This window comes from Podarcis erhardii (genome assembly GCF_964252035.2).
Source record: "Podarcis erhardii genome assembly, chromosome: 9".
NCBI classification, from domain to species: domain Eukaryota; kingdom Metazoa; phylum Chordata; class Lepidosauria; order Squamata; family Lacertidae; genus Podarcis; species Podarcis erhardii.
Window position 1 is genome coordinate 12,791,466 of NC_138512.1, and position 262,095 is coordinate 13,053,560.

Genomic DNA, 262,095 nt, shown 5'->3' on the forward strand with positions numbered 1-262,095 from the left:
CACCAGTGCAAACCCTTAAGATGAATATTCATCACTTCTATCTACGTGCACAGTCAACTAGTGTTGCACCCTAGGTGGGTTGTGCTGTGATGGCTCATCAATGAATAAACTAGTTTAGTGCAATAAGGTCTATTAGACATTATGGAGTGATACAATGGGGAGCCAAACATGTGGTTGCCATTTTATGCAGCATCTATGTATTTAGCATATTATCTAGTTTGACCATCATTCTCTTACCTTGTAATGGAATTTGAGATATCGTATGGATTCTGACTATGGAAAAGAGCTCTGCTTGAAAGATCTAGAGCTCTTAATTTTTCAGTAAGCCATTGAAACTCCTCTTCTTCCTCCTCTTCCAGGCTATTACACACATTTACAGACTGCCTTACATTATTGGATGCTTCTATTGGCCTGCCTTATAGAGTTGTTGCAAAGACTATTGTATTCTTGAATGTGAAGTGCCTTGAATATTGATTTGATATATTAATTAGTACAAAGCCACATTTATCATGCAGATGAATACTATTTATAGAAAAGTGTATTGTTCTCTGCACTTATGTTCTAATTTTGACCTGCACTTATGATGCATTTATTTCCATTTGGTATTTAATCAGGTGCACAGATGGTGCTAAAGAGCAGGTAGAAGTGGTTAATAACCTGTGAAGTTTAGGCAATTTCCCTCTGCCTATTGAGGAAGTTAGTATGTTGAGTACATGGGATTCCTGTATGACAAATTTGCATTGCCACAATAGTTTTCAGTCAGTCACTCTGTGAAAGTGCTTGGTTCAAGTGCTCTGCAGCTCTGTCTGTTTCTACCTTCCCAGCACAACAGATGAATCATGCGATGCTCTGTATTTTTATTCATGCATATCCTACCTTTCTGCACCATGAATTCTTACGTCTTACTGACACCATCTGCTTCTTATGTCTAAACCAATTTATATTCCATTTCAGATGTTGTCCCCTATCCTCTTCTGCCTGACCTTGTAAATCCATCTCATGGTGTAGTCATATTAACAAATGCTTTCCTGAAACCTGGATGAGTTATACTGATGGCTTCATCTTACCCATTCAATAATGTGTAGAAATGACCCTAATACATTTGTCACACATGATCTTCATTTAACTGGTTCATGCTGACCGACTCCCTACTAAATCATACCCTTAACTGAATTGCAATCTTCTTCTTTATAAATGTTTCCATTATCTTTTCCTCCATTAACATCAAAATGTAGAAGTCGGGGTTGCTGGATCTAGGTATCTTTCTGACAACCATAGAAGTCACTTGACAGTCCGCTGTGCTCTGTATAGACGACAAGCCTCTTAAAGAAAAAATATTGAAGCCCTGCAAGGTGTAATAGTTGTATAAACGTTCACCGTAATGCATTAGAAGATGGTGGATTGCTTTACTGCTGGCATGAAGCGACACTAGGATGAATGACGGCACAGCCATTCACAATGTGGCCAAATTAGTGTGCTGTACGGGATGTATATAGCTGCAGCTAAAATTCAGTTAGTTGATTAGATGAAAGTTTAAAATATAATGAAGACCAAGATACCAAATCAATTTGATCAGTAGTATAAAAGTGTACTGGGAAAAGTACACTTTTATATTACTGATCAAATTTTCCCAGTAGTGATGTACGGAAGTGAGAGCTGGACCATAAAGAAGGCTGATCGCCGAAGAATTGATGCTTTTGAATTATGGTGCTGGAGGAGACTCTTGAGAGTCCCATGGATTGCAAGAAGATCAAACCTATCCATTCTGAAGGAAATCAGCCCTGAGTGCTCACTGGAAGGACAGATCCTGAAGCTGAGGCTCCAATACTTTGGCTACCTCATGAGAAGAGAAGACTCCCTGGAAAAGACCCTGATGTTGGGAAAGATGGAGGGCACAAGGAGAAGGGGATGACAGAGGACGAGATGGTTGGACAGTGTTCTCAAAGCTATCAGCATGAGTTTGACTAAATTGTGGGAGGCAGTGGAAGACAGAAGTGCCTGGCATGCTCTGGTCCATGGGGTCATGAAGAGTCGGACACTACTAAACGACTAAACAACAACAAATAAAAGTGTACAGAGAAATTAGACTTGTGTCATCTTCATAGATGTCGTTTTAGCAAGTTCTGTAAATCTAACACAAGTCTGGGGAGGAGAAGCATGGATTTAAGGCCCATCTTGGCAGAGAAATCTGCCAGTGCGCAGGAAGTCTAAACTTGTTCTGAACGCGATAAGGAACCATAAAAATGTTAAGAGGGTGCTCTTGAGAAGGAACAAAAAGTTCATCGATATAAATGATGAACCATAAGAACTTGTGGAGAAGGGCAGAAAGGCAAGGGAGGGTTATTAAAAGGGAAATGACATAAGGTGAAATCCAGTGGTGTCACCTGAAGAATAGACTTCTGCTTATGCAACACAGTGCACCTTTCTTTCCTCTGAAGCCCCACCCCCAAATCTGCTCTAGGCATCCAGGGTGATGATCTGGCGCAGACCGGGGGAATTGGGGCTGCAAGTGTAAAAGTCATTGCATGACTGGAAGTCCATTTGCATGGTGTTGGATGTCAACCTTAGAGATCCTACGTAAGAACAGCAACAGAAAAAAATGTACAAATTTTGCAGGATACCTGGGTTTCAGTTTGCGTATTGGTTTTTCTGAGGTTTGATTAGATACATAATTTGTTTCCTTTCCAGGTTTGAGGCCTATAAAACATTTTGTTCATTCAGCATATGGCCTATATTATCAGCTTCACATTCCTACCTCCTTAAAGGTGCTGGGGGGGGGTTTATGTTTCCAGTTTGTAGAATTGGTTGCAAACAAAAGCTGTCATTGGCAATATTTATATTTTTGGAACGTTAGAGACACTACATGCTGTTAGAGTTTTCAAGCTAAATAACTCTGGTATCCCTGCTGTGATAAAGGGCACTGTTTGGTTGTTTACTGTGATTTGTCACAGTATGTTGAACATTTACAATTTTTACTTTTTTGAAAGTATGTGAAAAGGGAGCATATGCCTTTTTAAAAAACAAAACATCAAATAAATATGTGACGTGAATCCTGAAGAAACTTACATCAGTGTGGGACCCAGGTAGAAAAGAGGGTGGCAATGTTATATTTTCAAATAATTATTTCTTCTAACCAGCAAATAGAGATACAGAAGGTCATTCAGAGCTTGCAAATGCCAACACTGACCAGCCACAAGTCAAGAATGTGCCATAAGTTAAGTCTAGAATATTTGGCTGCAATCAGCTGCACTTCACTGGGAGTAAGGCCCACTAAATTCAATAGGATTTCTGAATAGATACCAGGCAGATTCACACTTAAATTACATCTACCACACATTTAAAGCACACCAAGAATCCTAGGAGCTGTATTTCCCCCCTGCACAGAGCTACAATTATTGTTGTTGTTTAGCCATACAGTTGTGTCCGACTCTTTGTGACTCCATGGACCAGAGCACGCCAGGCCCTCCTGTCTTCCACTGCCTCCCTCAGTTTGGTCAAACTCATGCTGCTGGCTTCAAGAACACTGTCCAACCACCTCGTCCTCTGTCGTCCCCTTCTCCTTGTGCCCTCCATCTTTCCCAACATCAGGGTCTTTTCCAGGGAGTCTTCTCTTCTCATGAGGTGGCCAAAGTATTGGAGCCTCAGCTTCAGGATCTGTCCTTCCAGTGAGCACTCAGGGCTGATTTCCTTCAGAATGGAGAGGTTTGATCTTCTTGAAGTCCATGGGATTATTAAGAACAATTATTAAGAACCCTTAACAAACTACAGTTCTCAGGATTCTTTGGGAGAAGTCCAGTGCTTTAAATGTGTGTTGGAAGTGCTTTAAATGTGTGGTATGGATCTACCCCGTGGGATTGCACTGCTATATGAGGACGTGTCATCCTAGCCCTGTCATATGCTCCAACCATTCCCCTGTTATATGCTCCAACTGTCCCTGTTAACTAGAATCAGCCTCTGTTTGTCCTTATTTTGCTTTTTGGATAAGAATTTTAAGAATTGTTTCTGTGTGTGATTTTTTTTACTTCAGACTCATTACGCATTCTACCTCTTATACTGAGATAATACTGGCCTGCTTTACAGGTATCCTGTGTAGGTGATTTTGAAACTAGGAAATGTGCTGTTTTAAATGTTCCATAGTATATTGCACACCTTCTCTACACTCCTAGATGTTACCAATGTGGATGTTCATGGTAAGACAGCCATTGGTTGCTAGTGCAAGAGCACAAAACATCATGTTCAGTGTATCTGAAGAAGTGTGCATGCACACGAAAGCTCATACCAAGAACTGACTTAGTTGGTCTTTAAGGTGCTACTGGAAGGAATTTGTTTTGTTTTGATCATGTTCTAGGTTTAACCTGTCCTATGTTTCATCCCAGGGTTGATTGATGGATTTATCAACTCCCAGCTTGCCTCTCACATTAGATAATTAACTTGGGTGATAAGAGAGGATGATTAGCAATAGCCAGTTCCTAATAGCTACTTCACACATTCAAGTAATAGCTGCAATTATCACATGATAATGAGTTGGAAGAATTATGAGAAACAGGATGATGTACTATTGCAGTACTAATATGCCACTGGAATGCAGCCCAAAGGCTCTCTCTGTTATGGCACTGATGCCGCTGAAAGAGGGCAGGGATCCTGGTGACTCAATCTGAGCCATCAGTTTGAGAGTCAATTCTTACATTATGGGAATGGCATGGTTACTGATCCACCATAACTTCAGAAACATGAAGGCGTGTTCCTCCCTGTTATGTTTTGCTTGGTTCCTATAATCTGAAGGATAAACCCTTCTCAAGTCACACACCCAAGGCATGTGCATTATACAGCCACTCAGAAATTGAATTTCTTTGTGGTGGCACCCTGAATGTGAAACACCCTTCCTTTGGGAGTTCCCATAGGCTCCCATTTCTTCATTATTATTATTATTATTTATTAAATTTGTATACCGCCCTATACCCTCAGTGTCTGCTTAAAAGTGTTTTTTATCTGCCCAAACCTTAATGTGCTGGTGAAAAAAATAGGCAACTTTCTTTCAGATTTTATTGGTATAAAATCTTGTTTTTATTTTTATGCATTGTATCAATGTTTTTTAGGTTTGCAATCTCTCTCCCTGCCCCCACTGACCTGGGATCAGGAAATACAAGGGGCAGGATGGAAATTTACTAAATAAATAAAATTTCTAAATACTTTTTGACATAATTACGATAATTTAAATAAAACATATCTCACCTTAATGGGGAATATTGTAATCGGGTGACCTTTGTTCCTGTTCAGTCTGCTTTCCAGGTGCCAATAACAGCTGATGGACAACTTTTAAAAACTAGACTTGGACCAGATGACTGTTGGTTTTTTGTTAGGTATATAAAAGGAGAATTTCCCTGGATGCCTAGATCCAGGTTTGAGGCAAGTACTCTTTGGTGAGAGAAGCGCAGCAGAGATTTAAAATCACACAATATGTAGCAAAGTAAAGAGTAGAAATACAGGTTTTTAGACCTTTAAAACATCCCTTTCTAAGCTGCTTCCAATGTTCTCCACTTCCCATAGCATAGAAAGAGACTGTATTTGGTAAGTTAAAAATGGTTTCCTTATAAACTCTTCAAAGATCAGATTCATGTATCTTCTAATTATATCTACTTGATGCAAACACTGGAGTCTGATGTTAGTTTTCATGCTGTCAGTGTTATGCCTCCATTTTGTTTTGCACAAAGAATTCGAGTTCTTTCAAGGATTTCATTTTAAATTTGCTGTATTGTTAATACAGAACAGCCTTTTTATTCAGGGTTGGGAAGTGGAAGAAGAGAAGGCAAGGCAAATAAGCTGTGGTCCCAAATTCCACTTGCCTTCCAGAACATTACATCTCCTGAAACTGCAGATTGCAGACAGCTCTCTGGCATGCTCTCGAACTGATGATGTTGTCTGTACAGAAACAAGCTTACAGGGATGCCAGCAGAAATGACCTCTATTTTTTTCCTGTGTGGCAATGTCAAAAGTTGTGTGAAATATTTCATCCCCACCTTCCTCTTTTTAGGTTAAAATATGTCCGCTAGGCGAAGGACTCAGAGGGAAAAATAGAATGTTTTATGTTACACTTACAATTTAAAAACCCCAACCACTGTAAAAATGAAGCCTAACTTCATAATGGAACATTAGGTCCAGTCGTGGCCGACTCTGGGATTGCGGCGTTCATCTCGCTTTATTGACCAAGGGAGCCAGCGTACAGCTTCCAGGTCATGTGGCCAGCATGACTAAGCCGCTTCTGGCGAACCAGAGCAGCACATGGAAATGCCATTTACCTTCCCGCCGTAGCGGTACCTATTTATCTACTTGCACTTTGACGTGCTTTCGAACTGCTAGGTTGGCAGGAGCAGGGACCGAGCAACGGGAGCTCACCCTGTTGTGGGGATTCGAACCACTGACCTTCTGATCGGCAAGTCCTAGGCTCTGTGGTTTAACCCACAGCGCCACCCGTGTCCCATAACTTACATATCAATTCCAAATTATCTTGGGGAAAGAGTTGGGACATTGATCAGCTGACTAATCAATCTTTCGTCCAGCTCAGGACCAGGTTTCTTGAGAGACTATTATATATTCTACACCAGGAGGTCACGACACTGATGAGACTTCTCAGCCCATCTCACAGACATACATTTGCATTTACAGTATATGTAGATTGTACTATAGGTCTATGCCCTGAGTCTTTTCAGTACCCCAACCACATTTAGCTCACCATCCTTACCCCAGTACCTATGCATGCATGTGAGCTGCAATCTAATGTATGGTTATTCTGCAAGAAACTCCACATAAATCAATAGGACTAACAGTCCTGTCCCTGAGTTCTTGCATGTTGGCAGATGTAGACTGTGCATGCCTTATGTGGGGGCAGAGACCATGACCGGTGTGTCTCACAGTAGGTGTTGTTAAGGGATGCTGTAGGAGTTGCTAAATTCTCTTTTGTTTCTGCTAGTATTGTTTTGATTTCATCACACAATGTTATGGCAACACAGCATCTGCCAGCACAGAAGGACCATTGGATTGACCTGCTAATTCTGAAGAAATATGTTAAGAATCAGGGCATCAAGCTCTTGTTATCCAGCTAGTAACAGGCTATTAATAGCATTCAGCATTCAGCTATTAATAAATCCACCAGAGGGAGCTCCCATGGACCTCTAAATATAGGAGATGTTGTATATTAAAATAGGCAAAAAAATAAAATCAGAATGAAAGGTTGCTTATGCAAAATAATGTTTTTTGCAGCTCTGCCCAATGTGATTCTATTATTTGTTTTATATTTCTAGCAGTCCAAACTAATGGGGTTTTTTATATGCTATAATATTTAAGCTTTTGCAGCATAATCCTACACATCTTTTACTGATTCCATTGTCTTACTGCCAAATAAATATTCTCAGGATTTTAACCTAATATTAGTTTCATCATCATTATCTTGTTGAAACCAAAACAATTAGAATAAAATTAAAAGACACTCCTGTATAATAAATTAGCAAAGGAATACAATTCAGAATAATATAGATTGTTCTAATAAAAATATGTATGAATTATTACAAATTATTGAGCATGATCCAGCTCAAGGTAAGCACTTTGAAGAGTAAAGTGCCTGTTATAGTTATGGCCATTTAATTTCATATAAGAGAGCGAAGCATGTGCTCAGTGGAGCTTTAAAGCACTTACAGTTGAACTATGTGTAAAAAAAAATTGAGCACTAGTAAATAAAATTAAGCTTTTTATGAGACTGACATTATGGAGGAAATTATATGGCTTTGCCCAAATAGATGTACCAGGTCTTTGTTGCTAGAGATTTCTGGGCATTTTATTTTATATTTGTAGTCCATTTCAGGATAAATAAGCATAAGAAGGAAAACAGTGGTCTTGAAGTTTCCCACCAATGGCAGATTGAGCAGACACACAGGTCAGTCACCTGGTCACAGTCTTCCCCTACTATCCATTGTATTTCTATTTAAATTATAATAATTATTTCCTAATTTGCATATATATCTTAGATTCTAGAGGGTGGAGTGGGCTCCTGAACTCTTCCCCTTCCCCTGCAAGAGGCTCGGGTCAGTGGGGAGGATTGTTTCATCTTGGAAGCTGAAATGCTTGCGTTGATTGAATGATTGTCATGTAGCTACTGTACTTTGAATTCTGTAACTTTTGCTGTGGCCATATCCACTACTGCCATGCCACCCTCTGCAGGTTGGCCAATAGCTCATGCAACCCTCGGATTTAAAACGGTTAGCTACCCCTGCCTTACAATATGCACTATTTTTATTTTTTGCTAATCTGCATAATGAATTTCTTCTTTTTAGGAGGTCCCTAAGTGGCCACCCTAGTGGATGCAGGTGGCGCTGTGGGTTAAACCACAGAACCTAGGGCTTGCCGATCAGAAGGTTGGCGATTTGAATCCCCGCAACAGAGTGAGCTCCGGCGGGAAGGTAAACACTGTTTCGATGTGCTGCTCTGGTTCGCCAGAAGTGGCTTCATCATGCTGGCCACATGACACGGAAGCTGTACGCCGGCTCCCTGGGTCAATAAAGCGAGATGAGCGCCGCAACCCCAGAGTCGGTCACGACTGGACCTAATGGTCAGGGGTCCCTTTACCCTTTACCTTTAAGTGCCCACCCTAGGGGATGCGGGTGGTGCTGTGGGCTAAACCACAGAGCCTAGGGCTTGCTGATCAGAAGGTTGGTGATTCAAATCCCCGCAACGGGGTGAGCTCCTGTTGTTCGGTCCCTGGTGCTGCAAACCTAGCAGTTCAAAAGCACATCAAAGTGAAGTAGATAAATAGGTACCGCTCCAGCGGGAAGGTAAATGGCGTTTCCGTGTGCTGCTCTGGTTTTGCCAGAAGTGGCTTAGTCATGCTGGCCACATGACCCGGAAGCTGTCTGCGGACAAACGCCGGCCAGTAAAGCGAGATGAGCGCCGCAACCCCAGAGTCGTTTACAACTGGACTTAACTGTCAAGGGTCCTTTACCTTTACCTTTGAGTGGCCACCCTAAATAGATGCTGAGGTACTCTTCCGCTGTAGAGTTGTATTCCAAGTACCAGCTGTCAATGGATTCTAGCTCAACTGTTCGTTTTATTTGGCTAAAGTCAGCTTGCTTAATTTTGCTCCCAGCTTTGGTTGAAGATAAAGCCTTCATGTAATAACAGGCTGAAAATTAAGCTTCAAGCAAATATCTTTGGGGATTTGGAGGAATCTTATCTAGTTGGGAATTAATCCACATTGCTTGTTTTAGGGCTTTATCAGTCCCTCTGAGACTGTTGAAAAAGGAACTGTTTCCCAGAGTGGTACACACACACACAGCCATAATGCACAATTGCTGATGAGAACAATAGGCACTTGAATATTTAAACTGCACACTAAGAGCAGCTGGCAAGCACCATATCAGAGCTTATAATAGAAAAATTTCCAAAACTCTAAAAGCTCCATTGAAGACCTGGTGTGATTTTTCTTTCCTCACCACAGTTCTGAATCAGTAGCAGGAGAAGCTATATCTAGTGGAATTTCTTCTCCTTCTAGTTGATTCTCTCAGTGACCAAATCAGGAAATACTAATCCTATGAGGTTAAGCGGTACAGTGATCAGGTTCAAAGGAGAACGGGCTTGCAAACCATTTAAGGTATAGCTTTTCAGGTACACCTTTTCATATCCTTGTGTGACAAGCAGCACCCGCCTACATTCTCTCTCCTGCACAAATACTTAGCAGGGAGAGGCAAAATGGGTATATTTGGGGAGAATCTGGGGTTCTATAAGAGCCTGGACTACTCCACTTACTTGGATAACATGTTATCAATCACTTTTTACATCAACAAACATAATATAACCTTTGCATGACTTCAGTTTTTGAACTGCCCATTCTTTTCAAACTTCCCATTTTCCCTTGTAAATGGTGTGGCTGCCATTAAAAAAACAACCTGCCCCTATAGACTTATGTGCAAGCATAGATGATAATGATTTTATAAATGTAAGTGGTGGCCATGATCTTGATAGATGCTAGAGAATATGTCTGGGTAAGGAAGCAAATGCTCTTGCCTTTATTGCAAATAACTTAAAGCTTGTCCTGCTTTTCTTTTTCTTGGCCTCATCTTGGAGTATAGTATTACACATCCTCTGCAGAAACTGATCTTATAAATTTAAAACTGAGAAAAATGACTGTGTGTTAGTGGGGAGGAAAAACAGGAAAGTAAAGTCTCTGTGGAAGAACTAGAGGGACTGAGAACCTTGAAGAAAATGTTTTGTGATTTACACTGTTATAGGAGATTCTCTTCTCTATTTAAAGATGTATCCTTAAATATGGTGTTAAGCTTAGAAATGTCTTTCCTTTCTTTGTCTCATTAGACAGCAAAGTCAAGTTGTACTGCTGAGAATGCAGGAGGAACCGAATATATGTTCTTATTCCAAACAAAGAGCAATAGAGAGATCATGACTCACTAATTGATGCCAACCTTTTGTGTCAAAAGGACTGTTCAACCTAGCCAGCTTTATAGCTGGAACTGTTCCCCACATTAATGAATACAATGTTTACTAAGTTCTGACTTGGATAGTTCCTAAACCTTTGAGGAGTAGGGGAGAAGCCAGAATTTTGCCAAGGGTAACTTTTGCCTCCTATCATAGTGCTGCAATAAAGAAATAGAGACTTCTGAGGAAAACTCACCCAACCCCCATAGAAGAGCAATTCTACAATTTACTCAAAATGAAGCTGGAAATGATAGAGAGTTCTGAACTGTACCACTTCAAAGCCTATGTGAGAGTCGAGGTCACATTTTTGAATACTCCCTTAGATAAGAAACTCTGTAGGATATAGTAAGCCATCACATCAAATAACTTCTTCATGTCCTAGGCTTGTGATGATTTGAGCAGGAAGATGTTAAAAAATATAATTTTCCTGCAAACTAAAGTGGTGCCATCCAGAATTCTAAAAAACCCAGGCTGCCACTTCATTTCTGTATTACATTGGGATTTCAAGGTCCTCATCCTGCGAAGGGTGTGTGTGAAAGGGCCTTTACCTGTGCCCGTCTCAACTGTTTTCCTACAGCAGTTCTGTCGGGTCGTTACTCCAGAGTTCCCATCGCAAATAGAACATGCTCCTGCAATGACACGGCTCTGGAGACTATGGAACATGTAATGCTCTTCTGTCCCAACTGGACAGATGAAAGATCTCGGTTTCTAACTCCTCTCGTGAACAAGCTTCATCTCCCAATCCAGCCTTGGATAGTGTCCCTTCTTCTGCAGGATTCTGATTGTTGGATTACCGAGATGACAGCTAATTTCCTGCTTAGTGTGATGAAGAGGAAAGCGGCACCAACTCCTTCTTCAATACCACAGATGTAGTCGATACGCCGCACAATCGAACCTGTTTTTTGTATTCTCTGTTACTCGATGTTTTAAATCCCCCGTTACCTTTGTTATCCCCATTCTCTCAAAGTATTCGCCCAGGACGACATACACTTTTATCTCCCCACCCCCATTTTATGTTGTTATTTCTATGTATATTATGCTATGGCCGCATGGCTAATGCAATAAAATCATTATAATAAGTTCTAAGGCAGACTATTTGGTTTGATCCTGCAGGGCTCTTATTATATTCTTAGGGACTTATGTATATTTTTCCTGCATAAAATGCTTCAGTGTTCTCATTCCTGGGTTTAAAAACTACACCAAAATGTTTGGTGAAATGTAAGAAATGTCGACCAAAGGAAGCAACAACAGTAGCAGAAAGAGTATTGCGAAGAGAAATTACAGCAGCGCGACAGAGTTAGCAAGGGAGCCATCTTGCAGAATATGTCACAGCTGTGCCCTGTGCAGCTGTGCAAGTTATTTTGCTCCCCTAATTATAGGACTGTGCAGGATGTTCATTAGGCATCAGCCACCCTCTCTTAGTCACAGAAACACTGTGGATTCTCAATATGCTGTACAAAGTAGGAATGGTTCTTTCCGTAAGGGGGCTAATGTGTTAAGGGATGTTAGTCTAAGCAATTCTGAAATATGCCACGGGTCTGCAAAATATATTTTGCCCTGGTCTCCAAAAGAAGTAATTTTGCTGCATAAAAAAGAAGTAAAATAATATTTATAATGTATTCATATTTTGTTATTCACATTTTTGTAAGAGTTTCAAATATGTACAAATAACATACACAGCCATTTCCAGCAAGGGTTTTGTGGTTCTCTTTTGAAGCGAAAACAACAAAGAGCCCTGTGGCACCTTAAAATCTAACAAATTTATAAAGGCATAAACTCACTGACCACAATCTGCTTCATCTGTTCCAGTCTAGGCATGGTATTCAGTGCTAGTCCTTGTCAGACTAGACCCATTGAAGTAAATGGACATGACTAATTTAGGTTCATTAATTTCAGTGGGTCTACTCTTGAGTAGAACATCTTTGAATCTCTTTCAAGGTTCTAAACCACTTATGGTTTAAATATGCATAATTGGAGCTAAATTATTTGTATGCATCCTCTAGGGCTGCAACATTACAGTGCAATCCAGGCATGTTTACTCAGAAGTAAGCCCCAGTGAGTTCCATAGGATTTACTCCCACGTAAATGTGTATAGAATTGCAGTCTTAATCATCTTACTATTAACAATTATCAGGGTGTTGAACACTTACAAACATCCCTTTCTCTTTACACCTCTTTACTGTTGAGTCCTTCCTTCTACTTAAAAAAAAAATTGATATACTGTATGTATAAATATCAATAACCTCAGATATGCAGATGACACAACCTTGATGGCAGAAAGTGAGGAGGAATTAAAGAACCTTTTAATGAGGGTGAAAGAGGAGAGCGCAAAATATGGTCTGAAGCTCAACATCAAAAAAACGAAGATCATGGCCACTGGGCCCATCACCTCCTGGCAAATAGAAGGGGAAGAAATGGAGGCAGTGAGAGATTTTACTTTCTTGGGCTCCATGATCACTGCAGATGGTGACAGCAGTCACGAAATTAAAAGACGCCTGCTCCTTGGGAGAAAGGCGATGGCAAACCTGGACAGCATCTTAAAAAGCAGAGACATCACCTTGCCAACAAAGGTCCGTATAGTTAAAGCCATGGTTTTCCCAGTAGTGATGTATGGAAGTGAGAGCTGGACCATAAAGAAGGCTGATTGCCGAAGAATTGATGCTTTTGAATTATGGTGCTGGAGGAGACTCTTGAGAGTCCCATGGACTGCAAGAAGATCAAACCTCTCCATTCTGAAGGAAATCAGCCATGAGTGCTCACTGGAAGGACAAATCCTGAAGCTGAGACTCCAATACTTTGGCCACCTCATGAGAAGAGAAGACTCCCTGGAAAAGACCCTGATGTTGGGAAAGATGGAGGGCACAAGGAGAAGGGGACGGCAGAGGATGAGATGGTTGGACAGTGTTCTCGAAGCTACAAACATGAGTGTGACCAAACTGCGGGAGGCAGTGGAAGACAGGAGTGCCTGGTGTGCTCTGGTCCATGGGGTCACGAAGAGTCGGACATGACTAAACAACAACAACAATAACATGTATAAATATTTAAAAGTATATAAATGTGTACACTTTTCAGTAAATATGGTTCCTAAAGCAACTTACAAGTAAAATTCACCAGGAGAAACAAAATAAACAAACAGAGGTGTGTTATGTATGATGGAGAAAAGAAGTGGGATGATATTTTCCTTTTGCTATTCTACCTTCTCATTTTTTGAGTTGCCACACCGTGCTTGGTTAGATTATTTCTTCCATGTATTTTTCGCTAAAGCCAATTGCCAAATCTCCTCACACACAAAACAAACAGTCAGTATTCTGATGACAACAGAGAGTAGTACAGGACTTCCGGGTTGGCGCCATCGCCGAATGGCGGACTCCCTCCGAGCTCCGGAGGGAGCCTGCTCGGCAGGGGCTGGGTTCTACCGCGCCGGCGATGCGGGGATCCTCAAAAACCATGGGCGCTGAAACCCATGGGCATGGTGACTCGGCGGGCACCGTTTGCGCCCCCCCCAACCACGCGAAGGAGCCTTTTTAAAGGCTACGGAGCGGGTGACGGGGGGGTGGTGCTGTGAGTCCTCCGCTTCCCCTGCTGAGTGAAGCCGCATGCCATTTGGCGGAGAGCGCTGACTTCTTCCATTGAAAATCTGGACTTAAAAGAATAACCCGTGAGTAATTGGAACTTGGATTAAAAAGGGGAACAAATTTTTTCTTAAATTCGGAGCGAGCGGGGGAGGTGCAAAAAGGAAGTCAGCCTCCCCCCTGTTGTAGAGGAGCTAAAGCAAAGGACCTGACAACTAAGATCGAGTGCAACCTTTTTTTTGGATAAAGTTATTAATTTCGCGATGGAAAATTATAAGCTGGGCTGGAGGAGAAAAGTGGAATGTGAATTAAAATACACCCCCCCCCGAAAAACCCCGGGAGCGATCCGTGAGAGCGCCGGGAGAGGAGAAATAGAGGTTTTGACAGCTGTCAAAGGAGCTGCCAAAACTGAAGAACAAAAAGAGAACTTTGTTACGAGGACTTTGCTGGTTACATTTGTTATAAATTGGATATAAACTGTTTAAAACAAGGAATAATAAGTTACTTTGACTGGTGGGTGTGATCGGGAAGGAAACTGAGTTATTATAATCCCTCTAGAGGAGCTGTGGGTCATTACAAGTATTGCTGGCATGGAATTTGAATCGGACTTTTTATCTCCTGGGAAACTGCAGAAATGGAACACTATTTTGTCTACAGAGGTCTACACACTAAAGGAGACAATAGATTTATCTATTGAAGAATGAAGGGACTTGACGTAATGTTTTGTTCCTGAATAACAAAGCCTCTGTAGAGGAATTACAAGCTTTTTGGAATTAGAACATTTGTGCAGGAGAGCAGGGAAAAAAAAAAAAGAGGAGAAGAGAGAACAACAAGAACAACAAATATAACAAGAACTGGACAAAGTTGGAAGATAGACCCCTTCCAAGATTGGACATTCGAAATCAAAGATGACCAAAAGACGGCAAAGACTATTAAAAAGACGGCAAAGCGGACTGGTGAAGGACTATGGCTTAGATGTGGGAGCTCCAGGACGACAGTAGACATTGACGGACATTGGGAACGCAACCGGGAAAGGGGGGAGGGAAATTTGGAATCCAAAGGGTGTTAAATTACATTTTATTCTTTTTTCTATTTTTTTTATGTTAATCTGTATTGTATACTAAAGAGGGGAACTCGTGGAAGGGAACAGGTCGATTTTAGGGGATGGGAAAATATTTTTTAAATTAGGTTAATGATAATAACTTTAAAACTTGGGGTAAGAATTTGCTGAATCTATTTGAAAGAACTGGAATACAAGAGGGGGAGGGGAGGGGAAGTCCTGGAAAGATGACAGTGAAAATAAGGCCTTAAATTTGGATGTTTTTCTTTTCTGTTATATTTGAAAATTTTTAATAAATATTATTAAAAAAAAAAAGAGAGAGTAGTACAGCTTTGTTATTTCTACACAACTTCAATTTCTACACAACTTCGGCAAAGACTGGGGCATCTGTTACAGCTTGGAGTAATACTGATAAACTGATGGCTGCCAGATTGTGAAGGGAACATTTTAGGTGTTAGTCTACAGCAGGGGTCAGCAACCTGTTTCAGCCGTGGGCTGGTCCACTGTCCCTCAGACCATGTGGTGGGCCAGACTATATTCTGAAAAAAAAGAAAGAATAAATTCCTATGCCCCACAAGTAATAATAATAATAATAATAATAATAATAATAATAATAATATATTATTTATACTCCACCCATCTGGCTGGGTTTCCCCAGCCACTCTGGGTGGCTTTCAACAAAATATTAAAATACAATAGTCTGTCAGACATTAAAAGCTTTCCTAAACAGGGCAGGGACATTGGTGACGCTGTGCTCTAAATCACAGAGCCTAGGACTTGCCGATCAGAAGGTTTGTGGCTCAAATCCCCACAACGGGGTGAGCTCCCGTTGCTCGGTCCCTGCTCCTGCCAACCTAGCAGTTCGAAAGCACATCAAAGTACAAGTAGAGAAATAGGTACCGCTCCGGCAGGAAGGTAAACGGCGTTTCCGTGTGCTGCTCTGGTTCGCCAGAAGCGTCTTAGTCATGCTGGCCACATGACTCAAAAGCTGTACGCCGGCTCCCTTGGCCAATAAAGCGAGATGAGCGCCGCAACCCCAGAGTTGTCTGCGACTGGACCTAACCGTCAGGGGTCCCTTTACCTTTACCTTTAAACAGGGCAGAGATTATTCCCTAAATAACTCAGAGATGCATTTTAAATAAAAGGACACATTCTACTCATGTAAAAACACGCTGCTTCTTGGACCGTCCGTGGGCCAGATTGAGAAGGCAATGGGGCCACATCCGGCCCACGGGCCTTAGGTTGCCTACCTCTAGTCTACAGCTTGCATTGCTCATGTGTGGCATCACACATGCATCGTGTGATGTCACATTTCCCAACACCGTGCAGGCCTGTGCGACTTTGCACCAGGCCGGGCTGGTCCCTGTGGCATCTCCCGACACTGTGCAGGTCGATTCAGCCTTCGCAACATCACAACAGGCCCCCTCAACATGGGGGGGGGTGCTGAACCCCCGTCAAACAAATATTGAGGGGTCTGAAAACACCTCCAAGCCCTAGAGTCGATCACCTGACATCTACATAGCACAGAACTGCTAACTATGGGTGTGATGGCCTGGGATTCGGACCCAGAGGCTGAACCTGAGGAATCCCAGCCTGCACAGGAGTCCCTGCCTCCAGAACCAGCTGAGCCGGGGCTGGGGCCTGAGCCTGAAGGGTCCTCACCTGTGCTGGATCCTCAGGTGCAGGCATCAGCTGAGTCTGCTCTGGCCCCTGAGGTGATGGAGGACCCATTGCCTGCAGGTGCTCCACTCTCAGCCCCGTCAGAGGAAGCTGAGGTTGCCTCTGGGTCTGGTAACCCTCCAGCCTCTCCTGAGCTGCAGAGGCTCAGGGCAGAGAGGTGGAGGGAACTAAGTTCTCACAGGAGGAGTGCTCGCCTCCAGGCCAGGAGAGGCGAGGCACCTGTGGACCGGGGCTGCCCTATGCCTCGGGGCAGATAAAAACCAGTCAGCCCCAGTCCCAGGTTGCGGGAGCGATGTTTTTGCTAGCCTGTTCCTGCCTGCACCCTGTCCTGCTCTTCTGCTAGAGTTCCTGATTCCACCCAACTCCCCGCCTTGGACCCAACTACAGCTTTGACGGACAGCCTCCATACCGCACCATCAACCTCGGACTGGACTCGGACCTCGCCTCTCGGTTAGCCCCCAGCACAGTGGCGCTGCTCTAATCCCTGTGTATGACATGCTATTGCAAAGGTTGAATTTGAAGAGCAGCTATTATAAAGCTGGTTGTTACCGCAATTAGTATGCAGAGGACTTTGAACTTCCTCACATCCGCTAACCAGTTATCCTATGGACATTTAAAATCAGCAGCTTATTGATAATAGCAGATGGCAAGTGTTTTATTAACCACTGGCCTTATACACACCACAATGAAATGGAGAAAATTGTAGGAGAGCACCTGCAGCTGGGTGATGATTCAGACTGCTGAGTTACAAGAACTGAAACAGGCGCGGTAGTTAGAAAATGATCATTTTTCACACAATCCAGTACTAATGTCCGAGCAGTAAATAGAAATAAATGTGTTGACAGATAAGCCCACATATGCAAATGAGAAAATAATGAAAGCTAGATTTAAATGTGGCAGTGTAAGCCTTTGCAAAATGACCTTCAAAGATGCATGTTGGGAACAATAGAGTAAAAAGAGGAGTTTTGCTGAATCTAGCAGATCTTGCACAAGCATCGACTGGAGCGATTTTGGCAAATGGTTCAGGTTGCATTTTCTGCATGACCTTGAAACTCCAAATGGACTCCACTTAATAGGTGTGAAAGTAAGAAGGGATTCAGGATCTTCATAATATATTTACCATATTTCAGAGGTTAATTAAGAAATCTAGATACAGTGGTACCTCGGGTTAAATACTTAATTCGTTCCAGAGGTCCGTTCTTAACCTGAAACTGTTCTTAACCTGAAGCACCACTTTAGCTAATGGGGCCTCCTGCTGCCGCTGCGCCGCCGGAGCACGATTTCTGTTCTCATCCTGAAGGAATCTACAGTTGCCGCTGTTTTTCAAGAAAGGTTTTTGCATCTTTGACAATCACACAGCAGGCAGATGTTCATTGTGTAGCTCCCCCCCAAATGCACCTGTTAAATTTCTGGCTAGCACAGACCAGTCATTCCTGTATGGAACACATTACTGCAAGCAGTTACATGGGAGAAACATTATAGGCACAATCCAATCAAAGTGAAGTACTTTTGAGCCCAATAGTATTGTTTAATTGGGCCTAGGACCCACCAAGTTCGGTGGGAATGGGACTTACTCCCAGAAAAGTGTGCACAGGATTGTGGCTTTCATAGCCATTGATTTCAATGGAAGAGATTTGCAACGCAACTGTAAGCGTGTTTAGATTATAACAGAGTTTGCTTCTAAATAAGATTGTTTAGCATCACAACCTTTATGCAATGCTTGAAACTCCCATTGAAATCAACAGGACTTAGAAGGAGTTAGTACAGAGTTTTTATTTTCTACTAATAAAACTTTGCAGCCCAGGAAGCGAGGAGAAGAAGCCAACACCATATTGACCATTTAATTGTCTGAAGGCCATTTGAGATCCAATGTTCATTGTTTGACAGCCATATATCTCTGGCGAGTGACCCCTTTCCCAGCCTGGATATGCTTCTCAGCTCTTTGTTGTTATTTTTTATTATTTTCTTCTAGACTGTAAATAATTGAAAGCAGGTACATGGAGACCTGCCAATGGATGGACAGATCGGTGCCAGAAAACCCTGGAAGTTCTGTTCTTTCACTGAACAGAAAGGGATACTAATGTGCTTTTCAGCATAGTGCTTCTGTCCGGAATTTTGAGTGGGCTGTTGCCAGAATGAAGCTTTTAAGATGTTCCCTAGTAAATTAACGGATCCTGTTTTTGGTCAAAGTTTGGGTAAAAAGCTATTTGCAACATCTAATGCATAAACTGTGTGGTCACAGCATGTCTTCAAGTCAAATAATCTTAATCAATTGCTGGTAGCCATGTGAAGCAAGGTTACCCACGTTTGATTTCAAAAATTCTGCCTCCTTGCAAGGGGCAAGGAACACGGTGAAATTGGCTCTTGAAAATGTTTGTACTATCTTGATCCCAAAGCTATTCAGCATCTGCATGAAGCTCTTGGAAGCCGTCATTAAGAGCTTTGAGTCAAAGTGTCAGCAGGAATGTTGATGACACTCTGCTCTGTTTCTCTGTAACATCTGAATCAAGAGAACCTGTACATGACCTAAACACCAGCGCCTGGGTGCAGTGATGGCCAAAAACAGAAAATGGAGACTCACTCTGTGGTTAAGTGATTCCCAGGTCCAGGAACTAGGAAATTTCTAATGAATGGGTTTCCACTTCCCCTGAAAGAGCAGCCACATCATTTGGGGATGCTCTGGAGGCAACGCTGTCAATTGAAGGTCAAATGCCATTGATGGTGAGGAGCACCAACCACAGGTGCTGCAACAACTATGAACTTTCCCTACATAGGGATTGCTGAGCCACTCTGATTCATGCATTAATAACCTCGTGATTGGATGGCTGTAATGCTCTACCCTTGCAATTGGTTTAGAAGTTGTAGCTAGTGCAGAATTCAGCAGCTGGAGTACTGACTGGAGCATTTTACCATGCCAGGGACAGGCTTTCGTAATATGGCAGGTAATATGGTAATTCTGAGCGAGGAAAGAATTTGGCAGAATTTCTTATTTTCACGATAAATCCTTTTGCTGCAGTTGCTTTTGATGGATCTTCTCAGTAGGTATGCATATAAATACATATGTAGTAGTGTGGCGCTGTGGGTTAAACCACAGAGCCTAGGGCTTGCCAATCAGAAGGTTGGCAGTTCGAATCCCCGCGACGGGGTGAGCTCCCGTTGTTCGGTCTCTGCTCCTGCCAACCTAGCAGTTTGAAAGCACGTCAAAGTGCAAGTAGATAAATAGGTACTGCTCTGGCGGGAAGGTAAACGGCGTTTCCATGCGCTGCTCTTATTCGCCAGAAGTGGCTGAGTCATGCTGGCCACATGACACGGAAGCTGTACGCCGGCTTCCTCGGCCAATAAAGCGAGATGAGCGCCGCAACCCCAGAGTCGGTCACGACTGGACCTAATGGTCAGGGGTCCCTTTATCTTTACTAGTAGTGGTAGTAGTAGTATTTTGCACCTCCTTGGCTCAGCGCCCTGTGGGGTGGGGGAACCACTTGTACCAGTGCTAGCCATGCACGTGTTACACCTTTGTTGAAGGAACATTACGGTCTGCCAGCCCCACTACAAAATGTTATGCCTCCACTTCCCTGCTCTTCTCCCCGCCACTCCCACCCTATCCCTTTATTTCTAGCACCAGTGATGCCAGCACCGCCTTCCTCTTCTCCATGATGCCTCCCAACTCCTCCTCTCTAATATTCAAATGTTTTTCTTTTTCTTTGCTGTTCCATTAGCAGCCCTGGTGGTTTCTCTGGCAGTCACCCCATCTCTTCACTGCTTCACTTTGAGAAAAGGCCAGTGGCTTTTTTGTCACTCTTCAGAGAAAGGCCTGGGTGAGCTGGCTAGGAGAGTGGCTGACAGCTCATCTATATCGCTCACCTCCATCATTCTACCCGGACACTGAGGTCCAGCACCGAGGGCCTTCTGGCGGTTCCCTCACTTCAAGAAGCCAAGTTACAGGGAACCAGGCAGAGGGCCTTCTCGGTAGTGGCGCCCTCCCTGTGGAACGCCCTCCCACCAGATGTCAAAGAGAACAACAACTACCAGACTTTTAGAAGACATCTGAAGGCAGCCCTGTTTAGGGAAGCTTTTAATGTTTGATGTATTACAGTATTTTAATATTTTTTTGGAAGCCACCCAGAGTGGCTGGGGAAGCCCAGCCAGATGGGCGGGGTATAAATAATAAATATTATTATTATTATTATATACTTTTTGCCTTGCACTTACCCTGGCACTTTCCCTAGAAAGAGCTTCATTTCATGTGGCAGACAGGAGAGCTTCAATGTGAGGAACATCTGACATCACAAGGAAATCATTCTCCATAGAGGTCCACTTCCATTCACTTGTCCTTGCGTATTTGAGCCATTTTTAGACACAAGACATCATGACCATTGTTTTGCTAACTTTATTCACATACTAACAGGGTACACATATGCATTAGTAGCATTTAAGGTTAATAATCTCATTTCCATAAAAGAGCTATATGTATGTACAGCCTTAAAATGTTTTTATTGCTGCCACAGGACTGTGTTGTACTTTTATAAACTACCTCATTTACACATAATACATTAAAAACTGTGCCAAATGGCATATTGTTCTTTTACCACTCCTCCTTGTACACATTGCACAAGTTGTACAAGTTTTAGATGAATGTGAGTATGAGATATGCATAAATATTAAACTAAAACAATACAGGGTATGATCCAGCCAAAGCTAGACACTTTTGACCCACCAATTTTGATGTGATTGAAATGTGTATGCTGAACTCTTGCCAGTGAAATTAATGCGACTTAAATGTGCTTAACTAGACATGGATCATGCCCATTGTCCATTCACCAAACCCAGGCAATGGTAACAACATTGTCTGAAATCCAGTTCCCAGTTACCTGGGAGTAAGTCCCATTGAATTCAGTGGGACTGACGTCTGAGTAGACATGAATAGGATTGCATCACTAGTTGCGTTTGGATTAACCTATAGCCAAGCTCTTTAAACAAACAAACAAACAAACAAACAAACAAACAACACCAAATTACATTTTGCAGCCTGGGCTTTTGTCTTTTCTGTAGTTTCCACTTTTCACGCTTGAAAAACAGTGGATGATTCAACAAGGATATTCTTTTACATTCTAAAGGGTTTTTTGTGTGTGTGTGTTTTAAGAAAAAAGATGTGACAGAAATCAAAATGTCTCTTCTCTGAAGTCATCTTATTTGCCTATTTTCCTTTTGGTCCACTGAGATTTCAATGCCTTCCAGGCATAAGTCAGTACTATTCTGTTACCTTCCAAACACCAAGGGCATGGGAATGCCAAAGTTAAACATTTTTGCACCCTGTTAATTCTAATGGAAGAATTAAGTCCAAGCCAAATAAGAGAATTATTGGTGTGCTTAGTTTTCACAAGCGAAATCACTGTTGATTTAGCAATGGTGGGAATTGCAAAAGAAAAGCTAGCCTGTTCCCCCCAACTCCCAATAATCCTGCTTTGATATAAATGTATCTCAGGATATCCTAAGCATGGGAATGATCACCCAACGCAAAGTTCTTTTAAATTCCACTGCTTTCCACAAGAGAGTTAAGCATGCAGTTCTTTCTGTAACTGTCCCCCATTAAGGTCAGTGGGGCACATGTGCATTTCACTTTATTAGCTCATGCTTGCTTGGAAGTAATTTCTCTTTATTTTCACTAGGAATCACTTCCAAATACTAAAGTTTTCTAGGGCAGTCCTACACAGAGCTAGTAGCTGTCCCTGTTTATTTCAGTTGACTATGGAGCACATATCTTTGCATGAGATTAGGCAATTGTATCCCCTGGTTATATATATATGTCTTTCCCAACTGACTATTATAAATGTGCTATTCCATGCAGATTCTTTGTGTGCAAGATGTAATAATTTAGCTGTTCCTAAATTCCACTGGAATGGATAGATTTTCAGTGGTTGGTTCATGGGATGCCAAGTGTTGATTTCAAATGGGATTAAAGCATCTCCTTTTTGTTAGTTTACTGAAACTATTATTACTGAAACTGAATTTGGCTTGTTTTGCTGTATGTGTGTGTATATGTGTTTCTCTTTCTTTCTTCATCTAATTGGCCTCATTATACATATTTTAATTGCATTTTGATATAACTCACTACTTTTCTGAAGTTACTGGAGACAAAGCCACTTGAATGTTCCAGTAACGCTTACTCATATGTAAATGTTTTGGAAAGGCATGCACTGACCCAGTGGGTACAACTTGACAATAATTTAATAGGAACAAAGGCTGCAATCCTATGTGTGCTTACTTGGGAGCAAGCCCTGTTGAAATCAATGAGACTTGCTTCTGAGCAGGCATATAGGATTGTGCTGAAAGACTCCAGTTAACCACAACCTTGTTTTCAGTGGCCCTTTGTGGCAACTAACTTTTTCTGGATTATGCCCAATCCAGCAACAGAGATCACACACATGGAAGCAGCTTTTCATGCATGTAATCAATATAGATACACAGCTGGACGAAGAAGATAATCAGATCTGTCAGAATTTATTAGTCAATCCATAATAGATTATGATGATAATTAACAATATCAGTTGTACAGCACTTTTGAGTGCACAAAGTACATGATACATATTATCTTGAATTGTTACAGCAATCCTGGAGGGTAGGGAACTATTACCCCACATTGGCTCCGAAAGTACTGAGGCCTATGGCCATCTAGTGAGTTTCAGGACAAAGGCAAGATTTGAATTGGCATCCTGTAGCTGGACAACATTGATCTGATATCTCCTGACACATTTTCCAATGCACATTCCCAAATGGGATAGGGAAGCTTGGAGAACTTGATTTTGGGTTATAATAGGTGTGATGTGATTGGCCAGTGAGAATGCAAGGAGGGAATAAAAATTAGAGTGGGAGGCTTTGAAAGTCAGTTGAGTTGGTTGAGGTTTGGGAGTTGAGGTTGAGGTTTGGGAGTTGAAGAAGGAAGAGGGAGGTTTAGGTGTGGGTTGGTCGAGTTGTGTTGTGAGAGAGTGAGAGGAATTGTTAGGTGGAGTCAGATAGATAGTTGGAATAATCAGTTAGGAGTTGTTAGGAACTAAGAATAAGAAACTGAAAAGAGAAAAATTAACTGAAACCATAAGCTTGTTCCTGCATTTAAAAATAAACTTGATTTTTTTTTATGTTAACAACTGACTGGACTCCGTGTGTCCCCGTGAGATACGGGGTGGTGGCAGCGGAAAATGCAATCGCAGGGTCAATAGACTGTCAGGGTCAATAGACTGTCAAACGTCCAGGGGCCCTGTGTGTGATCGCCAGATACATACACACACACACACACACACACCAACTAATATGAGGATCAGAATGTAATTATCCTTTAGATTTTGCATTTCTCTGAACCTTATGATCGTGTTCTTAGCTCAACAAATGTACCAAAATGCATTAAAAATGTGTACTTGAGATAAAATACATATAGAAATAAATTGTGATAATATATAAACATGTATTTAAATATGAATCTTAGTGTGAATTTCTTTTTTAACTATTAATGGATTAATACAGAAATGGGCTGAAATGGATTTGTGGATTAACACGTGCAAAACTGACACAGACTAGAAATGAACTGGTTGATCTACCACTAATCTGGGGCCACAGTTAACATGCACATCCAGTTTGCTGTAACTAGAACTGGATCAGGGCCAATGCATTTTCACTTTGTAAATCCTTGCTTAGACGGCTTGCACACACGGAAATCAATGTGACGAAATCTATGGAGCCTATTTCCAAGAGAGTGATTAGGATTACAGTGCCATAGACCTTTATGAAAGATGTTTACTGAGAATTCCTAGCTTTAAAATGTAGCCATTCATATATTTATAATGATGTATGTTCAATACCTTTGGCTTTCTAACAGGAGTATACTAATGGAAAAGATGCCGCTGGCTGGCTCCCATGTGCCTGTTATATCTTGCTGCATGAGACTCATTCAAGGAATCAGGAGAGACCTAATAAAGACAGCCGGGTGCTGACAACCCACACTACGCCACTGTACCTCAGCTTACATACGCTTCAGGTTACAGACTCTGCTAACCCAGAAATAGTGCTTCAGGTTAAGAACTTTGCTTCAGTATAAGAACAGAATTTGTGCTCCGGAGGCGCAGCAGCAGCAGGAGGCCTCATTAGCTAAAGTGGTGCTTCAAGTTAAGAACAGTTTCAGGTTAAGAACGGACCTCTGGAACAAATTAAGTACTTAACCAGAGGTACCACTGTAGTTAGCAACATAAGAAACTATGTTACAGAAAGGCAGTTAAATTCCCATTGATTTCAGTGCACCGCTGCAGCACGATTTCTGTTCTCATCCTGAAGCAAAGTTCTTAACCTGAGGTAATATTTCTGGGTTAGCGGAGTATGTAACCTGAAGCATATGTAACCTGAGGTACCACTGTAGTTGTTTGCGTAGTGGTTTAGGACTTCACTCAGCCTTGGAAGTTTAGTGGCTCTCAGCCTAACCTCACAGCGCTGTTATGAAAAGAAAACAGGCAGACCATGTGCATATTATGTCTTGAGCTTACGATGAAATTGCTCCAGCTGAAATACAGAACTAAAGCTTTAGCTGGAAGGTGTCCTAAATCACAGCTCCTACAAGTTAGATCCCTCCCAACGTGCATTGGAAAATACAAACACAAAACAATTCAGGCTCCATTTTAATAAAAGGATTCAGGTTTCATATTATTATCTAATACTATTCTGTAATTCATGACCTATTTGTTCACATGCCATGTATCATAACACAGAAGTCAAGAGCCATTTTTAGAGCGGACCATATGTACTCCCTTTCCATGAACAGGAAAACTGAGGTCAATCAGCGCTTCTGTTAAAAAGCCTGGTTGGGGGGAAGGGGTTCTAAGATTATTTGTGGGTATTGCAGAAAGTCTCACAGTTAATTTGCAATGGAATGGTGCAGAAGGAGAATTTTCAGCAACAATCCAGAGATAATTGGGTACATATATAGCTCATTGAAATAAACAGAATGGAAGAATTAATTGCTTGGTTCTCTTTGATTCCAGTGGGATATAAACCTGTTAAATATTCTCTGGATTCCAGAGGGGAAGCTGTCTTAAGTCTGTTGCAGAAAAAAACAACAGCTTTATGGCACCTTGAATACTACTAGGACTGTTGACGTAAGTTTTCATAACTGCATTTGAAAAAAAGTGTTCTCTAGTCTACAGAGGGCCTTCTCGGTAGTGGCGCCCGCCCTGTGGCGCCCTTCAGATGTGAAGGAAATAAGCAGCTATCCTATCTTTAAAAGACATCTGAAGGCAGCCCTGTTTAGGGAAGCATTTAATATTTAATGCTGTATTGTTTTTAACACTTCATTGGGAGCCGCCCAGAGTGGCTGGGGAAACTCAGCCAGATGGGTGTGGAATAAATAATAAATTATTATTATTATTATTATTATTATTATTATTATTATTATTATTATTATTATTACAAACCTTATTTCCCAATAAATCTGCTCATCTTTACGGTGTTAAAAGATTCTTTGCTGTTTTCTCCAAATTTTGATCAAAATATTTATTGCTGTAACATGCCAGGTATTGCTGTATCCAACCCCTGAGAGTGGTTTCCGACCCGTAGACTATGGTGGGGGAAAGTCAAATCATCTGGGCTAAGCCTATTTTTGATCACAATCTTTTTTGCTGTTGAGATAAAGCGCTTATCCACACTTACAGATTGCCCCACTCTTTCCAGACAGAGGTCCACCTTTTAACACTGCATGTCCAAACATTTTATTTTTTGTCCTGTGCTTTCTCTGCAAGAACCCGCTTCTAAAAGCTGGATCAGACCAAACATCAAATTAGGTTTTCTGCAGATTGACATTTGCTCCAATTGAGATTTAAAGAGCGGGTTTTCATGGAGAAAGCTCCAAAGCAAAAAAAAAAAGGGGGGGGAGAGAAGGTGCTCAGGCATGGAACTTTAAATTGCGATCTATGCCTGGAAAGAGCAGAAGGAAAGTAAGTGTGGAGAAGGCCCAAATAACTGGTATTGCTATAGGATGGCTTTAATTTATAACCTGAGTGAAAAACGAAACCTGTTTGTTAGGGTCTCATAGCCGGTTACAACAAAGCCGCCACACACTGCAGGTCCATTCTAATTGTGATTAATGAAGGCCACAACCTGCATTCTCTCATCTGTAGCATTTGTTTTTAAACGCTGCTGAACAAAGTTTGATTCTTGAGTCATGCACTGGAGCTGCTTCATTTTGGCATCTTCATAGCTTTTTAACAGCTGGATTGCCTGGAGTGACCTACTGCTAGCATTTTCAGTGCTTCATTTAACACTGATGCGAACAGCCATCGCTTCACTGGCTTGACTAAAACGGGTAGGGAGAAAGAGGATTTGGCTCACATGGTGCAGAAATGTTATGTAAAGCACAGTGCTCAAAATAAGAGTGGTGGGTATTTGAAAAGCTCTGTTTCTAAACAATGCAGTTGCAGACCTTTGCAATGAAAACAGAACCACAATACACTTTTTGAAAAAGTCCATGTTAAGATGAGTTACAGATAGGTAGCCGTGTTGGTCTGCCATAGTCAAAACAAAATTAAAAAATTCCTTCCAGTAGCACCTTAAAGACCAACTAAGTTAGTTCTAGGTATGAGCTTTCGTGTGCATGCACACTTCTTCAGATACACTGAAACAGAAGTCCAGATACACTGAAACAGGACTTCTGTTTCAGTGTATCTGAAGAAGTGTGCATGCACACGAAAGCTCTTACCTAGAACTAACTTAGTTGGTCTTTAACGTGATATGATGATGTGCACATATTCCTGATAATTTGTGTTCCTTAGTAAAAGTTGCCAGGTTTCAAATCATCAATTACAAATTTGCCCATACCAAAAAGTAGGGCTTCTGTCACTGTGCTGCGTAATTTATATTTCTTCTTGCGTTGTCATCCTACTTCCCCAGCTACCAGGGGGTAAAACTGAAGACCCATTTACTTTAGGAAGATGGAAGGTGGTGCTGAGCAGTGGAATACAGCAATCTATCTCACTGCATGTTAATGTCTATAAAGGTGAAGGTCTGATCTCTTGTGTTGCAACCTGCCAACATTATCACTGGTGCTCTTTGGTTTAGAAAAAATGCAAGATTGCAGTACAGACCTAACCATAGCGGACTCTGCACAGACAAGCATAACAAAATCTGGTTCACGATCTTCAGAAAGGAGTCAAATTTTATGAAAATAGGGATCCCTTCTATGTTACTGTATAGAATTAAGACGTTTAGTTTGGTAGTGTATGATAATGAACTTTCTTATATTTGTAAGTCTTTTAGCAGTGGGACTGGGTTAAAGTTGTCGCTGTCATTGTGATTATTAGTATAAATGTCCTTGTTGATAAACATTTTTTTTTCCTCCGGGGGGGGGGGAATCAATAAAATTGTAAGCAAAAAGAATGATAGGATTCTGCCACTGCCACCCCATCATCCTGAAACCATTCAATGTCAGTACAGCTTTGCATTTCACTGTTTTAATATGGGGAACTAAATGCAAACAAAACCTTTTTACAATAAATCTCGGAATGTTTAAGAGCTGAAAGCTGAGCTGATTCTTGCACGCAGTCCTCACCTCTGTGGCCCTGTCACCTGATCAGGCGGTCCACATTTTAATGAAAAGGCCATTCAGATTGTGTGAGCTTTGCACGGGAGATTCTCTTAAGCATGCATTAAACAAACTGAAAGCATAAATTGGCCAAGAGCGTGAAAATTACCAAAACTCCAGTTCTCGTGGTCGCATCTTGGGAGCCTTCTCCAAAGTAATCAGGAAGCAAAGGAATTAGGCAGAATTAACAGGGCATGATCCTGCCAAAGTTAAGCAGCAAATCTTTCAATGGGAGAAGGAAGCACATGTGTTGTTCTGTCCCAGTGAAATCAACTGTACTTTGAAAAGTTTAACTTTGGCTAGATCCAGGTCCATGTGAGGGAACAGCCAACGTTAAAAAAAAATGGGGAGTAGGAAATGCTGGATGTGGTGGGATCACACCACTTGCCTCTTTTACTGAACATCTTAGAGGTGTGGGTTGGCAGCAGCTGTATGCCTTCCAAAACAAGTGGCCAGGCCATAAATATTAGCAGAGGTGGGTTGGATTAGTTCAGATGAAGTCCTGAATGTGGAGCTGCTGTGAACTAGCCACCTGGGAGAGATTTAGGGAACAGATCACATGTTCATTCTTTCCTCCTTCCCTAAATCAGACTGAGCGTTGAAAAGACAGTGCTCTCTAGAGGCTCCTCCTATCACAGTTGCTCCAGAGGCCAAACAGCAGAGGTCCTCTTCTTGCTGCCTTCCTTGACCAGCATGAAGCAAAGACGATGTAACAGCATTTTCATCTCGATGCTGACTTTTACAAATCCCAAACAAGCTTTTTGAGTTAGTCCGTAAATATGGTTTCTGCCAAGATCAGCTCACAGGAGGATTGGCACACTGGAGATATTTCCTCTTCTTTTCTTTCTACGCACGGCTATCCTGCCTCTTTTGGTTTCCCTTCTCCATTCTCGATTTTACATCAATGTTGCCGATGTGTTAGAATTAATTCTAATGCATTGCACACTTTTTCTGAGTAATTATAGGCTTTAAAGTGTCTTTACCAATGGTAAAATGGGCATGGCATGCATTTAACCAAGTTAATGCGATCCCTGATTAAATATGCAAACTTCTATAAAGTTCAGAAAACTCCTGACTAATGCCACAGGCACATCCTAACTTCAGAAAATGAGTAATCTGTCCTTTTGATTTGTTTTGATGGGAAAATGTCACTGTACATGAGTTGCCCCCTCCCACCTCCCTCCCACAGCTCCTTCATAAACTCAAGTCAACAATTATGTGTTCAAATATTTGCGTGTGGCCTTTAAAGCTGGAAGCAAAGAAAAAATCTCTTCTATCGGTTGACACAGCTGTGAATGAACGAGGTGCCTGCACGTAGATTTCCTTGAATATTTTGAAGAGCTGCTTCTCATTATCCCACTGGAATATTTGGGAGAAGGTGTAGTCACTTCCCAGGGCTAGGTAGTGATGATTCTTAAAGGAGAATGGCTGAAGGCTCATGGCTCCCCGGGAAGGCAGAGCTTGGATTTCCACAAACTGTTTGCTATTCCACATCATGACTCTGGAGTCGCCGATAAATCTTGTAAGTGAGAGGTAGAGGTTGTCCTGTATTCGAAAGCTTTTCACAGCCAACACATCTTCCATGTTGGGTATCTCACTGTGTGGGAGGAACTTTCTGGAATTTTTGTTCCATTGAAGGATAATGGGAATCTGTGAGCGGCTTGACAGGATTAGATGAGATTTTCCATCTATATCAACAAACTCAGCATCTGTGTCCCGGAACCATTCATGCAAGGACTGGTAAGAGTAGAATCCCTTGTTGTTCCATTTATAAATTGTCGTCAGACCAGCTTTTGAGCTATCTGCGATGACAAAAAAGGTTTCACTCTCTATCTGAAAGAGTTCTATGTCATTCGGCTTTGAAATGCGGGAAACTTCTATGTCCTGGAATTTGACAAACTTTGTCCAGCCTTCCTCATACTTATAAATGTGCGAGCCACCGAAAAGCTGAGCCACCACCACAAAAACCTGATCATCAATCAAGATAGCTTTGCATCCCACTATGGACTGACCTGTTGGCTCAAACAAAGTAGCAATATCAGCAGAGTACAGTTAAATCTTTTAAACAATATATTGACCAATTCATCATTGCTTTTGAATGAAACCAACATAATCCAGGCAGTCAAGATAGTTATGAAGCGACCATGTTTCTTTCCACTGAGAATACCATATTAACCTTGCCTCTGAAGATCTGAAATGCACTACTGTCAACATTAAAGAGGACCCAATGGAGTATGTTGTTGGTAGGGCTAAAACTTCAATGCTGGAGAAATGTTTGGGTCAGCTCTGCTGCTCTGGATTTAGCTATATCATAATCTAGAGCGGGCCCTCCATTTGTTTTATTTATTCATTTATTTAAAAGCATTTATAAACCACTTAATATTTTAACACTAATATCTACTTGGTGTACATCATTAAAACAAGAACACAACATAAAATCAGTAGTGTAACAGTAGTATAAAAGCATCTAAAATAGCAGTTCTGGGAATTGAAACAAAAACAATCTTAAGGGTCAGTGAAAGCCAGGACAAAAAGACAGATCTTTACAATGTTGCTGGAGTACAACTCCCATAATCTCTGACCATCAGTCATAATGCTGATGGAGACGAGTCTGTCATCATCTGGAGGGCTACAGACTCCTCATTTCTGATCTAGGCAATCAAGCTAAGGTTCTTAGAAAACTCTCTAGCTTGAGCTGGTAGCCAGAGCCTGAAATGCAGGAAGGTCAAATTATTTCTCTGTTGATCAGGTAAAGGCAAGAGGCCAGATTCCTAATACAGTGGTGCCTCGCAAGACGAAAAGAATCCGTTCCGCGAGTCTCTTCATCTTGCGGTTTTTTTGTCTTGCGAAGCAACCCTATTAGCGGCTTAGCGGATTAGCCCTATTAGCGGCTTAGCGGCTATTAGCGGCAAAGCGGCTATAAGCGGCAAAGCGCCTAAACGGCTATTAGCGGCTTAGCGGCTTAGAAAAAGGGGGGGGAGCGAAAAAAATCGCAAGACTCGCAAGACGTTTTCGTCTTGCGAAGCAAGCCCATAGGGAAATTCGTCTTGCGGAGCGCCTCGAAAAACAGAAAACCCTTTCGTCTAGCGGGTTTTTGTCTTGCGAGGCATTCGTCTTGCGGGGCACCACTGTACTTACAGCAAAAAAAGAGTAACTTCTGGGCCTGTAGAGGAAGGATGGTGAACCTGTGGCCCTCTATCATTCCCAGCCAACATGGCCAACGTTTAGGGATCTTGGAATTGTAGCCTGAAAACTGAAGGACCACAAGTTTCCCATCTGCTGTACAGGGAGCCGTAGCCTGAGCCTACCCAATCGATGATAGTTCACCAGGCTATATCCCAACCCATGAGATTCTTGGAGTCCCAAACAAGGAATACTGGAGTCAACTCTACCAGTCATATTTATGGACCCCTCCTGTTGTTAGCTCATTTAAATAACTGTTGCTAGTCCTTCCAGTAAATGTTGTGACTGGAGGCATCCACCAAAGCAGTCTTGGAAAAAACATCTTGGAGAGCATAAGAGCATTCATGACTGGTGCAGAGCTACTGAATGAAAGGACTGCTACTTTTACAGATTTAAAAATCAGCATAGTAGCCTTTCAGCCATAACAACCTTGGGTGTTTGCTGCTGATCAACAAGAATGCCCTTTCTTTGAAAGAATCAGCCATGCTGAAATAGACTTGATTTGACTCTATAAATTTCCTATCCATATAGCAACCTACTTCCTGTTCCTTGCTAAGGGGAACATCATCTTTCTACAACACCCAACATTTTTTTTAAAGCTTCACCTAAACACCATAAATTGACTAACTTGAACAAACAACAAACATGATGTTTTGTATTTGTTTTTTTCAAGTGCAATAGTTTCAAGTGAAAGGTCAGCGAAAATATGAGCTGAGAATCACCAAACAGGCAGTGCTGAACAATTCCTTGGCTGCAATCCTGGACACTTACCTGTGAATAAGTCCCATGAACTCAACAGGTTTTACTTCTGAGTAGACATTCATAGGAATGCAGTGTCAACCTCTTAAAAACCTCTTTGTCAGGCTCAGACCACAGATCTTCTGGGAGCAAAACCACTGTGAGGGTGAGCTAGAGCATCTCAGTGTGCTGGCTTTGGCACCTAATACAGCTTAGTGAGAACCTTGGGCAGGGGAGAAGTTTTCTCCATCTTGCCTCTTCTGGCGCTGTGCTGTCTAGAACCAGAGTTTTTCCATGAGGGTGAGTTTTGGTTCAGGATACAGGAACCTGGTGAGAAAAGGGCTTCCTTCTATAACAGGGTGGGTTGTCTGAAGTGCCTTGTGGTTATTGTGCCTTCTCTTTCAAAGCTAGAGGTGGGGTCAAGTGAGGGGAGGGGGTCTCATCTGGAAAAAGTGTCCCTTTTAATTGGGACATTTTGGTTGAGTTTGTGCATAGTGATGTAGCATGCTTGGTTAGAGGCTAAGAGTAGTTTGACTTAGCGCAGCGCAGGGACTCTCTTCTGCGGCTCTGGAAATCGCTTCTGCGCATGCGCACCTTCCGGCGTCTGGGCATGCGCAGAAGCAATTTCCAGCGCCGCAGACATGCGCAGATGCGATTTCCGGCATTGTGCTGCGCTGGCCCAGCCCACGGTGGATCTCTGTGGGAGTGATCTGGCATGCCCGATAAGCCTTGCTGACCCCTGGAATAGGGTGAGCCTGTGGCCTGGATTCAGGAATTGAGTACCGGTAGTTATCATAACAAAAGAGTGGCCAAGATAGTAACCTGGCAGACAGGAGATAAACAGCACACTCAGGATTTTGTTTTAGACCATCCCTTCTGATGTACGTATGAATTACTAGAGGTGGTCTTGGGCTAGACCCCTTCTGTGATGTATTTATTTTTATTCTTAATTAAAGATTTTCTTGTTTTACAGAAGTAATGCCTCGTATTTTTTCCATGTAACATTTTTACAAATCCGTTTCATTTGTTGAGACATTAGGGGGAGAAGAAAAAAAGGGGGTGGGGGGAGGGAAGATGGGTGGGGGTGGGGGTGGGTGGCGATGTTTCTATTTTGTATGTAGGGTTTGGTGTCAGCGTTGCTTGTGTTCCTTTGGTGGTGAGAGAGGTTGGGGTTGGCCTAGGGTGTGGTTGTTTGTTTGTGATTGGCTGTGGTGATCTTTGTTTTCGTGTGTGAGTGGGGTGGGTGGGTGTTTTGGGTCAGGTTAGCCATATTGATTTGTCTGCTGTTGGTGGATTATTGTCATTGTCTTGTTGGGCTGTCTATGTGATAAAGGGGAGCCATAAAGGCGTCTTCTTCTGTTTGTCCCCGTGTCAGTTTCAGTTTATTGGTTAATTTTTCTAGTAGGGCTGTTTCCCATACTATTTGGTACCATTGGTCCATGCTTACTCCACCCTTCTGAGGGATGTGTCCCAACAGTCCCCTAAAGCAGGGATGGGGAGCTGAATGCAGCCCTCAAATCTCTCTATATTGCCCTAAGCTACACCCCTTACTATAGCCATCTTTGAGTATTTGGCTTGGCTGAAATCTGTCCTTAAACAGCAATAATACTTATTGCTTCCTTGGATAGAGGATGAAGAGGTGTGTGTGTGTGTGTGTGTGTGTGTGTGTGTGTGTGTGTAAGTAAACCCATGACATTTGTGTTGCCTGCTGTACAGTACACACCCATTGCTCCATCTACTTTTGTCTCTGGTCCCACTCTCTACTGGCATAAGGCTCCCAGAAGTTTGCTCATGAGTTACAATTCCCCCCATCTCTGCCCTAAAGTCTAGTTAAGACGTAAAAGGATAGATCAGTTCAGACCTCCCTACTTTAGTTCAGAGTCTAGATTTTTTGGCAGAGGTGTCCCCAGGAGCACGGGGAATGACAGTGAATTGGAACAGTTTCTTGCATGCTAATGGGCCTGCTTACCATAATCAGACCTAATGCAGTTCAATAAGCATCATACTGTCATTTATTATCTAGCAACTAGTAACATGGAGCAGGGCTTGTTTTGAGCTGTCATGTGTAAAGAGGAAGAATAGAATGGGAAGGGAAGGAGAAGATTTGAAGAAAACATCATCCTGTCTTAAGGTGGAAATGGGAGGAAGAAAGGGGCAGGAAGTCATTGACTAACATTTTGAGTTGGCCATTGTGGATTCCTGCTTGCCAAATTGATAGAATCCTATGAAGTGAGAGAAGTCAATGAATAAATGCAATGGCGCATCTTTCATTACAAAGGTTTGTGGTTCATTTTTCTCAAGCGCATCAGCCTGGATAGCTCAGTTGGTTAGAACATGGTGCTGATAATGCCAAGGTTGCAGGTTCAGTCCGCAAATAGGACAGCTGCATATTCCTGCATTGCAGGTGGTTTGACTAGATGATCCTGTGATGGCCTGGGAATCGGATTCAGAGGCTGAACCTGAGGAATCCCAGCCTGCACAGGAGTCCCCGGCTCCAGGGCCGGCTGAGCTGGGGCAGGGGCTTGAACCTGAAGGGCCCTCACCTGTGCCAGATCCTCAGAAGCAGACACCAGATGAATCCACTCTGGCTCCGGAGGTGATCGAGGACCCATTGCCTGCAGGTGCTCCTCTCCCAGCCCTGTCAGGGGAAGCTGAGGTTGCCCCTGGGTCCAGCCTCTCCTGAGCTGCAGAGGCTCAGGGCAGAGAGGCGGAGGGAACTAAGTTCTCACAGGAGGAGTGCTCGCCTCCAGACTAGGAGAGGCGAATCACCTGTGGACCGGGGCTGCCCTATGCCTCGGGGCAGATAAAAGCTGGCCAGCCCCAGTCCCAAGTTGCGGGAGCAACATTGTTGATTACCTGTTCCTGCCGGCACCCTGTCCTGCTCTTCTGCCAGAGTTCCTGACCACGCCCGACTCCATGCCTTGGACCCCTCTTCAGCCTTGGACCGGACACGGACCACGCCGCACGGTAACCCCCCCCCCCCCGGGACCTGCACAGATCCTCAAGGTCCCTTCCAACTCTACAGTTCTAAGCAACAATTTTGTTGCTGCTCTGGCCTCATCTCCTCACAGGTGCGAGCAAAGTGTTTGTATGAGGGAACATGAAGATTTGGTTGGAGACCAAAAAACACCCAGCTCACACCTTCAGGAGGAGGACTCAAGGTAAGAGGGGGCAAAGAATGCTTGGTTGATCTGGGCAGGGCCAAACAACAATATTTGGGGCTGTCTCTCCAAGACTATGATGGCACCACCTCTAATTGCAGGGAGATTAGATGACATTGGCTATCTGATGAGCATTCATTCTAATTTGCTTATGGGGAGGTCAGATGACATTGTGTCAAATCAAACACACTGTCCAGTGTATCTTTGTATCGCTTCCTTTAGAGCAAAAATATATATCCAGTATTTGGGTCAAGCTGGGTTGTTGCATAAAAATGCCCATCAACTTTAATTGCATACCCTGAATTTGCCAGTATATGATTGAATCCCACCCCAAAATAGTGACAGTCTGGAAGCCCTGTCCCCCTATATTGAGAAAAAGTATGGCAAGGTTAATACCCCCTATCTAAGTTCCAAGGTTTGAATTTAATCCCCCCCCCACACCTCTGATGCTGAGGGTTGCTTTTTGTTTTTTTAAGAGTTAAAAGAGATTTGATCTCTAACATTTCATCTGCTTTGGTCTATAGTGTTACTGTACTCCATACTGCAGAATCAAGTTTACTTATTGCTGCATAGCTCTGCTTTGCATTCCATTTCTTGGTCAAACTAGAGTGTGGCATCTTGTGACCCTCTGAGGATCCTGCAATATATGAACTCATATTCTGTCCATCATAATGATAACCATTTTGTTAGTGAACTAGACTAAACTATTTTTTATTTTTCAATGGATCCAACCTAAATTCAGCAGAGATCAGCAAGAGATATTCTTTTCAATATGCATTTTTTCCTGATACTCGGATACTTAAAAAAAAAGACACTAATAATTAGGTAATATAACAAATAATAATTATGTGTTCATTTTTACCAGTAATGTTGTCATAACTCCTGAAGTTCTTCTCAATGTGATCCCATTCTAGCACCATGCAATTTTCCATGCTGGGCTGGGCAATGGCGACATACACGTCATTGTTTGAGTGGTATGTGTCCACTGAAACTGACTGGTAGGGTAAAATCTGATGAACCACAAAATCTGAAAAGAAATGTTTGTAATTAAAAACAACAAAAATGTTACAGTTGAACTTGACAGAAAACATAAAGAAAAAAGACACGTTATGCTGATTTCTCTCTGGAAAACCCTGGCTTGGAAAAATTACTTTGGGGAACAGTCTTCAAGGGGGAAGACAGCAGAATGAAGTATGAATTTAAACCCCCATGTTTCCACATTTCCACACACTGTGCCTTTCTGTGACTACATCCTCTGTGTCTCTTCTGCTTTCTGATACCTACAGTATCTTGTAAGTCTTAAAGCTATGAAATTTTGAATTAACTAATATATACAGATGATTCTACCCTTTTTTTGGGGGGGGGACACTGAAAAGGAAAGTTTTAAATGATGTATCCATTTTGCTCTGAAATGACAGAAGTCAGTAGCAAAGGAGGGCATCCCAGCAATTTGTTTCACAGTATGGATTCTAAAGAATTTCACTTCACACTGCTGGAACACTCTATTTAAAAATGCATTTCCTTTCCAGAGGTGGGCTGTCAGATTGTTCCTTCACTAATAGAATTGCTTTGCTTTCTCAGCATTTTACTTCTCCTGCAGTTGTTTTGAAAACTGGAACACATTTCGCTGATTTTATCCAACACTCTCGTGTGTAGCTGTTGATCAGTTGAAGTAACAACTGTGTGGCTGGATGATGCCCCTCTGACTGCCATGTTCAAAACGCCTTTGATCAGTTACTATGCAAGTTTCAACCCACCAAAGACTACAGGCCACCAGCCTGAAATTTGCTGTGATGTTTACAGGTTACAATACATAGAGTAATTATAAACATTTATTTTTTTAGTATTTATATACTACTTTCCCCGCATTTTCCATAATCCTTACAGCATATATTATGCCCATGAGCAGTAGTGGTGGTGAGAGATAAAGGTAAAGGTAAAGGGACCCCTGACCATTAGGTCCAGTCATGACCGACTCTGGGGTTGCGGCGCTCATCTCGCTTTATTGGCCGAGGGAGCCGGCGTACAGCTCCCGGGTCATGTGGCCAGCATGACTAAGCCGCTTCTGGCGAACCAGAGCAGCACACAGAAACGCTGTTTACCTTCCTACCGGAGTGGTACCTATTTATCTACTTGCACTTTGACGTGCTTTCAAACTGCTAGGTTGGCAGGAGCTGGGACTGAGCAACGAGAGCTCACCCCATCGTGGGGATTCGAACCGCCAACCTTCTGATCGGCAAGTCTTATGCTCTGTGGTTTAACCCACAGCGCCACCCGCGCCCCTTCGGTGAGAGATAGTTACTTGCTTAAAGACATCCCACATAGTTGAGTCAGGTCTTGAACCAGAGAATCGCAACTCGCAGAATATGATCTTAACTATGGCCTCAATCTAGGTATGCAGCGTCAATGAATTGGTGAATGTATATAAACACAGGTGATTGTGCACATTCACAGGAAGGCACTAGGAGAATGTGCACCAACTGACAGCATCAACAGGGAATTTTACACATGGTCTGGTGAGTGAAGATAACGGTCAGCAAATGCTAGAGAATGTGAAAGTATCAGAAATGTTTCAAACATGGTTCAGCGAATAAGCACGGCATTTGTGTCAGTTCTGCACAACAGCCAGGCCCAATCTCCTATTTATGTTGACATACCAGTATACATACTTTCTGGTTGACATTGTCTACCTGTACATACACCTCAACAGCACTTGGAAGACTAGGCATGTTGACCGGTCAATGCAGAAGACCCCTGTTAGTAAAGAATCTTCACACCATCATGTGAAATCTAACAGTCACCAGTATTTATGCACATCCCCCACTGAACTCAAAATAATCACTACACACTTCTGGAGAAGTAAATGACAGAAGCTGTAACTCTACTAAACACACAACAGTTAGTTTACCATTGTTGATACACCACTGATAATAATTGCATGGCCTAAGCATGGTCCTTAAAAAGCAGAGACATCACCTTGCCAACAAAGGCCCGTATAGTTAAAGCTATGGTTTTCCCGGTAGTGATGTATGGAAGTGAGAGCTTGCCTGTAAAGAAGGCTGATCGCTAAATAATTGATGCTTTTGAGTTATGATGCTGGAGGAGACTCTTGAGAGTCGCGTGGACTGCAAAAAGATCAAACCTATCCATTCTGAAGGAAATCAGCCCTGAGTGCTCACTGGAAGGACAGATCCTGAAGCTGAGGCTCCAATACTTTGGCCTCCTCATGAGAAGAGAAGACTCCCTGGAAAAGACCCTGATGTTGGGAAAGATGGAGGGCACAAGGAGAAGGGGATGACAGAGGACGAGATGGTTGGGCAGTGTTCTTGAAGCAACCAGCGTGAGTTTGACCACACTGCAGGAGGCGGTGGAAGACAGGAGTGCCTGACGTGCTCTGGTCCATGGGGTCATGAAGAGTCAGACATGACTAAACGACTAAACAACAACAAGCATGATGTGAGAGATTTGTGTTTGTGTAAAACTGTCCAAATTTTTTAAAGTCTAAAAATACAGATGGGGAGTAATTTAAAAAGTGAAGCATGAGCATCATAATAGAAGCAATAAAAAATGTTGATCACCAACTCCTACATACAAAGTATTTGCTAGACAGACATTAACATTGCCTGTTAGACAGACGCCCTCCTTGCATGGCAGAAGGAAGGAAGGAAGGGCCTAACTAAGCATGATGTTTTTCCCAAAGCCATGGTTTTCCCAGTAGTGATGTATGGAAGTGAGAGCTGGACCATAAAGAAGGCTGATCGCCAAAGAATTGATGCTTTTGAATTATGGTGCTGGAGGAGACTCTTGAGAGTCCCATGGACTGCAAGAAGATCAAACCTATCCATTCTTAAGGAAATGAGTGCTCACTGGAAGGACAGAACATGAAGCTGAGGCTCCAATACTTTGGCCACCTCATGAGAAGAGAAGACTCCCTGGAAAAGACCCTGATGTTTGGAAAGATCGAGGGCACAAGGAGAAGGGGACGACAGAGGATGAGATGGTTGGATAGTGTTCTCGAAGCTACCAACATGAGTCTGACCAAACTGCGGGAGTCAGTGGAAGACAGAAGTGCCTGGCGTGCTCTGGTCCATGGGGTCACGAAGAGGCGGACACGACTAAACAACTAAACAACAACAAAACATGGTCCTCTACAAAAAGTAAAGACATACCAATAGCAACAGGCTTTGCCTATGCATATACTTTCTTCATACACTCCAGGGAAATTTCAATCCTTTCTCATTTTGATGTCAGTTTATTTCAGTCTTTACTTTTGGTACATTTTCTGGCACTCTTAAGATTTCCCACTGAGTGCTTAAATCTTCCTGCCTCCTTACTTGCATTTCGCATTTTGTCTTGGGAGTTTATAGTAAGACTAATCTACTTTTATATCGCCCCCTAAACAAGATTTCTCAGCTCTGACAGTTTGCTCTTGTAATACTGGAGAGCACAAAGCCCTTTGCCATTATAAAACCTGAACAAATGGGGGGGGGGGGCAGGGAGAGTTTTTTGATGTCCAAGGTATGTGAATGACTTGCCAAGAATTTCCTTCTCCTACTATTCTATTGGGAGGGGGGATGCTGCTATTCTTTGTTGTTTAGTGGTGTCCGCCTCTTCGTGACCCCATGGACCAGAGCACGCCAGGCACTCCTGTCTTCCACTGCCTCCCACAGTGTGGTCAAACTCATGTTCGTAGCTTCGAGAACACTGTCCAACCATCTCGTCCTCTGTCATCCCCTTCTCTTTGTGCCCTCCATCTTTCCCAGCATCAGGGTCTTTTCCAGGGAGTCTTCTCTTCTCATGAGGTGGCCAAAGTATTGGAGCCTCAGCTTCAGGATCTGTCCTTCCAGTGAGCACTCAGGGCTGATTTCCTTCAGAATGGATAGGTTTGATCTTCTTGCAGTCCATGGGACTCTCAAGAGTCTCCTCCAGCACCATAATTCAAAAGCATCAATTCTTCGGTGATCAGCCTTCTTTGTGGTCCAGCTCTCACTTCCATACATCACTACTGGGAAAACCATAGCTTTAATTATACGGACCTTTGTTGGCTAGGTGATGTCTCTGCTATTCTACTATTGCTGATATCAGAATATTAAAAGAGACATGCATGCATGTGAAAGAGAGGAGGGTCCCTACACTCAGGAGTTCTTGTGGGTTTGTGTGCCTGCTGCACACAATCAAAGAGTTAAACAACTACCTGACATTTAGAAGACATCTGAAGGCAGCCCTGTTTAGGGAAGTTTTTAATCACTGAAGTTTCAATGTATTTTTAATCTTTTGTTGGAAGCCGCCCATAGTGGCTGGGGAAACCCAGCCAGATGGGCCGGGTACAAATAAATTATTATTAGTAGTAGTAGTAAAGGTAAAGGGACACCTGACCATTAGGTCCAGTCGTGACCAACTCTGGGGTTGTGGCACTCATCTCTCTTTATTGGCCGAGGGAGCCGGCATACAGCTTCCGGGTCATGTGGCCAGCATGACTAAGCTGCTTCTGGCGAACCAGAGCAGCGCACGGAAATGCCGTTTACCTTCCCGCTGGAGCGGTACCTATTTATCTACTTGCACTTCGTGCTTTCGAACTGCTAGGTTGGCAGGAGCAGGGACTGAGCAATGGGAGCTCACCCCGTCGCGGGGAATCGAACCGCTGACCTTCTGATCAGCAAGTCCTAGGCTCTGTGGTTTAACCCACAGCGCCACCCACGTCCCTTTATTATTATTACTATTATGAAATATTAAATGGCACTTGAAGCTTTGACTTCACGTGCAGGGAGAAAAAGCTGCCCATTCTTTGAATCCAGGTTCATACTAGCAAAACGGAGAACTTAAAGTTGAACTAGATGCGACAGAAGGACACAGGGCTGGTGTTGAAAACATCACTGTCTATATTTAGTTCTCCCCTGTGCCCTGAGCGAGACGCATCGCACAGCATGCGGTCCCTAAACTGTTTCCCCACTCCACTTCTCTACATTAGCTGCCACTAGCAAGGGAGGGAAAATATACAGTTGTGGTGAAGTGATGACATAGGGTAATCGTGTCACTACATGCTACTGGGAATGAGACACTAGATCACAGTTTTTGCCAACAGAGCCATGTTGTCCATAACCTTTAATTCTACCATTAGTCTTGTCTTACCTTCCCTTGTCTGAGCAGATCCAGGAAGACAAATCTATTCTAACAGTGCAATACTGCATATGTTTAATCCGAAGTAAGGCTTACTAGGCCTTACTAGTAAGTGTTTCAGAAAAACAACAGAACAGAAGGTGTCAGCAAGCAGGGATGTAGGAGAAGATTAAGAATTAGGTAAAAGAAGAACATTTTATACACAAAGGAGTGGATTTTTGAGAAATAAGTACAGTGGTACCTTGCAAGATGAAATTAATTCGTTCTGCGAGTTTTTTGTCTTGCGAAGCACGGATTTTGGAAAAGCTTCAAAAATCACCAAAGTCTTCAAAAACCTCAAAAAAAGCTACCACACCACGTGCTATGAGTTGCTCCTCGAAGTCAAGTCGCAACTGCACCCCCTGAATGCACCCTGGGTATTAACGATTTTAAGAAAAAGGAAACAAACTTGCAAGACGTTTTCATCTTGCGAAGCAAGCCCATAGGGAAATTCGTCTTGCGAAGCAACTCAAAAAACGAAAAACTCTTTCGTCTTGCGAGTTTTTCGTCTTACGAGGCATTCGTCTTGCGAGGTACCACTGTATTAGCTTTTAAACTAATCTGTCATCACTTTCCATGTAAATAATAAAATGAGACAATTAAAAATAGGACATTTATGTCAATGCTAACAGAACAACGGTCTGGGAAAACACCTTATCAGCGTTCTTGGTTTGTGGACTTGCATAGCTCACACTTCTCATTATTCATTCGCTATAAAATATACCTGTAGTGGTGCATTCATCATCAAAACTTGAGACATCATTTAACTTCTTGTCCTGAAATTCTGCTGGACCAACACACAGGACATCAGAAACAGTGGAATTTGTCATCTTTAACCACAAAAACAACCACTTGGCTTTGCAGTCACATTCAAACTTATTTCCCCTTAAATCTCTAAAAGGACACATAAAAATAAAATAAACAGATTTGAAAAGGTTGTTATTGAGCCAACAGTCAAATATTTCTTCAAGTTACTTGTAATATTTAATTCAAAGAACATTAGAACAGTTCAAAACTGATTCTGGTCAAAAAGTTGACAGCCCACAAACCCTGCTTTCTACATGGGGTGGGGAGGTGGTGATGTTGAAATGAATGGAGGCTGTATAGGTGAAATACATATTAGGTTGTAACATGCTGCAAAATTGTTGAGATAACTCTATGCTGTAAATATATCTGTAAATACAAGCTGTCACAAAGTATATTGTGCATAACCTAAAGAACACACTTATTAATTTGTTGGAACAATCGTTTCCCATTATTTATGAGATCTAATATAATACTTTCCAAGGATTATTATACTGGTAGCTGAAGGTTACCATATTTTTATTACCCACTTCCTCTGATGAACTCTTATATGGGTAACCTTGGACACGTCACTTTCTCTCTCAGTGTCAGCTACCTCACAGGGTTGTGGTAAATGTAAAATGTGGGTGGGATGATTGACAGCATGCATGTTGCCCTGCGGAAAAGGCACTCTATCTATCTATCATCTATCTATCTATCTATCTATCTATCTATCTATCTATCTATCATCTATCATCATCTATATCTATCTAAATAGTACAGTGGTACCTCGGGTTAAGAATTTAATTCGTTCTGGAGGCCCGTTCTTAACCTGAAACTGTTCTTAACCTGAAGCACCACTTTAGCTAATGGGGCCTCCTGCTGCGCCGCTGGAGCACGATTTCTGTTCTCATCCTAAAGCAAAGTTCTTAACCCAAGGTACTATTTCTGGGTTAGTGGAGTCTGTAACCTGAAGCGTCTGTAACCTGAAGCGTCTGTAACCCGAGGTACCACTGTAAATGCAATATAGATTTCCTGTATGGGAGAGTCATTTATTTATTTCCTCCTGTGTTATGATTTTTGGTAATACAGTGGTACCTCGGATTAAGTACTTAATTCGTTCCGGAGGTCCGTTCTTAACCTGAAACTGTTCTTAACCTGAAGCACCACTTTAGCTAATGGGGCCTCCCACTGCCGCCGCGCCACCGGAGCACGATTTCTGTTCCTATCCTGAGGCAAAGTTCTTAACCTGAAGCACTATTTCTGGGTTAGCGGAGTCTGTAACCTGACATGTATGTAACCTGAAGCACCACTGTGTTAGGTGGCAGAAACCCAGGAGCGGCTGGTATAGCAGGACAGTGTTGCTCTCCTGACACCAGCATCACTGCTGCTTATCAGGGTGGGGCACCTGCAGAGCCCCAGCTTCCACCATCGTACTTCCCTGCCCCATCATGCCAGCTGTTCTTGCATAAACTACGAAATATCACAAACATTTCTAGCGACATTTAAAAAAAAACAACCCAGACCATGCAAAGAAACCTTTGAGTACATTTAGAATTTTGGAACAGAGCCTCTTCCCAAGTAGATCTCTAAAAGGTTACTGCTGAATGCGGCTTTTGGTATATCTGCACTTTTACAAAAATGCACTGTTGAATAAGCGCTTAAACTAGGCCATTGTGACTGGTGTGACACTGGAAACAGAGTATGGCTGTGAGGGTTGCGTCCCTGATTCACTTACACTTTTTCGAAACCAGTCAGTCAACTATACAGTGGTACCTCAGGTTAAAAACGTAATTCGTTCTGGAGTTCTGTTCTTAACCTGAAACTGTTCTTAACCTGAAGCACCACTTTAGCTAATGGGGCCTCCCACTGCCGCCGCACCACCGCTGCATGATTTCTGTTCTCATCCTGAAGCAAAGTTCTTAACCCGAGGTAATATTTCTGGGTTAGTGGAGTCTGTAACCTGAAGTGTCTGTAACCTGAAGCGTATGTAACCCGAGGTACCACTGTACTAGACCTTGCGGTTCTCTTTTCCAACCCTCCTTCCTTATTTGTTCTCCCCAGAGACTGGAATGGAGAACTGAAGATCAGCAGGAGGGGAAGGGGAAGGGGGCTGCTAAACCCTTTCCATTCCTGCATTTTGTCCACACACACGCCAAGCTACCTTCCCATGCTTGGGTGAAAAGATGAAGGATCCTCATATCTTTTCCCATGCAAGGTGGGCAATTTTGAGTTGAAAGATAGCATGAAGGCAAGAGTTAAGCAGCCTATCTCTACATGTCCTTCTTCAGTCCTGAGTGGCAGCTTGTCAATACAATGGTACCTCGGGTAACATACGTTTCAGGTTACATACGCTTCAGGTTACAGACTCCGCTAACCCAGAACTAGTACCTCGGGTTAAGAACTTTGCTTCAGGATGAGAACAGAAATCGTGCTCCGGCAGTGCGGTGGCAGCGGGAGGCCCCATTAGCTAAAGTGGTGCTTCAGGTTAAGAACAGTTTCAGGTTAAGAAAGGACCTCCGGAACGAATTAAGTACTTAACCCAAGGTACCCCTGTACTGCTTTTGGTTTAAAAGAAATATGGAGGAAAGTAACAAAGTAATTCAGTTTAACATTAGATTTGTCCAGACGTACACTGGGAATGCTGTCAATGGGCTGTAATTCTAAGTGAGATCTGAAAAAAGTTTGGTAAAATGTGCAAATGCCCCTAGTTTGCAAACGTTTCTTTGTTTCTTTTGTGGGGTCATTTCATATATTCAGCTTTCAGTCATCAAGTGTTGAATAATTGAGAGATGGCAACTCAAGGGATGTACATGTTACTTGAGAACATATATATTTACTTAGCAATATATAATTTAAAAGTGGGAGGTCACATGCATCCAAATGTTAGATAAAGCACCCATGCAGAAGAATTAATTACCATGACTATTGCTATCATGAGATCATTAGCAAAAAGGTAATGAAAAATATTTCACTTGGCAATCTGGAATCAGGCTACCAGAAAGCAAGTGCCAATTGATGTACCCGTATTTTTCGCTCTATAATATGCACCCGACCATAACACACACATAGTTTTTAGAGGAGGAAAACAAGAAGAAAAAAATATTCTAAACGAAACAGTGGATGTATGATTTTTGTGGTTCATGCTGTGGCCACAGACATGTGATCTGACAGTGAGTTTGAGGTAGCCCAATGCAAAAATCCTGAGGATCCATGTGGATCCGTGCTTTGTAACCACGTTTTAAGTGGGGAGGGAAGGAAAAGCACTCAAGGGACAAGGAACACACGTGGGGTGGGAGGAGAAGGATGCTGTTAATAATGCAGAAGAGGGGGCTCTGCTTCTCTCCCTCCTCCCCGGCTCACTGAAAAACTTTGCTGCTATTTAGCCAGCTCAGTGGGGAGGAGAGTGGGACAGAGAGCCTGCTTGCTTTAAAGGAGCCAACCGGACAGGAGCTGCTTACACTCGTGTAAGCGGCTCCTCTCCTCTCCCGCTTTGCTCCTTTAAAGCAAGCAGGCTCTCTGTCCCTCTCTCCTCCCCACTCAGCGGCTCTTCTCCCGCTTTGCTGTTTCAAAGCGAGCCACGGAGGAGGGAAGGAAGGGGAACCATGGATCCTCTGCTCACGACTGCAGCAGATCCCCCCCGCCACCCGTAGGCATTCGCTCCATAACACGCACTGACATTTCCCCTAACTTTCTAGGAGGAAAAAATGTTATGGTGCAAAAAATACGGTATTTGTTTCCAGAATCAGTTCAAACTACAAACAATATTCAAAATTCCAAACTCGGAGTTTAGAAACCCACACAAGGACAGGCTTGCAATAACAACAACACAAATGGTTTGGTTGGCTTTACTTACAGTTCAATCAGAGAATCTAAATCACTGAAGACATCCCTTGGCAAAGCTTTAATCTGGTTATTGGCCAAAGAACTGAAAAAAGTAAAGTTAGGTGTTAAAATAGTTGAAGAGATGATAATCACTAAATAGAGCAAGCACTTAGCTAATGTTAACCGTTGGATGATGCCCAATTCCCAATGTTGACAGTGACTAATAGGATTATGAATGAATTACGTAAAACCCTTGAACGTTAATGGAAATCCTAAACACTCGACTTAATTCATGAGAATAGAAAGTTGCGGCTCTTGTTTATAAGTTTGTAATAACAAGCTTTGCAAAAACCAGTCTCAAGGTGCCATCAAACAGATTTCGTTTTGTTTTTCTGGCTTAGGAAGAAGAAAGTACACCTACAAAGGTTGCATATAGAATTACGTATTTTAAGTACAGTAATGAGCCCGCTGAATTTGCATTCACTCCTTCTAGGCCACATGCCCAGCCTCCCTCACACAATCAACTTTAGGAACAAGTTCTTCCTGCTTTCAACAATAAATGCTCATTGGCCACCTCATTAAGCCCCTGAGCAGCCATTATGGCTCTTCCTGCTTCTCACTGGGTCCAGAAATGAAGAGGAGGGCAAGCAATTAGACATACATGTTGCCTTGTGCATATGTTGGAACATGCAGATAAGGATATTTAAAATTATCATGTTGATTTGCAATTTCTGGTGTTCTGGGTTGGTGAGTCGGAGACCCCTGACCCGACCTTCTTGACCAGTGCAGGTCCCCCAGCTGATGCCTAATGATGTTGCTAAATGCCAGGCTTGTCCCCGACTCTTGCAAAATCTGACACGTTTACTCCCCACATTACGAAATAGTTTATATTTTGAACTAGCCGTGAAATATTCAGACATTGTCTTATGACACTAATACAGTGGTACCTCTGGATGCAAATGGGATCCGTTCCAGAGCCCCGTTCGCATCCTGAAGAGAACGCAATCCGCATCCGCGCAGGTCGTGATTCACTGCTTCTGCGCATGCGTGTGATGTCATTCTCAGCATCTGCGCATGCACGAGTGGTGCAACCCGGAAGTAACGTGTTCTGTTACTTCTGGGTCGCTGCGGAGTGCAACTCGGAAATGCTCAGCCTGAAGCAACTTGAACCCAAGGTATGACTGTAGTCATTTACCATGAAAGAAACACCCCTAAAATTGACTCCACACAATGTGTTTCTCTTCATATGTAAACCCTGAGGTGATTGCAATCTAAGTGTCTTGTAGAGCACATGAAGAACACAGAATACATTGCCTCCCACCACCTATTCTAGGTTCATTTGATTCTTTAGTCTTAACAAAAAAAATGACTTTATCCAACAATGAGGACTAGAACATTTCTTGTTTCACATTTTTGCACAGCCCACTGCAGCTTATGTAGTGAAGTGAGAAAAATGCCATAGCTGTACCTACAGTGCAGGTACCGGAAAATCTAGTTTGGGGCAAGATATAAATAATTCAAAGTAGCATTAAAAGACTTACAGGTGTGTCAAATCTCGAAGGCCACGAAATGCATTTCTTGAAATGGTTTCTACCTTGTTTCCTTCAATAAATCTATGCAGAAAGATTTGATTGAAAGACACACGTTAAAGAGAATGTTTCAGTTCGTCTGGTAGAAGAACAAAAGCAAATACTGAATAAAACGTGAACAGCATTATTCCCAGGACTTTTTCCCCAGACAGAACTCGCTGGAACTCTATTCTGGCACCTCTCATGTGGGTTCCATTGCCATGAGTTCCGGCACCTCTTTTTCTATAAAAATAGCACCAATTATTCCCTTTTCTTGGCTTAAGTGTCTGATGTGGTCTGATTAACAAAAGCCTCCATTAACCAAACTGCTCATTTCAGTGCACACACGAGAGTTGCCCTCAGGAGGTTTGTGTGAGCAGCAGGGCTCTTGCTAGACTTTTGGTCAGGCTTCAGTATGCTTTTATTGCTTGTCATGTAACAACTGCCCCTGTGAGTCAGACATAAAGGTAAAGGTAAAGGGACTCCTGACCATTAGGTCCAGTCATGGCCGACTCTGGGGTTGCGGCGCTCATCTCGCCTTACTGGCCGAGGGAGCGGGCGTACAGCTTCCGGGTCATGTGGCCAGCATGACTAAGCTGCTTCTGGCGAACCAGAGCAGCGCACGGAAACACCATTTACCTTCCCGCCTGAGTGGTACATATTTATCTACTTGCACTTTGACGTGCTTTCGAACTGCTAGGTTGGCAGGAGCAGAGACTGAGCAACGGGAGCTCACCCCATCGTGGGGATTCGAACCGCCGACCTTCTGATTGGCAAGTCCTAGGCTCTGTGGTTTAACCCACAGCGCCACCCGCGTCCCACACATATATACTGCTTAAATAGCCCCAACTAGACAGTGGCTAACTCTTTGCCCCTTGGCCTACGTTCATAACATCACCATGTTGGACTGGTGGTGTTTCAATGCACAAGCATTTGGCCACATTTTTGTTTTTGGAAGAAAACTGTAAACATAATTTTTTAAGAGGCACTAGGTGCAAAAGAAATGAAGGAAACCAGGAGGTCGTAGCACAAGGAATACATTGCCTTCCCAGCTGTACTCCTGTGGACACCTAGAGAGTAACCCCCAGTGAATATTATGGGACATACTTCTGAGTAAGCATGCATAGGCTTGTGCTGTTAGATTTCTTCACACATTTGTAACCCCACTCTCCTGAGTTGAAGCTGCAAAATTCTAGAGCCAATATAAAAGGAAATTCATGACCCAGAACTTTTAAGTCCCACTGGTTCCAATGGGAGATATTAAACCATGTGATTATCTCTCCTACTGAAATCAGTAGGACTGAAAAGGACTCACTGATTTCAACATTTATACCTTCCTTTTTTTTATTACATAAACAACTCAAAGCACCATATAAAGATGCTCATAAAATGTGTAAAGCACAGCTAAAGTAGGCTACGTCACTAAAATCGATTTCTTATAAAAAACAACAACCCAGCAACAAATTAAGACTATTTGGCATAAAACCAAGGGTTGTCACATTTAAAATATGAATTGGGTTGGATCTTTATTATGGAGGAACAGTATAAATCAAGTTTGGGCAGAGGGAATACATTTGCTTTTTGCACCCAGTCTGTAACCCTGCCTTGTCATCGTGGCATTAACTTAATCAAAACCATATGTAATATGGATTGGCCTTCTGAAGCAGCATGAGATATATGCAAGTGAGCATTTTGATTTTGTGGTTTATAGAATGAAAAGGAGGTCAGTGAGAAGGTGGGGAGTCATCTTTTTTGTTTAATCAGAAGGCACCTGGTTCTAAGAGGCTAGTGAAGTAAGTGTGGCGAAGGGCTGTATTGGCTGATGACATACCACAGCTGAGGCTGTGTTTCCATTTTTTTAATGTAAACAGCAACAGTACCATGCAGTGGTAATATTAAGGGGTATAGCTATTCCTGTCTTCCTTATTTGCTACTTTTGACATTAATTCTATGGTACAGAGGGGGAAATGCACCAACTGGGATGCAACAGAGCACATGACTGCGCTTAGGCAAGGGCAAAGGGACCCCTGACCGTTAGGTCCAGTCGCAGACGACTCTGGTGTTGCAGTGCTCATCTCGCTTTATTGGTCGAGGGAGCCGGCATTTGTCCGCAGACAGCTTCCGGGTCATGTGGCCAGCATGACTAAGCTGCTTCTGGCAAACCAGAGCAGCGCACAGAAACATCGTTTGCCTTCCCGCCGGAGAGGTACCTATTTATCTACTTGCACTTTGACGTTCTTTCGAACTGTTAGGGTGGCAGGAGCAGGGACCAAGCAATGGGAGCTCACCCCGTTGTGGGGATTCGAACCGCCAACCTTCTGATCGGCAAGTCCAAGAGGCTCAGTGGTTTAGACCAGTGCCACCCACGTCCCTTTATGACTGCGCTTAGAAAACATATTTTTGTTTGGGTCAAATTCCCCATTTTTCTGTGAAACTCCCTCATTTAACTCACAGTAATTCGGCACATTTCATGAGCTTTAAATGCTCTCCTATTGAGTCCACACACAATACATCTGAGCTGGAATGAGGTGCCCAATTTATCACCAGCTCTTAATCATTATTACGTTGGCTGGGATCCAAAGAGCTACTTCAGGCACACCAAAGGACTCGAACGTGATCAGTGGGATTTTTTAAAAACAACAGCAGACACCCCGCCCCATGCCCTACCACAATCTGCTTTTGGAAGTCCCTTCAGTTTTAAAAGCACTTTCCAATGTGGCAGGGGGCCTGTAGTTTGTGAAAAGACAATTCAGTGCCCCTTTGCAGTGCATGGAGTCCTGACCCTTAACACATGAAACGTAACACAAAATACATGTTCAAAGTAAGCTATAACTTCTCCAGTTTTGTGCAAAACCTTATACAGTGCTTAACAACAAAGAGCTGTGTGGCACCTTAAAGACTAGCAAACTTGAAGGTGCCGCAAAACTGTTGGTTTTGCTGAAACAGACAAGCATAGCCAGCCCTCTGGAAATAATTAGACGTTAAGTGCTGAAGAAAAAGAAAGGCAAGCAATATTGCACGGCAGCTTTCCACTGCAAGTTGCAATGTGCTAAATGGGAATTCATGTACATTTCCTGCGGAGAAACGCACGAGAGCTCCCTGTTTCTGGAGCGCAGGCATCTCCAGTTGGGGAATTGTATTAGTTCCTAGTATGCACATTATATCTTGCAGTGGAAAGCAGAAATATGAGAATGTTCACACGAATTCACTTGCCCCGCCTGAGTCACAACATGTAATATCATCTAGAGAAAAGGAACATTTCCTTCCGGGACAGTGTACTGGTAAATCATCAGAGTAGCTTCATCCATTTAAGAAATCTTAGTTTACTACAGTAAACAAAAGAAGAAACTTACAAGTATTCGAGATGGAACAGACCACCAAAGGCATCATCCCGTATGATAGTAAATGAGTTAGAATTCAGCAGTCTAAAAAACGGAATGCAAACATTAAGGGGGGAGGAGAGAATGTTTGTAAAAGGCCGCCATACAGTTTAAAGCACTGTGAAGAAATGCTAGACAAAGCTGAATTTCCCTTAGTCAGTTTCTTCAGAATGCATAAAAAGAACCATTAACAAGTCATCAGTGAGCGTTTAATGCTCTCTATCTCTCACCCTGCTTTGGTGCAACTAAGCACACATTGCTTTGTTATCAAATATGACTCTGTAGGTAGGAGGACATAAGAACTAAGAGCCTGATAAAGGTAAAGGGACCCCTGACCATTAGGTCCAATCGTGACCGACTGGGGTTGTGGCGCTCATCTCTTTATTGGCCGAGGGAGCCAGTGTACAGCTTCCGGGTCATGTGGCCAGCATGATTAAGCTGCTTCTGGCAAACCAGAGCAGCGCACGGAAACGCCATTTACCTTCCCGACGGAGCAGTACCTATTTATCTACTTGCACTTTGATGTGCTTTCGAACTGCTAGGTTGGCAGGAGCAGGGACCGAGCAATGGGAGCTCACCCCGTCGCGGGGATTCGAACCGCAAGTCCTAGGCTCTGTGGTTTAACCCACAGCAACACCCATGTCCCAAGAGCCTGCTGGAGCAGGCCATTGTCCCTTTTAGTCCAGCACACAGCTACCAGCCAGCTACCTGTGGGAAGCCCACGAGTAGAAAGGCCAGTATAAAGTAAGCAGCACATAAGCGGCACACAAAATGCTACCAAACCATTCTACGTTCTAAATCTTATATTAATAATCCCAAAATTGAGAGAGCTATGTACAAGATCTACTACAGAAGCCACAAACAGAAAACTCATTCAAATTGTGTCCAAAAGGAAGATTCAGTCTTTAAAGTTCCTTTAGCCAGGCTCCTGTAGATAACAACAAAGGTAAGTTATAGGAATAACGCCACCGGATCGCTAGTCGGCATCGTTTACAGTCGGAACTACAGTACGACGGTATCTGATCATCTTCGAACCTCCGACTCTCGTTCTTGATTAATGAAAACATTCTTGGCAAATGCTTTCGCTCTGGTTCGTCTTGCGCCGGTCCAAGAATTTCACCTCTAGCAGCAAAATATGAATGCCCCCGGCCGTCCCTTTTAATGATGGCCCCAGTTCCGAAAACCAACAAAATAGAACCAGAGTCCTATTCCATTATTCCTAGCTGGAGTATTCCGGTGACTGGCCTGCTTTCAACACTCTAATTTTTTCAAAGTAAAGGCTCCCCTCCTGTGGTTTCCAGCAACTAGTATTCAGAAGCATACTGCCTCACAGTGTAGGCAGAGCACAGCCATTCTGGCTAGTAGCCACCGCTAGCATTATCCTCCATGAATTTGTCCAATTCCCTTCTAAAACCATAGGATTTGGTGGCTACCACTGCCTTCTGTGCTCCATGAAGAAATACTTCCTTTTTCCTGTCCTTAATCTTTCAACTTTGTGAATGGTAGGAAGTGGAGAAAGTGGAACCTTGCTCACTTCCAGGATGTGCTAGGTCACCTCAATTTTAGAGGGACTGGGGATGTTGGTGGCCCACCAGAATGTTGTCGTCAAGTGCAGTGATTTACTCCCCCCCCCCCCAGGAATGAGCGATAGCCATTTACAGTGGTACCTCTGGATGCGAACAGGATCTGTTCCAGAGCCCCGTTCGCATCCTGATGCGAACGCAACCCGCGTCTGCGCGGGCTGCAATTCGCCACTTCCGCGCATGCGTGTGACGTCATTTTGAGTGTCTGCACATGCAGCGAAACCTGGAAGTAACTCGTTCCATTTCTTCCGGGTCACCGCAGAGCGCAACCTGAAAACGCTCCACCCGAAGCTACTTCAACCCAAGGTATGACTGTATTTTAAATATAGGATTTTTAAAAAAAATTATTTAGGATATAGTTAGATCTCTCCTCTCCTAGGGCAAGATGTTTTTTGTGTAGCCATGGGCTGGCGGTTCGGGGAGAGGCCACTTTAGCTGGAACACCAGGAGATAAAAATTTGGGCAACTCACCAGGCTGTTCTGTCTTCCCACCCCCCCACCCCCTTTCAGGGCAAGATGGTCCTTAGGTAGCCTTGTGGTGGCAGCTGGAGGAGAGGAGAGATCAACTCAGTTGAATGATGGATTATGGCCACCTCACTGGGTGTTCTGTCTCCCCCTTCTGTCTGCACAGCTGTACCCTGGGTTTTGTTTCTTTACCACACTGGGGTGTGACAGAGTGTTGGGAAGCCACGATGGAATGCATTGAACGGGTTGGTTGATTGATAGATTAGTCACAGTTCTACATCACTGTCAAACATTCATTTAGCATTTCTGCTGACTTGGATTCCTATAGTGTCGTTTAATGTTTTATAGTTTAAAAAGAGAGCTGAGTAAAACAGTACCAAAAAAAATCAATGCCAAAATATAGTCATCGTTTAATAACCATAGAAAATATTAATATGAATGTTGATATAATGATTTGTATGGAAAATGCTCTCAGAACCTCGATAGAACAAGCCAGGACCACCTTGGAAGAGCAGAGTGGCAAGATATGACGCTATTGGATTAAAAAAGGGGGTTAAAGGTGCTCTTGGATAGCAGAATAAGAGGAACAGAATCTATGACTACTAGAAAAGAGTAGTTCATCATAGTGAGCCCAGTGCAGCAGAAATGCATAAAAGAACAGAATTGCACTACATCTCTGTAAGGTAAAGGTAATAGGACCCCTGACCATTAGGTCCAGTCATGGCTGACTCTGGGGTTGCAGCGCTCATCTCGCTTTATTGGCCAAGGGAGCTGGCATACAGCTTCCGGGTCATGTGGCCAGCATGACTAAGCCGCTTCTGGTGAACCAGAGCAACGCATGGAATCGCCGTTTACCTTCCCGCCAGAGCGGTACCTATTTATCTACTTGCACTTTGACGTGCTTTCGAACTGCTAGGTTGGCAGGAGCAGGGACCGAGCAACAGGAGCTCACCCCGTCGTGGGGATTCGAATCACCGACCTTCTGATCAGCAAGTCCTAGGCTCTGTAGTTTAACCCTACACTGCAAATCTACAGGGACTCTCCCACCTTTCAGGCCATAAACACATTTCTAGGGGCTTCTCTCCGCTTTCAAGGGAAAGGGAAGCAAAGATGGGTGGTGCCATCCTTATCCTCAGATGGGTATAATCCAGCTCTCTTCCTAGTGTAAAGCAACTGTAGACCAAAAGTCCACAGAGGGACAGGCTAGGACAGAGGTGCTTGTGGAACCAACAAACTCTAAGGATAAATTGTTGTCACTTTTCCACAGTTACCATTAATTTCTACCGTGACCATTGAATTCTTTCCAAAGTTGAAATTTTGACCGGATTTCCTAGTTCCAGTTTGGCTGGAACTGGGCACTATATAGGGGGAGACAGACTATAATTCATAAAAAAGGCTCCAGCAGATTACAGCAGGTGTTTGCAGACCTTTCTAGGTCTGTCTAGAAGCCGACTGACGTCAGCACAAATTGATGGCGTCACGAGCATGTGCTGGTGCTTGCAGCCTGCGCTGTGCTGATTCTTTTTGCAAAATTCTACATTTTATTAGTTAAACACACACAAAAATACAGTTATCGCAAAACAGGAGTGCAAATATTACGGCAACCGCAAATCATAAAATGGATAAGGATTGCAAAAGTTTCAGTAAAGTCAGACAAAAGTCAACCACAATTACTTGTAACCTGAAGGGCATTGGATAGTATCGTACAGGAAGGTAAAGATGCTGATCTTCACAGTTCGCAACAATAATCTCAGTCTATCCCCTTTGTTAACTGTTGTGTAACACAGCGCATTGATTGCATGGCTTGGCAGTTCACTGAATTGCTCCCAAGAGAGTCATCTAGAGAATTGGAAGCATATACATGACCTGTTTTCCAGTCTGTGGGCCATGCAAGTTTTGTGGCTGGTTCACCAGGTCATCTGCATTGGTTGTTAGGTGGGCAGGAGAAACAGCACGGCTGCTGTTTAGTCAACTTCACCAACAATTCCCAAACCAAGATAAAATTACAGCGTGGGGTGTAGATTTTGGCAACTGCCAAGCCATCAAGCAAGCTCCTGTCTCCTTCCCACCCACGAGTGAGAGCCTGGGAGGCAGCTTCTCTTTCTCAGAAGAAAGGAAGGCCCAAGGAGTTTGAGACAACAATGTGAATTGCGATTCAAAAGCATGGTGGGAACTAAGCATACTCAAGCCAACTTGGATATGGAAGGAACCAAACAGGGAATTATACTGTTATGGCAGAGATATAAGAAGGAAGCTGTTAAGTAGGTATACTAAAAAGGGGTTGCTTGTGGTGGTGGTGTTTAAGAATCCAGTTTCTTTTCGTGCTTCTCAACAATGGAGCATTGCTGTTGGAGCAGAATTTCTTTCCAATGTTTTAACATAATCCTTCAAACGAATGTCAAACAAGAGAAGTGTTTGTAATGTGCACCTCTAAAAAAAAGAAACTGGATTTGGGAATAAGCTTTACAATTGCATGTCAATTTATTTTGGATTCTGCACTAACCTTTCCTTTCAAAGCAATGACTCCTCAGCTCTTTACGTGGTTTTAGAAATTAACGTTCACCAATCATGAGTCTCAGTCTGTGATTTGGAAACAGTTATTTCAAAGTCCCAGGATGCCTCTCCGCAGGCAAGAGCTTTGATCATCTCTTTTTATAAAATATAAAAATTTAATACTTACAGCAACTGCAGGGAAGGCAAATGTGAAAACATTCTCTCTTTTATTTCAGAAAATGTTCCATTTACCAGGCTCCTGAGGGGGAAAATACAAGGGAAAAGACATAGGAGCTAATTACAACACTTTTTCTTGTTATTATTAGCATCATCATTATGACTCTTCTTTCTTAACAGCTTTTCCACGACCTTCCTTACAGTTCTTAACCTGCTCCTCCGGAAGTTTTCTATGGTCTCCTTTCACCGTATTTATCAATTAATACAAAAATATTGTGTGCATTTGATTGCCCCTGTCTGAAAAGTGAATCCGGATCTGCTTTCTTCGTCCCCTTATATTATGGATTTATTTTCCTACTTATTACATATATGCACTGTAATATATTTGTGCCTTTGTGCTATAGCTGTAGATACAGATGACATATGACTGAACAGAAGCAATCAGTGAGTGAAACAGAATTGAAGACTGACTGAAGGCTTTTAAAGCCTAGCAGATTTTAAAGCGAGGCAAGTTGAAAAGTCCTTCATTACCAAAGGCAGGGAACTCACTCTCAACTTCCAGGACCCTGAATCCTGTTTGTTCCAAGATAGTTAAGACCAGCTGAAAATCATCTCTTCCCCTCTAGTGAGAAGATGGCCACTTATTCGCTACATCTCCCCAATTCTTTGAATTTCATAGGCTGGGCTTTTTCTCCCGCATCACCCGCCCCTCTCCAGTCTTTTGACATCTCTGGAACTGCCTGCTGCTGCAGCATCTTCTGCTCGCCCTAAAACAACATCTCCGGCTGAGCTACCGCGCAGGCATCTCCGGAAACGCCAGGCGGGCGCCTCCCTTCCCATGCGCACTGTTTGCACGGAGGGGGCAAGTTTGGTGCTGTCCTTTTTCTAGCACCCTCTGAACGTCAGAATCCTCGAATCGCGGAGTGAGTGTCGGAAGGGGGGGGGAGACCCCCGAGGGTCATCCAGCCCAACCCCCTGCAATGCAGGCATCTCAAGTAAAGCATGCACACGCGCCGCCCCAGAAGGGAAGGTCTGGTGCCATCCGTGCGCTGCGTTGCGCGCCAGCCAGCCACCCACCCACCCATCACCCTTCTTGGCTCGACTTACAAGGAGCTGATGTCTCCGGGGCTCCGCGGCACCGCCGCCGCTCCGACGCAAATGATGGACTCTTTGGTGCAGCTGCAGATGGCGGGACACCGCACCGGCTTCCTCACCTGGGCGCGCTGCAGAAGGCACGCCAACGCCAGGAGCCAGAGCCAGCCGCTGCCCAGCCAGCTAGCCATCGTGCGCCCTCGGCCGCCGCCTTCGCCGCGTGGTCCCCCTTTGGCCCTGCTGCGCTCGTGGCCCGAGCAATGCAGCCGCCGCCGCCGCTGCTACTGGAGAGGCTGGAACGGGAGCCAGGCAGCATGCTGCACCCTGAAGCTGCCCCCTCTCTCTCCCTCTCTGCAGCACTGGAAGCAGCGCCCAGGATCCTGCTGTGCGCTCAGGCTCCTTCCTCCGGACTGACATCAGCGCCGAGGCCTCCCGCTCCTCACACCCCCCCCCCACAGTTCCTCATCCTCCTCCCCCCCCCCTTCTTCTGCTTTTCTTTCTTTCTTTTTTGGTCTCATGAATAATACATCCAAGGGAGAGTTTTAAGAAATCGCCGGCTACCCACCGACCCTGCGCAATCGGAGGCAAGGAGCCCATCCTCTCCATCGGAGTTTCCCATATCCGTCCCCCCCCCCTCAACCCCCGCCCTACAACCTCACCCAGCCAAGTCAATAGTTCTAAAAGAAGGTCCATCTCATTGGTGGGGTTATGGGGCGAATTCCCATAGCAAAGGGGCATGGGGGAATTCTGGGCGGCTTCCCATAGCGCAGTGAGGGCTGCCCAAACGGTGGGGGGTGATGATGATACCTAGATTTATACAGGTACCTACTCAAATTACCAAATAATAATACAGTGGTACCTCGGGTTACATGCGCTTCAGGTTACATACGCTTCAGGTTACAGACTCCACAAAGCCAGAAATAGTATCTCGGGTTAAGAACTTTGCTTCAGGATGAGAACAGAAATCTGTGCAGTGGCGGTGGCGCAACAGCATGAGACCCCATTAGCTAAAGTGGTGCTTCAGGTTAAGAACAGTTTCAGTTTAAGAACAGACCTCCAGAATGAATTAAGTGCTTAACCCGAGGTACCACTGTAGTTCTAAAGGAAGGTCCAACTCATTGGTAGGGTTATGGGGCGAATTTCCAGAGCAAGGGGGCATGGGGGGAATTCTGGGCGGCTTCCCATAGCGCAGTGAGGGCTGTCCAAATGGTTGGGGATGTTGATGTTGATGATGATGATGATACCTATAGTTATACAGTGGTACCTCAGGTTACAGGGATGTGGGTGGCGCTGTGGGTTAAACCACAGAGCCTAAGACTTGCCAATCAGAAGGTCGGTGGTTCGAATCCCCACAACAGGGTGAGCTCCCGTTGCTCAGTCCCTGCTCCTGCCAACCTAGCAGTTCGAAAGCACGTCAAAGTGCAAGTAGATCAATAGGTACCACTCTGGCGGGAAGGTAAACGGCATTTCTGTACACTGCTCTGGCTCGGCAAAAGCGCCTTAGTCATGCTGGCCACATGACCCGGAAGCTGTATGCCGGCTCCCTCGGCCAGTAAAGCGAGATGAGCACCACAACCCCAGAGTCGGCCACGACTGGACCTAATGGTCAGGGGTCCCTTTACCTTTACCTACTCAAAGTACCAAATAAAAATACAGTGGTACCTCATGTTACATACGCTTCATGTTATATATGCTTCAGGTTACAGACTCTTCTAACCCAGAAATACTACCTTGGGTTAAGAAATTTGCTTCAGGATGAGAACAGAAAACGTGCAGTGGCGGCACAGCGGCATCAGGAAGCCCCATTCGCTAAAGTGGTCCTCAGGTTAGGAACAGTTTCAGGTTAAGAACTGACCACCAGAACGAATTAAGTTCTTAACCCGAGGTCCCACTGTACCAAAGATTATTGTGCAAATAAGAATCATAAGATGGGCACTACATTATGTCCTCGCCCAGGGTGCCGTATTACCAAAGTCTTGTGCAAGGATGGCATCAAGGATGTGATGTCTGTATGCACTGAGCATAATTCAGGGCGACTTGTAACGATCATAGAATTGCAGTGTTGGAAGGGGCACAGAGGGTCATTTAGTCCAACCCCTGCAATGTAGGAATCTCAATTACATGACAAATGCTTAAATACCTCCAATGAATGAGAGTCCACCACCTTCCAGTGGAGTCCATTTCACTGTCAAACAGCTCTTATGGTCAGAAAGTTCTTCCTGGTCGGAATCTCCTTTCTTTTAATTTGAATCCATTGGTTTGGGTTCTAGCCTCCGAAGCAGGAGAAAACACGCTTCCTCTATCCTCCACGTGACAGCCCTTTAGGTAAAGGGACCCCTGACCATTAGGTCCAGTCATGACCAACTCTGGGGTTGCGGTGCTCATCTTGCTTTATTGGCCGAGGGAGCCGGTGTACAGCTTCCGGGTCATGTGGCCAGCATGACTAAGCCACTTCTGGCAAACCAGAGCAGCGCACGGAAACACCGTTTACCTTCCCGCTGGAGTGGTACCTATTTATCTACTTGCACTTTGATGTGCTTTTCATCTGCTAGGTTGGCAGGAGCAGGGACCGAGCAACGGGAGCTCACCCCGTCGTGAGGATTCGAACCGCCGACCTTCTGATCGGCAAGTCCTAGGCTCTGTGGTTTAACCCACAGCGCCACCTGCGTCCCTCAGGATACTTAGATACTTCAAAAAGGCTATCATAACACCTCTCAGTCTCTTCTTTTCCGGGCTAAACATACCCTTATGGCTTGGGTTTCCATCTTGGTTGCTCAATCATCTTGGTCACCCTTCTATGCACATATTCCAGCTTGTCAATATCCTTTTTAAATTGTGGTACTCCAGGTGTGGCTTTATTACTGGACATGAAGCAGAGAAACTGGCCGATATTTATTACAGCAGGCAAATATCCATTAATGCCCAGTATCTATTGCAGGCTCTTAATATAGGGATTTGGGTGAGGAAAAGTGGCAGATTCGGATCTGGGAAACACGGGTTCAAATTCCTCAGCAACTAAGCTCACTGTGTGATATTGGCCCAGTCAGTCCCACTTGGTCAAACCTACCTTACAGGTCTGTTGTGAGGATACAATTGGATTGGGGATGCCATGTACAACACCTTGAGTTTCTTGGAAGAAGGATGGAATGTAAATGACATGATAGATTGTATTTTAATATTCTGCTGGAAGCCACCCAGAGTGGCTGGGGAAACCCAGCCAGATGGGTGGGGTATTAATAATAATAATAATAATAATAATAATAATAATAATAATTGAATAGATAATAATCTTACGCAGCAATATCAGATTTCAGATTAGTCTTGACAAACATTGTTCATTATATCAATGCAAAGCCTTACTCGTTCATTCTCCCTCTTGAGTATTCTTGTTGCTATTCTTTATTTTGCCTGCAAAAGCCTTTCTCACTACTACAGTGGTACCTCGGGTTACATACACTTCAGGTTACATACGCTTCAAGTTACAGACTCCGCTAATCCAGAAATACTACCTCAGGTTAAGAAGTTTCCATCAGGATGAGAACAGAAATCGTGCTCCGGTGGTGTGGTGGCAGCGGGAGGCCCCATTAGCTAAAGTTGTGCTTCAGGTTAAGAACAGTTTCAGGTTAAGAACGGACCTCCGGAACAAATTAAGTATTTAACCCGAGGTACCACTGTACATATCTTTGATTCAAGTTTGTTCAGACAGACAAATCTAATTTCCAGTGCTATTTTTCTATAAAAAAATATGCCGGAACTCACCACGAACACCTCCAATAACACCCACCAAAGAGTTGCCGGAACTGAGTTCCGACGAGTTCCAGTTGCGGGGGGGGGGGGGGGCTGCTAATTTCAGAGAAAATTATAAACCAAAGCAAATCTTTGCTTGTTACAGACAGATATCTCAAATTATGACAAATCCGTAATCATTATTTATTTCCCTGAGCTGGAAGAGGTGCAAGTTCAAAGGGGGACTTGCGTGTAAATGATGGTGAGTCCTCTTAAAGTCTTTATCAGGTAATGTTCATTTCAAATGACATGTTGAGAAACATGTTATAGAATCATACAATTGCAGAGTTAGATGAGACCCTGAGGTTTATCTAGTAAGTAAACCCCCTGCAATGCAGGAATTTCAATCAAAGCATCCATGACAGATGGCCATCCAACCTCTGCTTAAAAACCTCCAAGGAAACAAGAGTTCACCACCTCCTGAGGGAGACTGTTCCACTATCAAACAGTTCTTGCTGTCAGAAATTTCTTCCTGATATATTTAGTTGGAATCTCATTTCTTATAACTTGAATGCAGTTGGTTCAGATCCCACCTTCCTGAGCAGATCTATCCAGGTGGAGGAACAGCACATGACTTGACCTGCGGTGTTCTGCAAACAGCAACCCCAGACATCTCTTATTCTGCAGTTAATCCCATTGAGTTCATTGGGATTTGCTCCTAGGTGAGTGAGTCTAGGGTTACAATCACAATTTCCCCAGTCCAGTCCACTCCACACATCAGGGCCGTTATATATTTGATGAGCAACTGACTCACACGGTCTGAACATACAAATAGCCCTGCTGGATCAGACCAGATCTAGTCCAGCATCCTGTTCTCACAGTGACCAACTAGATGCCTATGAGAATGACATAGCTGTCAACCATCCCTTATTTGGCGGGAAAGTCCCTTATCCCAGCGCCGTGTCCCGCTGCTGTCCCTTATTGATGATGTCCCTTAAATTTCCCGGGTTTCAAAGGAAGCAGCTCCTCTCTCTCCCTCCCTGCCGGCCAGGGAGGAGAGAGGCTCCAACTGTGTTGCTTGGCTGCGTTGCTCACCCAATAAGGAGTCTGAGAACGACTGGGGGGGTGGAGCTTGCATGCCTTGTGCCGATCAAATCAACCGCATTGCCTGGGGACTCGCCTTTGCTCAGTGCTTCTAGGCAGAGAGGTGACGGTGGTTTTCCTTGCTGCATCCCCTTTGCTGGGTTGCTGCGCTGTGGGAACCACCGCTTGTGGCTTCATTTTGGCTGCTGGCTGGGCTTCCTAAAGCCTTTGGCTCAGAGGGGCTCAGAAGTTGAACATACCTGTGCTTGGAAAATCCTTTATTTTGGCTGCTGATCCCTTATTTCCGAGGCTGCTGGTCCCTTATTTTCAAATCTGTAAGTTGACAGCTATGGAGAATGAAGCTTGCATGTTGACCTTGAGTGCAAAAGCATTCTCCCCGTTCATGATTTCCAGCAACTGGTCTTCAAAGGCACACTGCCATCAATACTGGAAATTGAGGTTTGGGGGTGAAATGACCTTGCAGGCTAGGATGGACTTCCTGGTGAGCCAAAACTAGCTTGGCATGCACCTCTGCACCACAGCTAACGGTGTTGTAATGGCTGCTGTGTTCGCATGGTACCAAGGTTTCCCTATGCCAAGAATCCCAGGACTAGGCTGTAGCTCATGATATATTGTTCATCTTTAAACTGACACAAGGCAGTTCATCCCACAACCAGAAGCTAAGCAGCCGTAATACCTTAATGGTGCTTTAAAATACTTCTGTTGATTTCTTCACAGTTACTGAAAATTTATAGGAAATGTAGAAATTACCTCTCTGGACTATATCAAGTTCTTTCAGGTTACGTGCGTTGTTTCCAAAAGTGCCCAGCCAAAGGACAGGGTGGAGGTCACTGTAAATATGGAGCTGTCATTTTAAACTATAGTAATTAGTGCATTTATCTGGTTTATATAAGAGCCTTTTTAGCGGCAGTCATAATGACATCTTGTGGCAATTAATCCATAAATTAATCCTGTATCACACAAAAAAAGTACTTAACTGTCATCTGCTGGGAACTTTACTGTCAATCAATTTCACTAGATGACGTCAAGTTCTAATATTGTGAATGGGAATGATTCCTCTCTATTTATTCATCATTTTGCAGACCTCTTTCATCATGTGCCTGGTTTATTGTCTTCTTTTTTAGACCAAGAAGCCACAAATGATCTAACTCTTCCTCATATTATTTATTAGTTGTTCTGCTGGTGATCCTTTATTATCAACATTTGCTGCACTTTTTGGACCTTTGGAAGTTTTATATACATTTTTTGAGATGTGCAACCAAAATGCTTTAAATATGGCTGCATCATGCATTTATATGATGATGCTATCATATTTTCCGTTTCATTGTCAGTCCTTTCATCTATTTTGTCTTTTCAGTTCTGTAACAAAAGTGAAGGCCAAACTTGACATGACAGAAGCATTGAGCGCATCCCAATCTTTTTTTTATTTTCACTCTGCCATTTATTTATTTATTTATTTACAGTATTTCTTACATTTCTTACCTGCCCACCTTAGGGTCCCAGGGCAGGTTACCACAATAGCATACACATTTACCGTATTTTCCTGCATATAAGATGACTGGGCATATAAGACGACCCCCCCAACTTTTCCAGTTAAAATATAGAGTTTGGGATATACTCACCATATAAGACTACCCCTCTTCCAAGGCACACCAAATAAAAATTTAAAAAAACAGTCTCCAGTCTGGCTCGGAAATCCGCTCCACTTCCCAGTGGCCGGGGGCTTCTGGGGTCAATTTTCAAGCGTATTTCTACTTCATCTAGAGAGCTTGGTGTCCTCTGATTTAATTTGCTGTCGTTTTATCCTTTGGTGGGGAGTTGCTGCAGGAGCTGCTGCTGTAGACGACCACCGACTTTTGAGAAGATTTTCCTGGGTTAAAAAGTAGTCTTATACTCCAGAAAATACAGAATATACAGATAAAATAATTACAGTTAAAAATAACATGAAAAGTCCTGCAGTGGAGAAGGCCTTCCTTCTCCATGCTAAAGTCCTGATCTAAATCAAGGAGGAGTCCTGTGGGTGCTAACCGCAAAAGGCAAAATATGTAGTGATGCATTCATGCATTTTTATCATCACATCTTATTTGGCTCTAGCTTGACGTATATATGACATATATATGTATATTCAATTTTAACATATAAATTATAGTACATACCACAAAACTTCATCTTTTATACAATATTTTTTGGACTTCCATTAGCTCCTCTGATGATCCACCGTTTTAACCACTTCTCATGCATTTCTTAAAATCATATTACCTTTAAGTAACCATCTTCCCCCTTATCCATTTTTGCAATAATTCTAATAATACTCCTCACAAAACCTCTTGCAGTCCTACAAACGTAGTCTGGTCATCACAAATATTTTTCAAATAGTCTGTAAATTTACTCCAGTCTTCAGTGAATTTCTGGTTCCGTTGGTTTCAAATCCTTCCTGTTAATTTATCCAGTTCTGCATAGTCCATTAATTTCATCCTCCATTCTTCTTTCATCGGTAATTCTTCTTGCTTCCACTTTTGGGCCAATAACGTTCTTGCTGCTGTTGTTGCATATAAGAATAGCTTACATTCCTTTCTATTTATATCACTTCCTACAATGCCCAGTAAAAATGCTTCTGGTTTTTTTTATAAATGTATATTTCAACATTTTTTTCATCTCATTATATATAATCTCCCAGAAGCTTTTCACCTTTTTACATTCCCACCACATATGATAAAATGTCCCTTCTTCTAGCTTGACATTTTCAGGGAACTTTCTACTATGCATGTTATGGAGATCATCTCAACAATCTTCTTTGTTCCTGCCACTCGTCATTTCTACACATTTCCCTCTCCTCAAGATCCATAGAATTGTAGGGTTGTAGGGGTCAGCTGTCCAAAATAGTCTAAGTCTTCCATTTGGCTAGTGGTTTAATTTAGATCTCTCCCAAGGAGCTGTTAAATGTGAAAGGGTTTGAAACATCTGGGGGGGCTGATTTGAGCTACGATGGCTCACAACAGATTCTGACATATGGTGCCTGTCACTTCTGGGATAAAGTAAGTCTGTGCTGTATCAGTCTCATGGCACCCTGCTGCAAATGCATTGCTGCAGAGCAAAAAGCAGCTTCCGGGAGCAATTTAGGTTGGGGAAAGGGTTAAATACCTTCTCACTGAGCACCAGTACAGTACACTGATCTTCAAAGCAGCCCTTTGCTTACACAAAAGTCGCAGGAGATCCCAAACACAACTCTCTCACATCATGCTTGTTGTTTGGTCGTTTAGTCCTGTCCGACTCTTCGTGACCCCATGGACCAGAGCATGCCAGGCACTCCTGTCTTCCACTGCCTCCCGCAGTTTGGTCAAACTCATGCTGGTAGCTTCAAGAACACCGTCCAACCATCTCGCCTTGTGCCCTCCATCTTTCCCAACATCAGGGTCTTTTCCAGGGAGTCTTCTCTTCTCATGAGGTGGCCAAAGTATTGGAGCCTCAGCTTCAGGATCTGTCCTTCCAGTGAGCACTCAGGGCTGATTTCCTTAAGAATGGAGAGGTTTGATCTTCTTGCAGTCCATGGGACTCTCAAGAGTCTCCTCCAGCACCATAATTCAAAAGCATCAATTCTTCGGTGATCAGCCTTTGGTCCAGCTCTCACTTCCATACATCACTACTGGGAAAACCATGGCTTTGGGAAAAACATCACGCTTAGTTAGACCCTTCCTTCCTTCTGCCATGCAAGGAGGGTGTCTGTCTAACAGGCAATGTTAATGTCTGTCTAGAAAATACTTTGTATGTAGGAGTCAGTGATCAACATTTTTATTGCTTCTATTATGATGCTCATGCTTCAGTTTTTAAATTACTCCCCATCTGTATTTTTAGACTTTGTACAGTGTTACTGCAAATGCCATTTTTGTAAGTATGTTATTACTCAATTTTCAGAACAGAACAGAATCAAACAATAACTTGAGTACAGTGAATTGAGTCATACATTTCTTGGATTACGCAGAGTTCTGTGCCGTAATTTTACACATTGATCTTATTCCGAAACACTCGCTTGGTGCTGAAAATATTAGGGTGCGGGCACTGGGCAAGCTTCCCTTGGCAGGGCAGTTCACATCCAGGGTGGCCGGATCATTATGAGCTTTTAAACTTGCTTTTGTGGGTGGTGTGGGGAGAGCACAAAAATGTGACCACTAATTCAAGTGCTCATCTCAAGTGCTCCAGTGCTCTTTGCTTTTATCATTCTATTGTGGTATCTGCTATGCAGATCTATGCTTAAAGACCAGGGCCTAAAACTCTTCAGGCAGGTGCAGCATAAATGCATTATGTGGTGGTGGTGCTATATGAATAATAAATACTTAATAATGCAATACCATTAAAAAAAGAGAACCAGCAACTGGAGCATGACAGTGCAGTTTTCAAGAGCCATGTGTTGTGTTGTGTTGTGTTGTGTTGTGTTGTGTTGTGTTGTGTTGTGTTGTGTTGTGTTGTGTTGTGTTGTGTTGTGTTGTGTTGTGTTGTGTTGTGTTGCTTTCTTCTGGAGCATTTTACACATTCATGGTGGTGGGGTTTTGTTCCGTTTCGTTTTAACGTACATAACTACTTTCTGCCTTTTCTCCCGCGGTAAACAAACGACTTTTTCAAACAACTTTTCTCACACGCAGGAGAGCAAAGTAATATGACTCCGTTCTGAATGTGATGCCATCAGCTTGCCTCCGCACTGAGAGGCACGTAAAGAATATTGTATGTCTCGTTCTTTATTCACCTGCGAATAACTAGGAGCCTTTTATGGCCTCCAGCTACACCTGTGAGTGCTGGGCGGAAGACAAACAAGGGGTGAGGGGAGGTGTCATTCAAAACCACTTCTTTTCAGTTGAATGGAACGTGAATCTCTTTGAGAGATGTAGGAAAAGAGAGATGTAGGGAAATAGCCTATATGTAGCCCATATTTTCTGAAGCAGCCCATAATTTCAGGGTTAGACAGGTAGGGTGATGGGATGCAGAAAGAGAACAGGATTCCTTGATCTGAATTATATTTTCACCTCTAGTTGCTGAAGGGGAAAGATTCTGAAACATCTGGAGGATCTATGATGGACATGCAGCTGCATAGTGATACCTCACTGCAGATGTTGAAGTACCATATTTTTTGCTTTATAAGACTCACTTTTTCCCTCCTAAAAAATAAGGGGAAATGTGTGTGCATCTTATGGAGCGAATGCAGGCTGCGCAACTATCCCAGAACTATCCCAGAATCTGAGATTCAGAATATTTTTTTTCTTGTTTTCCTCCTCCAAAAACTAGGTGCGTCTTATGGTCTGGTGCGTCTTATGGAGAGAAAAATACGGTGCATTGCTAACACTTCTCTGCCACTTCTCTCACACGCACACACACATGTGAGCAAGGGAAAGGGGAATGTTACAAAGCAGATCTGTCTTAACACTCTCCCATGTGTGTTTGTGAATACTGTACTGTATCTTAAAGGAACAATATTGCTCGAACAATAATCAATGGCTACCCAGTGGAGGGAGATCATCTGTATGGATTTGAATGAGAATGTTTGTGTCTGCTTCGCATCTGTACCCTTTTTTTGTTACTGCCTAAAGGTAAAGGACCCCTGACAGTTAAGTCCAGTTGCAAACGACTCTGGGGTTGCGGCGCTCATCTTGCTTTACTGGCCAAGGGACCCAACGTTTGTCCGCAGACAGCTTCCAGGTCATGTGGCCAGCATGACTAAGCCGCTTCTGGCGAACCAGAGCAGTGCACGGAAATGCCGTTTACCTTCCCGCCGGAGTGGTACCTATTTATCTACTTGCACATGCTTTCAAACTGTTAGGTTGGCAGGAGTTGGGACCGAGCAACGGGAGCTCACCCCGTCGTGGGGATTCGAACCGCCGACCTTCCGATCGGCAAGCCCTAGGCTCAGTGGTTTAGACCACAGCGCCACCCGCGTCCCTGCTGTTACTGCCTAGTCGTATGTATTTGTTCCACCGGCACTGGGCAGCAAGGCATAAGTTCTGTTCTAGCAGGGACTGAATCAGCAGCCCTGGGAGTTTGCTGGCCTCTGTCTGCTTTAGTGCACAGCACTTGAGAGTCTTCTTGGTTGCAGGGTTATATGTATTTATTCGGTGTTGGGTGAGAGACATCCCTCTGGCTTGTCCTACATGGATTAGTTTCCTCTCTCTGTGTGTGGTTGCATGTGGGCAACATCATTGGCAAAGTCTTCAATGGGTAGATGTTTCCAGACGTAACCATTTCTGCTCTTTTTTAAATGCTGTTTTGGAGTTTTATTTTTTGGCGCTATGCATTTTCCTGCTCACATATGGTGCATTTCAACAGACACAGAGTGTCTCTACATTGTAATCCTCAACACTGTAATCCTTTCTCAAGGAAAAGGAAATGAATGGCAACTAACATGAGCTAAAGGGCATAGGATGTATAGGATGTTGTTGTTGTTGTTTAGTCGTGTCCGACTCTTCATGACCCCATGGCCCCATGGACCAGAGCATGTATAGGATGTGGATGTTCCCATTATTATTAACATGTTTTGACTAGAAATATAGGCATTTCTCAGGAATATTGTTATTAATGTGGTGGTAGTGGTACTGATTTTTTACCTTCACCACAGTGTTCCAGGGTGAGTTACAGCAATTTACAGTTCAATACTCAATAATATTAAAAACTGTTTAAAACAAATTACAGATCAGTCCTTCACAGAGTTGAAAAATCTCGTCAAGAATAAATGTAATGAATTTTTATTTCTTTAAATGCAAGGGGGGAATTTGTAAAAAAAAAAAGTCGTTGCAAAATGTTATCTATTTCTTTATTTACATATGGTTTAAAATATAGGGGAACACATTGCCCCACCCTATATGGGACTCCTCTACTGCACAACTGCGAAGCAATAGCTGTGTCCTCCTTTGTACTTCTTCAGACTATGAACAGAAGTATATTTTGGGTTAAGTATTCTGTTCCAGAAAAATGGATTAATGGGAGTGTATTCTGCCAAAAGACATTGTTACAATGGCATCTCCATCATCTGCAAAGGGCAGAGGCATCAGCAATGCTCATTACTGCACACACCTGTTCACCACATATTATTGTTTCCCATGCCAAATGTGTAACATTTGTTTTTAATTCCACCTATTTATTGTTTTGATGGAGACCAAGCATACTTGGCTGACATCTAAAGTAGAGCAGAGCTGAAATTTCTTAGAAGAAACTTTTCTGAGAATCTTTCTGGGTTCTTTTTTCTGAGCCCAGATTGGAGCAAAGGCCATTTTGGTTTTTTGTCGTCCCCCCCCCCCATATGATCTTTTATTAATTTTCCAAATTTCTCACTTCAAATACACATTATGTTACATTTTACATTTGCAATTTGCTCCTATGAGCTGACTTCCCTCCTTCCCTCTTCTGACTTGTTTTTGTCACATCTAAATTTTTCGCAGTGTCTTTTATCCATTCTATATATTGTTGTTCTGTTTACGCATTGTCCAAAAATTATCTGTATGTAAATAAATCCTTCTATATATACAACTCTTGTTGTCTATCTATATATTATTTGCATCTACCATTGGTTACTTTGATTACAATATACATTATACTTCTTATTGTTGTTATTCTTTTTCAGTAAAGATATTTATATTTCACAGGTTTAATTTGATTCTACTCATTTCTCTATTTCACATATAGCTTTCCTATGTACAGCATAAATTTCTTCCATTCTTTTTGAGATGTTTCATCGCCCTGTTGAATTTTCCCCGTTAATTTGGCTATTTCCGCATACTCCATTACCTTCTGTTGCCAATCTTCCACTGTTGGTAATCACTGTTGTTTCCAGGCCTGTGCTAACAATAACCTTGCTGCTGTTGTTGTGTATAGAAACAATTTCTGATCATTCTTTGCAATATCTTCCCCAACCATTCCCAACGAGAATGCTTCCCTTTTTTTTTCTGGAACGTATATCTAAAGATCTTTCTTTAATTCGTTGTGTAAAGGTAAAGGGACCCCTGACCGTTAGGTCCAGTCTTGACTGACTCTGGGGTTGCGGCGCTCATCTCGCTTTATTGGCCGAGGGAGCTGGAGTACAGCTTCCGGGTCATGTGGCCAGCATGACTAAGCCACTTCTGGAGAACCAGAGCAGTGCACAGAAACGCTGTTTACCTTCCGCCGGAGCGGTACCTATTTATCTACTTGCAGGGACCGAGCAATGGGAGCTCATCTCGTCACAGGGATTCAAACCGCCAACCTTCTGATCGGCAAGTCCTAGGCTCTGTGGTTTAACCCACAGCGCCACCCGCATCCCTATAATTTGTTGTATATGTTTCCCCCAAAATTTTTCACCTTGTCGCATAGCCACCACATGTGAAAGAAACTGCCCTCTTTCATGCTGCATTTCCAACAATTTTTGGAATCATTGGAGCATTTTTTTTGGGGGGGGGCGACAGCTGCCATTTAAACACCCGACCCCACCAACACACACACACACACTGTGTTGGAACGATGCTCGGATCAAGCCATCGTGGAAAAGGCAAAATAGTGGTCAGGCTGCTACTGTTGTCGCTTGTAGTGACAGCAAAAACCACAACAGCACAATACCACTTCTGATAGATTTTTATTAAAATTTTAAAGGTTGCAAAAAAGAAAAATTAAAAAAGACTTAAACAGAAAAAAGAAAAACACACAAAACAATACCAGCACAAAAGATAGGGGGGGAAAAGAAATCCTAACCTTCACATAACTTTCTTTCCTTTACTTATTTCCTTGACCTCCTCACGCCTCCCTTTTTTGTATTCTAATTCAATTAAGTATTTCAGCAAATCCTTTCCATCTTTGTTTTTATCCTGATGATTTATCTTAATATGCTAGATTTTACATTCTCTTCTTTCACTAAATAACAATCCATTTTTACTTAGACCTTTATATCATTTCTGCTAAAAACCACATAGCTTCATTCCAACATCCTTCTAGCATTCCTTAATTTTACAATATTTCTGTAAGTAAACTTTAAATTTCTTCCAATCTTCTTCCACCGACTCTTCACCTTGGTCTCGGATTCTGCCAGTCATTTCCGCCAGTTCCATATAGTCCATTACCTTCGTCTGCCATTCTTCCCGGGTGGGTAGATCTTGTGTCTTCCAGTACTTTGCAATACCACTTCTGAATAAGGAAAGTGCTGTGCTATAGTCACTGCCAGGGCTGGCCCACACGAGAGACAAGATGAGGCAACCACCTCAGGTGCCAGGATCCACAGGGCAGCAGATCCAGATGTAGATCTTTATTCCCTCCTTGTTCCTCATGTAGATCTTCACTCACCCCATCTTCCTTGGCAGGGAGGAGGGCTTCATTTTCTGGTTTGCCTCAGGTGCCAAAATGTCTGGGGTCAGCCCTGGTCTCCCCACCCCTGAGAAACAGCTGGAGAAATTGGGTGAAATTATTCCCCATTTTCTCTCCCCACAAATAGGGTGGTGAATTCTGACAAATCCGTTCCACTTCCCAGTGGGGAGGCGTTGCGGTGGACCGCGTGGCCACCCACTCCCCACCGGGATTCCGGCCATGTCAGTGCCCAGCCAGCCAATCCGCTGGCTGGAGGGGGCGTGGCCGGGGCCGTTTAAATGGAGGAGCGAGCCAGAGGACTTCCTCTTTGGCTCGCTTCCTCAATCACCCACCCACCCTCCCTCCCTATTTTGCAGGTTAGGCAATGGCCTTGCTATGGACTTCAGTTGGTCGCCTTGGTTGTCCGAGGGGCCTGGTAGTAATTTTTCCACTTGGCAAATTGGCACTGGCCACTTGGTTTTCGCCTACCTTGTAGCAATCGTCACAACTTTGTTAGGGTTGCGGTTAGGCATTGTTTGACCTTGTGTGGGGGAGGGGAGGTGTGGCCATCACCTGCCCCTCCATGCTTAAGGGTATTCCGTTAAAGGAATCTGGGGGTGTTGATCTAGTCTGAAGCCCAGCTGGGGGCTAGGGCCTTGACACGACCCGGACAGAAACACCAGGGGGAGCTTGAGTTGGTTTGCATCGACAGGGCTCCCCCTACCGGTGGCTTACCCTTACTGAACTTCCTGCACAATGGGCAGGAGTCAGATATAGTCAAGTCCAATCAATGCCTAAGCCAATACCGCTCACATTCTGTAATTTCAATGAAGTTGTGGCCAAATTTTCCCCAATAACATAAACCTAATATCTGTGTCCTTGTGTGAATTATTTCCAACGAGGGGGTGGCTGCGGGGTCTCGATACGCAAGGGTATTTGCCCTCAGCTTTCATCTAGACTAGAGAGACATGCAAAGATACTTCAACATCAACAAGGTATATCTGTTCAGTAATTTCTTCCCTTTGACAGCATCTTGTGGCTCATAGGATTCAGGCGCTGTGAGGGGCGAGTACATTTACTCTTGTAATTGTATTCTTTATTTAGATCTGAGAGAGAACAAGAATGCTTTAATCTCAGCTGTGTTCCCTTGGTCTCTACCACCCATACAAACAGACACATGCTGTGTCCCAACAGGGAGCAATCCTATTATTTTTAATGATCTGTGTTGTGTACCATTTCTGCTACTAAAGCTAAAAGAGCATTTCTCCCTAAAGTCAGCTGTTTTTTCTAGCTGAAGTAGCCTTGAAAGATGACACAGGAGTTGCTCTGCCGCTCTCCAGAGTTCAGTACCCTCAGGATGGCCATTCGAAGGATTTGTTTGTTTGCTTGCTTAAAGTGTTTCCATGTCACTTATAACAATGTTCCCTGGGCAGCTTGAAACAATAAAATAATGTCTGTCACTCATTTTTTTCTTTAACAAAAATACAAACAGTATAGAAGTACATTTTCACACATGCAGTGCCGGATTTACATATAAGCTAAACAAGCTATAGCTTAGGGCCCCACTCTCTTGGGGGCCCCCCAAAAAACTAAAGGAAAAAACCTCGATGTACATTTCCAAAATATAAGAAAAAACAAATAAAACCTACATACAGCAACAGTGTTTTATGTTGTGTATGGACCTATTCAGTCCATAAACTACCATATAGCATATATTCAACACAAAAACAGTGACAAATTGTTGTTGACAAAGGACAGCTGGACATATAAAGATCCCTGTTACCTTCAGTGGCTAAATCTGGCCCCACACTCATGGGGTGCCATTTTGTGCAATGAAATTCTGTTGGATCTATTGGGCTGCAAAGTTGAACCTTATATTTAACCCCACCCATCCCATTTCCCCTATTATTACAAATAAAACTCTAGTGAATTTCTTTTAAAAATCTACTTATGCAAAACCCAAGTGCAAGGCCCCTCAAATATTTTATTGGAGGGGTGGTGAAGGGACTCCAGCCCCTAGGAGTTGGATCTTCTGTTGCATGCACAAGCTACTCAAGAATTGAATTGGGAGGCAGATACTGTGACCAGTGACCTCCAGAAAGCAATGCTGGAAGGAACAATTAAGGCTACAGTGGTAGCTCGGGTTACATACGCTTCAGGTTACATACGCTTCAGGTTACATAAGCTTCAGGTTACAGACTCCGCTAACCCAGAAACAGTGCTTCAGGTTAAGAACTTTGCTTCAGGATGAGAATAGAAATCGTGCTCCGGCGGCGCAGCGGCAGCAGGAGGCCCCATTACCTAAAGTGGTACCTCAGGTTAAGAACAGTTTCAGGTTAAGAACAGACCTCCAGAACGAATTAAGTACTTAACCCGAGGTACCACTGTATTTAGAAAGGAGCAATGTATCCTGTTGAAATGTTGAACACCCATTCCAACAGAGCTAGGTTGCAGCCTCAGTTTGGCATGAAAATTGATTTAAATGATGTATTTTCTTCTATCTTATTTGAAGGTTAATGCTTGCTTAGATCAATTGGCTTGGGACGGGCGGGGGGGGAGCGAGTTTAAGCTCTATGATGCAGCACTAAGCAGTGGTAAGGAATAATATGGATTTAGCAGCACAAATACTTGGAAGATTTGTGTACATAGCACAGGCAATCCTTGTTCAAGAAAAGATATCTGGCTTAAAACTTGAAAAAGTGTGCATTTAAGCATTTTCACTTAGTCTGTCAAAAGATTTGTCACTGCGGAAAAATAATAATTATTGGATGAATCCAAGTTATGAAAGAGCATTTCACGTGGTTCCCAATTTTGCACAAAGAGAGCATTTCTACAAGGCTAACCAAGGCCATAAGTTCTGTTTTGTGGGCAGAGAGAAGGAAGTCTTTCTCACAATACATAATTAGCTGGTGGAATTCCCCTCCACAAGATGTGATGGTGGTTGTCAGTCTGGATGACTCGATGCTAGTAATGCAGAATCTTTGAGCTGCTTTGTTGTTGTTATTGTTTAGTCGTTTAGTCATGTCTGACTCTTGGTGACCCTATGGACCAGAGCACGCCAGGCACTCCTGTCCTCCACTGCCTCCCGCAGTTTGGTCAAACTCATGCTGGTAGCTTCGAGAACGCTATCCAACCATCTCGTCCTCTGTTGTTCCCTTCTCCTTGTGCCCTCCATCTTTCCCAACATCAGGGTCTTTTCCAGGGAGTCTTCTCTCCTCATGAGGTGGCCAAAGTATTAGAGCCTCAGCTTCAGGATCTGTCCTTCCAGTGAGCACTCAGGGCTGATTTCCTTAAGAATGGAGAGGTTTGATCTTCTTGCAGTCCATGGGACTCTCAAGAGTCTCCTCCAGCACCATAATTCAAAAGCATCAATTCTTCGGCGATCAGCCTTCTTTATGGTCCAGCTTTCATTTCTACATCACTACTGGGAAAACCATAGCTTTAACTACACAGACCTTTGTTGGCAAGGTGATGTCTCTACTTTTTAAGATGCTGTCTAGGTGTGCCATCACCTTTCTCCCAAGGAGCAGTTGGCTTTTAATTTTGTTACTGCTGTCACCATCTGCAGTGATCATGGAGCCCAAGAAAGTAAAATCTCTCACTGCCTCCATTTCTTCCCCTTCTATTTGCCAGGAGGTGATGGGACCAGTGACCATGATCTTCGTGTGTTTTTTTGATGTTGAGCTTCAGACCATATTTTGCGCTCTCCTCTTTCACCCTCAATAAAAGGTTCTTTTGAGCTGCTTTACTTCATATTTATTTTGCATCTTTTTCCTGCCACCTTTTGAAAATGAACATGCCGGGTGAGGGGTGGGCTTTTAGTTGGTGTTAAAGCTTAAAACGAAGACCCACATTGCCCAAGTATGTGGCGGCTTTAATTCCGATCTCTCAGTGCTGCAAGGAAATATCACATTGCAGTGTGTTTTATATCATCTTTCCCGGGCCTCTTGGAAACAGGCGTGTCGACTGAGCTGGTGTTTGAACATCAAATGCATAATTGTGACTGAAACCTACACATCAACTTTCATTCTGATATCTCCATTTCCAACCAGATAATATTTCTCATTATTCAGCACCGGGGCGTATGTTTGCTTGTTATATACTATCTCAATTGAACATTGAGTTACGAGCCTGAAATATGGTATGGGCATTTGGGACACAGTTCTGCAGATCAGGTTTCAAGGATTCAGCATTCTTGCCTGGAGCAGAAAGATTGGTAGCAGCAGGCCAGTTGTCTTTCAGGACAGTTTGCTTGCTGCGACTGATCTTCTCATCAGGGAAATCCCTGATAAGCTGCTGAGGAATTCGCAGGGATATGGTTTGAAAAGTACTAGACTGGGCTCCTTCACGAACCTTCACATGAGGAGGAATTTACGGCAAAAGTAAAAGGGTAAGAGCTGTAATTGGATAGGAGCAAAAACCTGCCTTTCTTGGCGTGCTGAGGAAAAGGGGCTTGAATATAATCTTGGCTGTTTATACCAGAACTGTATGTTTTCTAATCTCCTGTGTTTCAGTGAAATTTGATTCAGTCAATAGTTCATTTCACTCAGCGAACACACAGCCTTCCTCAATGTTCCAAGAGCTGGTTGCCGGGTAAACTCTTAGCAGGGGAAGCTCATTTGTATTCCACACCCTGAGCCCCGATGATAAGAAGCCAAATACTCCTAGGAAACCGCACAAATGAAATATGGCACGCGGGAGGCGAGATATTTATAGAAACAAAATATCAGCATTTTCCACACATTTACACAAAGCAATTTCAGGCTTTTCGTGAGGAGAAAAGAGCAGCGCTGGCACTCGGCTCGCTTGCTTCCCCCTGTAAGCCACACATTTCTGCCGGAGAGGCCCCATTGTGGAAGAACGCTCAAGGAATGGCCACTGCAGATTAAAGATCAATGGCAACACATTACAAGAGGCTGCCATATTTTCGCTCCTAAGATGCCTTTGTAATAAAAACGCCCTCTTTCAGACAATAAACAGGGTTACAGGGGTGAAATGATGAAGCACTCGCTAGGAAATGGGTTTATTTTGAAAGCGTCATTCAGCATATAGAGCAGAAAGCATCTGTATCTGATGGTGCAGAGATCAGCTGTGGCTTTCCTTGGGCCTCTGCTTCAATTACATAAGCCAGTGGTTTTCCAAAATGAGATCCAGAGGACTCTGGTGTCTCTCAGAAACGTAATGGAGAGCATAAGTAATTGATGAGTGCCCTCAAAATATATATACAGTGGACGCTAGGGTTGCGAACATGATCCGTGTGGGATGCACGCTTGCAACCTGCAGCATTGCGTCTGTGTATGCGCGGGTTGTAATTCGGCACTTCTCCGGCCGCTGAAACCCGGAGGTAACCCATTCCGGTACTTCTGGGTTTCGGCGCATCTGTAACCCAAAAAAACGCAACCTTGAAGCGTCTGTAACCCGAGGTATGACTCTCTCTCTCTCTCTCTCTCTCTCTCTGTGTGTGTGTGTGTGTGTGTGTGTGTGTATCTTGCCCATTGCTACCAGTCTTTCCTGTCATAACCCAGCCACAGGAGAATGTGAAGTTTGTCCAAGGGGACATACTTTTTGGTCGCAGGGGGATGACAGTGAGATCCAACAATTCCAGGCCAGAGTGTCACATAAACTGTGTGCATCCCATAATATGCCTCCAAATCCTCAACGTATTTTGCCTGGCAGATTCTTATTTGTTTTTGCTTATTCTTGCCCTAGCTATAATTTCCTGATTGCATATTCCCAATGACACCTGTGAATTTGAATCAAGATATTTTAAAGCAGCCTGTTGCATGCTTTTCCGTTTGCATTTCTTTTAACATTTGGCATCACGTACGCATACTTCACCCAAGTCTCCTAGGCGACTTGGCTGATAGACTCATTCTCACAACTCTGGCTCCAATGTAGGCTTCCCTGTCTGTCACTTGGCAGTAGAATGCGTGGAAGTGCCTGCTTGCCCTCTGATTGGCTCTTGCATTTAGTAAAACATCCCTGTTGGCTGCCTGTTTATTAAGGTGGGGCAAAACTAGTTTGCAGAGGACAGCAGGGAATTATGTATTTGATTACTTCATAAGCCGTAGACTGGGGGAAAGCGAGACTTGGCAAAAGATTCAAGGAACGCATGCAGCGCATGGAAATCCTCAAAGCAGATGAATGCAAACTGAACCTGTGTCCACACTACCGTTTGCTGTGCACTCATTTCATTTCCAAGGCTGGGTTTTTAATCAGTGGTTCACACATTGGGTGGCACTGTGGGTTAAACCACAGAGCCTAGGGCTTGCTGATCAGAAGGTCAGTGGTTCAAATCCCCACGACGGGGTGAGCTCCTGTTGCTCGGTCCCTTCTCCTACCAACCTAGCAGTTCGAAAGCAAAACAAAGTGCAAGTAGATAAATAGGTACCCCTCTGGCAGGAAGGTAAACGGCATTTCCGTGCGCTGCTCTGGTTCGCCAGAAGCGGCTTAGTCATGCTGGTCACATGACCCAGAAGCTGTACGCTGGCTCCCTCGGCCAATAAAGCGAGATGAGCGCTGCAACCCCAGAGTCGGTCACGACTGGACCTAATGGTCAGAGGTCCCTTTACCTTTACTGTTACAGCAGCTCCAGGATGGCATAGTGCATACCCGACTCACCTGTCCCTGACTTCAACCATGGATGATGTTGCAGGTGCAACTGTGCCTAGCCAAGATTCATGATTCTTGCACCCTTCCTGTTAACAGGAATGACTTTGGAGTAGAAATGGACAGGATTGCACTCTTAGTTATTCCAAGGAAGATTTGAAGAATTTGTGACCCACAAAACAAAACATAGTAAACGGGAGCCACTGGGTAGACTCTGCTTGGTGGGTCACAGTTCCTGTGTGCTCTGTTCTAGAAGAAGAAGAAGAAGAATTTATTATTTATACCCCGCCCATCTGGCTGGGTTTCCCCAGCCACTCTGGGCGGCTTCCAACAAAATGTGAAAATACAATAGACTGTTAAACATTAAAAGCTTCCCTAAGCAGGGCTGTCTTCAGATGTCTTCTAAAAGTCTGGTAGTTGTTTTTCTCTTTGACATCTGGTGGGAGGGCGTTCCACAGGGCGGGCGCCACTACCGAGAAGGCCCTCTGCCTGGTTCCCTGTAACTTTGCTTCTCGCAGTGATGGAACCGCCAGAAGACCCTCGGCACTGGACCTCAGTGTGCGGGCAGAACAATAGAAGGAGTCTTGAACAATACTTTCATCTTTTCACTCTGCATGTTGTAGACCACAATGTTGTTCTGCACTTCTTACTGTCAAACAAGCATGGAATTGAAAAGTGTCTTTGGAAAACGTCAGCTAGAAATTGCCACAAATGGCTTATAATTGGACAAAATTATAGACGATGAAAAATGGTTGAAACAGAAGATTAAGCTCTTTGTGACTTGCGCCTGCCCTTTTCGACTGCAAAACACCATGCATGCAGATTATTATATATAAATAACAGGAATAACAGTAAAATAATACCACCTCCACCAGGCTGCTACATCTATTGTCTGGATTTTTAAGCACAGCTTCTAGGAAGCAACTCTTCATAATCTGAGTGCACATTTTGTTCTTTACTTATGGCTTATCTGCCTAGCTTCTCAGGAACAGTAATAGCTTTCCTGGCACTCAAACTACAAGGAAGAAGTAGCTGAAGTCAGTATGCAATCGGCACAACTAGAGTTGTTGGAAAGCAGAAGTGCTTAGAAGTATCTGACTTGAGAAGAGGCATTTTCTGGAGCATCTCTTGGCCTATCCTGTGCCAGTTAAATTGGAAATAAACCACAATGAATTGGGCGAGACTGGCTCCAAAGTTGGTGTGCACAACAGTTGCTGCCTCCGCTCAGTTCTCATTTTGCTGCCTCCACAAGTGTGCTTCTATTCCAGCTTCTGTCAGAAGGCATTAAGACCAGTGACACATTCTTCCTACGAAATGAATATATTAAGTAGAAAACACCTATGGGTTCAGCGACTCAAATTAACTTGCAACCCAGAAATGTCAAAAACGAAAGAAATATAGCACCCATTGGAGTGCACGCCATCACCAAACACTTTCAAGCTTAACTCTTGGTATTTCTTGGTTGGTTGTGGTTTATTTATTTATAATAGTTGCACGCTTCCCTTCAGTAGAACTTCTAGGGTGGCTTACACCAAATGGTAAGACACACACCACTCCCACGGTGCTGGATCCACTGTGAACCAGACAAAGTCTCTCCCACTCGTGATGGGACTCTCATAAACAGTGTGGGCTGTTGTTCAAGAGCTGCTGGAAGAAGAGGATAATCATTCCTAATTGTGCAGTGATACCTTGGATGACAGAGGGACGTGGGTGGCGCTGTGGGTTAAACCACAGAGCCTAGGACTTGCCGATCAGAAGGTCGGTGGTTCGAATCCCCACAACAGGGTGAGCTCCCGTTGCTCAGTCCCTGCTCCTGCCAACCTAGCAGTTCAAAAGCACGTCAAAGTGCAAGTAGATAAATAGTTACTGCTCCAGCAGGAAGGTAAACAGCGTTTCCATGTGCTGCTCTGGTTCACCAGAAGCGGCTGAGTCATGCTGGCCACATGACCCGGAAGCTGTACGCCGGCTCCCTCGGCCAATAAAGTGAGATGAGCGCCGCAACCCCAGAGTCGGCCACAACTGGACCTAATGGTCAGGGGTCCCTTTACCTTTACCTTGGATGACAAGAACTCTGGAGAGAATAGAGCACCACTTGTTCAACGTGCCTTGACCCAGTTTTGGGTATTTTCTCCCTTTCTTGAAGCATTTTGTGGGACTGGCTGCCTCTCTGGAGGCTTGGTCCCTTTGGGAATGTCCCAGGCCCCTTGCCTGAATTCTTACCATTTGCTTTTAAAACACAAGTCTGCTGCCTAGCAGAGATAAATATCCATGTACAGTTGTACCTCTGGTTACGTACTTAATTCGTTCTGGAGGTCCATTCTTAACCTGAAACTGTTCTTAACCTGAAGCACCACTTAAGCTAATGGGGCCTCCCGCTGCTGCAGCGCTGCTGCTGCGCGATTTCTGTTCTCATCCTGAAGCAAAGTTCTTAACCCGAGGTACTATTTCTGGGTTAGCGGAGTCTGTAACCTGAAACGTATGTAACCTGAGGTACCACTGTACACTCGGTGCTCTGTCCAACTGCTTTGCAAGAAGCAAAGCAGTTATTTCCATCCAGCATTCGGACTATTGAACACAAATATCACAGGATGAGATTTAAATGTATACACACATTTCTTAAATAATTCAATACTCTTAGATATCTTAAGGCAGAGTTGAGAAGCTTCAAGCAGGTTGGACTACATGTATTTATTTCCACCCCTACTTCCTCATCCTTACTGGCTGCCCTTAAACCCCCAACCACAATTTTCTGGGTTTGGGCTGTTAGCTGAAATCTTTAATGTAAGAGCACCGCTTTTTGGACTTCCAGAATTCTTCCCAAAGTATGTCCTGGAAGCTTCTGTGTGGCAGCCCCTGAGACATTAGCCAGAAATGCTTTCACCAAGGTTGAAAATGCCTTCCACTGCTTAAGGGGCATAGCTGTCAACCTACAGATTTGAAAATAAGGGATCAGCAGCCAAAATAAGGGATTTTAGTCAACCAGCTGAAATACAAAGTTAAAAGGGACCAGATAATTTGGGAGAGCAGCACTAGTTTTTAGCCCTTCGTGTCCAGAGGTTGCTGCTCAAGACACCAGCTGATGAAACACTGCAATTAAATAACTACAAGCAGCAACCACTTTTCGCGCAAAATGAAGTCCAAGCTACGAAGATGCTGCTGCAGTTCTGTATCTTTTCTCTCGTGCTCCATCTGCAGCTCTCAGTTCCATCAGGCGGGGCGGGAGGGGGGGGAAATAGCGCCCAAAGTAAACCCGGAGATCAGACCATCTATGCTAGTCTACCACTTACAAATCTATGGGAGAAGCGCTTGCGGTCCTTCCTCCACTTTCCCCCTCTATGGTTAGCCCTTGGAACACCTGCCCGCGCCTTCGCCTCCTCCTCCTCTCTCTGAACTGCTTTCTCTATGGTTGCCCTCTCTTTCCTCTCAAGGCTCCTCAGGAGTGGCTGCCCATCTCATCCGGGTCATTCGGCAGCGCAGCCGCAGTACGGCTTAGCGGGAGTTGTGGCGGTGACAGGCAGAGGGGAGGCCCCAGGCAGAGATGCTCAGTTCGGCGGCCGCAAGGAGGATGGCGGCGGAAGGGCCCGAGGCTCTCGCCAGTCCCGGCAGGGAGAGACTCCCAGGGGCCGAGGCTGGTGAGAGGAGGCCGGAGGGGGGCAGGCCGGGCAGCCAAGCAACACAGTTGGAGCCTCCCTCCTCCCTGGCCGGCAGGCAGGGAAGGAGAGGAGTTGCTTCCTTTGAAACCCAGGAAATTTAAGGGACGTCATCAATAAGGGACAGCAGCGGGACACAGCGCTGGGATAAGGGAGTTTCCCACCAAATAAGGGACGGTTGACAGCTATGTTAAGGGGCAAACCATAAGCTCTGGGAAAGATGGCTCCAAGGGCCAGTGCTCCATCATTGGTAGGGAACGGAAAGGGGTGTGTCGGAACAGATTGTGGAAAGGCATTTGAACTCCATCTGGCATCATTTTTCTCCTACTGACCCTGGGAGTCTGTGGCACACAAGCAGAAGAAGTTAGCCCTCCCCAGCATAACTAGTTCTGAATCTACTAAACTACTTATCGACTTCTATTTTGTTAAGCAGCGTGCAGGCTGAAGTCCTGCGCTTTGCAATTTATTGTTTATCGACTAAAATAAAAACATGAAATCAAATTTGCTTCACAAGGCTGATCTTCTCTGTTGCTGTCCTATAAATCTATGTGTCCTGTAATTGCTTTTCTGAAAATTTTGCTCAGGATTGATCACGACGACTGTACCTGCTTCCATCCAGGTAGTTGTTTCGCTCATTTCCATAGAATTTGATGTATAACCATGTCCACTATTAAGCTCAAGTGAATGATTGCAGATTAAAGAAAAAGAAAGCCTCACATGTCTAGGGCTTTGTCTGCACACTGGGAACTTCCATTCACACAAATCAAGCACAGGCCAAACAGCACTGCTCCAGAAACTTACTATATATTAAAATGTATGCCACTTTATGGAACCTTCAGGCCCCATAAAGCAGTATAGGTAAAGGTAAAGGGACCCCTGACCATTAGGTCCAGTCGTGACCAACTCTGGGGTTGCGGCGCTCATTTTCGCTTTATTGGCTGAGGGAGCTGGTGTACAGCTTCCGGGTCATGTGGCCAGCATGACTAAGCCGCTTCTGGCGAACCAGAGCAGTGCACGGAAACGCCGTTTACCTTCCCGCTGGAGCGGTACCTATTTATCTACTTGCACTTTGATGTGCTTTCAAACTGCTAGGTGGGCAGGAGCAGGGACCGAGCAACGGGAGCTCACCCCATCGCAGGGATTCGAACCGCCAACCTTCTGATCAGCAAGCCCTAGGCTCTGTGGTTTAACCCACAGCGCCACCCGGGTCCCATAAAGCAGTATACAATTATATTTAAAAAATGGAACAAGCGCACCATAATTAAAAGGATCAGCACAATTAAAGTGCAATCAGCAGAAAAGCCACATGACACGTAACCATGCAGAGAAAACAAGTTAATTTAGACCAGTGCTTTTTTTTCTGGGGGGGACGCGGGGTATGCATACCCCTATTTCCAGAATCTAAGGGTCACAACAGCAAAGCCCTGCCCCACTTATCTGTCACCCGGAGTTTAGATCATGCGTAGGCAAACTAAGGCCTGGGGGCTGGATTTGGCCCAATCGCCTTCTAAATCCAGGTCGCGGACGGTCCAGGAATCAGTGTGTTTTTACATGAGTAGAATGTGTGCTTTTTATGTAAAATGCATCTCTGGGTTATTTGTGGGGCATAGGAATTCGTTCATTCCCCCCCCCAAAAAAAATAGTCCAGCCCCCCACAAGGTGTGAGGAACAGTGGACCAGCCCCCTGCTGAAAAAGTTTGCTGACCCCTGGTTTAGATGGTTCTGGCAGATCTCACATGGGCAGCTGTAGGGGATCTTGGCCCTCCAGATGCTGCATAATGACAAGTTCCATCATTATTGGCCTTTAGCCAAGTTGGCTGGGGTGGATGGGAGTTGTAGTTCAGCAACATTTAGCGGCCCAATGGTTCTCTACACCTATCCTAGAAGAAAGGGATAATGTGGAAGCAGGTGGTCCTAAATCATGCTCCTATTCTGCTCCTAAATTATGGTTTAGTGGTGTTAGCCAACAACTGCTTTCCTTTGCAAAAGGAAGACATATAACAGATGCTTATACAGTTCCTCTTCTATGACTATTATTAATAAGCATGCAAGCAAGCAGACAAATTGATGGAAAGACAGACAGATAAGGGGTTAAGTGAGGAAGGCTGTTACCAGGAGGAAGAAGCAAGGAGGGATGACCCAAACTGGCAGGGTTTTAGGGGGGTAGGGGTGGGGTCCATTGGTGCCAATGAGCAATGCCAAGTAGCAGACCTTCCAACCAACCCATTATTCCTCTCAGAATGTGTATGATGTGAGTAACAAGGTGGGAAGAGGCCGCTCAATATGATCTATGGAACACCATCAGTCTTGGCAATTAGAAACGGGAGTTGCCATCTCTTTTGATATTGTGTAACTGTTTTCCCCAGAATACATTAAATAAGAAATCTGCTGACTTGGCATCATTTATATTTGGTTCCCTTTTTCTACACTTTTAAGTAGCAAAATTTCCTGGCCTTGCATCACTTTTGGCATCATGTATACATCTAGAATGTGGAGATAACACACCGCTCTTGTAATTTAAGACTGATGTTCCTGTGTAGTTTTACAGGTATTTACAGCAAAACTGCATTCTTGTAAGGTAGTCAGTATCAGGCTGTGGAAATTAGTAAAGTTCAAGACCAACCCCCCGGAAAGGTACCCCAGAGTTGCCAGGTCCCAACTGCAGCCCATGACTTGTAATATTTACCAGTTCTGTCATTGCCACTTCCTTTATCCGCCATCAGTGTAATCCTAACTATCGGTAAGTCTACTCAGATCTACTGTTGAATTCAATGGGGTTTATTTCCAGGTAAAAAGGATTAGGATTGCAGACAGAGGTTGCAAACATCCCATACATTTAAAGCATATCCCTTCTCCCAAAAAATAATTGTGGGAACTAGTTTGTTAAGGGTGCTGGGAGGAATAAACTACAGTTGCCAGGATTCTTGGGGGGCCCTTTAAATGTTTGCATCTTTAGGTAAGGTAAAAAGGTTAAGGACCCTTGGATGGTTAAGTACAATCGAATTCAACTATAGGGTGTGGTGCTCATCTCTGCTTTCAGGTGAAAAGAGCCGGCGTTTGTCCGCAGACAGCTTTTCTGGGTCATGTGGCCAGCATGACTAAATCACTTCTGGTGCAACGAAACACCATGATGAGTGCCACAGCGCACAGGAGCACCGTTTAGCTTCCTGTCGCAGTGGTACCCATTTATCTACTCGCACTGGTATGCTTTTGAACTGCTAGGTTGGCAGAAGCTGGAATAGAGCAATGGGAGCTCAACCCATTGCACAGATTCGAGTTGCCAACTTTACGATTGGCAAGCCCAAGAGGCTCAGTAAAAGGTAAAGGTAAAGGGAAAGGGACCCCTGACCATTAGGTCCAGTCGTGACCGACTCTGGGGTTGCAGTGTTCATCTCGCTTTATTGGCCGAGGGAGCTGGCGTACAGCTTCCGGGTCATGTGGCCAACATGACTAAGCTGCTTCTGGCGAACCAGAGCAGCGCACAGGAATGCTGTTTACCTTCCCACTGGAGCGGTACCTATTTATCTACTTGCACTTTGACGTGCTTTCGAAGGAGCAGGGACCAAGCAACGGGAGCTCACCCTGTCGTGGGGATTCGAACCGCCAACCTTCTGATCGGTAAGTCCTAGGCTGTGTTTTAACCCACAGCGCCACCCGTGTCCCTTAAGAGGCTCAATACCTCCACTTTAATCCCACCCAAGAGATCAAGCTGACGAGTATTACTGCAGTCTAATTTTTCCCAGGAAAAATTCTGGCGGAAGGTGGCATTTGCCATAGCAGATGCAAATTTTTATTTCTGTTTAGCCTTTCCATTCAGGAACACCCCAGTGCTCAATTCTCAATACTCCACAGTTAAACAAATATATCTGGGGCTATAAAACATACTGTGGTTCTATCCCTGGGAGACTTAACTGGGGGCTTACTTCCAAAGCAATTGTATGCAGGATTGTGGCCTGAATGCATTCTGTGGGCAAATCTGCAATCATTCGGTAGGAGCAAATGTCTGTTAAACATTTTGGAGCAGTTTTTTAAAAAATGCTAGTGACCTTGATATGGTGACCACAGCACCTGTTTCCCCCTGATAAGATCGTTTTTTATATATATTGCCTTCTTTGCTGCAGTATTTCTGTCTAGAGTAAGCAAATTCTCCTAAATACTGCCTAGGATTCGGCTGTTTGGAATGCTGACCTGTATTTCTTGACAAGAAGCTTGGGGGCGGGGGGGGGGGGGGGGAGAGAGGCTGACTTGCAGTAAAGAGCCAAATGGGATATATCACGAGGAGGAGGAGGAAGAAAACAATCTTAGAGCACTTTCTTTCTCAATTACTGAAACGGAACAGTTTAACTGGCCATCAATTGGCTTTCCAGATGTCATTTTCTTGCTCTCATATTCATCTATCTGTCAATCCTACAAACAGTGAGGGAGCCAACTATGCATTCCTCAGAGTTCAGAGATAATGGCTGTGCATACACAAGAGACTGTGAAATAAATATTTTGGGAAGGGGAGGCCAGATTTTCCACCTTCGCCGCATCAAGCAGTTGGTCCCTTACCTTTCCTGCCCTGACCTGGCCACAGTGATCCATGTGACGGTCACCTCCAGGCTTGACTACTGTAATTTGCTCTACGTGGGGCTGCCCTTGAAGCTGTCCCAGAAACTCCAGCGGGTGCAGAATGCTGCAGCGAGGCTCCTCACGGGGTCTCTGCCATGGGAGCATATTCACCCAGTGCTTTTCAAGCTGCACTGGCTCCTGGTGTAGTACAGGGTCAGATTTAAGGTGCTGGTTTTGACCTTTAAAGCCTTTCATGGCCTAGAACCCTCGTACCTACGGGACCGCCTCTCCCGGTATGCCCCATGGAGGATCTTAAGGTCTATAAATAGCAACACCCTAGAGGTCCCGGGCCCTAAGGAAGTTAGATTAGCCTCAACCAGAGGCAGGGCTTTTTCAACACTGGCTCCAACCTGGTGGAACGCTCTGCCTCATGAGACCAGGGCCCTGCAAGATCTGATTTCTTTCCGCAGGGCCTGTAAGACAGAGTTGTTCCGCCTGGCCTTTGGCTTGGAGTCAATTTGATTCCCTCCCCCTCTTTCTTTTTCCCTTTCTCCTCCTGTGATGAGGCTGTATTTTAATGTTTTAATGTTGTCTTTTAATCTTGTTTTTAAGTTGTATTCATTCAACTTGTTTTTATTATTGGTTGCTAGCCACCCTGAGCCCGGCCTTGGCTGGGGAGGACGGGGTATAAATAAAATTTATTATTATTATTATTAATCAAAAGAGTTCTGAAAGCGGCCAAGACTTTGATCTGATAGACCTCCTGTATCTTGAAAGCTGAATTCAGCAGGTGAAGCTTCCCCCTTCTTGCAGATGAATCTGTTGAAATCCTACTTGTTAGACACAGAAGCTCTCCTAGGTAAAAGGCCGGCATCCCTAATTCTCGTCTCCATCATTCCTTTTTTCCTTCATAGGGTCTGCATCGATTGTCCTAAGTCAACAAACCATTCTTAACATGTACCATTCTCTAGTTTGCTTATGGACCCAAAAGACTGATATATGAGATGAAAAAATGCAGGAAAAGAGTTCCAGGATAATTATAGGCCCTTGATTCACTTTGCTTTCCATTTCACGCTGAATTCTTTTCTTAAGCTCGTTCATCTCTGGAAGGCAGAATAAGAGAAGTCCACTTACCTTCAATGGCCAGGCTAAGTCCACGCCCGCGATCTGGCACTCTGCTGGGGAGAATTGCAGCCTGCCTGCAGATCGGCCAGTTGTAGGCAAACTTAGGTGCCAACATCCCACAGGGATGGTCCAACTGGCCAATTAGGCGTCACTCAGCCCTGCTCCTGGATATAAACTGGGGCCCGCCTAGGCCTCCTCCTCAGTTTGTTGTCGGATCGCTTGTTCACTTTTTTTGTACATAGTCATCTAAAGATGCTACAAGGTGCAAGGGGAGTGGGAGTTGATCGTTGGCCATATTGGCTGGAATTGGGAGACCAGCAACATCTGGAGACCCAAGGTTGGGGAAAGATGCATCATCCAAACATTGTGCTTGGTTGCAGCTAGGGGGAGAACCTGTTTGCAAGCAGCCCCCTTCCTATGAAGGGAGCCAGTGTGGTGTAGTGGTTAAGAGCAGTGGACTCGTAATCTGGGGAACCGGGTTCGCGTCCCCGCTCCTCCACATGCAGGTGCTGGGTGACCTTGGGCTAGTCACACTTCTCTGAAGTCTCTCAGCCCCACACACCTCACTGAGTGTTTGTTGTGGGGGAGGAAGGGAAAGGAGAACGTTAGCCGCTTTGAGACTCCTTAGGGTAGTGATAAAGCGGGATATCAAATCCAAACTACTCCTCCTCCTCTTCTTCTTTGGAGTCACTTCCCTTTAGAACCCTTCTAAACACCAGTACTGATGGTATTTCAGGGTTTGATAAAAGCATCTCTGTTCACTTTTCTGGGATTTAATGCCAGGAATTAATTAATGGTGGCCCTGGGGATATCAGTAGAATTTTACAGATATATTCCTGAGATTTTATTTTATCATTTTAACTTGTACACTGCCTTGAGACAGACTGTAATAGGCAGTATAAAGGTAAAGGGACCCCTGACCATTAGGATGACTCTGGGATTGCGGCGCTCATCTCGCTATATTGGCCGAGGGAGCTGGCGTACAGCTTCCGGGTCACGTGGCCAGCATGACTAAGCCGCTTCTGGCGAACAAGAGCAGTGCACGGAAAAACCGTTTACCTTTCCGCCAGAGCGGTACCTCTTTATCTACTTGCACTTTGTGCTTTCGAACTGCTAGGTTGGTAGGAGCTGGGACCGAGCAACAGCAGCTCACCTCATCATGGGGATTCGAACTGCCGACCTTCTGATCGGCAAGTCTTAGGCTCTGTGGTTTAACCCACAGCACCACCCGTGTCCCTTAATAAGCAGTACAGTATAAACTTTTATAAATAAATAAAACATGTTCTCCCGGTTACCCCCATCAGAATTATTTTTGTTTTGGAATCAGCTTATCTGAAAAGCAGCGGCGAAATTCAAGAAATATACAGCAACCCAACCAAATGTAAATGCTGATGTAAGACGGGAGCATTTGGTAAGCTGGGTTTTATCCCTTTCTGCGAAAACTGATGATTACACAGTATAGATCTCTTGGCTTGCATATGTTAAGGTGCAGTGCCAACCTTTTAACATTTGCAGCCTTTTTTTGCTTCCTTGACACAAGGCTGCTCGCTGCATTTGGTAGGTTTTTATTTCTTCTCAATGTTCTGTGCTGCAGCAACTTCCCAAAACCAGAAAGATGTTGGCACATTTTTATTATTTTTTGCATAGAATAAACCTTGCATTCCCAGGTTTTCTATTCAGTATAGGGACAAAAGTAGATGCAACACTGAATATATCTTCATCAGGCACGAGGGGGACACTATTTTCATTAGAACTGTAGAACACTTAACCCTTTCCTCCCATACTGCGATCCCAACTAAAAGCACCCCCACATACACACAGAGCTGCTGGTAGCCTAAAAACAATTAATGTAACTTTAGGAATGGGGGCTTAAATTTGCTTGCTTTCCAATTCCTTTCTCATTTCTTTTGTGCCATACCTTTTAGATTGTAAACCTGCAGCGAGGAACTGCTTTTGTTGTTTGATCTCCTAAGAGAGCTTAACAGGTTTAAGGCACCTTTTGTTGTTGTTTAATCGTTTAGTCGTGCCCGACTCTTTGTGACCCCATGGACCAGAGCATGCCAGGCACTTCTGTCTTCCACTGCCTCCCACAGTTTGGTCAAACTCATGCTGGTAGCTTCGAGAACACTATCCAACCATCTCGTCCTCTGTCGTCCCCTTCTCCTTGTGCCCTCCATCTTTCCCAACATCAGGGTCTTTTCCAGGGAGTCTTCTCTTCTCATCAGGTGGCCAAAGTATTGGAGCCTCAGCTTCAGGATCTGTCCTTCCAGTGAGCACTCAGGGCTGATTTCCTTAAGAATGGATAGGTTTGATCTTCTTGTAGTCCATGGGACTCTCAAGAGGCTCCTTCAGACCATAATTCAAAAGCATAAATTCTTCGGCGATCAGCCTTCTTTATGGTCCAGCTTTCACTTCCATACATCACTTCCATTAAGGCACCTACTTTATTATAAGTGCTAACCTTTACATAGCTATAAAGGACTAGAAATTTGTTTTATAAAGATGGAAATTGAGGTTTTCAGGTGCTACTCCTCCCAAAGCTCCCAGGAATCACATCACATACACCACCCTAGCTAGGAGGAGTTACACCAGTCAACACCCTCCTTATGACCAATAATCCTTGGGACTATGAGGACTCACATTTGTGAATGTAGGGACATTAATGCGTTTTACCAGTTGCGGCTGGTTTGACATCTGTGGCCATTCCTGGACCAGGAAAGCCTTGCCACAGTAGATCATGCGTTGGTCATTTCAAAACTAGATTACTGCAATGCACTCTATGTGGGGATTCCCTCACACTTGAACTGGAAGCTGCAGTTAGTGCAGAATGCTGCAGCACAATTGCTGACAATGGTAAGGCCTTTTCAACATAGAACATCTGTGCTCAGAGATCTGCACTGCTTGATTTGCTACTGGGCCAAGTTCAAGGTGTTACTATTAGTATATAAGCCCTTAACAAGCTGGGACCAGTTTACCTATGAAATCGCCTTGACCTACACGTAGCTACTTGGCCACTTTTATTGGCAGAACTGGCACTCCTACAAGCGCCACATAATACCCGTTCTGCATTTGTAAGAATTCGATTGTTTTGTGTGGCAGCACCTGCACTCTGCCTCTTGAGATCAAACAGGTGTCTTCACTGCAGCCTTTTAGGCACCTGATAAAAAAGTTTCCTGTGTAGACAAGCCGACCCACATGCTTAGAAAGTTGAGCTGTTGGTTTGTATTTTAACTTTTGTATATTTCAAAGTAGGGTTGTAAATTTCCCCCAGTTTTACCTTTTGTAAACCGCTCTTAAGTTTTGGTCCACAACCAAGTGGTATATAAATTTTATGAAAAAATAAATAAATATGTAGGATCTATCCAGAAGGGCTGACGCATTTGCCATTTGCTGACCTCACATCTCCACTTCTGTACCCCAGTATACAGCAGCAACACAAGCAATCATCTGCTACTGCTGGAGCCAGCCCTGGCAATCTGACACAGTTCAGGTGGCATAGGGTTGGGAGTGGTGCATTAGGTTAGGGACAATAAGAATCACCTTGCTTGAGCAGATTGAGATCTACCCAACTCACTCATTGCCAACTATGGCTAGCCATCGGATGTCTCTGGAAAGCTCCTAAGCACGGCATGAAGAATAAAACACCTGGCAATTTGATTATTTATAGATGCAACTATCCTCCATGAATTTAACCCAACCATTTATCAGCTTCGGTGGGAGAACCAACGTTTTCCAGGAGTTGTTCCAGCTCTCCACACCAGTCATCTTTTTTATAACCCCACAGTTCCCATCAGGACCAGCTGGAACAGCCAAAAATCAGGGCTAATGGGAGCTTAATTCCCAAATATCTGAAGGCCCCCCAGGTTGGGGAATATTGCTCTATCTAGCTTAAAGAGCAGCGTGGTGTAGTGGATGAGTGTCAGACTAGGGCCTAGGAGACCAGTGTTCAAATCTCCACTCAGCCAAGAAGTTTACTGGGTGACCAGTCCGTGCCTCTCAGCCTAACCTACCTTTCAGGGTTGTTGTGGAGATGAAATGAGGAAGAGGAGAACCATGTACACTTCCTTGAGCTGCCCGATGGAAAGGTGGAATATAACTCCAATAAATGAATATATAAATAGCAGGGAAGCTTGAAGTTCCTAAATGCTCATAGCCTTAAAGGGAATTTGCCTACTTAAGAAAATTGCACAATTAGCGTGAGCTGTCACATAATGTCATCAGCTTCCACGATGGTGAAAGCTGCCTCGTGGGAGACTTTATATAAAAGAGCTATCACATTACCATAAAAGCTGCACACCAGCCCTAAGCACGGGATTCTCAATTGAAATGGTGATATTGCACCCATAAATGAAGAGGTCTTTTGAGTCATCCTCTCACAAATGATACACAAATTGGGGAAAAGTGAGTTTTGGTGGGTGGCAATGTGAGGGGTAGAAAGCATTCACCACAAAAAACCAAGGAAAAACTTATAATTTATTCAATTAAGATGACCAGAGCGCCCACCTAAATTTACCTGAGAACATCCACTGATAGCAATTACTTATGTCTACAGCAACCCGTTACAAATCAAACTCAATTATTTGAATTAAAGCTCTTAAGTCTAAAGAATTCAGAGGTTCTGCAGCATGCATAATAACCTTGTATTGAGTCTTGTGCGTGGGCGACCTTTGAAGTTGTCTTGTTCTCACTGGCAGAACTACACCATCTTTTACCTTGCTTCCCTTATAATAAAGTTGATGCTTCACTTTAAAACTCATCTAAGGGTGCTGTGTGAGTGAAAATGGAACAGGAAGGTTGCAGCAAATAAGGTAGAGTGTAGTTATGTATGTCATAACATCCCATATAACCAAGTTTGAATGCCCAGACCGCAAAATACAGATGCGTAACACATAAATGTTATCTAGATGACTTTTCCCGACACAAGAGAGAGAACAAGAAACAAACATTGCATCCCACGTGCGAATAGCACAATAACTCAGTACTGTTGCTGCAACAGTTATGAATCAGTCACTGAGTATCCTGGCTCCGTTATGCATAAATGGCAATCACACATATACTACAGTCGTAGTGTACTGTTACAGGATTACAAGCAAGAATAGCTACTGCCATGTATTCTTTAGCACATAAAGGGTAGATTTATACCCAACTTCCATGGCTACCATTTCCTTCTGCCTGAATCTCACACCACTTGAGATAACCTTCTAAATTCGCTGACCGTAGGCAGTGCTATAATGCTAGGGGCCAACCCAGAAGTGGAAGGAATGCTAGCTGACTCTGACGATAACTCTGGACTTCAGAATTGCGTTTTGGTGTTACTGTCATAATATGGAATCCAATACCCGGAAAGCAGCAATGCATAATAACATATTAAAATCAGCTCAGAAATGGTCCCCCTTTCGAGGCACTACAGCAGTGGTAGTAAATATGGCATCCTCCAGATGTTGTTGTACAACTCCCATGTCCCTGACCGTTGACTATGCTGGCTGTGGCTGATCTGAGTTGGGAGTCCAACAATCTCTGCACATCATGCTGGCCTCTCCTGAACTCTAAAACAGAACGCAAGGCACCATCACAGGGGAACCCATAAAGCTTCCATCTGTAAGAGGTCTGTTGATTCAAAAAGAAAAGAAAAGCCTATTGGACTATGGATGAATTAAAAATGAAATCCCTTTCCTTTTTCGCTCACATGCAAAATGGAGCTCGTAAGGTAGAGAATAACCTGTTTCACTGAATAACCTGTGTTATACAGAAAGGAAAACTCCCTAACCAATGAACTGGTTTCTTAGGTGAAAATAAAGCCATGCTCCAATATTTATCATTCACAAGGAAATGCGAATGTGTAAACATAAAAAGGAAAGTGCAAGACCCACTGAAATGAATGGGAGCTGCACAACAGCACCAATGGCGCACTTGAACACCTCCCATTCATTTAAATGGAATTAATGCATCACAGGAATGTGTCCTGCATCACTTAACATTTTGGTTATTTCCCCCCCATTAATTGTACTGCAGGTTGCATGACATGGCCCTGATATAAATGCTGAACATCCTAAGTTGGGAAGAATCTTCCTTAAGCTATTTTCGGTCATCTTCTTCGACTAAATTGCACTTTTCCATACCGGAGGCCACTTCTTCATTCAGTGCTGGGGAACCTTTTTCATCGTTCTTCCCTTTGCTTAGAGCCTTCAAGCACTTATCAAGTCTTTTCAAGAACACATCAACATCTTCTTTCGTCATTCCAATGGCTGAAGCAGCATTGAGGTAGGCACAGTGGTATTTGTTTGTATGGGCCATGAAGCCTTTGAAAGTGTAACCACTCACCGTTTGCTGAGACCCAAGGGGAACAACCCTGAAAGGGGAGGGGGAAAGGAAAAAAAGTTACATACAGAAATACACCTAGAAATAAAACACAGAACAACCTAACTTGTTGAACTTTTCAGGGGTAATTATGGTGACTTAAAGGAAAGAGCCAGACATCCTGAGCCAGACATCCTGGAGAGTGAAGTCAAATGGGCCTTAGAAAGCACTGCTAATAACAAGGCCAGTGGAAGTGATGATATTCCAGCTGAACTATTTAAAATTTTAAAAGAGGATGCTGTTAAGGTGCTACACTCAATATGCCAGCAAATTTGGAAAACTCAGCAGTGGCCAGAGGATTGGAGAAGATCAGTCTACATCCCAATCCCAAAGAAGGGCAGTGCCAAAGAATGCTCCAACTACCGCACAATTGCACTCATTTCACATGCTAGCAAGGTTATGCTTAAAATTCTACAAGGCAGGCTTAAGCCTTATGTGGACCAAGAACTCCCAGAAGTGCAAGCTGGATTTCGAAGGGCCAGAGGAACCAGAAGACCAAATTGCAAACATGCGCTGGATTATGGAGAAAGCTAGAGAGTTCCAGAAAGACATCTACGTCTGCTTCATTGACTACACAAAAGCATTTGACTGTGTCGACCACAGCAAACTATGGCAAGTTCTTAAAGTTCACCTCATCTGTCTCCTGAGAAATCTCTATGTGGGACAAGAACCTACAGTTAAAACTGGATATGGAACAATTGATTGGTTCAAAATTGGGAAAGGAGTATGACAAGACTGTATATTGTCTCCCTGCTTATTTAACTTATATGCAGAATTCATCATGCAAAAGGCTGGGCTTGATGAATCCCAAGCCGGAGTTAAGATGGCTGGAAGAAATATCAACAACCTCAGATATGCAGATGACACACCCTTGATGGCAGAAAGTGAGGAGGAATTAAAGAACCTTTCAATGAGGGTGAAAGAGGAGAGCGCAAAATATGGTCTGAAGCTCAACATCAAAAAAACACACGAAGATCATGGCCACTGGTCCCATCACCTCCTGGCAATCAGAAGGGGAAGAAATGGAGGCAGTGAGAGATTTTACTTTCTTGGGCTCCATGATCACTGCAGATGGTGACAGCAGTCACGAAATTAAAAGATGCCTGCTTCTTGGGAGAAAAGCGATGACAAACCTAGACAGCATCTTAAAAAGCAGAGACATCACCTTGCCAACAAAGGTCCGTATAGTTAAAGCTATGGTTTTCCCAGTAGTGATGTATGGAAGTGAGAGCTGGACCATAAAGAAGGCTGATCGCCGAAGAATTGATGCTTTTGAATTATGGTGCTGGAGGAGACTCTTGAGAGTCCCATGGACTGCAAGAAGATCAAACCTCTCCATTCTGAAGGAAATCAGCCCTGAGTGCTCACTGGAAGGACAGATCGTGAAGCTGAGGCTCCAATACTTTGGCCACCTGATGAGAAGAGAAGACTCCCTGGAAAAGACCCTGATGTTGGGAAAGATGGAGGGCACAAGGAGAAGGGGACGACAGAGGATGAGATGGTTGGACAGTGTTCTCGAAGCTACCAGCATGACTGACCAAACTGCGGGAGGCAGTGGAAGACAGGAGTGCCTGGCGTGCTCTGGTCCATGGGGTCACAAAGAGTTGGACGCGACTAAACAACAACAAAAGGAAAGCAAACCTTTTGCTGTTCAGGGAAACCTGTTCAGGGAAGTTTTTAATATGTGACATTTTAGTGTATTTTTTATCTCTGTTGGAAGCCGCCCAGAGTGGCTGGGGAAACCCAGCCAGATGGGCGGGGTACAAATAATAAATTATTATTATTATTATTATATAAGGGCCCAATCCAGACTCTCAACCACCAATGCTGGCAGTCATTGGCTGTGAGACCAACTTGGGATCCAGTTGATCCAGGGCCAGCTCAGCCCTGCCCTTGGAATGCCACACTTTGCGATTTTCTGCAGGCCGGATACTACCAACGCCCCACATAAGGGAGGTTTGGGTTCCAGCTGCCCTCACCTGGGAGCGAGTGCCACTGAAATCAGTGGGATTTGCTTCAGAGTCAACATGCACAGAACCAAGTTGCATGCAAGCTCTGTCCTGCCAAACACTGCATATCTTTTGGGTCAATTTTGAAACTGGCTCCAACTGAAGTGCGGCTTGCACCCAGAAAATTTGCTTCAATGCGTTTTTGAATCTGAGACGTTAACGGAAGTACTTACCTTGCGCCAGACACTTGTCTGGTGAAAAGCATAGATCCAAGCTGCGTGACAGCTGTCCCACTTTGTTTATCTAGCTCTCTGAGTGACATAGCTGAAAATACAAGTTAACAAGGTTACTGTAATTTATAATAATTCCTTTCTACAGCAAACATTAGTAGAAAGTTTTGGGAAAGTGTGTGTGTGTGTGTGTGTGTGTGTGAGAGAGAGAGAGAGAGAGAGAGAGAGAGAGAGAGAGAGAGATGCCTAAGCGTCCCATTCATATGGGGGGGGGGAATCAGCCTATTTATTTATTTTAAACATTTCTATACAGTACCTCGGGTTAAGAACTTTATTTGTTCCGGAGGTCCGTTCTTAACCTGAAACTGTTCTTAACCTGAGGTACCACTTTAGCTAATGGGGCCTCCCACTGCGCCGCTGCTGCGCTATTTCTGTTCTCACCCTGAAGCAAAGTTCTTAACCCGAGGTACTATTTCTGGGTTAGCGGAGTCTGTAACCTGAAGCGTCTGTAACCCGAGATACCACTGTAATTCCCATTAACAACAACAACAAAACCTTCCCTGGACAGTTCAGAAGTGAAAGTCACAAACCACATTTGCCATGATATAATCACCCTCTGTTTTATTACAGCACAGATATCTATTCTTCTCTGCAGATGCAACCATCCCGCAACACCCTAATTACCTAAGGAGATGGGGTTGTGAGGTGTTTCCAGCAGTCTCTCGTTGTAAGCTTCCGCTAATTTCTTCACATTCACCGAAAGGTAAGAAAACATTTCCTAGGGGGAGAGAAGGGGGATCAACTGCTTTTAGTTCTTTCTTTTTCTTTTCTTTTCTTTTCTTTTCTTTTCTTTTCTTTTCTTTTCTTTTCTTTTCTTTTCTTTTCTTTTCTTTTTTTTTTTGCTATTCTTCACTGGAAATTTGTGTCTTCAAGTTTGCCGCCAAGTATTTCCTACTTAATATTTAGATTAATCCGTTAAAACAAAAGCAGAAGCAAGCAGGTTTGAGGTCAACAAAGACCAGGCGCTGCTGGCTAATCAAACAGCATTGAGGAAACCAACAGCAGTGTTTTCCTGCATCTTTTTACAGGAATTATTATTATTATTATTATTAGTTTTTAATATTTAATGCTGCATTGTTTTTAACACTTGATTGGGAGCTGCCCAGAGTGGCCGGGGAAACTCAGCCAGGTGGGCGGGGTATAAATAATAAATTATTAAATTATCATTATTTTACAAGGACCAGCTGGAAGGATGTAACCAAAGACCAGGGAAACTTAGTTGGGCCCAGATAAAGCTTGTATCCCAAAGTAGGTGCTTTCCCCCCTGGGAAATCTGTGTTTTACCACTGAATCTGAGCAAATGGCAGAAAACCCAATTGCTGTTTGCTCCGATTCAGCAGCAAAACACGGATTTTCCTGGGGAAAGCACCAGGACTAGAAAGAAAAAAAAACCACCTCTAGGACACAGACCTGTGCCCAGAAACGCAGCACAAAATGAAGTCTGGATGAGCCCTGAGTTCAAATCAAATTAATTTCTCAGACAGTGTAGTGGCAGGAAAAGTTTCGGAGGCAGGGCAGGGATTAGACCAGCTACCTCTCACAGATCCAACATTATGAGCACTGAAGAGCAACCCATGTCCAACTCCTCACAAAAGCCAAGGAACAATATACACGCCATGGATAGTGGATTTGGCAGAAATCTTCACCCCTTGGCTAATCCCCCAAGCAAGACTACCACTAGGAAGCCCAAACAAAGCAGCTTTCAGAGCCGAGCTTTTAGGAGCTTTTTGCAGCAGTAAAACCAGCTAATTTAAAACCAGGACGTTAAAGCTATTAATTAATTGTGGCTGGCTGACTGAAGTGACATGGTGAAACAAGGGGGAACGAAACAGTAAACACCCGTGATTTATTAAATGATCTGCCTTTCAGAATTATTCCCCCCCCCCCCATTTTAATACGCATCTAGATCTTACAAGCAGCTAACTAAGCAGTTTACCATACAATAAATTAGTAGTGCCATGTATTCGGCAATAGTTTTTGTGAGGCCAAATCCATATCTAACCTCTATTAGAAAATCTGGCTACTCTGTGAAGAATTTACGAGGACTCCAAACACAAGTTTTACTTAAGAGAAATGTAACCAAATTCCATTGATTTTTCTACATTGCAAGTGCTATATTTAACTCAAGACACAAAAGGATCTTATCATACTAGAAGAGTATTGAACAACTTAAGCACTAAAATGCCAGCTAAATTTCCAATGGGGGAAATGAAGAGATTAGATTAAAAAGCCAAGTAAAACAATGCTTTATGCTAGATCAGCAGCGTTTGAGGGAAAAAACAAAAAAAAGTTACCTCCAAAATGTGTGGCATATCCACAGCTCTTAAACGAGTATAACTGAGTATGGATTTCAATAACCAGTAACCCAGAGATATTCACAAATTGCAGTTTTCACAGAAAAGAAAACAGATCTCTCAAATGTGTGTGTGTGTCCCCCAAGTTACACAGTTCAAGTGAGTAGACATGTTGAGTGAGTTATTTTCAGGAGCATTTTGCTGACGCTTTGTTAGAACAGAACCATATGCTACTCTGATGTACGGAGAAGCCATGGTTTGGCAGTATGAGAATGAGCTTTGGGGTCACCTACTTCCCCCTCCCCTTTCCATTCCTTTTTCGTGCCAAGATTAGAAACTTCTAATCGCTTTCTGTGGCAAAGTTTGCCTATCCACAAAATCCAATGTTTTCTCTTTGCCTTCCTCCTTTCCCCATATGCCAAGATTAGAGAGCCAGAGTCTTGTGCCTGGTGCATGTTCATAATGCCAACCATGGTTTAGTGCAGGGGTCAGCAAACTTTTTCAGCAGGGGGCTGGTCCACTGTCCCTCAGACCTTGTGGGGAGCCAGACTCTATTTTGGAAAAACAAAACAAAACACGAATTCCTTTGTCCCACAAATAACCCAGAGATGCATTCTAAATAAAAGCACACATTCTACTCATGTAAAAACACACTGATTCCCAGACTGTCCACGGGCCGGATTTAGAAGGCGATTGGGCCGGATCCAGCCCCCAGGCCTTAGTTTGCCTACCCATGATCTAAACTCTGGGTGGCAGGTAAGTGCCTTTGCTTTTGTGACCCTTAGATTCTGGAAATTGATCTCTTGAGAGGCAGGTCTAACCTCTTTGCCACTAACCTTTTCAAGACAGGTGGGCCTCTAGTCTAAATCAGTGCTTTTTTCCTTAAAAAATGTTTAGGGGCACTCTCATTTCCTACTCATTGAAATACTGCCCCTCAATGAGGCTAAACTTAGATTCACAAAATGTTTAGGGGTATGCGTACCCCTGCGTCCCCCCCAAGAAAAAAAGCACTGGTCTAAATTAACTTGTTTTCTCTGCATGGTTACATGTCATGCGGCTTTTCTGCTGATTGCAGTTTAATTGTACTGATCCTTTCAATTATGGTGCGCTTGTTCCATTTTTTAATAAAATTGCATACTGCTTTATGGGGCCTGAAGGTTTCATAAAGTGGCATACATTTTAATATATAATAAGCTTCTGGAGCAGCGCTGTTTGGCCTGTGCTTGATTTGTGTGCATGGAAATTCCCTAGACATGTGAGGTTTTCTTTTTCTTTCATCTGTAATCATTCACTCGAGCTTAATAGTGGACATGGTTTAGTGTTTCATCTATCTAGACTTTCCAAAATCTTAAGTGGAGCTTGAAAAAAACGCCCAGCAAATGAATGGTTGGAATCCAAAGTGCAATGCATAGGCACCTTACTTTTACCCATAGGGTATTTTCTACTTCCTTTTCAAGTATAGCCCCACCATTACCATAATAGTGGCTGCTGGAAGGAAATGATCTTTCTCCACCTGTGCAGGTGTGAAAGGACTATTCCACACAGACAAGTGGGGAGTTTGGATCCTGCGCCATCTCAACCAGACAAGACAGATTACTGATAGAAAAGCCTGCCGAAAAGCACTACACAGCTCCTCCATTGCACAAGAGTTGCATGAAACTACTAAGATAGGCAGTGCAGTACAGTGGGTAAGGCTAGGTGGGCTAGCAATACCTGCATTCAACTATCTGTTCAGTAGTGGAGCTTAATGGGTGGTTATAACTAGGATGGGAGAAGGATAGATTGCCATTTTCGGGGATGGGTGCTGCCTTAGGGCAAACACTCCCTAGCCCCTAGGCAGCCTGTTTATTTGTCAAAGGTATTACAAAAGCACTGAAAGCCTCCAGTACTTTCTCTGGCCTTGCAAAAGGCTGTCATGGATCCATTTATCGCTCACGGAGGTGGAGAGCATGAAACATTTTCCTTTGCGTCATGCAGAGGGAGGAGGAATCTGGGCCGAGCTATCAGGTTCTGCTGCAGAGATTAACCTTCCCTCTGCAAGACACTGGCTAGGCTCTTTATTGATGCGAGCTCAAATAACCTGCAATAAGATTTGACATGAGGATAAGGCAAGAAAAGGGAGAAAATTATTCTGATTTTTTTTTTAATAGCCTGGCTTCTTTTTTTGAGTAGGTGTAGTGGAACCAATATAGAAAAGAGCACTCAATGTCAAGCTATAAATAGCTCCTGCTGAGAACATAATAGCTGTGCCTCAGCTTTCACAGAGCAAAAGGCAATAAACCACCACTATTAAATTTTACCATTCAGGAACACACACATTCAAAGTATACTAAACAAAAAAGAAAAGCAAGGTGATAGTTCTTATTTCTACAACGAATCTGAAACAAGAAACTGATTCACAACATTTAGAAAATAATGCTTATGGAGCAGAACCACTTTTTCAGTGAAAATATATGGTTGAGTTGCTTAGATTTGCTTCTTCACCAAAATTGTTAGCATCTAATTCTTTATTCGTTATATTAACTAAAGCAATAACAAATGAGTGACATATTAATCATTTTTAAAGATACATGGTCTTCATTGAGCTTTGTCATCTACCAAAGCCAAATTATTTGTGGTTCCCGGCAATTCAAAATGATCCTTAGTATCTGTGGTCCATATTCAGTTGACCCGCTGCACTGGCAGAAGCCGGCACATTAATTCCTGCTAGTGCAATGGGACTTTCTTCCTCCTCTCTTCAAGTGCACTCTATGCTGTCCCCAGATATTCTTTGGAAGGTTTGAGAAAACACCAGAACAGAATAGTTTTTTGGGATGGTGTGAGGAGAAAGGTCCATTGCACAAGCAAAATCCTTATGCTGACAGAACCTTAGCCACAGCTCTACATTCAATACAACCCTAAGTACCGATAAGGTAAAGGTAAAGGTACCCCTGCCCGTACGGGCCAGTCTTGCCAGACTCTAGGGTTGTGCGCTCCTCTCACTCTAGAGGCCGGGAGCCAGCGTGTGGCCAGCGTGACAAAGCTGCTCTGGTGAGCCAGCGCAGCACACGGAACGCCGTTTACCTTCCCGCTGGTAAGCGGTCCCTATTTATCAACTTGCACCCGAAGGTGCTTTCGAACTGCTAGGTTGGCAGGCGCTGGGACCAAATGACGGGAGCGCACACCGCCGCGGGGATTCGAACCGCCGACCATGCAATCGGCAAGTCCTAGGCACTGAGGTTTTACCCACAGCGCCACCCGCGTCCCTAAGTACCGATACTATGAATCTAACCCTCAACTTTGTAGACATATAGACTGACTTTTGAAACCTGTGTGTATGTGGATTGGAACAGTACAATTGTTTTCATTTTTAAATGATAATAGTATATTTGTGAAGAATTATTAGGAATTTCACTTCATTTCATGCCAAGGTGCCACTATGGGACTTTCCTGGAACAATTACAAATTAGCTGTTCCTGCTGGTACCTAGACCGCGGCTCCTCAGATTTCTGGCCAGACTAGTTTCAACATTTCTGTATTAAAGATTGGGTATATTTCCCTCTTCTCTGACTACCTTTAACATGTAAGAGTAAGAACATATTGCCCTTGCAGGAGCTTTCCCTCCCTGCTTCTTCAACACGAGTCACTGATCTGCCTGGGCCTCCTGGCTCGAAGGAAGCAAACTCTGTACAATGACTCATGCAGAGAAGAAATAGGCAGCCTCCTCTTGAGTATGGTGGCGAAATCTGCCATGCGTTTTCAGCAGGAGTGACTGACAGATCCCATCCCATCTGATGCGGTCACAGCAGAATTGACATCAGCTTTCCTCACATCCCAACACACACACACACACACTTTGGGAGGAGTTAGGATCAAAGCAGTGAATCATGCAGTGATGTAGAGAGTGGCTTCCTTCGTATATGCATGCATGTGGGGTACTCTAGATTCACATGGCTCTTATCTTATTGTCAGGGAACTGCCATTGGAGCCAGATGCGGAGGGAAGGCTCCAGAGGGATGCCGGAGAGGGTCCCAGTAGGGAGAGAGGCAGCCCACCTGGTGAGGAAGGAAATCAGCGTAGCACCAGTGGAGAAGGGGGGCAGATGGGGGAATCGGAGAGAAGGCTCCTGGACTCCTCACCGGGGACCAGCGGGGAGAGCACGGGTCCTCCTCTGCCTACACCCTCCCTGCGCAGAAGACTTCCGCGCAGGGAGAGTAGGAGGCGACTGGGCGTCAAAGAACTTTGCTGGAAGAAGTTCAAGAAACGCCCACTGACGGATTCTGCCAGCGATTGAGACAGCCGTCCGGACAGAAATGGTTCACCCAGGTGACTCAGCCAGGTGTGGGGATGACTTATGCACGAGCAACCCCCTAGAACCATTACACTTATTTACCGTATATCTTGTGACATGCGCTGCTAAGAAACTACCGACCTAGACACAGTATATCTTGACATTCTTATTGCAGCAGAAAATGAGGAGGCAGCACCACATGTCACGTTCAACCATTTGTCTGCAGGCCACAGGTTGGAATTTTTTTGTTTTGCTTACACAAAGCGGCACAAAACACAATGGCACAGGCGTCTTAGGCATGAATTAGAGAGGCTTCTATTTTAGGTAGCAGCGAGTCACTTTGTTTCTGCCTAACACGAGAATAGCTCTAAGCTTGCAAAACAATAAAATAATATATTAAATATTCAAGAGTTCAGAGATGCGAGAACTGAAGTAACATGCATTTGTCAAGAATCCCTTACATCAGCAAATCAGAAGATCTCCCACATCACGCTAGAGTGGGGGAAAGCAATGATATAGTATTTGCTGATGTACTGCCAATTCAGGTCAATTATTAGAGATTAGTCAGATTTCCACAAATGCACTTCAGTTAAAGCAGAGGAAACCTTGCAAATATAATCTGGCTACCATTTTGTTTTCTTCTTCTTCCTCTAGGTCCCAGTTGCATTTTGATGTCCCAAGTTTTGTTAGCCTACAAATACTCCCAGAACAGACCCTTTAAAAAATCCCAATGCTTGAGAACCACTCTATTAAGCACCCTTTCCCACATGCAAACACACTCTCTGAAGTGTTGCAGTTCAAGAAAGGGCAGCGACACGCATATAGCTGGGTCTCGTCTTAGTAATTTTACAAAGTTAGGAACAAATTTAGGAGATTCTATTACGAACGAGACACACAGAAGGAATGCCAAATTAAAACTGTACTTCCAATTGTCGTTTTTGTGTTTCCTAGAGTTTAAAGAGGTTGTGGGTGTGATTAATGGGTTGTTGACCAAATAGTCCCTCTGTAACTTCAAGTGCATCACAACACTCACAATTCTTTTCCCCCTGCGCAGGGCTGGTTGTTGCACTGAGACTGTGCTTGTGGACCTGTTTGATTATTTTTAGCTAGGAATCAATAAGGGAAATCATCCCCTATTGATCTTATTAGGCCTTGTTGCAGCCTCATTCATCACAAGGTGATGGCATCTCAACTGCAAGACTTGGTGGTGGTTTGCAGGGACGTTCCTGAATTACTCTCATCATTTCTGGCAGGGAAGTGTTGGGTGGTTGCTTGCAGTTTTTGATGCATGGTCCCATTCCCCAAACATGTTGTGATCGAGACATGTCCACTGCATGCTGCATTCACATCCAGCTCTCTTTTCCCAACGGTCTCACGCAGACCCAGCACACAGTTTCATTTGAGGTTGCAGCCAGGCACTTAATGCAGATAAACCAGGGTGACAGCAAATCAAGGCAAGCGTGGGAAAAAGATACTTGCAAATTTGAAATTAGAGGGCTAGGTAATCCGATTATCAGAAAAATCGTATTGGGTGGTCTTGGGTATGTCTTAGCTATTATAGTCTAAGACCATAATTCAAACCCCAGACAGAATGGAAGGGCTCAGTGGGTTGGCAAGACCACCACTGCACCCACAGCCTAAATAAATAAATAAATAAATAAATAATAAAAAATAATAATAATACAAAAAAATATTTATATCCCGCCCTCCCCAGCCGAAGCCAGGCTCAGAGAGGCTAACAACAGTAAAAGTAACACAATTTACATAAAATCACAATCAATTAATTGAAATACATTCTAAAATCAATTCATTCTAAAATCAATTCAGAATCAAATTAATGGCAACCATTGGGCTAGCGTTCTATGAGGATTACCAAAGGAGGGGGTCAGACTGTGCCTCGGCCAAAGGCCTGGTGGAACAGCTCTGTCTTGCAGGCCCTGCAGAAAGATGTCAAGTCCCACAGCGCCCTAGTCTCTTGTGACAGAGCGTTCCACCAGATCGGGGCCAGAGCCGAAAAAGCCCTGGCTCTGGTCGAGGCCAGCCTAACCTCCCTGTGGCCCGGGAACTCCAAGACGTTTTTATCTGAAGACCGTAAGATCCTCCGTGGGACATACCAGGAGAGGCGGTCCTGTAGGTACGAGGGTCCAAGGCCATATAGGGCTTTAAAGGTTGTGACTCATGCAGACCAACCTGCAGCTTCCAGGATGGAAGGCACCAGGTTGGTCAGAATGTAATGCTAAACCATGACTTAGAATTACATGGGCAAGCCTAAGCAAAGCACCAGGCTCTCATGGCAGACTTCAGAAGGGCAGGGTGATCTATCGTCCAAACCCGCTTTGAAGTCTATATAATTTCTGTTTCATAATTTTTGACCTGGCAATATAACCCGAGTCATGATATGCATTTGTGTTTGTGTGCTATGCAAAAATCACTACGTGGGAAAAACTGTGAAGCCATTTCTCGGTTCTTGCAGCCCCCGTTAACTCTGCTGGCACAGCTCTCCCCTGCCTCCTGCAGGGGCCAGCGAATCACAAGAGCAGATGCCGGCAACAATCATGATGCGAGAAAAACAGTGAAGCCAGCCAATGCCTCTACATAGCTCCATCCTTATTTCAGGTAAAGGTAAAGGGACCCCTGACCATTAGGTCCAGTCGTGGCCGACTCTGGGGTTGCGGCGCTCATCTCGCTTTACTGGCCGAGGGAGCCGGCGTACAGCTTCCGGGTCATGAGGCCAGCATGACTAAGCCACTTCTGGCGAACCAGAGCAGCACACGGAAACGCTGTTTACCTTCCCGCCAGAGCGGTACCTATTTATCTACTTGCACTTTGACGTGCTTCCAAACTGCTAGGTTGGCAGGAGCAGTGACCGAGCAACGGGAGTTCACCCCGTAGCAGGGATTCGAACCGCCGACCTTCTGATCGGCAAGCCCTAGGCTCTGTGGTTTAACCCACAGCGCCTACCTCGTAGCAAATTGTCACAACTTTGTAAGGTTTGGCAAATAGGCACTGGAAAATGTGTTATGTGTTGGAGGGGAGGTTGTGGCCATCACCTACCCCTCAGCTTGAAGGGTATTCCATTAAAGGAATCCGGTGGTCGTGATTCCTGTCCGATGCCCAGGTAGTGGCTAGGGCCATGGCATGACCCTACTGACTCTAGGGGGAAGCTTCCAGTTGATTTGCAATCTCCCCCTATAGGTTGTTAACCCTTGTGTGACTCCCTACAGAGTGGGCAGGAGACAAGTATACTCGGTTTGGATCCAGTGCCTAAGCCATTACCACTCACATTCTGTAACCAATAAAGTTGTGGCCTTTTTTAGCCCATTAACCTAAATTACTTGTGTCCATGTGCCTTATTTCATCACAAAGCGGGGAGCGGGGCCTCGACTCACAACAAGGAATCTTGGTTTAGGACAAACAACCATTTGCTAAACAAGCTGGAGGAGAGGCTGATGTGCTTCCTGGGGGTGGGGAAGAGAGAAATAAGATATGAATCACTTCTTTTCTCATTGGAGAGAATAAGCTTTTTGAGTTTCTTTCATAACCCATGACCTGAAGTTGGTTTGATTGGCAAGCTACCATTGTTCGTTGTAAGTCAAGATTCCTGGTTTGAGCATTCCTGGTTTGTACATGGGAGAAAGAAAGAAGAGGGGGGGGGAGTGACCCAGCCTCACTGAGACTCATCCATGTAGTGCTGAACTATGGATGAACTTTGCATGCATACCAGCCCACTGTGGAAATATGGCACATCCAGTGGTACCTCGGAAGTCGAACGGAATCTGTTCCGGAAGTCCGTTCGACTTCCTAAACATTCGGAAACCAAGGCACGGCTTCCAATCGGCTGCAGGAAGCTCCTGCAGCCAATCAGAAGCTACGTCGGATGTTCATGTTCCAAAGAACGCTCGCAAACTGGAACACTCACTTCTGGGTTTGCGGCGTTCAGGAGCCAAAACGTTCGACTAGCAAGGTGTTCGGGATCCAAGGTACTGAGAAAACAGAGCCTTGGTTGTCAGTCCATTTAAAAACAACAACAAAGACATAGCTACAGGCCAAACAAGAAAGCTTCATGTGCCCACTGCAGCTGAGGCTCCAAAAATGTTGGTTACATGTTTATTACAACTTAAGATGTACTTTGCCATCAGTTAATTTTGAAATATTACCTTTCTTTCTTTTAGCAGCTGTTGATACCCCTTTGTGCCCAAGGTCAGCAATGTAATGAGAACATCTAATGAAGGAGAGGCTGATGCTCTTCCTGGGGGTGGGGAAGAGAGAAATAAGATATAAATCATTTCTTTTCTCATTGGGGAGAATAAGCTATTTGAGTTTCTTTCAGGGTTGTTTCCTGAAGAAAAATCCATTTAAAAACTATATACCTGGGTACATTTTGCTGATCTCCTGTATGAAGGAGTCACTGAAGCCAGCAATGATAGCACCACCTACTGGAACCATGAAGTTTTTGTCCAAACTTTGCACAAACGCATCAATTCGACCTCTTCGTGCTCCCTAAAAAGACAGACACAGAACCAAGATGACCTATCCTTAACCTATGTGATAAACAAGGAGTTGGTCTTTTAAAAACCCAGTTTTAACTGATTTTATATCTACTGCTTTTTGCATTTTTACTGTTGCTACGATAATTGCTTTAGTTTCTGATGTCTTTGATCTGTTTTATATTTGTTTTATGGTTCTCTTTTGCCGGCTAATTAAAAGATAAATAAACCCAGTAGGCGGATGAACAAAGTATTAGTCAAAGCCACTAAGCATCAGTACAGCCTACCAGGAAAATTAGAATTGTCAGTCCTTCTTGGCACATATTTATTTAAAGCAACTCTTTAGCTGCAAAGGCTCCCAGACAGCTCACTAAAAATGACAGTCTGCCTCCAAAAGAAAAAGAGATAGGGAAGGAGGAGGAAAGAAAGGAAACTCAGGCATTTGTTCTTAAACGTCTTGAAGTTTTTTAGAATGACCAGTTGGAAGGGAAATAGTTCTGGGAGAGGAGGAGCCAAAAATAAGTGTGTTGCATAGCTGTAAACTTACAGATTTGAAAATAAGGGACCAGCAGCCTCAGAAATAAGGGACCAGCAGCCTCGGAAATAAGGGATCAGCAGCCAGAATAAGGGATTTTCAGAGAATAATAATAATAATAATAATAATAATAAATTTTATTTATATCCCGCCCTCCCCAGCCGAAGCCGGGCTCAGGGCGGCTAACAACACTAAAACAGTACAACATTATAAAACATTATAAAAATGGATTAAAATGAATTAAAATCAAAATTGCTGGCAACCATAAACTAAAGTTTTGTTCAGCTTCTGAGCCCCTTCGAGCCAAAGGCAGAAAGCCCAGCCAGCAGCCAAACAAAGCCTCAAGCTGTGGTTCCCACAGAGCAGCAACCTGGCAAAGGGGATGCAGCAAGGAAAACCACCGTCACCTCTCCGCTGGGAAGCGCTGAGCAAAGGCAAGTCCCCAGGCAACGCGGCCGATTTGATCGGCACAAGGCATGCAAGCTCCACCCCCAGTCGTTCTTAAGACTCCTTATTGGGTGAGCAACGCAGCCAAGCAACACAGTTGGAGCCTCCCTCCTCCCTGGCCGGCAGGGAGGGAGGGAGAGGAGCTCTTCCTTTGAAACCCAGGAAATTTAAGGGACATCATCAATGAGGGACAGCAGAGGGACATGGCGCTGGGATAAGGGAGTTTCCTGCCAAATAAGGGACGATTGACAGCTATGGTATGTTGTCAGCTGAACTGAACTGACACTGAGAATGGCCCACTTCCCTCCTCGGCCTCCGCAGTATCCTGATAAAATGACTCCTGCTCAGTGACAGTTGAGGGAGGGAAAGAACCAAAGGCAGCTAAGTCTCTTATCAGGGTCTTGCACAATTCCCATTCACGTCAATGGAGCTTGATACAGGAGAAGTGTCTGGTAGATTGTGCCCAGGTTTCTTTACAGGGGCTCCTTTGTTCCTTGTTAAAACTGTTTTGGAAAACCATGTTAAACAATAGAGATTAAAACCACAGGACGGGTCTCTTGCAACACCACTCTTCTCCAAAACGTGCCATGAGGTTTTAGCCACAAAATTCCTGTTCACTAAGAGACCTTTCTGTAAGATCACAAATGCATATCTCAATTTACAGTTGGAGGGTCACTAAATTAATCTGCATTCTCACGCTGAACTGCTTAGGAAGCATGAGTCTTTTAACAGAAAGATTTATTTACATTAACATATTTCTAGCCCACCTAACCAAGGAGACTTAGGAGGCGGCTGGCATTTTAAGAATAGAAAACATGCTAAGATAGAACAGCAGCAGAATAAAATAATCCAGCTAAGATCCTAAAATCAGTAAGGAATAAAACAACAGAACAACATATGCTAAGTTAAAACATCTGTGCAGATAAACATGTTGTCCACCACCACCACCTTAGTGCCAAAAACTCATTATAGGCACCAAGTGTGCAGTCCGATGGTGTGTGCTCCACAAGCAGGGTGCCAACACAGAAAAGGACCTGTCCTCCTGTTCCCCACCTCCTTTTCTTCATCTGGTGGGAGAACTCAGGACAACGACCATCTCAGATAGCATCAGGGGATGCATTGTTTCAGAGTTGATCCCAAGCTACACAGGGCTTTATAGATTATGGTAAAGCCAGTCCTTTGAATTGTACGTAGAATTGCACACAGAGCCATCCAGTGCTGCATCTAACAGCACCTCCAGTCTGTGAATTTGACCCTCAAGGAGTGGAAATCTATTCAAAAAGGTCTGAACACTTATTTCCCAGGTGTGGTCAACCATCTACCAACACTACCACCCTGCCTAGATTGAGCTTTAGAGTGACATTCAGCTCTATTTTGAATACAGTGGTACCTTCGTTTACAACCATAATCTGTTCTGGAGGTCTGTTTGTAAACCAAAACAGGTTGCAACCCAAGACACGCTTTCGCCAATGGAGCCTCAAAAAACAAAACAAAACAAAACAAAAAAGTTCTTAATCCAAAAAAATGGGGTGTAATCCAAAAAAAGGTTGCAAACTGGGACATGCACTTCCGGGTTTGACATGTTTGTAATCCAAAACTTATGCAAACCAAGACGTATGCAAACCAAGGTACCATTGTAGATCCATTGTGATTAATGAGCACAACTAAGTTATATATTAATTTTAATAGGTCAACTCTGAGTACAACTTAGTTGACTACCACCCCAAGAACCCACGTTTACTATAAATTGTGCATCCCCCATCAGCAGAGCAGATCCGTTTTCCCAATGCAAAGCAGAAAACATATAAAAATATAAGTAAAAGTGATCCCTTTGAATGTCTTAACATAAATCATAAACAAACAGGAGCAAAACAGAAAGCAGTGTGCAACCCAGTGGACTAATGGACCAATTGTGCTACTCAGTATTTTCTTGACAAGGCTATCATTAGAAGTGATTTATTATTTCCATTACAGGTGATGTAGAAAGTTAAATTGTTCTTCACATTTTGATCTCAGCGTTCCTATGTAACAGTGGAGCTTTCCACAATACAAATGTTAATTTGGCTACAGCCAGCTCTGAAAATATGTTTGTGAGGATGGGAAGAGTGGTGACTGTCCGGCCTATTGCTTGTTCATTGTCTGCCACACTACTGTCTTTACACGCATCTCATTTCTGGCGTTCAAGGCCTGAGGGGAAAAAAGATAGGGTGGGCGCAAGCCCCACCTGGTTCCCCAGCGCCAGATCTTACCTTCCTCAGGCAATTTAATAACAAGTCTGTGTTACAGAGGTCTCTCATCTTCAAGTTCTTTCATTAGATAATTCTTTATCTCTGGAATTTTCTGGCTTGGCACATCAAAATTCCCCCCACCCCACTCAGTTCTATGTGGTGCAGCTGCCGTAAGACCGCCCCGCCCCAAACCATGTTTTGCAAATCAGGATCCACGCCTGAGGGTACATGCCTACCCCAAAGCAAATTCCCACAACCCTTATCTTGTTGGTATTAATTTAGTTTTGTTCTGCGTGTGTTGGTGCTAGCTTGTTTTCCCATCCAACAGAATCTAATGCCAGCAGCTGGAGTAGGTTAATATCAGTGTATGTTGAACAGTTAGGGAAGGAAGGTGTCATGGGTGCTGTGACATAAGGGATATAGGGAAACAGACCCCACACCAACGTGAATTCCCCACTTCAAATACTTGCATTCCTTGTTTTGCCGTATGCCTTTATCGGCCACAGGACAAGAATTGTTGTTGTTGTTGTTTGGTCGTGTCCGACCCTTCGTGACGCCATGGACCAGAGCACGCCAGGCACACCTGTCTTCCACTGCCTCCCGCAGTTTGGTCAAACTCATGCTGGTAGCTTCGAGAACACTGTCCAACCATCTCATCCTCTGTCATCCCCTTCTCCTTGTGCCCTCCATCTTTCCCAACATCAGGGTCTTTTCCAGGGAGTCTTCTCTTTTCATGAGGTGGCCAAAGTATTGGAGCCTCAGCTTCAGGATCTGTCCTTCCAGTGAGCACTCAGGGCTGATTTCCTTAAGAATGGATAGGTTTGATCTTCTTGCAGTCCATGGGACTCTCAAGAGTCTCCTCCAGCACCATAATTCAAAAGCATCAATTCTTCGTCGATCAGCCTTCTTTATGATCCAGCTCTCACTTCCATACATCACTACTGGGAAAACCATAGCTTTAACTATACGGTCCTTTGTTGGCAAGGTGATCTCTCTGCTTTTTAAGATGCTGTCTAGGTTTGTCATTGCTTTTCTCCCAAGAAGCAGGCGCCTTTTAATTTCGTGACTGCTGTCACCAAGAATTGCATCTTTCCAAATGCAGCTTTTTAAAAGTTCAGTTTCCATAACTACGTATGCCATTAAAATACCTTTAACAAACAGATTTCAGCAACCATCTAAGCCACATTCCTAAAATCCCAAGAAGTCTGGCCTATCTTAACATAGGGGTCACCCCCAAATGGAGGGAGGGGGGAGATCAAGAAAGCAGAAAGCTTATGAAAACTGGCTAGCCAGATGGCTAGACAAGGACTACTGATGCAGAAAAGTTCCACAGTATTTATACTCATACTCAAGATAGGCAGTTGGAAAGGGGCACAAGACTCCTGCCTCAGCAGGCATCTCCATCACATGCTGCTAAAGGGCAGGTGTTAACTCAATCTGCTGCTTCTGGCTGCATATCCATAACCTATACATCAGCGCAATCACATAGAGACAACAGCGGCAAATCTGAGCAGCTGAACAATTTAAAGGAGCTCAAATTTTGCAACAAAGGAAGTTTCACAAACAGTGACGTTGTTTTGCACGAAGAAGTACTGGTGGCAAAAGCCCCCAAATTGGGGAAACCATATCCGAGAGCTCGAAATGGCCTTAATATTGGGTTAACTGATTTGTGGGCTAAGCTGCCTGTTGGTTTAGAAAAATTAGATGGGTGCCAATTCATATGCAGGAATCACATTAATAAACAACAATAATAAACACCTAGTATTTATATAGCACCTTTTCAGTCTTTTAAGACATGCATATATCTTTACAAAATATCTCTCATGTCGGTATTATTATCATCACACACCCCAGCATCATACTGCAGGTGCATGCATGCATGTACAAAGCTTGGGCTGGTAGCAGCAATTCCTCCCTGCAAGGGTGGGGGCCCATTCAGATGCCCCATCCCCCAGGAGACTGATTCAGGAAACTGGGGATTCCCAAATATTCTGGGGGGGGGGGGAGGGTGTCTTCCAGTGGAGAAAGCTGATGATCCTGTAGAAGCCCTGGTTTTGCGATGGAATGGTGAGATGAAATACGGTTGACACAATCGCTCCTGAACATTGGCTCCTTGGTATTCTAGGCAGCTTCAGGATATGAAGCAAGCCGGATGAAGCAAATAATAATAATAATAATTTATTATTTATACCCCACCCATCTGGCTGAGTTTCCCCAGCTACTCTGGGCGGCTTCCAATCGAGTGTTAAAAACAATACAGCATTAAATATTAAAAACTTCCCTAATCAGGGCTGCCTTCAAGTGGCGCAAGACTTGCTCTGCACCCAAACAAACCCTGGTTAGTGCACCTAATCATGCAGTGTAGAAGACTCATTTTGCAGCCTGCACTGTGGCCGACTGGTGGAGTTATTTTAGACAGTTACTTACTAGAGCATTTGAGGACTTGCTGTGACCAACTGGCTGCACACTTTGAGGATAAAGTTGCTTGACTTCAGAGTGACCTTGACTCTGCGGTTGTCACAGTCGCAGATGAAGTATCCAATGCCACCGTCCGTGATGTGTTGTGGGATCGGTTTCGCCTTATGCAGTCAGCTGACGTGGACAAGGGGCTTTCAGCTATATCCCCAGCTACATGTCCTCTGAGCCCGTCTACCCTGGCTTTCTAATTCTAGAAGAGTGGGTTGGATCAGAATGTGCTTACAGCTTCATTGTGGAAGGGGGTGTTGTACCTGCTACCTTGAAAGAGATGGGGTGGTACAGCCTCTCCTGAATAAACCAGCCCTGTACCCCTTGGAGTGGATTAACTATTGACCAGCTGCAAATACTCCTTTACTTGGGGAAGGCCGTGGAAAAGACTGGGGGGTAGGAGCAGCTGCAGGCATTCTTCGATGACACAGATTGTTTAGAATCATAGAATCATAGAATCCTAGAGTTGGAAGAGACCACAAGGGCCATCGAGTCCAACCCCCTGCCAAGCAGGAAACACCATCAGAGCACTCCTGACATATGGTTGTCAAGCCTCTGCTTAAAGACCTCCAAAGAAGGAGACACCACCACACTCCTTGGCAGCAAATTCCATTGTCGAACAGCTCTTACTGTCAGGAAGTTCTTCCTAATGTTTAGGTGGAATCTTTTTTCTTGTAGTTTGGAACCATTGCTCCGTGTCCGCTTCTCTGGAGCAGCAGAAAACAACCTTTCTCCCTCCTCTATGTGACATCCTTTTATATATTTGAACATGGCTATCATATCACCCCTTAACCTCCTCTTCTCCAGGCTAAACATGCCCAGCTCCCTTAGCCGTTCTTCATAAGGCATCGTTTCCAAGCCTTTGACCATTTTGGTTGCCCTCCTCTGGACCCGTTCCAGTTTGTCAGTGTCCTTCTTGAACTGTGGTGCCCAGAACTGGACACAGTACTCCAGGTGAGGTCTGACCAGAGCAGAATACAGTGGCACTATTACTTCCCTTGATCTAGATGCAATACTCCTATTGATGCAGCCCAGAATTGCATTGGCTTTTTTAGCTGCCGCGTCACACTGTTGGCTCATGTCAAGTTTGTGGTCAACCAAGACTCCTAGATCCTTTTCACATGTACTGCTCTCAAGCCAGGTGTCACCCATCTTGTATTTGTGCCTCTCATTTTTTTTGCCCAAGTGCAATACTTTACAAAAAAAAAAAAAAATCCATTCCAAACTAGGTTTAGATCCATTCCAAACTAGGTTCAGGCCTGGCCATGGGGCTGAGTCAACCTTAGTTGTCCTAATGGATGACCTTTACCGAGAGTGGGACAGAACCGAGTGTGACGTTGCTCCTGCTTCTTGGTCTCTCTGTGGCCTTCAATACAACTGACTATGGCATCCTCCTGGACTAACTCTGTGGAATGGGCACTGTCTGAATACTTTTTATATAACCTTTTTATTGAAATGTTAACGTTTTATTTCATATTTTTGTAAACCACTTATCGAGGTTTCCTTACAATCAAGCAGTATATAAATTTTGCAAAAAATAAACAAGTAAGAGAAAGAGAGGTTGTAGCTTTCCTAGGCTTGCATCAGGTATGTCCTGGCTCACAACTCATTTCCTTAGCCACCGCACTATCTAGTCCTTGCACAGCATATTCTCCCAAAGCTGTGTGCTTGAAATTTAATTTCCCTATTCGCTTTTAAATACCATGACAGCTCCTTTTCTGTTGAGCACTCTTAACCCATCCAGGTCAAGAGCCTTTTACTCTCCTCACACAAGTCAGGCTCTGACAATTCAGAATTCAGAAGGCTGAGAAAACTGGTGTGGATCGCGGAATTACCACCCCACATTCTGAGTTTATCTTCTCTTTATCAGCTATTGTCCCTGCTCCTTCCACTCCCATTCTCTCAGGAAAATTTGCGGATTAGTAAGAGAGTTAAGTATAGATTAAGGTAAGTATAGTGGCACCGGCCCTGTGGAACGCCCTCCCACCAGATGTCAAAGAGAATAACAACTATCAGACTTTTAGAAGACATCTGAAGGCAGCCCTGCTTAGGGAAGCTTTTAATGTTTGATGGACTACTGTATTTTAATATTTTGTTGGAAGCCACCCAGAGTGGCTGGGGAAACCCAGCCAGATGGGTGGGGTATAAATAATAAATTATTATTATTATTATAGATAAATAAGAGAGGGAAACACAGTATTGCCAGCTAGAAAGCTCCAAGTTTCAAAGTCTGGTGTAAAACTCTAGTTAATCTAGAGACACAACGTCCAAGATAAAGGTAAATGCCCCTTACCTGCTGAATGAGATGCATACATTTGGAGGACTGGACTCCATATGCATTATTGACAATGTGGGGGATGTCGTATCTTGCACAAATCTCGGCTAATTCTTCCAATCTGCAAATATAAAATTGACATTTGGGCAAACACAGTCAAGGACAGAAAAGTAATAGAAGGAACCTGGGAGGAAAGACTGAAATAAATTAAAAGGAAACGTAAGGGAAACAAAGCCGAGTATCTCAGTTAGCCTCCTACTGCTTAAGATGGGATAGAAACAGTTCAAACAGTTCAAATAGCTGCATAACCTACAAGGGGATTATGGAAACCTGGTGACATATTTGGCATTGACTTTGAACAGAAGAGCATATCACCAAAAGCTTTTGCAACTTCCTAAGTTTCATGCTGTTTGAGACCAAAGCCCTTAGACTATGGTATTAGTTCAAGAGTTATTTAGACGTTAGCTAAAGTTGCATTCTTATCTATTTTTCTAATGTGTATTTGGACTAAGAATTCAGTTTAAAAAGCACTTATTTTACGGTCCAATACAGTGGTACCTTCGTTGTCGAATTTAATCCGTTCCGGGAGTCCGTTTGACACCCGGAGCCGTTCAAAAACCAAGGAGCGGCTTCCGATTGAGTGCAGAAGCTTCCTGCATTCAATTGGAAGCTGCGGAAGACATTTGGCTTCTGAAAAACGTTCACAAACCGGAACACTCACTTCTGGGTTTGCGGCGTTCGGGAGCTGATTTGTTCGGGAGCCAAGCCATTCAACAACCAAGGTACCACTATAGTGGAAAACATAGTTGTAATTATTTAGAGGCGTTGAATTTCTTTTTAAATCACAACCTTCCCATCTATCTAGATTTCGACTTCAATGGGGACCAAACATATAAAGCAGGCATAGGCAAACTCAGCCCTCCAGATGTTTTGGGACTACAGCTCCCATCATCCCTGACCACTGGTCCTGTTAGCTAGGGATGATGGGAATTGTAGTCCCAAAACATCTGGAAGGCCGAGTCTGCCTATGCCTGATATAAAGTCTGTTGTGAAAATTAAATAGTTCAGGACATATTGAAATGATTTAAACCAAAAAAATCCAACTTTCTGATTAGGGCATTTTGGGGGGCAGGGGGAAAGTATGCCTACTAATTGAATGCTAGAACAGCTAAAATACTTGAACAGTACCCAAAGATCTTAGGGTGCAGCTCCCATGTTTTTATACTACAGAATCTAGGTGTAGTTACGGGAGCAGCTATGAAATTAAGGGCCATATCCAATCATGCAGTTCCATAGGAGCTTCTTCTCCTGACCCCTCCAGCCCCCTGGGAGCCCTCTACACAGGAGAAGGAGAGAAAATGGAAGTCCCAATTTTTTTGTCTGATTCACTGTACAGCTGCAGCGCTACCAAGATCAGTATACCGCTATAACATCCTGTCTACTGGACTGCCTACATATGTACAATGTTCACAATAATTAATATGACTCATAACCTATTATGTCATCTGTGTAATGCTCAACTTCATGACACTTTTTTTTTGCTTCTCATTCATTCTTTAACATAGGAAATCAGGCTTAGGTTCAATGTAATATATTTAGCAGGGGGATAACGGATCTGGTTTTAAGAGAATATAAATGTAGATTCTAATGGCTTTTTCAAACTCAGATACAACTTAAAACAGAGTTATTTTAGGGAGCACTTGGTATAATTTCATTTATTCAAAAATCCATTTATATAAAATCATCCATTTTTAATCCACCCTGGCCCAAGAGATGAAAAATTGTGCCTCTGAGCTATAAATCCAATCCAAGTTAATTTGGCAGCAATTAAAATTATCATTCTCTTCCTACAGCCTTAGTTTAAATGAGCTGGTAATCTATGTGCACAAGCAACTAATCCAAAGTTCACTCTATTCTGAAGTAGGTCTTTACTACTGTAGTGAAGCAAGTGGAGGAATATGAAGCCTGAACTGCAAAAGTCAGGTTATTATTTAAAGTACCAGTGGGGGGTAGAAGAAAAGGTTTCAAATGGTACACAGCCACACACACACTCTCTATCTATCTATCAGAGATAAAATAGTATTATGAAAACTACCCCCCAAATTATCATTGTCCAAAAAGAGGTACACCAATACGACTAAAGTCTCAAAAAGGATACACGATTATTATAAGCCTGGGAAATACTGGTGCAGTAGATAGCATGTTGAACATGTATCAGAGAGGCTTGGGGTCAAATCCTCATTCAGCTATGAAGCTCACTGTAGCCTAATAATATTCAGACATAATGCCAAACTGCAGTATGATGGCAGTTTAACAATGAGCAGACACAAGCTGCAGGGTTCACATGCCTGCTCCCTCCTCCTCCTTTTCCCAAAGTGTGGGGTGATCAGTGCTTGCCTACAAACCAGTGCCAACCCCAAGTGAAACCATTCCAAATATGATTGTTTTTAAAAATGTTACAGCCCATTTACTAAGCACGCCCTGCTTCAGAAACCAATGCAAGGTAGGCTGCTGCATAGCAACTGAACCACCACTCTCCTCAACATTTAATGGTCTGGGAGTTCAGGCAGCAATCGTTAAGTTTGATGTTATAGACTAGGATGTCCTCCTTGCAGGAACCTCAATTACTTTTGCTCTTGGTTGCAGGAGCTCTGAACAGCAAGAGATGCCAGAGTTCAAAGAGATTCAAAGAGCCACTCTCAAATGTATTTAAAGTGAAATGCGGGAGGAAAAGAATGTTTTAAAACCATCTGCTGTGTGCTTTATTTTATATAGATATGTAAAAGATAAAGGTAAAGGTACCCTGACCTTTAGGTCCAGTCGCGGACTCTGGGGTTGCAGCGCTTATCTTGCTCTATAGGCCAAGGGAGCCGGCGTTTGTCCACAGACAGCTTCCGGGTCATGTGGCCAGCATGACTAAGCCGCTTCTGGTGAACCAGAGCAGTGCATGGAAATGGCGTTTACCTTCCCGCCACAGTGGTACCTATTTATCTACTTGCACTTGGACGGGCTTTCGAACTGCTAGGTGGGCAGGACCTGGGACTGAACAACGGGAGCTCACTCCATTGCGGGGATTCGAACCGCCGACCTTCCGATCGGCAAACCCTAGGCTCTGTGGTTTAGACCACAGCGCCACCCGTGTCCCTATATAGATATGTACCTCCTTTAATTTGTTTATAAAAATATTTATAGACCACCACTACCCACACAGAAAGCAAGGTGGTGTTATATAGTATTTGCAAGTACAATAAAACATAAAGCACTATTAAAACAATAGAAAATAAGCATAGAAATGAGTGGCTCATATTGAAAATGTTTTAAAAACTGAACGGGCGTGCTGGCATAAAAACGTCTTCAAAAGCTACCTGAAAATTAGCGGTGAGAATGACAGCTGAATCTCTGCTATAATAGAATTGCACAGTGTGGGACCAGCAATACTAAATGCCCAACTTCCAGGTGAAGCCAGCTGAGGTTCTGAAACATTGCTTTGCCAGATGATCTCAGTGACTGAACTGGGATGTGCCACATAAGAGCTACAGCAATGTTTTTAAGAGAGGCATCTCTCTTTCTCTCCTTTCCCTCTCTACCTTTCTTAAGCCTGTTGCATACATAATGCAAAGGCCCAGTTCACTGTTTACAAACAGGGCTGCCTAGCTAGCAATCCTGAGTCAAATCCAGCCCTCAAAACAATTTTATTCATGGTGGTCCTAACAAAGGTGACATGAAGTCGTGATAAAAGTATTTGCTCAGTTACGACACAGTGTGTTTAAAAAGCCATTGTGGGTATTTTCATTTGAGACTTTGAGAATTCTAGAATTCTATAAAGATTGTCTATTGCGTATGTATATGGTCATCGTGTTGCCTAGACATTGCTGATGATATCCAGTTGTGGAGTCAGGTCGATCTGGCTACTGAATTTTGGCAGAATATAGTAGTTTAAGAATATGGGCATTTGCCATCTCTCTGGTTTAGAACAACAGCTAGAAAAACAGGTCGCAATCCAATCAACAAGGAAGGTGCATTTAGAACCATTCAAATCAATGTGCACACCTATCTCTGGTTTGGTTTGCATTGTAACTGTGTGATCTTATACATGCTTACCGAGAAATAAGAGTTCAGTGGGGCTTGCTCCTAAGTAAGTGAGTGTAGGATTGCAGTCTAAGGGTAGAACAAGTGAGCTGGCTGAGGAGACAGGTGCTCCCGAGAAATAATTATATGAAGTATGAAACTTTGGAGGAAGGAATACAATTATGCCTGCACTTTCCTCGGGCAGGGGTCCCTAACATGGGAGTTCAAATAGTCTTTACATGCAAAGGAATAGTGCTGCAAGAAATGACCACATAAAAGTTATAAAAGGAAAATGCCATTTCATCTGATACCTAGACAAAATGTTATAGCAAAGTTGAAATATATTTTCTGAGGTTGCAGCAATGGGGGCAATCCCATTGAAAAGATAAATGTGTGACCTTCAGGGGTTGACAGCAGTCCTTTAATAAAAAAAGGCCCTTCAAATGCCATTGAATATTTTAAATTCATAGTTTCAGGAATGAGAAAGCGCACAACAATGGACCGGACTACAAAGCTGGCGGCAGAGAAATGAACGGCAAATTGCAATGGCCTGAGATTAGGTTATTTTTATTTTCACATCCCTGGTTCGATTCAGAATTTTTTTCCAACTCGGTTTAGACAACATTCACGGCACAAAGACAGAATTATTAGACCAACTTTATATCCTTTTACCACATACTTGTACAAATGTTTATTAAATCAATAAATCAACACTATATTTAAAAAACCAATTCAGTCTAGCCGAAACTAATTTACAGTAAAGGGAAAAAAAGATTCTTACTCAGAAGTTCAACTTTTATATGTGACTATATTTCTAAAGAAGGGACACAGGTGGCACTGTGGGTTAAACCACAGAGCCTAGGACTTGCTGATCAGAAGGTTGGCGGTTTGAATCCCCGCGACAGGGTGAGCTCCCGTTGCTCGGTCCCTGCTCCTGCCAACCTAGCAGTTCAAAAGCATGTCAAAGTGCAAGTAGATAAATAGGTACCGCTCCGGCAGGAAGGGAAACGGCATTTCCGTGCGCTGCTCTGATTCGCCATAAGCGGCTTAGTCATGCTGGCCACATGACCCGAAAGCTGTACACCAGCTCCCTCGGCCAATAAAGCAAGATGAGCGCAGCAACCCCAGAGTCAGTCACGACTGGACCTAATGGTCAGGGGTCCCTTTACCTTTTTATATTTCTAAATGCAAAGACTTCCAGAGGAGGACTGCAAATTCCAGCTACTACTTGACACTGAGGTCACAATCCAACAGTTCAATGCTGGTGTGTGTGTGTGTGTGTGTGTGTGTGTGTGTGTGTGTGCTGTTTCAGTTGATCTTGATCATCTTTCCCCTACATCAGTAATCTTCAAACTTTTCGCCTTTAGGAAATGCTTTCCTAGCTTGCCTGCCATGAAATTTTGGACATACCAGACACGCACACACCCATGTCCTGTGGGAGAAGATGGGTACTGGTACACAAGCTGTTCTGCAGGGAAACTTGTCAGTCATTACTGATACATTCGCTGGAGAATATCCCTTCCACTAGCTTTCTGTGAAAGCCCAGAAGTTCCTTGGACGCAGTCTAAAACTACTATCCTATCTGCCCCATAATATATTGCTAGGTCAAATATGCAGAACACTCTGGATTAAGATCACAGGATGCAAAATCCTATGGATCTGCCATTTTTGAAACAGCTGAATTAAAAAAATACAAAAAGGTCATATGGAAACGAGGAAGAAAAAAGAAGAAGTAAGGCAAGATAAAGGTCTAAAAAATAGAGAGGAAGACTATCTTACGCTAGGAGATACTTTTTTTGACCATTGCTATAATATGTGACAGTGGTAAATGTGTTAATAGGAATCACTAAACCTGTAAAACTCTTGCCTGTGCTCATTACGTAACTGCAGATACATATTTGCATGCATGAAGGAAGTTATTTACACAGTTTATACTACAGATCATTTTTACCACCACTACTTGAAAGACAATCCAATTTAGAGGATAAATTTTCTTACCCTCTGCAACCGCAATCACAATTTATTAGTTTCTCAGCCGACTCTTTGTCTCCCATCCACAAGCCCAAATCATTTGCCCACAAAATTGGAATATGGTTCATCTTTGAATAGAAAAGCAGACTTGAAGTGTTACATTTTGTGGAGTCCAGAAGTGTTCCAAACAAATTTTTGCTGACAACCACAGATGAAGAGTTGACAAAATGAATAGTGATGCATTTTTAGGGAATTTAAAATTTTGTTAATTACCTTTGTTTTAACTGCTCGGAATGGAATGGCTTAGGCTGCAATCCTAGTTCCACATACATGGGCGTGAGCCCCACTAAATTCAACAGAGCTTACTTACTTCAGAGTAGGCACGGTTAGGATTGCACAGTTAGTCAACACTTCCTATAAGCTTATCAAATGAACATCAGGAGAGAGGTAGCAGAAACATTAGACCTTAAAGAAGTTGTTTTTCTATCAATAATTCCAGCAGCTAAAGATGATATCCATCCTAATTAGAGGCCCTCAGGAAAAGCAATTTGCAAGAATAACTTTACTCCAAAGTACAGTTGTGGAGGATCATTAATCTAAAGCAGGTATGATAAAAATCGTTTGTCTGACTTTTGTTCCACCTGGTAATATTCATATCCTAATCAGGAACTCCCTCCTGTCTTTCCATGAATTGTTGAATACTAACATGCAAATATTCTGACATTTAAGATTTCTCTGCGCAAATAAGCCAGCACAACAGAACCTTACCTATAAAATGCTAGTTTTTTAAGTGTAGGAGGTTTCGCTTTAATACAAGAGAGCATTCAAACATACAATTCCTTACCTGTAGTCTAGAGTAGTATCGTAAGAGCTGTACAAAGAGATTCCCCCAGTCTTGTGGTTGAACTCTTACTCTAGCAAGGATACAGTCAGCTTAAAACCAGACCATAAAATGTATCTCAGTCATAGATCTCCATCAAATATCTGGCAGACTGTGTCGATTACATTCTCCTTCCTGAGTTCCTGGCCATGTGAACCTCTTGTTTCTGCCAACTTTATCCCCACTTTCCTTCCTCGATAAAGTATGTTCCTTGGTCCTTCTCGCAGCTCTGGACAATTCCCAGTCTTTCTTTCCTAGTTCCCATCCCTATCTCCCCTACAATGCTTCCATTAGTTTGAGGCCTGCTCATGATCCTGTCTCTCTATTTTCTATGCCCTCCTGTCCCTCTGCCTGTGGTGACTCATTCTAGGACATGAGAAGCTCAACCAACGACAGCCAGAGACCCTTCTCCATTATCTGATCCCTCGTGGACAGGCATAGGCAAACTCCAGCCCTCCAGATGTTTTGGAACTACAATTCCCATCATCCCTAGCTAACAGGACCAGTGGTCAGTGATGATGGGAATTGTAGTCTCAAAACATCTGGAGGGCTGTAGCTTGCCTATGCCTGCTCTTGGACATTAGGGAAACTTAGTCAATCACAGGCAGTAGTATCATTACTACCCTCAAAGCCAAATATAAATTATAGCTACCAATAGTTTACATGTTGCTTTATTTACCTGTCAGGCACCCTTGGAGCAAAACATGATGTGGTAGAATGAACACAGAGTATATTATCAGCCTCAAGATCCTGGATTTTAGCTTCCACTGCCTTGAGGTCTGTACGCAGCTCGTCACCTTCTAATACATTTTCTACCACCACGGGCTCAAAACCTAGTCCAGCCAACAAAAACAATGTATGAGTGGGCATCCTGGATTCTCCTACAATTTAATCTTCACTGTGTCCCCAGTGTGCCTCCTTTGTTTGATTTTATTCTCATTGCTTACTACAGAGACAACTATTCTATTTAAAATTACAGAGACTATTCTATTAAAATTAGTATTAAACTTTAATATTAGCCACTATGGATATCAGTAAATAAACTGGTATTGCACCATCAGTCCAAGAAATTATCTCACTGGCACCCGCCATACAATATCCCATGGAAAATTAAAATTAAGAGCAAGACCTGATGTTCAAACATAAGATATAGCAGACAGGGCTACTCTCTCTAGACTCAATTTAAAATATTGCTAGCAAAAACGTCCTGCAAGATGGAGTAAACATCCAGCTTCCAGTAAAAAAAACTGGAAGATGGACATAATATTCTAAGTGTGTCAACAGTGGTTTGAACACTCTGAAAAGAAATGCTGCAGAATATAGCAAAGGTGTTGAGGCAGCATACATCACACTTGACGTAAATCTCAAAAAATTCACAAACTTATTGTAAGTTAGCCTTTCAGGAGCTTATTGGCTATTTTCCTTCTTAGAAGCTATTGCAGATTTTGTGGATCTCTACCACAGGTGCTTGCCTGCAAGTTCTTAATCAGCCTCTGGACAAGCTGCTAGGATGCTACAGAATGTTCACACATATTCTCACTCTTCAAATAGGTGAGCAATAGAATATTGAAAATCAGTACGATTTCTGCCGAGAAGTGTAAGGTTTGTGTGGCTTTAGAAAAATCCTCACAGGACCCAGGGACAAAAGAGACTGTGTGTTTCAAAGATAACTGGGAAGCCAGAAAACTATAGAAGAGAAGGAAACTGAATTTTGCATATACAGTAATTACTTAAAATCATAGCTTGTTTTAGGCTTCCAGTAAGTTATATATATTGCAGGCCTACACAATTTCCGACCTATCATGCAAGAAACAAAAACAAAACCTCTAGTCATGTATTGCAAGGTATTTGACAAGCTCTCCCCTTTCATTGCAGTCCCAGGAAGGCATCAACAGCGAGAGGTTTACCAAGAATCAAACAACATGTTCAAAGTTTGTGCTAAGCAAGCAACAAGAATCCCCAGCACTCCACACAAACCCTTTTACCTGCAGTGATCATTGACTTGAAACAGGATTTCTGGTCTATGCGGGGCCAGATAATGTATTTTGCTTTTGGTCTCTTGTGCCGCAAGGTTAGGAAGCATAACGTCAGGCTCATGCCAGTTGCCATGGGGACCACAAAGCAGCTACTCGCTGTCCTGACACCTGCAGGTAAAAGACAAAAATCAGATGTGAAAAACAAATGCTCTTAAAATATTGCAAGTACCTGTAAAGGAACACATGCGCTTGGCTCCACACTTACCGGCAAGTTTTATGATATCCAAGGCAACTGAATTAGTAAGTTTGTTCAAGAGACTGGAGCCTGCAGCTTTTGGCTGAACAGCAGAAATATCGCCTGACCTTCCAATCCCATGGATCAACCTGGAAACGAAACAGAAGGTTGGGAGGGAAATGCAACTTTTAACAGAAAAATAGATACTCAGATACAGAGTTTTGCACCGTGACTTAGTGAGAACCAACTTCATGAATTGTACTGGCATTAACTTCAAAATATGTGACTTGGCACTGTGGGTTAAACAACAGAGCCTAGAGCTTGCCGATCAGAAGGTCGGCAGTTTGAATCCCCACGATGGGGTGAGCTTCCGTTGTTCGGTCCCAGGTCCTGCCCACCTAGCAGTTCGAAAGCACGCCGGTGCAAGTAGATAAATAAGTACCGCTCCGGCAGGAAGGTAAACGGTATTTCTGTGCGCTGCTCTGGTTCGCCAGAAGCGGCTTAGTCATGCTGGCCACATGACCCAGAAACTGTACGCCGGCTCCCTCGGCCAATACAGAGTCGGTCACGACTGGACCTAATGGTCAGGGGTCCCTTTACCTGTACCTATGTGGCTTACTGTAAATTCAGTTATTGTATCTACCGCTATGTAGACCTACAAAACTTGCGACCCACCAACTTGAAGGCAGCCAACAGCTGTCTATGGCAGGATGGCAATTTAGCCAGTTCTGCTGCCTACCCTGCAAACACAAGAGGGGATGCTGAGCCCCTGGAAGGCCCCAGTGACCTAGTTTGCATTATCATGGTATGCTAAACTCTGGTTTACCTGCACCATGTGAACATGCTGGCTCCAGTAGAGGAGTTTGCATTCACTTTGCTACTTGACGGTCCTTTCAGCACAGAGTGGATTGGCAGCTGAGTCAAGGTTTATGATTAAGGTCTCTTTGTCTTAACCATGATCTGTGGCCAATATTTCTTCCATGGTTACATGACACAGAATGAAACAAACTGTCTAGGTTCCCTGTCTCCCTCTCCTACAGGATGCTCTTGCAGTTGCCTTTGATGGTTCCTCAATACATTCCAAACATTACAAGCCCCTCAACCCAATGTTTGCCTTCCTTAAGGAGCTGGGCAAGGTAAGACAAGACTCTGAGCTCTGTCGAAGTCCTCTGTGCATGCCAGAGGACCTGAATGCAAAGGATGGGTAGTTCCATTTCACATGGAGGTTCCTTGCAAGGACAGAAGCAAAATAGGTCTCTGCATTGATTCTGCCTTCTGCTAAGCCAAGAAGGGAGACATATTGATCCCATTCTCCCCACTTCTTTAACACACACAGAAGACTTAGGTGAGGGGCAGGTGGCAACCACATATAAGGAGTGGGCATGCCAAAAAACCTGGCGCTCTTTGTCATTCTTTCACTTACAATTATTCCAACACTGGAATAATTGTAAGTGACAGAGTGTCACTTATAATGACAGCTGGAACAACAAATGCATACTGTTTGGAGCAGCAAAGTAAGCTTATATTTAAAAATGTGTTGGCTGTAAATTATACAACAGCCCAATCGAGTGCCAGATGACCTGGGACTTTAGGCTCTTAGAAGCTGAGTTTGCCCATAAGCTCTGCTTCATTTGAATAAAATCAATTTTAATGGGCTTTTGTTCATGTTAGCCGCAATTAATCTGTCATAAGGGTCATTTAAAAATGCAACTCCCATAATTCAATATATGCATGTAACTGATGTTTAATATGTTTTTGTTTTAATATATGGGATAGAAGAAATTCTGATTAGTGTGCTGGTGAAGGGTAAATGTTCCACTGTAAAACTAATTAAGCTGAAGTGGAAGAGAAGAATACATCATTTATTTCTTCATCCAAAAATTCAATTTCACTATGCTAATATTTGTTAACATAGCAGCAAAGAAATTATTTTCACATTTTTAGCATACCAAGCAGGGGTTCATATGTTCAAAAAGATATAAAAACCTGCTCATACAAGCATTCTACTCGCATTAGGAACACGACATCTGAGAAAAGGACCTTTTTATAATTGTGGTCTCTCTTTTCAGGAACCATGAACCTACTGTTATCGTTTAGGATGACAGAGAACAGGTACACAGTTAAACTGAAATACCTGTCCTTATATCCTTAAGATGAAACCAACTCTGTTGGAAGAAAGATGTACTTGAGCAGAAGGCTGCACCTACTTGTTATAGTTGGCTGACCTTCTGTTAAGTAATGCACACATGGTGCGAAAAGCACCATGAATATATCCCCCAAGTGCTGTATGCATCTCACATCCTACCCTTAACTCTTTTGCCTTGGATGAAGGGAATATTGGAATAATGAAAATTATTTCTGCTCATAACACAATATCAAGCTATAAATGTACAGTATAAGCAAATTCAGAAATTTGCAAATGGACAAAACCCAAACCCAAACCCATAAGTTAGCGTAATGAGATTCTACCTGCAATCCACAAACTGGACCAGGGTTACACAACTGCAATACTGTTATCTGTCTGCAACAGATACCTGCATTATGGATACGGTTGGTGTGAATGGCTGAGATCTGTATGTTAGAGAGTACTAAGGATGTGTTTAGGAGACATTACTATGAAGGAAAGCATGGGTATAACTTCTACTTCAGTGATTTTGTTTAGTTGCTAATAATGTTTTATAAGATGCAGGATTTTTAATGTTTTTTTCTATTTGATTTTTACTTCTTTTTTTGTAATCTTTAAGAGGATATTTTGTTTCAACAGTGATTGTGTTGTTTTTAAATGTGGGTTACTATTGCATTTTTGTATACGATTTGTAATTTGTATATAAATAAATCTGAAAATCTATTCTGATATTCAGTAATGTTGTACTTCAAATATTTTAAGATATGCTGTAAACTGCTTAAGATTTTTTTTAAAAAAGAAAATCTAATGTGGTATACTAATGATCTAAATAAAACAAACATCAGTGTGACGCCATGTTTCGTGAGAAAGTAATGGTGAAGCAAACTAGTACAGTGGCGCCCCGCAAGACGAACGCCTCGCAAGACGGAAAACCCGCTAGACGAAAGGGTTTTCCGTTTTGGAGGCGCTTCGCAAAACGAATTTCCCTATGGGCTTGCTTCGCAAGACAAAATGTCTTGCGAGTTCCTGCGGGTTTCCCCCCTCCTTCCCCCCCCTTTTCCTAAGCCGCTAAGCCGCTTATCAGCTGATCCGCTAAAAGCCGCTAAACCGCTAATAGCGCTAATCCGCTAAGCTGTCAATGGGCTTGCTTCGCAAGACGAAAAAACCGCTATACGAAGAGCCTCACGGAACGGATTAATTTCGTCTTGCGAGGCACCACTGTATACCCCATTCCATATATATTTGCTACTCTAGTAAGCGTTGGAATTGGCCAATAAACCAGGTTAAAGTGCCAATCTTCTTGTTATGCGATATGTACTGAGTTTGTTGCACTGTTTGTTTTAAAAATAAAAAGGAGATTTAAACACAATATCTGTATTAAAAAAAACCAAGCAACTTGAAAAAGCAGCAAAAAAGTAGAGCTAGCTATCATAACCCATAAGAACCATTCTAAAGATGATACTGGTACTTATTAAACAAATAAAATGTCAGAAAATGTTGTGAAGATTTTTGAATTTTCAGTTGTTAAACAATGGAACTAAGATTGAAGAGCTCAAGGTGGAACATGGGAGGAAGTTGTCAACATTCAAACAAGACTCTTATGTGCTATGGAGGTTTCAGACTGCACCGAAGGATGCTGGGAAGAAGGAATATACTGTTACCTGCTACCCCTACTTCTGAGTAGTGAAAGATTCCAGATTTCAGGAATACCAGCTACACTTATCCAGGGTCTGAGTTTCCTTTTGAACAACGAGGAGCAGCAGAAGCTGTGTTGTCCTTATGATATATGGTTTATTCACACATATTTACAACCTAAGACTACCATAGAGGGATCTTCAGCATTACAATGCAAGAGGTTATGGCTTCTCCATAGTCAGTATTGGATTAAGACACCAGAATCCTGCTTTCTGGCTCTCTCCCCAGTCCACTGCTTAGTAACTCTGTTGCTTAACTCCTAACTGCCATTCTAAACTCTAACCTTTCCGAAAACACCAGCATTGTTTTTTAAACTAAACCTCTTTGAGGAAGGAAGGAAACCCACTCATTTCCAAGTGAGATATAATTTCGATCCTTTGTGTTGCCTAAATGGTTCATCCCTAGGCTAACACCTCAAAAGGAAATTATCTGAGTTAGTCAGCTTTTATACTTGGCTTAACGAGGTCTAGCACATGGCTTAGATCAGGGGTTGGCAACGTGCGGCCCATGAAGACCATTTTACCGGCCCATGAGCCACCCCCGAACCGAGCCGCCCACTCACTGAGTCACCCGCACACTGCTAAACCAGACTCACTGAGCGGCACTGGAAATCGCGTCTGCGCACATGCAGATACTGGACATCTGCGCATGTCCAGATGCTGAAAATCGCTTCTGCGCAGGCATGATTTTCAGCGTCTGGGCATGCGCAGAAGCAATTTCTGGCGCCACGGACATGCGCAGACATGATTTTCGGTGTCACACTGCGCTGGTCTGGCCCACGGATAATCTCCGTGGGAGTGATCCAGCCCATGACCGGTAAACCTTGCAGACCCCTGGCTTAGATACACACTGGGTATCACCTCCAAGAAAACTAGCTTTTACACCCCAAACCTTAATTACCGGTAAATTCTAGCACCCATAAACACATAGCAATACAATGGCTGAGCCCTCATTTTGGGGAATATAAAATCTAGTTGTTACCTAGTTATGTACATTCCTTCACGGGAGGAAAACAGGTAAAAAGAGAAATAAGTCACTTGTCATATTAAAAATGCCATATTTACCTGTAATGTCGGCGGGCTACTAGCCCTGATGCCACTCTTCCTTCCCTCTCACCCACACCACAGTTGCCTAGGAAATTATTGCTGTCCATAATTGCCAGTTCATGGAGAAAAAGTTCAATAGTGCTTTCATCCCATCCATCTTCAGGACATTTGCCCTTCAGAAAACAGTACAATTAAATACAGTACAGTTAAAGTACATACATAAAGTACATTGTTGTTGTTTCATTTTCTTAGATAAGCTAAACTAGAATAAGGAAAAATGAAACTGTAACTTGAAAAAACCACATGTTTTTAATTGAAAAGTACTCTATTACTGCAAAGAAACTTCTTTTTAAACCCACCACTGTCATTTAGTTTCATGCAGAAAAATATCAAGGGGTTCAAACTCACACCATTTGCCTTGCAGGATTGCAACATTGGCTCACTTCTGGTGCTGTACCCCATGGTTTGGAGGTGAACATGCAGCAGATTGGCACACTTCCTTTCCCCCTCTCAAATGCAAATTTCGAACTCCCTTCTATGGCTCATTATAACCACAGTTTAGGGTTACAGCTTCATTGGGGCTAAAAACAAACAGTTGAGCAGGATTGACAATTTCTTCCCAAATCCTGGTAAGCTCTAAAGCGCAAGGCTTAATTAAAGCAAAACGTAGAAAAGGGGGGGGGGGGAATCACATGCAAGAGGGGTAAGAGTGCACATATCCAATCTCAATTACAGTTTAGATTAGTTTAGTTTAGTTGTTTAGAAAACAGTGAAAGACTGTCTGAGCTGAGGCACCATTTCCAATATAGCAGGGGTGGCCAACTCCCAAGAGACTGTGATCTGCTGGCAGTGATCTACCCCCTTTTGGGGGGTTCAGGTCAAAATTCCTTTTTTTAAGGAAGGAAAGCCCTGTTTGGGGGATGCAAGGCAAAAAAATTGAGCTTTTTCTAGGGGAGCAAAAGTTGTACAGCTTCTTTGAGGGGAGCCACTGATTTACCACACACATCCAGTGATCTACCAGTAGTTCACGATCCACCTATTGGACGTGCCTGCAATATAGCTACCACTTTTCCTTGAATTTCAAAGCTAACAGGGAAACCTAGTCCAGAAGCAGAAGGATGAAGCTATCTCAAGCTATGTTCACAATTGAGTGTGCATATGTAGATCACACATTATTCTGAGGATGAAAAAAGACTGTGCAAATTATTCAAGGTTATTTTCTTCAGTAAAGTGTCTTAGGTAGGTAGAGAGTAAGCAAACAAATTCAGTGGGACTTTCTATGAATGCTTACTCAATAGTATTAGGTTACGTATTAAGCTGGCCGGACCTAACAGATGTAACTAACACGTCAGAAGAACAAAGGTTTCTGCCAAAAATAAGGCATTATTACTTCCTGCCTTTCCTCCTCTGCATCTCGATGGGCCTGGCTAGGTATGGAAAATCACAAAATATATATGATACAAAACTCATCACTGTTTATAGTGTGCTTCTTCTTCTATGAGTAGACAATTCTCAGACCCATACCAGACATTTTAAGAACACCCAACAAGCATTTAAAGCACATGACTTCCCCCAAAGAGCCCTGAGAAACTATAGCTGCCCACTCACAGAGCTACAAGACCCAGAACCCTCAAAAAACTACAGTTCCCGGCATTCTTCTTTGGGGGGGGGGGGTCACACACTTAAAATGTGTGTTGGATGCACTTTAAAGTGCATTCAGAGGCGTGGCAGAGTAAATGGCCCTTAACTGCAAAGAGACAAAGGCTGCCAGTAGCTAAAACCATACCAAGGCGCCAGTGGGAAGCTTCCGACCTTGCTGCTATGTGGACAAGCCACCTTAAGGTCCATAAATAGCAACACCCTAGAGGTCCCAGGCCCTAAGGAAGTTAGATTAGCCTCAACCAGAGCCAGGGCCTTCTCAACACTGGCCCCGGCCTGGTGGAACACTCTGTCTCATGAGACCAGGGCCCTGCGGGATCTGATTTCTTTCTGCAGGGCCTGTAAGAAAGAGTTGTTCCATCTGGCCTTTGGCTTCGAATCAGTTTGATTCCCTCCCCCTGTTTCTTTTTTTCCTTTCTCCTCCTGTGAAGTGGCTGCATCCTAATGTTTTAACTCTCTTGGCCGGAGTCCCCCCTCGCTGGGCCTGTGGCGGTGGCAGCCCCCGGAACGGCGAGGCGGCGGCCGCGGCCAGCGACCCCCTAGCCCGGGCCGGGAGGTGCCCGCGGCGCCCCCTGCTCGCCTTCGCCTGGCCTGGGTTCCTCCTCGATGGCCGCGGGCTGCCGGGACGGCCCGGGGCAGGAAAAGTACCGTCTGGTGGTGGTGGGCGGCGGCGGAGTGGGCAAGTCCGCGCTCACCATCCGGTTCATCCAGTCCTACTTCGTTACAGATTATGATCCAACAATTGAAGATTCTTACACAAAACAATGTGTGATAGATGAGAGGGCAGCAAGATTGGATATCCTAGATACAGCAGGCCAAGAGGAGTTTGGAGCTATGCGGGAACAGTACATGCGGACAGGAGAAGGCTTTCTGCTTGTTTTCTCAGTCACAGATAGAGGAAGCTTTGAAGAAATCTATAAGTTTCAAAGGCAGATTCTTCGAGTAAAAGATCGTGATGAATTCCCTATGATTCTAGTTGGCAACAAAGCAGACCTGGACCATCAGAGACAGGTAACGCAAGAGGAAGGTCAACAACTAGCAAGGCAGCTGAAGGTAACATATATGGAAGCATCAGCAAAAATACGACTGAATGTAGACCAAGCTTTTCATGAGCTTGTCAGAGTTATAAGGAAATTTCAAGAGCAAGAATGCCCTCCTTCCCCAGAGCCGACAAGGAAGGAAAAGGACAAGAAAGGATGTCATTGTGTCATCTTCTAAGAATCCTCTGAACCAAGCTGTCAACTGCCAGATTAATTCTACCTTTCTGCCTACCTTTCTATGTGTCTCGGTGTTTTGTCTAGCCTTATATGTGCATGTCGTATAAATGGTCACCAAAGTAGCCTTAGGCTAAAAAATGTATTTTAATCTTTTTTAAATTGTATTTTAATCAACTTGTTTTTATTATTGGTTGTTAGCCACCCTGAGCCCGGTCTTGCCTGGGGAGGGCGTGGTATAAATAAAATTTATTATTATTATTATTATTGGCCTCCAGGGTTTTACATCACTAAATCAGAGGCGCTCCCACCACAACCAAACTCAGAAACAGAACGGCCGGGGTGGGGTGTCCTTTTGCGCCCAGGGCTGCATAAGAGCCATAGCTCAGTGGCAGAGAGCCTGCCTTGCCATGTTCCCTAATGGCACCTCCAGGTGGTGTCTAAACCTTGGAGAGCTGTTGCCAGTTAGTGTGGACAATACTGGGCTAGATGGACTAAATGACTCAATAATAATAATAATAATAATAATAATAATAGTTATACTCCGTCCATCTGTCTGGGTTTCCCCAACCACTCTGGGCGGCTCCCGGCAGAATATTAAAAACACAATAAAACATCAAACATTAAAAACTTCCCGATACAGGGCTGTCTTCTAAAAGTCAGAAAAAAAGGTAAAAGACCCCTGACCATTAGGTCCAGTTGTGGCCGACTCTGGGGTTGCAGCGCTCTGAGCCCGGCCTTGGCTGGGGAGGGCGGGGTATAAATAAATTATTATTATTATTATTATTATTATTATTATTATTATTATTATTATCTCGCTTTATTGGCCAAGGGAGCCGGCATACAGCTTCCGGGTCATGTGGCCAGCATGACTAAGCCGCTTCTGGCAAACCATAGCAGCGCACGGAAACGCCGTTTATCTTCCCGCCGGAGCAGTACCTATTTATCTATTTGCACTTTGATGTGCTTTTGAACTGCTAAGTTGGCACAAGCAACGGGAGCTCACCCTGTCACAGGGATTCAAACCACCGACCTTCTGATTGGCAAGTCCTAGGCTCTGTGGTTTAACCCATTGTGCCACCTGTGTCCCAGAAAAGTCAGATATTCCTCCTTAAATTAGCCTTTTATTCAGACCATGAGGACTAGAACCTTGCTTTTTGTTTCTGTGTTCCATGACAGGCATAGGCAAACTCAGCCCTCCAGCTGTTTTGGGACTACAACTCCCATCATCCCTAGCTAACAGGAACAGTGGTCAGGGGATGATGGGAGTTGTAGTCCAATCTGGAGGCCCGTCTGCTTATGCCTGTTCCATGAGGAGAATGACACCTCGGGGGGCGTGGCCTGTAAAAGCAGGCAGGCCGGTGGGCGGGCCTCCCGGAGGCGAGGCCACGCCCCCACTCCCGCTTTCCCTCAGAAAGAAAAAACGAGCAACTCCCCGCCGGCCCGGCTTTTTACCTGCTCCAGTAAGGCCCGCAAGCGGAGCTCGTGCGCGCGGCGCCCCTGCGACCCCTGCCGCACGTAGGCCGCGTTCACGAGCCTCTCGCTGGCCAGGAAGTTCTCCGCATTCATGGCGGAGGAAAGCGAGGGAATGAAGAGGCCGGCGCTCTCTGCCGAGAGGGAGGGGCTGGGTTTCCGCGCGCATGCGCACTCCGCGCGCGACGCTTTCGCCGGTCAAGGGCAGTGAGAGAGAAGGGCGTTATAAGAACGTGAGCGACTGGCGGCCCCTATCGGAGAGGAGGACGAAGGTGGAAGGTACTTTCCGAACGGCGCCGCTCCACAGAACGCGGCTTCCGTTCTGCGCACGCGCAGTTAGGTCAGTGATGGGGCTCTACAGATGTTGGACCACAGTATCTTCATCCTTGGAGTCTCTAGACAACATCTGGAGGGCCAGTGGGTCCCGCCTGCTGGTTCCCTTAGCCTTCGTGCGGAGAAACTCCCATAGCAATGCTATTATTATTATTTATTTCATTTATTTAACTTTATTAAAGCCTTCATCAGTAGATTTCAGGGCAGTTCACAGCAATTTATCGCGTTTGTTAGTCACTTTATATCTTGCCCAGGGCTATAAAAAGATATTTTTTACCAGGAGTGAACAACCTTTCGGATTTCACAGGTATCCTTCTCAGGCCAAACATTTTAAAGTCTTGCTTTGAGTCTACAGTATTTGAATGAAAACTTTGTCAAGGAGCTTTCAGTGAAGTTAATGAGTCTGGGCAGGTCGTCAAAATGAGCAAAAAGTGCCCAGAGTGTAGTGATCATGTGGACAGAATCCTTAAAAGATGCTAAGTATGGGCGTAGCCATGATTTTTATGGGGGGGGTAGGCTTTTGTTGGAGGGGCAGAACCTGAGTTATTTTTATTGATTTTTATTGATTTTTATTGATTTAGGGAGCGGCAGCTACCCTTCTGCCCCCCTTGGCTACACCCATGATGCTAAGGTTTTCCATCCCCCCCCATTTTAATTATTAGTTTTCTGCACCCCCTCCCTGTTTTGCTATATTTTTAATGACTGGACATTAAAATTGAGTTTTAAAGTTGTCCTAACCTTGTTTTCTTGCATGGGATCAAAGTTTTGTTTTTAGAATTCGAAGATCTGTGGCTCTGATAATAATTTGACAACGTATCGTGTGGAATTAATGTGCTCAGAATTTAGTGATGTAAATATATTTGTTTTCAAACAGGAAATATTTTTGCTTCATGATGCTGTTCTGCAATGCCGCCTACAGTGTGTGTTGAATATGTATCACAAGAGGGCGCCATCATACAACTCAGTCACACACTAATTTATTTTCATTATATTGCCTTTAATCCTCCTACAGCCACAATTGAACACAAGGCTAAAGAAAGAGAGAAAAGCTGACATATCTTTTAGGTACAACAAGTTAAACAACAAGCATGAAATCTCCTTTAAGTCATATAAATGCATTATATATGTAAGAATACATATAATTAATCTATTACCAATTACCGAATCATGATTTTTGGTAGTGGTTCCCGCTTTATGGCATGTCATCCCTGGTGGTGATATGTCTGTTGATCTCAGTATTAATATTCCTCACTCATTATTGAAATTCAGGAGGAATTTAGCAATATTCCTGTTTACTGGTTACTAAGTGTGCAAGTGTGACATTATTAGCTGTGGGGTTATTAGAGAGTTTTTAATTGTCTTATTATCATTTTTTTAATGCGGTGTTTTGCTGTTTGCCATCCTGGGCTTCTTTAGGACAAAGGGAAGGATAGAATTTTTTACAAAATTACAGTTTACAAAACTTCTGCATCATTCATTTCCATGGAATGCTTTATTCAAAACCTCTAGCATCTTCCATAACTAAACAGAAAAAAAGCTTTTAAAATACAACTAATAAAAATTTCTATTTTACAGGTATATCATTCCATTCCTTACTCCTAGGGCATGTCCATTAATTTCAATGCAATCCTGTGCATTACTCATGTCCTGTGGTGGCTGGTGACTATTGGAACTGGTCGGACAGAAGGCAGGAAGGTCACCAGGAAGTCAATGACAGGCAGGGGAGCCAACTTCTAGTTTTGTCTTCATTCTCCTCCCTGCTGAATTCTCCAAAGGGAGGAAGATGCCACCCCTTGGATTGGGTATAAGTAAGATGGTAGGCAAGTGGCGGCTGGTTGAGATTATACCAGGGGCCAGCAAACTTTTTCAGCAGGGGGGCAGTCCACTGTCCCTCAGACCTTGTGGGGGGCCGGACTGTATTTTGAATAAAAATATGAAAGAATTCCTATGCCCCACAGATAACCCAGAGATGCATTTTATTTTATTTTTATAAGTATTTTTATTAAGCAATTTCAACATAACAAATTATCAAATCATATAATCACATACATTATTTCCCCCCTTTTTTCCTACCCCACTTCCATCCCTCCCTCCCTCCCCCCCGAGACATCCCTCAGCTCCACTCTATTTCTCTGCACATATTGTTCTCTGCATGTTATAAAGTTATACATATCCTTGCCTTGTCTATCATATTATCAACCAATAAATTTGTGTATGTTTATTCAAAACCTGCCACAGAGTCCAGTTCATTTTGTTGTCTTTTTAGATAACTTGTAAAAAGTTCCCATTCTTTCTTAAAGTCACAGTTGTCCTTGTCCCGCAGAGATGCATTTTAAATAAAAGGACACATTATACTCATGTAAAAACATGCTGATTCCCAGACTGTCCGTGAGCCGGATTGAGAAGGTGATTGGGCCGGATCCGGCCCCCGGGCCTTAGTTTGCCTACCCATGGATTATACTGTGCTTGATGGAACATTTCCCCATTTGCCTTCCACTGCCCCTACCCAAAGGATTTACTCCCATATAAAAGTGTGTGGGACTGCAGCATTGTTCTTTAACAGACTTTCCCTCCCTAGAGGTTTTAAAACAGAGGTTGGATGGCCATCTTGTAGGAATAACAGAGACGACAGGAGGTTGAATGCAGGTGAGCTGTGCAGAAGCACGCTGGCAGGCGTGCTCCAAGAAAGCTGCCAACGAGCTCTGTCAAGGCTCCTTTTATTAGCAGAAGTCAACAATTGGAAACAGTAGTGAAATCAGCCTGAACTTCCATCTAAGTACTTCCATCTAAGCACATTTCCAGCGTTAGCAAATGTCAGCAGGTGTTTCCCTCAAATATTCCCCCCCGATACCTGATTACATCTGCGTCCCCGTCATGCTCCAGCCAAGCGATACGTCTAACAAACAAATTGTAAGAGGACAAAGGGTCAGGGGGGAAACCCTGTTTTCTAGCCAAGAAGCAAAAGGTCAGGGAAAGCAGGTGTAACGCTCCTTGACATACTGTTGCACGTCTGGTGCGAGGTTTGCCTTCGCAAAGCGGAGCGTTACCTCCACACCATCTGTCATGGATGATCGAGTCTAGGAGCCTGCCTTGCAAGGGGGTGGGCTACAGTTTGTTTATTTATTTGCAACCTATTTTCCTTCCAAGGAGCTTGAGGTGGTGGTATACATGGCCTCCTCCTCCCAATTTCATCCTCACAAGAACTGAGGTAGGCTATGCACTTCACACTTCTCCATCAAACGGGGGCTCGCCAGCTAAACAGTAGCCCAGCCATGGGAATAACAGCAGATATGAATTCCTCAGGCACAGAAGGAATGTGTTTTTAAGAAACCGGAGCCCCCTGCCCCAGTCACTGAAGACATTTGCGGAAAAGTCAGGGGGGCTTCTCGGTAGTGGCACCTGCCCTGTGGAACAACCTCCCATCAGATGTCAAGGAAATAAACAACTATCTGACTTTTAGAAGGAATGTAAAGGCAGCCCTGTTTAGGGAAGTTTTTAATGACTGATGTTTTAATGTACTGTATTTTTAACCTTTTGTTGGAAGTCGCCCAGAGTGGGCGGGGGTAGAAATAAATTATTATTATTATTATTATTAATCTGAAGGCAGCCCTGTTTAGGGAAGTTTTTATTTGATGTTTATTGTGTTTTTAATATTCTGTTGGGAGCCGCCTAGAGTGGCTGGGGAAACCCAGCCAGATGGGCACAGTATAAATAGTAATAATAATCATTGCTTTTTTCCCCTGGGGGTACGCAAGGGTACACATACCACTAAACATTTTGTGAATCTAAGTTTGGCCTTGTTAATGGAGAAATCTGAGGGCTCCCTTGGACAAAAAACAAGGACACCAGCCAGGAATACCAGAGCAAAACAGCAGCCAGTAGGCTTGGTCTTGATTGAAGACTGTTGCAACAGGACTCCCACCTGCCTCAAGGTGGAACAAGATGGAAGCCCCGAACAAAAGAGCCCCCAGACTTTTATTAGCTGCTAATCCCCATGTTACACCCCCCCCCAAACTACATCACTCATACATCACGGTTACATCATGAAAGGGGAGGTCTGGTGGCAGTAATCTGAGCATCCTGGACCCTGCCCCATGGTTCTCCTTGCCCTCCACCAAACACCCATCAAGTGTAACAAAAAAGATATTTACATTTCCCTGTTTCCCAGCCAAAGTTAATCACACCCTTTTGTCTTCATCTGGGTTTGTTATTTCTGGAATGGCTACCTGTCTGGCACTCAGGTATCAGGATGCCAGGGGTTATCACTCAGGCAGAGGGGCTGCTGAGTAGCTGAACTCACATGTCTATATGAATTTCTGAAGTTTTCCCAGTAAGCCAGTACATAGATACATTTACCAGTGAATTCTTACATTTGGTATCGTGCAGCAAAGACCCTTTGAATAGATAGGAAGAAACTGTTTCAAATCACAAAAGTCACAAAAGTGTGCTGGTTTTGGTAGTGGACTGCATGTGCATGATATCTGCTGAAGTGGCACCCCCCCCCCCCGCAATCTATACATAAATTCCTGCAACAGCCTCATCAAGGATGAGCGTACCCCTAAACATTTTGGGGGGCACTAATAATAGTGCTCCCTGGCGATGACAAGCCTACCTCCCATAGCCATCAACCATCCCTTATTTGGCGGGAAACTTCCTTATCCCAGCACCATGTCCCGCTGCTGTCCCTTATTGATGATGTCCCTTAAATTTCCCGGGTTTCAAAGGAAGCAGCTCCTCTTCCTCCCTCCCTGCCGGCCAGAGAGGAGGGAGGCTCCAACTGTGTTGCTTGGCTGCCTGGCCCGTCCCCTCTGGCCTCCTCTCACCAGCCTCGGCCCCAGGGAGCCCCTCCCCACCGGGACTGGCGGGAGCCTCGGGCCCTTCCGCCACCATCCTCCTTGCGGCCGCCGAACTGAGCGTCTCTGCCTAGGGTAGCATCTTCGTAGCTTGGACTTCATTTTGCGCAAAAAGTGGTTGCTGCTTGTAGTTATTTAATTGCAGTGTTTCACCAGCTTGAGCAGCAACCTGTGGAAACGAAGGGCTAAAACCCGGCGCTGCTCTCCCAAATTATCTGGTCCCTTTTAACTTTGTATTTCAGGTGGTCGACTAAAATCCCTTATTTTGGCTGCTGATCCCTTATTTTTGAGGCTGCTGGTCCCTTATTTTCAAATCTATAAGTTGACAGCTATGGAAGAAACTGTGATGAAGTTTCAAATCACCAAAGTCACAAAAGCGATGGTGCTGATTTTGGTAGTGGGCTGCATGTGCATGATATCTGCTGGAGGGGCAACCCCCCCACCCTATACATAAATTCCTGCAACAGCCTCATCGAGGATGAGAGTAAAAAGGTAAAGGTAAAGGTACTCCTGCCCGTACGGGCCAGTCATGTCCGACTCTAGGGTTGTGTGCCCATCTCACTTAAGAGGCCGGGGGCCAGCGCTGTTCAGAGACACTTCCGGGTCACGTGGCCAGCGTGACGAAGCTGCTCTGGCGAGCCAGCACCAGCACAGCACACGGAAACGCCGTTTACCTTCCCGCTATAAAGCGGTACCTATTTATCTACTTGCACTTAAGGGTGCTTTCGAACTGCTAGGTGGGCAAGAGCTGGGACCGAAAGACGGGAGCTCACCCTGCCGCGGGGATTTGAACCGCCGACCATGCGATTGGCAAGCCCTAGGCACTGAGGTTTTACCCACAGCGCCACCCCCTAAACATTTCTTGGGGGGGGGAATAATAATAATAAAACTGAATAATAATATTAATAATAATAAAAAAAACACCTGGATGGCTCAGTTGGTGAGGGCATGGTGCTGATAACGCCAAGGCTGCAGGTTTGATCCCCATATGGGACAGGCTGCATATTTGGGTTGGAGTGTTTCCCAACCTTGTGCCTCCAGCTGTTTTTGGACTACAATTCCCATCATCCCTTGCCACTGGTCTTGCTAGTCAGGGATGATGGGAGTTGTAGTTCAAAAACAGCTGGAGGCACAAGGTTGGGAAACACACTAGATGATCCTCAGGGTCCCTTCCAACTCCACGATTCTATGAAACTAAAACTGAGTTTCCCCTCCCGGGCGATGACAGGCCTTCCTCCACCACCACCACCACCACCTGTAGCAACGGGATGCTGGCCCTTTAAATCCTCAGGTGAGGCGCTTCCGCCCTGCCTGCCTGCCTGCCTCCTCCCCTTCGCGCGCCCCGCGCGCACGCGCAGTAGGCCCCCCGCGCTCCCAACTCGCTCTCCCAATGCTGCCCTGACTTTCCCCTCAACTTCGCGAGAGGGAGAGGCGGCAGCCGGACCTTCTCCCACCCCCCACCCCCCCCCCCGACGCGACGCGCCCGCTGCTTCTTTCCCCTCATGGCGGAGTCCGGGGCCGAGCCGGTTCTCGGCCCAGAGGACGGGGAGGCGGCGGCGGCGGCGGAGGAAGAGGCTGACGACGAGGAGCTGCTCCAGCTGGGGACGGAGGCGGCGCCCGGCAGCCGGGCCGCCAGGGGGGCTCCGGGAGGCGCCGTCAGGGTCAGCCTCGCGGGCGGCAGGGCGGCGGCGGCTGGGCCGCAGCTGGACTACGAGGGGAGCGGCGGCGACGACGACGACGACGACGACGAAGAAGAAGAGGAGCCTCTGCTGGGCTCGGGCCGGAGGGGCGGCCGCCGCTGCCGCCGCCGCAGCGCCACAGGTCAGAGCGCGCCCGGGTTCTTCCCCGGTTTGTTTGCTCGTTTCCACGGTGAGGCGAGTTCGCAGCGCCCAGGTGTGTGTGTAGGGGGGGGGGAAAGGTGGTCGGGCTGTCATCCGGGGCCTCTGAGTATTTTAATTTATTATTATTTTGCCCTTTAAAAAAAAATAATAAAAGAGGGGGGAGGGGGTTAGAGCTGGACCCCTCCCTCCTCCTCCCCTTTCACTTAATTAAGGCGGTGGGCTCCCCCCCCCCCAGTATATGAATTTTCCCACATCCCCGCAGCTGAAATGGAACCGTCCGTTTTGCTTCCTCGAGTGTAACCTTGCCCCTTGCCTCCCCCCCCCTCCAATGAAAACAGGACGTGGCTTCTCTTGTCAGGTTAATCTGGGTGGGTGGGTGGGGGGGGGAAGAAGCAGGGAAAAGGCTATTTTTCTGCTTGTGTTTTTGACATTTAGTCCGCCCGCTTTTATTTTTTGACGTTTTGCGTATCATCCGCATTTCGGCCCTCTTTAAGTCCTCCTGATTTTTAGCATCCGTAAATACAGCGGCGCCTCAGGTTACAGACGCTTCAGGTTACAGACTACGCTAACCCAGAAATAGAGCTTCAGGTTAAGAACTTTGCTTCAGGATGAGAACAGAAATTGTGCAGCGGCGGCGGGGCAGCAGCAGGAGGGTCCCATTAGCTAAAGTGGTGCTTCAGGTTAAGAACAGTTTCAGGTTAAGTACGGACCTCCGGAACGAATTAAGTACTTGACCTGAGGTACCACTGTAGTTGTTGTTTTTAGCTTTCCAAGTGCTTAATTCCCCCTGGTCCGCAAACCTAGTGCAACAGAATGAGGTTTCGGGTGCTAGCTGCTTGTGATTGCTAATCTTTATTTTTTTTAAAAAAAAGCTTCTTGCAGGTGTAGGAAGCCAGGAGACCGGGCTGGAGCCTTTCACCCCCGTGTACTTGCGTGTTGGGAATATTTTATTGGACCAATTGGATACGTTACTTGCTGTTGGATCACAACTGGGGAGACCTAGCTTCAAATCCCCACTCGGCCTGGTAGCTCACTGGGTGACCTGGGCCAGTCACTCTGCCTCAGTCTAATCCACCTCATTAGGGTTATTATGGGGATAATGCCATGAACACAAGTCTTAAACTCTGTGATCAACAAACCCAAAACACATCCCTTCGCCTGAATACTAAGGTGGAATAGTATGTTCCACCATGCCATTCTTTCTTTTGCATGTTCAGACCAAGCTTAAGTAATCCTTGGAACAACTCCCTAAAGTAGGTTACTGCTGTTATCTGTACATTGCACATGAAGGGGAGGATTAATAATCTGTCTTTGCTTACTCCATGAGCTCCTTGTAGAAGTGAGTTGTGAACCAAGAAGTCCCCAATTCAGAAATGCCATTCTGTCTCAAAGCAAAAAGTCCACCCTGATGATATGGCTGGTCAGATGCATGCTAGCAAAACAGTGCATGAAAGCACTGTTTGGCCCTCGTGTCTGGCAAACAGACATGTTTTTTTCAGTAGGTACAGATATTCTATTTTGCTATCATAGTGAACAGTTGCTAATAGGTACAAAGTTTAGATAACCTGAATTCAGACCTGAATTAGTTTGCTTTTCTCTCTCCCATGCCTTTCTTTCATATGCTATATTGTGAACCTTCAGGCAGCAGCTGGCTACCTCGTATTTTAATCTCTGTATTTCATTTAGGAACTGGGATGTGGGTGGCGCTGTGGTCTAAACCACTGAACCTAGGGCTTGCCGATCAGAAGGTCGGCGGTTCGAATCCCCGCAACGGGGTGAGCTCCCATTGCTCGGTCCCTGTTCCTGCCAACCTAGCAGTTCGAAAGCATGTCAAAGTGCAAGTAGATAAATAGCAGGAAGGTAAATGGCAGGAAGGTAAACGGCGTTTCCGTGCACTGCTCTGGTTCACCAGAAGCTGCTTAGTCATGCTGGCCACATGACCCGGAAGCTGTACGTCGGCTCCCTCGGCCAGTAAAGCGAGATGAGCACCGCAACCCCAGAGTTGTCTGTGACTGGACCTAACCGTCAGGGGTCCCTTTACCTTTACCTATAGCACTTAGGAAATACAGGTGCTTTATAACTGTTATTGCAATCCCATGCCTGCTTACCTGGGAGTAAACTCTATGTTGGGACCTAATGGGAATTAATTTTGCAAAGACATGCATAGGATTGTTTGGTAAGTGATAAAACGCAGTTGACAGTCCTAATTTAAACTGTTTTATTTAGCACATACAGGAAATGTTGGAAGTATTGCAGAAATGAACTTCTTCTTGGATGATCCAGAATTTGCTGAAATCATGCAGCAAGCAGAACAAGCCATAGAAAGTGGAGTATTTCCAGAAAGAATCTCACAGGGATCCAGTGGGAGCTACTTCGTCAAAGATCCTAAGAGAGTGAGTGCATTGGTTCCCAGACATGTGTATACCTGATTGGTTTTTTTTTTTTAAAAAAAGGTGGAATGCTGAACTAATGGGCAAAGTTAAGTACACATTATCACATTGGGGCTTGTTTTGTTAATCCCACACTATGGTTTCTGCAGGTGAAATGAAGAGCCTGGGGAAAAATACACCCCTCCTCCAATAATGATCATATTAAAATGATGGTAATGGGTCAAAAAACACTTGCTTACTTTTATAACGTAAGATCTTAAAGACAAAGGAACAAGTTGCATATGAAATTGTAATGGCCTTTACAATAAATTTTGGTATATTAACTAGACTTCAGGAAGATTTCATCCAGCATGGCATCCTTGAGAAGGAGTTTGAAAAATGTGGACCAGAGAGTGGCAGAAAATATTTCTTGCCATGGTCTCGTAGTCTCTTCAACTTCAATGAAGAAATTGGGCTTGAAGAATTCAAGTAAAACAGCTTTAACATGAAATCTGTTGTGTTGCAGCATTGTATTTCAAACCAGTTCCGTGACTTTCTCATTACTACCTGTGGCAATAAGCAAATCTTTGTCTCTTTCTCAACTCATTTGTATTCACATGCAATATCTAAGTGAGAGGTCTGCAACAGCTATATTGCCAAAGTATGTTCCAGAATACATCAGGAGTGCCAGGGTGTAGTTGTAACTTGTGTGGCTTGTGTCCTTGTTTAGGGATAGTTTGGAGAATTGTGTGGGTGAGCACAGGTTTAGGTTATAATCCTAACTCCACTCTACCTGGGAGTATACCCCATTTAATTCAGCAGGACTTCTGAGTTCAGCAACTTTTGACTTCTGAAAAGCATTTGATATATTTGTATATGGACATCAAATTAACATCAAATGTTCCTGCATTGCAGGGGGTTGGACTAGATGACCCTTGGGTCCCTTTCCACTCTACAATTCTATTAAAATGGTGTATTATTTCAGTTTGGTTTGCTGAATATAAATGAACTGTGTTAAATCAAGATCCCATTTGACTTTAGGGCACTGGGAGTTTTTCTGGAAACCCGTACTTTAGTAATAGTAATAGTGATATTTATACCCTGCCCATCTGATTGGGTTTCCCCAACCATCCTGGGCGGCTTCCAGCAAAATATAAAAACATAATGAAACATCAAACATTAAAAAACTTCCCGATACAGGGCTAGCTATAAAAAGGGAGAAGACACAGGGCTGTAGATAGGATAGTATGGTCAGAAAATAGAATATTGACTAGCAGGCACAGGTGTTCTTAGTAGCAACCATTTTAGCTGGAGCTATGTGATTAGCTGTAAGAGACAATAGCTAATGTATATTCAGAGCCAGAAACTCATTTCCCTGAGGCAGCATCTAGTTTCTGGTATACCTTGTTAATGATTATTGGCAGGGGGATTGTCACATGCCATGCCATGTGTGTACCATTGGTAGCAAAAGAGAAACCAAGGTACTGACTCAGACATTCTGAGCCTTTTAAATTTGTCTTATTTAGCTAATGTTTCTTACCTACGAGGGACCTGGGTGGCACTGTGGGTTAAACCACAGAGCCTAGGACTTGCCGATCAGAAGGTCAGAGGTTCGAATTCCTGCGACGGGGTGAGCTCCCATTGCTCAGTCCCTGCTCCTGCAAACCTAGAAGTTTGAAAGCATGTCAAAGTGCAAGTAGATAAATAAGTACCGTTCCGGCGGGAAGGTAAACGGCGTTTCCGTGCGCTGCTCTGGTTTGCCAGAAGCAGCTTAGTCTTGCTGGCCACATGACCTGGAAGCTGTACGCTGGCTCCCGCAGCCAATAAAGTGAGATGAGCGCTGCAACCCCAGAGTCGGTCACGACTGGACCTAATGGTCAGGGGTCCCTTTACCTTTACTTCTTACCTACAGAAGATTTCTAGCAGAACTTTTATTATATAGAGAGGCTAATGGGTTGTAAAATCCTAAGAGAACTATTCTGAGCAGTAGAACCAATAAGACAAAAGGTATTGTGGCACCTTAGAGGCTGGCTGATTTGCTGTGACATGGGTTTTTGGCTCATACTTATTAAAATATGAACTCAAATTTCTCTTTTGTTTAGAATGCTGATGACATACCCCACACTACTATAGTAGTGAGTTCAGTTGTTTCCCCTGTGCCATGTTGTTCCAACACAAAACAAGAAATCATTATTAAACTACTCCCCTTTCCCTCATTCTGTCCCATTTAAGCAGTTTACAGGTACAGGCCTGCTCAACTTCAATAGTAGAACTGCATTCCACATCTTCAGGCCACCCATATGTGGGTGCTCTCTCACTACATTTTTAAGAATTGTCTCTAGGGAACAACTTACCCATCATTGTCAGGAAGTTAACTGGAACCGAGAAAGTAGTTGTGTATGTTTATGTGAGCTGAAGGATGCTGCAGACAAAGCAGTCTAATAAAGTGAAAGATAATGTTCATCTAATAAACTCAAATACTGATTGCCAACCTAAGACTTTCTGTCTGACTTAAAGTGACTGAATGCTCTTCGTTTTGTTATAATCCTATTTTAATGCAAAATGTATGTTCACTAATACTCTCACTTAACTATTCCTTTGGACAACGTCTAATGGAGGTCATTGATTGCAGGATGTGTAACTGGTGAATGTATTTATGAATGAGCCCTTGGTAATAAAGCAGTAGATACTGGGTCCAGTCATACTTTTGTCGTGACTTAGACTTGATATCTATCATCTCTCTCTCGGGGTCTTTTACTGTCAGCTGGTCAACCCAAAGCACCAGTCATGTACACACTTTACAGCAAAGCGTGCATTGTATGTTTTAGCAGAATGCTTCCTTCTAAAAAGAGTTTGAGCTTAATTATATACAGTATTTTGATGCAAGCTGTAAATGAATTACTTTTGAAAACTCCATTTGCACATCCATAGTGCCTTAGGGTATTTTACTGTAGGTTTCATCATTATTTTGGTCATTCGGTGTAGCAAACCTCATAGATAATAATAAGCATTGGTCAAATTGACATTATTCTCAGTTAGTACTAGGTTCAGTGCATAGTCAATCTTTCAGCATACTTCTGGTTGCTACAAAGGTAAATCTAATAAAATTGCCACTTTCAATACTCATATGCAGAGCTAGAGTTCAGCTAAATAGAAGTTCAGCTGAAAAGAAATAGAGTTCAGCTGAATAGAATTGCATTATATTATTTCCATTCTAACATAGATCAGTTGTGATCCCAGATAAAACAAAAAGCAATTGCTTTGGTCTTTTTATTTTTTAAATACTCAATTTCTATGGGTAAAGCAGGTTGTATTTCTGCTGGATATGTCCTCTTATCCATTCTGTTAGGCCCCTCACTTGAGTAGTTTAGTGAAGGCATTGCAACTCAGAAGCTAAAGGCACAGAATCTGATTCCTCCCGCTTAAAATGCACCATGTGAATTATGTGTTACTGTGTACACTGTTTGAGAAAGTGTGTGTACTTGTTTGAAGGGAATGCTTACACATTCATGGACCATTTTGGTCATGAATTTAGAATTTGTGGACAGTTTTATACTGTACCAAATGAAGATGTTAATGTTTTGTTTCCTGTTTTGCTGCCTTTATTTAAAGTGTACTTATATTGTACTTGAGCCACAAAGAAGAGATTTTGTAAGAGCTGCTAGTCACCTTAACAAAACCCAGTAAAATAGTCTTGTTGTTGCTCTCTTCAACTGTGTGACGCTAAGTCACATCACCCAATGCACAACAACATGGTTGCATTCCACAGTGTGAGTTGTAATAGGTGTGGCCCTAGTGAGAACTCTAGCCAAGGAGCCAAACTGTTCCATAGATGATAAAATACCAGGTAGACATAATACTTTCTTTGACTACTTTCAGAATGAAGGCATTTTAATAAATACTAACTACTTACTTCTTTCCTCAGAAATCTATTGGAGTATTTAAACCAAAATCTGAAGAGCCTTATGGTCACCTAAATCCAAAATGGACCAAGTATTTTCACAAAATGTGTTGCCCTTGCTGTTTTGGCAGAGGCTGTCTTGTTCCTAATCAGGGATACCTCTCTGAAACTGGTGCCTATCTTGTGGACAGTAAATTGGGATTGGGAGTGGTGCCTAAAACAAAGGTAAGACAGATTTGTACCAGGAGTTGACTCTGTAGAAATAAGACTTTGCAACCTAAACTGTGTAACTAGAGGGTGCAGGGAGGGTGGGGGGCACTGGGAGCCACAGCGTGCGGGGGGGGGGCACTGGGAGTGCTGCCTGAAAAAGCAATGTGGGCATGCAAGGCACCAGAGCAAAATGGGGCTTGGGCACTGGGATTCTGGTTCCTAGGAAGTGATGACCAAGGTCACTGTGGCACATATCTTAATGTCTAACCAGGACAGCGGCAACATTTTCTTCATAGGCTGCTTTTGAAGCCTAACCCTATACTTCAGTTAGTTCAAACTGAGGCCGCCCATTTAATTACAGGATTAAGCTGAAGGAAGCACATTACCTTATGTTCAGAACATCTATACTGGCTTCCTGTTGTTTCTGGATTAGACAAAGTGTTTTTAATCTTTGAAGTTCAAAATGGTTGAGGCCCAGTAATCTAAGCCAACACCTTATTCCTTATATTACGTGTCCACACTTAAAGTCTCCAAAGCTAAAGACTCTAAATCCTGTTTTATGTTGTTTGCTTTAAAGGTTATCTGGATTGTTAGTGAGACCTTCAACTACAGTGCAATAGACCGTGCTAAATCAAGAGGCAAAAAATATGCTTTAGAAAAAGTGCCAAAAGTTGGCAAAAAATTTCATCGAATAGGACTACCTCCTAAGGTAAGCCCTTTGAAATTCTTTATTTCCATAGTGTTTCAAGGGATTTCCTCCCTTTCTGTTGGTCAGAATTCAAAAAACACTTATCTCCTCATACCAAATGCCCAATTCTTAAAAGTAGGGATTGCGTCTCAAGAAAAGGTAAAAAGAAAACCAAACACCTCATTGGGTATACCAATGCTCATGGTTTTACTTTCCTTCCGAAATAATACTTTGTGGGTTTTGTATGTCTTTTCTTTGATCTTTGTTTGTTTGGCCTTATTAAGACTGGTATCACTACCTCCTTACTGCTGCCACTTCCCATTAACTCTTATTATCTTCAGATTTCTGTATAATCCCCGTTGCTCAAAAGAGTCCTACAAATGACACTGAGAAGTTATCCAGGCTCTAGGAAAATATAGGCACAGCTGTCCATTTGGCACAATTCAGAAGAAGTACAGAAACAAGAATATAGTCAAGAAAATTGCTGAATAACATTTTCAGTTGTTACAGGCGGTGATGCAATTTCCTGCATAGTTCATGCCTCCCACCATGATTAGCATAGTCAAAATAATACAAATCAAGAGATATATCTCAAACTTGCATTATTTTCACAGGTCTCCACAACCAGGCTGTTCAAATTCAGAGTTCTAATGTGTCCATAACAGGGAATGTCTTTAATAGTTCCACAACTGCCAGACTTATCTAGGATTGCCATACGTCCAGAATTTTCTGGACATAGCCAGAATTTGGCTGTCAGAAACAGTGTCTGGGCGGAAATCACTGAAATGTCCAAGAAAATCCGGATGTATGGCAACCCATCTCGGCAGTATCATTTTTGGCAATTATCCTTAAAAATGGCTCTTTTTTGCCCAAAAAGCTCAACAAATTTTGTGTCTGGATTTTTGGTTACGGTATTGAAATACGGCAACCCCAGCCTTACCTATTGCTTCAGTTTTCTTTTCCCTAGCACATGCTTAAATATTTTTGGCTATTTTAACTTAAATTTAACAGCTCTCAGATCTCAACTTGAATCAGTTTCATGGGCTGAATCTATTCCAAGTCCAAAGTTTTGGAGGATGTCTATTAATAGCTTCTGGTTATGCTTATTATTATTTCTCCAATATGCCTCTGAATACCAGGTGTTAAGGGTGAAAGTGGGTTCATGCTATTGCACTTGTATCCTGGTTGTGGGTTTTCTGTAGGCCTGTGGTTGGCCACTGCGACAACAGAATGCTGGACTGGAAGGGCTATTAACCCGAACCAGCAGGCTCTTTTATGTTCTTATTTATGCCAGAATCAGCAGTGCTGCTCTTTTGTTCATATGCTACATTTGTTCTTGAGGCAGGACGCTAAATAAATAAATAAAATAATTTAAATTAATAAATTTAAAATAAGTAGTTGATATCATGCAAATCGAGAACAGAACACTACTTGGATATTAGGTACTTTACAAATCAATTTTGTTCCTTTTCTTAATGCAGGGTTTATTTTAAATTTCAGGTTGGCTCCTTTCAGCTATTTGTGGAAGGCTACAAAGAAGCTGACTATTGGCTCAGGAAATTTGAAACAGACCCTTTGCCCGAGAATACAAGGAAACAATTTCAGTCTCAGTTTGAAAGATTGGTAGTGCTTGATTACGTAATCAGAAACACTGGTATTTAATAGTTTTTCTTACTTCCATAGCTCATACTCATTTTTCTGGCATACCTGTTCAACAGATAATTAGGTGGGCTCCCAGTGGGAAATTCCCAGCTGATTCGAGTGGGGGTCCATGTTAGTGCTGATCCTTAAATTCTCATTTGTTCCTTTGTAGTCCTATCTGTACCTGCCCCCACACAGGTGAAGTCAGGGCTGGGACAAGTGGCGGTGGTTTGTGGGGAACAGCCTCACAGATAAAATTGGGAACCATGCCAGTATTCATTAGGTCCTTGGCTGGAGGTTTTCAAACCCTATTTGAGAGATTTGACACTGTTTGAAGTAATATGCTTATACTGTGCTAGAGCAGGGATGGGGAATCTGTTTCAGCTTAAGGATCACATTCCCATCTGAGCAACCTTTTGGAGGCCGCATGGCAGTGGTAGGCTTGAGCAGACAATAGATGTGAATTTTAATTTTGTATAGTAGACTATCCCCCAGCTGGGAAAACAATAAGCATTATCAGAATCCAGGGTCATATTTCAGCTTTGCAAAACTACTCAAGGAGGGTGCAAAGCAGGGCTGGTGAGCCTAGGAAGAGTCCCAAGGGCCAGACAGAGGGCTGCATTTGGCCCCAGGGTTCTATCTCTGTGCCCAAAAAAGGGCAATTGCTATGAATGTCCATTCTTTGCTGTGATGTACTAATGACGTACTATGAATCAAGCAAGGCATTCCTCTGCATTTTAGAGGAAAGGCTTCTCATACTGTTAATTTGAGAAGGGCTTCTGAGAGTTCTTGCCAGTCAAATGTTTGGGTTGGACTGATACTTGCATCTCTCTGTGTTCCTGAGAGTGTAAAAGGTAGCTCATTTATGCATAAACCCTTTCTAGAAGGGTAGCTGTGTTTGTCTCTTGCAGCAGCAGTATTCTTTTGTTGCTCGTAGGGGAGTAGAAATCTTTACCGTTTCATCATCATCAGGTTTTCAAACATCATCATCAGGTTTTCATGTTTGTTCCTAGGAACAAATGAGAAAGTGTGGGCTAAACCAAACAGAAACTGTCACATCATAGTCAAGATGGTTGTGTTCAAGTGCTTCCTCATCAGTGTTCTCTCAGTAGTTTAGCTGGTGATCCTTTAAAGATGTGGGCAGCAAAATATCATAACTGGCCCATGTAACAGAATAGCCGTGGCTTTATCTACCACAGAACTTCCCAAACTGTGTGTCACAACACCATTGGTGTATCGGTTGCAGTGTGTCGCGCAAGCGTTCCCCACACTCCTCCTGGGGTTGGAAAGGGGTTAGTGTAACCTCCAGTTTGCTAGTACAGTGGTACCTCGGGTTACATACGCTTCAGGTTACAGACTCCGCTAACCCAGAAATAGTGCTTCAGGTTAAGAACTTTGCTTCAGGATGAGAACAGAAATTGTGCTCCGGCGGTGCAGCGGCAGCAGGAGGCCCCATTAGCTAAAGTGGTGCTTCAGGTTAAGAACAGTTTAAGGTTATGTATGGACCTCTGGAACAAATTAAGTACTTAACCCGAGGTACCACTGTAAAACTGAATTACTTTGTTGTGGAATGATGCATGTCTGAAAAGCATGCCACTGACATGAAAAGTTTGGAAAGCTCTGATCTACTGCCTCACTGTGTGAGATTTATCTATGGGACCATTAAAATGATATACACTGTAGCAACATAGTGTTATTTGCAGCAGTGGTTCTTCAGAGATGTTTGACCTTCACACTCAGCTGAAGATAGCTCAGTTGGTAGAGCATGAGATTCTTATTAATCTCAGGGTTGTGGATTTGAGCTCCATGCTGGGCGAAAGGATCCTGCATTGCAGGGCGTTCACTAGATGACCCTCGTTGTCCCTTCCAACTCTACAACCCTATGATTCTATGACTCTTTTTAAGGTTCCCATTTGATCCCTCAGCAGCTACTTTGACATAGTCAGCGGGAAATGGCTCCTGTTAGAAAATGTCACTTCTAAAACGCAACTGCAGCTGCAGAGGAGAATTAACTAGTGTTGGGTACCAGCTCCTGTTTCTTATTTCTGATAGTCCCATATATTCTTAAGTCTCCAAAAACTGTCCCACCAGTTGTTCTGATAGGTAGAAGGAAGCTCCTTCCTCAAATGCCTATTTATTTTATCATTTAAAAAAACAACCCAGACATGCACATGATGCAGTTCATAAGACAGTGTTATAATAGGACTAGGTTATATTGATATTGTCCTGGAATTTTTCATTCCAAAAGAAAATAAATAAAGACCATCATTCTAAGAAACTTTGTTCATTGCTTGCTTTTCTGTAGTACATTGATTTTGTCATTAGTACAACATCCCAGATTCTCCACAGCCTTTCTGAAACTAATGGTCCCATCATGTTTTTACAAGCATTTGACAATATATATTTTCAGAGCTGGGACGTAATGTATTACTTCCAGATCCCCCTCCAGTACTGTATATTTCAGATAACATAATAGTAGTGTTTTAAGGTCATATGGTATTGGATCCACTATTATTTCTGTAATGAAATTGCAAATTGTCCTCCAATTTTTTTGGATTGTTGGACAGTGTCAAAATATGTGTACAGTATAAAATCTGAAAGAGATCCGTTGACTTTGCAGAAACAGTTTGCACAGTTGGATATATGTGACTTGATCAGCATGGTGTTAGATTGGTATAGCTTTTAATAAACATTTTCCTTTAGCTTTATCAATATTTATCTTAGCTGAATCTTGGCCCATGTCCAACTCCATTCTGCTGTAGCTTCCTCAAATGTTTAGTGAGTAGAGGAGGAATTTGTTCTGTTTTTTCCTTTATAAGTAAAGGAGTATACTGTATAAGCAAAGGATTCTTACTGTTCTGAAAAAGGGACCCAAATATTTTTGTGAACTTCTGCCTCAGCACAAATAAAGTCCCCCTTGTAGTTAAACGGGCAGGGAGGACAAAAAACCCCCATATAATGCAATTCAGAATATGAATTATATCATGAGGATTGCATTTTCTGACTATTGCTGCTTCATGAAAAAACGTGGCATTGTAATTTATATGCAATTTTTATTTATTTAACTATTCCAGTTCTCTAAAAATGATACATTTATGATAATTATATTGGAATTGTTCATTTCAAATATATGCTTTATTCTAATGCATTTCACTGATTCTGCCCCCCCTTATTTTATTTGAAGATAGAGGCAATGACAATTGGCTAGTCAGATATGAAAAGCAGAGTGATGAGAGTGAACTTTCTGATAAGGTAAGAAGACAAAAGATGCTTGTGCTATCATTAAATAATACAGATATCAGTAATAAGACAGTGTCTGCGTTCAGGCTTACAATCTAAATGCCATGAGACAAAAGGAAAAGGAAATGGGAGGGAGGAGGAAAATAGCAGGCGTAGGCAGTAGTTCTTAGTTCTTGTAACAACCAGAATAAATTGAAAAGAGTTCCACAAGAGGAGGAGCCAAAGGTTGCTGATCTCTCAGCTCAGCCCTGAAGCCCCATATGCATGTGTGTGTCTCTCAGCTGTAACCTCATATAATGGCTGCTGATAGATGTCAGTTGGAGAGAAATGAAATAACAGGCACACAGCTATGTTGCAGTGATGTTTCCTAAACCCTAAATTCAAATATGAAAGCTTTGTTGTTATGTCAGATATCATATTTGGAGGTTTTTTATCCCCCACACAGATTACACTTACTATGCTATACCACATGTTACATTCAAAATTATTAATGTTATGTGAATTACTGCAGGTAGAACAAATAGTTGATAACAACTATCATCCTGTTACATTAGGCCAAGAGCAACACAAGTGAGCACGCCCTCTCAGACTAATAAAAACACTAAGCTAATGTTGCAATAAGGCAAGAGTTAAGTTCTATCCAGTGGTGGAATATATGTACAACGTGGAATTTTTTATATTGTTGGATCGAGCTTGTGATGTGATAATGAGCATGTTATAACCAGTAATTAATATATTTGATTTTTTTGAGTTGTTTTTCATCTATGTAGCATTATAAGTATCTTTGTTTATTGTATAATCCTGTTTCTGTGACTATTCAGAATAAAAATAATTTTAAAACTAAAAGTACTTTTCTTGCAGGATATTCAGTGGATTGATAAAAAAGAACCTATTATTAAAATTGCAGCAATTGATAATGGTTTAGCTTTTCCTTTCAAACATCCTGATGAATGGAGAGCATGTAAGTTAAAAAAAAGCACAACAAGAAGAAGTTGAATAAATGTATTTACTTTTCATATGTGTGACTATCTCTTTCTAAATAACTTTTTTGTCTAGTGCTTCATCATAGTGATTATGTATTTTGCTCATAGATGGTGTAAAATCTGAGAGCTATCACTGTCGCCTATGTGAACCTCCCTAAGCACTAAGGTCTGCTGGGAATGCAAGACTCTGCATCCTGTCTCTTGTAGTGGCAAAGGTGCATAGTGGGGCATTTTATATGGACGCGGGTGGCGCTGTGGTCTAAACCACTGAGCCTAGGGCTTGCTGATCGAAAGGTCGGCGGTTCGAATCCCTGCGACGGGGTGAGCTCCCGTTTCTCAGTCCCAGCTCCTGCCAACCTAGCAGTTCGAAAGCACATCAAAGTGCAAGTAGATAAATAGGTACCACTCCAGCAGGAAGGTAAATGGCGTTTCCGTGCGCTGCTCTGGTTTTGCCAGAAGCGGCTTAGTCATGCTGGCCACATGAACCTGAAAAACTGCGGACAAACGTCAGCTCCCTCAGCCAGTAAAGTAAGATGAGCACTGCAATTCCATAGTCGTTCACAACTGGACTTGACTGTCAGGGGTCCTTTACCTTTTTACCCATCCTTTTGAAAAACCCTTTCAAAGGAAGTTCACTATTCCCCCACTTTTTTGAGCTTTCATCATCTTAGCGGAATGTCATTATTTATAACTGCTTTTGAAAAGAAAGAGAACAATGTTATCTATTATTAACTTGTAGCTGGTTGTTTTATATTTATTATATTTTGTATTTATTGTGTTTTAAGCACTAAATTGGCATAAATTGCTCTTCTCAGCTGCATTTTTTTCCCAGTCTTTCAACTTGTCAGTTAACAGGTTAATTTTAGTTAATTTTTAGCACAAGGTTGTAAGCAGGATTGTGTATATCAAGTTGCATTTCCTGAAGTCAGCAAATGCATCTAAAAGCTTGACTATGTAAACCACCTTTTTTTCTTCCTATCTTCCGCTAGATCCATTTCATTGGGCTTGGCTTCCACAAGCAAAGGTCCCCTTTTCTCAAGAAACAATAGACTTGATTCTTCCTCGTATTTCTGACATGAACTTTGTACAGGATCTTTGTGAAGATCTTTATGAATTGTTTAAGGTAACTTCAAAAATATATTTGGTAGAACTAGTTAAAGTAGTGTGAGATACCTGGCAGGAAGTGTAAATGTTTTGAACTAGCGATAGCTGTGAAAGCAAAATGCTTGCAAAATATTTATGACAAATTTGGACAAAATATGATTTATTATTTATGGTAGCATGCTGTGTACTGCTATAAATCTCTGGTTGCATAGGGGATAAGTTTGGATTGAGTTAAGAAACCTTCTGAAACTTTACTTTTTCATTTTTTTCAATTAAGACTGACAAAGGTTTTGACAAGGCTACATTTGAAAAGCAAATGTCTGTGATGAGAGGACAGGTAAGAATGCTTTTCATTGTAACTGTTCCTTTAAAAATACACTTCTGCAATATATTTGTGCAGAAAACAATTATTCCTCAGTTGCTCTTTATTAAAGACAAAGTCAGTAATCCTATTCAGACTTATCTAGGACTTAATGGTACTTCTGATTAGAGGTATATAGCATTGTGCTATAAACAACATTGAATCTGGATACGACTTAACCGGTACTATAAACTGATGGGCCACATAACCAATAACTTCTTATTCTTAAACAGCCTGGAAACTACTGGGTCAGTCTGTACAACAACCCCCCTGTTCCTCCAAATAGCTTCTTGACTTTTCTTATCATCTTGCAATTGACCTAGTAAGGATCACCACACACTCCGACTGATATGGATATTGCCGTATTGCCCATTCTAATTTATTTGTATATTGCATTCAGAGTGGTTAATAGAAAATGGAAGTCTAAATACAGTAGTCATACTGCATCACTATGATATAAGATTGATCATGAAACAATTTTCATTTCAAATATATCAGAAATATAAGTTAGCCTAAAATTTAGCAGTAGGTCAGCTAAAAATATCCAATACCTTTGCATCCTAGGGTAGCCCCACAGCTGAGAACATTAGTTCCTAGCAACTGTCCCTCCTTCAAAAGTTTCTATACCTCTACTTGAAAGGCCAGAAAGTCAGCTCATAGTACTTCTGATACTTGGGGCCCCAGTACTGGATAGTATGGCAATGAAACAGCCATCCCCTAATGCAAACCACCTGTCCCCTAAACTTCTTTTAGAAGTCCCCTCTAAACATGTTAAATTCTTATTTAGACAGTTCGCATCTTGCCCTTCATCTGAAGATCTCAGGGCAGGTAGTGGCAAAATTCAATAAAATGCCATATACCTAAGATCATAAAATCACTGGAATTGCATAAATCACAGCAATTACCGTATTTTTCGCTCTATAGGACACACTTTTTCCCCTCCAAAAATTAAGGGGGAATGTGTGTGAGTCCTATGGAGGGAATGCAGGCTCCTTGGCTTCAGCGATAGCAACGCGAAGCCTCCAAAGCGCAGAGGGAGTGCTCCCTCCGGTGTGTAGTACCGTATTTTTCGCTCTATAGGACGCTCCCTCCGGTGTGCACCAACCCCTCTCGCTCTCCAGGCTTCAGGGATAGCTGCCTGAAGCCTTTGGAGCACTGCTCGAGTTCCCGCTGCGCTCCGGAGGCTTCAGGTTCCTTTCGCTGAAGCCAGGAGAGTCTTGCTCTTCCAGCTTCAGCGAAAGGAACCCAGAGCCTGCGGAGCGCAGCGGGAACTCGCACTGCGCTCTGAAGGCTTCAGGGATAGCCGCCTGAAGCCGGGAGAGCAAGAGTCTCCTGGCTTCAGCAGAGAGGGAGAGCTGCAGTGCCCCTTCAGCCAAGCGGGAGGAGAAATGGAAGGGTTTCTGTTTCTCCTGCCGCTTCGCTGAAGGGGCGCTGAGCAGAGAGGGGGAGATTTTTTTTTTTCTTGTTCTCCCCCTCTAAAACAAGGTGCATCCTATGGTCAGGTGCGTCCTGTAGAGCGAAAAATACGGTACTACACACCAGTGACCATTCACAAAAGCCCGGGTTAAAAAGCCATGTTTTGAGCTGGTGCCTGAATGCTATCAAAGTGGGTGCCACCCAAATGTCATATTGCCAGGGTGCCACCACAAAGCAGTCCCATTCTCACATCAAATTTTACTTAAATTTTCTGAAATTTTACTTCAGGAAAAGGAGCTTGTACTATACTGCTATCTCTTTATAGGCAGTTTGATGCCATATACTTTTGTGTCTACAGATACTTAATCTTATTCAGGCATTAAAGGATGGAAGAAGTCCTCTTCAGCTTGTTCAGATGCCTCGTGTGATTGTGGAAAGAAGTCATGGTGGAAGTCAAGGACGAATTGTTCACCTGAGCAATGCGTTTACACAGACTTTCCATAGCCGGAAGCCATTCTTTTCCTCTTGGTAGAGACACGTAAATGTCTTCAATTTAGCAAGACTTTCTGTTGTGTGAAAGTTTTAGAATAATGTAATTCTGCTGTACACAAAGTGCTGGACTGCCAAAACCTCAGAACTTTTTAAAGTTTTGTGTTTTGAATGTAATACGTTTACAGTTTAAAATTGTGAAATTTTACTTCAGGGAAATGCGCTTGTCCTATACTGTATTTTTATAGACAGTTTAATGTTTTCTGTATCTAACATTAAAAGGGAAAAGAAGTTTACAGGTGCCAAAGACTACTTTTGCATAAATTGTAGGAAAGAACTGCTCTGTTGGATACAAATGTCAGAAATCAAAGTCTAATTTTCCTTGTTGGAAATGAAGCACAGCCTTCTCATTCCTCTACTGCAAGAAAGCTGCTTGAACTTTTGCAACAATTACCAAATATCTACATGGGTTTCTTACAGGTTTATATTCTCAAATATTACAGATTTATATTCTCAAATATTACAGAATTATATCTTGATCAGTTTACTGTGGAGATCTGGGACCAATACCATTACATCTTAATTTGGAGAATAAATGACATGAAAGACCAAATTATTCCTGCAAATCCAAAGGAAACTTAATTATTTCATAGTTTTTTATGCCCTGGTGGTTTTTTTTTAACTGAATACACAAGCCCCCTACAAGGTGGGGCTTGTATCCTTCCTTCTGCATCAACACTTTGAGGGTGAAGATGGGAGTGAGCCTCAATTTATGTCCCTCACATACTTAAATTATACTGTGTGATGTACATCCCACATGCAATGTGTGTGTAGATTTCACCCCTGCTTTAAAAAAAAAGTGAAATTGTTTCAATGGGTCCAATTAATATATATGAAGCTCTCAGGTTATACGTTGGAAATAGATGAACAGGTGGAGGAGTGCTGATGAACTCCTCCATCTATAAACGGTACAGGTGGGGCTGTGTGAGAATATTCTCTAAATCACTCACAGGTAGTGTTCTCCCCCCTGCCCAGCAACAGTTGAACCAGCCACAGACCACTTTCTTAATGCTTAAACAAATCCTTATAGGGAAAAGAAGATGAAGGCATGTTTAGTGTCCTTTATTGATACTTCAGGGTCTCCCAAGGTGTATTTGTAGATTGAGTTCAGGATTTAGGGTGACACTACATTTTTTAGGAATGCACATACAGCTTGTCTCTTTGCATAGCTATGCCTTGTCTTGATTCTTTGTGGTTCACTTGTATAGATGGAGAATTGAAAAGGTTAATATATTGATCAATCACAATATTATATTTCTTGAAACTGTTATCAATGCCCATTAAATCCATCAGCTGACGCCAAAGTGGAAACCTCCTGTTACTAATATATTAAGAGCCCGCTCCTTTGAATTGTTGGATAGCAGTACCGCAGCTCCGTCCAAACCTGACTGAATCAGAAGTTTATTCTGGGGATTCCTGACCATTTATCTTCATGAGATTCCTCAGCAACCCAGAGCTATTTTGTTGGATTTAACTTGGCATAAAACATCAGTTGCAGAGGTAATTTTACAGAAACTTGGAATTTAGTAACACCTGTTGTACATTCATTGTTCCGCTTGAATGTGAGGACCTCAAGTACCATCTGTAGGAAAGATTGCTTCTATGAAAAATGTTTTTTGAATTTTTAGCCATGCTGTTATCTCAAGCTGCTAAGCAATACTCCTGAACTCCCCAGATTGGCCTTTTTATTTTTTTATGTTTTGAGGGGGTTGATAAAATGTAGCATGTTAGAGCAATGCACTTAATATACTAAATAAAATGTCTAAGCCTTAAAATGTAAAGCATACTGTGGATTTTTTAAAAAACCAAACTGTCACATTTCTAAGTTTATTGTGGCTTCAGTTTTTATCAACCCTTGTAATTTTTTTATGAATGCGTAAGATCACCAGACTTTGCTCTCTTAAAACAATAAAAATGATGGTCTGAAATGTACCTCTTTTTTGTCTCATAATTATTACATCTGTATCCCACTTCTTAGCTTAAGACTGGTATGCATGGATCCCGTCCCCCCACTTTTTAGTATTATTATTATTCTTGCAACAGTAATGTGAATTAATTCAGGCTGCTGGAAGTGTGACCTGAGTTTACTCAGTTAATTTTATGACTAAATAGGATTCGAATTTCGGTTTCTGGCTCATATCTTCCAACTGTACTGGCTACATTCATGATGTAACCATGCATCAAAGATCAAAATCACTTGCTAGTCTTTATGCGTAGCATCCAAAGGGCATAGCATGTGTATGTGCTGCATAGACAAATTTATTTTCATGGGCAACCTTCGTAGGAGAGGTCATCAACCCTAAAAGTGTGAGAAACGATGGTGTACAGCAGGCACCCCCAAACTCGGCCCTCCAGATGTTTTGGGACTACAACTCCCATCATCCCTAGCTAACGGGACCAGTGGTCAGTTTGGGGATGCCTGGTGTAAAGTTTTCATATCTTAGAATCAAGGTATTGAAGTTTATGCTATACAGGCAGAATAATGGGGGTGGGAGGATGAGTGTTTATGGTAATATTTATTATTTTTATTTACCTTTCCACCAAGGAGCTCAAGGTGACATATATGGTTATCCCTCTTCTCATCCTTACAACAACCCTGTGAGGTAGACTAGGCTGAAAGATGGTGACTGGCCCTAGGCTGAATGTGGACTAGAAAGAACCCTGGTCTCACAGATCTTAGTCCAACACACTAGCCACAACACCACACTGGTTTCATGATGAGTCATGAGCATAGCTCAAATTAAGATCTTCAATGAAATGAGGAAGCTGTACGCGTGGAAATGCTTGGTGCAAATCTCAATTCCTCTCCAACTCAGAAAGTTGCTTGCAGGTAAACAAACATCTTAATTGGGGTTACAGATAGGTAGCCGTGTTGGTCTGCCATAGTCAAAACAAAAAAATTCCTTCCAGTAGCACCTTAAAGACCAACTAAGTCAGTTCTTGGTATGAGCTTTCGTGTGCATGCACACTTCTTCATGCACACGAAAGCTCATACCAAGAACTGACTTAGTTGGTCTTTAAGGTGCTACTGGAAGGAATCTTAATTGGGCTGCATGTGAGCATGGGAAAACTCGAGTTGTTGGATCTCGGGAGGGTCTGAACCAAAGCTTCAGGGTTTCAGCTATTGCTGCCTTAGCATTCCTGGGGAGTAAAGTCTCAGGGTGCGGAGCCAGAGGTTTCTCTACGTGGGTGAGTGGGGGGGGGGAGAGAGAGGTAATAGGCGGCTACAGGAAAAAGGAGGAAATGACAAAAAAAACCCCACCACTCCACTGAGTAAAAGTCTGGATCCAACCCAGTTTCAACTGTGGTGCCACTCACTAAAGCAGCACACTTTTCAGCATTCAATGAGGCAGAGGTGGCCAACTCCCAAAAGACTGCGATCTACTCACAGAGTTAAAAACTGGCAGTGATCTACTTTTGGGGGGTTCAGGAAGGAGAAAGGCCCATTTTTGGGGGGTTCGGGTCAAAGTTGTTGAGTTTTTTTCAGGGAGGAGGTGAAATGTTGAGCTTTTTTTTAGGGGAGCCACAGTTGTTCAGCTTCTTTGGGGGTAGCCAGTGATCTACCGCAGACGTCCAGTGATCTACCGGTAGATCGCCATCTACCTGTTGGACATGCCTGCAATAAGGTATCAAGCTGCACCCGCCTGGAGGAAAGTACTAGTGATATGTTCACACCTGTTTAGTGACTGAGACAAGATGGGACAGCAGGAGCTGGCAACCTTGTTTGGACAACTCTTCCCCAAAGCAACAGGTCTCTTGGTCTGAGTGCCTGTGTTTTAAATACAAGAGGACTTCTCAGTGTAAATGGAGGAGCCCAGGTCAACAAAATCGTTGACCACCTCTGGCTCCTGCTGGGTGTAAGCAGCCCACGGCCCACTGTCTGCTACAGTCTTCAAATCAGGCAGGAATAGAAAATATTTCAGTTCAACAAGATATGGTGGGGGGGGCGGGGGTAGAGATGAAAAAGGAAACAAAAGGTGCATTTTAAAAAATCAGGCAGGAAACTAAGCGGCAGGGCATGCACACACAAATCTAAACCAGGGTTTCCCAAACCTGGTTCTATAGCTTTTTTTTGGACTACAACTCCCATCATCCTTAGCTAGCAGGACCAAGGGTCAGGGATGATGGGAATTGTGGTCAGAAAAAAAAACACCTGGAGCAACCCTATGTTTGGGAAAGCCTGCTTAGTTTGGAGATCTACCAATCTTCTTTTCTCATCCTCATCCACGCTTGGTTTCGCTGGGAAGCCAAAGACAGAGATTGGGGGAGGGGGGAATAGAGAGAGGAATAGCTCCTAGAGATAGGAAAAAGATAGAGAGAGGAATAAATCCTAGAGATAAGAAAAAATATAGAGGAATAAATTCTAGAGATTGGAAAAAAAGATAGAGAGGAATAGATCTAGAGATAGGAAAAAGATAGAGAGAGGAATAAATCCTACAGATAGGAAAAATAGAGAGAGAGGAATATATTCTAGAGATAGGGAAGAAAAGATAGAGGAATAAACCCTAGAGATAGGAAAAATATAGAGGGAAGAATAAATCCTAGAGATAGGGAAGAAAAGATAGAGGAATAAATCCTACAGATAGGAAAAATAGAGAGAGAAGAATAAATCCTAGAGATAGGGAGGAAAAGATAGAGAGAGGAATAAACCCTAGAGATAGGAAAAAAATAGAGAGAAGAATAAATCCTATCGATAGGCAAAGGTAAATAAACCCTAGAGATATGAAAAGTATAGAGAGAGGAATAAATCCTAGAGCTAGGAAAAATAAGAGAGCCTAACTCTCGTTCCTGTTGCGTCGGAGGGAGCTGCCTCCTCCGAGAGGCGGAGAGGCAGCGTGCGGCTCGGGCGCTAAAAAAAGGCGCTGAAGATCCAGGGTGTTCGGGGAGGCTTGAGTTCGAATCCTCCTCTCTTTCTCGCTTAGCCTTGCGGTCGCTGCCTGTCCGAGCCTTGACCTCCCTGGCAGGGTCGTTCGTGTTTCGCGCGCGCAAGGGGTGCGAAATGGCGAGGAGTGGGGTGGGGATCGGGGAAGGCAAGAAACTAAAACACACCCGAAAAGGGCGGAGTGAGGGATCAGCCGCTTGTCGGCCATTTGCATTTGGCTCCGCCTGCAATTGGGGAGAGGAAGAGCCGCCCGGGGGGAAAGCACGATGGAGGACGGGCAGCGCCCCGGGGTGGCGGTGGTGCTGGATCGGGACCCCTCCAGCCCAGCTCCCCGCTGCCCCCACGGTGAGTCGCCCTTTCTCTCCATATTTAACGATGGCTGCATGCTGCAAATCCCACTTTTCTTAAAATTTGGGATAATAAATTGCTGATTTTATTTGTAAGAATTGGAATATAAGAGGGGGAGGGAAGGGGAAGTCCTGGAAAGATGTTATGGAAAATAAGATCTTAAATTTGGATGTTTTGTTTTTTTATATTGTTATAATTGGAAACTCTTAATAAATACTATTAAAAAAAAAAAATCCCACTTTTCTTCCGCTTTCTTCCCCACCTGGGCAAATCTCGCCTTTGCACGCCGCCTTTCCTCCCCAGGAGCTCAAGGCGGCTTGTTGTTGTTCTTTAGTCGTTTAATTGCATCCAACTCTTCATGACCCCCTGGACCAGAGCACGCCAGGCACTCCTGTCTTCCACTGCCTCCCGCAGTTTGGTCAAACTCATGCTGGTAGCTTCAAGAACATTGTCCAACCATCTTGTCCTCTGTCGTCCCCTTCTCCTTGTGCCCTCCATCTTTCCCAAGATCAGGGTCTTTTCCAGGGAGTCTTCTCTTCTCCTGAGGTGGCCAAATTATTGGAGTCTCAGCTTCACGTTCTGTCCTTCCAGTGAGCACTCAGGGCTGATTTCCTTCAGAATGAATAGGTTTGATCTTCTTGCAGTCCATGGGACTGGCAAGAGTCTCCTCCAGCACCATAATTCAAAAGCATCAATTCTTCAGCGATCAGCCTTCTTTATGGTCCAGCTCTCACTTCCATACATCACTACTGGGAAAACCATGGCTTTAACTATACGGACCTTTGTTGGCAAGGTGATGTCTCTGCTTTTTAAGACGCTGTCTAGGTTTGCCATCGCCTTTCTCCCAAGGAGCAGGCATCTTTTAATTTCGTGACTGCTGTCACCATCTGCAGTGATCATGGAGCCCAAGAAAGTAAAATCTCTCACTGCCTCCATTTCTTCCCCTTCTATTTGCCAGGAGGTGATGGGCCCAGTGGCCATGAGCTTCGTTTTTTTAATGTTGAGCTTCAGCTCCTATTTTGCGCTCTCCTCTTTCACCCTCATTAAAAGGTTCTTTAATTCCTCCTCACTTTCTGCCATCAAGGTTGTGTCATCTGCATATCTGAGGTTGTTGATATTTCTTCCGGCAATCTTGATTCCGGCTTGGGATTCATCCAGCCCAGCCTTTCGCATGATGAATTCTGCATATAAGTTAAATAAGCAGGGAGACAATAAGCAGGGAGACAATATGCAGCCTCCAAGGCGGCTTAACCTTCAGCTACGCGCCTCCCCGTTTCCCCCTTGCAACAGCCCTGCGAGGTAGGCTAGAGCAGGCGTACTCAAACTCGTCCCTCCAGATGATTTGAGACTACAATTCCCAGCATCCCTGACCACTGATCCTGCTAGCTAGGGATCATGGGAGCTGTAGGCCAAAAACATCTGGAGGGCTGAGCTTGAGGAAGCTAGTTATGTTCCGCTTGGACTACTGCAATGCGCTCTACGTGGGGCTACCTTTGAAGGTGACCCGGAAACTGCAACTAATCCAGAATGCGGCAGCTAGACTGGGGACTGGGAGTGGCTGCCAAGACCATATAACACTGGTCCTGAAAGATCTACATGGGCTCCCAGTACGTTTCCGAGCCCAATTCAAAGTGTTGGTGCTGACCTTTAAAGCCCTAAACGGCCTTGGTCCAGTATATCTGAAGGAGCGTCTCCACCCCCATCGTTCAGCCCAGACACTGAGGTCCAGCTCCGAGGGCCTTCTTGCGGTTCCCTCATTGCGAGAAGTGAGGTTACAGGGAACCAGACACAGGGCCTTCTCGGTAGTGGCACCCACCATGTGGAACACCCTCCCTTCAGATGTGAAGGAAATAAGCAGCTATCCTATCTTTAAAAGACATCTGAAGGCAGCCCTGTTTAGGGAAGTTTTTAATATTTAACGCTGTATTGTTTTTAATACTTGATTGGGAGCCGCCCAGGGTGGCTGGGGAAACTCAGCCAGATGGGCGGGGTATAAATAATAAATTATATTATTATTATTATTATTATTATTATTATTATTATTATTATTATTATTTCTCCCCATCTTTAACAATGGCTGCATGCTGCATCCCACTTTTCTTCCGCTTTCTTCCTCCACCCCGGGCAAATCTCGCCTATCCATATAATTGTCACCTTTGCACCCCGGGTGCCTTTCCTCCCTAGGGGCTCAAGGCGGCTTCACCTTCTTCTTTTTTTAATAATAATTTTTATTAATTTTAACATATAAATTATCATACATACCACAAAGCTTCATCATTTATACAATCTTTTTTTGGACTTCCCTCAGCACCTCTGATGATCCACCATTTTAACCGCTTCTTATGCATTTCTTAACTTCTTATTCCCTTTAATTATCATAACTAATCCTCCTCCCCCTTATCCATTTTTGCAATAATTCCCACAATACTCCTCACAAAACTTCTTGCAAACCTACAAACGTCGTCTGATTCATTGGGGCGTCACCTTAAGTTCATTTTTGTTATCAGTCTCAAACATTGACTATTGCAATTGCTTGTTGGAAGATTCTATTATCCCCCCCCCCCCGAAAAAAATAATTCCAGTGTTTTCGGAATATAGATCTTTCAATGCTTTTCTCTTTTAGGCCCCACCCTTCTGTTTGCAAAGATTGTTCGAGGGAAAGAAGAGGGAAGAAGATTTTACGCTTGCTCTGCTTGCAGAGAAAGAAGAGACTGTAACTTTTTTCAGTGGGAAGATGAAAAGGTATACTGAAAGAATAAAGGTTTTAACAGTACGGTTGATACATTTAATCCTCAAGAACGTTGTCCAAACACCAAATTTGAACACCCTTAAATTGCATTGATTTACGTTAGAGGATTAAGCACACACAGTATTTAACTGTGGTTTGCATTCTCAGTTTGTAGAGTTCTGGTGAGCAAAGAGCTTGCTAAGGAGTGGAATCGTAGGGTGAGATCCAGATACAATCATACTTAGACCCATTGAAATCAGGGTGGATTTGATTTAAAATAAATCAATTTAAATCACGATTTAAATCAGTAGTCAGTAAGACTTGATTTAAATCATTTTTTTTACAGAAAGACTCATTCTTGATGGTATAAGCTTAGTATTTACACCAGATGTAGGTTCCATTTTTGGAATAATAAATTTTCAGAGCAGTTTTTACAATTATATCAAAAATTACTGATTTGGCTATACTATTAGAAATACATAGATAATTATGAAATTATTGTGAGATTTAATGTTAACTGTTTATAGTTTGACAACTTTTCTGCTGTACTTTATTGGAAGGAGAAAAATAATCATTTCCTTAATAACAATGTATTTAACTAAAACATTAACATTATAGCGTGCTCTGGTCCATGGGGTCACGAAGAGTCGGACACAACTAAACAACAACAACAACAACAACCATGTTTGTTAACTGATGTAGTTAATTTTATATTTTATTTTTAAACTTGAGTTTTAGCACACATGAAAAACTTAAAACAAATCCTTATTTCCTGATGAATAGCCTTTGGACTACAATGTAACTTAAATAGAAAACTATCTTTGGAATGATTTTTCCTCCAAAAGCATTTTAATTTAAAAATCCAATTTAATTTTTTTAAAAATCCATTTTTAAAATTTTTTTTTAAAGAAAATCATTGATTTTTATCCACCCTGATTGAAATCAATGTGATTTAAGGTAGGCATGACTGAGTCATCTCACTGATTTCAACAGGTCTTCTCAAAGCATTAAGAACAGCTCGATTTTAAATGGGATTAGGATTGCATTCTGGATCCAGCTCAAGAGACTTCCTCATAAATGTTAAGGTGTGATATATAGCTGGTATCTTTATATGTTGGTATCTACATATTGCTGGAATTTTGTTCACCAATACAGCTGGACAGTTAAGTACCGTATTCACCTGGAGTACTGTGTCCAGTTCTGGGCACCACAGTTCAAGAAGGACACTGACAAACTGGAACGTGTCCAGAGGAGGGCAACCAAAATGGTCAAAGGCCTGGAAACGATGCCTTATGAGGAACGGCTAAGGGAGCTGGGCATGTTTAGCCTGGAGAAGAGGAGGTTAAGGGGTGATATGATGGCCATGTTCAAATATATAAAAGGATGTCACATAGAGGAGGGAGAAAGGTTGTTTTCTGCTGCTCCAGAGAAGCAGACACGGAGCAATGGTTCCAAACTACAAGAAAAAAGATTCCACCTAAACATTAGGAAGAACTTCCTGACAGTAAGAGCTGTTCGACAGTGGAATTTGCTGCCAAGGAGTGTGGTGGAGTCTCCTTCTTTGGAGGTCTTTAAGCAGAGGCTTGACAACCATATGTCAGGAGTGCTCTGATGGTGTTTCCTGCTTGGCAGGGGGTTGGACTCGATGGCCCTTGTAGTCTCTTCCAACTCTATGATTCTATGATTTTTCGCTCTATAGGACACACTTTTTCCCCTTCAAAAATGAAGGGGAAATGTGTGTGCGTCCTATGGAGCGAAGACGCCATAGCCCCGCTTACCCTCTCCCGGCTGGAGAGGTGACACGCGGCTCTCCAGCTGGGAGAGCGCGTGCGGGACTAAAGAAGCCTTAGAGGCTTTCCGCTGCTCCCCGACCTGCTCTTTGGGGCTGGTGGTGGGCTTCCCCCCGCCAGCCCCAAAGAGCAGGTCGAAAGGAACCTGAAGCCTGGAGAGCGAGAGGGGTCAGTGTGCACTGATCCCTCTCCCGCTCTCCAGGCTTCCAAGGTAGCCGCCTGGATGCTTAAATGGCACCTTGTTTTAGAGGGGGAAAATTCTCCCCCTCTCTGAGCAGCGCCTCCTGCCACTTCGCTGAAGGGGCACTGAGCAGAGAGGGGGATTATTTTCTTCTTGTTCTCCCCCCTCTAAAACAAGGTGCGTCCTATTGTCCGGTGCGTCCTATGGTGCGAAAAGTATGGTATATTGCAGAACCGCAGGAATTCATACTATAGTAGTGTGTCCATATGAGAACTAGGTACTCTAAAGAATACTCAGTGGCAGTGCTTTTTTTCTTAAAAAAAAGTTTAGGGGTACTCTCATTTTTCTACTCATATTGAAATACTGCCCCTCAATGAGGCCAAACTTAGATTCACAAAAGGTTCAGGGGTATGCGTACCCCCAGGAAAAAAGCAGTGCTCGGTAGTGTTTTTTTAAGCTGTGTGTCATTGGCAGAGATGGACATAAAAGAAGGGGAGAAGAGGGGAAAATTGGCTGAAGATTTTAGAAGAAAGAACCAGAGTGAATGTGCACATCTGAATTCATGTTTCAGTCATTCAGCAAAAAATCCACATTTTGCATTATTATTATTGTTATTATTATTAAATTAAATTTGTATACCACCCTATATCCGCAGGTCTCAGGGCGGTTCACAGGATAAAATGAGAATATAAAGCCACAAAATACATAATCCAAATAAAAGCAAAAACAACCCAGTAGTTCTTCTTCCCAAATGAAGCAAACACTTAAGTATGCAGTACTGAGGACTACTATGAGGCAAAATTTGGATTTTTAAAATTTCTGAGTGGGCCATAGATTCGGAGAGAAAAATTTGAAACTTGAGCCGGACTGAATTCTCAAAAACCGTATCTGTTTGTGATAAATATTTTATGTATTGTAAATATGTAAATATTGAATTTTCTACGTATATTTCATACACGTTTTCCTCAGGTATCAGAAGCTAGACTTTCAGCACGGGAAATATACAACCAACGCCATCAACCATTATTATCTCACAGAGACAATGTAGAGAGGTACCTATACAATTATTATTTTTATTTGAATGAATCAGTATTCCTTTTTTTTAAAAAAACAAAAAACCAGGGGTAGTATTTGGTGTTCCTGTACTGCCTAGTGCAAGAGATTTCTCCTTGCAGAAAGGAATTTCCCCCTCTTTGCTCCAGGGAATCTTTTGTTTATTTATTTGTACTTTTCAAGTTTATACATTTCACTAGTTTTATACATTTCACTAATTTTACATTCATTTTGACATTTCAAAACTCGACTTCCATCCCCCTCTTTCTGCGGTTCCTTAAATTTATTTTCAATACCTTCTGCATATCCAGATTAACTTAATTTGCTCATTTATTCATCTTCTTTAAATACATTCTCTTACAAAGCCGCAGGTTGTTACAATAATCTGTAAATATTCAATTAACCGTTTTCATTCATGTTTTCGTGATTTCTTATTCTCCTGGTAAGTTCTTATTCATCCTGAAGCAAAGTTCTTAACCTGAAGCACTATTTCTGGGTTAGCGGAGTCTGTAACCTGAAGCTTATGTAACCCGAGGTTCTTGCTGCTGCAGTAGCATACATAAATAAGTTTCTATACATTTCAGGTAGTTCTGTCCCTATAATTCCCAAAAGAAAAGCGTCTGAGTTTTTTTTACAAAGGTTATTTTAAACATCCTTTTCATTTCATTATATATCATTTCCCAGTAAGCTTTGACCTTACTATAAGGACACCACATATGATAGAAAGAACTTTCTTTCTCATTACATTTCCAACACTTATTTGATTTAGATTTGTGCATTTCTGCCAACTTCCTCGGTGTTAGATACCATTGATATATCATTTCCATATAATTTTATCTTAGACCAGGTACGTCCAACAGGTAGATCGTGATCTACCCAGTAGATCACTGGATGTCTGTGGTAGATCACTGGTAGATCACCGGCTCCCCGCAAAGAATCTCAACTTTAGCATGCACAAGCAGAGTTCATCTAGATCAGGGGTCAGCAACCTTTTCCAGCCGTGGGCCGGTCCACTGTCCCTCAGACCATGTCGTAGGCCGGCGTATATTTTGAAAAAATAATGAATGAATTCCTGTGCCCCACAAATAACCCAGAGGTGCATTTTACATAAAAGGACACATTCTACTCATGTAAAAACACCAGGCAGGCCCCACAAATAACCCAGAGATGCATTTTAAATAAAAGCACACATTCTACTCATGTAAAAACACACTGATTCCCAGGCTGTCCGTGGGCCGGATTGAGAAGGCGATTGGGCCGGATCCGGCCCACGGGCCTTCGTTTGCCTACCCCTGATCTAGATGGGTGGAGAGACACTCTTAGGGTAAGGAGTTGGAAGTGAGGCTAACGGAGAACGAAGGCAATCAAATGCTGTTACAGCTCTGTGATGGATTTCCAATTTGTGTTCAAATATAAGGTACAAGGAGTATGTAGCGTTGCCACAGTCGGAAAGGAGGTTTTGCAGAGAATGCCAGCTGCTGCTGTTGCCATCAGAGTGGGGAAGACACCTGGGCCATCAGGTCCTTAGTGACGTCTCTGTTGCCCATCTGCAAAGGCCCAGCCAGCTCCTCATCCCTCTGGAGAATAAGAAGACAAACGCACAATACTTGTTCACTGAGAGAAGCTGCCAGTTCCTGCTGGACCTTATCACTACGCTGGGTTTTAAAAGGGTGCTTTGTGTTGGCACCCCAAGGTGAGTATACAGTGGTATCTCTGGATACGCACACCTCTGATTGCGTATCCTTCAGGAGGCGAACATGGCAAACCCAGAAGTATTTTTCCAGGTTTCGCTGCTTGCGCATGCGTGCAAGCGCGTTACGCACCGTGTGCATGTGCAGAACAGGCACCTCCGGTTGTGAATTCCTTGGGATCCGACCGGAGCTCCGGAATGGATCCCGTGCGCAGCTGGAGGTACCACTGTATTGGTTCCAGTGGGACCTGGAAATTGGTACCTATTAGGGTTCAAAACGGGACGCGGGTGGCGCTGTGGGTTAAACCACAGAGCCTAGGACTTGCTGATCAAAAGGTCGGCGGTTTGAATCCCCGCGACGGGGTGAGCTCTCGTTGCTCGGTCCCTGCCCCTGCCAACCTAGCAGTTCAAAAGCACGTCCAAGTGCAAGTAGATAAATAGGTACCGCTCCAGCGGGAAGGTAAACGGCGTTTCCGTGCGCTGCTCTGGTTCTCCAGAAGCGGCTTAGTCATGCTGGCCACATGACCCGGAAGCTGCACGCTGGCTCCCTTGGCCAATAAAGCGAGAAGAACGCTGCAACCCCGGAGTCGGTCACGACTGGACCTAATAGTCAGGGGTCCCTTTTCCTTAATCTTTAGGGTTCTAAAAGGCGTAGTCTTGAGGCATTTGGCGTTGCTTAAACAGATAAGGGATTGTGACTTACTTCTAAAACAACGTCATTGAAGTAAATAGCACTTCCTTCTTTTGAGTAATGGAAAAGTGGCTTTGGATCCTTGCCAGAAGCATTAGCAGAGCCCACGGGATGTTCCCACATTCAGTGTTGGATGCTAATGAAACAAAACCTTAAAATGATTGTACCTCTGCTTACGTATCCCTCCAGTTACGTAAAGAATTGCTTGTATCCTGTTACTTATATAGTAATGGGCTTCATGGCTTTATTTTTGGGGGGGGGGAATAGGTGGTGTCCTCGTATGTTTAAATAGAACATTCTGTATCATTGTGTATTGTCTTGATATTCACGTATCTTACATTTAAATGGTTCATGTTAATCTTTCCAGGCTGCATGAATTCATCAAATTCCAAACATCGCAGGAACCGGAAATCTGCATTAAGAGCCTTTTGTTAGATATTGATTTCAGGTAAGCTTTTATTAAAAGTTATTTCCCCCCTCTGATCAAAACCACCACAAAGCTTATTTTATCTAGCCAATGGGCCGTGGTCAGTGTTCTCTGTTTGCCAGCGGAAGAGCTCTTGTGCTAGCAGGTGGCAGAGTTTAAAGGCTGTGCAAAAAAAAGGAATAAAATGCAGCAGTTGTGCTAGCAGAAGCTTGTTGTGAAACAACTGATTCTTCTTTGCACAACTTTGTCGAACAACCAACTTTGATAATGTGCATTCTTTTGCTTTGTGCAGCAGTTGGCTACGACTCATTATAAATGATTATTTCCCCTCTGCTCTGTAGATGTAGACTTGATCTATGAGATATGGGGAAACGGTCAGCTCTTTTGAGAATGTCACATGGACCCTAGGAGCAGGAATAGACCTTGAGAAGTGAAGAGGTATCTGGAGGTCAGGTGAGGGGAGAAAAGAAGGGCAGAAAGTCCTAGTGATGCAGCAACAGAACCGCTAGCACATCTGCAAAGCTAAGCAGGGTCTGGTGTGGTTTCAAATTGGATGGGAGACCACGTGTTGAGATTCCTGGGCCCTTCCAATTCTATAAACCTGTGATTCTATGACAAGGCACTGAGAAGAAGGAACCTGATGGAAGTCTAGGTGGCAACTTTTAAGGCCAGAGAAGACAGGAAACGGAGGCCATTTCACATGCTGACTTGAGGCAACAAGTCAATTTTGGCAGACTTTTTTTTTTTTTTAATATAATGGGAATAATTAATTTACAGGTACTCCCAGTTTTATACAGAGGAGGACTTCTGCCATTACAACATGTTTAACCACCATTTCTTTGCTGGAGAGGTAAGGCCTAGCCAAATACTGGGAAATTTTTTATGAATACTACTTGTGGAACCTAGTACTTCTCTCATTTCTTTGAATGAACATTAGGAGCTAAGCAGATATTTATTGTTATTTATTTATTTTATTGGTTGAATTTGTATACCGCTCTATAGCCGGGGGGTCTCAGGGTGGCTCACAGAATAAAATCAAGATATAAAACCACAAGATACCTAATAAAAATAAAACAACAGTCCAATAGCCCCCCCAAAAAACCCACATTTTAAAAGGAGATAGGATGTAAATCGGATCAGCCAAAGGCCTGTTTGAAAAGGAACGTTTTTGCCTGGCGCCTAAATGTGCATAATGAAGGCGCCAGGCGAACTTCCCTGGGGAGAGCATTCCACAGATGGGGAGCCACTGCAGAAAAGACCCTGTTTTCGTGTTGCCACCCTCCGGACCTTTCGAGAAGGAGGCACACGAAGGAGGGCCTCGGAAGATGATCTCGGGGTCCAGGTAGGTTCATATGGAAAGAGGCGGTCTTTTGTGGGGGGACCTGCTCATTGGGGATTCAAAGACTTGCATAGTCAATGCAATGGACATTTGTTTGTTCTTTCCATTTTTCTCCCGTCTCATCAAGGAGCAGCCCTGTACATGGCTACTCAGAAGGAAGCCCAGCTGAGTTGAGTGGGGCTTATTCCTAGGTTAGCATGTATAGAATTGCAGCTTAAATGTTTTAAGAAAAATACAGTGCAAAAATATCTCTCAAATAAAATGCAGGTGTAAAACAAATAAAATTAATCCACACACTAGAGAGCCGTTATGTATGCTTACACATAAAAAGGTAAAGGTACCCCTGACCGTTAGGTCCAGTTGCGGACGACTCTGGGGTTGCGGCGCTCATCTCGCTCTATAGGCCGAGGGAGCCGGCGTTTGTCCGCAGATACTTCCGGGTCATGTGGCCAGCATGACTAAGCCGCTTCTGGCAAAACCGGAGCAGTGCACAGAAACACCGTTTACCTTCCCACCAGAGGTTTACCTTCCTACCACCAACCTTCCGATCGGCAAGGCCTAGGCTCTGTGGTTTAGACCACAGCGCCACCTGCATCCCTATTGTTGTTGTTGTTTAGTCGTTTAGTCGTGTCCGACTCTTTGTGACCCCATGGACCAGAGCACGCCAGGCACTCCTGTCTTCCACTGCCTCCCACAGTTTGGTCAAACTCATGCTGGTAGCTTTGAGAACACTGTCCAACCATCTAGTCCTCTGTCGTCCCCTTCTCCTTGTGCCCTCCATCTTTCCCAACATCAGGGTCTTTTCCAGAGAGTCTTCTCTTCTCATGAGGTGGCCAAAGTACTGGAGCCTCAGCTTCAGGATCTGTCCTTCCAGTGAGCACTCAGGTCTGATTTCCTTCAGAATGGAGAGGTTTGATCTTCTTGCAGCCCATGGGACTCTCAAGAGTCTCCTCCAGCACCATAATTCAAAAGCATCAATTCTTCGGCAATCAGCCATAATTGCATGTAAATAGAATGTATAGGGATATCATACTTTTAAATTCATGCCTTAGAAACATTTTTCACTACTTCTGAGATTACAAAGTGATGCCTATAGGTTAACTGACAGATCACCACTTAGTTTGAAATGGAAGTTGTCTCTGATCTCTTGCAGGCTGCTTATGAGATATGTGAGAAGTTCTTGCAGGAGGACAGTGGGAAAGACGTCATCATGGTGGCTGATCCTCCCTTTGGAGGCTTGGTTGAAGCTTTGGCGTTTAGTTTCAAAAAGCTGATTGCAATGTGGAGACAAACAGGAGGTGCAGGTAACTATTTCTGATTTCCGATCAATTTGATATTAGAAAAATGAAGGCAGCTTTTCCAATTCCAAATGGTATATCTTTGCTGGACAAATAGAATGCAGCAATGCAGGCGATATTTGCCATTTGTACTCATCCTTTAAAGCTTTATCTGAAGAACAAGGGACAACAGCCATTACAAAACTGTTTACAGGTTTATGTGCTTTCAGGCAGCACTTGCAGATTTTTATTATCTGTTCCTTTATGTGATGAAAACTACATTTTTTATTCCCTTTGCTTTCCTAGATCCTGTTGACAACAACTTACCCATACTTTGGATATTTCCATACTTCTTTGAGTCACGCATTCTTGAATTTTTCCCAAATTTCAGTATGCTGGATTATCAGGTATGGGCCCAGAGAAGTAGTATTGTGAAGTTTAAAAAAAAGGGGGATTCTTTTTTCTAAAGCTAGTCATTTCATGGTGGATATGGAATCTGGTAATTTACTTTGTGTTGGCTAGGATGAGATGAAACCCATTGTCAAGGCACTTTGAATTTCCTGTTCTGAATGATGCTTTTTGTGCTGCAATGGGAGGCAATGTACAGTGGTACCTCAGGTTCAGTACTTAATTCATTCCGGAGGTCCGTTCTTAACCTGAAACTGTTCTAAGCCTGAAGCACCACTTTAGCTAATGGGGCCTCCTGCTGCTGCCGTGCCACTGGAGCACGATTTCTGTTCTCATCCTGAAGCAAAGTTCTTAACCCGAGGTACTATTTCTGGGTTAGCGGAGTCTGTAACCTGAAGCGTCTGTAACCTGAAGTGTCTGTAACCCGAGGTACCACTGTAGAGCAATGGTCTTTAAGAACCCACTATAAAAATGCATTGTAATTTTTTTTTTTAAAAAATTGTCCCACCATCTATTTTGGGGTAAAGGGGGATCCAGCCTCTGAAAAGACTGAAGACTACTGGTATACAGAATATTTCACTCTCTCCAAAGTCACAAACGTTATCATTCTAGACAGGCTTTTCAGTGGAGCTACTGATGGGACTGAAATATGAAAACAGCTGCACCCTAATCTTGCTCTTTTCTTGTGTTTGGGGAACTGGACTTCTAAATATTATAAGCATAGGTAGAGAACAGATTGAAAATGTACACGAGGTCTTTTTCCTGACTTGGAATTTAGCTGATAAAAGCTATTCAGTGTGTTTCAACTCTGTTGTCTTTTATTTTCTAGGTGGACTATGATAATCATGCCCTTTATAAGCACGGAAAAACGGGTCGTAAACAGTCCCCAGTTCGTATATTTACCAACATTTCACCACATTTGATAGTGCTTCCTGTGGAAGAAGGATACAGGTACAGCTTTTGTTTAACCTGAGTGGAGCTAAAAGGTTTTTGAATTTTACTTTATAAAAAAATAGTGTTTACAAAGTGTTTGTGTGGCCTATTGAGAAATCTGTTTACTTACTTGTAGCGCTGTATGGTGAATATTCCTTACAGCTGACTAAGAATTTTAATTGTGTTTTCTGGGTCTGCCAGGTTTTGCTCCATCTGCCAGCGGTACGTTAGTTCAGACAACCAGCACTGTGAAATCTGTGATTCGTGCACATCCAAAGTAAGTGTGTTTAGAAAGAGTTTTAGCAAGACTTGGTCCTCAACTTTAGTACGTATCTTGCAGAATAGCATTTTTGTGTGACTGCAAGGGGATACAGACTTGCCCACTTTGGATTAGCACATTTCTTTCTAACAATGTGGCCTGTAAGAGGAATATCGAGAAAGAAAATAAAATTTTGCTCTTCTAGTCAAGGAAGATATGCCATGTGTGCAAGGAAAAAGGGGACATTTGTATTAAAGCGGGGGGGGGGGAGAGAATTAAAAACTGGAGTGCTAAGTTTTTCCATTTTTAAACTATATACAACTTTTATTATTTTTCAAATAGGATGGGAGACGTTGGACGCATTGTTCCCTTTGCAAAAAATGTGTAAAACCCTGTAAGTATTACAAATGATCACTTTTTACCATAAAATTTGCAATAAAAAGATCAAGCTCAAACTATTAAAAATGTTAAGCAGCTATACTCAACAAGACAGACTCTAAACAAATACCCTTAATCAATAAGGGACTTTGACGGGGTTGGACTAGATGACCCTGGGGTCCCTTCCAATTTTAAGATTCTACAGCCCAGAGTTTTCTTCTGTGTTGTGGAAGAACATGGCTCCTTTTGAATTTTGTTGCCCACTCTTTCCTAGGCTGGCTAGAGACCTGAACAGCGTACAGTGGTACCTCGGGTTAAGTACTTAATTCTTTCCAGAGGTCCGTACTTAACCTGAAACTGTTCTTAACCTGAAGCACCACTTTAGCTAATGGGGCCTCCCGCTGCCGCCGTGCTGCCAGTGCACGATTTCTGTTCTCATCCTGAAGCAAAGTTCTTAACCTGAAGCACTATTTCTGGGTTAGCGGAGTCTGTAACCTGAAGCGTATGTAACCTGAAGCGTATGTAACCCGAGGTACCACTGTATTCCCCTTAAGGGTTGCAGGAAATGATCCCAGTGGCTGGAATTCTCACAGAATTTAACAACTTACACATTTTCCTTGTTACTTTTCCCGCCCCTTCACAGCTTGGATTCATTGCAGCGTTTGTGGTCGCTGTGCTCTGCCGAGTCACTCTTGTAAGAATGCTGACACTGCATCTGAGACGGGATGTTTCATTTGTGGAGCGACAGACCATAAACGCGCCACATGCCCTAATCTACATGTGGTTAGGAGAATACACCAGTAAGTTCATCCTACCATTATCTACTGTGTACTTACAGTGTCAACATCCATAAAGGTTATGAATATATATATTTTTAAGGGGAGGGATTATAAACCTCCCTTCTTAATATCTTCCCTCCGGCAGCTATTTATTGCAATTCACATTACCAGTTCTATAGATCTGAAAATGCAGTGCTCAAGATTATTTGCCTTGCTTTGCAGAGGCAGGAAAAAGTCAAGGCAAAAGAAGAAGAAGAAGTTGGTGGATGCGAATGCTACGAAAACGATAGGTGGAAAGAAGATGAGAAGTGCAGTATAAATTATGGGCTATGTTTGCACGAGTCCTTCATTCAGTGTTCTCCAAATATTAATCTGGATACTGAATATCTGACTGAATCGGAGGCCATATTTTGCAACTCTGCAAATGTCACCAAAACACCAACTCTTTCTGATGCACTAAATGTGTGGAAATATATATATATAAATATAAATATTACAGTCTTTTTAGCACACTGTGTATAAACGCTTTCAACAATGTAACTGAGTTAATATTTTATAAATATTAATATATTTTTGCAAAATGAAACTTTGTCTTTGTTTCCTTACCTTTCCGGAGACTTCAACGACTGTGCTCATGTCTTACTAAAAAGTATATTTCAAAGCAGCTAGCAAGGCAGTAGGATGCACATCAAGAATTGCAAGAGGTAAAGGGGTAAAGGACCCCTGGATGATTAAGTCCAGTCAAAGGTGACTATGGGATTTGCGGCTCTCATCTCGCTTTCAGGCCAAGGGAGCCGGCATTTGTCCTTAGACAGCTTAAGGGTCGTGGCCAGCATGACAAAACCGATTCTGGCACAACGGGATACTGTGATGGAAACCAAAGCGCATGGAAACGCCATTTACCTTCCTGCCGCAGCAGTACCTATTTATCTACTTGCATAGAATAAAAAAAATATAAATTAGTTTGGAGATGGTATTTAACACCAGTCAGATTAAATCAAATAAACAATGAATATTTGGTGTTATGTTGGAGGGGATGTCAGGAAACCGGGAATTATGTTCACATATGGTGGGGTGTACATATGTACAATTTTTTGGCAAAGGGTTTTTAAGGAGATAATGGCAATCACTGGTTTAAAGCTGACCAAAGGTCCACCACAATGGGGTGGAAGGTTCACAGACTATGAAGGACTTGCTCACAAATTTATTGACAGCTGGACAAATTATGATAGCTAGGGAGTGAAAGGGGCAAGCAGAATACAAAATGGAAGAATGGTATAAAGAGGTGTGGGATATAGCTATTAATGATAAATTAACATGTGCCATTAAGGTAAGACGGGGAATATGCAGGAGAAATGATTTTGAGGAGATATGGAAAGTGTTTGTAGAATTTGTACTGTTAAAACGGAAAGGGGTCAAACCATCGCAAGAGGTATTGAAATTTTGGGAGGTTGGGTAGTTACAATGGAACGGTCTTGGTGGTGGGGTGCACATTTTTTTCCGTATTTATTTATTATTATTACTTTGTCAAAATAAAATATTTTTTAAAAAAACAAACATAATTACTTAAGCAAGGAATTCCATTGCCCATTCAAGTATTCAGTATCCATGGATATGGAACTTGGTGCCTCCAATCAACTAGAGATATAAAAACTAAAACTCTCCTAAGGATTATTCATTTAAAATAGAAAGTTTTATAGTCAGAATGGCTCCAGAATTAACTTCCCACAATTGTATGAACATGGTAAGCTAGTCTCTTATTAACAAGACAGAAGCACTTTACAGGACTGGACAAATGCAGATCTGAAATGGTCTATTCACACAGCATATTTACATGGATAAAGTCAAACATGGAATAAGGAACTATTTAGGGAAGGCATTCCTCTCTTCTGGTAAAGGTAAAGATAAAGGGACCCCTGACCATTAGGTCCAGTCGTGACCGACTGTGGGGTTGCGGCGCTCATTTCGCTTTATTGGCCAAGGGAGCCGGCGTACAGCTTCCGGGTCATGTGGCCAGCAGGACTAAACCACTTCTGGCACAACGGGACACCGTGACGGAAACCAGGGCACACGGAAATGCCGTTTACCTTCCTGCCAGAGCGGTACCTATTTATCTACTTGCACTTTGACGTGCTTTCGAACTGCTAGGTTGGCAGGAGCAGGGACCGAGCAACGGGAGCTCACCCCGCCGCGGGGATTCGAACCGCCGACTTTCTGATTGGCAAGCCCTAGGCTCTGTGGTTTAACCCACAGTGCCACCTGCGTCTGTTGCATTTCCTTCGTTTGTTGCCCTCCACTTGCTTTTACCTCCAAGATCCACATTGTTAGATATGATTTAGGCTGGTTCCTTACAGATTTATCCTGTTTACCACTGCACCCTTCTTGCAGTGGCAAGCGCGGGTGGCGCTGTGGTCTAAACCACTGAGCCTCTTGGGCTTCCTGATAAGAAGGTCGGCGGTTCGAATCCCTGTGGACAAACGCCAGCTCCCTCGGCCTGAAAGCGAGTCGCCTTTGACTGGACTTCACCGGCCAGGGGTCCTTTACCTTTACCTATGGGGATAAAAAACAGCAAGTCAGTGATAGCTCGATGGGAGCAGAGGTCCTTCGTGGCTGCTCTGACAACTTCCTAGAGAAGTTTGGCTGGTTCCATTCTTGCTGTTCTGCCCACAGGTAAACAACCTTCTTGCCTAGTGCTGTGCTGTTTTTGTGGTACAGTGGTACCTCGCAAGATGAAATTAATTCGTTCTGCGAGTTTTTTCGTCTTGCGATTTTTTCATCTTGCGAAGCACGGATTTTGGAAAAGCTTCAAAAATCACCAAAGTCTTCAAAAACCTCAAAAAAGGCTACCACACCGCGTGCTATGAGTTGCTCCTCGAAGTCAAGTCGCAACTGCACCCCCTGAATGCACGGTTTTAAGAAAAAGGAAACAAACTTGCAAGACAAAGGAAACAAACTTGCAAGACGTTTTCGTCTTGCGAAGCAAACCCATAGGGAAATCCGTCTTGCGAAGCAACTCAAAAAACGAAAAACTCTTTCGTTTTGCGAGTTTTTCGTCTTACAAGGCATTCGTCTTGCGAGGCACCACTGTAACTGTGTGTTTTCAATAGTTTCTAGATATATACAGTGGACGCTTGGGTTGTGAACGTGATCCATCCGGGATGCACATCCACAACCCGCAACATCCGCAACCCGCAGTGGTGCATCTGCGCATGTGCAAAGCACGATTTAGTGCTTCTGCGCATGCGTGACCGCCAAAACCCGGAAGTAACCCGTTCCGGTACTTCCGGGTTTTGGCGATCCGCAACCCGAGAAAACACAACTGGAAGCATCTGTAACCCGTGGTATGTCTGTACATAGAATATCAATCCTATTAATGTTTAACTGCTTTTAAAGTCATTGTTTCCCACCCTATGTTTTTAGCAGTTAATAGTAATAATATTATATTATTATATACCCCACCCATCTGACTAATAATAATAATATAAAAAAAATTATTTATACCCTGCCCATTTGGCTGCGTTGCCCCAGCCACTCTGGTCGGCTTCCAGCATACATACAAAAACCTAATAAAACATTATGCACTATTTTATCAGCTGAGTCCGTCAGTTGCCCTGCTGTTTTTGTTGTGCTTCGATTCCATTCATGTTTAATATTTGCTTTTTTTTAATGATTCACCTATTGCGTTTCCAGTTTCCGTTTTATCTGTAAGCTGCCTTGAGTCCCTTCCCTGGTCAGGGGGAAAAGGCGAGGTACGCACTACAGTAGTGATCATAATGATCATCACAATCTGTAATACTAATAGAATAATAATGATATATAATGCTAATCAAGGGGGGAGGTCTGTAAAAAGATTTCCCCCTCCCTCTGCCTGCTGTCGCCTTTTCCGAAGCGGCGCAGCAAAGCAGAAGCGCGCGCCCAGCCTGGTGGGCGGCGTTGGAGAGCGCGCAGCGCCCGCCTCCCGCTCCGGAGTCACTCCCCTTTCCTTCCCCACCGGAGGAGAAGCGACGCCGCTTCCGGAGGTTGGGCCTTTTCGGCCGGCGCAGGTTGCGCGGGAGAAACGGAGCGCTTGGGGGCGAGAGGACTGGATCTCCGAGGGACGGGATCTCCGGGCGCCGGGTGCGTCCTAGCGATGGCAAAGGGAGCAGCTGCTGGCTTTGGGTAAACCGGATCGGCCGAGGCGCAGGAAGGGACCAAGAGCATCCCTTCCGATTGCAAAAAGGAGAGGAGTGGCGCCACCAGGTATAGTTTACATCTCTCTTTCTATATATATGACTTCCCTTCTCTTTCCATGGTTCATTTTGCATAACATAAATCCCTGCATATTCTGTATAAATGAAAACATTTAGCGTTCCATTATTCCACCCATCAAAACTTACTTACACTGCTGAATTTATCTCAATGCTGCCAACGTTTTCAAACGTACACAATTCCCTCCCCCGATATAGTCAATAGAGGTTTTCTGATCTTTAAACCTACATTCTTCTTGTTCTCTTATTCTAGAAGTTAGGTCCACAAGTTGTGCATATTCTGTCAACTTAAGTTGCCATTCTTCTTTGGTTGGGACCTCGCTCATTTTCCATTTTTGGACTAACAAAACACAGGCTTGCAGCAAAGGGACCCCTGACCATTAGGTCCAGTCGTGACCGACTTTGGGGTTGCATGCTCATCTCGCTTTACAGGCCAAGGGAGCCGGCGTTTGTCCACAGACAGCTTCCGGGTCATGTGGCCAGCATGACGAAGCCGCTTCTGGCAAACCAGAGCAGCACACGGAAACGCCGTTTACCTTCCCCCTGGAGCAATACCTATTTATCTACTTGCACTGGTGTGCTTTCGAACTGCTAGGTTGGCAGGAGCTGGGACCGAGCAACGGGAGCTCACCCCGTCGTGTGGATTCGAACTGCCGACCTTCCGATCGGCAAGCCCTAGGCTCTGTGGTTTAACCCACAGTGCCACCCAGGTCCCTTTTACGGGCTGCAGTAGTGGCATACATAAATAGCCTTTTCTGACACCTGGGAATTTCAGTCTGAATTATCCCCAACGGAAAGGACTCTGGGGTTTTGGGGAAAAGTACTTTAAACATTTTTTTAATTAATTATAAATTGTTTCCCAATACTCTCTTACCCTTTTACAAGTCCACCACATATGATAAAATGTTCCCTCAGCCTCATTGTGTCTCCAGTTTCCATTATTACTTCCATCAAAACTTATTTACACTGTTGAGTTTATCTTAATGCTGACAATGTTTTCAAATGTATACAATTCCCCCTCCATATATTCAATAATCTTCTTTAAACATATGTTGTTCTTGTTCTCTTATTCTGTAACTGCATATTCCATCAGTTGTAAGTTGCCATTCTTCTTTAGTTGGGACCTCGCTCGTTTTCCATTATAAATTCTTTCCCAATACTCTTTTACCCTTTTACAGGTCCATCACATATCCGATCTGTATTATTTGTCCTGCTTCTGTGGAGTCATCGCTGCCGCTATGCCTGCTTTTCGGCAGGTTGGGGAAAAACAGCTTCCTCAAGAAGTCATTTTCATGGCCTGGTCCCCTAAGAGGGATTTGATCGCTCTTGCAAACAAAGTTGGAGAGGTAAGGTGGTCAAATGCACTACAGAGAGCAGTATGTAACAGTGGTAAATTTTTGGAAAGTCTTGAGTCTGGTCTGAAACGAGGTAGTTTAAAAAATAGTTCCGTGAATCCTTTATAACGTAACACAAGATGGAACCAGATTTGTCAGCTACATGAGATGGCAATTAGCAAGTGATTGTCTTGCTGCTTTCTTATACCCTAACATGGCATCTACCTTATGGGAACAAGAATCATAATATTTGTAAAAATAATATGTCATTAAAATATCTCCAGAGTTGTGAATAAAACTTTTTTTTTTTTTTGCATTTTAAGATTTTATTGGCATTTAATAAGTTATATGCTAGTCAAAGGAAATTAATGGAAAACTCATGCATGGGAATTAATGGAAAATTCATGCATGGAACAGAAAAACACACACACAGACACACATGAACAAACATTTTTGAAATTTAAGTCTGCTTTCAAATGGCAAGAGGGGCACATTCGTAGAAAACCCACCAGAAAATGTATATGATCTCTCAGTTGGTTGAAGAAAGTAAGTATGATTAAAAGTTAGCACTTTGTTATCCTAGTAAGGCGTTGCTTCAAAACAGTTCTGGAAACAAATATTGGGAAGGGCATGCTAATTTCTACATACTTCTTTCAAACAAGTAGCTAACACTACTTCGTGTTTTAAAAAATGGGAGCAAGAAAAGCCTAGTTGATTTTGTTACCCTCCTTCATCCTATGCGCTCCCAATCCATTGCAAACCTAGACTTTTTAAGAACAATTTTTTAAAAATCTAATAAAAGCTATTGGACTGTACCAGATAAAATCAGCTAGGATACATCAGATCACATCTGACCGGGCAGTAGACTATTTCCTCTAGATTAGAGTATAAGCTTTTCTCTGTGTGTTTTTGGGGAAAAGGTAATTGCAAAAACCTTATGTCCAAACTGGGTTTCTTTTCTTTTTTTAAACTGCATTTTCTTAAGCCGTTTCATAAAATCACAGCCTCCTTTTGTACTGTAGAGAGGAAGTCTGAATGTTTCTACCATTCTTCTCAATGCTCAATTCTCAATTCTTCTCAATTCTTAGGTTTTGCTTCATCGCCTTGCAAACTTCCAGCGATTGTGGAGTTTGCCACCCAGCGAAAGCACCGGGAAGGAAGTGACGGCCCTTGCGTGGAGGCCAGATGGCAAAAGTAATGTGCAACAAATAGCGTTTAATAATAATAATAATAATAATAATAATAATAATAATAATAATAATATATTTATGCCCCACCCTTCCAGGTTCAGAAAACTGGGCTCAGGGCGGCTAACAACAAATTTGAAACACTTAATTGGTGCAACAAAAACAGCATAAAATACAGTATAAAACATGAATAACAATAAATTCAAAATCAATTTAGGGGGGAAATCCATCCAATAAACATTAGATGATCACCAGGGATAGCTAGCTAAATTAGTCCTGTTTGGGCCAGTGAGGAGACCAGAGGAGAATTAGCTGTGGGATTCCAGAGCAGGTAATCTTCATAAAAAAGGGGAGAAGGAGGGAAGGAAGGGGAATAAAAGATCAGGCTAAGTTCAAATTGAAAGCCAGGTGGAATAGCTCTGTCTTACAGGCCCTGTGGATGGAAAATAAATCCTGCAGGGCCCTGGTCTCATGGGACAGAGCATTCTACCAGGTCGGAGCCATCACTGAGAAGGCCCTGGCCCTGGTGGAGGATAATCTGACTTCCTTTAGGCCCGGGACCTCTAAACTATGATTATTCCTAGTTGTTTAAATATTAAATCGAAGGAACGTGTCATTCATTCACTCTCAAAAAGCTGTCAATGCTAACCCTGAAAAAGGCAGTCCTTTGACACTACAGCTCAGTTTGGCGTATTGCTGACAGCAAGTGATGGTTTTGGTTTGCGCTCAACCATGGTTTGCTTCAACCATGGTTTGTTATGTCCATTGCTTTTCATCACTGGCATGTACCGAAGAGGTGGTCTCTTGTGCATTGTGTATTTACCATTTCCCCATTCCTTCTGCAGTTTTGGCTTTTGCTCTTGCGGATACTAAGCAAGTTATCTTGTGTGACGTGGAGAAACCAGAGAGTCTCCATTCTTTCTCGGTAGATGCTCCTATCACTTATATGCACTGGATGGAAGTTACAGAAGAAAGCAGGTAGGAGCGAGGCACAGAATGAGGGCCATTCATCTGGCAACCTCTGGTGCAAACCGCTTGCAGTTGCCAAATGGGGAAACATTTGCAAATTTACAAAAATTGAGAGCTTTCTTTAGCTTTCTGGGAAGTTTGAACTTCCTCTGTATTCCGTTGCATTATAATTACGTGTACGACTACAGTGGTACCTCAGGTTACATACGCTTCAGGTTACATACGCTTCAGGTTACAGACTCCGCTAACCCAGAAATATTACCTCAGGTTAAGAACTTTGCTTCAGGATAAGAACAGAAATCGTGCAGCGGCAGTAGCAGGCCCCATTAGCTAAAGTGGTGCTTCAGGTTAAGAACAGTTTCAGGTTAAGAACAGACCTTCAGAACGAATTAAGTTTGTAATCCGAGGTACCACTGTATTGGGTTTTAATATAAGTTACTTTTAATACTGGTTGGTATCTGATGAACTTTTATTTGGAGCAGAACTCAATGAACTTTTAAGTCCATTGATTTCAGTTGGTCTATTTTGAGTATGAATTCATTGGACATTATCCATTGTATTGATATAATTGTCACACGATTTGCAATATAAACAGCTGGGATTTTTAAATGAAGATTAGTCTCCATCTGTGCCTTTAAAAAAGTTCAATAATATGTCCTATACTTAAAGGAAACCAAAATCCAATAACCTAGAAATGAAGGGACTGTGTTTAAAAAACCATAGAAGCATATCTGTGCCGTGTGAAAGCTAATCCAGAGCAAGAGACTGCCTATTGCATAACTGATGACGCTTCCACATTTTAAAATTTAACTTAGCTTGATAACTCCTGTGAAAGAACTGTATTTAAATACAGCTATTTTTAGAAGAAAGGCCAGACATTTTAGAATATGGTATTACTTTCTATCTGACTTTCCAACCTGTCAATTTTTTTTGTCATATTAGTTTTGGCATAACCCAAAGAGCCTTTTTATCTTCCCTTTCAGTGTCCTCACTTCCTTTTATAATGCGGAGGACGAGTCTAATCTTCTTCTTCCAAAACTACCAGCATTGCCGAAGAAGTAAGTGTTGAGCTTTCAAGCTATGCTATCTGTGGGGTGGGGGGTATTTCTGTTTAACAATTAAAAATATTCATTTAAGCAACCGTAAAATATCAATGACTTTCCTTCTTCTCTTTCCATGGTTCCTTTTGCATATCATGAACTCCTGCATATTTTATACAAACTAAACCATTCAGTACTCCATTATTACATCTATCAAAATTTATTTACACTCTTGAATTTATCGTAATGCTGCCAACGTTTTCAAGTCTATACAATTCCCCCCCATATAAACATTTCCCAATCTTCTTTAAACATGCATTCTTCTTGTTCTCTTATTCTATAAGCTGCTCATATTTCATCAGTTTAAGTTGCAATTCTTCTTTGGTTGGGACCTCGCTCGTTTTCCGTTTTGGGGCTAACAAAACATGGGGGGGGGGCAGTAGTGACATATATTAATAGCCTTTTTTGACACCTGGAATTTCCATCATGAATTATCCCCAACAGAAAGGACTCAGGTTTGTTTGTTTTTAAAAGTACTTTAAAACATTTCCCCCCATTCATTATGGATTGTTTCCCAATACTCTTTTACCCTTTTACAGGTCCACCACATAGGTTTTTGCAGGCCTTCTGAGTAGATCAATGACTGAAGCTTATTTCTTTATGTATAAATTTCATTTTCTGAAGTTGTTCTTGAAAGTTTTTACTGTGTTGGTTTCTGTTGATACCATAAAAGAGAACATGTGACTTGGTTGCCAGGCATATTCCACTTCAGGCTTCCTCAACCTCGGCCCACCAGATGTTTTTGGCCTACAACTCCCATAATCCCTAGCTAGCAGGACCAGTGGTCAGGGATGATGGGAATTGTAGTCTCAAAACATCTGGAGGGCCGAGGTTGAGGAAGCCTGTTCTATTTCTTTATGCTAATGCTAAGAACGTCTACTCAAAAGTAAACACCATTGAGTTACGTGAAGCTTGCTTCCAAAGTAAGGCCACAATCCTCTGCGCATTTATGAAAATCATGCGTACGGTTGTCCTTCTATGGCCTACATGAATGTCTGATTTTTACTAAGAAGATATAATTGAATGTGCTGACATTCCCCCCCCCTTTTTTTTAAACATAGCTACAGTACCACTGCAAAAATTTTCAGGTGAGGCTCATTTTTTGTTTCTAGCTTTTCGTTTTTAGTTACGAGGACATAACATGTTTCGTTTTGCAACTGATATTTTAAAATATTGCGTTTCAGTGAAGAAAAATCAGATGAGATTATGAAACTCATGGGAGATGTCAGGTAAATTAATTTTTCATTCTAATTTGGTTTATGTACAACCAGCAGCCTTGAGCCAGTGTGGTGTAGTGGTTAAGAGCGGTAGTCTTGTAATCTGGGGAACCGGGTTCGAGTCCCCGCTCCTCCACATGCAGCTGCTGGGTGACCTTGGGCTAGTCACACTTCTCGGAAGTCTCTCAGCCCCACTCACCTCACAGAGTGTTTGTTGTGGGGGAGGAAGGGAAAGGAGAACGTTAGCCGCTTTGAGACTCCTGAAGGGGAGTGAAAGGCGGGATATCAAATCCAAACTCTTCTTCTTCTTCTTCTTGAATCAGTTGCTTGGGAATTCTAAGAAGCCAAAAAAACACACAAACAACATACCAGGGCAGTTTTGAAACTTTCAGCCCATCATGCAAAATTTGGTTACAATCTCTTAAATTGTGTCCAAATGCATAGCAAACAAACAGCTTTCCAAATTATGTTGTTGATACTGAGAATGAAAGAAGTTCTGATTTCCCCCCCCCTTTTTTTATTTATATGTTTCAAATTTATACATTTCATTAATTTTACAATCATTTTAACATTTCAAAGTTTGACTTCCTTCCCCCTCTTCTTGTGGTTCCTTAATTTATTTTTTAATATCTTCTGCATGTCCAAATTCATTTAATTGGCTCACTTAATTATCTACTTTAAATATAAACTCTTATGAAACTGCAGGTGATAATAATAATTTATTATTTATACCCTCCACATCTGGCTGGGTTTCCTCAGTCACTCACCCAATAGAATGTTAAAAACACGATAAAACATCAAACATTAAAAACTTCCCTAAACGGGGCTGCCTTCAGATGTCTTCTAAAAGTCAGATAGTTGTTTATTTCCTTGATATCTGATGGAGGGGCGTTCCACAGGGTGGGCGCCACCACCGAGAAGGCCCTCTGCCTGGTTCCCTGTAACCTCACTTCCCGCAGTGAGGGAACTGCCAGGTTATTACAATAATCCTTCCAGTGTTTTTATCTGTTTGCAGTTTATCTGTAAATATTCAATAAACCCATTTCCATTCTTTTATAAAAAAAAGTTTATCTTGATTTCTTATTCTTCTGGTCAGTTTCTCCATTCCATAAGTTTCTGTATCCATTCTTCCTTCGCTGGGACTTCTGCTTCTTTCCATTTGGGGGAGAGTAACTTTCTTGCTGCTATAGTCACATACATGAATAAATTTCTATACAATTTAGGTAGTTTTGTCCCTATAAAGGTAAAGGGACCCCTAACCATTAGGTCCAGTCGTGGCCGACTCTGGGGTTGCGGCGCTCATCTCGCTTTATTGGCCAAGGGAACCGCAGTACAGCTTCCAGGTCATGTGGCCAGCATGACTAAGCCGCTTCTGGCGAACCAGAGCAGCGCATGGAAACGCCATTCACTTTCCCGCCGGAGTGGTGCCTATTTATCTACTTGCACTTTGACGTGCTTTTGAACTGCTAGGTTAGCAGGAGCAGGGACTGAGCAACGGGAGCTCATCCCGTCGCGGGGATTCAAACCGCTGACCTTCTGATCGGCAAGTCCTAGGTTCTGTGGTTTAACCCACAGCGCCACCCGCGTCCCTAGTTCTGTCCCTATAAGAACCAAATAATTTGGGAGATTCTAGAAGAAATTTCTCATCTTAGTGCTCTCCAGCTTGTGTTAATTCTCATTAACCACAAGCCAAAACAACAAAAGGTTAGGGAGAATTCAGTTACAGTCTAACAGCAACCTAAAGTTTGAGAAGAGTACTTTACTCCGTTGATCAGCGGAGGGCAGCATTTAGTTGTTTTGGCTCTGGTGTGTTTCTGACATTGGGAACGAAAATATGAAAATATTAGAAGGGGCCTTCGGATCTGAATTTTGCACTTTTGCTCACTTCCCATCTTGCAAATCCCGCAAGCTGTGGCGACGTGCACTGACTTAAGTGGCTTTAAAAGAGGTAAGACAAATTAGCGGAGGGGAAATCCATCAAGGGTTCCTGAGCACAAGAGCTAAACTCTCCGACTCCTCAGGTTCAGAGGCAGTAAATGTCTTAATATCCGTTTCTGGGGGATAAGCAGTGGGAGAACCGTGCAGGCAACTTTTGTTTTGAAACAGTAAGTTGCCTTATATTTCCCTCCGTCTCAACCTGAGCTTGGGGTAAAAGGCACACTTATAGGACATGTCATTTTAGTGGGTGAAACTTAATTTTTGCAAATTTCTTCAGTCTTAAAAATACGTTTTGAGTGTAAGGAATTCAAATCTATAATTTTTGCGACTGGACAACATTTAGCTTCATAGGTCTACTGCTTTCGGAAAACCAAAGAATTGTAATTTTACCTTCTGAAAATGTCAGGTAATGCTTAATAGTAATAATAATAATAATAATAATATTTTTATGAAGGCTGTTGTATAAATATTTTAAATAAACAGGCAGGTGGGATTGCTAATGTATAAGGGTGCTTCCTAATTTCCATGCCCTGATTATCTCTCTCTTTAGGCTGAATGCTCTGGTTCTTGGGGGCAATGCTGGGTTTATTGAGATCTACGCTTATGGGATGTACAAGATAGCTACAGTAACGGGGGTGAGTAGGTCTTGCAGTTGCCGCCCCACTTCTGCAGAGCATGGTTCCACAGCTTTCCAATAGATCTTCTTAGATAAATCCCGCTTCTGAATGTTAAAAGTCAAGTCTTCTAAAGATGGAAGGAGAGAGTTGACTCTTGAAAAATTGAACCAGCAAGCTTCTGCAGGCAAAGTAGATCAGCTGCCGCTGAGACACAACTCCCCTGAGAGCCAGTGTGGTGTAGTGGTTAAGAGTAGCATACTCGTAATCTGGTGAACCGGGTTCGCATCTCCGCTCCTCCACATGCAGCTGCTGGGTGACCTTGGGCCAGTCACACTTCTCTGAAGTCTCTCAGCCCCACTCACCTCACAGAGTGTTTGTTGTGGGGGAAGAAGGAAAAGGAGAATGTTAGCCGCTTTGAGACTCCTTTTGGTAGTGATAGAGCGGGGTATCAAATCCAAACTCCTCCTCCCCTGCACAAGACTGACAAGAATGTACCGTATTTTTCGCCCTATAGGACGCACTTTTCCCCCTCCAAAAATGAAGGGGAAATGTGTGTGCGTCCTATGGGGCGAATGCAGGGGTCAGTGCGCACCGACTGCTCTAGCTCTCCAGGCTTTGCGCAGCTCTCCACAAGGTGCGGGAGCCCTGCGCTGGGCTTGCGGAGAGTTGCCTGTTCTGGGGGCTAGGGTCGGGGGAATTCCCCCCCCCAAAAAAAACCCCTAGCTGCGCCTTATGCATCCTATAGGGCGAAAAATACGGTAACTTTTCTTTTCACTGCAGCATTTAAAGACACCTCTCCACTGCACATACTCAGCTGCTCTAAAGATATGAAATTCCCTCCCCAAAGTTATTTCGTCCTCCTAGGCTCCCACATCCCCCCTGCATGCACACATGGAAAAAGAAAACATGTCAACCCTAATCAAAACATATTGCACTGTATAATTAAGACAAGCTTCTTTAATGGTGAATAAAAAAGTACAGTGGTACCTCAGGTTAAGTATTTAATTCATTCCAGAGGTCCGGTCTTAACCTGAAACTGTTCTTAACCTGAAGCACCACTTTAGCTAATGGGGCCTCCCGCTGCCGTCGTGCGATTTCTGTTCTCATCCTGAAGCAAATTTCTTAACCCAAGGTACTATTTCTGGGTTAGCGGAGTGTGTAACCTGAAGCGTATGTAACCTGAGGTACCACTGTACACCTTTTTTTTTTTTTTGCTCTCAGTGAGGTGTAATAGTATTTTAAACAGATTTTAGCAAATGCACACAGGCTGCAATCCTGTGGACTCAGAGATGTGCTTTTGAAACTGGAGGAAAAGAACTATACAGTTTTATTTTCCCCCAAATATTTTTATTCATTTTATAACACAAATAAAAAACACAAACAGAAAAGACAAACAATACAAACAAATTCTTGTCATATCCTTATTTTTCTAAACATTGTTAAGTGGGCTTCCCCAAGTCCCACCTATCTGATTTTCATTTTACAAGAACTATACAGTTTTAATTGTATGAAACGTGATTCATTCCTCAATACTAAGAAAATTAGGTGTATAACCTTTGCATTGTTTTCTTGTAGGTGACTGGTTCTTGCCTTGCTTTGTGCTTATCAAGTGACTTGAAATCCCTGTCGGTTATTACAAAAGTAGAAGTTTCTCCAGAAAGTGAGCCAGAAATAACATACTTCCAAGTGAGTAAAACTGCAGAAATACTTAGTGGCAATGTTTTGCTCTGGGTTGGGGTTTTTTGGGATAAATCATCCTTGTCAGTTCCACTCTACAGTGGATGTATTCGGAATGTTTCTGAGCACCTGTGTTAAAATTTGGCTTGCTGGGATGACATTTATAAGTTTCAGTGGCGTAATATAAAAAATACAAAGTGAGACATTAAGGAAATCCAAAGGGAAAATATGAAGAACAGATGAAGAACAGAGGTTCTGACGAACGGATTATTAAAAACGCGTGAGGTAAACGGTGGAAGTCTTTTTTTTTAAAAAAAAAAAAAACACCACACTTTATCTAAGGTAGATAAGGACAAGATGAAATTATACAATTGAATATAAATATAGATAGGAAACGGCTATGTATTGTGAGTACTTATCTACTTTTAAAAATTTTCACCTATGATCTTCTTCTTTTACTTCTTTATTTTTTCTTTGTTCTTTTTTCTGATATCTTTCGTTTCACTGCTTTATTGTGAATAGCATTTTATAGAGGTATAAATAACTGTAAATATGAAAAGAGACAAAATATTCTCTAATTTTTTTTCCTTGGTTAGATGTATTTTCTTTTGTATTTTCTTTTGTTGTGAATATGTATGTTTTCTAATTTGTACTTAATAAAAATATTAAAAAATTATAAAAAAATAAAATACAAGTTTCAGCGGCATTCCTTCAACATGAAAAATAAAAGGCCGTACCTTCTAATCTTTTCTTAGAGAAAACCTTGCGCATTTTCACCTTTTGCTGAAAAAAGGGACTAATTTAATTCCTGCCCCTATCTGTTCAGGCTTGGTCTAAACACATTATATGTGGGGCTGCTCAAAAAAACCCAGGTGGTGTAATTTCCTCTGGCTATAATTTTATTCTCTTCCTGCTATAGTTGGACACCAGTTTGCTCTCAACCTATTTACCAGAAGTGACTCGAATGGCTAGAAAATTCACACACATTTCAACTCTCCTGCAGGTACTGTATTAAAATTCTCTGGCCCATTTTGCAGTCCCAATGGATTAAATCCACTTGGTTTAACTTGTCTAGATTAAATTGATCCATCATTGAGAAAACAGATTGAGATTGAATCCTGACAAGACAGAAGTACTGTTTGGGGGGTACAGGAGGCGGGCAGGTGTGGAGGATTCCCTGGTCCTGAATGGGGTAACTGTGCCCCTGAAGGACCAGGTGCGCAGCCTGGGAGTAATTTTGGACTCAGAGCTGTCCATGGAGGCGCAGGTCAAATCCGTGTCCAGGGCAGCTGTTTACCAGCTCCACCTGGTACGTAGGCTGAGACCTTATCTGCCTGCAGACTGTCTCGCCAGAGTGGTGCATGCTCTGGTTATCGCCCGCTTGGACTACTGCAATGCGCTCTACGTGGGGCTACCTTTGAAGGTGACCCGGAAACTACAACTAATCCAGAACGCGGCAGCCAGACTGGTGACTGGGAGCGGCTGCCGAGACCATATAAGCTCTTGAAAGACCTACATTGGCTCCCAGTACATTTCCGAGCACAATTCAAAGTGTTGGTGCTGACTTTTAAAGCCCTAAACGGCCTCGGTCCAGTATATCTGAAGGAGCATCTCCACCCCCATCCAGCACCGAGGGCCTTCTGGCGGTTCCCTCACTGCGAGAAGCCAAGTTACAGGGAACCAGGCAGAGGGCCTTCTCGGTAGTGGCGCCCTCCCTGTGGAACGCCCTCCCACCAGATGTCAAAGAGAACAACAACTACCAGACTTTTAGAAGACATCTGAAGGCAGCCCTGTTTAGGGAAGCTTTTAATGTTTGATGTATTACAGTATTTTAATATTTTTTTGGAAGCCGCCCAGAGTGGCTGGGGAAGCCCAGCCAGATGGGCGGGGTATAAATAATAAATTATTATTATTATTATTATTATTATTATTATTATTATTATTATTAGACTGTTGTCCTAAGGATAAGTTTCATTGAACTACTTCCAAGTAAATGTAGTGAGGATCAGGCTGCCAGTGTGTTTTAATTCCATTTTAACTTAATCTAGGATCGGAGGAAAGAAGGGATTTTGTGTGTGTGTGATAATCATTGGTTTTATGCAGTTTTAAACTGCATTTATCTGATTTTGATAGTGATGGCACTATGCAATTTTAAAATATTTTAATGAAAACCATGCATTGAGGTTGATTGAATTTAATTATTACGGCAGATTTCTTTCTGTAAAATTGCATTTGTTTCCAATACTATAGAAAAAGGTAGGCATTTCTGTCCTTTCTCTGTTTGTAAACAGTATATAAAGCTGTCGCTGACATGTATGTGTGAAGCTTGGGAAGAAATATTGATGCAGATGGATTCACGGCTAACCAAATTTGTGCAGGTATTGTGAAAACTCTTCCAATTCAGGTGATCGTTATTTTAATACTGCTTCTTGTAATATTTTTCCCATGTGAAGAATAGGAACAGGTTATTCTCAGAGTTGCAGATGCTATGTTCAAGACTAGGTAGTCCACTTATAATGACACCATGCCCCCATGCCTGGTCTAGAGGGTGAGGAATTTTTTAATGTTTGATGTTTTTATGCGGAAATCGATCTCTGAGCTTGATCGATGGAGCCGCGATCTCAGACAGCTTTACGATCCCAATCAGTCATTCGCAGCGTCCGGCACGCTTCTTTCTCAGCTGCGCAACAAAGTCTGCTGTCTCTTTGGCCACGGCTTAGCAGAGTAGCATACAGCGGTGTAAAACAGTCTTTTTCTCCCTTGCTCCATGCAAGCATACACAGACAGATTCGTCTATTTACAGCTTTTATTCAAACATTTGTCCATCACTGCTTGCAGCCATGTCCGTCTCTCTCAAGACACACAGAGAGAACAACAACAGTACAGTCTCCTCCCAGACTCCTCCCAGCTTCCATAGCTGACGTCACATCAGAAAGTGACGCACACCTCAGAACACTTAACCAGTTAAGTTCTGAACCCTCACACACCCCCTTGCGTTGCTTTCTGACAAGACCTGTGTAACATCTTTAGCAACACCCTGTGAGATCAATCCCTTCCCCAATGCCTTGCGCCCTACCTTGGCGTACCTGTTGGGCATCTGTGGAATCACCTCACAACTCTCAGAATCGCACTGTGCGAAACTTACCCACGTACCTGTGGCCTGGTACCTCTCAGGTGGAATACCCTTGGTTGTGCGACTGGATCGCCTAGGCACAAACTCTGGTGTTTCCTCTGGCTCACTGTCACCAGCAGGTGTGTCCTCTGCATCACAGGATTCCCCCTCTGACTTAAAGCGTCTTCGAATCCTCTCCATTACACTTACAGGAGAACTAGGCTCACTCTTGGGCTGTCCTTTCCTAACAACTTGTGGAGACGCCCCACCCTGCTCCTGACCCTGGTCAGTGACCTGGTCGTCATCAGCAGACTCAGCCTCTTCTTCCTCCTCACCAGAACTGTCCTCTGGATCAGAGAGACATTCTGAAAGAACATCACGCTGTGCAGAAAACTTTGGCCTTTCATCCTGCTCAAAGAATTCAGCGTGTTTACTGATCAGCACCTTACTCTGATCACCTGACGGGTAAGCAAATCTCCATGCACGAGCATCTGGCTCATACCCACAGAAGATCATTTTCTGGACTTTGGCTCCATCTGGCCCTTGCAAAGCCTTAGGCACAGGGACAACCGCAGGAGATCCAAACTTGCGCAGAAAGTGAACCTGGGGTTTTCTGCCATTCAACAACGAGTACGGTGTGTCACCTAACAGTGAGTTGTAGACACGATTCCAGGTGAACGACACACATCGGATTCCCTCCAGCCAAAACTTTGGAGGTAACCTGGCTTCTTTCAGCATCACCTGTCCAGCCTTAACCAGAGCTTCACTTCTCAGCTCTGCCACCCCCCTCTTACTGGGTGAAGTAACTGTGTGACGTATCCCTCTTCTGTGAAAGAACTGCTGCAAAGCAGAACCAGTGTACCTAGCATTTCTGTCACTGATGATCGCTTGAACCCTGGTGGAGAATCTCTGTTCCACCCCCTCAACCCAGCTCTTGATCAGCTGTGCTGCATCCTCCCTGGATTTGAGACCGTGGGTCCAGGTGCTCTGCGAAAAATCATCCAAAAAAGTTAGCAGAAACCTGGCCCCTCCCAGACTTGGTTCCTTGACAGGACCGGCCAAATCTATGTGAACCAGCTCAAAAGGTTTAGTGGCAACCCGTTCCACCTTTGGGTAACTGCACCCTTTCACCTTTGCTTGCTTGCATGTGGTGCAACTAATGGCACGTCCACAATCCCTAATTTTACACCCTCTGGTAACCTCAGGAAGCACTTGCAGTTCCTCTACAGAACTATGATTGGTCCTCTGATGCCATGCACAAGCACATTGAACATGAGTGGGAACTGTAGCACGCTGCGCTTGTGCTCTCTCAACCTTCCCCTCACCCCCAAGAGACGTTTTAAGAATGAAAAGATCATTCTGCCCCTTCTTAACCTTGGCAAGTAACCTCCCTCCTCTGGAGATTGTGCAGACATCATTTTCAAAACAAACTTTGAACCCCTTATTTAACAAATAAGGCACAGATAATAAACAGTGATGAACCTCTGGGACAATACAAAACTCCATCCTTTCCTGCAAAACAGAAAGAAATACATTAGTGCTCTTGGAAATTTCAGTTCTCTGTCCATTTGCGAATGTAACAGTCTGTCCCTTCGGAACTGGCGTGCAATTCCACATCCCGACTGCAGGGGTCTCTGGAACCATGTTGCGGTTAGCTGCAGAGTCGATTACAAAAGCCATTTCGAAATTTTCCATTCGGCCGTCTTCGAACAATGCCATACTCGCAGAGACTTGATAAGCCTCTTCCTGTTGTTTACCACGACCACCTGGCTCAGTTCCACGCCTGCCTGTCTTCCCAGGCCTGTTGCCATGGAAACCCGCTTGATTCCCATGGGAAGTGTCCTTGCAAACATCCTGCATCGGCTCTCTGCTCCGGTGGGGGCAGCTGCCATGCAGACGTTGTATTCCAGTGGAAAAATACTGCCTGGGGCTCCTCCCAGCTGGCCTGGCCATCCTCCTTCTGGAACGGCGCCTCCCACCAGCCTGGCCCCCCCGAAGCTGCTCTTCGCTTCAGCACCAGTGGAAAGTTTCTTAAACTTGCCTTTGGAACTCTTCGCCCCCCCGATCTGCTCACCAGCGCTCCCATCGGGAAATGGGCCTGCCAGCCCAGCGTCTCCAGGGCTCTGGCCTTCTGCTGAAGCTTCACACAAGCCCTTCAGCACATCCCAGGCAGCCCTTGCTGACTTTACACCCTCCAAATGAGGTTTCAGCGATGCATGAATGCATGCTCTGAGCATATCCAGCTCTCTCTGAAGCATTTTCTGCTGGCTATCGTCCCAGCTAAGGGGTGGTGCTTTTGGCTCCCTCTGGCTTCCTTCCCAAAGCCCATGGACCAGGAACCAGCCCCTTATTCTTCTGCTCCAGGTTGCCCAATTTTTTAAAGTGAGCTCTTCCACCGGAATGTCCTGGCTCTCTGCCATGTTCTCCCGTTTTCCCAAGGTGCCCCACAAGCTGTACTTACTCAGTACCAGCTGATTCCGGCTCCTGTACGTGGAGAAACGGCCCAGCTGCGTCTCAGCTTCCAGCTCCAGCCAGCTTTCTGTATCAGAAGCTTTTGCCTCTCAGAAGCAGGCAAACACTTCCTCTGCTTCCCGGCATTAGGCTAGACTCAAGGAATGCAGCTTCCAACCTCCAGCTAGCTTCCGTGCCGACTTCAAAGCGTTCCTGGAGCTCACACCGACTGTTTTACGAGCGTTGTCTGACCTTCCCATAACCTATGCGGAAATCGATCTCTGAGCTTGATCGATGGAGCCGCGATCTCAGACAGCTTTACGATCCCAATCAGTCATTCGCAGCGTCCGGCACGCTTCTTTCTCAGCTGCGCAACAAAGTCTGCTGTCTCTTTGGCCACGGCTTAGCAGAGTAGCATACAGCGGTGTAAAACAGTCTTTTTCTCCCTTGCTCCATGCAAGCATACACAGACAGATTCGTCTATTTACAGCTTTTATTCAAACATTTGTCCATCACTGCTTGCAGCCATGTCCGTCTCTCTCAAGACACACAGAGAGAACAACAACAGTACAGTCTCCTCCCAGACTCCTCCCAGCTTCCATAGCTGACGTCACATCAGAAAGTGACGCACACCTCAGAACACTTAACCAGTTAAGTTCTGAACCCTCACAGTTTTATCGTGTTTTTATTATTCTGTTGGGAGCCCCCCAGAGTGGCTGGGGGAGACCCAGCCAGATGGGCAGGATATAAACAATAAATTATTATTATTATATATGGATAATTAAATAATGCAGTGGTACCTCGGGTTACATACGCTTCAGGTTACAGACTCCACTATCCCAGAAATATTACCTCGGGTAAGAACTTTGCTTCAGGATAAGAACAGAAATCGTGCTCTGGCGGTGTGGCAGCAGCAGGAGGCCCCATTAGCTAAAGTAGTGCTTCAGGTTATGAACAGTTTTAGGTTAAGAACGGACCTCCAGAACAAATTAAGTACTTAACCCGAGGTACCACTGTAATAATAATCTTTATTGCAGTCGAACGACCCATAAAATGGATTCAGAATAAAATACAGATTCGTACAGTCATACCTCGTGTTACAGACACTTCAGATTGTGGTTTTTTTTTGGGTTACGGACCCGCCGAAACCCAGAAGTACCAGAACGGGTTACTTCCGGGTTTTGGGGGTCGTGCATGTATAGAAGTGCTAAATCGCGCTTTGTGCATGCGCAGAAGACCAAATCATAACACGTGCATGCACGGATGCAACGCTGTGGGTTGCAAACATGCATCCCGCATGAATCACATTCGCAACCCAAGCGTCCACTGTACAGTGGTACCTCGGGTTACATACGCTTCAGGTTACATATGCTTCAGGTTACAGACTCAGAAATAGTGCTTCAGGTTAAGAACTTTGCTTCAGGATGAGAACAGAAATCGTGCTCCGGTGGCGCAGCAGCAGCAGGAGGCCCCATTAGCGAAAGTGGTGCTTCAGGTTAAGAACAGTTTCAGGTTAAGTACGGACCTCCAAAACAAATTAAGTACTTAACCCGAGGTACCACTGTACAGACAACCCCCCAGGGAAGGAAGACCGAAGTGTTATTTGTTTAGTCATGGGTATGTTGATCTTTGATTCGTATAACTACTGAAAGAAACTTTGCCATGGCCACTGTGATATTATTGGACTTGTCGTCCAGAAGATATTTGGTATAGTAGGCTTTAAATAGACCTGGCCGATTTGCTAATAGTGGTTTAATCAATAGTTCCCTAGCTTGATCATATTGTCCGCAATGCAAGAAAATATGCCTCATGCAGTCGACATCCTAAGAGCATACACAGATCCTTTTTTGATAAGGGATGCCTCTCAGTCTGCTATCCAGCACTTCTGATGGGAATACATTTAATCTGGCTTTGGAGAAAAGATGCCAATATGTTGGTACAGACAAATTTCTAAGATATGCAGGTGTCTGAAAATTGAACTCATTGTCAATTCCTACTGCTAATGGGCCACAGATGACATGAGACTGAGATCGGAGTTCACTATGTGATATGTCTCAGAGCCTTTGCCTCAGCGATTCAAGGGCGGTTTCATAGCCCAGATGGTACAGGAGAGAAGGTGGCATACCAATCGAAGTGGCTCCCCCCCCCCCCCAGGTATAGAGGATTCCCTGGTCCTGAATGGGGTAACTGTGCCCCTGAAGGACCAGGTACGCAGCCTGGGAGTCATTTTGGACTCGCAGCTGTCCATGAAAGACCTACAGTGGCTCCCAGTACGTTTCCGAGCACAATTCAAAGTGTTGGTGCTGACCTTTAAAGCCCTAAACGGCCTCGTTCCAGTATATCTGAAGGAGCGTCTCCACCCCCATCGTTCTACCCGGACACTGAGGTCCAGCACCGAGGGCCTTCTGGCAGTTTCCTCACTGCGAGAAGCCAAGTTACAAGGGAACCAGGCAGAGGGCCTTCTCAGTAGTGGCACCCACCCTGTGGAACACCCTCCCACCAGATGTCAAAGAGAACAACAACTACCAGACTTTTAGAAGACATCTGAAGGCAGCCCTGTTTAGGGAAGCTTTTAATGTTTGATGTATTACAGTATTTTAATATTTTTTTGGAAGCTGCCCAGAGTGGCTGGGGAAGCCCAGCCAGATGGGTGGGGTAAAAATAATATATCATCATCATCATTATTATTATTGGAAATTTTATTTACAACATAACATAAACCCCCCACCCCCCAATACAGAAATCCGTCCTAATTAAAAATGAACATAAGAAACAATAAGCATAACATACAACAATACAAACAACCAAATATAAGACTTCCTTTATCCAGTATCTGGCCTCCTTATTTACTTCTGTTTTGTTTATGAATAATTATTAAGATTTTTCTAATTATAACTTAAATATCCACAAAGTCTCCTGCAGACATGAATCAAAACAAGTCCAGGTATGAATTTTAGGGCACTGTTTTGTGAAGTATTCTCTGCATTTCCCCCATGCTTTTTGAAATTCTTGTCTAGTGTGATCTCTAATTCCTCTGTTAATCTAGCCAGTTCAATATACTCTAACAGTTTGTCTTGCCATTCCTTTTTTGTGAAAAAGGAATCGCAGTTGCTTTTCTAACCATAATTTTCATCCATGAGCTGGTAAACTCCTCGTTGTTTAGGTATGGAAGTAACCCCTTCCCTAGGCCAAAGACTGATAAATCCTCTCCTCCTCCAGGAGGGGAGGGATTGTGAGCGGGAACAGTTTCCCGCATTATGCAGGGGGCGTGCCGGCCCCTGCCCTGCTCCATTGCTGGCGCGCCACGCCTCCCAGAAGAACACCCAGTCGGGTGGCAGCTTGGGGGCGTGGTTTAGCTGCTCAAATGCGGCCACACCAGCTTTCCCCGCCATTGCACTGCTGATCTCTTCAAGTCACCCACCCACCACTCCCTTTAGGGCTTAGCTGCTCGCTTGACCTTGCTATGGACCTGTGATTGGTCGCCCTGGTTGCCTAGGGGGCCTGGTAGGAGTTTTTTTCCAATTGGCAAATTGGCACCGGCCTTTTGGTATTTTTCGCCTACCTCGTAGCAATCGTCACAACATTCTCGGTATTTGGCGGTTAGGCATTGGAATGTGTTGTTGGTGTATGGAAGAGCAAGGTGTGGCCATCGCCTACCCCTTCACTTATGGGTATTCCGTTAAAGGAATTCGGCGGCCATGGATCCTGTCCGATGCCCTGTGTGGCGGGGGGCCATGGCACAACCCTTGGTGACATCAGGGGAGAGCGTATAGTTGTATTTGCATCAACAGGCTCCCCCGACTGGTGATTAACCCTCATCAGGCTCACCCCACTCTGAGTGGGTGGAGTCAAAATTTGTGGTTGTCCAATGCCTAAGCCAATACCTCTCACATGCGGTAATTAATAAAGTTGTGGACTTTTCTAGCCCATTAACCTAATATGCTGTGTCCACGTGTCTTTATTATTCCCAAGCGGGTAACGGGTCCCTGAATCACAGTTGAATGTGTTTGTATTGCCACCTTCAATCTGCAGGAAAAGAACACGACGACGTCCGTTCAAGACGAATTTATGCAGTTGCTGTTGTGGGGCAAAGCAAGGTACTGCGCAGGAAGTTGTTTTTCATCAGAGTTGTGTACTGCGTTGCACTCACAAGCAAAGTGAAATTTGTGTGTGGTGTTATTTTCCCAATACAGCCTTGAACTTCAGGCGTTGCTTATGAATCAGCTCACAGTAAAGGTATGCTAGTGCACATGTTAAAATACTGTTACTGCCTTTTGATTGACCGACGCTGCTAAAAAAAAAGTCTCTTCCAACAGGGCTTAAAAAAACTTGGCCAGTCCATGGAATCCTCTTATTCCAGTATTCAGAAGCTTGTCATAAGTCACTTGCAAAGGTAACATCTCATGCTGTGTTGAGAGGGACGCAAATAAATATAGGAACTTATGGAACAGAGAAAACTCGAAAATATTTGATGCTTAAGTCTGTTGAAATACCACCGCCACCTTCCTGTTCCACGGAAGGAAAATCACTAAAATACTTCTCACTTACGCAAGGAAATCCTGGCTTGGGCTGAGTATGAGTGATAACCAACATTAGCCGTTTTCAGAGTAGACCCCTTGAAATCAGTGGATTTATTGATCTCATTAAGTCTACATGAAGTGTTATTAACACTCATATATCACACTATACAAGTAACAACCTAGTTATGCAGAATTTAAACTTATTTTTTTACTTCTACCCCAGCAAAGCATAACTCTGTGGAGCTGTCAAGTTAGCTAACAGCATAATAAAGCAACATTAAAATTAAAAGCAGTATGAAACCAAACATCTATCTTTCTTTCTTTCTTTCTTTCTTTCTTTCTTTCTTTCTTTCTTTCTTTCTTATTTATTTATTTTAGTGGGTTTTATAAACAAGAATACTGCTATACAAATAAGTACAGTGGTGCCCCGCAAGACGAATGCCTTGCAAGACGGAAAACCCGCTAGACGAAAGGGTTTTCCGTTTTGGAGGTGCTTCGCAAAACGAATTTCCTATGGGCTTGCTTCGCAAGACGAAAATGTCTTGCGAGTTCCTGCGGGTTTTTTTTCCTTTCCCCCCCTTTTTCTAAGCCGCTAAGCCGCTTATCAGCTGATCCGCTAAGCCGCTTAACAGCTGATCCGCTAAGCCGCTTATCAGCTGATCCTCTAAGCCGCTTATCAGCTGATCCGCTAAGCCGCTTATCAGCTGATCTGCTAAGCTGCTAATAGGGCTAATCCGCTAAGCCACTAATGGGCTTGCTTCGCAAGACGAAAAAACTGCAAGACGAAGAGACTCGCGGAACGGATTCTTTTCGTCTTGCGAGGCACCACTGTACACCAAGTTTTCTCATGTCAGGAGGAAGTGTGGACCAAACATCATATATAAGCTACAAATCACTTGTATTTTGCTTGGTTTCCTTCAGTCTGTCAAATATTCCAGATTATTATTCTTTAATAATGATGCATTGTTGAGTGTCATGACAGCTCCTTCACTGAAATGTTTTTGCTGCCTTGCTTTGATAGCGGCTCTGAGGCTTTACTTTACCATCTCAGTGAACTGAAAGGAATGGCATTGTGGAAACAAAAGTATGAGTCTCTTGGACTGGATGGAACAGGAATCGAAGGTACATATTATTAGCTTTCTGGCTAGCGTGTGGATCGTCAACTCAGCTGATGTTAAATAACTGTTCTCTCTTTACAGAAGCTATTACTGCGGTGGGCTCCTTCATCCTTAAAGCCAATGAGTTGCTTCAGTACGTATTCATCTAGCTTGTCGGATGCAAAGCATTTTTAAGACTTTGGTTTCCTGTTTAAATGTTGGCCAAAATATAACTTAGTCTGTACAACTTAGTTATCACCTTTCTGTGAAGATCCTGACCGATATTTTGCTGTAAATATTACTGATAGTGCATAAGCAGCACTATGACTTGTATTTAAGCACCATTCCATGCTGGCAGGGTTGGCAGAGGAAGGATGGAATATTCCATCCCTTCTCTCTTGTCAGATGCAAAAAGGGACTGAATCCTGGACCTTATAATTGTTGCTTAAAAATGAAGATTTCAGCAAGAAGTCTGCTAGAAGAGAGAAAGACCTCTCCCTTCTCACTCTTCTCTCTCTAGAAGTGGAACAGACTAGCAAAAAGGTTGCAAGCTAGTAACGTCTGATGAACATATTTATAAGGTTGCATTATATTAATGATATTGAAGCGATGACGTACCTTTCAGCGTGTGGAACTGCTCGCATGGAAGGAAATTGTAACGAGGGAGGGGGGCTTTAGAAACACCTTTCAGTCAGGCCAGCATTTGGAATAGGTTTTAATGCCCTTTCTATTCTTTCTTTCTACAGAGTTATAGACAGCAGTATGAAGAACTTCAAAGCTTTTTTCCGGTGGCTATATGTAGGTGAGGAAAAATTAGTGCTAATGATATAAACCAGGGTTCGATGTCGTGAAGCGTAACTGAAAAATGGAAACCTACACACATGAAGGGATAGGGCTGAATCTTATTAGTTTATTAGCCATCAGGGAGCATGGTTAATTCTGCCATAATAGGTTGGGTAAGGGGACGCGGGTGGCGCTGTGGTCTAAACCACTGAGCCTCTTGGGTTTGCCGATTGGAAGGTTGGCGGTTCGAATCTCCACATTGCTCTGTCCCAGCCCCTGCCAACCTAGCAGTTTGAAAGCACGCCAGTGCAAGTAGATAAATAGGTACCACTGTGGTGGGAAGATAAACAGCATTTCCATGCGCTCTGACTTCCATCATGGTGTCCTGTTGCACCAGAAGTGGTTTAGTCATGCTGGCCACCTGACTCGGAAAGCTGTCTGTGGACAAACGCCGGCTCCCTCGGCCTGAAAGCAAGATGAGCTCCGCAACCCCATAGTCACCTTTGACTGGACTTAACCATCCAGGGGTCCTTTACTAGGCAACTCCACATGGACAAGTTTTTTTCTCCTCAGAAATGAAAGGAAGCCACCCAACCTATTTAAAAGGTAAATAGGTTGGGTGGCTGCCTTTCATTTCTGAGGAGAAAAAAAGTAAAGACTTGTCCATGTGGAGTCACCTAGTTCCCACCAACAGGGACATCATGAAATAGGAAATGCCATTCATTTCCTTTCTGAAGACAGCTTAGGGCTGTGGAGGGGAAGCCATGGTCTCCCAGTTTTTCCTTCCCACACCCAGAAGGGCTGGGTTTTCAAGAAGGACAAGGGGAATGGAGAGGGGGGACGGGACAGAATGGTTTTAAGTTTTCCACTTATTGATAGGCCTTTTGAGTTTTAAATATCGTCCCTGCACAGGTTGTCCTTCGTATTTTACACAAAGAGATACAGGAAAAAATAACCATGGCATGTTGTTGTTGCTGCCGTTGTGGCATTTTCAAGTGGGTATACAGTGGTACCTCGGGTTACATACGCTTCAGGTTACATATGCTTCAGGTTACAGACTCCGCTAACCTAGAAATAGTGCTTCAGGTTAAGAACTTTGCTTCAGGATAAGAACAGAAATCGTGCTCCGGCGGCAGCGGGAGGCCCCATTAGCTAAAGTGGTGCTTCAGGTTAAGAACAGTTTCAGGTTAAGTACGGACCTCCGGAACGAATTAAGTACTTAACCCGAGGTACCACTGTAATTACTGTTTTATCATTGCTGTATTTTGGTGAAATCTTCTCTTTTGGAAGCAAGGGCAGTGGAATGGAAATTATTGCACTGTCCTGGTAATCTCTCTTTTTAAAAAAATTTCCAGCCATGCTGAGGATGTCAGAAGATCATGTCCCTCCAGAGCTGAACAAGGTAGTATTTCTGTGCTTCGTCATGTATCTTCCATTTCCTACATGTATTTAAAGGCAATACCATTACACCCTATCTAATTAGAAATGTACAACAGCAATCCAGTGATATCTAGCCCCCTTAACTAAATTAAATATCGACAAAGAATAAAATTAACATGGTTGTCCACAGAGTATTATTGACATTTTAATGTTAATTAGGGTTGTGTTTTCTTGTTTGATCTGCTACTGTATAATTATTTTATATTCAGTAATTTTCATGTTCTTTTAAAGAGAAAACTTTAATTTTGATGCTCCTGCTTGCAGAATTTTGGCAGCTGATTTTTAAAATGTGAATTTTTTCTTCTTGTTTCTCAAAGATGACTCAGAAAGATATTACTTTTGTTGCCGATTTTCTTACTGAACATTTCAATGAGGTAAGTTTTTTAATTTGACTGGCTACTGTGAGTAAATTATTACATTTGCACATGATCTAGCTGACTTGGAGTTTTTGTTCTTTCAAGTGAAAGCAAATAGGTACATCTGTTCAGGTCAGCAAAGGAGATCTGAATTTGGAAAACAGATTTCTGCTCATACATTTGAAGGGGGAAAGAAATGTGCATTTGGGTTACTGTGATTTATTTATAGAACACCCTTCCTCCAAAAATCTCAGGGTGGTCTGTAACACTATATGAACATAACTATAAAACATCTTAAAACAAAATAAAACTTGATAGTAATACAAATTAATGACAGAGAACATTTCGGACTCAAAACAGGTAAAACTATAGTGGCTCAGCTTTCCTCACAGCTTGAGGAAATAAATGTGCTTTTTAAAAGAATCTAGAAGACTTAAGTTACTACCAAGATTCATATTCATGGTACTGGGGGGGAAATCTATGAAATGTTATTATACAAAACACTTAGCAGTACCAAGTAAATGTTGAAGACAGAATACACCCTATTTTTAGGAGAGGCTAATTTGTAATTTCAGCACAGAAATAATTGGATAACCCAATATGCCATTATTCAGTTATTGTAAGAACCCAGTACTGGAAGAGGGCTTGGAAGTAACATTACATTTACTTTCTGCTGTGAGAGTACTTCTTGCAAAAGATTGAACACAAATGCAGCCCCTTTAGTTTCAGAATGGATTGGAAAAATGGAGACGCCTGGAATAATGACCAAATTGATGTACTATAGCAGAGAAAGTCATGAACGGATAGAGCAACGGTCTTTATTTTATTTTGGAATGATAACATTCCAGGGCAACATTTATCTGTGTAATCTATATAGTGTGAAGTTGCTACATGTAGTATTTCTCAAATATATACACGTGTGTGTTTGTGTGTTTCGGTTCTCTTAACTAGAATAATAAATCTACTGCATTTTTAAAAGGGTACCTAAAAGACAGTACTGAGGGGGGCCAATCATACCTCAATCAGGAGGCAGTTCAATAATTTGGGTGCCACTGTGGAGAAGGCTCTGTGCTATTTCACCACCAACTCAAGGCCTGGGGGTATTTGGAAGCTAACTTGCCTCCTTCTGATACATATCCCACCGAGGCTGTGATATAATTGAATGTGGGACCTTGGGAGTTAGCTATCTTAATAATTCTTCACGTTTCCACTTGAAATAAAATATACATTGCATTCCATGTTTGTTTGCTTTTTTTTTTAGGCACCTGAGCTCTACAATCGTAAAGGGAAATACTTTAATGTAGAAAGAGTTGGTCAGGTAATGAATCAAGTCTCTTTGGTAAGACGGGGAGGTGGGCAAATGAGCTGCTGAAGGAAATATATTTTGCAGGTCGGAGCTAATGGCAGGGATAGCCTATCGCTCTGTAAAGCTACGTTCAGCATTCTGGAATCCGTTTAAGCAAATCAGATGAATTTATGTGAATGAACGTGCTTCGCTGGCAAGCTTTCCCACTCCTTACTCTCAATATTTATAACAACATACAGTAAATCTAAATAATATTGAGAACAAAAATAGGTGAGGGCCTTCAGACTATTCTAACGGGCTTCCTTGAGGCGTCTCACTGATTGCTGGCCTATATTGTGTGTTCCTCAGACCCCCCAGAATATGCATGAATTTTCTCAGTGCTGCCGTGTGGTTTAGAAATTGTTAACTGCCGTGGGGGATTCTGTCAGCTGTTCTGATGATGCCTGGGTACAAGTGGCTCCAGGTTGGCGCAGGTGTGACTTAAATGATCCTTCATCAAAACACTGTTCTTGCCTATTTACATAACGGCAGAAACTGTCACATAATAATAATAATACAGTCATACCTCGGGTTGAAGTAGCTTCGGGATGAATATTTTCGGGTTGCGCTCCGCGGCGACCGGAAGTAACGGAGCGCATTACTTCCAGGTTTCGCCGCATGCGCAGAGGCTCAAAATGATGTCATGTGCAGAAGCGGCGAATTGCGACAGGCGCGGGTTGCATTCGTTTTAGGATGCAAACAGGGCTCTGGAATGGATCCCGTTCACATCCAGAGGTGCCACTGTAATAATTTATTATTTATACCCCACCCATCTGGCTGGGTTTCTCCAGCCACTTTGGGCGGCTGCCAACTGAATATTAAAAACACAATACAGCATTAAACTACTCTGGAACCTTTGCAGCGCACCCCCCTCCCACAGCTCTTCTCTGTTCTCTAGATGTGCAGCAACTTGGGAGGGGGGGTGTTTCCATTTCTGACCTCTGCCTCGCATCACAGAAGTGATCTCATGAGTCACCCTCTTGGAGAAGAGTGTAAAAGATTAACGAAAGAGAGCTGGGCTTGTCAATAGCTTGATAGCAGACCCAAATCTCTCCAGATAGCATTCTCAGCAGATGCACCACATTGCAAAGGATCGGTCATTCCGTCCTACTTGCTCAGAGGGGGAAAGATCTCGTTGACTTTGGAGGAGTTTATTTCCTAGCAAGTATGCTTAGAATTGGGACGTGGGTGGCGCTGTGGGTTAAACCACAGAGCCTAGGACTTGCCGATCAGAAAGTTGGCAGTTCGAATCCCTGCAACTGTGCGAGCTCTCGTTGCTCGGTCCCTGCTCCTGCCAACCTAGCAGTTTGAAAGCACCTCAAAGTGCAAGTAGATAAATAGGTACCGCTCCGGCGGGAAGGTAAACGGCGTTTCTGTGCGCTGCTCTGGTTTCGCCAGAAGCGGCTTAGTCATGCTGGCCACATGACCCGGAAGCTGTATGCCGGCTCCCTCGGCCAGTAAAGTGAGATGAGCGCCCCAACCCCGGAGTCGGCCATGGCTGGACCTAATGGTAAGGGGTCCCTTTACCTTTTTATGCTTAGAATTGCTGCCTTAACAGATTTGAAGAAAACCTTGGGATTGCCAAAAGTCTTAAGAACAGAAGACATTTTATGGCCCCTGAAGGTTTTTTTAACAAATCAGCCTCTGAGCAGCTGCAAAGATGAGGGTTCAAGTTCCAGAGAAAAGTAGCAAGCAGGAGGGAGGAGGGAGAGTTAATATTTTCCCCAAAAGATTTACAGTGGCATTCTATAAATGTCTACTCAAAAGTATGTGTCATTTAACTCAGTGAGGCTTACTTCAGAGTAGACACTTGCAGAATTTCTCTGTAAATCCCTTGGTAAATTAAAAAGTTGTTTTGAGAGAACAGTAGTCCCCAAAAACCTTTTTTTTTTTTTTAAATATACTATGTCAAAGTTAAGGAATACAAAATTATACATAAGCACTTCCATTTACTCTGGATTCTTCATGAAGGGGAGTGAACAAATTGCTCATTTAATTAACTCCTCGCAATCACGAGAGGCTAGTTGTAGATGATAGTTTCATAGAGCAAAGGTTTATAACCATCTCTGATAAACTATTCCACTCTCCCTAGATAACAGGTTATTTTGAGTAAACTGATTACCAGAAAATAAAACACATTCTAAAGCCCTAAGAAAAAGGTCAAAAAACTTTCTTTAGTAGGTTATCTATTTGAAATCGGAAGGTCTGGTCATATTTTCCCAATGTCGTTGAGATATAAACTTGTCTTGTCTTGCTCTCCAGTATTTGAAAGATGAGGACGATGACCTCGTGTCCCCACCTAACACAGAAGGAAACCAGTGGTTTAACTTCCTCCAAAATAGCAACCATCTCAAAGGTACTTCATTCTCTTATAACCAGATGAGCTGAAGATGATGAGTCTGCAAGCATTCAAGTACAGTTGTTTAATATGGCACAGTATAGATTTGGCAATCTGTGTTGTTCTTACAAGTGACTGAGCAAGTGTGTTTGTTCAAAAGGGGAAGGGAGCTGAGGTGGAACTGCCAAACTAAATCACCCAGTCCTTCCATTTAAACATTTCATTCAGTCTTGGTAGTATAATCTTAGGTTGCTTTTTCATCAATAACTGATTTCTTTAGATGAAATTGTGACATTTGAATGTGAATTTCATTGGATGTATCCAGTACAGACACCACCCTAAGAAGTATGCTGTATCAAAATATTTTCCTTTCAGAACCCAGTTTTTGACAGCCTGTTTTCACAGTGCAGTTGTACATTTTGAATTTGAACGGAATCCGTTCTGGAATTCCGCTTGACTTCCAAAACGTTCAAAACCAAAGCGCGGCTTCTGATTGGCTGCAGGAAGCTCCTGCAGCCAGTCGGAAGCTGCGGAAGCCCCGTCGGACGTTCGGCTTCCAAAAATAGTCCGCAAACCAGAACAGTCACTTCTGGGTTTGCAGAAGGTATGGGAGCCAAAACGTTCGGGAACTAAGTTGTTGGATAATCAGGGTTCCTTACTGCATGGGTAGCGAAGGAGAGAACTTCAATTTATGCACGTATCTTAGAGGGTTTTGTAGTGTTTATAATTAATTTATTTCCGCTCTCTGTATACCACTTAATCTAAGCCTCCTATGTATATTTTGCTCTAGGAGGCTTAGTTCGGTCAGAATCCAGTACAGTGGTACCTCAGGTTACATACGCTTCAGGTTACATACGTTTCAGGTTACAGACTCCGCTAACCCAAAAATAGTACCTCGGGTTAAGAACTTGGCTTCAGGATGAGAACAGAAATCGTGCTCCAGTGGCGCGGCGGCAGCTGGAGGCCCCATTAGCTAAAGTGGTGCTTCAGGTTAAGAACAGTTTCAGGTTAAGAACGGACCTCCGGAACGAATTAAGTACGTAACCAGAGGTACCACTGTATACACTTCCAGAATTAACACGAAATACATTGCTTTTCATAAGTGAGCCACCATAGTTGCTAGTGGGCCATGGAAATTTGTGTCCCAGGCTTTTAAGACTTATCTACCCATGTACTGGGACATGGGTGGCGCTGTGGGTTAAATCACAGAGCCAAAGACTTGCTGATCAGAAGGTCGGCGGTTCGAATCCCCACGACAGGGTGAGCTCCCGTTGCTCGGTCCCTGCTCCTGCCAATCTAGCAGTTCGAAACCACGTCAGAGTGCAAGTAGATAAATAGGTACCACTCCGGTGGGAAGGGAAACGGCGTTTCCGTGCGCTGCTCTGGTTCACCAGAAGCGGCTTAGTCATGCTGGCCACATGACATGGAAGCTGTACGCCGGCTCCCTTTGCCGGATAAAGCGAGATGAGCGCCGCAACCCCAGAGTCGGTCACGACTGGACCTAATGGTCAGGGGTCCCTTTACCTTTACCCATGTACTATCGAAACCAAAGGGGCGCATTGGTTGCCAGTTTTTCTTGTCTCCTACCTCACCAGTCAGTTGTTAATAATTGTTTCCCACAACCCAGTGTCCATATGGCCAGAATAATTAAGTTGCACTACATTGCAAGATTGTTGTAGAACCTCAGTCCTGCCTCCAATTTATAACAGAGGTTCCATAAATCATCAGACTGTTCCAAAACCACCCTTGTCAAAGCTGCACACACTACTACTACTACTACTACTAATAATAATAATATTTATTCCACGCCCATCTGGCTGAGCTTCCCCAGCCACTCTGGGAGGCTCCCAACAGAATATTAAAAACACAATAAAACATCAAACATTGAAAACTTCCCTAAACAGGGCTGCCTTCAGATGTCTTCTAATCCAGATAGTTGTTTATTTCCTTGACATCTGATGGGAGGGGGTTCCACAGGGCTGGCGCCACCACTGAGAAGGCTCTACAGTATGCAGGCAGTAATGGTGGACTTACTTAAATTGAGGGAGCAATTAAAAAAATAAAATTTTTTAAAAGCATGTTTAAAAGACCTGAATTGAAGCACGAATTCTATCTTTTATGTCTCCATTTTGTCTTGAGGTGGGCAGAATACACTGTTTCCCAGTCATAGTTATTTTGACCGGTGTCCTAGATTTCTTTTTCGCTTCATGTGAGCCGCTGTCTAACAGGACCTCTGGGAGTTGAAGGGCAAATGGCAGCAAGAATAAATGCTGTTACCAAACAGTGGTGCTGTCTAGGCATGGTCTTCTCTGAGCTTATAGCCGAAAAACTAATTGGGGGGCGGGGGGCGGAAAACCAAACTGAAAGAGGCTTTGATCCACAGGCTGTATGTTTGCTTTGTTGTTGTTGTTTTTGTTGTTGTTAATTGTTTAGTTGTGTCTGACTCTTCGTGACCCCATGGACCAGAGCACGCCAGGCACTCCTGTCTTCCACTGCCTCCCACAGTTTAGTCAGACTCATGTTAGTAGCTTCGAGAACACTGTCCAACCACTGGGCCAAAACAAACAAGATGAATTTTAACAGGGAGAAATGTAAAGTATTGCCCTTGGGCAAAAAAAATGAGAGGCACAAATACAAGATGGGGGACACCTGGCTTGAGAGCAGTACATGTGAAAAGGATCTAGGAGTCTTGGTTGACCACAAACGTGACATGAGCCAACAGTGTGACGCGGCAGCTAAAAAAGCCAATGCAATTCTGGGCTGCATCAATAGGAGTATTGCATCTAGATCAAGGGAAGTAATAGTGCCACTGTATTCTGCTCTGGTCAGACCTCACCTGGAGTACTGTGTCCCGTTCTGGGCACCACAGTTCAAGGAGGACACTGACAAACTGGAACGTGTCCAGAGGAGGGCAACCAAAATGGTCAAAGGCCTGGAAACGATGCCTTATGAGGAACGGCTAAGGGAGCTGGGCATGTTTAGCCTGGAGAAGAGGAGGTTAAGGGGTGATATGATGGCCATGTTCAAATATATAAAAGGATGTCACATAGAGGAGGGAGAAAGGTTGTTTTCTGCTGCTCCAGAGAAGCGGACACGGAGCAATGGTTCCAAACTACAAGAAAAAAGATTCCACCTAAACATTAGGAAGAACTTCCTGACAGTAAGAGCTGTTCGACAGTGGAATTTGCTGCCAAGGAGTGTGGTGGAGTCTCCTTCTTTGGAGGTCTTTAAGCAGAGGCTTGACAACCATATGTCAGGAGTGCTCTGATGGTGTTTCCTGCTTGGCAGGGGGTTGGACTCGATGGCCCTTGTAGTCTCTTCCAACTCTATGATTCTATGATTCTGTGATCTCGTCCTCTGTCATCCCCTTCTCCTTGTGCCCTCCATCTTCCCCAACATCAGGGTCTTTTCCAGGCAGTCTTCTCTTCTCATGAGGTGGCCAAAGTATTGGAGCCTCAGCTTCACGATCTGTCCTTCCAGTGAGCACTCAGGGCTGATTTCCTTCAGAATGGATAGGTTTGATCTTCTTGCAGTCCCTGGGACTCTCAAGAGTCTCCTCCAGCACCGTAATTCAAAAGCATCAATTCTTTGGCGATCAGCCTTCTTTATGGTCCAGCTCTCACTTCCATACATCCCTACTGGGAAAACCATAGCTTTAACTATACGGACCTTTGTTGGCAATGTTTGCCTTAATAGGAGTGAATTGGGGAAACAGCGTTTCTCTTCACAGGTCCATCTAACTTCATCCAAGTGTAATTAATTTGCCTCTCTATTTCCAGAAAGCCCGTTGCTGTTTCCATACTACCCTCAGAAGTCCTTGCATTTTGTCAAAAGGCGGATGGAGGGAATTATCGACCAGTGCCTACAAAAGCCGGCTGTAAGTATTTGGTTGTTGGTCGGGTTTGAGTTTCGGCAAGCAACTCATCTGTTTTTAAAAGCAGGTTGCAAGAATGAAGTTGCCCTCTGCTGAAACGCCAAAGTTGCAGGCGGTGGCTTGCCCACACCCTTTTTCCTGCTAAATAGACTCGCTGGGGTTCAAACTCCCAGATTTGTAGCATTAATAGATTCCCTCCCCCTAAAAATAAAAAGCAGTATAGAAATGAAATTCTTATTAATAATAACATTCTGCATTTTGAGTGAGAGAGTCTGAGGTCTCTTCTTCATGACCCAGAATGATAGAGCAATAATGTTAAGTCCTCCACAGATTATGGCTTAATGGTTTTAACTTGGGTGGGTGTTGGTTATTTGGAGTGGGGTGGTTTTAAATTGTTATTAATTGTTATATGTCATTTTGTATTTGTATTTTTTTTCATAAGGCTGATCAATACTCTACTCTGCCATTTAAATGTGCTTGTGGGAGGGGGGTTTATTGTTTTGTTGCTTCTGTTTTGACTGTTTACTTGTGTTTTTACCTCATATTTTTTTCTTGTGAACCGTCCTGTGATCTTGTGATGAAGGGTGGTAAATAATAATAATAATAATATGCACAGGACTGTTGCCAGCATTTAGGCAAATAGCAGCTGTGACTGCATCTGCCCAGGCTGGATCGGGCCTTAAGATTTCCATTCTTTTTATGCATGTGAAAGACGGACGAGATTCAGATAGCAAAACCACTAGAATTCACAGCATTGCATAAACTTGAAACCTCCTTTCTTGTTGTTACCTAGATTGTGTCCTGTGGGCAGTCAGCTTCCGTTGTGTAGCTCTGTTTTGAATGCTAGAATAATAATCCCACAGGACTTAAAACATACACGGGTCCTATCTACTGTCGCATTCACAGTCCTGGGCCAAATTTGCTCTCTCAGTTTTGGTGGGTGTGTTGCTGCGACAAATTTCTCCCTACTGCTTTAATGCTTTTTGTCCTTCTCTCTAGGATGTGGTTGGGAAATCCGTGCACGAGGCGTTTTGTATGCCTTTGTACAAAGCACCCAAAAGGTAAGGCTTTTGCAATAAGGAATAGTTTTTTCCAAGTTTGACTTAGAACAAAATGCTGGAAGTGCTGGAGTATTGCTTCTGAGTTTACCAGCCACGTTGTCTTCCAGGATCTTTCCCATTGTTTCCTTCCATCAGTAAGTCACCATTCTGTACCCACTGAGCATGCTCAGTCTTCATGGGACTGTTTGCGGGTTTGGTAGTCACCTTATTCAATATTTTTCTGAAGTTTTTTTTTTTTTAAATGATATAATAATAATAATAATAATAATAATAATAATAATAATAATAATAATAATAATATTTATACCCAGCGCATCTGGCTGGGCTTCCCCAGCCACTCTGGGTGGCTTCCAACTAAATATTAAAACACAGTAATGCATCAAACATTAAAAGCTTCCCTAAACAGGGCTGCCTTCAGATGTCTTCTAAAAGTCTGGCAGTTGTTTTTCTCTTTGACATCTGGTGAGAAGGCGTTCCACAGGGCGGGTGCCACTACTGAGAAGGCCCTCTGCCTGGTTCCCTGTAGCTTTGCTTCTCGCAGTGAGGGAACCGCCAGAAGGCCCTCGGTGCTGGACCTCTGTGTCCGGGTAGAACGATGGAGGTGGAGACGCTCCTTCAGGTATACTGGACCGAGGATGTTTAGGGCTTTAAAGGTCAGCACCAACACTTTGAATTGTGTTGACCTTGTGTTGGCCTAATACCTCCCTCTTGCCCATGCTGCTCACATGAGGACATACTCTGAGAATGAATCTGCTATTGCAAATAGGATTTGCATATCATGCTATGTAAAATACGTTTTTAATGTTGTACACTGCCCTCGGAATTAAATAATAAATATTCTTCTCACGTTCTTCTTTCTTTTCCACTTTAGTGAGGATCCAACATCTCAGCTCTTCAAGTTGCCCTTTTTGTGAGCATGAAACTATTTTTCTACATTCTAGTCACCAGGTGTTACGGTTTATTTTTTACTTACGGGTATCCAAATTATCATTGCAGGTGGAATGATAAATCATCCAATTTGCATTACGTTTTGTTCACGATGTTAGAAAGTTCCATATCTAAAATATACATACTGAGGAGGCATACAGACACTTCAAGGTATGATGGAATAAAAGGTGTATTTTGAGCTTTCCGTTGGATTTGTTTTAATTTTAATTTTTTGTTTACATCTAGATGTTGTTCTTCAAAGCCACTTTCATTGCATGTCACAGGCCTAGATAACAGTTTCATTGATTTAGCTGTGCATTTTCACATATCATGTAATGTCTGTGTAAATTGCCAAAGATTTGGTTCATATGGTAATTTTTTCCACCCTTAGGTCTGCTGATAATGGGCTACTTGCTGTTGATTTTGGAAATTTTCTAAACAGCAGTTTTAATGAAAATTCAGGAACGAGGTTGGTATATCTAAAAATGCCTAACTTTCAAAAGCTAGCTAGATAGTAACTTCACCCAATTATACAGAGGTACCTTGGTTCTCAAACTTAATCTGTTCTGGAAGTCCATTCCAAAACCAAAGCATTCCAAAACCAAGGCGCGCTTTCCCATAGAAAGTAATGCAAAACAAATTAATCCGTTCCAGACTTTTAAAAACAACCCCTAAAGCAGCATTTTAACATGAATTTTACAATCTAACGAGACCATTGATCCATAAAATGAAAGCAATAATCAGTGTACTGTACTTTAAAATAAATAAGACAGTATTGTAGATGATAAAAATGAAAATTTAATTTTTTTCTTCCCTGCACTGATGATAGTCATTGTTTAGATAGAGGGCTTTTATCCATTTCCGCACTCACACAGTCAGTCAGTCAGTCAATCAGTCAATCAATCAATCAGTCAATCAATCAATCAATAGCTTAACTGGGTTCCACACAGTCACAAAACCAAATTAACCCCAAAAGCCTCAAAAACAAAAATTCAAAATAAATAGCAAAAACCCCAAACTTTATCCATTCCGGAAGTCCGTTTGACTTCCAAAATGTTTGAAAACCAAGGTGCAGCTTCTGATTGGTGCAGGCGCCCCGGAAACAATTGCTGACAACTGCATCGGACGTTCAGCTTCCAAAAATCGTTCAAAAACCGGAATACTTACTTCCGGGTTTTCGGAGTTTGAGAACCAAGGCGTTTGAGATCCAAGGTACCACTGTAACTTGATTAGGCATATAAAGCCCCTTGATTCTAGAAAAGAAGGGTGGCAAGATTTTAGGGAATGATCAATGTTTTGTTCTGAGCTGCTTGCAAACGTTTGTTCTGATGTAGGCCACATTGACCATTGGCCATAGTAAGTCATAAGCAGTGACTTACCATAAATAGGCGAACCACACATGCTTTGCTCATCTTCCCTAGCGCTGGGAAGAAACAAACCACAATCCTTGGCTTAATGTTACCTAAATTGTGTCACGCAAACCACAAGAATCATCGAATCCTGGAACTGTAGAGTTGAAAGGAACCCCGAGGGTGATCTAGTCCAAATCTCTGCAACGCAGGAATCTTTTGCCCAACACGGGATTCGAACCCACAGCCCTGAGATTAAGAGGCTCCTGCTGTACTTCCTGAACTATCCCACTTCTCCCCTTGGCTACAGAAAGTGGGTTGTTGGAGGTGATTGCTTTTTCCGCTGCCACCACCCCGTATCTCATGGAGACACAGTCAGTTGTTAACATAAACAAATAATCAAGTTTATTTTTAAATGCAGGAACAAACTTATGGTTTCAGTTAAATTTTCTCTTGTCAGTTTCTTATTCTTAGCTCCTAACAACTCCAAACTGATTACAGTGGTGCCTCGCAAGACGAAATTAATCCGTTCCGTGAGGCTCTTCGTCTAGCGGTTTTTTCGTCTTGCGAAGCAAGCCCATTGACAGCTTAGTGGATTAGCGCTATTAGCGGTTTAGCGGCTTTTAGCGGATCAGCTGTTAAGCAGCTTAGCGGCTTAGGAAAAGGGGGGGAAAGGGGAAAAAACCCGCAGGAACTCGCAAGACATTTTCGTCTTGCGAAGCAAGCCCATAGGGAAATTCGTTTTGCGAAGCGCCTCCAAAACGGAAAACCCTTCCGTCTAGCGGGTTTTCCGTCTTGCAAGGCGTTCGTCTTGCGGGGCACCACTGTATTCCAACTATCTATCTGACTCCACCTAACAATTCCTCTCACTCTCTCACAATACAACTCTACCAACCCACACCTAAACCTCCCTCTTCCTTCTTCAACTCCCAAACCTCAACTCAACTGACTTTCAATACCTCCCAGTCTAACTTTTATTCCCCCCTTGCATTCTCGCTGGCCAATCACATCACACCTATTTTAACCCTTTCCTTATTTTAACCCTTTCCAACTAGAATTCTTTCGCCTTATCTTGCTTATAGTTGTTACAGTTGCCTCGATGCCCATTTCTACGACGACGAAACGATCACGGTAATCCTTGCGGAGAATTCAGAGCAAGAGGGAAAGGAGAGGATTTTGGCCCAGTTGCCATTGTCATCCGTATATACCGAGGAAAACCAGGATTTGGAATTCAGCTGGAATTCCTCTCAAAGGTACGGATTGGACTTTCGGATTTTATCTTAATCCTTTTGCTCCATTTCCTGTGCCTCCTTTTCTTTTGGTAACCAAGCGTTAAGAAGGATGCAGGCTATTAGAAACTGCTGAACTGAAACTGCGCATTCCTAAGTACAGTGGTACCTCGGGTTAAGTACTTAATTCGTTCCGGAGGTCCGTTCTTAACCTGAAACTGTTCTTAACCTGAAGCACGACTTTAGCCAATGGGGCCTCCTGCTGCCACTGTGTCGCCGCTGCGCGATTTCTGTTCTTATCCTGAAGCAAAGTTCTTAACCTGAAGCACTGTTTCTGGGTTAGCGGAGTGTGTAACCTGAAGCATATGTAACCTGAAGCATATGTAACCCGAGGTACCACTGTACATGGCAAAATGTTGTTCCTCTTTGGTCAAGCATGGCTCTAACTTTCCTAAATGCCCTCGTAGGTAGTTCTTTAAGCAGCTTCCTTGTACATACCATATTTTTCTCTGTATAAGACGCCCTCATGTATAAGACACCCCCTATTTTTAGGGACTTGGTTTTAAGAAAATAGGGGGGAGATTGCCCCGTGCATAAGACGACCCTTAAGTTTTCACACTATTTTAATGTTAAAAAACCTAGTCTTACACAGTGGTACCTCAGGTTAAGTACTTAATTCATTCTGGAGGTCCGTTCTTAACCTGAAACTGTTCTTAACCTGAAGCACCACTTTAGCTAATGGGGTCTCCTGCTGCCGCCATGCCGCCGGAGCACGATTTCTGTTCTCATCCTGAAGCAAAGTTCTTAACCCGAGGTACTATTTCTGGGTTAGCGGAGTCTGTAACCTGAAGCGTATGTAACCCGAGGTACCACTGTACATGGAAAAGTACGGTAACTTGCACTATTGGGGCAGTATCCAAGTAACTCATTCCGTCGGCGCAAGGATTTTCATTGGCGCAACAGAACTTTCTCCCCATGTACCCTCTATTCTGGGTTCCCCCAGCACTCTGGAGCAGATTTGGAGAGGTTGTGGGACACACATGGGGAGAAGGGGGAAGATTTCTGTTGCACAAGCAGAAATTCTTGTGTTGATGGAATGTGTGCATGCATTATTCTGCAACATTTCCACTCTCCTGCCAGCATCATTGAGAGATTTGGCAACTGTGTAAGAATTAGCTGAGCATTCATGAGAACGTAAAATACGTACCGGCCTAACTTACCCGGTCATTCTAAAAAGATAACTGAGGTTCATTTCACTTTGAATATTCTAAGCACTGTATAAATGATAACTGCTGTTACGTTAAGCTACCCCGTTTGAACTCTGGGTCTGTTTCTCATTCATTAGTATATCGTTGCCCCTTACATTTTATTTTCAGCTTTTTTCAAAGGCATGCAGTGAAATCAGGGTCTTAAGAGGTGGTTTGGGCAAAAATGGCAGAGGAAGAAATTCAGTGACAAAGATGTACTGTATTTTTCGCTCTGTAAGACGCACTTTTCCCCTCCTAAAAAGTAAGGGAAAATGTGTGTGTCTTATGGAGCGAATGCAGGCGGGAGGCTCTGCTCAGCGCTCCCTTTAAAGAGCCGCGTGGAGCATGTGTGCAGCTCTTGGGGGCTTTTCCCCGAGGAGGGGGAAGGGCTACGGACGCTCTTTAAAGGGAGTGCGGCTCTTGGGGGAGCCTTAGCCGCGTGCAGCCCCTCCCGGGCAGGGGATGAAGGCTCCCCTTGTCCAGGAGAGGCTGTGCGCGACTGAGCTTAGCTGCTCAGCCTCTCCCGGGCAGGGGAGCCTTCATCCCGCTGCCCGGGAGAGGCTTCGCGCAGCTATCTCATAAGCCAGGACAGCAAGCGGTATCGCTGCGTAGCAATCCTTCTTGCTTTCCTGGCTTCTGGGTTTCAGAATTGTTTTTTCCTTGTATTCCTCTTCCAAAAACTGGGTGCGTCTTATGGTCTGGTGCGTCTTATAGAGCGAAAAATACGGTATGTGATGAAGTCTAGGTCATAACACTAAAGCAGGCATCCCTAACCTTCAGCCCTCCAGATGTTTTGGACTACAATTCCCATCATCCCTGACCACTGGTCCTGTTAGCTAGGGATCATGGGAGTTGTAGGCCAAAACATCTGGAGGGCCGCAGGTTGGGGATGCCTGGAGTGAAGTTTCAAATTTCCATTTGGAGTTAACAATGAATTTGTACTCTTAGCATCTTTCTTCGCTGGTCTTAACTAGATTGGATATGCAATGTGAGGACATTCCTACACAGTCTGTCACCATCGAGGGTCAGTGGAGGGTGTTGGAGAACATGAAAGCCCAGTATGTTGTTGTAAATGGCATCCGAAAAGTCTCCTGTGTGGTGAGTATCCCATGGACAGATTTTGCATTTGACCTGTTGACAGGATGGTTTGTTGTATGTTTAATCAGTAATAAGCACCACTGTGTTGACTGGGAGTCGTTCTCAAGTCATTTTGTATAGGACTGCAGGCCTTGTTTTTCTGGGGTCGTGAGTGAAGATATTGGACCAACTCCCTCAGCAATGAAGAGTATTAACCTATATAGTAAAAATAGTTCAGTTATCATCTCTATTGGTACAGGAACAGTATTCTGCTGCAGTGAAGATGTGGGGAACAAAAGTTTTTGGCTATTGCTTTGCAAATGCTTTTTATGTAGGTTGAAGTAATGTATTGTATTTCTTTGATTTTGAAGTTTTATGATCATTGTACTACATTTTTTAATCAGAAATTGTTACAGTTGTCACATCACAATAAAATTACATCTAGAACAAATGAAATGAAAAGGAAGAAAGAGAAACGACAAAAGAAAAGAGAGGAAGGCAGAGGAAGGAAGAAAAGAGAGGAGAAATAGACAGTAGATATAAACACATAATTATATACAGTGGTACCTCAGTTTTCGAGCGTCTCTGAAGCCAAATGTTTCGGTTTTTGAACGCCGAAAACACAGAAGTAATTGCTTTCGTTTTCAAATGCTTTTCAGAAGTCGAACAGTTTTTTTTTCCAATTTTCCCCACTGAAATTACAGACTGCCCTTTGCACCTCGGTTTTCAAATGGTCTTCTGGAACAGTTTGAAAACCGAGGTACCACTGTATATATATCCCTCTGTTCTAATTCTACCCTAATCTTCAGTCCACATGCAAAGAAGTGAGTCTTCCCAGCTCCCACCTGGGAAGTTTTCCTCAGTCTCACAGCCTGAGAAAAACCCACTTTTGCCTGCCTCCCTCACAGACCCCTCCCTTCTGACCGCCACTTATCTGTATGTAACTTATTTTATGTAAATTACATTAATAGTGCAATATCAGAAAAGAACAATCATAAAAAACAAAGAAAGAGTAAAGGAAAAAGAAAAAAACAGATTAAAAGATGAAAGAAACTTTCACTTCCCTGTCTGCCAATCATTTGTATATCAATTATTCAAAATACTTAACATATTTTCTTTTCTTTTCTAGCCTTTATTGTCATAAGTTAAAACAGTAAAATCATAAAATCATCCAAAGTCATCCAAATACATTGATAATACAAACACATAAAATATATAATCATATACAATGTATAATAGATAATCATATACAATATACATATAATACATATAATAATATAATACTTATACATATAATAGATAAACATATACAGTAGATAATCACCAATGAATAAATCAGGCAACTTTAGATTTAGCTTTAAATATCTCAGCTAAATAATAATAATAATAATAATAATAATAATAATAATAATAATTTATTTATACCCCGCCCATCTGGCTGAGCTTCCCCAGCCACTCTGGGCGGCTTCCAACTAAATATTAAAATACAGTAATGCATCAAACATTAAAAGCTTCCCTAAACAGGGCTGCCTTCAGATGTCTTCTATAAGTCTGGTAGTTGTTCTTCTCTTTGACATCTGGTGGGAGGGGGTTCCACAGGGCGGGTGCCACTACCGAGAAGGCCCTCTGCCTGGTTCCCTGTAGCTTTGCTTCTTGCAGCAAGGGAACTGCCAGAAGGCCCTTGCAGCTGGACCTCAGTGACCGGGTAAAACGATGGGGGTGGAGATGCTCCTTCAGGTATACTGGGTTGAGGCCGTTTAGGGCTTTAAAGGTCAGCACCAACACTTTGAAACCCCGATATAATATTGTACTACATGTTGTACTACGTTTTGAACGTTTATATTTTTGCCGCTGCCTTGGATGGGCTTGGCCCATAAAGGCAGCTATCGGAGCAGTAAAATAAGACCTATCTTTAAAATGTTCCCCTAGCTAAGTTCAAACCTCCGGCACATCCGAGTGTTTGAAATGGACGTGGAAGATGATGGAGAGGTGGAGGAGGAAGAGGAGGAAGAAATGGTTCCACAGGCCAGTGCGGGCGAAGAGGAGCCCTGCCCGTCTACGAGCAACCAGGAAGAGAGCATCCTTACTGGCTCTGCTGAATTAGCAGATGAAATAGGAGAACAGGAATCGGGTCTCAATGCGTGAGACAAAACTCCCGGTTCGCTGGCTGCAGGTGGGCGAAACGCTGGCCATAAACCATTCTTAGGGGAATTACCGTATTTTTCGCTCTATAGGACACACTGTTCCCCCTCCAAAAATGAAGGGGGCTTCCTCAGTCTCACAGCCTGAACCCGGGCTTCCCTGGCAGCCCCGAGAATTTCACGGAGCAGCAGGAAGACTGCACGCCTTTCCGCTACTCCCCGACCTGCTCTTTGGGGCTGGCGGTGGGCTTCCCCCCACCAGCCCCAAAGAGCAGGTCAAAAGGAACCCGAAGCCTCCGGAGCGCACCTCACTGAAGTTTCACTCCAGGTTGCCTTCACTGAAGCCTGGAGAGCGAGAGGGGTCGGTGTGCACTGACCCCTCTCGCTCTCCAGGCTTCCAAGGTAGCCGCCTGAAGGCAACTGAACGCACCTTGAACGGCACCTTGTTTTAGAGGGGGAGAACAAGGTAAAAAAAAATTCTCCCCCTCTCTGCGCAGCGCCCCCTGCCGCTTCGCTGAAGGGGCGCTGGGCAGAGAGGGGGAGATTTTTTTTTTCTTGTTCTCCCCCTCTAAAACAAGGTGCGTCCTATGATTGGGTGCGTCCTATAGAGCGAAAAATACGGTAGCTTGCATGCTGCATGCTGGTGCTTGCGTCTCAAGCCTAATTTCGCTCTTCCTTTCCTGGAGCAGGGAAATCAACCACCGAGTGGCTGGATTAGCATCCCCGATTATGGTTTGTTTAGGAGAAAACGAGCCATAAGCACCAGTAGGGATGCAACACGAAACCACTTCTCCACTCCAGGAAGAGGAAAAGGGAGCTGGGAGGGCTTGAGATTGCAGGCAGGTCTCATGCACAAACTCAGTTCCCGAACCTATTTGATGGCCAGTGTTTCTGTCCAAGCTCTTATGTGTTGCGTGGCGAGTTCCCGCCTCCCCCCTCAGAAATAAAGACATGAGACACAAGAATTTGAGTTAATGGTTCAAATAGGCCACAACTTTATAGATTACAGGAATTGAGCAGTATTGGCTTAGGCATTGGTCCTAACAACTAACCGGCTTCAGCCTGCATGCTTGAAGACCGGTGAGGGTTAACCACCAGTGGGAGGAGTCCTGCTGAGGCACGTCAACTAGGACCTCCCCCCGGGGTCACCGTGCGGGGGCATGCCGTGGGCCCACACCTCCATAGGCTTAGGATAAGGCCACGCCCCCCCCCCGAATCCTTTACCGGACTATACTTTTATTTGGGGGAAGGTGATGGCACTAACAATACAATAGTACCCCTACCAATGCCTAACCGCCAATACCGTGGAGTTGTGACGGTTTGCTACGAGGTAGGCGAAAACCAAGTGGCTGGTGCCAATCTGCCAGTTGGGAAAATTCCTACCAGGCCCCTTGACGGCGACCAACCGAAGCAACGTCAGAGAGCCTAGCCTAACAGGTGGGAGGGAAGGGAAAACCAGGTCAGCTGCGGCGCGGGAAAGAGGGAGACCCTCGGCCGCGCCAGACCTAAGTAAGGTGAGGCCACGCCCCCTGGGCCAGACGATTGGCTTTACTCTCCCAGGCTAGTTTATAAAAGGCTTTTGTGGGTATGGAAGCATCCCTGACTCTTCCTTTCTTTTCCCAGTGCTGCTTCTTGCTTCTGAGTTGCCTGAATAAGTTCAGCGCTGGAAGAAAACAAACCCAACTGCAGCCATGTGCAAACACGTACCTGACTTTTAAACTTAAGACAGTGTTGTGGTTCTAAAACTTCCCTTCCAGTCCCACTGCAACATGAGAAACGGGCTTTAAACTTGGCGTTTCCCATCTGTATTTGTAATGGATGGTAAATTAAACAGTGATATTTTTTCTGTAGTGACGGTGTTGTGGTTTGTGCTTTCGATTCCACGTTTTACTAATTTGTAGTTTAGGTCCGTGGTTCCCAGCGTGGGGCACACGCCCCACAGCGAAGCCATTTGATTTTTTAGGGGGGCAATTGGAAGTTTGTTTAGACCAAGTTAATGGCCTTTTAGGCTCCCTCCACGTGAATAGGAGTTCACTGTTTGAATAATAAGAATTACAGTGGTACCTTGGGTTACATACGTTTCAGGTTACAGACTTGGCTAACCCTGAAATATTACCTCGGGTTAAGAACTTTGCTTCAGGATGAGAACAGAAATCATGCTCCGGCGGCAGCGGGAGGCCCCATTAGCTAAAGTGGTGCTTCAGGTTAAGAACAGTTTCAGGTTAAGAACAGACCTCCAGAACAAATTAAGTTCTTAACCCGAGGTACCACTGTATATGTCATTGGGGGGGGGGGGCGACATCAGGATTTTAGAGATGCTTAGTTGGGGCATGGCCAAAAGTTGGGAACCACTGGTCTAGGTGTTTTCTAAATCTAATTTATAGTCCTAAGGTGGGTGGTTTTTTTTAAAGCTTTCAAATATGAAACAAAAATCTATAAAACAATGAAATGTTTGCCTGTTGCTAAGAAGTCAACTCCTTGCCCCAAAAAGTGTTTTACTGTTATTTTAGGATGTACTGCATGCACATTAAGCAGAACCAGTCTTCTGCACAAGCAGAGAACTTTTAGCAGTATTTTCTAAAACATCATCCAGAACTTTGATTTACTGGACCTTCTCCTATTTGTGCTCTCCCTCCAGGGTCTGCAGAGAAAGTGGTCATGTTACATTATGATTTAATGTATAATAATAATAATAATAATAATAATAATAATAATAATATAATTTATTATTTATACCCCACCCATCTGGCTGGGTTTCCCCAGCCACTCTGGGTGGCTTCCAGCAAAATATTAAAATAAAATAATGTAAATAAATACATATCCTGCACTGGAGACCAATAGTAATAACCCAGACCATTGCCTTTAATGTGTGTGTGTGTGTGTGTGTGTGTGTGTGTGTGTGTGTGAGAGAGAGAGAGAGAGAGAGAGAGAGAGAGAGAGAAATTAAAGAGATTTTATACCAATAATTTATATAGGATTGCAGCAATTCTTTCAGGTTGTTCTGCTGTATGTGTGTCCTAGAATGCACTCGGATTATTGTCTTCTTAAATCATCACTGCAGATAAGCATCAAGGGCAAAGTTAATAGTGCGCACTTACTTATCGACTTTGTTTGTTTTGGACTGAACTGATGGCTAGACCTACAGTTTCCATAGGCTAGCCTTAAAAAGACGGTGGTTAAAGTGTTATCATGAGCTGAAGAATAATAAACATTTATTGCTTCACTAGACACGGCAGAGATTCCTCTTTAGAAGTAGCTGTAAAGGGAGAAAAGGTGTAGCTGATCTTGAGAAACATGTATTTGTCAATCATTTCCCACAGCAATCATTAATTCATTTGTATTCTGTAGTTAAATATAAATGTAGTTGAAAAGGATTTGTAGATCAAAGGAATGTATGATCTTTGGGTTGTTTAGGATCAAATAGTGCTGACAGCTCTGAATTTTTTCACATATTGCCTTTGTCACATAATGTTTAAAAGATGTCTTTCCAACACACACACACACACACACACACACACACACACACACACACACACCTAGAAGCACGCTAAATATTAAATTTAAAATAAAATGAGTCTTCCTCTTTTACTCCTGGCAGAAGCTTGTGAATTGTGAATCATAGACTTGAGAGATTTGCATATATAGGATGACAACGTAGCTCTGCTAAGGTTTTCTATAAAAAGTTCTGACAAGATGTAAAGGTGGTGAAGACCCCAGCAGTTATTTCTTTCATCCCATATCAGTAAAACTGATGTTAGTATTGGGGAAAAAACTTAAGACAGCAAAGGCGTCACAAATATTGGCTAGAAAGTCCTGGTGTGACAATTTCAGCTGTCATCTGTCTTGAGCCAGTTTCCCTTGTGACAGAAGTCCAAACAATATAGATAATTCTGCGGTCTGGACAAACTGTGACAAACTCTGATCTCTGCCTGATGTTACAACTGGGCAGAGCAATCCCCACCGTGTCGGAAAGTGGTGGAACTGGTGCCATCTTAAATTAAGGTAGTGTAAATTGCCCCATTCCAAAATTCAGAAGCGGGGCTATGAGCCAAACTGAGCCTGAAAACAAGCCTTTAAAATAGAATTTCACCTTTTCTTTTTGGCATTGGCAGTACAGTGGTACCTCGGGTTAAGTACTTAATTCGTTCCAGAGGTCCGTTCTTAACCTGAAACTGTTCTTAACCTGAAGCACCACTTTAGCTAATGGGGCCTCCCGCTGCTGCCGTGCCGCTGGAGCACGATTTCTGTTCTCATCCTGAAGCAAAGTTCTTAACCTGAAGCAATATTTCTGGGTTAGCAGAGTCTGTAACCTGAAGCGTATGTAACCCGAGGTACCACTGTAATTACGAGTTGTGGAGGACGTTCTAGTGCGCTGTGAGAAAACTGCTTGCATACCATGAGAAATATATTAAATTTGAAGTCTTCTGTGCTCCTAAAGCACCCCTTCATAGAGGAAATGCATCTCTGTTACTTCCTTCCAACCAGCCTCTGCTCTGGGGATGGCCAAATTCCTCTGCTAGGGATGAAAGCATTTATTTACTCGCTCAGTGCAGATACAGCACAACTGAATATCTTTGGAGAAGACTGCCTGTTGCATTCTTCTACAAAGCATTGCTCCCGGACTATGCAGAATTAGATAAACTAACAGGAAGGATTCGAAACCGGCAGGACCATAAATTCACGGAAGACTGGAGTAAATTTACGGACTATTTGAAAAGTATTTGTGAAGATCAGACGACGTTTGTAGGTTTCCAAGAAGTTTTGTGAGGAGTATTATTGGAAGTATTGCAAAAATGGAGAAGGGGAAGGATGATTTGTTAAGAGATGTAAAGGCAGAATAAAGTTAAGAAATGCATAAGAAGTGGTTAAAACGGTGGATCATCAGAGGTGCTGATGGAAGTCTAAAACGTTTGTATAAGTGATAAGTTTTGTGGTACAATTTATAATTTATATGTTAAAATCAATAAAAATTATTAAAAAATAAATAAATAAAGCATTGCTTGGAAGCAGGAGCAACCACATTCAGAACAGAACATTTGTACAGAAACTGAGGGTGGACTTCACCACGGTGAATAGCTTTCACAGGCTCTAAAGGTAAATCAGTTAGGATGCAGGAACAATGCATTCTTACCATTTTCAATATTTTTTTAAAAAGTGCCGTTGCTATCAGAAGTTTGGAAATGCCGAGGTAAAGTTTTGGAATACAGAGGCTTGAGAGCAATAGTGCATAGAGGAAGAAGGCTCAAAAGGAAGTTTCTACAATGCGTCCCTGTGGTTTTATTTATTTATTAAATTCCTATACTGCTTCAAATTTTTAAGAAAAATCTCAAAGCGGTTTACAGCATATTAAATCAATAATACATAAATAAAACAATCTGAAGGAAGTCAAATATAGAGTATATAGTCAAAGCAACGTGACAGAAAACTAAAATATTAAAGATTTCAGAATAAAACATTACAAAGGAGGTCAGCTACAGAATACATATTTAACATAGTAGGCCAGGTGGAAAGGGCCTTGCAGGGAGCTTGTTTTCTGACCACATCTACCGTTTGCTGAGCGAATGGTGACAAAACACACGGAGCATGATTTTCAGTATGCGTGCAACCATCTCAACGCATAGAAGCGCATAGCTATGATGTGCTGGAAGTTTTTAATGTCTGATGTTTCATCATGTTTTTAATATTTGGTTGGGGGCTGCCCAGAGTGACTGGGGAAACCCAGCCAGATGGACGGGGTATAAATAATAAATTGTTGTTGTTTAGTCGTGTTCGACTCTTCATGACCCCATGGACCAGAGCACGCCAGGCACTCCTGTCTTCCACTGCCTCCCGCAGTTTGATCAGACTCATGTTAGCAGCTTCGAGAACACTGTCCAACCATCTCGTCCTCTGTCGTCCCCTTCTCCTTGTGCCCTCCATCTTTCCCAACATCAGGGTCTTTCCCAGGGAGTCTTCTCATGAGGTGGCCAAAGTATTGGAGCCTCAGCTTCACGATCTGTCCTTCCAGTGAGCACTCAGGGCTGATTTCCTTCAGAATGGATAGGTTTGATCTTCTTGCAGTCCCTGGGACTCTCAAGAGTCTCCTCCAGCACCAGAATTCAAAAGCATCAATTCTTTGGCGATCAGCCTTCTTTATGGTCCAGCTCTCACTTCCATACATCACGACTGGGAAAACCATAGCTTTAACTATACGGACCTTTGTTGGCAAGGTGATGTCTCTGCTTTTTAAGATGCTGTCTAGGTTTGTTGTTGCTTTTCTCCCAAGAAGCAGGTGTCTTTTAATTTCGTGGCTGCTTATTATTATAGGTCTGAGCCAAGCATGTCATTCTTTCCCTCAAAAGAAAAGAAAAATTTCCTGATTGTAATGCTGACTACATTAGACACGAGATCATTGGCGAGACATGACAAACACTTCACGGGTTAAACAGGGTATTAAGAGAAATATCTTTTAAAGTTCATTGGGCTTTTCTGTAGGTTCTCAGGGCAACACAGCTGTAAATTCTTCTCAGTGAGAACTAACTGCCAGCTCTAGCTGAAGAGCTAAGATTGCGTAAAATATAACGGTGGCTGACAGAAATTTGCTGGTTAACAGAAACTTGGGAGTAGCTAGGTGATGGAATACAAAACTTGGGTATCGTTTCAGCTGAGATTTTATCTCGCTGTTTATTCAACGCTTCTAATTACACGAGATGAAAATGCATGAAAAAAATAGAGGGGAAGCAGAGAGGATTGCCTTTTTCTTATTTCCACTGGAATTAGTGATAGAAGGAAGCGTCAGTGGGTTTTATGGGGCTGCTTGCGAAAGGGTCCTTGGGCAGGGAGCCAGTGGAAGACAGGAGTGCCTGGCGTGCTCTGGTCCATGGGGTCACGAAGAGTCGGACACGACTAAACAACAACAACAACCCTTAGAATGCATTTGTGATGTTCTTCAAAGAAATCAAATGAGAAAACAGCAACTGTTCGTTTCCTTGCCAATAAGGAGAGACATGTAGAAAGAAGAGAGATTTTAGGAAAGCTGAAAACTTCTACTTCCCAGCGCTTCTTTGAGATCAATACATTCTTGCTCTCATTGAAGAGATAAACCTAGATAGACTTTTCAAAGCTCAGCTCAATAATTTTGTCCTTTGATGATAATTTCAGGCACCGGTTTACATCCCATATTGTTAAGCAGTCATTTTTCACATCAACTTTTGCACGGCTTGAATTTTTGAGCTGTCCAAGAGTTGAAATGGCCCATTTTGGCCTGGCGGCCCATTAATAAAAGCTCTGGGAGTTGGTGACAGTGATCTTTTTAATCATCCCAAAACACCCATGGATAAGCTATCTGTTTATTGCACTGATTGTGCAGATAAAGAAACAGGCATCGAGGGAGATCAGCTTGATGAATAGGCAGGGTTTACTCTGAGTCAGGGCTAAGCCCCAGATTGTTGAGTTATTAATCCATTGGCAAACATCTCTTGCTGAAAGAAAACACTTATCTTAACCCCAAACACTGCCAGCATTACTGTACTGTAACTTGCAACCTATCTGGATCTCACAAAGGTTTTTTGTCCTTCCCATTTCCCCAAAATGTGTTGGTGGTGGTAGCAGCGGCAGCGACAGCCTTAATTTTTTTTATTGTTTTCTATGTCCCTCTGTGCCTTTCTGTCATTTTAACTTGCTCCCAGTATTTCTGGAGGTCCTGATCCCCCCAGAAATCCTTACGGTTCCCCACAGAGGCTATTATCTGAATCACCAGATCTGCCAGAGCTGTCATATTGGCTCTTGTCCATAGCTGTCAACTTACAGATTTGAAAATAAGGGACCAGCAGCCTCGAAAATAAGGGATCAGCAGCCAAAATAAGGGATTTTAGTCAACCAGCAGCCAAACGAAGCCTCAAGTGGTGGTTCCCATAGTGCAGCAACCCGGCAAAGAGGATGCAGCAAGGAAAACCACCGTCACCTCTCCGCCTAGAAGCGCTGAGCAAAGGCGAGTCCCCAGGCAACGCGGCCAATTTGATCGGCACAAAGCATGCAAGCTTCACCCCCCCCCCCAGTCGTTCTTAGACTCCTTATTGGGTGAGCAATGCAGCCAAGCAACACAGTTGGAGCCTCCCTCCTCCCTGGCCGGCAGGGAGGGAGGGAGAGGAGCTGCTTCCTTTGAAACCCAGGAAATTGAAGGGACATCATCAATAAGGGACAGCAGCGGGACACAGCGCTGGGATAAGGGACTTTCCCGCCAAATAAGGGACGGTTGACAGCTATGCTCTTGTCAGAAATAGTGCACCTGAGCCAACTCTGAGCTAAGGAGAGACCAAAGAGCGACTTTAAAAACATGTAAATTTTTGTTATTTAAGGCCAGCAACTTTAAGAAAGAGATGTGCATAGCGGTGTATCAGGGATGGAATTGTAGGAAGGAGTTATTCCTCTCAGCAATAGTTTGGCTTTATTTATTTTCAGTAGGAAAGCCAGATAAATTGTCTTACTCAGAGGAACCCCCTCTTCCCTCTTGCTCATCCATCATAGGTGCACCACCGTGTAATTTTCTAGCAAAAGAGGTGCCAGAACTCACCATGTTCTCTTATATTGGCAATGGCGCCCACCTGAGAGGTGTCAGAATTGAGTTCCGGTGAGTTCCGGCTGAAAAAAAAATCCCTAGGTGTACATTATTTAATAAACCATGTAAATATTGAGATTGGCTGCAGGCATTAGGTAGCACCACACTCAATGTTGTAGCAGATTACTCCAGAGTTTGCCATGTGTCAATGGTGATTTCCTCGCCCTGTTGTTGCTTCTGATGTATTCAATAAAATGTGCCATGTTTCCTCAAAATCCTCTCTCTCTCTCTCTCTCTCTCTCTCTCTAGCTTTAGGTTGCTTGGATGTTTAGGTTGCTTGGATGTTAGGTTGCTTGGATGTTAGGTTGCTTGGATGTAAAGGTAAAGGGACCCCTGACCATTAGGTCCAGTCGTGGCCGACTCTGGGATTGCGGCGCTCATCTCGCTTTATTGGCCGAGGGAGTCGGCGTACAGCTTCCGGGTCATGTGGCCAGCATGACTAAGCCGCTTCTGGCGAACCAGAGCAGCGCATGGAAACGCCGTTTACCTTCCCACTGGAGTGGTACCTATTTATCTACTTGCACTTTGACTGCTTTTGAACTGCTAGGTTGGCAGGAGCAGGGACCGAGCAACGGGAGCTCACCCTATTGCAGGGATTCGAACGCTGACCTTCTGATTGGCAAGTCCTAGGCTCTGTGGTTTAACCCACAGCGCCACCCGCGTCCCTGGATGTTTCTTTTTTCTTTTTAATAGATTTTATTAAAGTTTTAAAGGTTATAAAAAGAAAAGTAAAAAAAGTTAAACAAACAAAGCACAAAAGCAAACAAAAAGAGAAAAAAACAAAAAAAACAAACACAAATCCAACCTTTACATAACTTTCTTTCCTTTGCTTATTTCCTTGACCTCCTCACACCTCCCTTTTTTGTATTCTAGTTCAATTAGATATTTCAGCAAATCCTTTCCATCTTTGTTTTTATCCTAAAAATTTATCTTAATATACTATAATTTTACTAATTACCAATCCATTTTTACTTAATCCTTTATAACATTTCTGCTAAAACCACATAGCTTCATTCCAACATCCTTCTAACATTCCTTAATTTTACAGTGTTTCTGTAGATAAACTTTAATTTTTTTCCAATCTTCTTCCACCGACTCTTCTCCCTGGTCTCGGATTCTGCCAGCCATTTCCGCCAGTTCCATGTAGTCCATCACCTTCATCTGCCATTCTTCCCGGGTGGGTAAATCTTGTGTCTTCCAATACTTTGCAATAAGTATTCTTGCTGCTGTTGTGGCATACATAAAGAAAGTTCTATCCTTCTTTAACACCAATTGGCCGACCATGCCCAGGAGAAAGGCCTCTGGTTTCTTCAGAAAGGTATATTTAAATACCTTTTTCATTTCGTTATAGATCATCTCCCAGAAAGTCTTAATCCTTGGGCATGTCCACCAAAGGTGAAAGAATGTACCTTCGGTCTCTTTACATTTCCAACATTTATTATCGGGCAAATGATAGATTTTTGCAAGCTTGACTGGTGTCATGTACCACCTGTATATCATTTTCATTATATTCTCTCTTAAGGCATTACATGCTGTGAATTTCATACCTGTGGTCCATAACTGTTCCCAGTCAGCTATCTTAATATTATGTCCAATGTCTTGTGCCCATTTAATCATAACAGATTTCACCGTTTCATCCTGAGTATTCCATTTCAACAGCAAGTTATACATTCTTGACAAGTTCTTAGTTTTGGGATCTAACAATTCTATTTCCAATTTTGATTTTTCCACCTGGAAGCCGTCCCTGGATGTTTCTACCATGAGCACAATGTTCCAGGTGTAGAAGGTAAAAATGAACTGACATTAGGATAAATTCCTGGAGAGCATCCTCTCTGTGTATGGGGGATGCAAGGTCCCTGAAGTTCAAAAGACAGCATTTCTTCTCCACGTGGCAGCAGTGGGACAGGGATGGGAGCAAGGAATCTTCAGAGAACAATCCTTGAAGGCGGCCAGACAACCCTTGAAGGAGCATAGCTGTCAACATTTCCCTTTTTTAAAGGGAAATTCCCTTATTCCGAATAGGATTCCTCACAAGAAAAGGGAAAAGTTGACAGCTATGCAGAGGAGTGGCAGAGAAGGGTCAGCCACTCCTTGCAGTAGCCACTGATCCTGTAGGGCTCCCGTGGGATATTTGGATTTGATCCTTTAAGACGGTGTTTGTTTGTTTGAAAAGACAACTGGTTGTTTTTAACGGTCGTGGTTTATGGAACTGCTGTATATCGGTGTGCATGCTCCCACATGTGCAAGTTCTGCCTCAGACCTTTGCGCATTCAGTAGAATGGCACTTAAAAATGGAAAGCATAATTCTGGTGGTCAACAAAAGAGGTTTAAAGACTCTCTCAAGGCAAATCTCATAAAATATAAATAGTATAAACACTGACAACTGGGAAACACTGGCCTGCGAGTGCTCCAATTGGAGAACAGCCTTGACCAAAGGTGTCATGGACTTTGAAGATGCTTGAACTCAGGACGAAAGAGAAAAACGTGCTAAGAGGAAGGCACGCTTGGCAAATCCACACCGTGATCAACTCCCACCCAGAAACCTATGTCCCCACCATGGAAGGATGTGTGGATCCAGAATTGGCCTCCACAGTCACTTAGGGACTGACTGTTAAGACTGTGTTCCTGGAAGACAATCTTACTCGGCTACGAGGGATTGCCAAAGAAGAAGAAGACGACGACAGAGGGGACTTCTGAGTATATTTATGGGTTCAATTCCAATTGGGAATCTCAAGGTTCCTAAGCACAGGAAAATTCTAAGTGTTTTAATATAATGTGCTTAGTTTCTGTTTGAACATGAGGAGGTCTGGATGATGGTGAGGGGTAAGGCTTGTGTGTTTGTTCCCTCCCGGCTTTAAGCCCAAACACCTGAATAGGTTGTTTGTTTCTACATACAAATACAGGTATGCATAGTCCTGACTGCTGTGTGACTTCTTTATGAAAACAAGTTCTGGTGAAAAGCGATTTGGGGAGAATCATTGAGTGTACTTAATCACTTTTCTACTTTGTTTCAAAGCAGCCTGAAGTGCTGATTTGGAATGGAGAAATGGGGGTGGGGGGGTGGAGTTAAGCGCTGCTCAGTTTTCCATTCTTCAATACCTTCCGAAGGATTTTCTTAAAAAGAAAAATAGCTTTAGGAACAGAGAAAGTGGTGCTGAAGTTTGCCCTTGCCTTCAGCTTCTTTGCTCCAAATTTCCCCAAGCCACCTTTTTCACACTTTTAAATCACCACATCCTAAACCTGCAATTCCCTAAGAAATCTTGGAGGAAAGGAGCTGTGTGTTGCCTTAAAAAAAAAAAAAAAAAGGTTTGCATGAATTTCGGCCCTTAGTTGGCAGGCTTGAGCTCCAGCAATTCCTGTTTCAGCATCTGAGAGCTGGATTTTTATTCACCTGTGCTGAACAAGTTAACCAAAGGGTGCCTCACGTTCTCCTTAGACACTCAGGGTGGATCCAGATTATTAATTATGATGGTGGAGTGCCTCAATTAATTCAGACTGAGACAGGGATTTATCTATCCTAACCGGTTTTGTTTGGCTAGCCTTGAGATGCTTAGAGCCTTTCCAGGAAATGGAATGCCAAGAATGTGGATGTAGATCGGATAAATTATCTGCAATATTTAAATAGCTAACTTAGAAGCCTGGGAGCTAACTGCAATATTTACATGGCGGTTCTGTACACCAAGTGCCACAGCAAAGATGCAAATCTGTTTAATTTCAGCATTGGTCCCGTATCTCTTTCAAGCTTTTAAATTTTTTAAAGAATCTTAAAACCTCCCCCACCCACAATTTGTGCTGCACTGGGTGATTAAACTGCTGCCGTTTTGTTTGTTTTTTTTTATCACTGGGCTCTTTCAAATGTATTGGGGAAATTGTATTTTATTTTTTAATTATGCTTGTAAGCTGACTTAAGGCTTTCTTATGAATGGTAGCATGGTAGCATCATGCATTCCTTAAATAAATTCCCATAGCATGAAGATCCACTGTTTTTCTGATTGACTGGATCATGCCAATGACCGTGTCAATGTATGGCTTTGCCCAAGACATTTTGGTGCCTGAGGCAAACCACAAAATGGTGCACCCCACCCAACCAGGGAAGAAGGGATGAGCGAAGAGCTACCTCAGGAACAAGCAGGGATTAAAGATTTACATTGAGATCTGCTGTCCCCATGGATCCTGCTGCTTAAGGCTTGAGAAAGCCCTCTCTAGCCACTGACAGTGGTGGAGGAACCCTCTCCGGCACCCAGTGCCGGACACCGAGGGGCGGGGCGAATCACCTGGTGTGATGGCCTGGGATTCGGACTCAGAGGCTGAACCTAAGGAATCCCAGCCTGCACAGGATTCCCCGCCTCCAGAACCAGCTGAGCCAGGACTGGGGCCTGAGCCTGAAGGGTCCTCACCTGTGCTGGATCCTCAGGTGCAGGCATCAGCTGAGTCTGCTCTGGCTCCTGAGGTGATGGAGGACCCATTGCCTGCAGGTGCTCCACTCTCAGTCCCTTCAAGGGAAGCTGAGGTTGCCTCTGGGTCCAGTAACCCTCCAGCCTCTCCTGAGCTGCAGAGGCTCAGGGTAGAGAGGCGGAGGGAACTAAGTTCTCGCAGGAGGAGTGCTCGCCTCCAGGCCAGGAGAGGCGAGTCACCTGTGGACCGGGGCCGCCCTATGCCTTGGGACAGATAAAGGCCAGCCAGCCCAGTCCCAAGTTGCAGGAGCAACATTGTTGGTAGCCTGTTCCTGCCTGCACCCTGACCTGCTCTTCTGCCAGAGTTCCTGACCTCACCCGACTCCCTGCCTTGGACCGAGCTTCAGCTTTGACGGACAACCTCCACACCGCACCCTCGACCTCGGACTAGACTCGAACCTCGCCGCACGGTTAACCCTCGGGACCAGCACATGGGGGGAGGCATGGGCCATCTTGTCACCCCCCCACACAGTGGCACTCGGGGAGGATCACCCCTCCCCCCCACTTTGTACGCCCCTGGCCACTGATACATTGGCACGATCTGTCCTGAATGGTCTGTTGCAGCACTGTCTCCATGTCAGTTTCCCCCCCTTCACTGATTTGTGTGGCACTGCGAATAAACAAACTGGCATGAACAGAACTGGCAGGCTACTGACGAAGGACGTCAAATGTGAAATTATTTTTGACACTTCTGTATGGAAACATCAAGCCAATTGCATGCCTGCAAAGTCCAGCTGTACAATTGAAGTGGATTTTGCACTCGTGCACAGCAAACCTCTTTCCCCACCAAAACTGGACGTTTTGTGGTAAGGGAACGTTTTGTGGTAAGGGAACTGAAGGCGGAATGCCCTGGAGATGGTGGAATTAAAAATTGTTTGACATGACATAACCGACCAGGAAGGATGCTCAACAAATAGCCAGTGCCATGTGACCTCTCCATAAACTTTGTGCAAATAAATCAGGATGAATGCTCATTAGACAGGCTGCCCAGAAGCAAACTTAATCTTGTTGAACATTTTGCAATTGTTTTGCAACTGCAGAGGTGTATGTAGCCTGGCAAATCCAGTGAGTCAGATTTTGTGCTGATGGGGAACAGATGAACCAGAATGTTTGCAACACTGAGGCAGGAAAAGAATCTCACAGCTGAGATTGCATTCCTATACAATCTTGAAATGAAGTCATATTCCATTTCATTGGGAGCTGATTTAATATTTAGTTAAGAATCCAGTTAGCTTCATTTAAGGGGACTGAATCTTTCTTCTTCTTGGGACCCCTCCAGACTTTTTATTTTCTGGGTGTATTTTTGCAATCTGCCATTGAAAAATATATACCGCATTTGTAGTGGATTTATACTGTTGTGTCCACACATAATTCCACTTTATTAGCTGTTTTGTGATGCTTGGCCAATGCTCTGAAGAGCACTCTTGCTCTACAGCACAACAAAAGCAGGATGGAAAAACAGCAGCAGTGTTCTCCACAGCTTTAATTACAGTTTCATTGCATTTTTATGTAAGCTATGCGGGTGGCGCTGTGGGTTAAACCACAGAGCCTAGGGCTTGCTTATCAGAAGGTCGGTGGTTTGAATCCCTGCAACGGGGTGAGCTCCTGTTGCTTGGTCCCTGCTCCTGCCAACCTAGCAGTTCAAAAGCACATCAAAATGCAAGTAGATAAATAGGTACCACTCCGGCGGGAAGGTAAACGGCGTTTCCATGCGCTGCTCTGGTTCAGCAGAAGCGGCTTAGTCATGCTGGCCACATGACCCGGAAGCTGTACGCCGGCTCCCTCGGCCAATAAAGCGAGATGAGCGCCGCAACTCCAGAGTCGGCCCCGACTGGACCTAATGGTCAGGGGTCCCTTTACCTTACTAGTATATATGGCGATCAGAGATAACTGGGGGCAACTGTTATGACAAAACACAGCATGGGACCAGGTTAGCATGACAGACTTTAAGCCAGGCATAGACAAAGTTGGCCATCCAGCTGTTTTGGGAGTACAACTCCCATCATCCCTAGCTAACAGGACCAGTGGTCAGGGACGATGGGAATTATCATCTCAAAACATCTAGAGGGCCAAGTTTCCTATGCCTGCTTTAGGCACTAATGTGAAAGAATTGTCCCAATAAACTAGTATCCTACTGATATTTGTGAGGTGGCTCCCTGTCTGTGGAATGCTCTCCCCGAAGATGCTCACCTGGAGCCATCATGACATGTTTTTACCTGCCAGGGCAGGTGAAAACATTCCTCTTTTCCCCGGCCTTTGGCCAATAAATAATATACGGCTTGCTGCATGCACGGGTGTGTGGAGGAACTGTTACTATGCTGTGTATTATGTTTTTTATTTTTATGCTGTGTAAATTATGTCCTTGATGGTGTACACCTCCCTGAGATCTTTGGATAGAGGGTGGAATCTAAACTGAATAAATAATAAAAATTTAACTCTTGCCTTGGGTTGACCCCTAACAAACATACCCCAGCAGGCGGGATGGTTGTTCAATGGTTTATACCCAATGCCTTGCCAAAGCCTTACATCCGTAATCAATAAAGCTGTGGCCTAATTTGACCCAATGTAAGTATCCCATGTCTTATTTCTGGGGAGATGGTCATGGGGGAGGGGTTGTCTGGCTCACGCAATGCATAAATAGACATCCGACATACTTTATTCCCAGCTGGCTGCTCTCGGACCTCACACAGAGAATATTAAATGCAATACATCTCAGCAAAGCGACTAAAAAAAGATAGGCAACAGTATCTTTTGATGCCAGCAAAGCCTTTGGTGGGTGGAGTGGAAATTTATCAACAGAGCGCAGCGCAAAATAGGTATGAGAGATATATTTATTTGAACAGTTGGAAGGCTATATCAGGGCTCAAAGGCAGTAATATGAGTAAATAGGCTTGGCTTGGAAAGAATACGATACGATAAATATTTATTGCTTTTAGCCATAGGCCATCGCAAATACAATTAAAATGCGCCAACATAAAGCATAAGTAAATATCATATCCGCTTCAAATAAGATCGGAATTAACTCCTTGGGCTTGCTGCTAATTTTAGCCTTTCTCCAATTAACAAGTTTACTTTTACGAGTCACTGACATTTGGTTCAAAATTCTTGCTCAAATTTTCTTTGCTGCAATTGCAGACAGTGTAACTTGATAGTATATATACTCATATTCATCAGATAACAGATGGATCACTATGTCCTGAATTGGGCACCCGCTCCATTGTGACACAAAATAAGATACCAATTTCTTTCTAGGACGTGCATGCAAAGGGCAGCGCAATAAATAATGAACTAAATTCTATATACAACCATTTCCACAGATACACAATCCATTTCTTACAGGGATATGATAATACCTGCTCTCCAAATAAGTGGATGCAAGTATGTGTCTTTTTTTCAACAGCGGGTAGGAAATATTAGATAAGTACCTTGAAATTCGGGGGTGTTTTTTAATAGCAGCATGTTGCTGAGAGGAACAATTCTTATTAATCATTTCCATGGGATGGGATGGCAGTTGCACATCAGTTGGACACACGCAAAACGACCGCTCCCTGTATTCGAATTCCTCACATAAACTCCATTTGGGTTAAATACAGAATTCCCACTGAAGCTTTTACGTATCACAATACCTAGAAGCCTAGCAAAATTATACAAACTAAACTACATACTGGTGCTAGCCCAAATAAAAGGGGAATTTATGTCCTGGGCAAAAGTAAACTGATCCTGGCTTGGCTGCAGTGATTACCGTATTTTTTGCTCTATAAGACTCACTTTTTCCCTCCTAAAAAGTAAGGGGAAATGTGTGTGCGTCTTATGGAGCGAATGCAGGCTGCACAGCTATCCCAGAAGCCAGAACAGCAAGAGGGATTGCTGCTTTCGCTGCACAGCGATCCCTCTTGCTGTTCTGGCTTCTGGGATTCAGAATATTTTTTTTCTTTTTATCCTCCTCCAAAAACTAGGTGCGTCTTATGGTCTGGTGCGTCTTATAGAGCGAAAAATACGGTATGTATTTATTTTCGTATCGAGGTCCCCAAGCCACCCCAAATAACTCACGTCACACAGAAATTTTGTTTAAGGTTTTTGGCATAATTTTTGGCGACAACTTTATTAAAATACAAACATGTGAGTGGTTGCTTAGGCATTGATTGCGACTATCTGCCCCCCAGTGGGGGACAGACTGACATTTCGCAAGCCTGCGAAAGTCAGAAAAGAAGAATACATTTGGGGGTAGCAACGGAGCAGGGAACCTACCCTCAGCCTTCCCCAAATGCAACCAGGGACTCTTGCGTGGCCCTAGCCCCTTGACAGGGTTCAGACAAAAGCAATAGTTAGCCCCCGATTCCTTTAACGGAATCCCTTGCAGCAGCAGCAGCATTAGAGGGGCAGGCACAGCCAATCCATGCCCCTCAACCAACCAAACCATAAACCAATGCCTAACCGCAACCTTAGAAGTTGTGACGATTTGCTACACAGTAGGCAAAAGCCAAATGGCCCCAGCCAACCAGCCAGATGGACAAAATTCCTACCGGGCCCCTGCCCCAAGAGCAGATGACCCCATGACAGGCATAGCAAGGTCAATACGAACAACCCTAAATATAGGGAGGGGGGACGGGCAATCCAATGCACGGAGCGAAAAGAGGAAGCTCTACGCCTCGTGCAAGGAGTTTTAACATTTCTGGCTGTCAATCACATAATGGCAGCATTAACGTCTTCCCAACAACAAGGGAAACCCAATCACAACAGTGGCCAATGATCAATTAGCCCGCCCCACAACTTTGGAGTGTCTTGTCGGCCCCCACCGCAACACGTGCTCTCCATGAAAGAGAACACGCTTTATGCAATTGCAAAGTTCTTCATTTCTTGTCTTGCCAAAAACAGATGTCATTATGGCAAAAAATAACTCACCACATCTACCGTATATTTTGGAAAGTGGTTTGTCTGCTGTCAGTTGGTTTGTTCTCCATACATTTGGACCTCACTCAAGACATCATTGCCAAACTTGGTACAAGGATTCCCAAGGTGGGAGCAGCACACTCTGTCAATGTTTGGACCCTGGGTGCCATTTTGAATCAAGATGGCAGACCAAAATGTGACTTTGGTATGACTGTGCCCATTTTTTGGCGTACATTTGGCCTTCTCTCAGGATTTGTTGTTGTTGTTGTTGTTTAGTCGTTTAGTCGTGTCCGACTCTTCGTGACCCCATGGACCAGAGCACGCCAGGCACTCCTGTCTTCCACTGCCTCCCGCAGTTTGGTCAGACTCATGTTTGTAGCTTCGAGAACACTGTCCAACCATCTCATCCTCTGTCGTTCCCTTCTACTTGTGCCCTCCATCTTTCCCAACATCAGGGGCTTTTCCAGGGAGTCTTCTCTTCTCATGAGGTGGCCAAAGTATTGGAGCCTCAGCTTCAGGATCTGTCCTTCCAGTGAGCACTCAGGGCTGATTTCCTTAAGAATGGATACGTTTGATCTTCTTGCAGTCCATGGGACTCTCAAGAGTCTCCTCCAGCACCAGAATTCAAAAGCATCAATTCTTCGGCGATCAGCCTTCTTGATGGTCCAGCTCTCACTTCCATACATCACTACTGGGAAAACCATGGCTTTAACTATACGGACCTTTGTTGGCAAGGTGATGTCTCTGCTTTTTAAGACGCTGTTTAGGTTTGCCATCGCCTTTCTCCCAAGGAGCAGGCGTCTTTTAATTTTGTGACTGCTTTAATTTTGTGATAGCATTGCCAAACTTGGTGTGAGGATTTCCAAGCTGGGAGCAGTGGTATTTGTCAACGTTTGAATGCCAGTCATCATTCAGAATCAAGATGGTGGACCAACATGTGACTTTGGCATGACTTCACCCGATTCTTGGCATGACGGGCCCAAACTCAAAAATTAAACTACCTATTTAAAAATCACAATACTTTCAGGTTTCTACAAATTCCCAGGGGGTGCAGGGCAGTCGCTGCTTATTTATGCATAAAGGGGAAAGGTCTAGCCTACGAAGAAACACAGAAGTGATTAGAGGGGAACTAACTGAGCACAGTAATAGTGGGGGAAATGGATCTGAATAGAACTTTCAGATGAGGTTCTAAAGGGTGTGGCATTTAATCCAAGTCTGCTAAGGGAGGATATTGAACTAAGTAAGCCATTTCTGCAGGCTACCTTCTAGGTTTTGAAAAATATGGCACGCAAAGCTAGCGCCACTAATCTTACCCGTTATACCTGTCTAAGAACATCCCACATTCTTCCAGGAAGACAAATTTAAGCATGAGAAAGTCGGACTTCTTGGAAGTCTCCATAAAACTGCAGTATTTGGTAGTCCGCATGGATAAAAAGTAATTGCACAGAAGTCATACCCCAGGGACATCTATCCAGCAGCGGTTGAGACAACACATAGATGATGCATGAATGTTTGACCGAACCTGGACATTCCTGAAATTGTGCATGTTGGACCTGGAATATATGAAGTAATCAACAAAAGTGTCTCCAAGACTGCGCCGAGTGCTCTTAGTTAACCTGCACTCACACAGAATTAAAGAAAATTCCAGGGCAGCAAAACAGTGGCAGGGGGAGAAGCGACAGCAAAGGTAACGAGCTTAAAAATTGTTTTGAAAACAATTGTTTTGAAAATTGTTTTGTGTATGGTGTTATTCCCATTCCACCGTGTTCCTTCCTGGGCCATACTCCTTCCTCTGAAGCACTGCAGATTGGTATCATTCTCTTTGGGTGGAACTGCATGTCATGAGGCAACGTTGGGCTTCCCAACCCCATGTTTGACTCATAATTCTAATGAAGACATTGAGGGAGCATTTACAGGGAATAACTGATGGGAGGAGAAGTGTCTTAATAGCTATTCAATCACTGCATAAGGCTGGTCTAGTAAGTATGCCAAAATATTTGCGCGAGCTACTATTAGTCAGGCGAAATCAAAGTAATGTACTGAGTTGCTAACCAGAATGTAAAGAAAGCCAATAGCAAAACCCAGATGCCTTGCTTGTTTCTAGAAAGCCAATATGGTAAACAATTTTGAATGAATTTCCTTTATTTTATCCTTTACAAAGACTTGGGAGCTGTTCAATAGGAAATGATTGCCATTAATGCAAAGGGCACAAGTTCTGGGCTAGTACAGACAACTAATTTACGATGTGGAAATCTTTTCTACTATAGATGATCATCTGCATTAATGTGAGATAAAGCCTGCAGGCCCTATCTTCACGTCAACTGCTTGGTAAAGTCATTGCCTATACAGCGGTACCTCAGGTTAAGTACTTAATTTGTTCTTAACCTGAAACTGTTCTTAACCTGAAGCACCACTTTAGCTAATGGAGCCTCCTGCTGCTGCCGCGCCGCTGGAGCTCAATTTCTGTTTTCATCCTGAAGCAAAGCTCTTAACCTGAAGCAATATTTCTGGGTTAGTGGAGTCTGTAACCTAAAGCGTATGTAACCTAAAGCGTATGTAACCCGAGGTACCACTGTATCAGTAAACTGTGACACATGACATTGAGTGAGAATGGTATTTTCCCAAGCTACAAAGGCTCATGGCTAGAATTATCTTTTGAAAGAACAGTTATCTTACACCCTGTCCTCCATGGTTTTTTTTTGTATTTTAAGTGTTTATATATTTTGAAATAAGTATTTTAAGTTTTGGGCCTCCCCCCCCCCATCTCCTTAAATTGGTTGTGCTCTGTTAATACAGAAGGGCACCTGTTAATACAGAAATAAAATGTGTACTTAGTTGCAGACTAAGAAAAATGAATGCTGATTGCTGGCACAGAGTGGGGGAAATGGACAAAAAGTCTAGGAGTAGCATCCTGATCAAACCCATAGCAATATGGGGCTCTACATTTAATCCCATAATGCTCAGATGCCTATACTATGATTGACATATATCTGTAGTAAGATTTATAAAGTAATCTTCTCTGTGGGTACTTTGTGATATGTTACGAGGACCTGGGTGGGGACATGTGCATATGTGACTGAACATGATATTAAAATGTGAAATTATACACAAGGATTGGCTGCACAAGTTTGAAAGCTAACACAGTCTTCTTTTTTGAAAAGCGAGAAACTTTTCCTAAGAGAAAGGGAAAAATGTTTGTGTGTGTAATTTATTATTATTATTATTTTCCAATTTAAAGTACTCATTTTTACATCCTTAAGATATCAATGACTTCCCTTCTTCTCTGTCTGTGGTTCATTTTACATATCATAAATCCATGCATACTTTACAGAAAGTATGCCATTCAGTATTCCATTATTGCATCCATCAAAACTTATTTACATTCTTCCTCGCTCATTTTCCATTTTGGGGCTAACAAAACACAGGGACGCAGTTGTTGCATACATAAATAACCTTTTTTGACACCTGGGAATTTCAGTTTGAATTATTCCCAACAGAAAGGACTCTGGCTTTTTTCGGGAAAGTACTTTTAAACATTTTTTTTTCCAAATTCATTATAGATCATTTCCCAATACTCTTACTGAGAAAGAGGAAAATGCTTTAAAGACATATTAAAGCAATCATTATCACCATTCATATTTTTAAAGGATTATTTGTTTAGGGAAGCAGATGGTTAAAATGTTCAAAGTAAGTGAAAGATATATCCAAAACAGCATCAATGCATAGGATAGGCTGACTGAACAGTGCACACAGGAACATTGTGCATCGATCTGTCATGTTAAAGGATCCAGTCTGTGTTTTTATGATGTTCCAGATCACTAGAGTCTAGATCAGTTCCACTCCAGGTTCTTACACAAGACTTGGGAAGTCTAGAGACTTTCTGACTATTTATCATGCCTAATGTGTGTTAGAGTTTTGTTCTCAATAAAGTGGTTTGGTCACCAGTGCTATTTTTCTAGAAAAAGAGGTGCCAGAACTCACCATGAAGGTCTACCTTTTTCTCTTATAATGGCAATGGCGCCCACCTGAGAGGTGCCAGAACAAAGTTCTGGCAAGTTCTAGCTGAAAAAAAGCCCTGTTTGTCACCATCCTTTGTAGTGCTAACCACGTGGTAAATTGGTTGCATGCTTCATCTTGTTCCATGCTAATCTCTGTGGGAAACACCTCATTACAATACTTCTAACCACCTGGAAACAATGGCACCTGCCTCCTTAGGCACATGAACTGTATCTGTGTTAAATCTCTCACCCTGAGCTGTAGAATAACCAGATGGGGAAAACAAGGGTGTTACAGTTATTGAGACAGTTTCAATCTGGTATCAGTGGGTACTGGAGACAACTCCTTTGAACTCATTTACACAGGGGAGTTTTGATAACACAGGTTTTGGCGTGATGTTTATCTTGCCCGCCCCGCCACAAACAAGTTAGGATAATTAAAATTAAGTTAGCACCATTTGGGCGATTATGTTCTAGGTTGTACACCAGGGATGCATTCACGTGGCAGTGTATTCCATCTTAAATATATTTCCCTAACTTGATTTCCGTATTATACCTGAGCTTTCATACATCGTAAAAGCCACGTCTGGAACCAAAGTGAATAAAGTAGAATGCCATGCAAGTTTAGCACTCATTTCCATATTATTTGCAAGCAGATTTTTCCCCCTGCAAACAAATCACATAGAAATGAGGAAGGTAATTTCCACTATTATTATTATTATTTATTAAATTTCTATGCTGCTCTTCATCTGAGAATCACAGGGAAGTTTACAATATAAAAACACAAAAACAGATAACATAGTAACAAACAAAAACAATTGTTGTTGTTGTTTAGTCGTTTAGTCATGTCCGACTCTTCATGACCCCATGGACCAGAGCACGCCAGGCACTCCTGTCTTCCACTGCCTCCCGCAGTTTGGTCAGACTCATGTTTGTAGCTTCGAGAACACTGTCCAACCATCTCATCCTCTGTCGTTCCCTTCTACTTGTGCCCTCCATCTTTCCCAACATCAGGGTCTTTTCCAGGGAGTCTTCTCTTCTCATGAGGTGGCCAAAGTATTGGGGCCTCAGCTTCACGATCTGTCCTTCCAGTGAGCACTCAGGGCTGATTTCCCCAAGAATGGATAGGTTTGACCTTCTTGCAGTCCATGGGACTCTCAAGAGTCTCCTCCAGCACCAGAATTCAAAAGCATCAATTATTTGGCAATCACCCTTCTTTATGGTCCAGCTCTCACTTCCATACATCACTACTGGGAAAACCATAGCTTTTAACTATACGGACCTTTGTCGGCAAGGTGATGTCTCTGCTTTTAAGATGCTGTCTAGGTTTGTCATTGCTTTTCTCCCAAGAAGCAGGCGTCTTTTAATTTCGTGGCTGCTGTCACCATCTGCAATGATCATGGAGCCCAAGAAAGTAAACTCTCTCACTGCCTCCATTTCTTCCCCTTCTATTTGCCAGGAGGTGATGGGACCAGTGGCCATGATCTTCATTTTTTTGATGTTGTGCTTCAAACCATATTTTGTGCTCTCCTCTTTCACCCTCATTAAAAGGTTCTTTAATTCCTCCTCACTTTCTGCCATCAATGTTGCTAAATTCCTAACAGCCGTCCTCTCGTACAAGAGACGGAATGGAATGTTAGCTGATTATTGATAGTTATAAGAATTTCCTATAACGACATCAGATATTGATTTTAGTGTAGTGCAAATTTTTTTTAATCTTAATCTTAATCTTAAACTTTTCTTATGAATTGGCCAATATTTGTCCTTGTGAGTTGTGAACTGTGTTATACTACTTGTGGCTTGTACGAGTCCGCTGTTTTATTTGATTTGTTTTGTTATGTTGTGTTTCATGATGAGCGTAAAGCCGAATAAACATTTGATTGATTGATTGCCATCAATGTTGTGTCATCTATATATCTGAGGTAACAAAAACAATACCCTTCTCCAATTTAAAAGCTCATAGATTGTTTAATCAGTCAAAGGCCTGGTTATAGAGGAACATTTTCACCTGGTGCCTAAAGCTATGTAATGAAGGTGCCAGGTGAATCTCCTTGCGAAGAGCATTCCACAAGCAGGGAGCCCAACAGGAAAGGCGTGTTGCCTCAGGACCTTTCGTGGAGACGGCACTTGAAGAAGAGCTTTGGGTGATGATGGCAGATACCATCAGTATACCTGAAGGAGCGTCTCCACCCCCATCGTTCTGCCTGGACGCCGAGGTCCAGCGCCGAGGGCCTTCTGGCGGTTCCCTCATTACGAGAAGCAAAGCTACAGGGAACCAGGCAGAGGGCCTTCTCGGTAGTGGCACCCGCCTTGTGGAACGCCCTCTCATCAGATGTCAAAGCGACAAATAACTACCTGACATTCAGAAGACATCTTAAGGCAGCCCTGTTCAGGGAAGTTTTTAATCTGTGATATTTTAATGTATTTCTGGTTTTTATGGAAGCCGCCCAGAGTGGCTGGGGAAACCCAGCCAGATGGGCGGGGTACAAATAATAAATTATTATTATTATTATTATTATTATTATTATTATTATTATTATTATTATTATTATTATACCAGGTCAATTCCTATGGGGAGAGGCAGTCCTTGAGGTATTGCAGCCCTGAACCATTTAAGGCTTTATTTAAGGGACGCGGGTGTCGCTGTGGTCTAAACCACTGAGCCTCTTGGGCTTGCTGATCAGAAAGTTGGCGGTTCAAATCCCCGTGACAGGGTGCACTCCCGTTGCTTTGTCCCAGCTCCTGCCAAACCAGCAGTTCAAAAGTGCAAGTAGATAAATAGGTACCACTGCAGTGGGACGGTAAATGGTATTTCCGTGCGCTCTGGCTCCCATCACAGTGTTTGGTTGTACCAGAAGTGCTTTAGTCATGCTGACCACACGATCCAGAAAGCTGTCTGTGGACAAACGCCGGCTCCCTCGGCCTGAAAGCAAGATGAGCACCACAACCGCATAGTCGCCTTTGACTGGACTTAACTGTCCAGGGATCCTTTACCTTTTACTTAGGTCAAAAACAGTACTTTGAATTGGGGCTGGAAGCAAATTGGCAGCCGGTGTCGTCGGGCCAGGGTCAGTGCTATGCGGTCAAACTGTCTTGCAGTGGTGAGTTCAGCTGATTTTCTGAACTATCTACAGAGGCCGCCCCACGTATAATGTGTTACAGTAATCTAACATTTACCAGAGCATAGACAACGGAAGTTGGGCTATCCCTGTCCAGAATGGGGCATAGCTGGGCCACCAGCCGAAGCTGATGATGACGACGACGACAACAACAACAACAACAACAACAACAATTTATTTATACCCCGCCCATCTGGCTGGGTCCCCCCAGCCACTCTGGGCAGCTTCCAACAAAACACTAAAATACAATAACCTATTAAACATTAAAAGCTTCCCTAAACAGGGCTGCCTTTAGGTGTCTTCTAAAAGTTTGGTAGTTATTTTTCTCTTTGACATCTGGTGGGAGGGCATTCCACAGGGTGGGAGCCACTACCGAGAAGGCCCTCTGCCTGGTTCCCTGTAACTTGGCTTCTCGCAGCAAGGGAACTGCCAGAAGGCCCTCGGCACTGGACCTCAGTGTCTGGGCAGAACAATGGAGGTGGAGACGCTCCTTCAGATATACTGTACTGAGGCCATCTAGGGCTTTAAAGGTCAGCACCAACACCACAAAGGCCACCTGAGCCTCGAGCGACAGCAAAGGATTCAGATGTACCCCCAAGCTGCATACTCACTCCTTCAGAGGGAAGATAACCCCATCAACAGCAGGCGATCTCCCACCCCATCCGGTCTAGTGAACCACCCACTAAAATTCCCTAAGTCTTATCTGGATTGAATTTCAGTTTGTTGGCTCTCATCCAGTCCGTTACACTGGTCCAGCACTTCCACTGCCACACCTGCAGATGTAAAGGAGAAGCCGAGCTATGTGTCATGAGTATATTGCTGACAATGTATTCCAAACTCCAGATAATAATAATTTATTATTTGTACCCTGCCCATCTGGCTGGGTTTCCCCAGCCACTCTGGGCGGCTTCCAACAAAGATTAAAAATACATTAAAATGTCACTTCAGATGTCTTCTAAATCTCCACCCAGCAGTTTCATGTAGATGTTAAAGAGAATGGTGGTTAAGATATGCCAAACACTATGAGCTTATCTACATTCAGACTTGGAGCTTTATTTTATTAAAACGATTTCTGTCCTTTCTTTCTACCTGAACTGCAATCAAGGCGACTTACAATAAAACCACAACTAGAGATCAGAAATGCAATCTCATAAATACAAAACAAGAATACAGTGGTACCTCTAGTTATGAACTTAATTCATTCCGGAGGTCCATTCTTAACCTGAATCTGTTCTTAACTAGAGGCATGCTTTCGCTAATGGGGTCTCTTGCTGCCGCTGCACCGCCGGCACACGATTTCCGTTCTCATCCTGGGGCAAAGTTCTCAACTTGAGGTAACTCTTCCAGGTTAGTGAAGTTTGAAACCTGAGGTGTTTGTAACTTGAGGTACCACTGTAAATGACTAGACCCCTCTAACCATTAGGTCCAGTCATGACCGACTTGGGTTGCAGCGCTCATCTCGCTTTTTTGGCCGAGGGAGCTTCCGGGTCATGCGGCCAGCATGACTAAGCCACTTCTGGCGAACCAGAGCAGTGCACGGAAACGCCGTTTACCTTCCCGCTGGAGCGGTACCTATTTATCTACTTGCACTTTGGCGTGCTTTCGAACTGCTAGGTTGGCAGGAGCAGGGACCGAGCAATGGGAGCTCACCCCGTTGCAGGGATTCAAACCGCCAAACTTCTGATTGGCAAGCCCTAGGCTCTGTGGTTTAACCCACAGCACCACCCGCGTCCAAAAGACTAGAAAGCAGCCATTAAAGAGGTGAAATTAAGAAAACCATTGCTGAAATAGAACTGCCTTCACTGCCGTGATACGAGGCAAGATATGATGGGCCCCGCAGCCAATTGGGGTGGGGCCTCAGCTTCAAAGGCTCAAGGTGTGACAATTTTAGACAATTGTTAATTATTAGGGGTTTTTTAGCATTTGGTAAGGTTAACCATTTATTTTGGACGCCTGTGTCCCCCTCAGAAAAAAGGCACTGAGTAGGACACCCCCATTTTCATCTGAAAAATGTGGGAAGATATAGATATTTTTCTTTTGTCGTTACTTTAGCAGCAGCAGGGCTAGTAAAACCCTCCACCCTAATTCCCTAGGGAAGGAAGAGGTTGAGACCCTCGCTGGGCAGTAGCAAGGCTACTGCTTGGGGGCAAGGCTATCACCCCTATTTTTGCCTCCTCCCCAGGTACAGCCCTGGTGCAGTGAACAGGCTAGAAAACTGCTGTTTGCTGCAAAATTGCGCAGGCGGCTTGCAGATGTGACGAAACAGATCCATGTGCACAAAGTTTCACTCCATGACTGGCCTCTCTTGAGCTGGGATTGCCAAAGAGACCTTTTGGGAGATGGCATAAACCAGCAGAACAGGGAACAAACGCAGCAGGGTGTGATTTTGAGGGTTAGATTGTTTCTCAGAACTATCTTGAACAATTTAGGGGGGGGGGGGGAGGAAGGGAGAATACTTTGAAATACATAGAAAATACTTGGATGAAGTTTAATTTTTCTCGCCCTCTCCCTAATGTCACGGGTGTAAGAAAGGATTGTCCAAAGTTGGGAGGGGACAGAAGTAGAAGGAGTAGTTGAGAGTGATTTAAGCAGAGATTAAGGACTGGGTGTAAGGCACGAGAGAGAGAGAGAGAGAGAGAGAGAGAGAGAGAGAGAGAGAGAGAGAAAGAGAGAGAGAGAGATGACAGGAGATGTGAGTGGATGTTTTCTGAGAATGGAAGCAATTGCTTTTCAGAACTCAATCCCGAGTGGGAGAAAAAATGCCTGGGGCAGGTAAGGAGGAATCCTCTCACCCACAAGTCACATTGGATGCAAAAAATATTATTATTTTTTTTTAATTACTTTTTTATTCAAAATTAAAACAAAACATGTTATCTAAAAACATATCATCCTTATTTCCCCACTTTTTTCCTCCCTCCCCCCACACAACCCACCCATCCCCACCCCCGACTTCCCCCAGTTCCAGTCTCTGATTTCTCTAAAAATACTGTTTTCTGCATGTTACACAGATGTATAGATCCTCAAACTATTTAAGTAATAATTATCAATAAAAAGTTTGTGAATGTTTATTCAAAACCAGCCAAGGAGTCCAGTTCGCTTTGTTGTGTCTTCAAATACTTTGTAAAGGGTTCCCATTCATCTTTAAAGTCACAGTTATCCTTGTCCCGTAGCTTGTATGTCAGTTTTGCCAGTTCTGCATAGTCCATCAATTTTTCTTGCCATGATTCTTTAGTTGGGGTTTCTTCAGTCTTCCATCCTTGTGCTACTAAAACTCTTGCGGCCGTTGTCACATACATGAATATGTTTTTCAGCTTTTTTGGCAGATCTTTCCCTACAATCCCTAATAAAAATGCTTCAGGTTTTTAAACAAATGTTAAATGGAACATTTTCTTCAATTCGTTATATATCATTTCCCAAAATTTTTTAATTACCTTACAATCCCACCACATTGGATGCAAATATTAGACGCTATACCCAGGGCAAATTTTGTAGAAAAGGTGCCAAAACTCACAATGAACACCTCCCTTGTTCTCTTAGAATGACAATGGCTCCCACCTGAGAGATGCTGGAACTGAGTTCTGGGGAGTTCCGGCTGAAAAAAAAGCCCTGCCTACGTCCTTTTTATACCCATATAAATAGAGAAGAAGAGGAACAATTTTCCCCACACACATCTTGATAATATTCAGATATCTTTCAGTTTCGAAATTCACATGAAATTTTCAGGATGGCTTTTTGTGGCAAATTCTTTTTTTGATCTTTAGCAGCAGCTCTAGGATTAAGATATGGTGGAAGTGATGGGATTTTATTTATTTATTTATTTATTTATTGAATTTATATCTCGCCCTTTCTCCTGAAGGTGCCCATCATGAAGGCAAAACTGGATGTGTAAGGCCTTAAATTTTCTAAATATGAGTTTTAAATCTTCTAGTACTGTGGGCTTTGCATGTCACCATGTTTGCTTCATGTGATGCTATCTGTGTTATCGAAGGAGCGACTCCCAACTTAATATAAAGAGAGATCTTTATCAAGATTGTTTCACACAGAGCAGTTTTAAGACCCTGGGTTCCTTTCTTCCGTGTCCACCTCCTCCTGTCTATCTGTTCAAACTCCTCACCTTGCTATAGCTAGTTTTACTTTTTTTGATAACAGCACTGTGCAGCTTTTATTAAGCCACTTGGTTATGGTAATATGTTTAAAACCGACAGATTCTGAAGTGTAGCAAATTCAGCATGAGCATTACAGTGGTACCTCGGGTTAAGTATTTAATTCGTTCCGGAGGTCTGTTCTTAACCTGAAACTGTTCTTAACCTGAAGCACCACTTTAGCTAATGGGGCCTCCTGCTGCCGCTGCGCTGCCTGAGCACGATTTCTGTTCTCATCCTGAAGCAAAGCTCTTAACCTGAGGTATTATTTCTGGGTTAGCGGAGTCTGTAACCTGAAGCGTATGTAACCCGAGGTATCACTGTACACTACATATTTCTTTCACAAATATGTCAGAGCTGAATACAGTACCAGCCATCAGTCCAGGAACAAATGCACTGGAATAGAAGAAATGCAACAAGATAGCTACATTGGAAAGACAACATTTTAGAAAAAGAGTGAACATGAAAAGGGCTCCCCTCTAGCTCCTCAAAGTATGTGTACAGTTGGATCTAACTATACAGCTCTACATCAGTTTTCTAGAAACTTAACAAAAACACTGGCCAATACAGTCTTTGGATATTTAGACAAAGGGGAGAAAGTCAGTTTCCAGGATGAAGTCAGTCGCTTTTGTTGCATGTTGAGTTCCACAATGCCACCCCCCAAAAAATTCACACTTCACACATCAATTTTTGTTTAAGGTTTTTGGCATAAATTTTGGCCACAACTTTATTCAAATACAAAAAATGTGAGTGGTTGCTTAGGCATTGGTTAGGACTATCTGTCCTTGCCCTCAGGGACAGAGCTGGCCTTCCGGACACCAATGGAAGCCAGCATGGGAAACAAGTATTGGGTGAGAAATGAAGCTGGGCATCAGACCCTCACTTCTCACCCGCATGTTCCTGTGGGGCTTGCACGGCCCAAGTCCGACACCAGGGACAAGGACGAAAAGAATGGCAAGCCCCTGGATTCCTTTAACGGAATTCCCCTTCACATCATTTGGAGGGATAGGCACTTACCCCTCCAAGCACCAATTTAACCAATGCCTAACCACCAACCTTACAAGTTGTGACGATTTGCTACACAGTAGGCAAAAACCAAATGGCACCAGCCAATCAGCCAGATGGCAAAATTCCTACCAGGCCCCCGCTCAAAGGCGGACGACCCCATGACAGGCATAGCAAGGTCAAGCGATCAAGAAAACCACCCTATTAAAGGGAGGGAAGGTGGGTGATCCGGTGCAAAACAGCCAAGAGGACGTCCCAACGTCTGTCCCCTGTATTTAAAGACTCTAACCCCTCCTCCAAATTGGCAACAATCAAAACTCCCCAGCAACCTAATTTAACCACTTAAAGCTTGGGTTCCTTACCAAATTTGCCTAGTCACTGCAGGGTGGCCTGTTTCCCCAACCGCAACATGTCCTCTCTGTTAGGGAGAACACGCTTTGTCACCGGATTCTTTCCCCCCTTCTGTGTTCTTCCATACTTCTTCAATATGCTTGCCTTTCTCTCTCAAGCGCTCCAGTTTAGCAGCCATTTGTGCTTCTCTTGGATAGCTTCCATTTTGTGGGTCAACTTTTCCTCTGTCATTTTGCTGAAGTTGTTGTTTTCTTCAATTGCCTTCTGCAGCACCTCTTTCTCGTGCTCTGGTTTTTCAGCTAGCTGCTTCAACAATTGAGCTTCATGGGCCTTGTGCCTTTCTTCTGCTGCTTCTAGCTTCCTTTGAATTTCTTCCAGCGAGAGATCTTTTTTCTTTGGAGGAGAGAGGGGAAACTCTGGAACAGCTTCTTTTGAAGGAGGGCCAAGTATCAATTCAAATGCCTGTCCAGAAGCACGTTTTTCTAGTTCTTTCACCTGAATGTCAGAAGAAGCCATGGCTAAAGTAGAATTTGCTGCAGGAACTCCAATAGGTGAGCACTGCTCTTGTCACTGTGGTGGCTACATACAGACTCCGCTAGTTTTACTTCTGAGCTCCATGCATATTGTTGTGTGTGGAGGTCCCCAAGCCACCCCTCAAAATAATTCACAAATCACATGTAATTTTTGTTTAAGGTTTTTGGCGTAATTTTGGCCACAGCTTTATTAAAATACATAATCTGTGAGTGGTTGCTTAGGCATTGGTTAAGACTATCTGTCTCCCCACCTGGGACAGAACTGACTTTCCGAACTCCATCGGAAGCCAGTGAAGGGAAAACAATGTTGGGGATCAGTTGAGCTGAGTGACAGTCCCTCACCGCTCACCCAACCAGCTCCCCAAGGCTTGCTGGCCCTGGTCCCATTTCAGGGATTGGACAAAATCGTAGCAAGCCCCAGGATTCCTTTAACAGAATTCCCTTCCACACCATCATTGGAGGGGCAGGCCCAGCCTATCCTGACCCCTCCTCCACCAATTTTTATAACCAATGCCTAACCGCAACCTTGCAAGTTGTGACGAATTGCTAAGTAGTAGGCAAAAACCAAATGGCACCAGCCAATCAGCCAAATGGACAAAATTCCTACTAGGCCCCTGCCCCAACAGCAGACAACCCCATGACAGGCATAGCAAGGTCAACCGGAACACAGGGCGGGCGGGCGGGTGATTTGATGCACTCAGCGAAAGAGAAAGCAAAAGCAGAGTGCCCCAATATTTAAAGCCTTTGGTCCTACCCACCCAATTTTCAACATGCAATTTGCCCCAGCAACCCGGTCATCCAGGCAATCACCATTTAACCTGCCTGGCAACAGAGGGTTGGCCTGGCAGACCCCACCGCAACACGTGCTCTCATTTTAGGGAGAACACGCTTTATAACATTTGCCATGCAATGTAAGAGGATGATGGAAAGGCTTCCAAATGAAAACTCAGTTCCTTCCATACTGTAGGGCAGAACATGACAACTGAAACTGTATGACAACCAGTTATTAATGTATAGGTTGACGGGGAAAATGAAATAATATGAAGTAGTGGGTGTTTGCATGTTGTTTTTTAAAAAATGGGAGTCAGGTTGAGACTTGAATGTGAAATATAGAATGATGGCTTGAATATGCCCTGTTCAAAAAACAAAATGTTGGATGAGCAAGCAAAACCAAAGCCTTTGTTTGCCTTGGCAAACCGATGTAACTAACAAACAATTTTGGAAACTGTAGTTTGATGAAGTCCTGAGCATTCTCTGTTAGAAAATTGTACACCCCTGTCCAAACTGCATTTTCCAAGACAATAACTGTTAAAACCAGTTTAGCTCTTTCCAGAAACAAGCACACAGTTTTTGTCCCATAAAAAAAAAACCAGTTTCTAAAAACATACAGGAGTTCCTAAAGAACTGCTAAAATCTAATATATGCTATAAAGCAATATTTTGTAGTTTATAGCTCAATTAATACCAGAAAAATCAAAAAATTAGGATTGTCGTGAATTTATAAATTCAACAAATAATAAAAAATAATAATTACTCAGTGACAATTCTTTTGTCATAAAGAAGAAAGTTGCCCACAAAATATTTAAGTTCATTGATAGTTATCTTTCGCTCTGGTTAATCAAGTCTGTGTAATCTCTTCTTGATTGTGAATGGTGAACAATTGAGATATTAGTTGAATACAAATTCCCCCACATTTATTGTCATGTGCTGAAATGAATTTGACTGAGTGTTTTTAAACCAAAAAGATAAAATGCTTGTTTCAAGATACAACTAATCCATTTTAGAATATGTTTCATGGAGCATTGCACTCTTCCCAAACAGTGGTATATGGCCAGCTTCCTTGTAAAGGAGACACAGTGGTCTTTTATAGTTTTTATACTACAGTGGTGCCTCGCAAGACGAAATTAATTCGTTTCGCGAGTTGTTTCGTCTTGCAATCTTTTTCGTCTTGCGAAGCACGGATCCTGTGCTGAATTTCTTCCTCAGTCGCTCAGGCTCCCCCCTCGCTTTCAACCGGCCACCATGACCGTCAAGTTGCGCTTGGGCTTCTACGTGGGCAAAAAGTCCGCCGCGCTGCTGGCGCTGCTCTTGGCCACGCTGCTCTTGGCGCTGCTGGTGCTGGCTATCCTGTACGGGCGCTGCACGCAGGATTTGGAAGGGAGAGGCGACGAGGCGGCCGCGCCGGCGCCCACAAACGAGGCTCCCGCCAGTGCCGACCCATCCGCGCGGCCGCCCGGTGCCTGGGACGTAAGAAAAAGGAAAGAAACTCGCAAGACGTTTTCGTCTTGCGAAGCAAGCCCATAGGGAAAATCGTCTTGCGAAGCAATTCAAAAATTGAAAAACCCTTTTGTCTTGCGCGTTTTTCGTCTTACGAGGCATTCGTCTTGCGAGGTACCACTGTACTTGTTTTTTTTTCCTAATTATAAAAGTGGAGCCAGTAGGAGGATAAAAACTGTTGCCATTCGACAACTTCTGTGGAATTTGTTGGGGAGTCATCACAGACCAGATAAAATTGCTCTGGAACCAAGACTGACCTCATTTGTACCCTACCCATCTGACTGTGTTCCCACAGCCACTCTTGGCAGCATAAAACATAATAAAACACTAAACATTAAAAAAAAATGTCTCTTTACAGGGCTGCCTTCAGATGTCTTCTAAAGGTTGTGTAGTTACTCATCTCCTTGACTGAAGGGTTGCATAACTCCACACCCTCCAACATTTCTTAGATAAAAATAGGGATGTCCTAAGGAAAGCGGGAGATTCCGGGATCAAATCAGAAACTTGGACAGCTTCTGTAAATCCAGGACTGCTTCTGGAAAATAGGGACACTTGGAGGGTTTTTGAAGAGCTACAACACTTGTGTTCTCATTTTGTGTCAGGGAATTGGAGGCAGAGAAGGGGGAGAGAATGGGCACTTACAGAGATCCAGTGCCTTTAATTAGCAGCTGCTCTTCCTCGGACGAGGAAGGAGACAAAGGGCTGTCAGGAGGCAATGAATCTGAGAGGGGGGAGCCATTTCCGGGGCCCAGCCACTCACGTAGCAGAGGAAGAAGGGGGGTTGGGCTCAGGAAATGGATTTGCTGGGGGAAGAAACGGAAGGATGCTTTAGTCGAGGCAACTGACCCATTGTGATGGTGTCGTTCTTTGGACTCTTGTAAATACATTGAAGAAGCCAATAAATCTCTGTAAAAATGGCTGGATTCCCGGACTCTTTATCTCTGCTAGCGCTCACAACTCATTCTTGACATTTTGCATGGGCCACTAAGAAAGGTGAGGGGCAACTTTAAGTATATTGGCACTTTAGGGGCGAGCCAGCACCAATGATTTTATTCTTTCCGAAATCTGCATTCTGCAAATTACCTACGGCTTTTTGTGACATGGCAGTTATTCTGCTCTCTGTTTTGAGAGACTGTTCTTTGAACAGGCAATTCCTCATTCTTCTCTTACGGCACCTTTACAAGAGAACTCGAAGAACTTCACGAAACATTACAGTGGTGCCTCGCAAGACAAAAAGAATCCGTTCCGCGAGTCTCTTCGTCTAGCGGTTTTTTCGTCTTGCGAAACAAGCCCATTGACGGCTTAGCAGATTAGCGCTATTAGCGGTTTAGCGGCTTTTAGCGGCTTATCGGATAAGCGGCTTAGCGGCTTAGAAAAAGGGGGGGGGGAGGGGAAAAAAAACGCAGGAACTCGCAAGACATTTTCATCTTGCGAAGCAAGCCCATAGGAAATTCGTTTTGTGAAGCACCTCCAAAACGGAAAACTCTTTCGTCTAGCGAGTTTTCCGTCTTGCGAGGCATTCGTCTTGCGGGGCACCACTGTAATTAAAAAAGATGTTGCATTGTACTTCACTGTTTGCCAACTTTCTACCTTTGCTTCCTAATGTAAGACCAGTGCTATTTTCCTAGAAAAAGAGGTGCCGTAAATCACCATGAACTTCTCCCTTGTTTTCTTAGAATGGCAATGGTGCCCACCTGAGAGGTGCTGGGGGGAAAAGCCCTGTATCAGATCTCTCATAATCAAACATCATTATGAGGAAAGTATGAATTGCTAGCACTGGGTTACTATAGTTTATTTACAGGTCACCATTCGTGTTTCCGCAATCGTTATTTTTTGGGGAACATTCTCTTGTCACTCTAGCTTAGCATCAAAGTCAACTGGCATCAAAGCTTTTCCTGATTGCCATTAACTCTGCCAGAACGTGCCAAGTAGCTGGGCGGAACCACTTAGGCTTCTTGCCAAGTGCTGTCAGTTGGACTTGTTTTGCCAGTCCTTGATGGTAGACTCAAACACTGCCGGGAGTTGCCAACGATACTTAGCAGAGAATTGGAGGCAAGCCGTGAATTTGCCTGCCCAATTCCAGTTCCAAAAACCCATTCTTTTTGAAGCAGATAGTGGATATTGGGGAAGTCTCTAATCTGTTCTGTCCAGTTGGAACTTAGCTTTAGTCTGGGTTTGTTTGACTCTTGACCTTAAATAATTGTTGTTGTTGTTGTTTAGTCATTTAGTCATGTCCGACTCTTCGTGACCCCCTGGACCAGAGCACACCAGGCCCTCCTGTCTTCCACTGCCTCCTGCAGTTTGGGCAAACTCATGTTTGTAGCTTCGAGAACACTGTCCAACCATCTCATCCTCTGTCGTCCCCTTCTCCTTGTGCCCTCCATCTTTCCCAACATCAGGGGCTTTTCCAGGGAGTCTTCTCTTCTCATGAGGTGGCCAAAGTATTGGAGCCTCAGCTTCAGGATCTGTCCTTCCAGTGAGCACTCAGGGCTGATTTCCTTAAGAATGGAGAGGTTTGATCTTCTTGCAGTCCATGGGACTCTCAAGAGTCTCCTCCAGCACCACAATTCAAAAGCATCAATTCTTTGATGATCAGCCTTCTTTATGGTCCAGCTCTCACTTCCATACATCACTACCGGGAAAACCATAGCTTTAACTATATGGACCTTTGTCGGCAAGGTGATGTCTCTGCTTTTTAAGATGCTGTCTAGGTTTGTCATTGCTTTTCTCCCAAGAAGCAGGCGTCTTTTAATTTCATGACTGCTGTCACCTGGAGCAGGAACCGGCAAGCCACTCCAGTATCCCTGCCAAGAAAACTCCATGGACAAAGACAACCTTAAATAATAAAACTAAATAAATGAGTGAGCCCAGTTCTATGCACATCGTATGACTTACCAAACAAAATATAGCCTTCCAGCCATAGAATCATAGAGCTGGAAGAGACCATGAGCATAATCTAGTCCAAATCCCTGCAATGCAGGAATATCCCATATGGGAATTGAACCTGTGACCTTGGCATTATCAGCCCAGGGCCTCTAACCCACTGAGCTATCCAGTGTGCATAATGCATGGAAGCTTACCAGCCTGGATAGCTCAGTTGGTTAGAGGCCCTGGTGCTGATAAGGACAAGGTTGCAGGTTCGAACCCCATATGGGACAACTGCTTATTCCTGCATTGTAGGTGGTTGATGATCCTCAACGTCCCATCCAACTCTACAATTCTATGATTCTAGGAGCTGATAAACCATGATCTTTTTGTTACTAGATCTGTGCCAAAAACTATTTCCTCAGCCCTTTTCCAGGTATTTGCTGGGGGTAAAATAAAGACCCCACCTGGAGGTGGGATTAAAAAGGTAAAGGTAAAGGACCCCTGACAGTTAAGTCCAGTTGCGAACGACTCTGGGGTTGCGGCGCTCATCTCACTTTACAGGCCGAGGAAGCCGACAGTTTTTCCGGGTCATGTGGCCAGCCTGACTAAGCATGGCAAAACCAGAGCAGTGTACGGAAATGCTGTTTACCTTCCCGCTGGAGTGGTACCTATTTATCTACTTGCACTTTGACGTGCTTTCGAACTGCTAGGTTGGCAGGAGCAGGGACAGAGCAACGGGAGCTCACCCTGTCATGGGGATTCGAACCGCCGACCTTCCGATCGGCAAGTCCAAGGCTCAGTGGTTTACACCACAGCGCCACCCTGGAGGTGGGATAAACATCCTGCCAAATTTCCATGGCTTTTGGAGGGTGTTGTCATTTCATGCACTGAACTTTAAGAGGTGGTTGAGGAGCTTTTTTAGTTTGTTTGTCTTGCTTGAAGTGATGAAGAAGAAGTCCTCGCAAGCAAGACAACTTGCAAATGTGAGGCTCCTTGAGCCTACCTGCTGGAGTAATTCTTCACTGCGGTCCACATTCAGCATATAAATGCCAGCTAAGCCTGACCCCAGGGTCCGCAGTTGCCCAAAGAACACCCCTTCCTGCCTGCCTGGTTTAATAAAATTTTTATTTTGTATGCTAACCTCTCTTTCAATGGAGTTTTCAAAGGACATGGGTGGCGCTGTGGTCTAACCCATTGAGCTTCTTGAGTTTGCTGATCAGAAGGTCTGCGGTTCGAATGCCCACGATGGGGTGAGCTCCCGTTGTTCAGTCCCTGCTCCTGCCCACCTAGCAGTTCAAAAGCATGCCAGTGCAAGTAGATAAGTAGGTACCGCTCCAGCGGGAAGGTAAATGGCATTTCCATGTGCTCTGGTTTCCGTCACGGTGTCCCGTTGCACCAGTAGCGGTTTAGTCATGCTGGCCACATGACCTGGAAAGCTGTCTGGGGACAAACACTGGCTCCCTCGGCCTGAAAGCGAGATGAGCACCACAACCCAACAGTCACCTTTGACTGGACTTAACCGTCCAGGGGTCCTTTACCTTTACCTTTTTTCAATGGAGTTTGCTTCTCCTGCAAGGGCAGAACTGTCTTGGCAAACACAAATTCCCAAACTTGATTTTTGACAGTTCATGAAAGTGCTGGTGTGGAGGGATATGTCAAGATGCTTAACCCTTCTCTTCCTTGGTTCGGCTGAGAGGCAGTGACTGGTCCAAGGTCACCCAGAGAGTTGCATGGCTGAGTGAAGATTTGAACCCTTGTCTCCTAGGTCCAACGCTCTAACCACTAGACCACACTGCTTCACATTATTGTTGATATACTGTCGATCGAATCTGGGGAAATTCTGTTGCTTTATATTATGTACTGTATTCCACCTCTTTAGGAATGATTTATTCATTCTTATTTCTTATTCACCATAGTGAACAAAGGACTGTATGCTGCAATCCCTTACCTGGGAGTAAGTCTTATCAATCCAGTGGATGAAACTTATTTCTGAGTTGACATGTGTAGGATTGCTGTGTGAAACGGCAGTTATCTGCACACCTCTCTGTGTGTGACTGAACTTGGTTGGACTTTTTCTAAGTAAACATTAGATAGGATCAGGTTGCACATCGTCATACCAAAATACTCAGGTTTAAAGTATGAAACAAACCAAGGGTCAGATTTAAAATCTCCAGGTTTAAAAATACATGCCATGAAGCAATATAAAGATAAACTGGAAGATTGCAACAGAGGAAAAATCTGATAAGAAGCCCAATAAATGTTTACTTTCCAGACATTCTAGTCAGATGCAGAGAATTTATAAATAGGAACATCACTGTATCAAAGTTTGTGGGTCAAGGGCAGTACCGTATATTTTTCCATTAAGTCTATCAGTAATAAAAAGCTGTGTGTTTTACCAATAAACTTCTTTTTTTAAAAAAGGAAACAAACTTTGCCCCATAGTATCAAGGTCTTTCTTTTACATGTCAGCAGAAAAAGATGCATAATTACAAATGTATATATGACCAGTCACACCTGTTGCCTTTAGGTTAGAAAGTTCCATTTCTATGGAAGTTAGTAATTACATATTTGTTGACTAGATGGAAACATTTTCTGAGTGATACACTCCAGTGAATTAACATAGTAACGCCAGTACTTTCCTAAAATGTGTCAATACTTTAGTATTATTGAGACTATAATAACAAATGGTGTACCGTGCAATATTACTTGCAATTGATTATTCCACCAAATAATGGTTTAAGTTCTAAAGCAGAGCACAGCTCAAGCCCCAGTAACGTTCTACACTTGGTTAGGCAGTGATATAATTTGTCCAAACCAGAGCGTGCACGTGCATAATAAACTCTGAGACTAACTAGGTGGATGGGCTCTTAAAAACGATGCAGTCAGGCATTTTAAAAAATCTTTTAAAAAGTGATAGTTCACAGCAAACGAAATTTAAACGAAAGGTAGGTACCCAGGGGGAGTTTCCTGTAGATTTAATACAGGGATAACAAACAATCAACACAGCTCATCTTTCAAAGGAACAGTGGCAGTTCAAATATGCCTTATCCAAAACACTTTAAAATAGAAAGAAAAAAGAGGGACTTTGAGCTTTTCCTGGCTGGTGTCGCTTTATCTATATGGGGATAAAAGTCTGGGCCAAGGTTCTGGTTTTTGACCTCAAGTGAATCTTCCACACTTTAATTCCTGATCTGGCAAGTTTCAAGAATAGAATGTTTCTGGTTGTCATGTCATAATCCTGCCCTAATCACATGAATCATCAGAATAATCTGATAAGACTTCCGTTTTTCTTCAAGTGCATGTAGATAAAGCATTTGATGGGTTTATATTTTCATGCAATATATAAGTATAATGTGTGTGTATGCAGGCCACTCCTAGGGCCAAAGTAGACAGGGTGACAGTTTGCAATTTTATTTTCCATTTTTGAAAAAATTCTACACTACCCTTGGGTCCCAGGGCAGCTTCCAAAATAAAAACCCTAACATAAAATAAAAGCCATGTTGAAAAAATATATGCTACGTCTATTCAATCATGATAACAGTAGCATGAGATGGGCTTGGTTTAAAAACAGATGGATGCAGGAGGCAAAAAAATAATTTAAAAAGTAGAATAAAAACAGAATAAAAGTACAGTGGAATAACACAAGACTTTGTCATCCTTCTGAAGGAAAAGTGGCAACTAAGCCTATTTTGGGAGGTAGTTCTGCAATCTGGGTGCCAATATCAAGAAGGTCTGCACTCCCTTTCCCATCAATAATACCTTCAAAGATTTAAATAATACTATAATATAACACAACAACAACTCATCACAAATCACTCATTTGTCGGCCATTACTAATAGCAGCAGCTAATCCATTTGTCTAACTGGGTATTTCCTCCAGAGACCCACCCAAAAAGATGCATCTTGCCCAAACACATGGGAGATGGGAACAGATCATTGTCCTGAATGGGGTAACTATGCCCCTGAAGGACCAGGTGTGCAGCCTGGGAGTCATTTTGGACTTACAGCTGTCCATGGAGGTGCAGTTCAGTTCTGTATCCAGGGAAGCTGTCTACCAACTCCACCTGGTACGCAGGCTGAGACCCTACCTGCCCGCAGACTGTCTCGCCAGAGTGGTGCATGCTCTAGCTATCTCCCGCTTGGACTACTGCAATGCACTCTACATGAGGCTACCTTTGAAGGTGACCCGGAAACTACAACTAATCCAGAATGCGGCAGCTAGACTGGTGACTGGGAGCAGCCGCCGAGACCATATCATACCAGTCCTGAAAGACCTACATTGGCTCCCAGTATGTTTCCGAGCACAATTCAAAGTGTTGGTGTTGACCTTTAAAGCCCTAAATGGCCTCAGCCCATTATACCTGAAGGAGCATCTCCACCCCCATCATTCTGCCCAAGCGCTGAGGTCCAGCGCTGAGGGCCTTCTGGCGGTTCCCTCGCTGCAAGAAGCAAAGCTACAGGGAACCAGGCAGAGGGCCTTCTCAGTAGTGGCGCCCGCCCTGTGGAATGCCCTCCCATCAGATGTCAAAGAAATAAACAACTACCTGATATTTAGAAGACATCTGAAGGCAGCCCTGTTTAGGGAAGTTTTTAATGTGTGACATTTTAATGTGTTTTTAATCTTTGTTGGAAGCCTCCCAGAGTGGCTGGGGAAATCCAGCCAGATGGGCGGGGTACAAATAATAATAATAATAATAATAATAATAATAATAATAATAATAATATGTTGTTGTTGTTGTTGTTGTTGTTGTTGTTATCATCCAGTTCAGAAGGCAGGGAGTTACACGTGCAAGGCTCTTCCCTGGACCCCTACACTACATGCTTATCCTGTGTTGTGGTCACTAGGTAAAGGTAAAGGGACCCCTGACTATTAGGTCCAGTCGTGACCGACTCTGGGACTGTGGCGCTCATCTTGCTTTATTGGCCGAGGGAGCCAGTGTATAGCTTCCGGGTCATGTGGCCAGCATGACTAAGCTGCTTCTGGCGAACCAGAGCAGCGCACAAAAACGCTGTTTACCTTCCCGCCGGAGTGGTACCTATTTATCTACTTGCACTTTGATGTGCTTTCAAACTGCTAGGTGGGCAGGAGCAGGGACCGAGCAATGGGAGCTCACCCCGTTGCGGGGATTCGAACCGCCGACCTTCTGATCAGCAAGTCCTAGGCTCTGTGGTTTAATCCACAGCGCCACCTGCATCCCCGTTGTGGTCACTAGGAGGTCCTTAATTGCTAATCTTACAGCATAGGCAGATTGATATTGAAGAAGGCATTATTGTAGATATTCAGATCACATGCTAGTTAGGGCTTTAAACATCAAGGTAAGTGCCTTGTATTGGAACGCAGAAAACATCAGTGTAGCTGCTTTAAGACAGAGACCATATGCCTGCAGCCTGCTCTCCCATCAGCAATTTGAACTAGTCGCACGGCTAGCATCCCTGACAGATGGCTGTCCAACTGAACACCTCAAGTGAAGGAGAACACAGCACCTTTTGAGAGAGTTATTTCATTGTCAAATAGCTCCTACTGTCAGGAAACTTATGCTAATGTTCAGACAAAACCTCCTCTGCTGCAATTTACAATCTACCTTTGG

The 262,095-nt window shown here is 43.4% G+C and overlaps 5 protein-coding genes and 2 pseudogenes across 12 annotated transcripts; 4 read left to right on the forward strand and 3 right to left on the reverse strand.

Moving 5' to 3' along the window:
• Positions 1-28,252: 28,252 nt before the first annotated feature.
• On the reverse strand, positions 28,253-57,432 carry LGI2 (leucine rich repeat LGI family member 2). The gene is made up of 8 exons (XM_081876336.1): positions 57,019-57,432; positions 55,922-55,993; positions 51,167-51,238; positions 47,787-47,858; positions 46,277-46,348; positions 42,362-42,531; positions 36,344-36,508; positions 28,253-30,411 (listed from the first exon to the last, which is right to left on the reverse strand). The coding sequence occupies exons 1-8, from the start codon at positions 57,192-57,194 to the stop codon at positions 29,594-29,596; spliced, it is 1,617 nt and encodes a 538-aa protein (XP_081732462.1). The 5' UTR covers positions 57,195-57,432; the 3' UTR covers positions 28,253-29,593.
• A 34,074-nt stretch (positions 57,433-91,506) lies between these two features.
• Positions 91,507-133,137, reverse strand: SEPSECS (Sep (O-phosphoserine) tRNA:Sec (selenocysteine) tRNA synthase). Of its 2 annotated transcripts, XM_081876366.1 has the most exons (12): positions 132,976-133,137; positions 128,666-128,820; positions 123,812-123,930; positions 123,556-123,714; positions 122,250-122,403; positions 114,670-114,772; positions 106,584-106,713; positions 106,371-106,462; positions 96,274-96,367; positions 95,593-95,683; positions 93,375-93,402; positions 91,507-92,599 (listed from the first exon to the last, which is right to left on the reverse strand). In XM_081876366.1, the coding sequence occupies exons 1-12, from the start codon at positions 133,087-133,089 to the stop codon at positions 92,528-92,530; spliced, it is 1,311 nt and encodes a 436-aa protein (XP_081732492.1). In that variant the 5' UTR covers positions 133,090-133,137; the 3' UTR covers positions 91,507-92,527. The 2 variants fall into 2 exon arrangements, with proteins under 2 accessions (XP_081732492.1, XP_081732491.1); XM_081876365.1 differs by having other exon boundaries at positions 91,507-93,402; positions 132,976-133,136.
• On the forward strand, positions 130,824-131,653 carry LOC309349789 (ras-related protein R-Ras2 pseudogene; annotated as a pseudogene). Its single transcript has one exon. The product of its transcript is annotated as a ras-related protein R-Ras2 pseudogene (transcript).
• A 6,505-nt stretch (positions 133,138-139,642) lies between the features above and the next one.
• PI4K2B (phosphatidylinositol 4-kinase type 2 beta) lies at positions 139,643-158,414 on the forward strand. Of its 4 annotated transcripts, none has more exons than XM_081876338.1 (10): positions 139,643-140,048; positions 142,247-142,413; positions 146,315-146,515; positions 147,078-147,209; positions 148,689-148,842; positions 152,014-152,081; positions 152,931-153,030; positions 154,042-154,175; positions 154,434-154,493; positions 156,292-158,414. In XM_081876338.1, the coding sequence occupies exons 1-10, from the start codon at positions 139,682-139,684 to the stop codon at positions 156,463-156,465; spliced, it is 1,557 nt and encodes a 518-aa protein (XP_081732464.1). In that variant the 5' UTR covers positions 139,643-139,681; the 3' UTR covers positions 156,466-158,414. The 4 variants fall into 4 exon arrangements, with proteins under 4 accessions (XP_081732464.1, XP_081732465.1, XP_081732466.1 ...); XM_081876339.1 differs by having other exon boundaries at positions 139,643-140,000; XM_081876340.1 differs by having other exon boundaries at positions 139,643-140,000; positions 142,256-142,413.
• A 3,102-nt stretch (positions 158,415-161,516) lies between these two features.
• On the forward strand, positions 161,517-176,231 carry ZCCHC4 (zinc finger CCHC-type containing 4). Of its 2 annotated transcripts, none has more exons than XM_081876351.1 (13): positions 161,517-161,709; positions 164,336-164,454; positions 167,381-167,463; positions 168,882-169,157; positions 170,213-170,293; positions 171,050-171,122; positions 172,765-172,915; positions 173,195-173,295; positions 174,126-174,247; positions 174,431-174,506; positions 174,831-174,882; positions 175,510-175,666; positions 175,817-176,231. In XM_081876351.1, the coding sequence occupies exons 1-13, from the start codon at positions 161,631-161,633 to the stop codon at positions 175,962-175,964; spliced, it is 1,518 nt and encodes a 505-aa protein (XP_081732477.1). In that variant the 5' UTR covers positions 161,517-161,630; the 3' UTR covers positions 175,965-176,231. The 2 variants fall into 2 exon arrangements, with proteins under 2 accessions (XP_081732477.1, XP_081732478.1); XM_081876352.1 differs by having other exon boundaries at positions 161,520-161,709; positions 175,868-176,231.
• A 3,394-nt stretch (positions 176,232-179,625) lies between these two features.
• On the forward strand, positions 179,626-222,128 carry ANAPC4 (anaphase promoting complex subunit 4). The gene is made up of 30 exons (XM_081876265.1): positions 179,626-179,884; positions 181,071-181,238; positions 182,315-182,420; positions 183,259-183,391; positions 184,366-184,440; positions 185,544-185,570; positions 185,667-185,711; positions 188,188-188,272; positions 189,830-189,940; positions 190,851-190,934; positions 192,223-192,309; positions 199,527-199,591; positions 199,688-199,730; positions 199,811-199,887; positions 201,036-201,136; positions 201,214-201,265; positions 201,858-201,913; positions 203,250-203,296; positions 203,652-203,708; positions 204,952-205,008; positions 207,298-207,391; positions 211,153-211,250; positions 212,247-212,308; positions 213,180-213,218; positions 213,305-213,406; positions 213,627-213,704; positions 215,667-215,837; positions 218,035-218,158; positions 220,067-220,310; positions 221,902-222,128. The coding sequence occupies exons 2-29, from the start codon at positions 181,131-181,133 to the stop codon at positions 220,280-220,282; spliced, it is 2,400 nt and encodes a 799-aa protein (XP_081732391.1). The 5' UTR covers positions 179,626-179,884; positions 181,071-181,130; the 3' UTR covers positions 220,283-220,310; positions 221,902-222,128.
• Positions 222,129-250,983: 28,855 nt separating this feature from the next.
• On the reverse strand, positions 250,984-251,346 carry LOC309350572 (stathmin pseudogene; annotated as a pseudogene). The gene has a single exon. The product of its transcript is annotated as a stathmin pseudogene (transcript).
• Between the last annotated feature and the right edge of the window lie 10,749 nt (positions 251,347-262,095).

Bases quoted from the DNA above. Each gene is read 5' to 3' on its own strand.
- LGI2 (XM_081876336.1), bottom strand. From the start codon at position 57,194: ATGGCTAGCTGGCTGGGCAGCGGCTGGCTCTGGCTCCTGGCGTTGGCG. The intron at 42,532-46,276 runs GTAAGTAAAGCC...GTGTCCTTTTAG, and splicing joins TTAGATTCTCTGATTGAACT to AGATTTAAGGGGAAATAAGT. The intron at 36,509-42,361 runs GTATATTTTATA...ATTTCTTTTCAG, and splicing joins TGATGAATGCACCACTACAG to ATTTTGTGGTTCATCAGATT.
- SEPSECS (XM_081876365.1), bottom strand. From the start codon at position 133,089: ATGAATGCGGAGAACTTCCTGGCCAGCGAGAGGCTCGTGAACGCGGCC. The intron at 128,821-132,975 runs GTAAAAAGCCGG...TGTTTTCTGAAG, and splicing joins TGCGGGCCTTACTGGAGCAG to GGCAAATGTCCTGAAGATGG. The intron at 122,404-123,555 runs GTAAAAGGGTTT...TGGCTGGACTAG, and splicing joins CAAGTCAATGATCACTGCAG to GTTTTGAGCCCGTGGTGGTA.
- PI4K2B (XM_081876338.1), top strand. From the start codon at position 139,682: ATGGCGGAGTCCGGGGCCGAGCCGGTTCTCGGCCCAGAGGACGGGGAG. The intron at 154,176-154,433 runs GTAACTTCAAAA...TTTTCAATTAAG, and splicing joins ATCTTTATGAATTGTTTAAG to ACTGACAAAGGTTTTGACAA. The intron at 154,494-156,291 runs GTAAGAATGCTT...TTGTGTCTACAG, and splicing joins TGTCTGTGATGAGAGGACAG to ATACTTAATCTTATTCAGGC.
- ZCCHC4 (XM_081876351.1), top strand. From the start codon at position 161,631: ATGGAGGACGGGCAGCGCCCCGGGGTGGCGGTGGTGCTGGATCGGGAC. The intron at 174,883-175,509 runs GTAAGTATTACA...GCCCCTTCACAG, and splicing joins CAAAAAATGTGTAAAACCCT to CTTGGATTCATTGCAGCGTT. The intron at 175,667-175,816 runs GTAAGTTCATCC...TCACATTACCAG, and splicing joins GTGGTTAGGAGAATACACCA to TTCTATAGATCTGAAAATGC.
- ANAPC4 (XM_081876265.1), top strand. From the start codon at position 181,131: ATGCCTGCTTTTCGGCAGGTTGGGGAAAAACAGCTTCCTCAAGAAGTC. The intron at 199,592-199,687 runs GTACTGCGCAGG...TTCCCAATACAG, and splicing joins CTGTTGTGGGGCAAAGCAAG to CCTTGAACTTCAGGCGTTGC. The intron at 199,888-201,035 runs GTAACATCTCAT...TTGCTTTGATAG, and splicing joins GTCATAAGTCACTTGCAAAG to CGGCTCTGAGGCTTTACTTT.